The sequence below is a fragment of the Stegostoma tigrinum genome, chromosome 13 (genome assembly GCF_030684315.1).
Source record: "Stegostoma tigrinum isolate sSteTig4 chromosome 13, sSteTig4.hap1, whole genome shotgun sequence".
In the NCBI taxonomy this organism is placed as follows: domain Eukaryota; kingdom Metazoa; phylum Chordata; class Chondrichthyes; order Orectolobiformes; family Stegostomatidae; genus Stegostoma; species Stegostoma tigrinum.
Genome location: NC_081366.1, coordinates 51,516,641 through 51,760,433, shown reverse-complemented (window position 1 = coordinate 51,760,433; position 243,793 = coordinate 51,516,641). Strand labels below are relative to the sequence as shown.

The window sequence follows — 243,793 nt, the reverse complement described above, 5'->3', positions numbered from 1 at the left end:
CATGCCACACACAAACCACACGCTGTGTAAAAAATTTGCCCCTCATGCCCCTTTGTTAAATCTCTCTCCTAAACATGCTTCCTTCTCTTGAAATACCCCACCCTAGGGAAAAATATTACCATTAATCCTACCTATACCCCTCATAATTTTATAAATATCTATAAGTTCACCTCTCAACTTCCTACGCTCCGGTGAAAAAAGTCCTCTCTTTACAACTCAAACTTTCCATATCTGGCAACATCCTGGTAAATGTCTTCTAAACCCACTCCAGCTTAATAATATGTTCCTATAATTTGTCAACCTGAACTGGACACAGTACGTTAGAAGAGGCCTCACAAATGTTTTGTACATGACTTCCTGACTCCTTTCCTCAAAGGACTGAGCTATGAACGCAAGCGTGCTAAATGCCTTTTTAACCACCCTGTCTACTTGTGATGCAAACTTGAAAGAATTTTGTATCTGAATCCCTAGCTCTCTCTGTTCTACATTATCGAAGGCTCTACCATTGACTATATAAGTCCTGCTCCTGTTTGCTATACCAAAATGCAATACCACACATTTATCCAGATTGGACTCCATCTGCCATTTTTCAGCTCATTGACCCATTTGATCAAGATCCTTTTGTAATCTAAGAAAACCTTTTTTACAGTTTATTATGTCACCAATTTTGGTGTTGTCCGCAAATTTATTAATTTTGCCCTTTATGTTCTTATCCAAATAGTTCTTACATTTTTATGTGAGTACAACTTCTTTCTCTAACTTTATGGCTCTTATTTCTCTATTAGACACATATTACAAAACATATTTGTCACCATTGAACATGAATATCTATTATACATCATGCTTTGTATAATATGAGTAATATTTTCCTTATTAGAATAATTGCACTGCTGAGCAGATTCACCTTAACATATTTCTGGAATTAACACTGGGAAACCTTCATACAATAAGGCAAATGACAATTAATTGTGAAGTAAGCAGTCACCTTTATTTTAGCCTCATTAATTTTGTTTGATGTGTTTTGAAATTGTGAACTTGACTTGAAATTTACTTTGTTATATCTGTCTTTTTTTAAAGAATTTGATTCACTGTAGTCGGGAGGTGAAGAAAAAAGAAGTATTATTCAGAATCTTTCTGAAAACATTTGTGAGATTTTTACTGCACTTGAATAACAAATTGTGCAGGAGGATTCCACCAAGTGGTTGAAAAGATAAAAGGAATACGAGAGCTACTGTAAAAGGTAATCCCCAACATGTTGCAATAGGCTCTCAACACAGACATCTTTTCATGGCACATTCTGTGTGAACATAAACATAGTCATTATGCTGGTACAGTTATATTTGGGATTACAGAAAGATTCAAATGGATAGATGCAGTGCAAAAACAACTGAATTGGCATCAAGTCAATACTTCATATACATTTCAACACTACCTGTGCCACCAACGTGCCTCAGGCCAAGCAGCATTAAAAGGGCAGGAAAGTTTGACGTTTCGCGTCGGGACCATTCTTCTGGCCTGCTAAGTTCATCCAGCTTCACACCGTGTTATGTCAGATTCTCCAGCATCGGCAGTTCCTACTATCTCTGTAACAAGTTTTTTTTAACTTCTCTTACAACATGTTATTGTTCTCCCAGGTTCTGTAGCTGGGGTGGACAAAGCCCTGCTCACCAGTGAAGCGCATTGGCCCTGCAGATCCGGTCAGGCAACCAGCCAGGAGTGTTTGTGTCTGGTTGGCCTAAACATGCTGAAGGTCTTTATAGTGGCAAGTGGACTCTCGTTGTCTCTACAAGGGTTGAAGGTGGACGGGCAGAGCAGAGGTGGAGTGCCCAGATACCTTAGTAGTAACCTGAGAGGAGGCTTCTTGGGTCTGTGCGCAGTTCATCCTCCTCCAGCTGGGTGCTTCCTAGCACCACCTTGCTTCCTTGTGAGGAAAGGGCATGTGGAGTGTGTGCCATGTTCCCTGACCTGTTGCTATCATGACTTTAGTCCTGAGGATCAATAGCTAGGGCAATGCTGTACAGGTGGGTGTGCCTCTACAACAGACACTCAGGGTGCTGGACTCGCTCTCCATGGCGGCTGCCAATCTGTCCATGGACGCAGTCAGACAATTGCACTCCTGCAGCCTTTGGGTAATGAGGGCCATTATGTGCTACAGAGCTAGTTGCCAGCAACTTCTGCTCCTTTCTGTACATGTGGATGAAGTCCTGAATTGCAAACACCTTTGGGTTCTCTCCTGCCAAGGTCTGAGTCAGTGCCTGGTCTCTGGTAGTTATCGGAGTGAAATCTGCAGCTTTTCTTCCCTGGCCAGCTGTTTCAGTGAAGTGCTCACCATCAGGTACTCCCATGCTAATATTCCCACCAAGGTGCAAGTATCTGAAAAAAGACTCTGGCTTTCATTTTCGGGTCAGTGCTGGGAAATCATTCACGAGATAAGCTGTATTAGGTTCTGAAACTGCAAGAAAAAGACAGTAAAGTTATGGCCAGTGGTTAGAAGTGACGTGCAATATGTGATGAAATTGTGTGCTTTTATGTATACTTTTAATATTGTTTACTGCAAGTTTGGCCTTTTGGAATTCTAACATTTGAGTCTGGCTGTCTGTTTGGAGTTAACAATTTGCTTTTAAAACTATGAATAGTTTGCTTTTGCCTAACAAGAATTTACCTGTCTCAGGTGTAAAATTAACATCTAATCCAGAACCACTGCCATTTGTAGAAAGGAGTTTCTAACATCTATCACCTTTTATGTGTAGAAGTGCTTCCTAATATCAAGTGTGGCTATGTTCACTAGTTCTAGAATCTCCAACCAGTAGAAATAGTTTATATACCCAGTCTTGTCCTGTTGATATCTTGAAGACTTCATTCAGCTCACCTTTAACCTTTTAAAGTCTTGAGAAAACAGGTCTAAATTGTGTAATACTTATAAGTTAACCCCTGAAGTCCAGATATCATTCTTGTAAGCCTATGTTATACTCCTCCAAATCCAATAATATCCTTCCCAAGGTGTGGTGCCCGGATCTGCTCACAGTGCTTCAGTAGGGTTTTGTATAGCTGCAGCATAATTTCTGCATCCTGAAACCCCATTCCTCTAGATATAAAGTCCAACATTCCGTTTGCTTTCTTGATTATTTTCTGCACCTATTTATGACATTTTAAACAACCAAACACCTGAAGCCCCAAATCTCTTTAGACGTCCACTGTATTTAACTTCATCTAGAACATGCCCTGATCAATCCTTTTTCAATTCAAAATGGATAATCTCATACATGCCTCCATCTGCTACAATTTTGCCCATTCACCTATTCACATCCTCTGTCAATATTCCTTTCAAAATGTTATGCTATGATCTACACTATCTACAATGCTACACAACTTTGAATCATCAGAACACTTAGATGTATGACTTTCTATGCCATTATCCAAAATGTTAATAAATCATGAGAATATATGAAGCTTTAACACTGATCCTCATAGGTCATCACTGCTCACATTCTGCCAATTTGAGTATCTACCCATAGCCCTACTTTCCATTGCCTGCTACTCAACCAGTTTCCTAGTTATGTTATTAATGCTCCCTCAGTTCTGTGGGCTTCTACATTTAAAAGTCTCTTGTGTGGCACTTAATCAAATGTCTTCTGGAAGTCTACATTAACAGAATTCTTCAACATTCCCCTGTCCACTACCTTACTCACCTCTTCAAAAAATTCAAAGGGGTTTAGCAGCCATGATCTGCCTGTCATGTATCCATGCCAGCTCTCGCTTGATTAACTGAAAATCTTCAAGGGGTTCCGTTATCCCATCCTTGAATATAGCGTCCAATCACTTCCCCACCATGAATGTTATGCTAGCTGGTCTGTAACTCATTGGTTTTCCTGTTTTGATCTGTTTAAAAAGCAGAGTGACATGCAATTTTCCAATCCAGGGACAAATTCTGTACCTAGGGAACACTGAAAGATACAGTAAGAGCGTCTACAAAGTGCTCCCCTGATTGTTTTAAAACTCTGAATGGAAACTGCTAAGTCCTGAAGAGGAAGTTACCAAGGGCTCTTAGGGAACTATCCAGAGGTTTTTGGGAAATCTTCCCAGACTCTGGCTTTCATTTTAGGGTCAGTGCTGGGAAATCATTCACGAGATAAGCTGTATTAGGTTCTGAAATGCTGGTAAGCCTTTTGGTGCATAAACACTTGCTGAAAGACATAGGAACAAAAAGTAGGCCATTCAGCCCATCCAGTATGTTTGGCCATTCAGTGAGGTCATGGCTAATCTGATAATCCTCAATTCCACTTTCCTGCCTTTTCCCCATAACTCTTAATTCCTTTACTAATTAAAAATCTGTCTATCTCAGAATTGAAGATTCTTAGTAACCTAGCCCTTTGCAGTAAAGAATTCCACAGGTTCACTTCTCTCTGAGGAACGAAACACTTGCTCAACTTGTCTTCAATGTGTGACGCCTTATTCTGAAATTGTGACATTTGCTCCGAGACTATCCCACAAGGCGAAACAGCCCCCCCTCATCTAGCCTGACAAGTCCCCTAAGAACCCTGTATTTTTCAATAAAATTGCTTCTGATTCTTCTAAATTCCATTTAATACAGGCCCAGCTAGTCAACCTCTCCTCATAAAACAGTCCATCCATACCCAGTACTAACCTAGCGAACCTTCTCTAGAATGTCTCTAATGCCAGTATATCTTTCCAAAACTGTTCATTGTATTTCAGCTTTGGTCTGACATATGTCTTGGATAATTTTAACAAAACCTCCCAATTTTACAGGGGATATACAGATATATTTGCAAAACAGCTTGCCCAATAAAATTATCTTGGAATAAGAAATTATTGTTAATCCCAGACCAGAGTTTTGGGATGCAATTGATGGAAAATAAGTGAAGGTTTTGAAGATTTTTTAAAAAAAAACCAAAGCTGTGCCAGTGATACAATAGCCCCGGAAAAAAGCTAAGTCAGGACTAAAATAATAATAAAGATGTATCTACTGTTCCATGTAGTTCAACATGAGTTGAATTTTACTTAAATAAATTTCTCCCTCTTTCCCTTAGGAATGAGATGGTCAGGGTCTAGAGGCTCAGCACTAGATTGTGTTATTATTGCAACAATGTTCGCTAACTGTATCACAGTGTACTGACTGATACAACATGGTTGTTTCTGTTCCATATGTAAGAATGCCTAGAGCGTGCAAAAAAAACTTTGAATCTGTATTTTAAGTGAATGGATTTTTTTTTCTTTGTATATCTTAATTACTGATATTAATGAATATTTTAATTGTTTAAAAACAGAGACTGCAAAATTGTGTGCTTATATTTAGTGAAAGATCACTTTGGTAGCAAAACTAAAATTGATCATGATCTATTTAATGTCAACAGCAAAGAGCCAGAGGGCTAGAATCTACCTCAGAAATATGATGGGCTGCAGATGATTTGAATGATCTGAGATGTAAGCAAATCCACATTTAGTCTTTAAGTGTTATGAACATCAGGTTAATGTGCCAGAAATCATGGCCATTATTCCCTGATCATCACAAAAGTGAAAGCTTTGAAAAGAAACATGCAAAATTCCCAAAATACACGATTTTCAAACCCAGTGTCAGAGAAAGTATGAACCAGATTTCTGTACTGAACAACAGAACATTATTTATTAGAGGTAATTAGGTTCTGGCTTTGACTAAACAACCAAGTTAAGTAAAATCTACAAATTAAAACTCTACATTTCATATAAACTCTCCCTACACACACACACACACACACACACACACACAGACAAACATAATTTGGGGAAAAACACATCGGAGGATGGTAAAACTTTGTAAACCGTTCCATAGCCTATGTTTGCAGAATCTTTTGGGTGGCTTTTGCTGAACTGAAGGTTTCTCCTTGGCCATCCTTTTTCTAAATGCTTCTACTGGTTTGCAATAGGCACAGGGTTTAAAGTTTTGAAGAAAATTTGTGGCTCAAGTTGTAGACATGTTCACCGAGCTGGTGGATTTGGCTGGAAACGTTTTGTCTTCCTACTGGGTAACATCGTCAATGTGCCTCTGGTGAAGCTTTGGTATTCTGTCCCACTTGTTATTTATATGCCTCGGTTTGCTGGGGTCGTTGGCATCACTTCTGGTTCTGTTTCTCAGTGGTTTGTACATAGGGTCTAATTCAATGTGTTTGTTGATGGAGATAATGGGAACTGCAGATGCTGGAGAATTCCAAGATAATAAAATGTGAGGCTGGATGAACACAGCAGGCCAAGCAGCATCTCAGGAGCACAAAAGCTGACGTTTCAGGCCTAGACCCTTCATCAGAGAGGGGGATGGGGAGAGGGAACTGGAATAAATAGGGAGAGAGGGGGAGGCGGACCGAAGATGGAGAGTAAAAAAGATAGGTGGAGAGAGTATAGGTGGGGAGGTAGGGAGCGGATAGGTCAGTCCAGGGAAGACGGACAGGTCAAGGAGGTGGGATGAGGTTAGTAGGTAGATGGGGGTGCGGCTTGGGGTGGGAGGAAGGGATGGGTGAGAGGAAGAACCGGTTAGGGAGGCAGAGACAGGTTGGACTGGTTTTGGGATGCAGTGGGTGGAGGGGAAGAGCTGGGCTGGTTGTGTGGTGCAGTGGGGGGAGGGGACGAACTGGGCTGGTTTAGGGATGCAGTATGGGAAGGGGAGATTTTGAAACTGGTGAAGTCCACATTGATACCATTAGGCTGCAGGGTTCCCAGGCGGAATATGAGTTGCTGTTCCTGCTCACAGGAAGAAGAGGGCAAGATGATGATATCATTTGATGCAACAGCACTATTTACATCCATAAACATCGACCTAGCCAAACAAACTATTGCTACACTACTAGATGAATCAAGTATGCAGGCACCCCAGTGCACCATCATTATCAATAAGGACACCATCATAAAGCTACTAGATCTGTGCCTCACACCACTTCACCTTCAATGGCAGCTTATACAAACAAAGCAATGGAACACCAATGGGATCCCCAAAATCAGGACTGATTGCAGAAGTAGTAACACAAAGGTTAGAACGGACAGCAGTCCCCACTATACAACTGAAACTTTGGGATCGATATGTAGATGACACCCTCATGACTATTAAAAGCACAGAACTAGAAGAAACCCACCAACACGTAAACAACATCCTCACCGGGATAAGATTCATGAATGAAGAGAACAACCACCGACTACACTTCCTGGACACAATAGTAAAACACAAAAACAATGGGGAACTCCAGATGAGCGTATATGGAAAGACCACACATACAGACCATACACTCAATTACCCTACCTGTATACGTGACAACCACCCCAACACCCACAACTGGAGCTGCATCAGGACACTATTTAAATGAGCCACAACACATTGTAGCAACCCGGAACTAAGTAAAGCAGAAGAGTAGCACATATATGGAGTCTTCAAAAGGAATGGACACCCAAAAACCATAATCCGCTGTCACCTCCGAGACAGACCACAACGGGAAGACACAACACGACCAGACTCACTAATCACCCTACTGAACATCAGGGATGTATCAGAGATGAGCACAAGATTACTCAGGCCTCTTGCTATCAGAATAGCCATGAGCCAACAAGCTCTCTATGACAGCTACTGACAAATGTTAAGGATCCTCCAACCAAAGACAGGAAAACCAGTGTAATATACAAAATACCATGCGAGGACTATGAGAAACACTACACAGGCCAGATCGGAGGAAAACTGACAATATGGATACATGAACACCAACTTGCCACCAAAAGGCACAACTAATTCTCACTTGTCTCACTACACATGGACCACGAGGGACATGAATTCAACTGGGACAACACATCCATAATAGCACTAACCGAACAGAGACATGCCAGGGAATTCCAACCAGAACTCCATCAACAAACACATTGAATTAGACCCTGTGTACCAACCACGGAAAAACAGAACCTGAAGTGATGCCAACCACCCCAGCAAATGAGGCATATAAATAATAACCGGGACAAAGCATTGATCCTTCACCGAAGGTACACTGATGATGTGACCTAGCAGGCTGATGAAACCTTTGCAACAAAACCCATTAGCTCGGCGAACAGGTCTGCAATCTCAAGCATAGGATTGCTGCTTCGCAGTTTCAAAAGGCAAACAAAAATCGACATGGCAAGCTGAATATGTAAAATAGAGCAGAACCAGTGACTCCCTCTCGCAGATGTTTATTCATTCCAAACTTTCAGAATGATTTGACATCACTTATACAGTCATGGAGCCATACAGCATGGAAATAGAACTTTTGGTTCAACTTGCCTGTGCCGACCAGTTATCTCAATCTGCCTGAACCTCACTGCCCCAACATTTGAACCCTATCCCTCTAAATCCTTCCTACTCATAGACCCATCCAGATGCCTTTTAAATGTTTTAATTATACCCACTTCCATCACTTCCTCTGGTTCTTCGTTCCACACACACACTACCCTTTGCATGAAAAAGTTACCCCTCAGGATCTTTTTAAATCTTTCCCCTCTCACCTTAACCCTATCATCTCTAGTTTTGGACTCCCCTATCCTTGGAAAAGGACCTTGGCTATTCACCCTAATCATGCCCCTGTTAATCTTATCCTCATCCTCAACACTCCAGCATAAAAAGCACCAGCCTCTCCCTTTAACTCAAAACCTTCAGTCCTGGCAATATTCTTGTAAATGTTTTCTGCACCCGCTCAAATTTAACATTATCACTGCTACCAAATAATAAAAGTTACCCAACCTGAAAGTCCAGATTAAAAATGTTATCAGGAGTTGTTTGGAGTTTGCTTTAACTATATTAAAAAATTGATAGCTCAGACAAATATGAATATATATTGATTTGTAATATTACTAGAATTCAGTACTAATCATGGCATTACTATGAAAAAGTCCAAATAGCAGATTTTGTGTAAAGTTTCAAGCAGAATAAACTGTTTTGAATATGTTTTATTTAATAGTGGAATATTTGGGAATAGGCATGTAGTTAAACAATGTAGAACAGTGAGAGCAGACAGCATTTTACAATCATTCTGTGCAGGCATTTAATTTTTAAAACAAGTAGCCCCACCAACCACTAGTTTATGTGATGAAATGTAGTGTAAAGACGTATTAGTTATTTAGTCTCTTGATGAGGTTTACTGCTGCAAATTATTGGGAGACAACTGTTATTTTTAACATTGGTTTGTTCTAGTAATTGACAAAAGAGTTCAAATTTTGCACTGCTTGTTAAAATCTGCTATCTGTGCCCTAACCTGCATTGAAGCCTTTTCACCCAATATCCTTGGTTCACTGACCTATTTTGACTTTCTGTTAAAAAAAAGTGTAATGTTTTAAAATTATAATCCTTGTTTTTAATTCCCTCTATTGTCTCAGCTTGTCACAATCTTTATAAACAAGCAGAACACACTGACTAGCTGCGTTCATTTAATCCTGGCATCCTGAGTCTCTTTAATTTTTAAACGATCCATCCTTCACAACAACATAGGACGTGAATACATCCATTTCAAGATATGCATTTTCTCACATTCCCATCTGACCAGACATCATTGACATTCACTTAAGCTTATGCAACATCATATTTCTCACTTATTGTTAACTTCAAAATATGCTTTCCAGCTCCCAATCAGCACATGTAACATTCTTATTCACAAATCTGCTCTTCCTCTCTTGGCAGGGTAAGAGCAGAAAGCAAGGAGATAGGGAACTTCAAATATGTCTCTGAAGAAGGATGTAACTCCAAGTCTCTGATGGAAGGTCATTGGAACCTAAAATTAGACAGCAAATGCTGCCAGAGCTGCTGAGTTTTGCCAGCAGTTTCTAGTATTCCGTGCCTAACATTGCAGAGGAAATTAGACCATAAATCATCGGTTAATCACCAGCTTCTCAACAGAATCTCAATATCTCAGGAGGATTCAAAAATTGTGGATCATACCTCCACATCCCTCAGTGGCTTTCTTTAACTGCTTGGAGTGCATGCCAATGCAGCCTGTCACATTTGTCTTTATCACACTTGATATACATTCTGTACCATGTACAAATTGATTCTTCTTTGGCCAATTTCCAAAGGGATGAATGAATAATGAACTCTACCCAAAACTCATTATCTCCACAAATCATATACGTTTTATCAGAATCTAACCCATTCCATGCCCTCAAATAAGGCACATGACCAATTATAGCAAGTCCTGCAAACATTGTGAGCTGCTGTGATATTTCTCTCTGAAACCTACAAAATTTTGGTCCAGCTTACAACATAGCACTCGAGTTTACCTGTTCCATAGGTGACTCAGCCATGGAATGGCTCTGAGAATTTGATTATTTTCGCATCACCCAAGCTTGGGCAAAGATCCTGGGATCAGAACTGGGAAACTGTAAGTAGAGATGAAGCTAATAATTTGGTAATAGTGGGAATTTGGTGGAGGGGGTGGAATCTTGTTTGCATAATCAAATCAGTAGAAGGAATGAAGCCACAGAACTTAAGATCATTAAATATTTTTAAATAGATTTTTGATTGACAAGGGAGTCAGACTACAGATAGATATGAAAGTGGAACTGAGTCCAAGATCTGATCAGGCAGGATCTTATTAATTGGTGGAACAAACTCGAGAGAGGGTGCTGGCATATTTCTGCTTCTAATTCTGATGTTATTCTATAAGCATGTAGACCATGTATCTTGCAATCTAATAATTAGGTTCAGTATTTCAGTGGTCCTTTTTAAGCTTGAGTAACTAATTTGTTACGCACAAAAACAGAAATTGTGGTGAAACTCAGCAGGTCTGGCAACATCAGTGGAGAGAAGGCAGATTTAATTTTTCAGATCCAGCAAGCCTTCTTCAATCTGATGGTAACAGACACCAATTCTCTTGACACAATAACACAAGTTGCTGGAAGAGCTCAGCAGGTCTGGCAACATCTGTGAAAAAAGAAGTCAGGGTTAATGTTTTGGGTCTGGCGACCCTTCCTCAGAGGTCAGCTGAAGCAGAACAATAGCTATCATCATGACTGTGTTCTTGAGGCTTATTATGTTATCTCTGGTAACTTGAACGATGAGACTAAGAAGAGGTACCTGAAAATTTATTGGTGCAGCAACTTAACACAATACAACTCTATTACAAATAGTGGTACTGTGAGCTCAAACTTGTTGACTAACTTATAGCTATTCAAGATAGGACTGATATCATTATGCAAGGATATCACCCAGCATAATGTTATACAGAAGTCATCACGTGTCTCTTAAAAGTATACGCTCGCCTGACTGTAGATTTATGCAATATTACAACATCACCTCTATTCCTTCTAAGAATGGATTTCTCCCATGGGAACATGTACAATGAAAATGATAAAAAAAACAGAATTACTAACAAAATAGACTTACACATTGAAATAACATTTTCCGGATATATAACAAGAGTAGATCTATTTCCTGAATAGCTTTCAGGATATAACTGCAAAACTTCAATTGTGCAGTGTCTGCTCCGTTGATTGTTTACATCTTTTTATCTGGGCTTAACTTAAGACTTTCAGTATCTTAATTATCAGATTTGGTTTTCTGTGGAGTATCATATACTAATTAAATTTATCTTCAGTTCCATCTTAAAACACATTTGCTCATAGTAATGTTGTACAATTTGATTTGGGCACATTGCCTAAGTATTATTCCATGACTCCAAACAATCAACAAACAACAGGTGCATGTAAATAGAATAGAGAAATAACTATGGGTGACTTGAATCTTGTTGATAGGATGAATCAAATTGGAAAGGGCAAAAATGACAATGAATTCATAGAGTGTATAGGGGATGGTTTCTAGAGCAATATGTGATTGAGCCAACCAGGTAGGAGGCTATCTTGGATCTGATAATGTGGACATAGATTGACTTCTCTGGCACACAGTCCTCCACGCACTTTCTAATGAAATCCATGACCGTGGTGGCATACTCATAAAGGTAGTCTGCTGTCTCCTTGAATCTGGTCCAATCCATCCATTCCCATAAAAGGCCTTCCACTGCCTCAGACCAGCACTGTACTACTTTCCGTGAAGGATCCTCCTGGTTCAACTACTGCTTGCAAGGTGGGAGGAGGAACACAGCATTGTGATCTGATTTTACAAAGTGCAGGCAGGGTATGGATTAGTAGGTGTCTTTGATGATCGTGAAGCAGTGGTCAAGGATGCTTGGTCCTCTGGTGGGGCAGGAGACGTGTTGGTGTTATTTTGGTAGCACCATCTTGAAATTGGCCTGATTGAAGTCTCCAGCCACAGGGAAGTTCATCTCAAGAACATTTGTAACAGTGTAAATTTCATCCAGAGCATTCTTCACTGCTGCCTCGGGTGGCGCGCGATTTTCAATTTGCGGTTGAGACTTCCTTCAAAAGTTCTGATAAATTAGATACAACTTCCTCTTAATTATGCCAAGCCAACCCTGCTTGGTTAAATTATGATTTTCCAAATGTTCTGCTATTAATTCCTTAATAACTGATTCCAGTACTTTTCCAACATCTTAGGCTAAGTGGCCCCTTTTAGAAAATCACAACTAATGCATCCACTATCTCTGCAGCAAGATTTTTTAGGATCCCAGGATGCAAACCATCAGGGCCATGTCACTTATAGTTATAGAATAGAATCCGCACAGTGTGGAAACAGGCCTTTCTGCTGAACAAGTCCACACCGACCCTTGGAGCATCCCACTCAGATCGATCCTCCTACAACCAACCTACGCTATACATCCCCAAACACTACAGGAAATTTAGTGTGGCCAATCCACCTAGCCAGCACATCTTTGAACAGTGGGAGGAATGTGCAAACTCCACACAGTTGCCCCAGGGTGGAATCAAACCTGGGTCCCTGGCGCTATGAGGCAGCTGTACTAACCACTGAGCCACTGTGTCATAAGAACTTGTGAAGTTGTTCATGTTTGGATGGGAGAACAAAAGAACTGAATGTTATTTAAATGGAGAGAGACTGCAAAACGCTGAAACACAAAGCAACTTGGGGGTACTTGTGCACAAAGCAGAGAAAACTAGCACAAAGATGGAGCAGGTAATTAGGAAGGCGAATGGAATGTTGCCCTTATTTCAAGGGATTGAAGTATAAGAGTAGGAAATTATTACTGCAACTGTGCAAGGTACTGGTGAGACCACATCTAGAGTACTATGAGCAGTTTTGATCCCCTTATGGAAAGATATCCTTTCGTTCGAGGTAGTTCAGAGAAGGTTCATTAGGATGATCCCTTATATGGAGGGATTGTCTTATGAACAAAAGCTAAACAGGTTGGGACTCAATTCAAAGATAATGGGAACTGCAGATGCTGGAGAATCCAAGATAATAAAGTGTGAAGCTGGATGAACACAGCAGGACAAGCAGCATCTCAGGAGCACAAAAGCTTGCTGAGATGCTGCTGGGCCTGCTGTGTTCATCCAGCTTCACACTTTATTATCTGGGACTCAATTCAATACAGTTTAGAAGAATGAGAGGTGATCTCATTGAAACATATGGGATTCTTAAGGGCTTAATGGGATCGTGCTGAAAGAATATTTCTCCACATGGAAGAGTCTATGACCAGAGTGCATAATCTCAGAATGATGGACTAACTTGAGGAGAAATTTCTTCTCTGAGGGTTGTGAGTCTTTGGAACTCCTTGCCACAAGGAGCTGTAGGGGCAAAGCCATTGTGTATATTTAAGGCTGAGATGGAAAGATACTTGATCAAAAAGGGATTCAAGGATTATGGGGAAAATGCCAGAAAATGAATTTGATGAATGTTGGAGTAGCCATAATCCTATTGAATGGCAGAACAGGCTTGAGGGGCCAAATGGCCTACTCTTGCTCCAATTTCTTATGATCTTATTACGGTCTTAAGGTTAAATGTTGGTGTTACTGCCATGTAGACTTATTTTGACCTGGGTGAAACCAATGTGACTTACTGCACGCTTTTCAATCATGTTCCAGTACCAGTCTCTTTCCTATTTACAACAAGGAATTTTGGGCATCCAGTTGGGTAGGAAGTATATGAGTTGAAATTGCAGCACAGACTTGCTTTCTAAACATATGAGTTTTGCAGGTGAATGTAGGTCTTGAGGTGTCACTCCAAGTTTAACATAGCAATCCTGAAGTCTTGTCATGTTGCCTTACACTTTGTGATCATTGTTTTAACTGTGATAAGGTATGCTCTGCTGAACTATTAGATTGTGGATATTTCACAGAAGATGTGATACACTGGACTCCCCATTTCCTGCACCTTTCTCAAATTTTACACTTAATGTTGATCTCATTTTCTGTGCATCTTCTCTGTAGCTGTACATATGATCTGCCTCTACTGCACATGAAACAAAACTTTTCACTGTACCTAGATACATGTGACAACAATAAATCTAATCAAATCATTACTTGGATTATTGCCTGACACAAGCTGTTGCAGGCCATCTAGCATACTGAAGATCTCAACTAATGTTTAACGGATTGTGGTGTTGGTACTGTGATATCCTTTATTTATCTGATGTAAAACAAATAGTGATCAGTGTTCAATATGTAGTTTGACCATGGATTTTAAATAGATCTGTAGAAGTCTCAAACCATGGTTCAGAGGGAATGAGATGTGGCATAAATGGTTCTGCCAGGATTGATTAAAATTGAAATGCCTCACACAATCATATCAATTGCCATTGCTGACTTGGAAGCAGACTGAATATCAAGCCCTGCTACTCCTGGAGTCATAACAAAAGTTACCAGTTGAATTTCACTTTGCATGTCATCTGGTCTCGACCTGAGTACAAATAGCCTCCCCACTGCTGGAACAAAGTAGCAGTGTAAACATGACATCGTGAGTTTTAATAAGTTGCTTTTCAAATGTGCAAGCAAATCGTTTCACATATTTGTTTTCAATACACTTTTTCCAATATGAGTCCATAGTCACAAATGCAGAAAAATTTAAAAGATCTTTATACAATTTATCTCTGTCTTTGTTGATCCCAGCGCTATAGACAGGTTTTCATGCCAGGCTTGTGCTTCTTTCTGTACTCATGTGCCTGATGTGGAGATAGTTCAAAATGTTTTAATGTAAATTTGGGAGACAAACGCATGCTTACCTTGGAAGATAGCATTTCTCAATAGGCTCAACTCACATTTATATGACCAAAAGGCATACTCATGTTCTGGAACCTACCTAATATGTTTAGGTCACCCGCTAATGATAACATTTTAGTTCTTGGACCTGGTTGTCCCCAGCTATAGCATGTTGAATTTGTTCTGCTTGGCTATGATCAATGTGCATTAGTTGAATTATTTTGTCTGAAATCCTTGGTGTCACAGCAGACATTATGATATCTCATGGATCAAGATATCATCAGTGCCAGTGCAACTCAGCTCCTGACCTCTTTACAGCCTTGGTCCAAGCTTGGAAAAAAAAACAACTGGAGTCCCAGGAAAACAAGAGTCAGTGGGAATTAATGGGAAAACTTTTCACTGGTTGGAATCATATCTAGCAAAAATGAAACTGTCTATGGTTGACTTTCACCAATTATCTCAGCTCCAGAACATTACTGCAGCTATTTCTCAGTGTCATGTCTTAGGCTAAAGCATCTTCAGCTGTTTCAACAATAACATTCCTGCCATCATAAGGGCAGCAGTGAGGATGGTTCCTGATGATTGCACAATATCGGCATTATTTCAGATCTTCATGGTGTGTCTACATGCAGGATAACATCTAGACTTGCTCTGATAACTGATAAGCAACATTTGTGCCATAATAGAGATAATGGGAACTGCAGATGCTGGAGAATCCAAGATAACGAAGTGTGAAGCTGGATGAACACAGCAGACCAAGCAGCATCTCAGGAACACAAAAGCTGACGTTTTGGGCCTAGACTCTTCATCGGGTCTAGGCCCGAAACGTCAGCTTTTGTGCTCCTGAGATGCTGCTTGGCCTGCTGTGTTCATCCAGCTTCACATTTTGTTGTCTTATGCCATAATAGTGCCAGGTAATGGCTATTTCCAACAAGAGATAATTTAACTATTGCCCCTTCACATTCAACTGCATTGCCATTACAGTACTACCACTCTCACTTACAAACATCTCGGGATTTACTATTGACCAGAAACTAAATTGGACCTGATAACCAGGCAACAACAGCAACTCAGATGTTAGGGATTCTCCAGACAGTGACTCACCTTTCAACACACTGCGTTACTTACCAGGGCTTCTTGCCGTTTTGTTCACGTTGGCACTATGCCCACATTGCATTTCATGCCTTCTAATTTGGTACTTTAAATGGTAGAATACGGCACCTGACTGCTATGAAATGGTGGAGTGACTTTATCTTCCTTTGACAGCTCTGCACTACAAAGGAATTATCAGAATGGAAGTACAATCTGCATTTTTGCATTTCAGAAATGCAGAATTCCCTCTTTTTGTACAAAAAAAAAGGTGACATGAGATTGCCACTCCTCAGAAAATCTGGCCCATTCTGTTAACTGTAGTGTAATGAACACTGAGACTGGTGTATACTGGGAACAATTGTCTGAAGACTTGTTTCTGGACCTACGAAATACACGACAAAGCTAGCACATCGCTGTAATGTGCACGCACGCTGGCTGACTAACACACTTTGCTGTTGGATTACAAAGTACAGAAGTAAGTATTCAAGATGGTGCTGATACAAGAATGTCACTTGGCATGATGTAACAGTGACACAATCACCTAATTCTGTTAAAGAAACCTACTTGCCTGATCTAACATAACCCACCTCTCCTGTTTTACCCTATTATGCTATGCCTTTATTACTGAAGTGCCCCTCGTTGTGATGATACTCACTTCCCTGGACACTTCATTTGTCTCTAAATTCCTTATGGATTATTTCATTCAGATGAGAAGCAAAAGGCTTTGGAAAAGCATTGCTAACCCCGAACAGCCAGTGCTCAGTGACTTCCTTATGTACTGTATTATTCTACAGTTCTGTGTGTCTGGTCTTATCTAACATCTCGGTTTTGAGAGAATGCGATAAAACTTCAGGGCGAACCGAAATTCCGGGAGCAGAGGGGAGGCCGACCAGTTTTCTGGGCGGAGACACATACCTGACTGATCCCAGAAGAACGAGGAAACTCGAATGCATTGTACTTACACGGTCACTTACAGACAAAATTCCGTCAATATTCTAAGGTTGCACAACTGAATCACGCGGCGGTGGGCGTAAATGGGGAGCAAATTTTAAAATATTTCAACAAGAGTTCATTTACAGTTGTTTCTATGCACCAACGATGCTGATTGCCAAAGTCTGCACAGTTCTAACCCTCCCTTCATGTGGGGCAACTGCATGAAGAGCTTTTCACTGTGTCCCGAAGGTGAGAGAAGGACATCCGGCCAGAGAATGAGAGCTGAGACATATTCTCTCTGATTTTGCGTGCCAGTGGGGAGGATCAAGTGTCTTTGCGTCATTTTATTTTAAATTATGAAATCTGGTAAAACAAAAAAAAGGTGTAAATACGTGCATTTGGTTTCCGGTTTGTGTGAAGCTTTTTGAAGTGTCCTTTCCCATCTAGAAGCGTTGTCGTTCCGGGCAGAGGAGATTCAGTGGCAACTCTGCGGTTTATTAAATCTACAGCTGATAAACAGGAAGTTGTTTCGGTCAGAGAACGAAAGGATTATTCATTTACCTGTCACCTGGAACATCACCAGTACAAGTTCTTCACCTTGAAACGATTTAAATCAGTGTGACTCGCGTTGCCTTTGAAAAAGCCCAACGAGCGCCTGAGAGTTCATTGCTCAGTACCTCCCACATACCTTTCTGTGACAGCCTAGAAATGCACCATTGTCGCAGTTTTCACAACGATCCGATTGAAGTCATTTGACAATTAACCTCATTCACGGAGGCTGAGACGTAAAGAGAAACACAAATTATAAATCGTTCAACAGGCTTCTCTTTGGACCAGCTGAACTAGCTTCACTGAAGATGAGGCGGAACTTGAAAGTCAAGGTCAGTACTGATTTATTAAGAAAATAATAACTTGCTCAAAATTTATACTTTTAACGAAAAAATGTGTTGTTTAAGTGTACACTTTTGATCATTTTTATCTTTGGCATTTCCCTATCCCTCTAATGGCTCCTAATGTGATCACTTCTCGTATGCGTTAGACACTGTTTACGCATAAAACTTTCAAGAGAAACATTGTCGTTGTCCAGCCTGATCCTGCTTCACCAAGCTGAAGATCCAGCCAGCACTGATTTGTAATTTGCTATCTCCAGTCTACTCCACATCATTAGTAATTAAGGCAAATTAATGAAAATAAGCATTTTTAACTCAGATTTTATTTTGCATTTCTTTTCTCTAAGTATCTCTCTGATATCATTGTTTCGTGATTTTGTAAGGTTACGGGGAAATTGTAGAGTTGGATGGGGGACAAATGATCTCTTTCTGTGCTGTGAGTTGTTAAGATGATAAATGTTTGGCGAGAAGCTGTTAAGTTCACTTGTTCTGTTTAAATGTTGGCTTTGCTCAAGATAGCATCCTTGATTCTGAGTCTGAAAGTCCTGGGCTCAATTCCCAGGCTGGAACTTTGTACAGAGATAATGGAAACTGCAGATGCTGGAGAATTCCAAGATAATAAAATGTGAGGCTGGATGAACACAGCAGGCCAAGTAGCATCTCAGGAGCACAAAAGCTGACGTTTCGGGCCTAGACCCTTCATCAGAGAGGGGGATGGGGAGAGGGAACTGGAATAAATAGGGAGAGAGGGGGAGGCGGACCGAAGATGGAGAGTAAAGAAGATAGGTGGAGAGAATGTAGGTGGGGAAGTAGGGAGGGGATAGGTCAGTCCAGGGAAGACGGACAGGTCAAGGAGGTGGGATGAGGTTAGTGGGTAGCTGGGGGTGCGGCTTTGGGTGGGAGGAAGGGATGGGTGAGAGGAAGAACCGGTTAGGGAGGCGGAGACAGGTTGGACTGGTTTTGGGATGCAGTGGGTGGGGGGGAAGAGCTGGGCTGGTTGTGTGGTGCAGTGGGGAGAGGAGACGAACTGGGCTGGTTTAGGGATGCAGTGGGGGAAGGGGAGATTTTGAAACTGGTGAAGTCCACATTGATACCATATGGCTGCAGGGTTCCCAGGCGGAATATGAGTTGCTGTTCCTGCAACCTTCGGGTGGCATCATTGTGGCAGTGCAGGAGGCCCATGATGGACATGCCATCTAGAGAATGGGAGGGGGAGTGGAAATGGTTTGCGACTGGGAGGTGCAGTTGTTTGTTGCGAACTGAGCGGAGGTGTTCTGCAAAGCGGTCCCCAAGCCTCCGCTTGGTTTCCCCAATGTAGAGGAAGCCGCACTGAGTGCAGTGGATGCAGTATACCACATTGGCAGATGTGCAGGTGAACCTCTGCTTAATGTGGAATGTCATCTTGGGGCCTGGGATGGGGGTGAGGGAGGAGGTGTGGGGACAAGTGTAGCATTTCCTGCGGTTGCAGGGGAAGGTGCCGGGTGTGGTGCGGTTGGAGGGCAGTGTGGAGCGAACAAGGGAGTCATGGAGAGAGTGATCTCTCCGGAAAGCAGAAAAGGATGGGGATGGAAAAATGTCTTGGGTGGTGGGGTCGGATTGTAAATGGCGGAAGTGTCGGAGGATAATGCGTTGTATCCGGAGGTTGGTAGGGTGGTGTGTGAGAACGAGGGGGATCCTCTTGGGGCGGTTGTGGCGGGGGCGGGGTGTGAGGGATGTGTTGCGGGAAATACGGGAGACGCGGTCAAGGGTGTTCTCGATCACTGTGGGGGGAAAGTTGCGGTCCTTAAAGAACTTGGACATCTGGGATGTGCGGGAGTGGAATGTCTTATCGTGGGAGCAGATGCGGCGGAGGCGGAGGAATTGGGAATAGGGAATGGAATTTTTGCAGGAGGGTGGGTGGGAGGAGGTGTATTCTAGGTAGCTGTGGGAGTCGGTGGGCTTGAAATGGACATCAGTTACAAGCTGGTTGCCTGAGATGGAGACTGAGGCCCCAAGATGACATTCCACATTAAGCAGAGGTTCACCTGCACATCTGCCAATGTGGTATACTGCATCCACTGTACCCAGTGCGGCTTCCTCTACATGGGGGAAACCAAGCGGAGGCTTGGGGACCGCTTTGCAGAACACCTCCGCTCAGTTCGCACCAAACAACTGCACCTCCCAGTCGCAAACCATTTCCACTGCCCCTCCCATTCTCTAGATGACATGTCCATCATGGGCCTCCCGCACTGCCACAATGATGCCACCCGAAGGTTGCAGGAACAGCAACTCATATTCCGCCTGGGAACCCTGCAGCCATATGGTATCAATGTGGACTTCACCAGTTTCAAAATCTCCCCTTCCCCCACTGCATCCCTAAACCAGCCCAGTTCGTCCCCTCTCCCCACTGCGCCACACAACCAGCCCAGCTCTTCCCCCCCACCCACTGCATCCCAAAACCAGTCCAACCTGTCTCTGCCTCCCTAACCGGTTCTTCCTCTCACCCATCCCTTCCTCCCACCCCAAGCCGCACCCCCAGCTACCCACTAACCTCATCCCACCTCCTTGACCTGTCCGTCTTCCCTGGACTGACCTATCCCCTCCCTACCTCCCCACCTACACTCTCCACCTATCTTCATTTCTCTCCATCTTCGGTCCGCCTCCCCCTCTCTCCGTATTTATTCCAGTTCCCCCTCCCCATCCCCCTCTCTGATGAAGGGTCTAGGCCCGAAACGTCAGCTTTTGTGCTCCTGAGATGCTGCTTGGCCTGCTGTGTTCATCCAGCCTCACATTTTATTATCTTGGAACTTGTACAGATTGGCTAGGCTGACATTACCAATTTATTACTGAGAGAAGTGTTTGGAGGTATTGCTAAAATGTGAATTTGTGATGCATTGAGAGAGTGGAATGATTTCAGTGAACTATTTATGTTGTATATGATAATGGTTCTGAAACAGTTAATGTTTGTGGGCTGCACTCATTCTACTGATATCACATGCAATTTTCTGGGTGGAAACAAGAAGTTTTATTCTAGTTGCAGAGGGAACAGACATAACTGTATCAGATCCCTAAGGTCATAGTAGTTATGCCAAATTTAGTTATATTTATTATCAATACATACCATGCAAGAAACTTTGTTATCTAAGAACAGTGCCTCTTCTGTAGGTCCTTAACTGTGGTGTACCCTGTGGTGGGTAATGAGAAGTGAAATGCCTATTTGGAGAACTGGTGTAGAATAGTGGGTCAAATACATCAGTACAATTTTGTGACTCTCTTCTAGATATTGAGTTACTGCCTTTTGCAACAAATAACACTTTGTTTGGGTGGCAGAATTCATGTAGTTCCATGCGGGAATGTGTTGATTTAGGGGGTGGAAAACATAGTGGGAAGATAGATTGTAGACCAAACAGGGGGTGTCTTTGATTAATAATAAATGTCTTCACCACCCTACCCCTTCCCTGCCCCACCTCCAACCATAAACACCTATCCCACTTCCCCTGTGTTTTGATTTTTAGACTTCAGTTCGAAGTGTTGAGGAAAGGCTGACTTTCTGGATGGAGAACTACAGACATTCTGTGCTGAAGGAGATTGTGACAAAATCTTTGTAGCCATCACTGTAATGTTGCTGACCAAAAGCAACTTATAGTCCCAAAAGCTCTTCAAAGTCATGGCATTTAACATAAGTCAATAAATTTGTCAGTAAAAAAATAGCATAGAAGGAGCTGTCATGCAAAATGAGTCTTCATCTGAGCAAAAGATTTCTGTCCTTTTTTCCGCTTTCTCCTATGATAGACTTGGAAGTGAAAAGAATCTATATTGGCGTGCATGGAATTTTTACTTGTGCTTTTTTTTTGGGAGGTACCTTTCTGGTAGTGATGGGAAAGGAGCAAAAATAGCATCTTGAACAAAAACGCCATGTTAGTCTTGTTCCATCTGCGACTGTTATTTGCTGATATATAATCACCAGCTATGTGCAAAGGGTGGAAAGGAATTTTTTACCCATTTTGAATAAACATATGAACATAGGTTCCTTGTAGGTACTCCAGTGTTTCTCTGCCAACATACACCAAGAAGAATTTGAGGAAAAATAAACCCAAGTTTGCTCATGGCTTCATTTAACTAACAGTTGTTTTTTTTTGGAAGAATGCTAAATCTTAAATAAGTTGTAAAAAAAAGCTCATACTTTGCAGCAAGGTAGAATTGCAGAGGTTTTCTCATGATGTTCCATCAGCGACCTATTTTAATGCATAAAGAAGCTGTCCCCAAATATACCTTCAGGGAAATATTCAAGAGAGTTGAGCTTTCGACTAAGAATAAGAATCTGGGTTTGCGTAGAAATTAGATATAACAAAGTGTGGAGCTGGAAGAACTTAACAGGCCAACCAGCATCAGAGGAACAGGAAAGCTTATGTTTTGGGTCAGGACCCTTCTTCAGAAGATTTCAGAAGTGTCCTGACTGGAAATGTCAACTTTCCTGTTCCTCTGATGCTGCCTGGCCTGCTGTGTTCGTCCACCTCTGCACTTGGTTATCTCTTTTCCCAGCATCTGCAGTTCTTGCTATCTCTTGAGTAGAAATTATTCCAGTTTCTTCTCTGTTTTCTGTTTCCACGCCCTTTTAATAACGATTTAGAAGGTGGGACACTGGTTTGATTTCTTCATAATTACTATTGCAGCAGCTCTGTGGTAGGGTGCCTAGTAATACTGTTGCAGTGTAGCAGGTCCATTTATTTATTTCTTACCTCCTTCAAGACAGAGATTATGGAATCTGGCTAATTAAACTTTCAAACATGGACCCAAGGCTTTCAAACTGGGCTTTGAGGATTTTTAACCATTTGAATTCCAGAACCGAGGCACTACAATATATTATCTAAGTCATGCAACCATATATTAAATAATTTACTAATTAGTCATTTTTCTTGCAGGTATACATTCCACACTGCAGTGCTGCAAGTTAAAGGATAAGAACAATTTAGGCTCAAAGACTGAAGAAGGAAACATTCGAACATACCGGATGAATGATAAAAGAAGACTTCAAGAACAATGTGACAGGTTAATTAATGAAAATATTGGAGAATAAGACAGTTGCCTCTCTATCTTTTAACTATATCAGAAATTCATGACCTAAAGACACAAGTTAGACTCCACTAAGTTTGGCTTAATGAGGAGGTGACTTGTAAATCAAATTCTCACAGGCATTTATGCAAACAGCCACTTATGTCCTATCAAGGGAGCAAGCATCATCAATATCAGTATGTTTTCTAATGTTAATGGCTAATTATAAATACCACTAATGCAGAAAATAAAAAGCCAACAATCTCATGGGCCCAATACTGTTTGTATTGCAAATAAAAAACAACGTAAGACAGATGTTGTGGAATCAGCTAAAGAGGAAAGCAGAACAAAGGGCCAGAACAATAGCTTGGAACTGTTACCAGGAACTGCGACATACACAGATCTGCTCAGTGGCAGGGTGCTGAACTGTAACATGCACCTAAACAGTACTAATTCACAGGAGACGGTTGAGTGCGAAACTGACATAAAGCACATTGATGGGATTGAGGAATGTTATGCGAGTACAGCCACTGCAGTAGCTCCAGGTAATGTAACTAAACTAAATTTTGCAAAATCCTATAAACTAACCGGTGGCAGCTTTCTCTTTCATAAGATAATGAATTGCTCATGCTGGCCAACTCTGTGTTTTCCACAAGGGGCTCAAAACCCTCACTTTGGTATGGTGGTCTTTGCTACATTTGCTGCAGAGGAAGACAATGGACAGTGGACATAATTCGCTGGCCTCTGCTTTCTGTCTCTCTCTTGACCAGCTGACCTTTGAGTTCTGCTCACCTTTTGTGTTCAGTCACATACAAAGTAATAAGGGAGAAATAATTATGTTGCTTTGAAAGGAAATGCTAAGTTGAAAATAGAAAAATGTATTCTCATTATGTAAAAGAACCTCAATTTTTGAATTCGGAGTGGTAGCACCAGTGTGATGACGTGCTTTAGCTTCAGAAAGTATGTAACGTGGATAAACATTATACGTAGACTTGAGCACTGAACATAAACCAACTATAAAATTCTTAGCGATAATGGGAACTGCAGATGCTGGAGAATCCAAGATAATAAAGTGTGAAGCTGGATGAACACAGCAGGCCAAGCAGCATCCCAGGAGCACAAAAGCTGACATTTCGGGCCTAAACCGTTCATCAGAGAGGGGTGAGGGTTCTGGAATAAATAGGGAGAGAGGGGGAGGCAGACCGAAGATGGAGAGAAAAGAAGATAGGTGGAGAGGAGAGTATAGGTGGGGAGGTAGGGAGGGGATAGGTCAGTCCAGGGAAGATGGACAGGTCAAGGAGGTGGAATGAGGTTAGTAGGTAGGAGATGGAGGTGCAGCTTGGGGTGGGAGGAAGGGATGGGCGAGAGGAAGAACAGGTTAGGGAGGCAGAGAGAGGCTGGGCTGGTTTTGGGATGCAGTGGGGGGAGGGGAAGAGCTGGGCTGGTTTTGGGATGCAGTGGGGGGAGGGGAAGAGCTGGGCTGTTGTGTGGTGCAGTGGGGGAGGGGATGAACTGGGCTCGTTTTGGGATGCAGTGGGGGAAGGGGAGATTTTGAAGCTGGTGAAGTCCACATTGATACCATTGGGCTGCAGGGTTCCCAAGCGGAATATGAGTTGCTGTTCCTGCAACCTTCGGGTGGCATCATTGTGGCACTGCAGGAGGCCCATGATGGACATGCCATCTAAAGAATGGGAGGGGGAGTTGAAATGGTTCGCGACTGGGAGGTGCAGTTGTTTATTGCGAACCGAGCGGAGGTGTTCTGCAAAGCAGTCCCCAAGCCTCCGCTTGGTTTCCCCAATGTAGAGGAAGCCACACCAGGTACAATGGATACAGTATACCACATTGGCAGATGTGCAGGTAAACCTCTGCTTAATATGGAAAGTAATCTTGGGGCCTGGGATAGGGGTGAGGGAGGAGGTGTGGGGGCAAGTGTAACATTTCCTGCGGTTGCAGGGGAAGGTGCCAGGTGTGGTGGGGTTGGAGGGCAGTGTGGAGCGAACAAGGAAGTCACGGAGAGAGTGGTCTCTCCAGAAAGCAGAAAAGGATGGGGATGGAAAAATGTCTTGGATGGTGGGGTCGGATTGTAGATGGCGGAAGTGTCGGAGGATGATGTGTTGTATCCGGAGGTTGGTGGGGTGGTGTGTGAGAACGAGGGGGATCCTCTTTGGGTAGTTGTGGCGGGGGCGGGGTGTGAGGGATGTGTTGCGGGAAATGCAGGAGACGGGGTCAAGGGCATTCTCGACCACTGTGGGGGGAAAGTTGCGGTCCTTGAAGAATTTGGACATCTGGGATGTGCGGGAGTGGAATGCCTCATCCTGGGAGCAGATGCGGCGGAGGCGGAAGAATTGGGAATAGGGGATGGAATTTTTACAGGAGGGTGGTTGGGAGGAAGTGTATTCTAGGTAGCTGTGGGAGTTAGTGGGCTTGAAATGGACATCAGTTACAAGCTGGTTGTCTGAGATGGAGACTGAGAGGTCCAGGAAGGAGAGGGATGTGTTGGAGATGGCCCAGGTGAACTTGACGTTGGGGTGGAAGGTGTTGGTGAAGTGGATGAACTGTTGGAGCTCCTCTGGGGAGCAAGAGGCGGTGCCGATACAGTCATCAATGTAACGGAGGATGTGTTGGGGTTTGGGGCCTGTGTAGGTGCGGAAGAGGGACTGTTCCACGTAACCTACAAAGAGGCAGGCATAGCTGGGGCCCATGTGGGTGCCCATGGCCACCCCCTTTGTCTGTAGGAAGTGGGAGGAATCGAAAGATAAGTTGTTGAGGGTGAGGACGAGTTCGGCTAGGTGGATGAGGGTGTCGGTGGAGCGGGACTGGTTGGGCCTGCGGGACAGGAAGAAGCGGAGGGCTTTGAGGCCATCTGTATGAGGAATACAGGTGTATAGGGACTGGATGTCCGTGGTGAAAATGATGTGTTGGGGGCCAGGGAATTGGAAGTTCTGGAGGAGGTGGAGGGCGTGGGTGGTGTCACGGACGTAGTTAGGGAGTTCCTGGACCAAAGGGGAGAGCCCGCAGTCAGATGTGGCCCAGTGGTAGTAGGGTGCACTGACCTCTACTTCGCCGAGGCCAAACGCCAACTCTCCGACACCTCCACCTACCGCCCCCTTGATCATGACCCCACCCCCGAGCACCAAACCATCATCTCCAACACCATTCATGACCTCATCACCTCAAGGGACCTCCCACCCACAGCCTCCAACCTCATTTTTCCCCAACCCCGCACGGCCTGTTTCTAGCTCCTTCCCAAAATCCATAAACCTGCCTGCCCTGGTCGACCCATTGTCTCAGCCTGTTCCTGCCCCACTGAACTCATCTCCACCTATCTGGACTCCATTTTCTCCCCTTTTGTCCACGAACTCCCTCCCGACATCCGTGACACCACCCACGCCCTCCACCTCCTCCAGAACTTCCAATTCCCTGGCCCCCAACACCTCATTTTCACCATGGACGTCCAGTCCCTATACTCCTGTATTCTGCATGCAGATAGCCTCAAAGCCCTCCGCTTTTTCCTGTCCCGCAGACCCGACCAGTCCCCCTCCACCGACACCCTCATCCGCCTAGCCGAACTCGTCCTCACCCTCAACAACTTCTCTTTCGATTCCTCCCACTTCCTACAGACAAAGGGGGTGGCCATGGGCACCCGCATGGGGCCCCAGCTATGCCTGCCTCTTTGTAGGTTACGTGGAACAGTCCCTCTTCCGCACCTACACAGGCCCCAAACCCCAACACATCCTCCGTTACATTGATGACTGTATCGGCACCGCCTCTTGCTCCCCAGAGGAGCTCCAACAGTTCATCCACTTCACCAACACCTTCCACCCCAACGTCAAGTTCACCTGGGCCATCTCCAACACATCCCTCTCCTTCCTGGACCTCTCAGTCTCCATCTCAGACAACCAGCTTGTAGCTAATGTCCATTTCATGCCCACCGACTCCCACAGCTACCTAGAATACACCTCCTCCCAACCACCCTCCTGTAAAAATTCCATCCCCTATTCCCAATTCTTCCGCCTCCGCCGCATCTGCTCCCAGGATGAGGCATTCCACTCCCGCACATCCCAGATGTCCAAATTCTTCAAGGACCGCAACTTTCCCCCCACAGTGGTCGAGAATGCCCTTGACCGCGTCTCCTGCATTTCCCGCAACACATCCCTCACACCCCGCCCCCGCCACAACCACCCAAAGAGGATCCCCCTCGTTCTCAAACACCACCCCACTAAACACCGGATACAACGCATCATCCTCCGACACTTCCACCATCTGCAATCCGACCTCACCACCCAAGACATTTTTCCATCCCCATCCTTGTCTACTTTCCGGAGAGACCACTCTCTCCGTGACTCCGTTGTTCGCTACACACTGCCCTCCAACCCCACCACACCTGGCACCTTACCCTGCAACCGCAGGAAGTGCTACACTTGCCCCCACACCTCCTCCCTCACCCCTATCCCAGGCCCCAAGATTACTTTCCATATTAAGCAGAGGTTCACCTGCACATCTGCCAATGTGGTACACTGTATCCATTGTACCTGGTGTGGCTTCCTCTACATTGGGGAAACCAAGCGGAGGCTTGGGGACCGCTTTGCAGAACACCTCCGCTCGGTTTGCAATAAACAACTGCACCTCCCAGTCGCGAACCATTTCAACTCCCCCTCCCATTCTTTAGATGACATGTCCATCATGGGCCTCCTGCAGTGCCACAATGATGCCACCCGAAGGTTGCAGGAGCAGCATCTCATATTCCGCTTGGGAACCCTGCAGCCCAATGGTATCAATGTGGACTTCACTAGCTTCAAAATCTCCCCTTCCCCCACTGCATCCCAAAACCAGCCCAGTTCATCCCCTCCCCCCACTGCATCACACAACAGCCAAGCTCTTCCCCTCACCCCACTGCATCCCAAAACCAGTCCAGCCTGTCTCTGCCTCCCTAACCTGTTCTTCCTCTCACCCATCTCTTCCTCCCACCCCAAGCCGTACCTCCATCTCCTACCTACTAACCTCATTCCACGTCCTTGACCTGTCCGTCTTCCCTGGACTGACCTGTCCCCTCCCTACCTCCCCACCTATACTCTCCTCTCCACCTATCTTCTTTTCTCTCCATCTTCGGTCCGCCTCCCCCTCTCTCCCTATTTATTCCAGAACCCTCACCCCATCCCCCTCTCTGATGAACGGTTTAGGCCCGAAACGTCAGCTTTTGTGCTCCTGAGATGCTGCTTGGCCTGCTGTGTTCATCCAGCTTCACACTTTGTTATCTTGTAAAATTCTTAGGTATGATTTTGGATCCCATGTAAGTGACGCAAATTGATTGGTTATTTGCTTCTGACTTCATACTTAATAAACTTGCAGTATTATGTGCTTATGAATAGTTGCAATTTCTTTCCAATATTTTCTCATAGAGATATACAATAAGTAACCAAATCTCAGATCTTATTTTGAAAAATAAATGCCTTTCTTTTTCATGTACAGTGTTGAGTATGAAAGTAAATCAACTGAAATTTAGAAATGAACTTCTGCTGTGTCAAACAAAACAGTTAATTTGTTTAAATATTCTCTACTCAAAATAACAACGATATTCTGAAGTAGTAGTTTTACCTTTGTCTATAAATAAAGTTCATAATATGGAAAAGTAATGCTGTCAATTTATTGGGGAGATTCACTCAGAGAATAAAACCAGAGATTATTGATGAAATTGTGATCAAAATTGACAAGAGTTAATCTTTCTCATAATTGGCAACCCTATGTTTGATTGTGCTATTCATTTGAAAATAAAATTAGGAATAAGATATTCTCCAATGCCCAATTGTTTTCAACGTTAATTTTCAATTTCATTTAAACTATTTACATTCATAATTCGAGATAAGCAATGGTTCACCATCAGTTCTCTGAATGTGTTTTGTTTCAATTTGTTGACTTCAACTGTCTTCTTGTGAACTAATCTTGGTGATTCGAAGATGGACAATTGACAATAGGTGCAGGAGTAGGCCATTCGGCCCTTCAAGCCAGCATCATCATTCATTATGATCATGGCTGATCATCCACAGTCAGTATCCTGATCCTGCCTTGTCCTCATAACCCTTGATTCCACTATCTTTAACAGCTCTATCCATCTCTTTCTTGAAAGTACCCAGAGAGTTGGCCTCCACTGCCTTCTGGGGCAGAGCATTCCATATATCCACCACTCTCTGGGTGAAGACGCTTTTCCTCAACTCTGTTCTAAATGGCCTACCTCTTATTTTTAAACTGTGTCCTCTGGTTCTGGACTCACCCATCAGCGGAAACATGCTTCCTGCCTCCAGAGTGTCCAATCCCTTAATCATCTTATACGTCACAATCAGATCCCTCTCATCCTTCTAAACTCAAGTGTATACAAGCCCAAGCTCCCATCTTTCAACATATGATAGTCCTGCCATTCTGGGAATTGACCTCATGAACCTACGCTGCACGCCCTCAAGAGCAAGAATGTCTTTCCTCAAATTTGGAGACGAAAACTAGACACAATATTCCAGGTGCAGTCTCACCAGGGCCCTGTACAGCTGCAGAAGGACCTCTTTGCTCCTATACTCAATTCCTCTTGTTATGAAGGCCAGCATGTCATTAGCTTTCTTCACTGCCTGCTGTACCTGCATGCTTGCTTTCATTGACTGATGTACAAGAATACCTAGATCTCGTTGCACTTCCCCTTTACCTAACTTGACTCCATTGAGATAGTAATCTGCTTTCCTGTTCTTGCCACCAAAGTGGATAACCACACATTTATCCACATTAAACTGCATCTGCCATGCATCCGTCCACTCACCTAGCCCTTCCAAGTCACCCTGTATTCTAATAACATCCTCCTCACATTTCACACTGCCATCCAGCTTTGTGTCATCAGCAAATTTGCTAATATTACTTTTAATGCCTTTGTCTATATCATTAATATATATTGTAAACAGCTGCGGTCCCAGCACCAAACCTTGTGGTACCCCACTGGTCACCGCCTGCCATTCCGAAAGGGACCCGTTTATCACTACCCTTTTGCTTCCTGCCAGCCAGCCAATTTTCAATCCAAGTCAGTATTTTGCCCTCAATACCATGTGCCCTAATTTTGTTCATCAATCTCCCATGCGGGACTTTATCAAAGGCTTTCTGAAAGTACAGGTACACTACGTCCATTGGTTCTCCCTTGTCCATCTTCATAGATACAGCCTCAAAAAATTCCAGAAGATTAGTCAAGCACAATTTCCCCTTCGTAAATTCATGCTGACTCTGACCTATCCTGTTACTGCTATCCAAATGAGTCGTAATTTCATCTTTTATAGTTGACTCCAGCATCTTTCCCACCACTGATGTCAGGCTAACCGGCCTGTACTTTCCTGTTTTCTTTCTCCCTCCTTTCTTGAAAAGTGGGACAACATTAGCCACCCTCCAATCCGCAGGAACTGATCCTGAATCTATAGAACATTTGAAAATGATTACCAATGCGTCCACAATTTCTAGAGCCACCTCCTTAAGTACTCTGGGATGCAGACCATCAGGTCCCGGGGACTTATCAGCCTTCAGACCTAACAATCTATCCAACACCATTTCCTGCCTAATATAAATACCCTTCAGTTCGTCCACTACCCGAGGTCCTTCAGGCACTGTTGCATCTGGGAGATTGCTTGTGTCTTCCCTGGTGAAGACAGATCCAAAGTACCTATTCAACTCTTCTGCCATTTCCTTGTTCCCCATAATAAATTCACCCATTTCTGACTTCAAGGGCCCAATTTTAGTCGTAACCATATTTTTTCTTTTCACATACCTAAAAAAGCTTTTACTATTCTCCTTTATATTTTTGGCCAGTTTTCCTTCATACCTAATTTTTTTCTCTGTGCATTGCCTTTTTAGTTATCCGCTGTTGCTCTTTTAAAGCTTCTGAGTCCTCCGGCTTCCCACTCATCCTTGCTATGTTATACTTCTCTTTTATTTTTATACAGTCCTTAACTTCCCTCATCAGCCACGGCCGTCCTGCCTCCCCTTAGGATCTTTCTTCCTCTTTGGAATGAACTGATCCTGCACCTTCTGCATTACATCCAGAAATACCTGCCATTGCTGTTCCACTGCCATCCCTGATAGGGTATTGTACCATTGAACTTTGGCCAGCTCCTCCCTCATAGCTCCATAGTTCCCTTTGTTCAACTGCAATATTGACACTTCTGATTCTCCCTTCTCCCTCTCAAACTGCAGATAACAAATTATCATATTATGGTCACTACCTCCTAATGGCTCCTTTACTTTGAGGTCCCTGATCAAACCCAGTTCGTTGCACAACACCAGATCCAGAATTGCCTCCTCCCTGGTAGGGTCCAGTACAAGCTGTTCTAAGAATCCATCTCAGAGGCACTCCACAAACTCCCTTTCTTGGGGTCCAGTGCCATCCTGATTCTCCCAGTCTACCCGAATGTTGAAATCTCCCATAACAACTGTAGTAATACCTTTGCGACAGGCCAATTTCAACTCTTGATTCAACTTGCACCCTACATCCTGACTACTGCTTGGGGGCCTGTAGATAACTCCCCATTAGGGTCTTCCTACCCTTAGAATTTCTCAGCTAGAATAGGAAGTAACAAAGTTTGTGTTTAATTATTTATAAGTAAAGGTAGAGAAAATTTTTCTTAAATCAAAAACTACCTGTTATCGCGTCTGCTATCCCTTTGCCTGCTTCAACTGACTGTTAGTGTTGATGCTGTTTCTAAACTGGCAAGACATTCAAATCAAGGCTGGTGCAAATAATGCCTAATAGTGTGGAGCAAATTACTGCAGATGTTGGAATTTTTACTGAGAGCAAAAATTTTGGAGATCACAATGGGTCAGGCAGCATCTGTGGAGAGAAAGCAAGCTAACGTTTCAGGTCTAGATGGCTGTTCCTAATGACTCATCGCATTATTTTTGTTTTCACCATAACAGGGAGGCTTGTTAACACTGGATTGTACAGGATTCTCTTATTATTGAGAAAATGCTGTGAGTAGCCAGGAGAAAAAATAGTCTATAATGTTTGCCTGGAGATGGCTGTATTTGGTGCCCCTTGTTCTTTATTGGCATTTTTTGACATGGAAATCGCTGGATGCCAGCATCTATTACCTATCCCTAGTTGCCTTGAGAAGGTAGCAGTGACCTGCCTGCTTGAACCACTGCAGTCCACATGCTATAGGTTGACCTACAATGCCTTTCGGGAGGGAATTCCAGGATTTTGACCCCATGACATTGAAGGAATGGTGATATATTTCCAAGTCAGGATAGTATGTGACTTGGAGGGGAACTTACAACCGGTAGTGTTTCCAGGTATCTGCTCTGCTTGTACTTCGAGATTGAAGTGGTCATGTGTTTGGAAGGTGTGTCTCAAGATCTTTGGTGAATCTCTTGTGCATACTATAGATAGCACATACTGCTGCTACAAGGTGCCTGTGGTGGAAGGAAAGGATGTATCCCACCTCGACCCATCCCCCAAAAACCACCTAATCTACACAGCCCTGAACACTATGGGCAATTTAGCATGGCCAATCTACCTAGCCTGCACATCTTTGGACTGTGGGAGGAAAACGGAGCACCCAGAAGAAACCCACGCAGAAACAGGGAGAATGTGAAAGTTCCACACAGACAGTTGCCTAAGAGTGGAATTGAACCCAGGTCCCTGGCGCTGAGAGGCTGAGGCACCGTGCCGTCCCCATGACAAGACTACAGAGTTTAGATTTGTTCATTGGTTTGGGATTGATTAGCTATGTCTATCTTTTGCTGCTTCTGTTGTTTGGCATGCAAGCATTCCTTTTTTTTGTAGCTTCACCAGATTGACCCCTCATTTTTAGGTGTGCCTGGTGCTATGCCTGGCATGCCGTTTTGTTCTCTCCATTGAACCAGAAAGCCCGTTGAAAGCCCTGGATTGATGGCAATGGTTGAGTAGGGGATATGCCGAGCCATGAGGTTGCACTTTTATTGGAGTACAATTTTGCTGCTGTTGATGCCCCACAGCACCTCATGGATGCCCAATCTTGATTTGCTGGATCTGTTCAAAGTCTGTCTCATTTTAAAATGGTGACAGTGCCACACGGTGCTTCGGAGGGTATTCTCAGCATGAAAGTGGGACTTTGTTTCCACAAAGATTGTGAGGTGATCACTCTTACCTATACTGTTGTTGATAGATACATCTGCAGTTGGCACATTGGTAAGAATGAGGTCAAGTGTAATTTTCCCTCTTATTGATTCCCACATCACCTCCTTCAGACTGAGTCTACCACCTGCATCCTTTTGCACGCGACCAGCTCGGTCCGTAATGCTGTTGCTGAGCCATTCTTGGTGGTGGGCATTGAAATTCCCCCATCCAGAGCACATTTTCTATCCTTGCCACCTTCAGTGCTTCATCCAAGTATTGTTCATCATGGAGAACAACCAACTCATTAGCCAAGGGAGGATGGTACATCGCAATCAGCAGGAGGTTTCCTTACCCATGTTTAATCTGAAGCCAAGAGACTTCATGGGATTTGGAGTCAATGCTGAGGACTCCTAGGGCAACTGTCTCCCAAATGTATGTGACTGTGCTACCCCTCTGCTGGGTCTCTCCTACTGGTGGGACAGGACATATCCAAAGATAGTTGAGACAAATCACTCTAGTTTCAAGTCAGACAGAAATTTATTGTCACATCCCTTTTAAATAGCCTTTTTGTCATTGAAGCACTTCCCAAAATCAATATTGCAATGGCGGTACTGAGTACAATAATACATATGCTGATGGCATCTGTCTATTACATGTTGTCAAGATTGCATCGCTGCCCTCTTAATGAGTGATGGTTGTGTCTGTGATATTGTCTGCAAGGTAAGATTCTGTTTAATATGGTTATGTTATCTTGTTGCTCAACTAGTTTGTGAGACAGCTCTCCCAATTTTGGTTCAAGCCCCCAAAAGAAAGTAAGGAGGACTTTGCAGGGTTGACAGGGCTGATTTTGCCATTGTCTTTTCTGGTGCTTAGGTTAACGCCAAGTGGTCTGTCCAGTTTCATCCCTTTGTTAAAGACTTTGTAGTAATTGATGCAATGAATGGATTAATAGGCCATTTCAAAGGGCAGTTGAGAGTCAATCACATTGCTGTGGATCGGGAGTTGTATGTAGGTTAGACCAGGTGAGGTTGACAGATTTCCTTCTCTGATTTCCTTTCCCTTTCCTATTTAATTCAAATTCCACCATCTGCTGTCATGAGAATTGAACCTGGATTCCCAGAATATTAGCTGATTTTCTAGTTTAATAATGTAGCAATAATATCATTAAGCCATCTGATCTTCTCCCTAAGTTTTAAAGAGCAAGTTTCCACATTGGTAATGAGCAGTGATTGCCTTCTTTCCATGTATTTGCATCTCATTAATAGCCTCTTTTCAATGCAGCTTCCAATTCTCCTCACCATGGAAGTTAGAAGTCTTACCTGGTGCCTAATTACCTAATTCTGTCTTCATCACAACATCCCCATATGCTCTGTTGACACCGTTCTCTTCCACCCTCACTCATACATCTCTTCAAGACTCTTCAAGACTTCATTTTGGAGCTCAGGAACACCTATGACTAGAATGCTTCTGCCAGGTCACTTTGCATGCAGGGGTAAGTAAACTAATTTTTAGCCATGTACAATGCAACTTACAGCTTTTGGCTTCACTTTCTGGCATTCACTCAAGTTGTGTTTGCTTGGAGGCTGCCAACCTCTATGAGTTGCATTGGTTTTTTTGGCATAGAGGGGGAGGCAGGCAACTTTACATGGTTCAGAGTACAAAACATCCAAGGAAACCAAGAAATGTCGCTCAACAGTACAGTGTCACACCTACAGCAAGTGCTAGCAGCTTATGCTTCAACCATATGGCCATGTCTGTAAGTTAAAGAAGACTAGTATTTAATTGGGTCAAGGGGGAGAATTGTCACTTGTGGGGCTTGGCCACAGGTTGTCAGGCTCTTGATCCTACTAGAGACTCTGAGAAACCTTTGCAGTCCAAGGAATGGACTACAATTAATCCTGCTGCTCAAGTGCCATTATTCAATCGATGACAGGTAGGTCAGACAGGCTGTGGGACCGTCAGCCTGGAGCTGGTCAATTTTTCTACATTGAAACAGGGTGTTGGGGCAATGTAAAAAAGAAGTTAATAGTAGAATTGTTATAGAGTCATACAGTTATACTGCATGGAAACAGACCCTTCAGTCCAACTCATCCATGTCATCCTAAACTTAGGGGGATTGTGTCCCATTTGCCAGCATTTGGCCCATGTTTGTCTAAACCCTTCTTATTCATGAGTCCATCCAGATGCCTTTTAAATATTGTAATTATACCTGCCCCCACCACTTCTGCTGGCAGCTTGTTCCATACATGCCTCAGCCTCTGCATGAAAAAGTTGCCCCTTAGGTTCCTTCTAAATCTTACCCCTCTTACTTTACACCAATGTCCTCTCATTTTAGACTCCCCTACTCTGGGGAAAAGGATCTTAGCTCTTCGCCCCATCAATACCCTCTGTGATTTCATAAACTTCTACAAAGTAATCCCCCAGCCTCTGATGCTCCAGGAGAAAAATGTTATTGGTGATGCCCAAGCAGGGGATGTAGTGACGTGCTGCCAGTGCAGAGGCAGGAATTGTAAATGGTTTGGTAGTCTGAGGTGAGTGAGTGGTGTTGCATGGACATGATGCATACAGTAGTGAGTGGTGCGCTGTCAGTGTGATGGAGCAGTTAGAAAGATGATGGTGGCATTTACCTTTGCGGAGTACAGAAGCTCATTGACTGACTTCTTTTTTACTGCACTGCTATGCTTTTCTTTTAATCTGAGACACATCACTGACTATCTCTATTTCAATATTGCTGGATCCAGAGGTGTCTTTGACTTTGCTGATCGGCAGGGTACAGTACTGCCCACTTCTCCATCACCCACGCACTAGCACTTCCAGTACTTGTTGGCAAAGTGAGAACAAATTTGCTTTTCTCAACTATTTCCTTGAAGATGTTGGTGCAGGACAACAGTGTGAAGGGAATTTCCTGAATGTGCATCACCTGGAGCGCTAAGGAGCTAGTGTATAAATATGGGGCCAGCAACCAAGGTACTGCAAAGTCCCAGTAGTGATGACTTGCTCTTGCCTTCTTGTACTGGGGAATGAGCCTGGTCAGGTAATCGAAATTTCAGTAGGGGAGCATTTTGGGAATGATCATAGAATCCCTATAGTGAGGAAGCAGACCATTAAACCCATCGAGTCCACACTGCCCTCTGAAGAGCATCCTACCCAGATCCACCCCCCTACCATATTCCTGTGACCCTGCATTTCCAATGGTTAATCCACCTAGTCTGTACATCCCTGGATACTACAGACAATTTAGCATGGCCAGTCCCTCTAACCTGCACGTCCTTGGACTGTGGGAGGAAACCTGAGCACCTGGAGGAAACCCATCAGACACAGGGAGCGTGTGCAAACTCCACACAGACTGTGACCCAAGGGTGGAATCGAGCCCAGGTCTCTGGCACTGTGAGGCAGCAGTGAGCCATTGTGCCACCCTAGTGTTCATAATTCTGTAAGTTTTTAAGACAGTTATGAACAAAGATAAGACTGGTCCTCGGGTGAAAGTGCTAAACTGTGGGAAAGCTAATTATGATAATATTAGCAAGAACTGTAGAAATTAGATTGGGAGTGACTGTTTCAGGTAAATCCACATCTGACACTTGGGAATCTTTTAAAAGCCAGTTGATAGGGTTCAGGACCGATGAGTTGCTACGAGAATGAATGATATGGATGGCAAGATTCTGGAACCCTGGATGAAAAGAGATATTGAAAGTTTTTAGTCAAAAAGGAAAAGGAAGCATATGTCAGATTCAAGAAATTGAAATCAAACAAGGCTGGCGAGGAATATAAATGAAGCAGGAGAGAACTTAAACAAGGAATTAAGAGGGCTGAAAGGAAGCATGAAAAGTTCTTGACTACTGGGCTTAAGGAGAATCCCAAAGTATTTTATATGCATATTAGGAGTAAGAGGGTAGCTAGGAAAAGAATAGGCCCATTCAAGGACATAGGAGGAAATTTATGCACAGAGCCAGAGAAAATGGATGAGGTCCTTAATCAGTACTTCACACTGGTATTCTGTAAGAATAGATGATGGTAATGTTAAGTAGGGGTATGTAGATATTCTAGGGAGTGTCGATATTAAGAAGGAGGAGATGTTGAGTGTCTTGAAAATCATTTCGGTAAGTAAGTCCCTAGGGCCTGATAGGAACTATCCCAGGATACTGAGTGAGGCAAGGAAGGAGATTTCTGGGGACTTGACAGAGATCTTTGTAACCTCTTGAGCCACAGAGAAGGTCTCAGAGACTGCAGAACAGCCAATATTATTCTTTTGTTTATGAAAGGCAATGTTGATAATGAGGAAATTATGAGTGGCGAGCCTTACCTCTGGTAGGGAAATAGTTGGAGAAGATTCTTAGGGACAGGATTTACTAACATTTGGAAAAGAATGAATTTTTTAGGGATGACTTTGCGCAAAGGAGTCTTGTCTCACAAGTTTGATTGAATTTTTTTGAAGAAGTATCAAAGATGATTGATGGTAGGGCAGTGGCTGTAATCTACATGGACTTTCCTCAAGCTTTAACATGATACTTGATGGTAGGCTGATCTGGAAGATTAAGTCAGATTGGATCCATGGTGAATTGGTAAGTTGGATCCAAAATTGGCTGGTCATAAGGAAGCAGAGCAGATGTAGGGCGATGTTTTTCTGACTGGATTCTGTGATCAGTGGTATTCTGCAAGGATCAAGGGGGACTCTATTATGAGGAGTCATGAGTTCAAAGTGAGAGGAGGAAAGTTTAGGGGAGATATGCGTGGAAAGTTCTTTACGCAGAGGGTGGTGGGCACCTGGAATGCGTTGCCAGCAGAGGTGGTAGACGCAGACACGTTAGCATCTTTTAAGATATATTTGGACAGGTACATGGATGGGCAGGGAGCAAACACACACAGACCGTTAGAAAATAGATGACAGGTTAGACAGAGGATCTTGATCAGCGCAGGCTTGGAGGGCCGAAGGGCCTGTTCCTGTGCTGTAATTTTCTTTGTTCTTTGTTCTTTGGTCAGTGCTGGAACCTCAGTTTGTAATATATTAAAAACAATTTGGATGAAAATGTAGGTGTTTTGATCGGTAAGTTTGGAGAGGCCATGAAGTTTGGTAGGGTTGGTATCAAAGGATACAGCCGGATATAGATCAGCTGGAAAGTTTTTGGAGAAATGGCAGATGGGATTTAATCTGGATATATGCGAGGTGATGCATTTTGGGAGGTCAAATGCAAGGGGAAAATATACAGTAAACAGCAGAATACTTAGGAGTGCTGATATACAATGGGATCTTGGGGTGCAAGTGCATACAACCCTGAAAGTGGCAATACAAATGGATAACATGTTAAAGAAGGCTTACAACACGCTTGCCTTCATTGGTCGGGCCATTGAGTATGAAGTTGGCAAGTCATGTTGCAGCTGTATAAGACTTTAGTTAGGTCATATTTGGGGTAGTGTTGTACAGTTCTGGTTGCCACACAATAGGAAGGATGTGGAGTTTTTTGGAGAGGCTGCAAAAGAGAATATTCCCTGGATTGGAGTATATTTGCTTTCAGAAGAAGTTGGAACAACTTGTACTGTTTTTGCTAGAGCATTGGAGGCTGAAAGGTGCAATCAGAAAAGTATGAGAGGTGTGGATAGAGTGAATAGGCAAAGTCTTTTTATCCAAGAAGGAAATGCCAAATACTAAGGGGCAAAAGTTTAAGATGACAGGACAGGGGTGGGGGGGGGGGGGGGCAGGCAATGTTTAAAGAAGATGTGTAAGTCAAGTTTTTTTACAGAGGGTAGTTAGTATCTCAAATGCGCTGGCAGGGGAGGTGGTAGAATCAGATATGATAGCAGCTTTTAGGAAGCATTTAGACATACATAGGGACGGGCAGGTAATAGAAGGATATGGGCCATTTACAGGCCAATGGGGTTCATTTAGATTGGCATTATGGTCAACACTGACATGACAGGCTGAAGGACCTACTCTCTTGTCCTGTCCTGCTCAATGTCTATGTTCCTGCCGTGCAATTGCAGAAGATATGCACCATAGAGACCAGTTCCATAATTATTGAGATTAAGACCAGAAGATAGCAAGAGAAAAGTTTGCCATGGGTTGTAGTGGGTCAGACATCATGAATCTCACATGAGAAAAGTTGAAAAATATAGTCTGATGTACTATAGTACTTTCTGAAACACTGGAATGGCTAAATGATATTAATGGACAATTTTGAAGGACTTTTAAGGGCACAAAAATATTGAGAAAGGAAAATGGGATACTCCGCTTTAAGTTTGAGGACTAGAATGCAGGAGGGTAGAAGTTAGGCTACAGAAATACATAGCCTTGCTTACTAATCTCAGAGCAAGTACAATTTATATTTATCAGAATGTTTCTTAGTTCAATCCTTGTAAACCAGAGGAGGCCGTACGCAAGGTAGGATTCTGTACATGCCAATATACTTTGTTAAGAAAATTCTTGATCAAAAAATTTTCAAGTCATTATGGGGGAATGATATATGGAGAGAATAGCCATTTCAATTCCCAGAGAATCTACTCTTAGCGGGCAGGATAATATAAATACTAGAACTTGGCCTTTTGGAAGTGAAGTCAGGAAGCATCTCTGATGCAAAGGGGTGTAAAATATTAGTACTCTTCCACAAATGACAGATTTAAAATTAACAAGCATCAACTATCAGAAAAGTGATCATTGGTAATCCAGGTTGTGAGCATAGGTGAGTATGTTGATTCAGCCGTGAGCTCTTTGAATGGTGGACAGAGCCTTGGTTTAAATGGATTCTCCTGCTTCTTTGTTCCCACGCTCCTTCATAGGGGTTTGTTCGAACTATTTTCTTCTAAATTAACTGTATATCTTGGGTGAGCTTCTGATCCCCAGCCTCCACCTCTCTTACGCCCATGTGGTCAACTCAAGTCTTTTCTGAAGTGCTGGAGTAAGCTGTGATTGTATTGTCTAAAGCTACATAAATTTGTGACTTCTCTCCCACTGTGGCTGTCATGCACCTCTGTTACACTGAGTCTACCTTGTGTCCAATGAGGAATTAAAACGGAAAATTGGCTCATTAATTACCTTCACATTCCATATTTCCTGTTCTGATGTTCATTGCTGAACCAAAGATATAATTTATCCATATTACAGCTTATTAGTTAGCTATCCCTTATTTGTTCCATGTCACGTTGAATGACATCTCTCAGTACTGATTATTACATCCAGAAGGCTAGTATTGTTCTTAAATTTCCTTGTGAAGGAAGTAACCTGCTCCACATTGTTTAAATAGTTCATAATCTCCTGGGGTCTCAGAACAAGAATAACTGTTTCTGAGATGAAATACTTTGTTTATTGTTAGTTTATGCTTTCTCATGATAAATTAACTTCCAATCCAAATATGTTCTTAATTTTGTGAGCTTTATTATCCTTTAACAACTTGTTATATAGAGCTTGTTGAGTGCCATCCAGCAGTCACTATTTCCTAATTCAGCTTCCTCTTCAACAATTATTCCTGATTTGCATAATCATTGTAAAAGCAACTGATATTTCAACTATGGAAGAAATGCACCTATTGACATCCATATCAAAAAAATTCACGAGTAATGGCTCACTATTTCAGATAATCATTTGCGGTTCACTGAAAAACGGACTTCAACATCAATTATTGGTAATTTTTTGCCATGGATTTATGCCACTTAAAAATTGAGTTGATCGCTTAAAGCACTTTATTTAGGGCTATACTAGGCATGAGACTGATGTAAAGTAAACATTTTGGTTTGCAAGCTGAATTTATACAACTCCCCATCCAAGATTTTGAGTCCATTAAATTGAATCGATCTAGGATCACCAGTTGTCAGTGCATGATGTTTGAAAAAAAAATGAAACATCAGTGTCACTGGCAATACCAATCCCTAAGTGTTCTTGAGAAGTTCGTGGTGAACCATCTTCTTGAATACAATTAAATGGCTTGATAGGCCTTTCAGAGGGTCTTAAGGATTAATCAGTTTGCTGTGGACCAGGTGTTGCTTATAAGTGAGACATTACAGGACACTCTACTTCTGTTATATTCTTTATTACGTTTACATGCCCCTTGAAACCCAACTTTTGGTCAATTTTCTTAATATCTCCTGGTTCAGTGTCAATTTTGTTGGATGATATAGCCGTATACTGCCTTAGGACACTTTATTACTTTACAGGGATTTTATAAAAAGATTGTTATTATTGGTAGCAAAGCACTTTGAGATATTCTACTGGCATGAAAGATGTTACGTTAAGCCAATTAAAAACCAAAAGAACTGTGAATGCTGTAAATCAGGGGCAAAAATAAAGTAAAAATAAAGTTGCTGGAAAAACTCAGCAGGTCTGGCAGTATCTATGAAGGAGAAAACAGAGTTAACTTTTCGGATCTGGTGACCCTTCCACAGAATTGATGGTGGCTGGGACAGTGATAGTTTATATGCAAAAAATTGAGAGGTGGGTGGGGTAGGGAGTAAACGATAGGATAGAGCCCAAACAGAGAGAAAGACAGCTGGACAGACAAAGGAGTTGCTAACAATCAGGCTGGGAGGGTGTGTAGTTGTTAATGGGGACTATTAGTGACTAACAACAGGGGGTGTGAAGTGGCAGGCTATGTGGTAACAAGGCCTGGCGTATGGGGTAGGGGGCTGGGACACGGGAGAATTTAAGCCCTAAAATTATTGAATTCAATCGTGAGCCCAGAGGGCTGCAGGATCCCCAAATGGAAAATGAGATGTTGTTCCTCCAGCTTCGTTGGGCTTCGCTGGAACACTGTAACGAGTCAGAGACAGAGATGTTGGCCAGGTAGCAGGGTGGTGCTTTGAAGTGGCAGGCAACAGGTAGTTCAGGGTCTTTTTTGTGAGCAGAATGTAGATGTTCTGCAAAGCGGTCACCAAGCCTATGCTTCGTTTCCCCAGTGTAGAGGAGACCACAGTGTCAGCAGCGAATGCAGTAGACTAGATTCTGGGGAGTGCACGTGAACTGTTGCTTCACCCAGAAGATATGTTTGGACCCTTGGATTCTGGGGAGGAAGGAAGTAAATGCGCAGGTGTTGCTCCTTCGTCGGTTACAGGGGAAGGTGCTGTAGGTCTGTGGGGAGGTGTTGGGGGTGAAGGAAGTATGGACCAAGCTGTCCCGGAGGGAATGGTCCCTGTGGAAGGCAGACAAGGGAGGGGAGGGGAATATGTGTCTGGTTGTGGCATCCTGCTGGAAATGGCATCTGATGAGCTTCTGGATGTGGATGCTGGTGGGATGGTAGGTGAGAATAAGAGGAAGTCATGAGATGAGGCTGGGAGTGGGAGATTTTGAAGTGAGTAAAATCCACATTGAGACCATTGGGTTGTAGGCTCCCAAGGTGGAATATGAGGTGCTGCTCCTCCAGTTTCCGGGTGGCATCATTGTGACACTGGACAAGACCCAGGATGGACATGTCATCCAGGGAGTGGGAGAGGGAGTTGAAATTGTTCGCGACTGGAAGGTGTTGTCATTTGTCATGAACAGAGAGTAGGTGCTGTACAAGCTGTCTCCGAGCTCTCACTTGGTCTCCCTAATGTAGAGGAAGCCACATCAGGAGCAACAGATGCATTAGACCATATTGGCAGATGTGTAGGTGAACATTTGTCTGATGTGGAAAGTTTGTTTAGACCATTGGTTGAAGGTGAGTGGGATGATGTAGGGGCAGGTGTAGCACTTCCTGTGGTTGCAGTGAATGGTGTTGGGGTGATGGGGCTAGTGGGGAGTGTGGAGTGGATGAGGGAGTCACAAAGAGAGCGGTCCCTACAGAAGGCAGATAGGGTGGGGAGGGAAATACATCCTTGGTTGTGGGGTCAGATTGCAGGTGGCAGAAATGGTGGAGAATGATATATTGAATCTGAAGGTTAGTGGGGTGATATGTGAGGACAAGGGGGATCCTGTCTTTGTTTTTGTTGCGGGGAGGGAATGTGAGGTCAGAGGTGCAAGAAACACAAGAGATGTGGCCGAGAGCATTTTCGACCACTGAAGGGGGGATATTGCAGTCCTTGAAATAATAGGGTGTCACTGATGTTCGGGAGTGAAACACCTTGGGAGCAGATGCGGTGGAGGCAGAGGAATTGGCACCAGGGGATTGCATTCTTGCAGCAAGATGGGTGAGCGGAGATGTAGTCTAGGTAGCTGTGGGAGTCAGTGGGGTTGAAATAGACATCAGTTTCAAGGCGCCATCAGAGATGAAGACAGAGAGGTTCAGTAAAGAGTGAGAGGTATCAGAGATGGTCCAGGTGAACTTGAGGTTGGGGTGAAAGGTGTTAGTAAAGTGGATGAAATGTTTGAGCTCCTGTGGGAGCACAAGACGGCGCCGATACAGTCATCAATGTAACGGAGGTAGAGGTGGGGGGAAGGGCCAATGTAGCTGTGGAAGAGGGACTGTTCCATGTATCCCACAAAGAGGCAGGCATAGCTTGTGCCCATATGGGTACCCATGGCCAACCCCTTAGTCTGTAGGAAGTGGGAGGAGTTGAAGGACAAGTTGTTAAGGATAAGGACGAGTTCAGTTAAGCGGACAAGGGTGTTGTTGGAGGGGTTCTAGTCAGGCCTGCGGGAGAGAAAGAAGTGGAAGGATTTTGGACCATCTGCATGGGGAATACAAGTGTACATGGATTGGATGTCCATGAAGATGAGGCGTTGGGGGCCAGGGAATTGAAAGTCTTGGAGGACATGGCGGGTGTATGTGGTGTCCTGGATATAGGTGGGGAGTTCCTGTACCAATGGGAGAGAAAATAGAGTTGAGGTAAGCGGAGATAAGCTCAGTGGGGCGAAAGCAGGCAGATACAATAGGTTGGCCGGGGAAATCAGGTTTGTGGATTTTATGAAGGAGATCGAAATGGGTGGCATGGTATTGGGAAATGAGGTTAGAGGCTGTGGCTGGGAGACTACCGGAGGTGATGAGGTTATGGATGGTCTTGGAGATTATGTTTTTCTGGTCAGGGGTGGGGTCACGATTGTGGGAGCAGTAGGAGGATGTGTCAGAGAGCTGGCGCTTGGCCTCAGTGATGTAATGGTCAGTGTGCCTTACCACAAGTGCGCCTCCCTTTTTTTTGGGTTCGATAGTGAGGTTAGTGTTCCGTATTCACAACACTGTACAATTAAACTCTTCGAAGACCTCAATATTGATTCCAAAGATTGCTAATCAGACTTTTGAATAACTAATCTCAGACTCTGTGAATAATCAAGTCTGAATACCAGTTTGCAGTTTAAACAAAAGACTTAGCACTTTAGTAGAACAAGATTAAACAGCAAAGTAATCTAATTGATGTCTGTCTTTAAACCCAATAACCTTTTGTTTTCAAGATAACAAAGTGTGAAGCTGGATGAACACAGCAGGCCAAGCAGCATCTCAGGAGCACAAAAGCTGACGTTTTGGACCTCGACCCTTCATCAGAGATGGAGGGACTAGGCCCAAAATGTCAGCTTTTGTGCTCCCGAGATGCTGCTTGGCCTGCTGTGTTCATCCAGCTTCACATTTTGCTGTCTTGGATTCTCCAGCATCTACAGTTCCCATTATCTCTGAATCTTTTGTTTTCAGTCCCATTCGCACAAGCAGTTCAGGGATAAATAAAAGGAAGTAACAAAACTGGCCAAACAACTTAAATGGTTTTCATGATGTGTCATTCCACAGGTATAGATTATAGTTCCTTTGTTGATTTTCTGAAGATTTTCAGCGCAGCCTGGGGACATCAGTAATATTTATGAGATAGCAGGAGCTGCAGATTCTGGAGAATCTGAGGTAACAAGGTGTAGAGCTGGATGAACACAGCAGGCCAAGTAGCATTATAGGAGCAGGAGAGCTGACATTTTCAGCCTAGATAAAGAAGAGTCTAGGCCTGAAACATCAACTCTCCTGCTCCTATGATGCTGCTTCGCCTGCTGTGTTCATCCAGCTCTACGCCTGTTACACCAGTAATATTTATGACTTAGTTTCTATTCTCTGAATTTCCAATAGTTGAAAACTGGAGATTAAGGAGAAAGGTTTATGGCCTTTATGCTGTTAAAACAGCCAAACTCCTCCCAGAAATGGAGTCCAAAACCCAATTCAAAACTCTGATCTCTCTCTGACAGACTGACTATCTGCCTAGGAGTTCCCAGCTACCATTCAATATCTGTCGTCTGCTCGAACATAAAGTGTGTCCTAGACTTGCTGGAACTGATTCTCGATCACCGACCTTATTAATGGCCAATATCTGCTGTACGTTTAAACATAATCATCTCCTCAATGTCAAACCGTCTGTGGAACCTTTTGACCAAGAACTGACCTGCAGTTCGCTTCCTAGCCTGGCATCACAAAGAAACAACAGCTTTTTTGTTCTTTTATTAAAATCCAAGCTGTTGCCTACAGTCCGTAGGCTATTCCCAGTTCACACTTCTCAGTCTACATCCAAACCAAAATTGATAGTAGAATAAAATCAAAATAATGCAAGCTCTGCGGGTTTTAAGAAGCGATATGTATTGGAAGAGAGTAGATTTGTGCAGATTTGTAGGACGAAGAAGACAATCATCGCTGTCAATTAGGTATGCAAAAGATAACAATTATACTGCGTGACTAGTTTGAGTATGAAATATGCACTTCAGCTGGAAAGACCTGAATCATGCTCTAGGGTATGATTTGCACTCTACTTATCAGTGAAAAGCCCTGGTTTAGTCATATGGATTGATTCCTATTTCTCAGCAGTCATTCTTTAAAGTTTGAAAAGTGGACAATGATGTCCTTATGCTTAACCTTGTTTAAAATGAATATGGGATAGGCATAAAGGAACATTAACTTCACAAGCAACAAAGGGAACAGGTGAAAACTGGTCAAAATAAAATAGCTAAAAGTGGAGACTAAGGAAATGGAACATGAATCCAGCTTTAAAATGATAAGCTTGACCATGAAAGAATGCAACACAGTAACAGTCATTCATTTGGTGGATGAAAAAGAGAAGCAGTGACAACATTCATCTCAATGACTGGACAATTTGTACCAAATATAGTCCAGGTATATAAAGTTTAATAAACCAAATCCATCCATTAGCCTAATCTTATGCCAGAAGTTAATAATTGTAATAACACAGAATTTTTTAACATTTATATACACATTTGAATTGTTCATAAATCAGGGACTGTGAAATCCTGGCGGAGATCCTTATGTCATTACTCATTCTTCCATATAGTGCTTGAATTCTTTGCAGGTATGTGTTATTATGAAAGATATTATCATTAACTATTATAATTCCACATTTGCAACTTACAGAAATACATTTATCAATGTGTAATGTGTCTAGCTGAACAGTTAAAGGTTTGGTTCAGGAAATGCGTGACCTGTATTTGGGATCAGAGATAATGGAAACTGAAGATGCTGGAGAATCCGGGATAACAAAGTATGGAGCTAGATGAACACAGCAGGCCAAGCGGCATCTTAGGAGCACAAAAGCTGACGTTTCGGGCCTAGACCCTTCATCAGAAAAGGGGGATGGGGAGAGGATTCTGAAATAAATAAGGAGAGTGGGGAGGCGGACCGAAGATGGATAGAGTAGAAGATAGGTTGACCTGCAGTTGGAGGAGAAAAGTGATGAATCTGTTTTTGATTAGTAATAGTCCTTGAAGCAATTGAACTTTTTTAAATGTATGAATTCTCCATTGAACAATAAAAAGGACCAAAGGGTAAAATTTGACTTTTTAAAGACATTTACTGCAACAAACAAGCTTAAATCAGCAAAAATTAAACATCAATAAGCAGGCAACTGATATGTCAAGCTGAAGAAGAGCTAGTTTCACTTTAGCTAATTGATGCAGCTGTATTTTGCCTTTTAAAACTGCTTAACTTAATGCTATGCTTCTGGCACTTAGCTTGAATGGAACAGTCCCAAAGTTGTTTCCAGCTCACCAGTAGAGGGTCAACCCTTTCTTTTATGCCTGTTTGAAATTTTCGAAGTCCTTTGGTAATTATTCAACTCTGCCAAGGCTTTCCCACATATGATTATCACTGGAAAACACATTGAGAAATTCCCCTCTCCTTCAAATTACAATAGTCACGATTCTGGGAAGGATGTGCAGGTGAAGTGTTGCTTCACCTGGAAGGTATGTTTGGCTCCTTGAATGGTGGGGAGGGAGGAGGTAAATGGGAAGGTGTTATACCTTCAGCGGTTGCAGGGGAAGGTGCTGAGGGGCTTTTGTGGGGGTGGGGTGTGGGGTGTAGGGAGTGAGGGAAGAGTGGACCAGGGTGTCCCGGAGGGAATGGCCCCTGTAGAAGGCAGACAAGGGATGGGATGGGAACAGACATATTGTCCACCTTACACAGGGATCATTCCCTCTGGGACACCTGGTCCACTCTTACTTCACCCCCAACACTCCCACACAGTCCTATGGCACCTTCCCTTGCAATCACCAAAGGTGCAACACCTGCCCATTTACCTCCTCCCTCCCCACTATCCAAGGGTCCAAACATACCTTCCAGGTGAAGCAACACTTTACCTGCACATCCCAGATTCTAGAGAACTGCATTCTCTGCTCACAATGTGGTCTCCTCTACATTGGGAAACAAAGCAGAATGTCTATGTTCTGCTCTCAAAAAATACCATGAGCTACCTGTTGCCTGCCACTTCAATGCACCACCTTGCTCCCTGGCCAACATCTCTGTCTCAGGCTTGCTGCATTGTTCCAGCGAAGCTCAATGCAAGCTGGAAGAACAATATCTCATTTTCCTCCTGGGGGCCCTGCAGCCCTCCAGACTGAATATCGAGTTCAACAATTTTAGGATCTGAACTCTCCCATGCCCTAGCCCCCTACCCACACACCAGGCCTTATTATCACATAATAGAAACCAAAAGTACCGTGGAAGCTGTAAATCAGGAACAGAAACAAAGTTGCTGGAAAAGCTCAGCAGGTCTGGCAGCAACTATGAAGTTCTGAGGAAGGTTCACCAGACCCGAAATATTAACTCTGTTTTTTCCTTCACAGATGCTGCCCGACCTGCTGATCTTTTCCAGCAAATTTTGTTTTTGTTCTTGTTACCACATAGCCTGCCATTACAAACTACCTCTTGTCAGCCACCAACAGTCCCCATTTACATATATTAACTTCCTAGCCAGATCGTTATCAACTCTTTTGTTTATCCAACTGCTCTTCTTTTTCTTTGGGTTCTACCTTATCATTCACTCCCTACCTCAACTCCCTCCCTATTTTATGTATATTAATCAACATTTCCTCAGAACTGAAGTAGCTGGGAAAATGTCACTAGACCCGAAGCGCTAATTCCAATTTTCTTTTTCACAGAAGATGCCAGACCTGCTGAGGTTTTCCAGCGACTGTTGTTTTCTTTCCTGATTTACAGCTTCTGCAGTTTTTTTTGGTTTTTATTGTCCATTGTGCTAGCTGTGTGCACATCTGACCTTCCACAGAGCTATTAGCACTGGGTTTCATACTGACATCATGTTGCTGAGCAAACAGCGTGATTACTGTTCATTTCTTGCCACAATAGAACAAGTTTGGGGTAACAATGCATCCCTGTGCCCAACATGTATCTCCCCCACCGCCCTTCCCCTTTTACCTCAGTCCAGATTGTCCATTATAGTAATGGTTCCACATTGCATGCTGTCTGTGAAAGGTTATCCTGTGCACTTCCAATTAATTTTCTTTTCAATTGAGGGATGCAGAGGTTTACTTACTCTAGAAAGGAGTACAGTAGACTTTTCCCACAACACAAGGCCAGCCAAATCTGGCAACAACATGTGCAGAAGTGGAGATAACAAGGACCTGTGACATTCAGTATAGGAGTGGAACATTTTAAGCTTGGTTCTACCAGACTCAAAGCTATAGCCCTGTTATACATTTAAAAATCATACCTGCCTTCTCATTCTGTAGTGTTAAGCAGAACAGCTTTCCGAGGTTACACATATCACAAAAGGACTTGAGTGTTTTGGGCAGCCATTAACAAGAACCGAAGGCAGTGAGCATAGTGCTCCTAAAAGGTGAAAGGATATAATGTAAACTTTCACCTTGGCCTCTGAATGCACATCCGGTGAAAAGATGTTGAAATCAATATCATAAATTAAGTATATAAACAATTCATTTAAAATAGCCATTTCTGAAAACCTGAACAATGAGAAGTTACAAAGTGTTTAGAATCAGTTCACAGTCATTTATTTACTGGAACATTTTAGGTGTTTGTTAATTATTTCCAGCATTGCCAGTCTGATGGTAGTTATCTTTCATAATCTCTCCATTTAGTGCATTGGGTGTGATTTACTGCTATTATCAGCAGTAGTATATAATTTTACATTGTGACCTCATACCTCGAAGTTGCCACACCTACTTTAAGCCATTTAGTTCTGTTTTCCAAAAATCAAGTTCTCCAAAGATTTTTCCTTCAGGTGTGGAAGCAGGTAATGTGAAAAATAAACTTGGCAATTGACAACAAACTCTGCAAAACTTACAACTAGATGCTTTATTTTCATTTGGTGATGACAGTACGTTTTTGAGGAATCTTTTGATGTATCATCCCATCCATTGAATGCACTACCAAGAGTACAGTGACACTTTTTTTACACAAGTCAAATTCCACTCTGTGTTCAAACATTGCAGAAGAATACATAATTACAAAACCTCAGTTTCAAACTGTCACCTTTTATTCAAAACAAACTCAGTTCACTCAGTTTGACCTCTTAATTTCATAGAAGTTTCAATTAAAATATATATAAGATAATTAACATGATATTTGGTAATGCTGTAAGATAAAGGCAGTTACTGTGTAACCGTAATCTTCAATGTTGTAGAATAAGCTGATGCTTTATAGATTCTACTGACTACAAGTTGGCTTTAGCTCTAATTGCTCAGGAAGCAATGGTAAATTAACATTTCCTTGAAAGACCTCCTTGTAAAACAACAGAGTGGCATTCTTGGATAACAAAGTGTGGAGCTGGATGAACACAGCAAGCCAAGCAGCATCTTAGGGCATTCTGTGTTAGTCTCTGATAAGCTTGTGACACTTAGAGCAATTCCCAAGTGGCTATAGAATGTGAGTTTAAAAGACTAGAGAATGAGAATGACATGAAGGCATCGTGCAATGATTTAATGTTTGAGATCTCAATCCAGTCAAATGCTATCCTTTCATTAGTTATTGTTGTGAAGCTACCCTCATTTCTTAGGCTTGGTTTGTGTTTCTAGTCAGTTGTCTGATATTGTTCTTATAAATATTTTAACCTTGACCAGTTGAAGGTTTTATGTTAATAATTTTTGCATTATTGCAATAATTCTCATGATTTGGATCTTGTTTGGAGCTATATAATTTCGGATAGGCTCAGAGAGAACTGACCTCAAAATTCCAACCATGGCCAGCTCAGCCTTTCCATTAATAAACATTTGGCATTTTTTTTTCTTCATTGGAGACAGTGTAAAGCCAGCATTGTTTTCATTATGGTGACAAATTTCATTTTATATCATGCTTCTATGTATTAGAAAATAAATGAAAAGATTGAGAGTATTGTTTATGAAGGCACTTTTTTGTTGCTAATATAATGTGGTGCATTGGTAGTAATCTGCTAAGATATTTTTCTAAGAATGAGGGGAATCTCATAGAATTTTATAGGTTTGTAACAGAATTGGATAAGGTGGATGCAGGAAATCACATTTTGAATAATCAGTGAGTCCAGAATCAGGGGCCACAGCACAAAGATAAAGGCAAGCCTTTTAGGACAGAGATGAGGATGAATTTCTATCAGACAGTGGTGACCCTGTGGAATTCTTTGACACAGGAAACTGATAAAGTCAACACATTGAAAGTTTTCAAGAAAGATAAAGGTAAATTTCATAAGCTAATAGAATGAAAGGATACAGTGAGAAAGCAGGAGCAGGGTACTGAGTTGAATGATCAGCCATGATCATATTGAATGGTGGATCAAGCTCAAATGGCCAAATGGCCTGCTTGGGGCGGCACAGTGGCTCAGTGGTTAGTACTGCAGCCTCACAGCACCAGGGACCCGGGTTCAATTCCAGCCTCGGGCAACTGTCTGTGTGGAGTTTGCACATTCTCACCATGTCTGTGTGGGTTTCCTCTGCGCGCTCTGGTTTCCTCACACAGTCCAAAGAATTGCAGACTAGGTGGATTGGCTATGCTAAATTGCCCGTAGTGTTTAGGGGGATGGGTCTGGGTGGGATTCTTCATGGGGCAGTGTGGACTTGTTGGGTCAAGTGGCCTGTTTCCATGCTGTAGGGAATATAATCTAATCTTGTTCCTTTATTACATGTTTCTATGCAAACATTCTTTGATTCTGGAGATATCCTAGAGGATTGAAGAAACTACCATTGTACAAAAAGGGAGGGAGATAATAACAAGGGTGACTACAGGCCTCCATTACCTTTAGCACCTGACATTTGGAAAAATGTTTAAGTGTGTTATTAAAGATAAGAACCGAACATTTGGAAATGCATAATAAAATCAAGGAGTAAGTATAGCTCCCTTAAATGGAAGTCAAGCCTGACAAATCTATTAGAATTCTTTGAATAGGTAACATGCCGGTGAGAGAAAGAGGAACCAGTAAACATAATACATTTGAATTTCCAGAAGAATGTTTGATAAGGTGCTACATGTTGCACTATTAGTAAAGGCAAGAGCCCATGATATTGGGTGTAGTATATTAGCAGGAATAGAGGATTGACTATTAAAAGACAGAGAGCTGGGATAAAGGGGTATTTTCAGGATGTCATTCTGTCACTAGAGGACTACCACAGTGGCTAGTGCTAGAGCCACAACTACTTACAAAATATATTATTGTCTTGGATGACGAAATTGAATGTGCTATCACCAAGCTTGTAAAAAGACACAAAAACAGGTGGGAAGACAAGAGGTGAGGATGACACACCGAGTCTGCAGACTGATATGGAGAGGTTAAGTGAAAACTTGGCAGATGAAATATAATGTGGAGAAATGTAAAGTTATGCACTTTGCAGGATGAATAGAGGAGCTGAATATTATTTAGAATGGAGACAGACTGTACAAAGCTTAGAGAGATCCTGGGATACTCGTGCATGAATTCAAAAAGGCTAACATCCATGTTCAACAAGTAATAAGAAAGGCAATTAGACCGTTAACCTTATATCAAAGGGAGTGGAGATTAAAAAAAAAATCCTGCTAATATTATCTAAGGCACTAGATAGATCACACAGAGAACGTTGTGATCATGTCCCCTTTTCATCTAAGGAAACATATACCTTGGAATTGAGAGAATTATCAGTGGGTTGAAGATGGGTATGAGCGATTTTCTGGTAAGGAGACGTTGAACATATTGGGTCTGAAGTTTATCAGAATGAGGGACAACCTGACTGAAACAGACAAAGATCCTGAGGGGGTTAAACAGGATAGATGTGGAGAGGCTCCCCTTGTGGGAGTATAGAGGATCAGAAACCATATTTTTGAAGTATACGGTTATCCATTTAAGACAGAGATGAGAAAATATTTCTTCTTTCACTGGGGTAATAAATTGGTGGAATTCTTACCATAGAGGGTTTTAGAGGCTGTTACAGGTATGTTAGGAATACTTCAAGGGTGAAGTAGACAGATATTTAAGCAGTAAGGGAACCAAGGGTTACGGGGAAAAGGTCGGAAAGTGGAATTGAGAATTATAAAAGCAGCCATGATCTCATTGGGCTGACTTGTTTGTTAAAGTGGCTGTCTTCCGCTCCAGTGTATTATGGCCTTCAGGAAGAGTCATATTAGAGTCAAAACATTAATTTGGAGAGAGAAACAAAGGTGTTTCCAGCCCTGCTGCGTTTTTCTAGCACTTTGTTTTTATTTTTGATCTCCAGTACTTGCAGCACTTTGCATTTATTTAGAGCCACAATAAGTCAACTTGATGTGCAACTTGGCAGTACAACTTGCAGGTATTACTTCCCAGGCACCTTCTGTCCTTCTTCTTCCAAATGGTAATGGCCAAGTATTAGAAAGGGCTGTTGAAGGAAGTTTGCAGAGTTGTTGTCGTGCATTTTGTAGATGGTATTCACAGTAGCAATGCTGCACCAGCGATGGTGGGAGTGAGCATTTAAAGTGGTGGATGGGATGCAAATCAAATAGGCTGCTTATTCCTGGATTGTGTCGTGCTTTTGTTGAGTTTTGTTGGAGTCAGACTCATCCAAGTAAGTGGAGAACATTTCATTGCATTCCCTAACTTGTGTCTTGTCGGTGGTGGACAGGCTGTGAGGAATTGGGAGATGGGTGACTTGGCACAGAATTCCTAGTTTCTGGTTTTTATTGTAGACATAGATATTATCTGACTTATCCAGTTAAGTTTGCCATCATTAGTGACTCACAGCAAGTTCATAGTGAGAGATTTGAAGATGAGAGTGCTGTTGAATGTTAAGGGAAGATGGTTGATCCTGTCCTGCTAGAGTAGCATGTTGTTATGTATCTGTTTTCCACAGTGAATCCAGGAATTTGATTTTACAGTGCTCATTGTCTGCTGTCTGTCGGTCTGTGTGTGTGTGTGTCGCTCTCTGTCTCTCTCACTCTCTCACATACTCGCAGACACACACACAGGCAAGAGCTGTTAACTGTTGTTTTACCACAGGAGGCATGGCCATAGGTGGGATGACAGGCAGATGAGCATAGGTGAGTTAAGTGTTGCAGTCTGTATGTGGAAGAGGTCAGTTGCTGGGTAAAATGAAAAGCCACAAATTTGGAGCAGGCACCTCTGAAGGAGCCAGGAACCAACAAAGGAGCCAACCTTTCTTGACATCAACAATGGCAGCTAAACCTGCTGGACATGGGTTTTATCCTGCAATGGGTATACCACTGATGGTACTGGGGTCAGGCTGCTCACTGCCAACCCTTATCCCATCTGCTATAGAGTTTCAGCAATGTCAACAGGTGGGTTGCTGGTGGGAAGGTAACTGGCTAGATTTTATGTACCCCCCCCCCCCAACCACATTTTTGCCTTTTCAACCCAATTGGGGCGTGTAAACCCCAGCCCCAGGATTTGTCTACACACTGTGTAGGCATCTTTCCAGGCATTGAAAGATGTGGGCTTGGTGAGGAAGTTGAGAAACCTTGAGAGGCCCATTCAGAGCCTTGATATTGAGAGTAGCAGGTCCCATTTTCCAACAAAGTGATGGGTGGCAAGACATGTTTCTCACTATTGAGAGGCAAGAGGCTTATTTGCATTCATTAGCATAGAATTTCTACAGTGTGGAAGCAGGACTTTTGGCCAATCAAGTCCACATGTCTTGCCACCCATCACTTTGTTGGAAAATGGGACCTGCTACTCTCAATATCAAGGCTCTGAATGGGCCTCTCAAGGTTTCTCAACTTCCTCACCAAGCCCACATCTTTCAATGCCTGGAAAGATGCCTACACAGTGTGTAGACAAATCCTGGGGCTGGGGTTTACACTCCCCAATTGGGTTGAAAAGGCAAAAATGTGATGGGGGGGGCACTTAAAATCTAGCCAGTTATCTTCCCACCAGCAACCCACCTGTTGACATTGCTGAAACTCTATAGCAGATGGGATAAGGGTTGGCAGTGAGCAGCCTGACCCCAGTACCATCAGTGGTATACCTATTGCAGGATAAAACCCATGTCCAGCAGGTTTAGCCGCCGTTGTTGATGTCAAGAAAGATTGGCTCCTTTGTTGGTTCCTGGCTCCTTCAGAGGTGCCTGCTTCAAATTTGTGGCTTTTCATTTTACCCAGCAATTGACCTCTTCCACCTACAGACTGCAACACTTAACTCACCTATGCTCATCTGCCTGTCATCCCACCTATGGCCAAGCCTCCTGTGGTAAAACAACAGTTAACAGCTCTTGCCTGTGTGTGTGTCTGCATGTATGTGAGAGAGTGAGAGAGACAGAGAGCGACACACACACACAGACCGACAGACAGCAGACAATGAGCACTGTAAAATCAAATTCCTGGATTCACTGTGGAAAACAGATACATAACAACATGCTACTCTAGCAGGACATGATCAACCATCTTCCCTCAACTCTGCAAATAGCATCCCACCCAGACCCACACCCTATTCCTTAACCCTGCATTTCCCATGGCCAATACACCTAAACTGCACATCATTGTAATCTGGGACGAAATTGGATCACCCAGAGGAAAGCCACTCAGACACAATGAAAGTGTACAAACTCCATTCAGTCGACCGAGGGTGGAATTGAACTTGAGTCCATGGTGCTGTGAGGCAGCAGTGCGAACCAGCTGAGCCACTGAGCGTATATTAGCATTCCATTATTACCTAATTCCCAATATAAAGGTTAGAGTACTTTTACTTGGTGACTACAGCTTACTGCTTGCTGCTCCAGACCTCCATCCTGGCCACCAGTCACTAACATCTCAGGGTACTTACCACGCACCTCCGCCCGCACCCTCCACGCCCCCACCATTCACTGATCTTGGCATCAGGCATATACTACTCTCATTGAATTGTCAATGCAGACCTCCGGTCCACTTGTAAGATGGTTCAGCACATGCTATGCTTTGGAGTGCGGTTCTGTCATTTATTGGAATGCTACACCCAGGCCACATTTTGAGCAGGGACAGGCACTCTCTGGACTAGGCTAAATCTCAGGGATCCGTGCTTGCTGTCTTAACATTAAATGCTGTTGTGACTGCTTGAATGTTCGTGGCTTACTTGCATTGCCTTTTCATTTTTCTCCCTCAGCCAGAGCTAGCAGACTTAATATTTCTGTTTGTCTTGTCTTCAAGTGCAAGCACAAAGCCGGGTAGCTTGTCAACAGTCATCAGTCAAGGAGTGCATAAATTAAGCAGAGCATTGTGTTACACCAATCTCATACCTGCACCATGTGTTAGCAGTGTACACACACTGCATGTGCTTCAAGTAAATGGCCATGCCTCAAAGTATAAGGAGATTAGTGCTCAGTCAAGTTAAGGGAGACACCCTCCAGTCAGGGAATCCCAGCACAGTAAGTGAAAGGCAACCTACAATATCAGTTCAGGGATTTGGCCATGGTCAACTGTCTGCTTAGGTGGTCATGTTCAGGGCATCCATACCTCTTTCTTCAAGGATGTAGACCACGGTCAGTTCAATCAATCCAGAGAGTCGCAAGAAGTCAGTCTTTGATCTGCACAGAGAACATCCATGGATCTGAACAGTTATCAATCAAGGCTGACTGTCAATGTCTGTCAAGGGCCACACTCCGTCCTGAGGCTTTATCCAATAAAAGTCAAGGGTGGAGTTATCAAGGGCCTCTGCTGTAGGAGGAAGCTGGGGAGTTCACCTGTGGGGATTAGAAGTAGCAAGCTGAAACGCAGAAGGGTTAACAGGTATGAAGTGGGTAACTTAACATATAAGGTGACAGATGATAGATGATGGCAGGGAAAGTGGTAATGTAGGTTGTTTTGGGAGTAGGGGTGCTGTGTGGCATTGACAATCAGCAATACCTTGATTCAATGTTGGAGGAGTAGCAGTGCATCATTATATCTAGCATGCTTACTCAATATGCCAGTGACTAAGGAGATCAAGAGGGGAGATGAACAGTTAAATAGATGGGTTGGATGGGAATTTGGGCAAATTCAAACCCAATCAGTTTGATGGAGAGGGTTACCAAGAGGGAATATATACATTTGGGGGTTCACACGGGGTAAGATGTTGAGCCTGAGACTTACTGCATGAAGAGTGACTGCTGTTTCCTTTCATCATGATGCAATAACAAGTGTGCAATGGAGTTGAATATAGCTGCCACAACTACTGGAGAGGGTGGATAAATTTCATCCTGTGGGGAAGGGTGCTGCATTTTCAGTTGAGCAAAGGCAGTTCAAAGGGCAATAACATTACTCAGATGTCCATACAGTTCAGATAAAAGGCACACCCTGTGAGCAATACATGCTGAATGCAAGCCTTGAGCATTAGCCTACTGTGTGCAGTCAAGTCCTGCTCCCAAACACTTGTGATCACATTATGCAGCATCAGGAATTAATTTCTTTAATATTCAAGCAATGTGTTGTGGCATGGAAAGATTGACCCTTGTTGCTAAAGTAGCAAACACCTTCCAAATTTACATAACTTGCTCACGGTGCCGAAGCTGCTCATTTTACAATTTGGCCCATAGAAAATCATGTAGCATTGCAGATGGCTAGACTCTGTATCTTCAATCTTGTAGTTGCAGGTAGACAAACATTCATTTACAGCTGATGACGAAAAGTGCATATATATTAACAGAAGTGACAACATATTTACAATGAAGTGTGCCCTATGTTGTCTTAAAAGGTTTTCTTCCTTTCCATCTAAAGACATCTCAGTGCAGTCCCAGTGTCTGCAGCTTGGGTGAAGGAAATTTGTCCTACACTGAAACTCGTTGAGTTTGGAGATTTTGTTGGGTGACCCTGGAGCATTTGTGTCCAGAGGGCCCAGCCAACCTCTGCTCGAAATTTACACAACTGACAGTGCCAGGGAGGGTGGAGGTGGAAGTCCTGACCATATCTGGGGAGTCCTGAGACCATACTTCTTCAGTGACTCTATATGATTCCTCCTCCAGCTGGGTGCCTACTGACAATCTCATACCCCCTTGTGACGAAGGGGCATCTAGATTAAGGCCAGGGTTCCTTGTCTTTCTGAAAAAAAACAAATGCTGGAGAAACTCAGCAGGTCTGGCAGCATCTGTATGGAGAAAAACAGAGTTAACCTCTTGAATCCAGTGACCCTCTGTTCTGATGAATTCCTGGACTCAAGAGGTTATTTTTGTCTCCACAGATGATGCCAGACCTGCTGAGTTTCTCCAGCATTTGCTATTTCAGATTGCAACATCCTTGTTTTAGAGCCTTGTTTTTCTGTTGTGTTGCTGTTCATAGAATCCTACAGTGTAGAAGCAGGCCATTTGGCCGATCAATTCCACATTAACCTTCCAAAGAGCATCCCAGCCAGATCCACCCCTCTGCCCTGCCTCCGTAACCCTGCATTTCCCATGGCTAATCCACCTAACCTACACATCTCTGGACTATATGGGCAACTTCTCATGGCTAATCCACCCAAACTGCAAATCTTTGGATTGCACAAGAAAACAAGAGCTCCCAGAGGAAACCCATGCAGATATGGCAAAATTGTGCAGACTCCAAACAGGTAGTCACCCTGGAATTTAACTCAGGTCCCTGGTGCTGAGAAGCAGTACTGCTAACCACTGTGCTGCCATCCTGCCCTGCTGATACAGAGCCTACAATACTGGAGCACAGATCAGTTTGTTTATTCAGCAGGTGCAGATTCCTGTCTTGGCAGAATCCAGCCGGTCCATGGAAGCAGCTAGATGCTTGCATGCCTGAGGCAGCAGGATAGCAATGATATAGGTTGCAGGATGGCAGCGATGTGTCAGTTTACCTAGTGCCTCTGACAAACCTGCCAACTGCTCCTGTTTCTGCTTGTGCCTTTGTATGCAGCTGTTAATTGATGACATCGTGGGGTTCTCTCCTGCCTGCGGTTAAGTTGGTACCTCGTCTCCGGCCATGAGTGTCAGTGACCAGAAGTCATGCTTTCTCAGTCAGCTGAAGTGATGCGGCAGTAATGTAGTCACCAGTTTGTCTCCCAAGGTTCTAATCTAGCTAAAATACAGACCAAAGATTTGGGTTGGAGAGTATCTGAGTTAGTCGAGGCTGAAGGGGGTCTCTCTGAGACGTCTGTGGCTTCACCCTCAAGATGAAGGACAGAATATTTTGTGTAACTGTCCCTCTTGACCAGCAAACACTTATGAGGGCTGCACTCATTGCTGGAGGAGGCAAGAAAAAATGAATTGTGAAAAGGAGTAGAAGTTCAGGAATAGTAAGAACACACTCATGGGGCAGCAATGGAATAGTGGTAGAAATGGGAAAAGCTTCTTACTTGGTTGTTGGGATATGGATATTTTGAGGTCACCACATGGGCTGTGAGCTCCTCACTATTCATGTCAGGCAACCCACCAGCTATTTTCGCTCTTTTCACCCTATTGGGTGTTGATGTCTCCCTGAACGGGATGGTAGGAGGGAATGAGTGAAATCAATATGGCTGTCATGAGGGTAATGCTAGTGCAGGTGGGGGAAAAGTGATGAGGTACCCCAGATGAGAGAGTAGGAAGCGTAAAGTATCTATAGGATTAGTAAGGTGGGAGAGTTGGTATGTATGAGAGTGCATAAGGAATGAAGTAACATACAAGACTGAGAGCAATAGACCATGAGCCTTGGTAGCAGAGAGAAGATGGTGGCATTTACTCTCACATAGCAGGGAAGGTTATTTGCCTTTTTCCTGAATTGTTGGGCATTTCTCCAGATGACATTGCACTGAACCAGAGGCAACTTCGGACCAGGCTGGCAGGATGTGGTTTTGTGGTCTCCTCTGCTGGCCGTGTGGAAGAAGACAACTTTTCTTTGTACCAACACATGCACCAGAGCCTCGATGTTCCTGCGCACAAAACAGGAGACCAGTTTTCCCTTGTGTGATATGTTCTGGTAAATGACACAAACCATGCTGCACAGCCCCTGAACTGCTGCATACCTTTGTGATAAACATGGTATCAGCTCAAGAAATGCCAGGATATCCTGCAATACCGAGTACTTCCACTGACAGCGAGTGGCAGAAGACAATGAGTGGAACTCCATAATATGAATGTAATGAGGTGAGTTTGGGAGGATAGTATGAGAGACATGCTAGGCCTCATGGAGAGAAAGTTTCCATTAAACTCAGAAATTACACATAATTGATCTGTGGTAAAATTCAACCCATTTCATGGTGAACAAAGAGTACAGAATATGCTAGCAATGACATCTTGTAATGACACAAATTTTTAAACAATGGTCTGGTGTTGTGATCTCCATTGCCGGTCTTGCCCTGCCTCTGCACCACCCCATCCAAAAGGACCCCAGGACCCTGCCCAAAGATTAGGTTGCCTGTTTCCCTCTATTTGTCTTGAACAAATGTTAGGAACCATGCAGGGCAGTTCCAGGCTGAAAGTGTATGACTGGGTACACAATGGGTTCTATAGCTGGAATGGCCACAAAGGATAAAGGTAATCTCCTTGAAATACACTGGGTGGTGAAACGTTCTAGGAAAAGCGTGTGGTAAGGTAGGACTGGAATTGGACATGGGAGCTGCCACATGGCTTGGTAGGCCATTAATGCAGTGAGTTTGGTAAGATAAAGCAAGAAAACTGGTGAGGGCCTGTGGAGAGAAAACCCTCCAAAACACCTAACGTGTCTTGGACTTACCTACAAAAACTGAGGATTATAGTATTGCCCTGGATCTAATGTGACAGCTTGCGTTTGCAGTTTGTCAAACCATTTTTGTAACAGCCCTCCTAATAGCACATCCACTTAATTGCATGCTATGTCATTAGTCTTTACCATTTCTCGGTTTAAGTCCTGCCCTTGATGTTATTGCAGTCTTTACCTATACCACCTCAGTGACCTCAATTCAAGATATTGCACAGAACCAGAGGTGAAAATCCACATCCAGAGCACCGGCAGAGATGATTTACAGAGCAGATTATCTGCAGAAAAATTGAGACTTTGTCCAATCTTGCCTCACAGCAGAAGCCTTCTTTTTTTAAATTGTTGCAGTAGAAAATACTTAAAAAAGTAATGTTTGGGCTTGCAAATCGGAAATTATACTTTGAGTAATGGAAAGATGTCTGTGACTTTAGAACAAATCACAACGTGTCTATCGGCTAAGGATCAGTTTTGTCAAGTTTCTCGAAAGGTTTCAGACTGCACAGCAGAGCAAGATCTCTGTTGTATATTACCAAACTCAACTCATTTACTACCTACCCACCCTAAGGCATGTCTCCTCACCCAATTAACCCATATTATCCCAGAATAACATATCACTACCAGGAAATCCTAGAATTGATTGGCATCCCTGGCACTATCTTTAAAATGTTGTCCACCCAGATAAGCACGAGTAGTCCTGACCTAACCTTGGACTTGGCAGGGAAGTAGAAATTGGCGCTCCCCTTTGCGGCCTGGACCTGGAGGTCCTGCTGCTAGATGGGATGGTGTAGACGCTGAACATCATCTTTCCTCAGGACCGGCAGAAGAGATCATGAGAGCAGATTTCGTCAGCCCAATGCTAGGTTGCCTACTGAGTCAGTACAGTTTCAGCCTTGACCAGGAACAGTATTGTGGTAAGAAGACCAATTATTCTCTCCACTCTGCCAACACAAGTGTGACTATCTTCTTTCCAATACCTCATTTTATCTCTGCTCCTGTATCCACTTTCCGTAAAGGTTCAAGCTTGACCACTCGTTCAACATTACCTGCCTTCAACATTATGGCCTTCAACATTATCTGTCACTCACCCTCACCCACCCAAACCCCAGAAAGCATCAATCTTGCATGCACTGTGCACATGGACAATTCCTCACCTGCACCAACAGAAATAGTTATGCCATCTACTTTCATCTCCTGACATCTGTCATTCTAGAAGGAAAACAGCCCATAGCAAGACAGAAAGCATAAAGATAGGTGGTGGGCTACCCAATATTCGGCTCAGTATGCCTGACGAGGGTAGGATCCTGGCTGTGACCACCCCAATTGACTGACTGACTGTGTGCATGCCCCAAGACTAACATTGGAGGTTGTCCTTGGCTTACTTGCTAATGCCTTTCTCACCGGCCATTAGAATGCATGACTATAATATGGTTGATTCAACTTGAACAATCCTGTTATTACAGTTAGCTTCACTCAAATTGAGAATGCAATGTGCGTGTAATCACGGAAACACCCCTCAAATATGATTTATGCTCTATACTTCAGTGGAAGGCCATCTTTAGTCTCTGTTATGAATAGCTTATAATTCTGACATTTTATTTCATTACAGGGAAACTGTCACCTTTTGTATCACTTAGCTCTTCAGGTCACTGCTCCAAACTACAGAGGCTGTCTATTGAATCACATGAAGAATCTACACATGAAGATAAAATGGAAACAGGTAAAACCAGATACAAAAATATTTGCAAAAATTCTATTACATGATTGCTAGATGCATGTCTACCCTTCTAAATATGATATTAAATATATGAATTCATTTTAAGATATTGGTTACATTTGTAATCCATTCCATTTGGTGACCTAAGCTTGTCTATCCATCCTTGGAAATCCCTTTCATCTTCATTTTTATTTTTCACTGAGAAAGGTGAGTTTTTTTTGTCACAGTTAAGGCCAGCGCACCTGATGGAATGCCAATCGCTGGAAAAGAAGTCAATCTTGTTGTTTAAAATGGACCTGCCCTCATGATTGTGTTTACAGCATAGTGAAACTAAATACCAGATCGGATTGCACCATTTTAAAAATTTTGACCACTGATTACTTGCCTATTAAGTTCTAATTATTGCCGTTTCCGTTTATTAGCTGAGGTCTGTTGCAACTAAGCACAGGCATACCCCTTAGCAGCACTTTGCACCATAAAATTAGTGGAGAACTACAACCAGCAAGACTGAATCATGATGCCGGTAGCCAATGCAGGACTTTGGATTTCTATCAGCTGGGAGGCCTCTAAGCTTCTATCCCTTTCTAGTTATAATAAATGATAAAGTAATTCATTTTGATAAATTAATACTAAGTTCCATTTTAGATAAGTGGGAGCATCAGTCTGAATCAGAGTCATTGGGCCTCAACACAGGTTGTGGAGAACATTCTCTGGGATCACCTGTGGAACAAGAATTTCCTAAAGGTGAGATACTTGTATAACATAATTCTGTTTCCATGGACAATATCTCCAATATTATGGTAGAACTGCAACAGAAGGAAGTACAATACTGATGAAGTCAGTGTAAGATCATAATCTGAGTCAAAATGCTCACACAATATCCCCTTTGAAACACCTTTGCACAAAGTGGAAGTCATGTCGCAAGACCTAACAAAGGAGGTCTTCAGGCAATTATGGAAGTGATGGAGATCAGTATAATAACTAATTCCACATAATTACTCCTTAGAATGTTTAAGCTCAGAAAAACGTCCAAGCTGCACTCTCCATAGTTACGCCTGACACTGATTAAGCTTTCAGTCACTGGGAAGTCAGTTGCAGATGACTCTATAAGTTTCCACTTGTTGATTATAGTTCTCTTCCATGCTGATGCATGACTCCACAGATAGGAACAAAAAAGTGCCTTTTAAGGTCTTAAGCTGAATTCACTGTTTAGCTAACTTGTGCTGGCATGCTACCACCTTGATGTCGCTTTGTGTTTTTACCTAGCAAATACCTTTCAATCTTAGTAAAGAAAATTTCAACTGACTCAGCATCCACAGCCTTTTGTGTGAATGAATGTGATATTCCAACTCAATATTTAAATATATCTTAAACCCCAAATATGTCCACATAAATAGAATACTCAAAATATGGTAGCTATTTGGTTCAGAAAGCCAAGAATGCAATTCAGATATTGGAAATTTAAAGACCAAATCATAAATGAAGGACAAATGCACAACAAACCCAATTGTTGCCAATAAATATGGGCTATTTTGGTAGTTAATGATTAAGTTTACTCTTTTTCCCTCTTATAATACAATACGCTCTGCTTGAACTTCATGCAAGGGCATGTATGTTAAGCTTCGAAAGAATAGCTTCAGGGAAGTACTTAGCATGCAACATCAGTCATTGCTTAATGGGGGAGGGCATATTTTTTGTTACATACGTAACTGACACAGATAATTGGACAATTTAAATCCTGGCAAGCCTTACTTTGGCAACCTTCTTGATATGAATCTATTTTCCCACCTGCTCCAATTTTTAGCTGTTTTAGATGTGAGTTTATTCTGCCGAGCTGCTCTCTTTAGTTCTCCAAAAAGAGTGTGCAGTGAGACCCCCAAAATTCTCTTCCTTTACTTCGTAGTAGAAAAAAATTCTAAAACGCCTGAAAAATGAATGTCCTCTATATTGTTAGTGAGCCATCAGCAAAAGTTGGTACAGGAAAAAATGTCTTCATTTCTCTTCAAATGTCATGTTGTCTAACCAGCAGAAATGAATCATGAACAATGAAGTGCACTGTCACTGCCACCAGGATTAATCAGAATATTATGTAGTTCAAAATGAGAAAGAAATTACAGCAGCAGATTTTTTACTTATTATTTCATGGGATCTTGAGTATTTCTGGCAAGACCAACATTTGTCCCTAATACCCTTGGAAAAGTAATGGCAAGTCACCTCCTCGAGCAACTACAATCCAGTGAACATCAGCAATTTAAATGGTAAAATAAAAAAAAGTTGCATATATCTAAAATATTTAAGAGTTATACTTATTTTAAAATTGCTGTACTTCATCAGTATAATTTGAATAGTGCAGAATAGTGCTAAGGAAGTCATCCTATACTAAAATAATTTGTTTTTTATTTCAGACGTGACATTGTCATATTGTGTTATAAGACAAAAATCTGGAGTTTGCGATTCTGAGCTTCAGGAGAGCGCAAGAAGGAGACTATGCATTCTAGAGAGTGAAAACAAGGATATTGTAGCATTGTTTAATGTAAGCCAATTGCCCGTATTTGAATCTTGTTGATTTTGAATTTCTCCAACCAAATTTCTGCCTCACCCATAACATTAACAAAATGCATGGAGAGTCTTATCATGATTATAACCTTGCAGTAAAATCCATCCTCAATCTCTCTCCAAATTCAACATGATTAATCTCCTTCAAACCTTTTGTTTTGTTCAGCTGCTCTCTGGCCTGCTGTTGCTCTGACTATTCAATCATAACTGGAACATCTTCACCACTGGCTTATCTTGAATTTCCCTAGTATCCACTTTTGACTGTCTCCCATTCCTCACCAACGTAATACGACTGGAGAACTCAGCCACCAACATCAGGTCCCTTTCCAATATGTACTGATAACAACCAGCTCTACCCCTCTGCCACACTGATTGACCTCCCTGTTCTATCTGAGTTGCCGCGACTCAACCAACACTGGTATCCATGATCCTTCAGCAAAATAGTAGGAAGTCTGAAGTAAACAAATTTGACCCCTTTCCTGAATTCCACAGCATGGAACCAGCTCTATCTTCTTTCCAATTGCTATCTTAAGTGGACACATTTTGTTCAAAATCTCAGCATTCTGTGTGACCGTGTACTTATTGGGTGTCTCCACAATACTCTGTATTGTAAAGAGTACCTGCTTCCAGCTTTATAAAATCATGAACTTCTTCTCCAGCCTCAGCTTATTTGTGCAACCATGTCTTTAAAATCTCGAAGAGATTATTCTACAGTGCTTCCAGTTAGTTTCCATAACTTCACTGTGATAATATTACGCTCAAGGAAAACAACCCACCCTTACATTATTTCGTATTGATCCAGTTTGTCCATCACCTCTGGCCTTGTTTGCTTATATTGACTTTTGGTGCCTAATGTTTCAAACCTCGGATATTTGCATTACTACCTCCATTGCATTTTTAAAAATTCCCTCATTGGGACATCTGTCGTGGCTGGGCTAGCATTTATTGTCTGAAACTAATTGTCCTTGAGAAGATGGTGGCAAGTTGCCCTCTTGACCCACTGCAGTCAATGTGCTGTGAGTAGACCCACAATGCCGTTCGGGATGGAATTCCAGTATTTTGACCCAATAAGAGCGAAGAGACACTGCTATATTTCCAAGCGTGTTTGGAGGGAATCTTGCAGGCAGTGGTGTTCCCATGTATCTGCTCCTCTTATCCTTCTGGATGGAAGTAATCATGCTGTCTGAGAATTTTTGTGGTGCTTCCTGTGGATAGTACATACTGCTCATACTGAACATTGGTGGTGGAGGGATTGGATGCTTGTGGATGTGGTGTCAGTCAAGCAGGCTGCTTTGTCCTATACGGTGTCAAGCTTCTTGAGCGTTGATGCAGTTGTGCTTATCCAGGAAAGTGAGCAGTATTCCACCACACTTCTGACTTGTGGATGATGGACAGGTTTTGTGAAGTCAGGAGGTGAGTTACTTGCTGCAGTATTCCTAGCTTCTGACCTGCTGTTGTAGTCACTGTGTGTCCATTTGAGTTTCTGGTCAATAGTAACACCAGAATATTGATAGTGGAGAACTCAGTGATGGTAATGTCATTGAATGTCAAGGGGCTGTGTTTGGATGGTTTCTTATTGGAGATGGACACTACCTGGCATTTGAATGGTGGGAATGTTACTCGCCACTTGTCAGCCCAAGCCTGGATATTGTCTAGATCTTGTTGCATTTGAACATGGACTGCTCTGGTGTCTGAGGAGTTGCAAAATCTGTGGAATGTTTTGCAATCATTAGCCAACATTGCCACTACTGACCTAATGGTGGAGGGAAGGTCATTGAACATCTGAAGATGATTGGGGCTAGGACAGCACCGTGAGGAACTCCTGCAGAAATGGCCTGGAGCTGAGATGACTGACCTCCAACAGCCATCCTCCCATGTGCCAGTCATGACTCCAACCCACTGATTCTCATTGACTCCAGTTTTGCTAGGGATCCCTGATGCCAAACTAGTTGAATTTGGCCTTGGTGTCAAGGGTTCACTTCTGGGATTCAGCTCCTGTTTGAACAAAAGGTGTAATGAGGTCAGGATCTGAGTGACTCTGATGGAAACCAAACTGGGCATTGCTGAGAAGGTGCTACTTGATAGCACTGTTAAAGACACCTTCAATCTCCTTACTGATAATCAAGAGGAGAGTTTTGGGACAATAATCAGTCGGGTTGGATTTGTCCTGCCTTTTGTGCATGACATACCTGGGTGATTTTCCATATTATCAGATTGATGCCTGTGTATTAGAAGAGGTTGGCTAGGGAAGCAGCAAGTTCTAGAGTGCAAGTCTTCAGCGCGGTTGTCAGAATGTTGTCATTGGCTCATAGCCTTTACGGTAGGTAGTGTCACCAACTGTTTCTTGAAATCAAATGGAGTGAATTGGATTGGTGGGAGACTGGCATATGTAATGTTTTGGACCACTTGAGGAGCTGAGATGAATCATCCACTTGGCATTTATGGGTCAAGATTGCTGTGAATGCTTTGGCCTTCTATTTTTGCACTGATGTGTTGATCAATTCCACCACTGGGGCTGGGATAGTTGTGGACCCTCTTCCTTCAATGAGTTATTCAATTGTCCTTGTGCCTCCTTATCCCTATGATGTAATGTAAAACACCCAACATGTGAATTCTCCACTCATCTATCTGTGGTCTTTTAGGCATCCCTTCTTCCATTGTTCCCATCAAGGGCGAATGGGAAGCAGGGAGTACTGTGCATTCACAACCAGAGACCCACACATGGAGGTACTCAGAGGGTAAATACCCAGCTCTTCACTTCTTTACTAAGCCTTTCCCTAAAACCAAAATTTTGATTAAGCTTTTAGCCACTTCCCCTAATACCTCCTCAGCTTTATCATTTCATGTTGTTCTTATATCTATAAGGTGCTTTGGACATTGTTCAGCATTGCTATTTGTCAAATCATCAGCAGATACCACAACCCTTTAAAATAAATAAAACTCGTTTCTTGAGATAATTTCTTATGTTAGAATGTGTATTCATTGTAAGAAGTCGAGGGAGGGAATTCCAGAGCTTAGAACCTAGGCAACTATACAATGGCCGTGAGTGATGGAGCAAATAAAACTGAAATGCTTGAAATGCCAAAATTAGAGGAGCACAGAAAATATTGGGTGGTTGGGACTGGAGAGATAAGAGATGGTGAATAAAAGACCAGGAATGGATTTGAAAGAAAAAATGAGAACTTGAAAATTGAAGCACTAATTAATTAATTTGGGCCAAATGTGGTTCAGCAAGCTGGGCACATCTGTGAATTGGTCGTGTTGAAGACATGGATGGCAGTATTCAGATAGCATTAAGGGTAAAATCTGGTCTGAAAATTGTGATAGTCAATGGTCAAGAGGCAACAAATACATAGGTGAGAAGTTCAGCAGCAGATGAACTAAGACAGGATTGAGTCAATTATGTTATAATTGACTGGAAGGTGGAAATAGATGTCCTCAGTGAAAGTATAGACATAGAATTGGACAATTACTTCAAAGGGATTGTGACCACAGAAACCGGCTGTATTGATTTGAAAACCAAAAATAGTCATTCAATACTCCCTTTGAAAAATATTATCCCTCATACCATCTCATAAAACTTTCACTCAATTATAGGAAGTAAAAGACCCATTGAGGAAACCTTTAATCCTCTTCACATCTCTTAACCTTATTCAAACAAGTGTAGATATTGAGGTGAAAAAGACTTCTCTTCAAAGGAAAGTCAGTTGTTTAAAATATTTCAATCACACAAGGTAAATCATACAAATTCCTTTCGCACTGGAGAGTAAACTAACCACAACCACACTGAGTCTTAACCATTCTTGGAGGGGTCAACTGACAAACCAGATGCATGACAATGTGTTCAGCCTCTTGTTGGAATAGTTGATACAATACTGAGGGAGCTAGAGGGGCTGTGGAAGCAAGAAAGAGATGTTGGAGATATGAGACGCATGAGGCAATATGAGGGCATAGGAGTTATGGGGTAGTGGGCATAGTGGTGAGGGAGTGATGAGGGCTAGAGGTCCTAATAACTATGAATTGAAATGCGTTAGTGTGCCAGTAAATGGAGGCTGGTCTTCTAACCTGCTAGTTTTGCCATTCACCCAACTCCATTGTCGCTTGAAGACTGCTCCATGCCCTCCTCCCTACACAACAATGGAGTTGGTGGACTACACCAGGAAGGAATTTCCCTATTCTCACCTCTTCTTTTTTTCAGAAAAAAAACCCCTTTTCTATGGAATTACTGGCACTCCTGGGGGAGAAACAGAATTCCATAGCTTGCACTCACCAAATATCCTCCAATCACACCTAAATTTTTAAAATACCTTATTCTGCTGTTTGAATTTTTTCAGGAATTGTCAGCAAGACTATTATCCATTCTCGCAGAAAAGGATCGCTTTATTCTCACCTTTAAAACTGTGGAAGAAATATGGAAATTTACAACTTATCTTTCCCTAGGTATGGAGGTGAATTATATTAGATGTGTCATTTGACAGCTAACTTTTACAACAATCATTAATTTTTAGAATATCCATTAAATATTGACATACCATAAAGAGCAAATGTGAGTAAACTGGTGATGGAAGTAAAGCTCAAAAATGAAATATTTGCTTCCATTTCAGTAATAGTTCCTTGAGTTTTCTTTAATTTCAAGCATTTACTACTGTAACATCACATATATATCATTACATTGTCATTTTCTATAATTGTACCAGTAAAGTATAAAGAGGCTGGAAAGCTACTATGGAACAAAATAATAAACTTATATGAAGTTTTTTATGAAGCTTAATATGAAATTTTTGAAGTTTCAGCATACCTATAGTAATTTGTTAGTTTAATTTTCTTGCAACTCACTAATGGGTAGAACGGTGGCTCCGTAGTTAGCATTGTTTCCTCATAGCACCAAGGACCCAGGTTCAGTTCCAACCTTGGGTAACTGTCTGTGTGGAGGTTGCACGTTTTCCCTGTGCCTGTGTGGGCTTCCTCCAGGTGCTCCAGTTTCCTCTCACAGTTCAAAGATGTGCAAGGTAGGTGGATTAGCCATGTTAAATCGCCCATTGTGCCCAGGGATGTTTAGACAAGGTGGGTTAGACATGGGAAATTAGGGGAATGGGCCTGGGTGGAATGCTGTTTGGAGGGACACTGTGGACTTGTTGGGCCAAATGGCCTGTTTCCACACTGTAGGGATTCTATGATCACTTATCCTTATGGTAGTTGAAAGTCATGAAATTAACATCATTATCAGATTTGCTGTAACTTTTTGGTCTTATTGTAGTTGTCAGTGGCGATAGTGTGTTAGAATACTCAGGGAATATAAGTTACTGTGGCAACATATACTTTTACGAGTGTTTTGTACTCTGGAGTTTTGCATACTGAAAATAGGGGCTCCAAACTTCTTTTCATCTTATAGCTGATGAGGAGTTTCTCCTGCTCATACCATTTACCAAAGACCTATGTTGGAACAACTTGCAAACTGACAACATGTTTGCCCATGTTATGAATGCACTTTCCTTTGCTATCAAGTCCTGAGGTGGAACTCAGTGGTTCTCATTTGGATTGGAATCTGTGACAGCAAAAACATGAATCCAATTTCTCTGTAGAATATTGTACAATATCACCTCTCTCCCAATTATGTGAATTTATTTGGGAGATTTATTTTGCAGCTTGCTGTTAACAAGAATAAAAAAATTGATAATGTGGAATCAAACTACTCGACTCCAACTCCCAACTGTTTTATATAAAACAGCACATTATTTTCAGAATAGTATCGTTGCTTAGTGTTAATATTACAAATTGCACAGTGTTTTATGTAAGTCATCTTTACCTTTAGTTTTACGATAGCTGCAGCCCTCCATTCTGAAAACCTCTTCAGTGAATGGGTTTACTGGGGGGACGTGCATATCAGTTTAAGGGTTAGAAGGATGGACAGTCCTGTGTCTTTTAATTTGCCATATGTCTCTGGACAGTGAGGTAAACTTGGAAAATCACTATAGTGTTTTGGATTTTGCAGGGATGTATCAAGTATCTTGTTTGAAATTTACACCAAAATATGCATTATTCTTTGTTTACCCAACACCAGACTGGTGAAGCAAATTGTGAGTGCTGTCAAAGCACCACAGTCTTTCACCATCATTGTATCATTATTCATCCTGTTGGACCTTCAGTCAAGTAGTTAATTGACGATTAAAGGGAGGGCAAAAGAATATGTGAAGGCTGGGTGAAAAGTCTGTCTGCTGAAAGGTGAAAATCCTCAAATATTTATGTAACCATTGTTTTCCATTCTTTCAAATTCCTTCTCGTCAAATCCTGCCTGATCTACTGAACATTACCAGCTCCTTCCATACTAATTTCCAGCATTTCTCGTGAATGACAGTTTTAAGAACATAGAACATAGAACATTACAGCACAGTACAGGCCCTTCGGCCCTCGATGTTGTGCCGACCTGCCATACCGATCTGAAGCCCATCTAACCTACACTATTCCATGTATGTCCATATGCTTATCCAATGACGACTTAAATGTACCTAAAGTTGGTGAATCTACAACCATTGCAGGCAAAGCATTCCAGTCCCTTACTACACTCTGAGTAAAGAAACCACCTCTGACATCTGTCCTATATCTTTCACCCCTCAATTTAAAGCTATGCCCCCTTGTGCTCGCCGTCACCATCCCAGGAAAAAGGCTCTCCCTATCCACCCTATCTAACTCTCTGATTATTTTATATGTTTCAATTAAGTCACCTCTCAACCTTCTTCTCTCTAATGAAAACAGCCTCAAGTCTCTCAGCCTTTCCTGGTAAGACCTTCCCTCCACACCAGGCAACATTCTAGTAAATCTCCTCTGCACCCTTTCCAAAGCTTCCACATCCTTCGTAGAATGCGGTGACCAGAACTGTACGCAATACTCCTAGTGCGGCTGCACCAGAGTTTTGTACAGCTGCAGCATAACCTCTTGGTTCTGGAACTCGATCCCTCTATTAATAAAAGCTAAAACACTGTATGCCTTCTGAACAGCCCTGTCAACCTGGGTGGCCACTTTCAAAGATCTGTGTACATGGACACCGAGATCTCTCTGCTCATCTACACTACCAAGAATCTTACCATTAGCCCAGTACTTTGCCTTCCGGTTACTCCTACCAAAGTGCATCACCTCACACTTGTCTGCATTAAACTCCATTTGCCACCTCTCAGCCCAGCTCTGCAGCTTATCTCTGTCTCTCTGCAACCTACAGCATCCTTCGTCACTATCCACAACTCCACCGACCTTAGTGTCGCCTGCAAATTTACTAACCCATCATTCTACGCCCTCATCCTGGTCATTTATAAAAATGACAAACAGCAGTGGACCCAACACCGATCCTTGCGGTACACCACTAGTAACTGGTCTCCAGGATGAACATTTCCCATCAACTACGACCCTCTGTCTTCTTTCAGCAAGCCAATTTCCGATCCAAACTGCTATATCTCCCACAGTTCCATTCCTCCGCATTTTGTACAATAGCCTACTGTGGGGAACCTTATCGAACACCTTGCTGAAATCCATATACACCACATCAACTGGTTTACTCTCATCTACCTGTTTGGTCACTTTCTCAAATAATTCAATAAGGTTTGCGAGGCACGACCTTCCCTTCACCAAACCGTTCTGACTACCCTAATCAATTTATTCTTTTCTAGATGATTATAAATCCTATCCCTTTTAACCTTTTCCAACACTTTACCAACAACTGAGGTAAGGCTCACTGGTCTATAATTCCCAGGGTTGTCTCTACTCCACTTCTTGAACAGGGGAACCACATTTGCTATCCTCAAGTCGTCTGGCACTATTCCTGTAGACAATGACGAGTTAAAGATCAAAGCCAAAGGCTCGGCAATCTCCTCCCTGGCTTCCCAGAGGATCCTAGGATAAATCCCATCCGGCCTAGGGGACTTATCTATCTTCACCCTCTGTAGGATTTCTAATACCTCTTCCTTGTGAACCTCAATCCCACTTAGTCTAGTAGCCTGTATCTCAGTATTCTCCTCGACAACATTGTTGTTTTCTAGAGTGAATACTGTTGAAAAATATTCATTTAGTGCTTCCCCTATCTCCTCTGACTCCAACAGCCTTCAACTCCGAAGATTTCAGTAGCTGGGAAAATTAGAACTTTTTTCTTTATTTGGACATAAAAGCCAGGAAGGTGATGTCATTATTTGCCAGCTGAAGAATGTTTCTGGCTTGCAGAATTTCAATTCATCCTCCTACAATAATCCTGCTGTTTGAGCGGGGAGAAGCTGACAGAACTGTCCATTCAGTAGACCAGGCATCATCTGTTGAGAAAACAAGCTAGTTAAAACCATTTTGACAGGGACTGTGCCCGAAATATAAATAGTCTGGGGAAGTTTCCAGATCCACTTTTGAGTTTGCAGGAAATCAGTTGATTTAATCAGAGGAGTATGCAAATACTGCTACAATTATTCTGTTATATATTTGCTATTTTCCATTTCCTCATTTTGTCTCAAGTTACTTGCTTGGTTGTTTTCTTGTATCTGTTTCTCTTACTTCTGTGCTCCCTATTGTCAGTTTTATTTCATTTCTTCTCTCCTTTTTTGTTTTCTTTTGATTTTTCTATTATTTGCTGACACACTCTCAGACGCAGTTAATTATTGGATGATTTGTATCACAAACACATGTGGATCCTTACATTTCAGGTAACACCCAGTAAACTTTGTTTATAATGCTGATACAGACAGGCCTGAAGATTCTGGTGCTATTCCAGTACTGTCTCTGCTCATTTGACCCTCATTGATTATTGGGCTGCAGACCAGTTTGTTTCAGAGTCATACATGTGTGGCAGATTTACCTGTCCACTTTTCTGGATATGGTGGTATATTCAGGTTGCAACTTATTGGTGTTTATATTACAGCTGAGTCTAAATATGTGGTTCTTTATCGCAGATGGGAAACAAAACTTTTATTGTGTCTAGTTCTTTATCTCAAGGATGTCTAATGTTTTGCAAATGTAAATGTACCAACCAGTGAACGCCTGTACTTTAATACTGCAATTCGTTATCAATTTTGCAGCAAATGTGAATACAGTTGCACAGAAATAAAGCAGGGAGGTGGAAAAAAACAGTCAGTGACTTCTGTCAGAAAATGTATTCATGTAGACAGACATTGTGGACTGGCTTGTACATAACTGTAATTTGCTACAAGCAGAAGAGATTTCTATGATATACAATTTAAGATCACAGAGGAAACATTCCCATTGGTACCAATTAATAGACAGTGTTTAGCTGTGCCTCAGGATAAACTAGTGCCCTCACAAGAAGGAGGAACATAACTAGCTGACTACTCACATTTTGCTTGTGTAGTATACTGTCATTTTTTTTCACAGAATCAAAGCCCAAAGATGTGCAGGTTAGGTGGATTGGCCATCTTAAATTGCCCATAGCTTCCAGGGATGTGTAGACGAGGCGGATTAGCCATGGGAAGTGCAGGGTTACAAGGATAGGGTCGGGAATGGGTTGCTGTTTGGGGTTCAGTGTGAACCTGATGGGCTGGATGGCTTGTTTCCACTCTGGGGGGTTCTGTGATTCTATAAATTGCTGCAGGCACTGGAAATCTGCTGAAAGATCACTGACCTGAAACATAACTCTCATGACATATCTCTCTTTGCAGATGCTGCCACACTTGCTGAATATTTGTAGCATTTGTTTTGTTTCTATTACATTTGTTATAACAAGAGTAGGGACAACGAGTGACAAGAACCCGAGCTTTTGATCCTATTGTTAATATTTTCATTCACATAGGATTTGTTGGACGATGTTTGGAGAATTTGTTGTTCGATCAACATTTCTGGTTGAATGTTTCTGTTGTGGAAGATGTAAAGATTCAAGTTGAAGTGAATGAAGCTGATTTATCAATGATGTATTTGGATCTTCTATTACAGGAAGGTAAGATAATGAAAGGTGGCAGTATCGGCCCAGGAATGCAGACTGATTCATAAAATTAGATATGCACATGTGTGGTAAATTCGATTTCAGAGCCATTGTCTGAACATTTCTGGATGTCTTTCTGTATTCTATCATTTGGGGTTTTCAGGTGAATTGTATGTTTACAATGCAGACATGCATTTGCAAGCCATTTCCAAGAGCATGAAGGCACAGAATTAACTGGTCCACTGCCTGCCAGGTTGTCCCAAGATTGAAGTAAGCCTTTCTGAAAAGGCATTCTCCACAATTGTAGAGTCGTTTTGGCAACAATTTTGTTTTCAATTATAATTTTGTACGAGGAAACATTGCTTCTAAAAGTAATAAGACCAATGTTTATTCCATTGGGCAAGCCGGATATTGAATAAGTTTATCAGAGGGAATAAAAGATAACAGTTTTTTTTGCAGCTTAAATAGGGGGATATTCAGTAAAATGACACTCCCAGAGTCAACAAAGCTCATGACAATTTAACTATAAAAATTGTCATTATATCGTGATATCACACGCTGAAATAAATTTGATTTATTACTTCTTACAGTGCTTTACTGTGGTGAATAGAAAATGTCACCTGTTCAGTTTGTTTATCACAAAGCAAATATATTAAATACAATTCACTTAGAGTACAAAAGCAAAGAGAAATGTCCGACTTTACCTACTTGAAAGGTTCCAGCTACCAACCTATTGTGTGGAATTAATTGGCCTGTGTTCAGTACCCCTGCCTGATGTAAAAACAGTGGCAACTATCTGCGTATGGCATTGTATTGTTTGTCACTCCATTTGGTGCTGTGACTGTTGAATAGGGTCCTGAGGTAAGTAGTCAGATTACCCACCTGTTTCACGTTGAAATGACTCAATACTGTACAGCTAAGATGTCTGTAGGTCCCCAACTGCACTTTTCAGGTATAAATGGGTAATCTGCACATCCCTTTCCTATTTTGCATTGGCAATGAGCAACTTAAATAAGGCTTTCAGCCTACTTCAGTAGAAGAGCTCCTAGGCTCCGTCCTGCTGCATAGTTATGTGAAGCTCTCTGTGATCGTATTCCATTCAGCTGGATGAGCAAATTAATTCCAGAGATCAAAATGGATGGCCTCAGGCTTTGAATTGAATAATGGGGTGATGGAAGATTTGCTGTACATGTTGATCACCTGTGGGGCTGAAATCACATCCACTCAGCATATTCTGTCATCTATTTACCATCTCCCTGACCAACCCAGGCAGACAGGCAAGATACACACGCATGTGCACACACATGCATGTGCCTTGTTTTCTGTCAGAAAGGGACATGAAGCATGTCAGATAGCTGGCCGACTTCCTGCCTACCTACTCTAACCGGTTTCGTGTTTTGCAGCGTGGGGTGAATAAGTGAAATTTAAGGTCCTCATTGAGGTCACCCATTGTTTTGAACAAAGAGGTGGCCAGTGACAAGACTGCCAACAGAGTGCAAAGGCCAGGATTAAGACTGCTTTTGTGAAGAGGTTGGAGAGAAATGGGGCACATCAATCACGGTGTCTGTGTTGGGTTCATCATATGCAACATGCCACTTCTCCCATTTTATTGTTCCCCATCCAGCTTTCAAAGGAGATCCCTCCCACATTCCCTGCTTTTCGTCCTTCCTTTAAGCTGTCCATTTGCATTCCATCTGAAGAGCCGAGGACTTTTCCAACCAAAGTACTTCTTTATCGAGTTGCTTGCATTCCATGCAGCATCCAGTGCTAGATTATTAGTGGTGTTTGAACTGCTACTCCTTTGGTTAATCAGATTAGCTGGCAGCCTTGATGGTGGAACTTCCAGGCCCTTGAAGGATTGAAGTTCAACCCTTAACTTGTTTTCACTTCCTCCACCAACCCGAACCCCCCCCGAACCCCAATCCCCCATCACCACCCCAACTGGCCTCACTAAGCATATTATTGCTAAGGGTGCAAGCAGAGCTCACATGCTCATCATCTTCTGCTACCCCTAAATTCCAGAGCCAAGTCCAAGTATGAAAAGCAGAAATGTTTAGAGAGAAAAATTAAGAATTTACGCTAAATTACAAAGTCACATTTATGTGAATTTGTGAGGAATTTCTTTTTTTCCATTTGATCAGACCAATTTATGAATTATTTTAGTGGACTAGTTTAATTATGAAAACTGGGCAGCATGGACAGGTTGGGCTGAGGAGCTTGTTTCCATGCTGTAGACCTCTATGGCTCTAATTGTAGTTCAGGAAAACACGTTTACCAATCATCGATAGGCAGTCATAATCGAGCCCGCCTAGCGACAAGGCTGGGCTTGATGTCTCTTTACTGGAACAGTTACTGTGACACTGAAGAGTAGTTCAAAAGTGACAGACAGCTGAGAATAGGCTAGAAAACTCTGTGTGTGTGTGTGTGTGTGTGTGTGAGAGAGAGAGAGATAGAAGGAAAGAAGCAAGCTCTATGGTAGCCAGTGCTTCTGATTTTGCTGGACTGCTGAGTAGGCAACTCAACTCACTAGTTCTATGTCAAGTCTCACGAAAAAGTCCAAGAGTAGTTGGTAATTTCAGTGCCATTATGATTCTGGAGAGAGCTCAAGGAGCCATTTAATGCAGCTGGCAAGATTAGAGCTCAGGAAGTGCTATCTTGGTGAAAAACTGGAATTATGCCTGTCAGTGCTGAGGTGCAGTTTCCAGAATCCAGGGAAGTGTAATCCCAGGAAAGGAATGTGATGAATGGAACGTGAATGCTTATTGAGTTAGCTAGATCACCAAAATGTAGAACTGTAATCTTTTTTTCCTATTCATTCATGGGATGAGGGTGTGGATGGTATTTAGTGCCCATCCTTAATTGCCCAGAAGGCAGCTAAGAGTCAACCACATTGCTTGTGTGTCTGGAGTCACAGGTAGGCCAGAGCAGGTAAGGATGGCAGTTTCATTCCTTAAAGGACATGGTGAACCAGATGGGTTATGTGAAGTGTTCATGAGATTTGATGACCAACCAATTCACTACACTAGGGGAGTATCTGAGAAATCTATTGTTTCTGATTAGATTTGCTGTTGGGTGTGCTCTGTGAAGTTGTTCAATCACAGTTTATTACCCATACTTGCTTCATGTTAATTATGGATGCTAGAATCCAAGTAGTGTGCACAAACATTGTCGATTGTACTGCTGTTGTAACTTTATATAGTAATGTTTATTATTTTTGTTCAAAACTGGAATCTCACAGCTTTATTCTCAGAGCAGGTACTGGGATCTCAATTCTTGTCTACTTCAAAATCAAAAAGGGTTACCATTCCTAGAAAGGTTGTATATAAATTGGGCAGGCTGGTCCAAGAGCATAAGCCATCCCTTTACTTTAATGGTCCTAATTTGTTTCCAGTCCGGTCCTGAAGAATGAAGTGTATATTGTGCTAATTAATGTGACAGGTGCCTTTGGGTAAGTCTATTTTGAGTAGCAGTATCCTGCCCTGGAAGGATTGAATACTCTCAAATTAGTGCTCAATGCTCACTCTGCACTGGGATACATTTCCAGTGCTTGAGTTCTGGTTTTCCTGGAGTGATAGCCAGAGTACTTGTGGCCATGGGTTTGGACAGTTAGGATGCAAAGTGGTGATCTGGTCTTGTCCACATTCCCTCCCAAGCAGGCATAGGTTCACTAAAGGACAACATGAGTCGGAAATGTTCAGAACACACTCAAGGGGTCTAAAACATGTGGCTGGGAAAACTCAAGAACTGGGTGGGAGGGGCACCAATTGGAGAAAAGACACACCTACTTCCTCCCATTCCCTCATTATTGGAATCAGCAAGGACCAGCTCTTCCAATCACAGGCTGTTTTTCTCCCAGGCTTGCTGCTGATAGGCTCACTATTAGATCTATTAAAGAAACAACACTATTGGAGAAACAAGTTGCTCTGCATGATGTGCTGGCAGAGAGGGAATTGCCTTCTGCTAGGGACCTGAATCTTGAACTGGGAAACCTTTGTATGGACCTTGAAGGGGACATAAAAGCCTTGTAAGAGGCATGTAGAATCATGAAAAGGTTACAAGAAGGTATGGAGTGAACACAGGGAATGTGAACAGTCACATAGGATCTGGTTTATGACTCTGGGAAGCATATGAATAATATTGTGAGTTGAGCTGCCAACTGTCAGAAGGGAGGTGGACTTTCTAACTAGCCCGCCTCCGCATCCACAATCCTTATGCATTACATTGCAGCTCACGAAAACTGATCTGTCCTCACTGACATCTCTTGGACAGGAAAAGCGTGGTGGAAATGGGGTACTTAGGTGAAATGAGCAGCGTCTTTTAGCTGCTTGCAAAATGTGAGATCACCTAAGAACCCCTAAGAAGCAACAAAAAGGTGTTACCTAGGTTTTTCTATCCTTAATTGGCTCTGTGGTTAGTACTGCTGCCTCACAGCATCCGGGACCTGGGTTTGATTCCACCCTTGGGCAACTGTCTATGTGGAGTTTGCATGTGTCTGTGAGGGTTTCTTCCGGGTGCTCCGATTTCCCCCAACAGTCCAAAGATGTGCAGATCAGGTGGATTGGCTTGCTGAATTACCCATAGTGTTCAGGGATATGCAGGCTAGGTACATTAGCAATGGGAAATACATGGTTATAGAGTTGGGGTGGTTCTGGGTGGGATGCTCTTTGGAGAGTCAGTGTGGACTCGACGGGCTGAATGGCCTGCTTTCACACTGTGGGGATTCTATGATTCTGTGTTCTTTTTCATGACTTCGTACCATTTTACAACCAACATACAGAAAGGTGTGACATTTCTATGGATGTTTCACTGACAGACAATTCTCTCCCTTCACAAATATTACTACCTCAAAATTACCAGAGTCCCTTTCTGACTTGAAGCCTTGTTTGAAAAGAATGCATATCAGTGAAGCAGATATGGAGTTCAATGTGCTTGATTCCCAGTATTGGCTCCTGTTGAGTGAATTGCAGGTGCTGGGAGCTAGGGTTGAGAACTTGGAATTTAGGGGATCCAGTTGGAGCGTGTTCAAACTACAGCAAATTGTGCCTTTTAGGATCTTAATGAAAAATATTTACTTTTAACAACAAAGTTGCTGGAAAAGCTCAGTGGGTCTGGCAGCATCTGTGAAGGAAAAAGTAGAGTTACTGTTTTGGGTCTGAGGGTGACCAGTTCTGAGGGAGGGTCACCGGATCCGAAACATTACCTATGTTTTTTTTCCCTCACAGATGCTGCCAGACCTGCTGAGCTTTTCCAGCAACTTTGTTTTTGTTCCTAATTTACAGCATCTGCAGTTCTTTTGTGTTTTTATTCTTGTGATCGCTTTTAATCGTGGAAGAGTCTAAAATGCCACTGGACTCGAAACATTATCTCTGCATTCTACCCACAGATGCAGTCAGACCCATTGAGTTTCTCCAACAATTGCTGTTTTTGTTTCATCTTATTCTTGAACCGTCTGTAGGATTTGATGTGCCACTTTAAATTATTTCAGATTCAGCATAATGGAATGGCCCAACTTCAGTTTTTAACAGGACTTTTAATTTAGGGGAGCATTTCCTCTTTTTTGCAGTTGGCACTACTGTTGATTTAAAACTTAATCAAAATCACAGCAAATTGACAATCTGCCAGGACCTAAAAAAAGTAAAATTGTAATAGAGCTTGCATTTTATAATTTCCAGAGCTTTCACCAGTCGCTGAGTTGTGTGATGTTATTCATTCTGTGATGTTATTTTTGGGCTAACTCTAAATGATAACAAGGACAGACTAAGGCAGGGATTGATTTAACAATCGAATTGACTGTGGATGGGAACCAAATTAAAATACTTTGGACAAACATGTCTCTTTCTTAAGAGTTGATTGATTGCTAAAGGCAATGTTTTTCACACACTGTCGGGAAGCATGATGTACCAAACCTAGCAATGGATTGACAATGCAGGTTTCAGAGGGTCATCCGCTATTTCACTTTGTGCTGAAAGCTTTTATTATCGTTTTGACTTCAAGCATGATGTAAATTGCTGACATTCATTTTTCTGGTGAAAGGACCTAAATGATCATATGATGCCTTTACTAATCCACATTCAGAGATTGCTGCGCCTCTGGATCAGCGTAGACTTGAAGGGCCAAAGGACCTGTTCCTGTGCTGTAATTTTCTTTGTTCTTTGTTTGTTCTTTTTCTCACTCTGGGATGCTGTTGAAGAGTAACTTGCTTACTCCACTTCAGTCAGCATGAGAAGACTGTCATGTTTTCCCTTTTGCTTGTATTGTTTCTTATAGATTGACATAGTTCAGGTTCCAAGAAATATGTGCCTTAGGATCACATGACCAAAGCTAGTACAGCTAAGGTAAATTTGTGAATGGGTGAAGATCTTCAACATATGTAATTGACCTCCTCCGTTGTTGCGAATCAATTTTATTTTTCAAATTTGAAATGAAATTTTATTGTGAAAAGTAATTGTAAATACTACTTTGCTTTATTACTTTTATGTAAAGTTGTCATAGCCCAGAGGACCATAAGGCTGCTGTCTCATTGGAGAGAGCTAATGGGTGGTGACTTTAACTTGAGGGTCCATACATTTCGGGTGAAGAATGAGGATGAGAAGGCAGGATTGTCACGGGAAATTCAAAGTTACCCTTTATTGTTTTGAAAATTAGACACTTACCTCAATGGTTGATATTAATTGAGTTGTTTGGAAGAGACTTTTTTTCTTCCACTGACTGTCTTCATGGGCCTGATTACAGACAAGGGGATGAGGCAATGTGCAAACGTGCAAAGAAACTTTAGAAAGCCTGGTTTCGTGGAGACCTTTTTAACAGCAGGACCACCCTATACTTGTCATTTATTCTTGTTTTGCTTTCCGGTCATTTCCAGGGTGCAATGTGGGAGTGATTAGATAGGTTTAATAAGGTGAACTTGAGATACTACCCAAAATTTAAGGAATGGTGTGCATTTGCTCGGTAACATGCTCCACAATTTTTAATATTTAGCCCGTTAACTGGATTCTCTCCTATTTATCATGAGGGCTTAATATTGAAGCTCATATTTCAATTGTGCCAATTAACAATCCTTTTAATGCTCTTTGAATACTTCTTTTGATAATATTTTGACAGCTTAATAGTATGTGAAAGCATTTTGGGTTTGCACTGTAGGAATAATTCCCCAGTGGGGTACATACTGGTGAGGCATGATGGAAAATCACAAGCTTCCGGCCTGACTTGCACTCCTTGTGAATGATGTTATTTGCCAGGATGCATGACCGTGAAATCTGACCTCACTTTACTCAATTATGCTTTTCCTTCTTTTACCTTGTACTGAAACACTTAGCTTCACTTTTCACTTTCTGTTTAGCAAAGATAAGATTACAAATTTATTGTGTCTAAAACCCAAAGGCAATTTTCATCCATCTCATTTACACTATACTACTTGTGAACACGTAACTGTACTCTCTTCCCCAGTTTATTCCTGCAAAAGAATATGTATTGTGTTCGTGTTATGAGTTCAAAGAGCAGTCAAAAACTCATCCTCGATACTGGAAGTTTAAAGTCCTTTTCAACTTAGCCAGAGCTCACAGGACAACCTGATGTATTTAAAATGGTTTTGATAGATTCCTTCTGTGCTTTGCCAGTAAGTATGCATGATTTACACTGGGAGTCATGTTCAAAAATGGCATGAAGTATGTTCAGGAGCTGTGGTTTAAAAATTACAAATGTGACCCCAAGCAGAGTAACGTGTGCACTTGCATGTGTATAGTGCAACGTTACCTTGCCAATTCAGCTGAGACTTTTCCCAGTGTAGGAGACAAGATGTCCTCTAGCTAGTCAATGATGATGCATTTGTTATCCTTTTTTTTAGTTGCATGAGCATACCAACTCACTATATCGTGGCATCTGCTGAAGATTAAGGTCTCTGCCATCATGCTTGTCGTGATTCAACTTAGTTAAGCATCGGGAGACTCTGTTATCAATCGTGATCATTTATTCATACATGTATAAGCAGAGTTGGCCATAAATCTGTTCTCAATACTGGAAATTTAAAATCATTTGCAGCTTAGCCAGAGCTCACGTGGCAACCTCATGTATTTAAAATGGTTTTGATAGATTCCTTTGTGCTTTGCTGATCAGTATGCATGATTTATACTGGGAGTCATGTTCACCAATGATATGAAGTAAATGCAGGAGCTGTGGTTTAAAAGTTACACAGGTTTAAGGCCAACTCTGCTTGTACATGTATGAATAAATGATCATGATCCATAACAGAGTCTCCTGATGGTTAGTTTAGTTGAATCACAACAAGCAAATAAACATTCTAACACTGAACTCTGGCAAAAACCAACAAGGTCTTACCTCTTACATTGTTTAAATAACATACTGAATTTCTAATCCAATCAGTTAGCAGCTGTAAATTAGCCAGATGTCACTTATTTCCCCCATTATATATATCAGGCATTATTCATGCCCACACAAGGCCTCCCCTCATTGTGTTGATTGTGTGGGCTCAGTTGCTTCCTTCTTTCTATCACCCATTCAGCCGTGGCTTAGCTCTTGTCTCATTACAGCATCTGGAGGTGAGGAGCAGTCAACATTCCAAGCATAACCCTTCTTCAGACTGGCTCTTCCAGATGTTGCCTGGCTTGCTGTCTTCTTCTAGCCTCCTGTTTTTCTGCTTTGGATTCCAGCATCTGCATTTTTTTTTGTCTGCCCTAAAGTATACCAGCTAATCTTCAGATATAACAAGGTGTAGAGCTGGATGAACACAGCAGGCCAAGCAGCAGCAGAGGACCAGGAAGACTGACATTTCGGGCCTAGAGCCCTTTTTCCGAAGAAGGGTCTAGGCCCGAAATGTCAGCCTTCCTGCTCCTCTGATGGTGCTTGGACTGCTGTGTTCATCCAGCTCTACACCTTGTTCTCTCAGATTCTCCAGCATCTGCAGTTTCTACCATCTCCAGCTAATCTTCTGTTTACATTTATTTGACCAAAAACACTTCTGACTGAAACAGTGAAACTAGCTTCCACCCAACCTCCATCCCCACTTATTTTGCCCCTTGACTTAGACAAAGATAGCTAACCTAGTGGTATTGTCCTTTGTCCTTGTGCTCTGTTGTCCAGAGTTACTGGTCAGGTTATGCACATAAGAATAACTTGCTTATACCCTCTTTATAAGTTGACCCAGCAATATGGGCACATGTCTCACGTATTTTAGCCTTGCATTACCTGAAATGCAAACTCATTATCATCTTTTGTGTGTAGTTAAGAGCCAGTACCAACTTGGAGATAATTGAGCTTTGGTGATGATCCAAATCCATCAGCATCCCTTCACATTAAATCCCCAATTCCTAACGGCCTCCGAACAAGTGTTGGTAGCTATTTCTTTGACATGGTCAACCAATGCCTAAGCATGTTTCTGCAGTGTGTAATACTGTTGCCCCTCATTAAGGTAGGACCTTCATTTCTGAGGAAGATCATACCAGCTTGAAACATTAACTCTGTTTCTCTCTCCACAGCTGCTGTGGAGATAACAATGATAATAATTGGGGACAGTTTAATTTTAATCTGACCAAATATCTCTGCAAATTGTGCATGCATGGAGCCCGGGCCAACTCCTTAGCCACTTTCACAGAAGTTGGAAATGATGCATTTGGAAAGGTCTGGTTCTTCAGAGATGTTTGACGTTACAGAGAATTGTCTCTGGGCCAATGTTTTTCTTGCCATGTCCACCACAGCTATGTTGCTTAATTAATGTCCTAAAATTCATTTCTACCACCAGATAAGTGATTTGCCTTTCAACAATAGGCATACTGTCAACAATGGAATAATGCTGATAATTATTTTGTGTTGGCAGGAGGCCCAGTCCATCTGTTAATTGCAAAACTGGCCTTTTGTTGACTGATAGGCATATCCTTCTGGTTCCACAAAAGAGACTTAGTTCCACCTAGAGCTCAGTCCCTCATGAAAGTAGTGAGTCATGCAGAAAACGTGAACAAATCACAAGCAACCCTTGGAATACTTCATCTAATAACTGAGACAGGGAGACAGGCAGGTGCCAATGAGTTCATAGCAACCTACCAAAACACAGTCTTACTTTTCAGCAATGTGCAGGAGCGTGAACCCTGGCTGAATTTATTCCTCTCCCTCACCTAGTGACATTGAGAACGGTTGAACGCAGACTTTGTTTAGGAGCTAAGATCCATGAAATTAATCTCCAGAAAATGCGTTAAAAGGAAAACAATATATAACGTAAGATAAGTTGCAGTTTGTAGATACCAAGTTTAAATTTAAATTTTTAGATTACTGTGCTAGGGTTATAGAATCAAAGAAGTGATGTGGTGCAGGAGAAGGCCATTAAGCCCATCATGCCTGCTCTGGCTCATTAAATGTGAATTATTGCCTTCGGCTAATCTGCTTTATCCCCATCATTTGGCACGTTATTTTTATCCAAATAAGCATCTAATACCAACTTGAATATCTCAATTGATCCTGCCTCCACCAAACTTCCCGGCCTTAAATGAAAGGTAAAGTCACCATCACCCTACTGTGTCATGGACTGCCTTCCAGCGAGAGAGAGAACTGGTGTTGGTTTAACCTGAGAGTCACCAGGCCTCGGGCAAGAGGCAAGGTTGAGGAAGTAGGTCTTTTGTGCAAACTTCAGCCAGCGTGCGATTTGAACCGATGCTGTTACATCACCTTGCATCTCAAACCAGCTAACTGACCTCCATAACTACTGACTGAATGAAAAAGTATTTCTTCACTTCACCCTTGCTTCTTTAGCAGATCACTTTGAATCTATGCACTCTTGTTCTTGTTCATTTTATGAACGGGTATGGTTTCTGTCTATCTGCTCTATCAAACTTGCTCATGCAAATCTCCATCAGATCTCCTCTGAGGACTGTTAGCCTTGGAGAAAAGAAGGCTAACTTCTTCAGTCCATTGTCATACTTCCATGCTTGTACGTTGTTTCTGCACTCTCTCCAGTGCACTCACATCTTTCATAAATTCCATCTGAATGATGTAGGGACCAAAGCCCTGGTGAATCACATGGCTAGGGCTTTAAACAAAATAGTAAGTGGGCGGGTTCAGTCGCATGGAAAATTATGAAAAATGTTAAAGTGGGGGAGGGGTCAGCAGAGGTTATTAAAGTTTTCAGAACAAGTAATAGGACAGTGTATGGAAAAGGCAACTTCAGGCATGGCAGGTTAGGGGACAGCTGTAAGAAGAGGGTCAGTCAATGCTTCAGAACTTGTCACACCCCTAGCCAAGCTCTTCTGGAACATTTACAACACTGGCATCTAGCGACAATGTAGAAAAGTGCCCAAGTGTATCCTGCACACAAAAAGCTGGACAAATCCAGCCAATTACCACCCCTTCAGTCTACTCTTGATCATCAATAAAGTGATGGAAGCTGTCACCAATAATGCTATCAAGCAGTGCCTGCTCAGTGATCAGAGATAATGGGAACTGTAGATGCTGGAGAACCCAAGATAACAAAGTGTGAAGCTGGATGAACACAGCAGGCCCGAAACGTCAGCTTTTGTGCTCCTGAGATGCTGCTTGACCTGCTGTGTTTATCCAGCTTCACACTTTGTTATCCTGCTCAGTGATGTTCAGGTTGTGTTCCTCCAGGGTCACTCAGGTCCTGACTTCAATACAGCCTTGGTTCAAACATGGACAAAAGAGCTGAATTCCAGAGAGTAGGTGAGAGTGATAACCTTGACATCAAGGCCAGATTCAACAAAATGCAGCATCAAGGAGCCCGAACAAAAGTGGAATCAATGGGAGGCAAACTCTCTACTTGTTGGCGTCAAACCTGGCACAGAGGATGATGGTTATGGTTGTTAGAGGTCAGTCATCTCAGCTCCAGGACATCTCTGCAGGTGATGACTTTCCCTCCGTCATAAAGTCAGAAATGATCACTGATGTTTGATTACGGTTCAGCACCATTTGCAATTCTTCAGATACTGAAGCAGCTCATATCCAAATGCAGCAAGATCAGGACAATATCTAGCCTTGAGCTAGATGGAGAGTAAATAATATTTGTACCACACAAATGCCAGACAATGTCTATCTCCAATAAGAGGCAATCTAACCACAACCCTTGACGTTCAATGATTTTACCTTCACTGAATCCCTCACTGTCAACATCCTTTGGGTTACCATTGATCAGAAACTTAGCTAGATTTGTCACATAAAAACAGTGGCTGCAAGAGGTCAGAGGCTGGGAATACCACAATGAGTAACTAACCATCTGACTGCCCAAAGCCTGTCCATCACCTACAAGGCGCAGGTCAGGAGCGTGATGGAATATTCCCCAATTGTTGGGTGAGTGCAGCCCCAAAAACACTCAAGAAACTTGACACCATCCAGGACAAAGCAGCCCGCTTGTTTGGCACCGCATCCACAAACATTCATTCCCTCCACCACTGACACTCCATAGCAACACTTTGTGTGATCTACAAAATACACTGCAGAAATTTGCGAATGTCCTCAGACAGCACGTTCCAAATCTATGACCACTTCCACCCAGAAGGCCAAGGAGAGCAGATACATGGGAACAACACCACCTTCAGGTTCCCCTCCAAGCCACTCACCATTCTGACTTGCAAATATATTGCCTTTCTTTCACTGCAGCTGTGTCAAAATCCTGGATGCCCTCCTTAAGGACATTGTGTGTCAACCTATAGCACATGGACTGCAGTGGTTCAAGAAAGAAGCTAATTACTACCTTCTTGATTATGAGTGGGGTGGGCAAGAGGTGCTGGCCTGCCAGCGATGCCCACATCCCACAAATGAATAAACCAAAAGGACTGAGGATGTTGTACTCAAACACACACAGTATATGAAACAACGTGCTAGCGAGTTTTGAGAAGATTTGTAGCTCAGGTTGAAGTTCTGGATGTGAGTTTGCTCGCTGAGCTGGAAGGTTCGTTTTCAGATGTTTCGTCACTTTTTTTTATTTGAAAAAATATACTTTATTCATAGAATGTACAAAAAATAAAACATTTATACACCTACCCAGTCATGCAAGCCACTCCAGGTTACCCGGGGGTACGTACACCAACTAAAGGGAAAAAAAAACAAAACAGAGAAAAAAAAAACAAAGCAAAGAAACCGCCCCGGCAGTCGTCACCCCGCACAGTCCCAGTTGGCCCCCTGACCAGTTGGGGAAGGCGCCAGCTGGGCCCAGTTACCAGATAGGATTCTTTTCCCTTTTCTGGACGAGGGGGCTCATACGGTGGTCTTTCCCCACCGCGCCTTGGCGGCGGCTGCCCCAAGCTTTAGCGCGTCCCTCAGCACGTAGCCCTGGACCTTGGAGTGCGCCAGTCTGCAACACTCGGTCGGGGTCAGTTCTTTCAGCTGGCAGACCAGCAAGTTGCGGGCAGACCAAAGAGCGTCTTTCACCGCATTGATGGTCCTCCAGGCGCAGTTGATGTTGGTCTCGGTGTGCATCCCCGAAAACAGCCCGTAGAGCACGGAGTCCCGCGTCACGGAGCTGCTCGGGACGAACCTCGACAAATACCACTGCATCCCCCTCCAGACCTCCTGCGCATAGGCACACTCCAGAAGGAGGTGATCGACAGTTTCGTCCCCCCCGCAGCCACCTCGAGGGCAGCGTGCGGTGGTGCAGAGATTCCGGGCATGCATAAAGGATCTCACTGGCAGAGCCCCTCTCACCGCCAGCCAAGCAATGTCCTTGTGCTTGTTTGAAAGTTCTGGCGATGAGGCATTCTGCCAAACGACTTTGGCAGTCTGCGTGGGGAACCACACGACGGGATCCACCCTCTCCTTTTCCCGAAGGGTCCTGAGGATACTACGTGCTGACCACTGCCTGACGGCCTTGTGGTCAAAGGTGTTTCCTTTCAAAAATTTCTCCACGAAGGAGAGGTGGTACGGAACGGTCCAACTACTTGGAGCGTTCCGCGGCAACGAGGCCAGGCCCATCCTTCGCAACACCGGGGACAGGTAGAACCTCAGTAAGTAGTGACACTTGGTGTTTGCATACTGAGGATCTACGCACAGCTTGATGCAGCCGCACACAAAGGTAGCCGTCAGGGCGAGGGTGGCGTTCGGTCCGCCCTTTCCCCCATTTCCCAGGTCTTTGTACATGGTATCTCTGCGGACCCGGTCCATCCTCGACCCCCAAATGAAGTGGAAGATGGCCCGGGTGACCGCAGCGGCGCAGGTCCAGGTAATAGGCCAGGCCTGCGCCACATACAACAGTACCGAAAGCCCCTCGCACCTGACAACCAGGTTCTTACCCGCGATGGAGAGGGACCGGAGCGTCCACCTGCCCAGCTTCTGCTTAAATTTGGAGATACGCTCCTCCCAAGTCTTAGTGCATGCCCCAGCTCCACCAAACCAAACACCCAGCACCTTCAGGTAGTCTGTCCTGACGGTGAAGGGGATGAAGGAGCGGTCGTCCCAGTTCCCGAAGAACATGACCTCGCTCTTACCCCTATTGACTTTGGCACCCGAGGCCAGTTCAAACTGGCCGCAGATGTCCAACAGCCTACTCACCGACCGACGATCGGTGCAGAAGACGGCGACATCATCCATGTACAGGGAGGTCTTGACCTGAAGGCCTCCGCTGCCTGGGATAGTCACGCCCTTCAGGCTCACGTCCTTCCTGATGGAGGCGGCGAAGGGCTCCACACAGCACACGAACAAGGCAGGAGAGAGTGGGCAGCCCTGCCTGACTCCAGATCTAACAGGAAAACTGTCTGATTCCCACCCATTGATCGAGACTGCGCTAACGATGTTGGCGTAGAGCAGCCGGATCCAATTGCGGATGCCCTCCCCGAACCCCAATTTGGAGAGGACGTCCCTCATGTAAGCATGAGAGACCCTGTCGAAGGCCTTCTCCTGGTCCAGGCTGACGAGGCAGGTGTCCACCCGCCTGTCCTGTACGTAGGCGATCGTATCCCTGATGAGCGCGAGGCTCTCAGCGATCTTCCTGCCCGGCACAGCACAGGTTTGGTCAGGGTGAATCACCGACTCCAGGACAGACCTGACCCGGTTGGCAATGACCTTGGCCAGGATTTTGTAGTCCACATTCAAAAGTGAAATGGGACGCCAATTCTTAATTTCTTCCCTCTCCCCCTTCCTCTTGTAAATGAGGGTGATGATGCCCTTCCTCATGGACTTGCACATTTCCCCTGCCCGAAGCGCACTATCGTACACCTCCAGCAGGTCCTGGCCGACCAGGCCCCACAGAGCAGAATACAGCTCGACCGGTAAGCCATCACTTCCGGGAGTCCTATTCCTCTGCAAGGACTTGAGGGCTCTGGCCAGCTCGTCCAGGGATATCGGCCGGTCCAGCCACTCCCTCGTGCCGTCATCTAAGACCTCCGTGACAGACGACAGGAACGACTCGGAGGCCGTGCTGTCCGTGGGCTTCGTGTCGTACAGTCCGGCATAGAAGGATCTGCTGATCCTTAAAACGTCGGGCCGAGACGACGTCACCGAGCCGTCGTCCTCCTTCAGCCGGCTAAGCACAGAGCTCTCTTTGTGCACCTTCTGAAAGAAGAAACGCGAGCACGTCTCGTCCTGCTCCACAGAGCGGACCCTGGACCGGAAGATTATCCTGGAGGCCTCCACGGTGAAGAGCGAGGCTTGCTGGCCCCTCACCTCGCGGAGGTCCTCTGTGACATCGACCCCCATCAACTGCAGAAGGAGCAGGTTCTGCACCCTTTTCTGGAGTCGCGACAGCTTTCCCCGCCTCTCTCTTGCCTTCTGAACACCCTTGAGGACAAAGAACCTCTTGATGTTCTCCTTCACCGCCTCCCACCAGTCGCCTGGAGACTCAAAGAGGGGTTTCACGGTCCTCCAACAGGTGTACTCCCTCTTAAGCTCCTCGACGTTCTCTGGGGTCAACAGAGTCGTGTTGAGCTTCCACGTCCCCTTGCCGGCCGGCTGATCGTCCTGTAAGTGACAGTCGGCCAACAGGAGGCAGTGGTCAGAGAAGAACACCGGCTCGACACCAGTGGATCTGACCGAGAACGTCCGTGACACAAACAGGAAGTCTATCCTTGAGCGGATAGACCCGTCTGGCCGCGACCAGGTGTACCTCTGCTGCGCTCCGTCTGCAGGGGTGCTGAAGACGTCGAGCAGCTTGGCGTCCTTCACCGTGCCCATCAGGAATCTGGACGTGACGTCCAGTTGAATCCCCGCACCCGCTGTCCCCACGCCGGATCTTCCATCTGCATCGATGATGCAGTTGAAGTCTCCGCCTAGGATGACCGGCCTGGACGTAGCCAGCAGGGGTGGAAGCCGCTGCAGGACGGCCAACCGCTCACTCCGTACGGCTGGGGCGTACACGTTGATCAGCCTCAGGGGTGCATTCCTGTAGGTGATGTCAGCCACTAGGAGGCGCCCCCCCACCACCTCCTGAACTTGAGAGATGGTGAAGTTGTGCCCCCGCAGCAGAATAGCCAGGCCCGAGGAGCGACAGTCGTTACCCCCCGACCAGATCGAAGGCCCACAGGTCCAGGCGCCGGACCATTTCCCGTACCTGCCGAGGTGCGGTATCCCGCACTCCTGCAGAAACAGGAGGTCCGCCTTGATGGTGGTCAGGTAGGCCAATGTGGACACACATCTCGCGGTTGACTTGACGCTGCGCACATTAATGCTCGCAATTCGTACCCCCATTGTGGGCAGTGACCGCAGTACCCTCCCCAAGTCCAAGGTCCAGCCCCTCCATCTGTCCCTTCATGCCCATTGCCCGGGCTAACTGCTGGACGCTCTCTGGGCTCAGGAAACCGTCTGTGCTGCCTTCCGGGTGGCATCCCCCCGTCAGGGGTGCGGAGGCAGGAGGGTCCGGCTCCGGATCAGGCTGGGGACGTGCTGTTTCCTCCTTCCCGCCTGGAAGTTCCGGGGGGCCCTCCAGTGCTCCAGCGGCACTTGACTGGGTGTCGGAGTGAGCCTCAGGACGCCTCCCGTCACCTGGAAGCGGGGTGCTGCTTTCCTTCCCCCTCGAGACCTTTAACTTCTGCTTCGGGTGGGCCCTCTCCGAATCCTCCTCGTCAGAGGAGCTCTTATCGCCCCCCTGTAGCTGTCTCTTCCCTCCTGATTGTTGCGGTTCCTGGGCCCGTCGACGCACCTTCCTCCTCGCTTTCCGGACTGTAGTCCACTCCCCTGGGTCGGCTGTCGCCGCCTCCATTGGCTCCGGGTTGTCGGGGGGGATTGGAGCCTGCAGGGGTGCTTTGCTGGCCTCGGGCCCATCCTGCAGTGCTGGGCCCTCCTGCACGGCCTGGCCCTCCTGCACATTAGTGGGGTCCTTGCTGGGCCCTGGTGCCTTCCTCTCCTCCGGGGGGGCTGGCCCCGCATTTCCCCTGCCGGCGACCTGGGCGTAGGTGGTACCCCGCCGCGGGCATGCCCTATAGAAGTGGCCCGCTTCCCCGCAAAGGTTGCAGCTTCTCTCTCGTGGGCAATCCTTTGCAAGGTGTCCCTCCTCCCTGCAGTTCCTGCAGATGGTGACTTTGCAGTCGGCCGCCATGTGACCTGACCTACCACAGGCATGGCAGACTTTAGGTTGCCCTGCATAGGTCAGGTAGCCCCTGCTCCCGCCGATCACGAAGCTGGACGGTGGGTGTGCGACATTCCCGTCTGCGCCCATCCTCAGCGTCACCTTGACCTGCCTCTTACTCGTCCAGATGCCAAAGGGGTCCACCATGTCAGTTAGGTCCCCCTCCACCTTCACATACCTTCCGAGGAAGGTCAGGACATCAACTGCTGGCACATGCGGGTTGTACATGTGTACAGTCACCATACGGCTCCTCTGTGCTGGCATCACAAACAGTGGGACAGCGGTCAATACAGAGAGGGGGCCCTCACCTCCTTTCTCCTTGAAAACCTCCAGGAAGCGCTCGCAAAGCTTGGCACTCCGGAAGGTCACATCGTAAAAACCCCCTCCGGGGAAATCCTGCAGGCAGTAAATGTCCGCAGCAGCGAACCCACAACAGTCCAACAGGACCCTCTTCACGAAGAAGGTGCGGTCCACAGGTGCACCTTCATCCACCTTCTTTACGGAAACACGGATGGTGTTCCGGACCCCCTGACCTGGGGCACGAGCACTTGCCGCAGCCATCATTGCAGGTTGGCTGCTCCCCTGAACCAGCGTTAGGCCGAAGCCAGCATTAAGATCCACTGGTTGCAAGGGTGCACAGCCAACCCGACGTCCTCCTTTCACCTCCAAGACAGCACTCTCGTCCTCTCAGTCCACAAGAGAGTGGGTCTTTATTGTGTTCGAGATGTGAGCTGGTTCACTGAGCTGTAAGGTTTGTCCCCAGACGTTTCGTCACCATTCTAGGTAACATCATCGGTGAGCCTCCGACGAAACGCTGGTGTTATGTCCCGCTTTCTATTTATCTGGTTAGGTTTCCTTGGGTTGGTGATGTCATTTCCTGCATTGGTGATGTCATATCCTGTTCTTTTTCTCAGGGGATGGTAGATTGGCTCCAAATCAATGTGTTTGTTGATGGTGTTCCGGTTGGAATGCCATGCTTCTGGGAATTCTCGTGCGTGTCTCTGTTTGGCTTCTCCTAGGATGGATGTGTTGTCCCAATCAAAGTGGTGTCCTTCCACATCTGTATGTAAGGATATGAGTGACATGACCCACTATCACTCGTATCCTTACATACAGATAAGGAAGGACACCACTTTGATTGGGACAACACATCCATCCTAGGAGAAGCCAAACAGAGACACGCACGAGAATTCCTAGAAGCATGGCATTCCAACCGGAACTCCATCAACAAACACATTGATTTGGAGCCAATCTACCATCCCCTGGGAAAAAGAAAAGGAAATGACATCACCAACGCAGGAAATGACATCACCAACCCAAGGAAACCTAACCAGATAAATAGAAAGCGGGACATAACACCAGCGCTTCGTCGGAGGCTCACTGATGATGTTACCTAGAATGGTGACGAAACGTCTGAAAACTAACCTTACAGCTCAGCGAGCAAACTCACATCCATGAAACAAGGTCAATGAACTTGTCACACAGATTGAAATTGGCAGATACGATGTAGGTATCATAGAGACTTGACCACAATAGTCAGATGTGCAAAGCGGGTGGGATTTCCTCATTAGTTATAAAAGAATACTGTATATCAATAGCAAGAAGTGATATAGCGTCGGAAGGTGTAGAATCTGTATAGGTAGAGTTGAAGAATCACAAAGGAGAAAAGACCCTGACAGCAGTTATGTACAGGCCTCTGAATAGTTGTCAGAATGTGGGGGATAAAATAAATCAAGAGATGGAAATCAATTTGGCAGTTAATCCCAAGTGAAGGAATTGGTGACATGGTTTTATTATAGAATAGAATTCCTACAGAATTCCTAAATTTCCCTGTGGAAACTGGCCCTTCGGCCCCACAAGTCCATACCAACTCTCAGTGCACCCCACCCAGACCCATTGCCCTTTCCCTGTAACCGATCTACACATCCATGAACACTATGGGCAATTTAGCATAGCCACTCCACCTAGCCTGCGCACCTTTGGACTGTGGGAGGAAACCCACACAGATACGGGAAGAATGTGCAAACCCTTGCCCATTCTCTATGCATGTCTTCATTCTATTCCCTACCCTCAGCAACTTCTGTCACCACCCAAGCAACCAACCAGCCTCAGGAATAAAGCAATATGAGTCAATAGCCCCAAATCTTGCTGCCATAGCCATTGCTGAGGTGACAACTGTCCTGGCTGCAGTGGAGGTGGGCACCCCTCAGGTAAGGAAGACGAGGCAGAGGGGAGGAGGGGAAGGTGGAGGCATGGTGCAGCGGGGGTCCCAGGCAGAGGGGGCAGAGGTGGAGACAGGCGTGGTGGGGGTCCAAGACGTAGGGCGGCTGTGGAGCAGGAGGGGGGATGGGGGGCAAAGGAGGGAGAAGAGGGGGGCAAGAGGTGGCAGCCGTAAAGGTTGTAACGGTAGAAGCCGGGGTTGGCGGGGCGTGCAAGAGGATGGCGAGGGGGTAGCAGAGGGAGGTAAGGGAGGCGGAGGGTCAGGCAATTTGTAGGTGGGTTCGGAGGTAAGTGGAAAGGCGACCTGGCCTCTGTGGGGGGCAGGCCCCCGCACTGGGTTGGATTTGGAGAGCTGCACATAGATGCCCTGGCCGGCCAGCTCAGTGTTGCTGAGAGCGAGGATGGCATCCAGCGCCTGCTGCTCCTCGTCCATGTGCACGAAGGCATAGCTCTTTATGATGTCACACTCGGCTGCTCAGCTGTGGCGCTCGAACAGCCCCTGCAGCTCCCGGGTGGTGGCTGCCTCTGCCATGTTGCCCACGTACAGCTTGGTGGAATTCTGCAGCCGGTCTGCACCGTCAGTGGGGTGCCACAGTGCCACTCGGCCTCCAGGTCCGAGATGGCCTGTTTGGCCTCCACCTCCTCCTCATGTGTACGAAGGCGTAGCTGCCCAGCATGTCGCATTTGTTGACCAGGCCTTAGGCCTTGAACAGGCCGCTCAGGTCAGCCACTGGGCATGAGCCCAGCAGGTTACCCACAAATGCACAATTACCCACTAATGGCTCACTGTCTTTTTAGTCTCTTGGTGGGTTTTGGAAGGAGAAGGGAAGACTCCAGGGCGATTCAGTTGGGCTCCGGGTTAGCCTTTATTGGCGGCCAGACATTACCCACTTTACCCCTCTCTCTGCCTGGCAACCCCCGCTGCCAGACTCAAATTCTCAGAGCAGTTTATGCAGAGCCCCCCACTGGGGAACAAGCAATTTTGGATACGGAGATGTATAATGAGGCAGACATGATTAGAGAGCTTAAGGTGAAGGAACCTGTAGGGAGCAGTGCCCATAAAATGTAGAATCCACACTGCAATTTGAGAGGTACAGCTTGAATCCAATGTAATAGTATTACAATTGAGTAAAGGTAACTGTAACAAAATGGGGAAGGAGCTGGCCAGGGTTGATTAGAAGGCGAGCCAAGCTGGGAGCAGCAATGTCAGGTGTTTCTGGGGGTAATTTGGGAGGCACAGCAGAAACTTATCTCAAGGAAGAGGAAACATAGTAAAGGTAGGATGAGGCAACCGTGGCTGATGACAGTGACAGCGTAAAAGCAAAAGAAAAAGCATACAATGTGGTGAAGATTACAGGGAAGCCAAAAGATCAGGAAGTCTTTAAAAACCAGTACACATCATCTAAAAAGGCAATAAGGTATAAGATGCGAGAAGGTAAAAGATGACAGGGAAGTAGGTAGTCATATAAAAGAATATTCTAAGAGTTTCTTTTAGATAGATGAAAGATAAGAGAGAAACAAGACTGGACATTGGACCACTGGAAAATGAGACTGCAGAAGTAGTAACAGGAAGCAAAGGAATGCCAGAGGAACTGAATAGGTACTTTGCTTTATGCTTCATGGTGAAAAACACAAGTAGAATACCAGAACTTCCAGATTCGGGGTAGAGATGAGTGTAGTGGCCATCATTAAGGAGAAAGTGCCTGCAGAAGTTGCATGGTCTGAAGACAGATAAATCACCCAGACCAGATGGACTCGACCCTAGAATTCTGAAGGAGATAGTTGAGATTGTAAAGGCATCAGTGCTGATCTTTCAGGAATCACTGGAGTCGGGGAGGGTCCCATAGGACAAGTAATTCGCTGATTATACACCCATATTTAAGAAGGGAGAGAGACAGATGACAAGAAATTATAGACTGGTTAGCCTGATCTCAGTCATTGCTAAGATTTTAAAGTCCATCATTAAGGATGAAATTATGGAGTACTTGGAAGTGCATGGTAAAATAGGGTTGAGTCAGCACAGCTTTGTCAAGTGGAGGCCTTGTCTGACAAATCTGTTAGAATTCTTTGAGCAGATAAAGAACAAGATACACTCAGGAAAGCCAGTGGATATGATCTATTCGGATTTCCTGAAGGCCTTTGACAGGGCGCCAGGGGGCTGCTAAATAAGATAAGAGCCCATTGGTGTATTAGGGAAAACTGCTAGAATATGTAGAGGATTAGTCGACTGGCACAAGGCAGAGAATAGAGATAAAGAGGTCTTTTTTTCAGCTGGTGACTAGTAAAGTTTTGCAGGGGTCGATGTTGGGGACCACAACCTTTCACATTATGCATTAATGATCTGAATAAGGAACTGAGGGCATTGTTGCTAAATTTGCAGATTATGCAAACATTGGTGGAGGGAGAGGTAGTGTTGAGAAGCAAGGAGGCTGCAGAAGGATTTGGACAGGCTAAGGGAATGGGCAAAAAAGTGGAAGATGGAATATGATGTGAGAAAGTGTGAAGTTACGCCCTTTGGTTGGAAGAATGGAGACATAGACTATTTTCTAAATGTGGAAAGGCTTAGGAAATCTAAACCACAAAGTGACTTATGAGTCCTAGTTCAGGATTCTCTTAGGTTTAACATGAAGGTTCACTTGGCAGTTAGGAAGGCAGATGCAACATCAGCATTCTTTTCAAGTGGGCTAGAATATAAGAGCAGAGATGTACTGCTGAGACTGCATTAGGCTCTGGTCAGACCCCATTTGGAATATTCTGACAGTTTTGAGCTCCATATCTCAGGAAAGATATAGGGGGTAGAGAGGACGTTTACAAGCATGATCCTGGAATGAAGGGCTTGTCACGGTTGAAGACTCTGGGTCTGAACTGAATGGAGTTTAGAAAGATGTGGGGCGATCTGACTGAAACTTAAACTGAGAGGCCTGAATAGGGTGGATGTGCAGAAAATATTTCCGCTATTAGGATGGACTAGGGCCTGAAGGCACAGCCCCCAAGTGAAGGGAAGTTCCTTTTGACCTGAGATGAGGAGGAATTTCTTCAGCCAGAGGCTTATCTGTGTGGAATTCAATGCCACATAAAACTGTGGAGGCCAAGTCATTGAAGATATTTCAATCAGAGCTAGGTTCTTGATTTGTAAGGGGTCTTAGTGTTGTAGGAGAAGGCAGAAGATTGGTATTGCGAAACATATCAGCCACAATCAAATAGTGGAGCAGATTCAATGGGCTGACTGGCATAATTCCGCCCTTTACCTTATCATCTAGTGATTTACCCTGGACTGTCCACTGTACTGTAGCTGACGTCTAACAAGTGCTTTTTACAAGTCCAACATCATCTCCCTGTGCTCGTATTCTGTTCCTATTCATAAAGAATCGTGTATGTTTTACTTCCTGCTCTCTCCATCTGTTCTGTCACTTTTAGTTCTCTGTACAGATAAACACCCAGATCCTCCTGCTCCTGTATCCCCTTAAGAACTGTATCCTATACTGTATGTTAATCTTCAGTGTTTTTCCTACCATTCAGATGTTTAATCGGTTTTGGGCTTATTCCATCTGAGGAAATGTTGAATTGTTTTGCTTTGTGATGAATTCAAGTGTTGTAATAACAAAGTAAATTGGTAAAACCGTGTTCATCATTACAATTAGATCTCTTTAAGAGCTGTTCATATGTCACTGTTATGCTGTTGATTTTATCTTTATTTTGTTAAAAGTAATCTAAGATTGTTGTATTTCTACATCAAGGGCCATTCTTCACCAGAATCCTATCAAACATTCTTAAGAATGAAGAGGAAGACGTGAGCATCTGCAAGGATGATCTCATCATGCTCAAAGATATTGGAAAGAACTTAAAATGGGAAGCAACGTCGCTTTCGACCAATGAAACAGGCCTTCTTCCAGTATCTGCACCACAGGCTCTTCTCTACCCTTTTTACCAGTAAGCAAAATATTCTCTCCCATTTGTATTTTTCTTGGTGGAAGATTATAGAACCTCAAACTCACTTTACTACATTTGATTCTTCTACCTGTTTCTACCATTTGGAGAAACTGCAAACTTGCTTTTCTGCCAGAATCTAATGATACAGAATTAGGATTCCTGCTTTTGGAAAACATGATGACAAAGTTCAATTGTGTTTCCACTTCTCCAGTTTAGTTTCAAGTTATGTCAGTGAAGTGAGAAGCCCGCAGGGAGAAACCCACTATATCACAAGCCACTTTTGTTTCACTGCCAAAATACAATTACAGTATTTAAATGAAACAGTATGTAATTTGTTGTTAGAGATAATGGGAACTGCAGATGCTGGAGAATCCAAGATAATAAAATGTGAGGCTGGATGAACACAGCAGGCTCTGATGAAGGGTCTAGGCCCGAAACGTAGGCTTTTGTGCTCCTGAGATGCTGCTTGGCCTGCTGTGTTCATCCAGCCTCACATTTTATTATCTTGTAATTTGTTGTTGCATCTTTTTTAATCTCAGAGGAATACGTAATCTCCTTAAAATCAGGATGCAATTTTGTTTCCAGCTGTTTGGTACAATTTGAAAATACAAATCTTAGTCAATGTTGTCAAATCAACCACTAGATTAAGGTTAATTGAAATAAAATTACAGCACTTGAAGGTGTATTGTGAGGAATCTGAAACATTTCAAAGACCAGTTTTGAATATCTTCCTCTTATTTTATGACTAATATTTTGTTACTGATTAATTACAATACAATGGCATTAATTCACAGATGGTTCTTAAAGGTCAGAGCAGGAAACTTTAATGGATGTAAGGAAACTAAACAGCAGCATTTTGCTCAATCAATTGGTAAGTAAATAATTTTGCATTTTTCATCCTATAGATTCTCAGTTTTTTTTTATTTAATCAATAAGTGAGAGATTCGGGTGAGTTTAAATTTTTTGCTCATCGAACTTAGGTACTTGGGAGTGAAACACTCTCTTTTACTGTTTTGTTACACTCTATCCTTGTTGTCTAAATATCGTGTACAGCCAGTTGGATAATTAACTCTCAACAATGTTCATTCATCCCAAATTATCCTCCTTTCCCATTGTTACGGTTCCACAGGTGATATCATTAATTCTGAACTAAATGTGATGAATGTGGAGGAGGTGATGAGGAATTTTATATGGGCGAGTAAACCCAATGAAAGCTTACCCTATGTATTTAGTTAAAAGGAAGTGGTGAACAAAAATGCTTTGTTTAAAGATAGTTGACTCTTTAAAGGATTAACTTCTTGAGGAAATTGTGCAAAACTTATTTATCTAAGAGAGGAAGTTGTACACTTGCATATGACACTGTCATACATATCAGCATTTGGTAAAAAAATTTTTGTTCATGAGATGTAGGCATTGAGGGTTAGGCAAGCATTAATTTTCCATCCCTAATTTCCCTGGAGAAGGTTGCAGTGAGATGTCTGGAACCATTCTAGTTCTTGAAGGGTAGGGATGTCTGGAGTACTGTTAGCAAGGGAGATCCAGGACTTTGCCTTAGCAACAGGTGAAGGAACCCAATGTGGTTCCAGATCACAATGACGTGTGGATTGAGGTTGTGGGGTGGGTGTTTTGGAGAAGACCAGGCGAGGAAGGTGTTCTCATGTATCTGCTGGTTTTTTGCTCCACCACTGTATGGGAAAAAAAGTTGAAGATGATAGAGGGGATGCCGTTCAAGTGGGGTGCATTGTCTTAGTCTTCTTGTGTCTGGCCGGAATAGCACACTTGCAGGCAAGTTGGTAGTTTAGCATCACACTTCTAAATTGTGCCTCGCAGTAGGGAAGCAACTACAGTATTAGCAAATACAGCAACTACTCACTACAGTATTCTAGGCCTCTGACCTGCTCTCACAGCCACACAATTTATGTCAGATCATTGAATGCCAAGGGGCAATGTTTAGACTATTTCCTGTCGGACATGGTCATTACCTGACATTTGCGTGGTGTAAAGTTACTTATCACTTATCAGCCCAAGATGTTGTCCAGGTCTTGCTGTATACGGGCAGAGATTGCTACAAGTACCTGAACATTCGAATGGTTTCCATTATGTATTTCACAATAGAGATAGAGCACGTTCAAGGAAATTGTATTTTTTTAAGCCAGATGTCATTTAAATTAAGATGAGCATATATTTCCTGCAACTTTTCACTTACAAGCAAACATTTGCCTTTAGGTACTGGTACTTGTATTGCAACTGTGGATTGCAAGGAGGGTGAGGCGGATGAACTGCATTTCGTTAAAGGAGAAAAAATTCAGATAATTGGCTTCCTTCTTTCTAACCTGCAGTGGGCTTTGGGAAAGTCTTTAAATTCTGGAGAAACTGGGTTTGTCCAAATAAGACACATGCAACCTGACCAATTCAAAACGCTGTGAGTAAACATCTTCTGATTAAAAGAGCATAAAAATGTTAGTTGTTCAACTAAGATTCGTAGCTTTGATACTGGAACAATGTTGATAGTGCTGATTCTGCACTTGACTGAAATTTCCCATTACACGATATTGAGCATTGGAATAAAATATTCACATATACATTAGATAACGAGGTGTCAAGCTGGATGAACCGAGCAGGCCAAGCATCTTCAGAGGAGCAGGAAGGCTGACGTTTCAATACTAGACCTTTCTTCAGAAATGGGGGAGGGGAAGGTGATTCTGAAATAAATAGGGAGAGAGGGGGAGGCGGATAGAAGATGGACAGAGGAGAAGATAGGTGGAGAGGAGACAGACAGGTCAAAGAGCTGGGGATGGAGCCAGTAGAGGTGAGTGTAGGTAGGGAGTTAGGGAGGAGATAGGTCAGTGCAGGGAGGACAGACAGGTCAAGGGGTTGGGATGATGTTGGTAGGTAGGGGATAGAGTTGGGGCTTGAGGTGGGAGGAGGGGATAGGTGGGAGGAAGGACAGGTTAGCGATGTGGAGACAAGCTGGGCCGGTTTTGGGTTGCGGTAGGGGGAGGGGAGATTTTGAAGCTTGTGATGTCCATATTGATACCATTGGGCTGCAGGGTTCCCAAGTGGAATATGAGGTGCTGTTCCTGCAACCTTCAAGTGGCATCGTTGTGGCAATGCAGGAGGCCCAGGATGGACATGTCATCTGAGGAATGGGAGGGGGAGTTGAAATGGTTCATAACTGGGAGGAGCAGTTTTTTCATGCAAACCAAGCGTAGGTGTTCTGCAAAGAGGTCTCCAAGCTCCGCTTCGTTTCCCTGATGTAGAGGATGCCACAACGGGAACAATGGGTACAGAATACCACATTAGCAGATGTGCAGGTGAACATCTGCTTGATGTGGAAAGCCTTCTTGCGGCCTGGGATGGGGGTGAGTGGGGAGTTGTAGGGGCAGATGTAGCACTTACTGCGGTTGCAGGGAAAAGTGCCGGGTGTGGTGGGGTTGGAGGGGAGAGTGAAGCAGACAAGGGAGTCATGGAGAGAGTTGCCCCTTCGGAAAGCAGACAAGGGTGGGGAGGGAAAAATATGTTTGGTGGTGTGGTTGGATTGTATTTGGTAGAAGTGTTGGAGGATGATGTGTTGGATCCGGAGGTAGGTGTGATAGTACATGAGGATGAGGGATATTCTATTTTGGCTGTTATTGTGAGGAAGGGGTGTGAGGGATGATTTGTGGGAAATTTAGGAGACATGGTCAGGATCATTCTCGACCACTGTGGAAGGGAAGTTGCGATCCTTGAAGAACGCAGACATCTGAGATATATGGGAGTGGAATACCTCATCCTGGGAGCAGATGTGGCAGAGGCAAATGAATTGGGAATAGGGGATGGAATTTTTGCAGGAAGGTGGGTGGGAGGAGATGTATCCTAGATAGCTGTGGGAGTCGGTGGGCTTGAAATAGATATTGGTTTGCAGGTGGTTGCCAGAGATGGAAGCAGAGAGGCCCAGGAAGGAGAGAGAGGTATCAGAGATGGTAGAGGTGAACTTGAGGTTGGGGTGGAAGGTGTTGGTGAAGTGGATGAACTGTTCGAGCTCCTCGTGGGAGCACAAAGTGGCGCCGATACAGTCATCAATGAAACGGAGGAAGAGGTGGCGTTTAGGGCCAGTGTAGATACAGAAGAGAGAGAGTTCCATGTAACCTAGAAAGAGGCAGGCATAGCTTGGGCCTATGCCGATACCCATGGTCACCTCCTATGTCTGTAGGAAGTGGGACATGCAGCCCTCTGCTCCCTCTGCTCCAATCCTAACCTCACTGTAAAACCTGCGGACATGGGAGGCACAGTTGTAGTATGGCGCACTGACCTCTACATTGCTGAGGCCAGACGCCAGCTCTCCGACACCTCCTCCTACCGCCCCCTTGATCATGACCTCACCCCTCACCCCTCACCACCAAACCATCATCTCCCAAACCATCCACAACCTCATCACCTCAGGTGACCTCCCACCCACAACTTCCAACTCCGCACCGCCCGCTTCTATCTCCTTCCCAAAACCCATAAACCTGACTGCCCGGGTCAACCCATTGTACCTGCCTGCTCCTGCTCGACCGAACTTATCTCCAACTATCTGGCCTCCATTTTCTCCCCCTTGGTCCAGGAACTCCTTACCTACGTCTGTGACACCACCCATGCCCTCCACCTCCTCCAAAACTTCCAATTGCCCCCTCTCCAACACCTCATCTTTACCATGGATGTCTGGTCCCCATACACCTGCATTCTCTATGCAGATGGCCTAAAGGCCCTCCGCTGCTTCCTGTCCTGCAGGCCCGAACAGTCCCCCTCCACTGGCACCCTCATCCACTTAGCTGAACTTGTCCTCACCCTCAACAACTTCTCTCTTGATTCCTCCCACTTCCTACAGACAAAGGGGGTTGCCATGGTTACCCGCATGGGCCCAAGCTATGCCTGCCTCTTTGTAGGTTCGTTTTTCAAGGAACACAACATCCCCCTCCTCAGTGGTCGACAACACCCTCGACCATGTCTCCCACATTTCCCGCAACTCATCCCTCACACCTCCACCCCGCAATAACAACCAAAACAGCATCCCCCTCATCCTCACGGAACCACCCACCAACCTCCGGATCCAACACATCATCCTCCGACACTTCCGCCATCTGCAATCTGAACCCACCACCAAAGACATTTTTCCCTCCCCACCCTTATCTTCTTTCCAAAGGGACCACTCTCTCTGTGACTCCCTTGTCCGCTCCACACTCCCCTCCAGCCCCATCACCCCGGCACTTTTCCCTGCAACTGCAGGAAGTGCTCCAGCTGCCCCTACACCCTCCCCCTCACCCCCAACCCAGGCCCCAAGAAGACTTTCCACATCAAGCAGATGTTCACCTGCACATGTGGTAATGTAGTATACAGTATCCGCTGTTCCTGTTGTAGTCTCCTGTACATTGGGGAAACCAAACAGAGGCTTGGGGGCCTGTTTGCAGAACACCTACACTCAGTTCACAGTAGACGACAGCACCTCCCATTTCAATTCCTCAGACGACATGTCCATCCTGGGTCTCCAGCAGTGCCACAACGATGCCACCCGAAGGTTGCAGGAACAGCACCTCATATTTCGCTTGGGAAACCTGCAGCCCAATGGCATCAATGTGGACTTCACAAGCTTCAAAATTTCCCCTCCCAACCGCATCCCAAAACCAGCCCAGCTCGTCCCCGCCTCCCTAACCTGTCCTTCCTCCCACCTATCCTCTCCTCCCACCCCAAGCCCCGCCCCCATCTCCTACCTATAATGTCATCCCACTCCCTTGACCTGTGTTTCCTCCCTGGACTGACCTATCGCCTCCATAACACCCCACCTACACTCACCTATACTGGCTCCATCCCTGCCTCTTTGTTCTGTTTGACTCCTCTCCACCTATCTTCTCCTCTATCCATCTTCTATCCACCTCCCCCTCTCTCCCTATTTATTTCAGAACCCCCTTCCTCACCCCCATTTCTGAAGAAGGGTCTAGTATCGAAACGTCAGCCTTCCTGCTCCTCTGATGCTGCTTGGCCTGCACTATTCATCCAGCTCTATACCTTTGTATATCAGATTCTCAAACATCTGCAATTCCTACTACTCCTTTTCATATATATTTCTCAGTTTTCAGTTTCATATTACCTTTTCTGTTTTGTGTTCAGTGTAATACAAATCCTTGTGCGAGACACCATATTTCCTGGACTCTGCATGTTCTCACTGAGTGATTTATTTATGGGCAGCTTCCTAATTTTGCATTCCTCATCTCTGTTTGGCTGCTCCCTCTGGTGGTACATGCATTAATCACTGATGCTTCTGCTGCCATCGCCATTCAGTGGCATGTCATACATCACTAGTTACTTTCACTGAACTCACCTACATCTATCTGCTGTCAGGCATCGTCAGTCAAAACAGAAGTGCCTTGTAAGGAAGAGATTTCCTTGAAGTAACTTCTCAACCTAGAGGCAAATATGTAAATTCTTAAAACAATGTCGATATTACTTATTCAGTCTAGAATCATTGAATCCCATTTGTGTGGAAGCAGACTGATCAGCCCATCAAGTCCACACTGACCTGAAGAGCATCCCACCCAAAACCACCCCCTACCTTATTCCTGTAGCCCTGAATTTCCCATGGCCAATCCAGCTAGCCTGCACATCTTTGGACTTTGGGAGGAAACCAGCACCCAGAGGAAACCCACAAAGACACTGGGGATGTGCAAATTCCACACAATCAATCACCCAATGCAGCAGTGCCACCTATTCTCCGTTTAAAATAGAACACGTTTTCCAAAATGTGGAGCAGATTCTAAACTAAAGAAATCAATGATATGTTTACTATCAAGTGAGTCAAAGAAGACTAGGTAAAGAAATGCAGATAAACCTAATGGCATTTTGTGGACGGGATTGATGGCCTTGCGCTGTTGGGTTCTGAGAACATTTTGAGAAATGCAACCAATAAAGGTGAAGCATCTAAGATACAATGTTCGATAATTGTGAGTTTTACTAGTTTTATAATTGGCAGAAGTTAATAGATTGTGGAACTTTACCGAGCTTTACTTTAGGCAATGAAATAGATTTTGGGGAATTCTCACTAGAGTAAATGAATCTAGACTGTGGATGGTTTAGGGGTTGTGGACAGAACAGCAAACATTTTGTTGAACAGATTTCCTCAGAAGAATATACAGAAAAAAGCCATACTTTGTGTCTGATAGCATCCTGTGTGTAATAACTCTCTATATATACCAACAGATAAGGGTAAGTCAGGTGCCTAAAAAGAGAGCAGGTTGTTTGCATGCTCCCTTTAATGTGGGTGCCCAACGCCATTTTCAGGTTTTAATCTTCATTAACTCCAAGTGGATGTCATGCTGTAGAGCATGTTTGCAGGTTATCGCAAACTACTAGCTAGCAGAGAGATAGAGAGGGAATGGTTATCATCAAAGAGGCGCAAATCACAGCAGCTAGCATTAATTTATGTGGACCCTGGAGAAACACTCATTTATGTGGTCTCACTGGAAGAGTATTAACAATTATCTTTTGAAGTATTTTTATTCTTCCTTATCAGGCTTTGCTGTCTATGGATCTTGTTTCTTCCAATAAGTTACAATCACACAGGTTAATGAACTGCCACCTGACATAGATGCTGTACCATTGAATGGAATGTATTACTCAAAATTGTAGTCACGAGGAATGAGGCTTTAGGTCCACCAAATTTTACTCCAATATCTGTTGCCTGGCAAGCACTTAAAACGTTTCTTTGTATTCTGAAAAAATGGCATATGTTGCACTTCAGAATAACATGATAAGGTGGAGTAAATTTTCATCTTGAACCCTTCTAATGCAAGGCTAAGAGCACGTATACTGTGAGTTGTTCTCATCACATTATATCTACGTGTTAAATTTCATCAAAGTACAAATGTCAGTTGTTTTTATTCTTGCTTTTGCTTGTTGGTTAATTTGATGTTTGTTACATTATTGAAATTGAAGCAATGCTGAATTGCTGTCAGATATCCAGTTCACATAAAATTTTAAGCTTTAATTTTGCAGGGATGCTCATCTCTTGTTCTTAAGTGATGAAGAAAAATCATCTCTGATTACCTTTAAAAAATCTGATGATCAACAGATGAATCTCCTGAAAACACTCTGCCAAAGCAACATCAATGCAGTTTATCGTTTAGGTATGTTTGTGGTGACATTAGTTTATGGTTAATTTTCCAGTTCTTCTCGCTTCAAACATACCTTCTGTGCTGAAACTGGTGATTTTCACTGGGATATGGCCCCATAGGTGCTGCCCTGTGATACTCTTTTGGCTATTGATCATATTTAAGTAGTGACCATGAATGTTTTAAACTACGTGGCTGGGAGAACATAATAACTAACCCAGTCTGATACTTTAGAGAGATAATTTCATATCGACAGCTAAAACATCTTGAATAAGCGCCTTCACCAGATGGTTTGAAACTTGTGTGGAGGACCGTTAAAAGAGACCTGCATTCTAAGGTACAACGTTGGACTAACTACATTTATGGGCTCACTCTTTAAAGCTGGTTCTCTAACAATACAATGTCAGGTCTTCCCTGCCAGCCAAGTATGCTGAATAATCATGGGTGTATGTTTATGCTTCACACTAAGCATAGCTGGTCCATAATACCTTGCTGAAGATTAGCCTCCTTGAATTGTAGCTCAAATGCTCACAGTTTTAGAGGAGAACCTACGTTCCTTTATAATTGTGTGATTTCCTGTTAAGAATGTGGTAATAAGCTAACTAACCATTTAAAAAAAGTCCCCTAGTGTATATATTTTGTCCCATCATTATGCTTTAGTGCATGATCTGTGTATTTTATCAATGGGCTTGGAACTTGTTACGTTATAAATCTGACATGCAGCCCATTTGGGGTTTGAGTTACATTGTGTTCTACAGTCTATTTAATTCTTTCAACACCATGCGACCCCTTAACCCTGGTTGGTGCCAGATATCCTGTTTTTGAAGTTTCTGGTAGCATCTTCAAACTCAGCTCGAGATCCCTGAACTTCACTCTGTATGTCTTAAAGCATTGCTCAGAACACAAAAGTGACTATAAGATTACCACAACAGAAACATGTTTCAATCATTTTAAAAAGTTTTAAAAAGCTAAATTTAATAATATTTAAATAATTAATTGTTATATATTATTGTGATGTCAGTTCTCATGTTGCCGCTTAGTTTTGAAAGTTACTAATTTTATGTCTAGAAATGAACGTGATTGGTGAATAAATGTGAAAGTAGTTAGCATGTTGTCACATGCTGCGACAAGCCCTAGTGTTTCAACATGATGGTTGCAAAGTGATGGCAAAACGATTGGCCCTATGCACAAAATAGCTTAGCATTTTGTTAATTATTGGTAAACTACAAAGAAGGATGATTGTCAATAATTTAAATATTTAAGAAGAACTGCAGGATTTTGCTAATGTTAATAAAAACTCTTGAGGTTTCTATAATGGCACCACCATTTTGTAGCTCACAGTTAAAATCTATTTTATATAATTACATTGCTGTTGATCCATTTCATGTTTGCTTGTCAATGTCTATAATTGCAAGGTATATTACAAGTTGTACAAATGGAAATGACTTGAATTCCTGCTCAGAATTTTGTACTATGCTGAATTAACAATAATATTACAGACATGTACGTCAGTTGAAGTCTTTCAGTCCAGGGAATTTAAAACAAAAATAGCAAATAATATATGAAGTATAAATTCAAAAAACGTTCACAGTTAATTATATCAATTTTTAATCCAAGCATGTCTAATTGCCAACTAAATAACTGTAGTCTGAGCAAATCAATTTATTGTATTTTGTTCTGGGGGTCTTTAATTTTGACTTTTGCTTTGTTTTGGGCTATGCTCTGAAATGGTCAGGACACTTCATTTACTTAGTTACTTAAATATACAAATGCAATGAAACTGCGGAATGGCTATAAAATTCAGCTAATGTTCTCTATTTCTAAGAATATATGTTTTCTCAAATGTAGATAATTGTAAATTGCAAGAGATAAAGTCAGACAGTGAACAGCGTGAGTAAAATTCTTTCAAAATAATAATTCTATTTTAGAAAAACTTGCACTGAAATATTCATGTCATAAGTTGTTGACTATATTGAAAACAACAAATGCTGGAGATCGCAGCAGGTCAGGCAGTGTTGGTGGAGGAAAAGCAAGCTCTAGAGCTTCAGCTTTGATGAGGAGTCATCTTGATTTGAGACTTTAGCTTGTTCTCTCTCTATGGATGCTGCCTGACCTGTTGTGATCTCTAGCATTTACTGTTTTCAGTGCAGATTCCATTATCTGCATTAATTTGCTTCTACCATGAAAATTTGTATTATTGGGTCAAAATTGCTAATCGATACATTTGTTTTCAAGAGTTAATACTATTTTCTAGAATTTGAGTGTTGTGGTGAAAGAATTGAAGTTTTTATCAGTTCACTCCAGAGTACCTGGTAAAACAAAATCTGATAATACTTCGATAATAAAATGTGAGGCTGGATGAACACAGCAGGCCAAGCAGCATCTCAGCATCCTAAGATGCTGCTTGGCCTGCTGTGTTCATCCAGCCTCACATTTTATTATCTTGGAATTCTCCAGCATCTGCAGTTCCCATTATGTCTGATAATACTTCCTTAGTTTATGCTATTTAGGTAACAAATCAGCACAAACTGATTGATGATAACTGAAATTTTATTGACTTAAGCTAAACATTCTAGCTTAAAAAATACTGTTATGGATACTATGAATATTTGTTGAACAGTATTTTGTTTGAAATTCCTCTGTTGAATATTCGAACACGTGAAATTATTTTTTTCATGATTAATGGATTCAGTACATGTTCAGTAATATTACTAGCAGTAATTTCTGGACTCAGATGTTTTGACTCATTTACAAATACTTCTGAGGCCTTTATATTTTGCTGTCCTGTATGTATCTCCACAGGAGATTGCCTTCATTTGACATCTGCAAACCATCTCCCTTCTGGACTAGCTGGACTTGTTTGTGGAAGGAACTTTCCTGAGATAAATTCTTCTAAATCTAAGGAATTTCAAGAATTTGTTCCAGAACCAGATCAACTTGATCAACCGAAGTTCTGGATAGATCTTAATCAAGGATGCCTCGATGATCCTGCAACATTTGACCCTTTAATACTATACCTAAACCAAGAAGAATATATCGTGCAATTCAAACAATTCTATGATTTGTCCTTTTCCTTTGTAGGGTCTACTTTATATGGGGTAACTGAAGAAAAAGAAATTTTACAGTATTTGGAAATGGCAAGAGAGATAGCCAAAAGATACAACAAACATTGGGCTTACTCCAGAATCTGTTTCCTTTTAGGAAGACTTTGCGCTAAAAGATTCAGGTTCTCCCAGGCCAGAGTTTACTTTGAAGAAGCAATGACTCTGGTGCACGGCACATTTTCTGACTTGTATCTATTGACTGCATTGTACGTCAATTTGGCTTCTGTGTACTTGAAGCTAAAAATGAAAGAGAAATCTCATAACCTTGCTGAAAAGTCTGCAACTCTTCTCTTGTGCATCCCATGCCATATGTTTAGCTCGGAGAATGAGTTAGAGGTACTTAACATTATACTTAAAAAAGCAATGATTGCTGATGATTATCTCCTGGAGGCACGTGTCTGTTTCCTGATTTCAAAACTTTTTTTGGAAATTGGAAAGTCTGAAGAAATGTTGCCATTTGCTGAACATTTGCAGTTTCTTTCAAATAATTTTGGTTCAAAAAGCAATATAGTCCCAGTAAATGTGTATTTAATTTTAAGCTCGATGTATAATAAAAAATGCTTACCAGAACTTGCGCTAGCAGCATTAAGACTTGCTCAAACCAGCTCCAACAACACCTTGTTTGGTTCTTTGCAGAAAGCTGATCTGGTCATGGAAATTGTCTCAAAATTAAACTATCCAGGATATTGTCATTGTGAAATACCAACTCAAGCTGCTTTTTACCTTCAAAAGGCTTCAAGTTTCTCAACTGGTGTGACCAATACAATTATTCAGAGAGACTTGTATTTTGCTTTGGCTAATTTACACCTGCAATACAAGTCATACGAAAAGGCAATTGATTTCATGACAAAATCTGCAGATGTAGCAAAATGCATTGGTGATGGGGGAGCTTTCAGAATCTCTCTTTTTCTTGCCTGGTTGTATCTTTTAAATAATCAGCCTGCTGTGGCATCAGAAATGTTGAATTCCCTTCTGGAATTTTCACTTCAGACACATGGTCCTATTGAGAGAGGAGTTGTTCATAACATGTTGGCCATATCTTTGAGAAAAAAAGGCATGCTGAAGGAAGCTTTGGAAAACTGCCTGTGTGCAATAATGGCTGCAGAAGAGACTGGTATAAAACATAACCAAGCTATCGCTCATGCTAACTTTGGATCTCTGACTCTGTGCTGTAAACATTTAACACTGCCAGAACGCTACCTCAGGAATTCTCTGAATATATATTTGGAAATGCAAGACTGCAGCTGGGAGTCGGATTGTGTGCAAGTCCTTCTTTGTTTAGGGCAATACTACGTGGACAGAGGCTTGAGGGAAGACGGGAGACTGAATTATGAACTAGCACTTCTCATTGCCATGAAAAGCAATAATATTTGTAGTAAGTACTGTGTCATACAGATGGAGCCAAATGTATTACTTATGAGAAAAATAGGTGTCCCAGAATCAGCAACGAGGCATGTAACTAGCTTCGATTGTATTAAATCAGCAGGAGGTTAAACAAACCTACAACATCATATTAGACTATGGCAGATGGTCAGAAGCTGAGGAGTAGGCTAGTTAATGTAAGCTAGATGGGAAATTGACACAAAGGACTGTAGTGTGACTTTGAGATACTTTTATTAAAATATTTTAAAAATCACAGGATGTGTAAAAGGAAGAGTTTACAGCTTTCAGTTTAATATGACCAAAAGCACTTTATGGCCAATTTCCTTTTGTCAAGTGTAGTCACTGTGGGTGTTAGATTTCATGGAATCCCTATGTTATGGAAACAGGCAATTCAGCCCATACTGATCCTCTGAAGAGCATCCCACCCAGACCTACCCTCAACATTTCCCACCCTAGATGTTGCAGGCAATTTAACATGGCCAACCCATTTAGCCTGAACATCTGTAGACCATGGGAGGAAACCAGAGCAAACACACGCAGGCACAGGGAGAACGTGCAAACTCCACACAAGCAGTCATCCAATGCTGGAATTGAACCCAGGTCTCCAGTGCTGTAGGGCAGCAGAGCTAACCACTGTGCCACCCTATCAGTTAGCCACCTTGCCATCCTTGTGACTGTTGTCTTATTGGAAGAACATTGATAAAGAAGAAAACAATAGAACTTTGAGCATACCAGGGCTAAACAGAGATTGTAAAATAATTATGACTAAAGCAGAAGGCAGATTAAGATAACTTTTTTTAAAAAAAGAGAATTTAAAAATGTAATAGCTGGATGAGAAATCCCAAGAGGAAGCACTGGAACAAGTGTATGCCAACAAAGGAATCAGCAAACTATTTCCTAGTAAAATCAATTTTTAAAAATTATTAAAAATGAGGTGAAACTCAAAGGAGAGAATTGTCAGTTTGGAGGTGATGGTCATAACGTGTTGAAACTGTATTAATCACTATACATTGAACTTTATTAAATCAAAGGACATTGGAGAGGAGATGAATCCTGAAGCTGTTAGAGAAAACGAGTGAGAGATAATTGCTATTATTGCAGTTCTGAGGAAGGGTAACTAGATCTGAAATGTTAACACTGAGTTCTTTTCACAGATGCTGTCAGACCTGCTGAGATTTTCCAGCAATTTCTGTTTTTGTTTCTGATTTACAGCAGCACAGTTCTTTCAGTTTTATTACAATTGCTATTATGTTACAATTAAGTTATTTGGGCTAAAATGAGACGAAACACTAGATGGCAACTAGATCTATGCAAAATTCTGAGCGAGATTATAGAAAGAAGTTAAAGTTCAGATTTTAGAGAACTATTAAGCTTTAAGTTGATTATTTTTTTAAAAAGTCCATATGAATGATCTGTTCAAGTTTTAAAGCAATGGTCTTCGAAGGTTGTAATGTGCTGTGGTCTGGCGATGTTGTTGATACAGTTAAGTAATGGAAGTCCATTACAACTATTTGACTGAACTCAAAGTCTCACTGATGGATTTGACTTTGTAAGCATTAGTGACATAGTTGTTCAAAGAATTGAGCTTTTTCTGATTGACGCTCTGTGAACACTAAATGGGATTGTGTTTTTGAAATGGTTTTTGAATAGTTGTTTATTTGACAATTTGTGCGTGCTGAGGAAGACTAATTTCTTATATGCAACTTGAATGACAACGGCTTTGACAGTTTTATGAGCTCTCAAGATGATTAATGCTTTTTTGAAGGGCTATTTGTTTATTTTAACAATTACATGAGCATCCCAAAGACCCCCCGCCCCAGTGTTATTACAGGACTCATGAGTTTTGAGCATAGTGGATACTGACTGACTAAGCATGACAAATATGGAGGACCTGTGGGGGATGGAAGGGACATAGGAATAGGATTTTGAGGAGCATCAACGGAAATAGAGAGAGGATATGGGAATATGAGGGGTATTATGGTGAGGTATGAAGATTTTGAGTGAGCATGAAGCATATGAAATAGACATGCGGATATGAGTGGACTGGGATGAGTAGTTGGTGAGTTAGAGTGCGATTATTAAGATGCCTAGCATTTACATACAGAAATGTACAGATCCTCATTGAACAACAGTGAGCCCTTAAACCTGATTGGCAAGGTGACTTCAACTCTCGACCATACCTGCCACCTCGTGGAGAACTTGGAGTAGGCAAAGCCCATTGGTCAGGAAATGGGATTACAATGTCGCAATTCACGCCTTGAGGATATAATTCACTGAATTGTTCCCTCAAAGTGAAAGCCTATAGGTACTTTAAGTGTTTTTTTTCCTCATCAGCTATATGCTTTTCTTTAGGCCAAGTTCAGGCCCTTGAACAACTCTGCAGTTTCTATGAGAACATTTTACATGACAAACAGCAATGTAGAATATATTATGAGCACTGGCTAATGCTTTCTCAAAAGTTAAAGGACAAGGAACAAGAGATGAAAATGTTGAACATCCTAAGCCACCTTCACCTGTCTTTTAACACACAGAGGTGAGTACAATTAAGTGGGGCTGACTATATCAACAAAAATATTAAAATAACTCAGTTAATAAGACCTTGATAATCCTTAGGCAATCGTATCATCACATTAATGCATATTTCTTCAAAACAATATTATCTGTCCATTCTGTTCATATTCAAATGTTCTGTTCATTTGCAATGAGGAATTCTTTACTGAATTTTAATAACATTAAGTATCATTTTACACAGTTTAGTTCATAAAACAAGTCTAGATCTAACTTGTGTTTTATAGATGCATCACACAAGAAGTGTTGAAGTGTTAAAAGTAAATGAAATTCCAATATTAGTTCCTACAGATTGTCATTAGACTATACCAAACAGAACCTGAGGAATTTTATTGACCTAGGAATGCATTTCAAGGCAGCAGAGGCATGGCTGTTGGCTGGAAAACTCTATTACCTGATGGAAAAATATGAACTTGTTGAGCTGTACTTTCAGGTATTAATTCTTTACTAATTTCAAAATGTTGCCAACCAACGATAATGGGATGTGTTCTGATTACTTGGTTGCTGAATACCTGAGTATGTCGATTAGCTCTACTCCTTAAGAGATGAGGTGCTAATATCATTTTCAAGCTGGTAGGCCACTACATATCCTGATTTTATCTTGCTAAAGGGTTGAAATCGATCCAGGCAACTACAGCAAGGCAAATCAGCCTGCAATGTCTGGGTTAGCTCTCTGCAAAATGAACTAGCCCCACTCTTCAATCCTTTCCTCTTGGCTCTGACTTTTCTTTTTGGATAGTGGGTATTGTAGAAATCCATTATTCAATCTGCCTCCACCAAGTTACCAGGCAGTGCATTCACGATCCTAACTGCACTAAATGCTACTTTTACTCTTGCTCTTAGGCCACCCATTTTATGTTGGTAGCATCTGATTATTGACTGTTTCATTCATGGGAACAGATTCACTCTATATCAATGCTGCCTGTACTCCTCATGATTATGAACATCTCAATCAAATATCATCGCAATTTCTCTAAAGAGAATAACTTCAGATTGTCCAGTCTATTTACATGTACAAACTAGAACACACAAGTAAGGAACAGAATTGGGTTATTCAGCCCCTTGAGCTTGCTCTGCCATTCAGTAAGATTGCCTATACTACTTGACTATACTATATTCTTCCTTATTCCAATGATCTTTCACACCCTCGCTTATCAACAATCTGTTTTTGCTCATTTAAAGACTTATTATTTAAAGAGATTGTCTTTTCTGCCTTCGGGAGAAGAGATTTCCAAACTTACTATTAACTCTCGCTGAGAAAAAAGTCTCTTCATTTCTATTTTAATGGGTGCCAGCTTATTATTCAACTGTTACACCTTGTACTAGATTTCTCCCAGGAGATTAAATATCCGTTCCACGTTCATCCTGTCACCCCCTCAGGATCATATATATGTCACAACTGAAGCCATTCCCTGAAGTTTTCTCATGAAACTTTTCTGTACCCTCTCTAATTCATAGTCATCTTGAAGGGCATTGCCCAAAATTGCACACAATACTCCAATTAGGACTAAACCAGTGTTTGATCGAGGCAAGTGGAAATGATTTCTGTCAAGGTGGCAGTATTGATTGAATCATCAAATAATGAGGTCATGGATAAGGCGAGGTCACCCTGTTGGGAGTTTTCTCTAGGCCTCTGAAAATCTTCCAAAAATATAGAGGAAAGGATTGCAAAGATGATTCTGGATAGGAGCAAAAGTAACAGGGTGGTTGTTATGGGGGACTTTAACTTTCCAAATATTGACTGGAATACAGGATAGTTTGAGTACTTTGGATGTGCCAGTTTTTGTTCAATGTGTGCAGGAGGGTTTCCTGACACAGTATGTAGATGGGCCAATAAGAGGTGAGGCCACAATGGATTTGGCACTAGGTAATGAACCAGGCCAAGTGTTAGATTTGAAGGTGGGTGAACACTTTGCTGATAGTGACCACAATTTGGTTACGTTTTCTTTAGCAATGGAAAGGGATAAGTATATACCGCAAGGCAAGAGTTACAGCTGGGGGAAAGGCAATTATGAGGTGATTAGGCAAGATTTAGAATGCATAGGATGGGGAAGGAAACTGCAGGGACTGGGCATAATTGAAATGTGGGCCTTGTTCAAGGAACAGGCACTGCGTGTCCTTGATAAGTATATACCTGTCAGGCAGGGAGGAAGTGGCCAAGCGAGGGAACCATGGTTTACAAAAGAAGTTGAATCTCTTGTCAAGAGGAAGAAGGAGGCTTTTGTAAAGATGAGGCGTGAAGGCTCAGTAAGGGCGCTTGAGAGTTACAAGTTAGCCAGGAAAGATCTAAAGAGAGAGCTAAGAAGAGCCAAGAGGAGACATGAGAAGTCTTTGGCAGGTATCATCAAGGAAAACCCTAAAGCTTTCTATAGGTATGTCAGGAATAAAAGAATGACTGGAGTAAGATTAGGGCCAGTCAAGGACAGTAGTGGGAAATTGTGCTTGGAGTCCGAAGAGATAGGAGAGGCGCTAAATGAATATTTTTCGTCAGTATTCACGTAGGAAAAAGACAATGTCGTCGAGGAGAATACTGAGAGACAAGCTATTAGACTAGATGGGATTGAGGTTCATAAAGACGAGGTGTTGGCAATTCTGGAAAGTGTGAAAATAAGTTCCCTGGGCCAGATGGGATTTATCCTAGGCTTCTCTGGGAAGCTAAGGAGGAGATTGCAGAGCCTTTGGCTTTGATCTTTATGTTGTTATTGTCTACAGGAATAGTTCCAGAAGACTGAAAGATAGCAAATGCTGCCCCCTTGTTCAAGAAGGGGAGTAGAGACAACCCTGGTAATTATAGACCCGTGAGCCTTACTTTGGTTGTGGGTAGAGTGTTGGTAAGGATTATAAGAGATAGGATTCATTATCATCTAGAAAGGAATAATTTGATTAGGGATAGTCAACATGGTTTTGTGAAGGGTAGGTCGTGCCTCACAAACCTTATTGAGTTCTTTGAGAAGGTGACCTAATAGGTGGATGAGGGTAAAGCGGTTGATATGGTGTATATGGATTTCAGTGAAGAGTTTGATAAGGTCCCCCATGGTGGGCTATTGCAGAAAATATGGATGCATGGGATTGAGGGTAATTTACTGTTTTGGATCAGAAATTGGCTAGCTGTAAGAAGACAGAGGGTGGTGTTTAATGGGAAATGTTCATCCTGGAGTTCAGTTACTAGTGATGTACTGCAAGGATCTGTTTTGGGGCCACTGCTGTTCATCATTTTGATTACCTGGATGAGGACGTGGAAGGATCGGGTTAGTAAATTTGCACTTGACACTAAAGTCGGTGGAGTTGTGAATAGTGCGGAACGATGTTGCAGGTTACAGAAGGACATAGAGAAGCTTGTACTGCGCTGTAATGTTCTTTGTTCTATGGATGGCAAGGGCCTTGCTTACAGGAGAACAGCTATCTAGGGGAGGAATGCAAAAAGGCGTGGAGAAAGCTGATCCACTCAGAGTGCATGGGAACAACCTTGAGAGGGTGATATGAGTCTAATGTGAAGGAGTTGGCAAAAAACCCCTCCAGTAGCTGTGCTGGGCAGGAAGGTTGAGAAGAAAATGGGATGGGCCATTTGGGTTGCAGCTTGTAAGGCAGCAGCTATCAAGCCCTTAATGATCACTTCAGGGAATACAAAAAGAAGCACAGGGAATTTGCAACCTCATCTAAGAGGGAGTCAAACAGGCGAGCAGGGAAATGAAGGAGCACTGTAGAGTTTAAGGAGGAATTTGGGAGGACTGTTTACCTGATAGGGGGTAAGTAAAATGAGCCAACACAAGAGAAAAATGTTTGTAGAGGATGAAGTTTAAAACAAAAGGGTTAGGAATAATGGTAGAAATACAGTTATGGATTCAAGTTTGGCCCAGGATCAAAATATGCGTATGGATGGACATAGAGAATTGACACAGTAGGATGGATTAAGTGGGAAGACGAAGATATCTTCAGTTTGTTTTTCTTTGAGAAGTAAGAACCAACCTGTCTTCCATCTGAAAAAAATGACAAGACAGTTGTGTGAGTGGTTTGAATTGTTCAACTAAAAGCCATTGAATAGAATGTCATAGATTTTTAAAACACAAGTTGTTCAGACCCTACTTTATTAATAATTTATATCTTTGATTCTTATGAATCACTCAGGCAGCTATACAAACAGCACAGCAAACGGAGAATTTGCACTTTATACTGAAAATCAATGAAGCAGCGGGGGATATGTTTTACAATGGGCCTAGGGAGCGAGAGAAAGCAACATCGTTTTATAGGGTAAGTGTCGGATATATTGTGGTGTTGGGTTATCATAATGACAAGTACTGAATATCTTTGAATAATGTCAGTATTGCACTAAAAATTGTCCTTTGATGTTGTGCCCCCAGTTGGAGATTTGAGATGGGGGCAGGGAGCGAAGTCAGTGGGAGGGCATCCCATAAATGTAGGACAGCCAGATGTAAGTATCACTTGAGTATCTGCCCCTTCTACGAGGAAGGCAGTGGAATCACTTTGTGGGTATTTCTTAAAGCTACCCCACTGGCTGAAATGGATATCTAGCCCAAAGCAGCCCAAACTGCAGAAAAAAGCATCTGCAGAAATGACAACTGTCTCTGACTGGCGCAGATGGAGGCCAGGTGTGAAGAGCAGCAGGATCATGTGAAAATCACTGCATTTTGCCCGCCTTCTTCAGCAAATACTGCATGCCTCACCTGTGACAGAGTTCACCGATTCAGTATTGGACTGGTTAGTCACCTCATGACCCAGAACATTAGAATGGGACAAAGTCATCTTGAACCCCAAGGAGCTGCCTGGGAAGAATAATGGATGATTGCCCTTAGTTCAGGGAACAATGGGTTCACTCACAAGAGGGAGAGGAGGTGTTGCCCAACCCTTACTCCCAGCTTTTGGCAATCATCCTGTCAGCCCCTCAGCAAGGGCAATAATGCAGAGCAATCATTTTCATAAAATGTGGGATTCTTCTGGAAAGTACTATTTTCTTCACTTGGATCCTATCAGTTTGATGCAAATGTGTTCTTTCATGTCTTGCATATTAAGAGCCTACATCCCTATTACTTGGATAAGAGTTCGCTTTAATTTTTAATCACCTCACCTTAGATGGGATGTCATAGATCTTCCTAACACAGGTAGAATTGATTCTGTTCTCTTCTCAATGCTGTTAATTGGAACAGACTAGATATGTGGCTATTTTTAGCAGTTAGTTAAAAGTCTGCTCTTACATGTGGGCTAGAGAATAATAGTGGCTGATTTTATAGAGCTGGATGTTGCTGACCCTGTGGAGGCCTCACAGGGGATAGGGGTTGGAAATGTGTGGGGAGAAGGGGTATTTAGCAAAAACGGGAAATCCTACATTTGAGAGGCTTTCTGGGGTAATTTGGGACCTGAATCGCTGCCTGCATTACTGAGTTGGGCAACCTATTTGCATAACTAAAGCTCCAGATAGGGATGGTTTTAAGGTTTTGTTCCAGTGGTGTGTTTCTCCCTCAGCCCCCCACACCTTTCATATGCAGAGGTTAACGGCTCAGCGGCCGTTCCCCTGAGGCAGACTCGGGGAACTTTAGTGCCAGATGCTTCATACTCCACTCTCTGCTCCTGTTGTCTAAACTGATGCTCGGAAGGATTTTCTCACTCACCCGGAGCATCCTCATTGTATGCAATCCTCCTCTTTTTTTCAAATTTCATAAACACTTCTTGAGGATGCCCCAGGCTGAAGATCCCTGATGGCCCCTGTCCTGCCTCAGTTATACCTGGCTCTGCTGGAAAGGTTGCCCAGGCCGCAGAGCTGCTGGTCTTCTGAGTTGACCTTGGAAGTTGACTCGCCTCTTCCATTTGGTCACTACAGAGTCAAGATCTAACTGAATGTGGATATGCTTGTGCAACATATGTTATCCATTATCACAGAAACACATTACACTTGCAGTGTGACAATGGTATTTAATTGGGCCTTTCACTTTCTAGATGTGAATATCTTTAATCTTTTATTCTCAGGAAGTAAGCATATAATCTTGGCTGAAATTTTATTTCAGTATAAAACAAGGGCTCTATTGTTCGCAAAGGCGTTCTTTAGATAAGTTTTGAAAACGTCTGTTCAGGGAGATGATAGTCCTTTGCCTGGAACAAAGTCTAGCCTGGGCCTTCTGTTGATGCAGTACAGAGGACACCAAGAAAAACACTTAACTCGCAATAGGATGTTTCAGTACATTTTGAGAGATTTTCTTATTATCAAGTCCTTGCTGGCAGATCCCAAAGGAAGAATGAACAAATATTATGTGTGGTTTGATCATTTATAATTTTTGCAAGCTATTTTAAATTTGATAAATAGTCATTCAAGTCAGTTGGATTGCTATTCACTTACAAAATTATATTCATTAAATCGATGGAACATACAAGCCTGAGCTGGTACCTGCCGGCTTCAGCTCACAACTTGCTCGTCTGGTTTCCAGCTTAACTAGCTGTTAGCGAGTTTTGAGAAGATTTGTAGCTCAGGTTGAGGTTCTGGATGTGAGTTTGCTCACTGAGCTGGAAGGTTAGTTTTCAGACGTTTCGTCACCATTCTAGGTAACATCATCAGTGAGCCTCCGACGAAGCGCTGGTGTTATGTCCCGCTTTCTATTTATCTGGTTAGGTTTCCTTGGGTTGGTGATGTCATATCCTGTTCTTTTTCTCAGGGGATGGTAGATTGGCTCCAAGTCAATGTGTTTGTTGATGGAATTCCGGTTGGAATGCCATGCTTCTAGAAATTCTCGTGCATGTCTCTGTTTGGCTTGTCCTAGGATGGATGTGTTGTCCCAATCAAAGTGGTGTCCTTCCTTATCTGTATGTAAGGATACGAGTGATAGTAGGTCATGTCTCTTTGTGGCTAGTTGATGTTCATGTATCCTGCTGGCTAGCTTCCTGCCAGTTTGTCCAATGTAGTGTTTGTCACAGTTCTTGCAAGGTATTTTGTAGATGACGTTCCTTTTATTTGTCGTCTGTATAGGGTCTTTTAAGTTCATTAGCACAGCGGAACATAACACCAGCGCTTTGTCGGAGGCTCACTGATGGTGTTACCTAGAATGGTGACGAAACGTCTGAAAACTAACCTTCCAGCTTAACTAGCTGTCTCAGCATCTCAGAGTACCTCCATTGCATAGCTACCATCTGAATCCCTTGTGCAAGGAGATTGATACCAGCCACACACCAGTCACACTCCATCAGTGTGATACTCACTTAGAATACAGTTCTATGCTTCAATACTTCACTTTGTAATGCTGCTCCTTGACTACTTGTTGTCAGGGACAGGCACCATCTCATGAATTGGAGCAGGGTGCATCTTAGGTCTATTTGCTTGCTCTCTTAGCACTTATTTGAGACCTGCTCTAATGCTCACAGCATCCATGTCTTGCCTTGCCTTTTTGCACATTGTTACCTCACTCAAAACTTACAGCCTCAAAATACTTCTGTCCGGCTTTGCCAATGAGTGCAGTTAGAACATTGCATAGTGTTAAACTTCACTGGCCTCCTTACCATCATTGTTATAGCTGCAGCTACAATGACAGTCACTCACGGAACATATATTTTAAAAATATGATGATGCATCTACAATCAAGTTTCATCTTTGCTATCTCTGTGCCTGCACAATGATTTCTTTTCCCTTTCCCTACCCTCTACATTGAGGTGTAGTCACAGTGTTTGCAGGTGGAGTGGAGCAAGCCAGCTCTATAATAAAGCTCATTGGCTTTGGAGGTTTGGGGAGTGACCCCAGAGCTTGTGGTTGGAAGGTCCATATATGCTGAGAGTGTCCCACCTAGATGCAGGCTCACCCTCCTTCGCTTGAAATTCCACATAGTTAGAGATTGCAGGAAGGATGGACGTGGAAGTCCCTGGCACCTTTGGAGTGTCCTGAGAAGAGGCCTGTATGTGGTTCCTCCTCTGTGTGGGAGCCTACTGGCACCACTCTGTCACCTTGTGATGAAGGGACACCTTGAGGGAGTTCCAGGTCCCTTGTCTCTGTTGCCTTGCCATTGTTGCTAAAGTGATGGAGTGCAAGTCTATCTTACCAACTTTAAGTACATTTAAGTCGTCATTGGACAAGCATATGGATGTACATGGAATAGTGTAGGTTAGATGGGCTTCAGATTGGTATGACAGGTCAGCACAACATTGAAGGCCGAAGGGCCTGTATTGTGCTGTTATGTTCTATGTGTATATCTCACTGACACTGAGTGTGCTAGACTGAGCTTTCCATAACAGTCTCTGATCTGTACAGCTACACTTGTGGACTAGATTGACCTTTAACAAGTTGTTTTGCTGCTCCTGTATCTGCATGTTCATTTGAATGAAGTTGTTATTGGTTAACACTACAGATTCTCTCCAGCCAGTGGCTGAGCAGATACCTGCTCCTCGGCTGTCCTATGAGTGTTTGTGATCTGGAGTGTTTCTTCGTGAGCAAGCTGTTCTCACCAGAATGTGCTTCCAACTTTAATCTAGCTAAAGTAGCTATTGAGGTGTCAGTATCTGAGCTGGTGGGAATTTCAGCTTTGCTGGTGTTGAATCCGAGGGGAGCGTGTCATCTTCCTCAAGGATTGGGGAAGAGAGTATATCCTGAAGACCTGCTGTCTTCAGCGCACAGACCACGTGAATAGCACTGGTGTCGGCAGGTGCCAAGAGAAGGAATGAGTTGCAAAATAAGATACGGGTTTAGACATGCTAAAAATATATTCACTGTGCTGGTAATGGGAGAGCAGAATAAGACTCGACAAGTAATCATTTCAGATTGCCAGATCATGGAAATCTCAGCATCAAGATATGAGCAATCACATTCCCTCTCCCTTCAGGCACAATTATTCCCAAGGTAGGGAGTGAGGAATGGATGTCAAACAATCCACCGCCTGCTATGGCTCTCTTTGCCCTATTGTGGGCCATTTTTGTTTTCTTAGAATGAGACTAAGGATGGGGTTGAGAGAAGTGGAAGTGATTGACACAGCTGTTAGATTAGATTAGATTAGAGTCCCTACAGTGTGGAAACAGGCCTTTGGCCCAACAAGTCCACACTGCCCCTTGGAGCATCCCACCCAGACCCATCCCCTTATAACCCACACACCCCTGAACACTATGGGCAATTCAGCATGGCCAATCCACCTAACCAGCACATCTTTGGACTGTGGGAGGAAACCGGAGCACCCGGAGGAAACCCACGCAGACACAGGGAGAATGTGCAAACTCCGCACAGACGGTCACCCGAGGCTGGAATCGAACCCAGGTCCCTGGCTCTGTGAGGCATCATGCCACCCTTAAGTGCTGGTTAGTGCTGGTGCAAGCGGGGAAAAGGTGGTAAATTATCCTGAATGAGTAAATAAGATGCTTGGTCAGGGCATGCAGGGTTGGTGCTGCCAGGAGGTGAGATTGAGGGAAGACCATGTGTCTAATGGTGAGAGTGGGTGGCCACCAGCCCTCGTGGGAAAATGTGTGCAGTAAGTGTGAAGTAACAAAGGAAAAGTGGTGGCAATTACCCTCGCGAAGCACTGAAGGTCATAGGTCATCTTCAGCATTAATGAGCATTCGCCCTAACCTGAGTGGCAACTTCATAATGGGGTGTTAGGGTTTGGTGCTTTGGCCCCCTCTGACTTTTCTGAGGAAAAAGGATGGGTCTCCTCAACCATCCCATCCACCAGGACCTTCAGGTCCATGTCCATGAAGCTGGGATCCAACTTCTGTTTCTCAGCCATGCCCTTTAAAATTGTTCAGCAACACACTGTGAAGGGCAGTTCCTGGCTTGCAGCAACTGACCTGATGCTTAGCTTGGTTTTAAATGTGGTATCGATGGCTAAATTCTAGAAAGTTACAGTACTTCCTCTGCAGCTGATTGTATGATAGTGTGAGTGTGGTGCCATAGAGTCATGGTGCATAACTAATGAAGAGAAAGACTGAGAATTTTTGAGAAATTGCCTTGGAGCTCACGGAGCAAAACCATTAACTAAATTCCACCAAATCTCCAGTGAGTCAAATTTTGGTAAATTTCGGCCTTATATATTTAACTTTATGCGACAACAACATTTTGCTTTTGTGTGTACTTAGCAGTCTGATCTGTCTGAGGTGAAACTTTATGAATTATTCTTCAGGCTGGGGCAGTACCTCTGGCTAGGATGACGGGAGATACTGATGCAGAGCTCAGACTTCTTAATAAATTAACTGAGCTTAATATTATGCTGAGCCATTTAGAACAAGCCCTAGAATATGCGATTGCAGCTGTAAGACTCAGCATAAATACTGGTGAGTAATTTTCCATTTATTCAACAAGTTTGTTAACTATGACTGGATGAATAGTATGTATTAAATTAGTCATTTAAATTTAGTAACATTTATTTACATGATTAAACATCGATAATTTAGTGTCAAAATTCATTTGGATTGTATCCCGGTCTAAAAGCTAAGGTGTGTGTCTGTCTGGAACATCTGCTTGAGTCATGCTTCAGATCAAGAAAATATTCCTAGCTTTCACAGTGTACAAAGAAGTCATGTTGGCTTCATACCATTGTTGCAGTGACTGGCAAACATCTTTTATAAGAGAGCTGGCTGCATTTGTTTATATCTTAAAATTTTTTTTTGGTATATGGGTCAACCACATTAATCCCAAATGAGCTTAAAATTTGACTTATTATTATGATCTTAATTGTTGTGCAACTTTCGACTAGAGACAAATGGAACTCCTAGCCTATTACTAAATTTGGAACAGATGGGGAAGCTGGACCTGAAATGTAATGCAACTAGTATTTAAGGTTAGAAGATAATGGGGTTTCTACAGAGAGCACAACATTAAATATATTTATTTACAACATGTGCAAAAGATCCCGAGTACTGTTAGCAAACAGTTAATCACAAATATGTAATAACGGGGGTAACTTTTTCATATTAGTTCTGAAGGGTGTTTCCTAGAACATTGACTTTGTGTGTTTGGTTGCAAACCGATAAACTATGAAACTTGCTAAAACTTTCAGGACATAATTGGGTAAATGATATGCAAACACCTTACTAAGCGATATGCAAGAGCTCAAGACTTGAAGCAAAATAATGTTAAAATATTGTCAGTAATTGTATTGCAATTGATGCTCCTATGGCAGAGGTAGCATTGTGTAGGAATGATAAGCGAAGTGGCTTCCTCTGAACTGAAGTATCTTTTGATAAATGAACAAAATTATTGATATGAACTGATGGTAACTTCTCTTCCATATTTGTGTCCCATTGTACCAGCTAATACTCTCAACGCATTTAATCTTTTGCTCTAAAAAAGTAGAATAAAAATAATTTCATGATGAAAACACTTTAAAGGTGCTTTTTCTCCTCTCAATAATTAGGGAGCCAACTGAAGGAACAAATTGCTTTTTATCGACTAGCTACAGTGTACTACTTATGCCAGCAATATGAGATGGCTGAGAACTATTACTTGAAGGCGTTATCACTCAGTCCCTGCTTATTGCAATCTCGTGAAGAAGCAACGTACTACATGAAGGTTTACTTGAGACTAGGTGACATTACACTCCACAAACTCAAGGTTGGGAAAGCTTCTCTAACTGGCTTTTCTGCAATCATTTTGTCAGCTGACCAACAATGAGGAATATGCATTAAAGTTGAATGAACATTCTTAAAATGGCCAAGGAGATAGCAAGAACTGCTGATGCTGCAGTCAGAGACAACACAGTATGAAGCTAGAGTAATGCAGCAGGCCAGGCAGCATCAGAGGAGAAGGAAAGTTGACTTTTCTGTTTGAGACTCTTCTTCAGAAATGGGGAGGGGGAAGGGAGCTCAGAAGTAAATAGAGAGAGAAGGGGTGGGGCTGGGCAAGGTAGGTGGGATGGTGATAGGTGAATGCGGGTAGGGGATGGTGGGGATTGGTCAGTGGGATGGATGGGGTGGATAGGTGGGGAGAAGATGGGCAGGTTGTGTCAGGCCAAGGAGGTGGGAGGGAGGATGGGCCCACGACCAAAGAGATATTTCCCACCCCGTCTGCCTTTCGTAGGGACTGTTCTCTCTGCGACTCCCTCGTCTGCTCTGCAATCCCCACAAACACCGCCACACCTGGCAGCTTTCCCTGCAACCGCAGGAAGTGCTACACCTGCCCCTATACCTCCCCCCTCCCCTCCATTCAAGGCATAAATCAAACTATCCACATGAGACAGGGGTTCACCTGCACATCCTCCAACTTGGTCTGCTTTTTCTGTTGCTCTCGATGTGAGATCAAGCGCAGACTGGGGTCCATTTCGTGAAGCATCTGCCCTCTGTATTTGACAAATGACAACACCTTCCAGCCGTGAACCATTTTAACTCCTCCTCCCACTCCCTGGAGCACTTGTCTATCCTGGGTCTCCACCAGTGCCACAATGACACCACCTGCAAACTGGGAGAGCAACACCTCACATTCCACCTCGGGAGCCTACAGCTCAATGGTTTAAACATAGAATTCACCAGCTTTAAAATCATCCCATCCCTGGCCTCATCCCATATCCAACCATCCCCCTCATCCCTGCCTCCTTGGTCTGACACAACCTGTCTATCTTCTCCCCCACCTACCTGCTCCTCCCATTCCACTGACCAATCCACATTACCCCCTATCCTCATTCGCCTAACACCATCCCACCTGCCTTCCACAGCACCAACCCTCCTCTCTCTATTTATATTTCTGAGCTCCCATTCCCCTCCCCATTTCTGAAGAAGGGTCACGACCTAAAACGTTCCTGCTCCGCTGATGCTGCCTAGCCTGCTGTGTTCCTCCAGCTCCATGCTGTGTTGTCTCTTAAATTGCCAAGCCTTGTTATTTTTCTCAATAAATATCCACAGTTTGGAAGAGTAATTTGGCATGATGCAATACCTAACAACAAATGTCATGGTTTTCTAAATCGATCATGGGTAACATGCACTGATGGTTCAGTACTACCATTTTGTGGTATTGCCCTAAGACAGTGAAAATGCTGTCTTTTAGTGTATGAACCCCCAATAAAAAGGGCTTGTCAAAAGATGGCATGCAGACATGAATTTACATCTGCCAAAATATTCTGTTGGCTCATTTAAGAACTATTAAATTTATAGTAGCAAAAACTTGACATTAGCAGCTAAGTATTAAATAAGCCTGAATAAAATCAAAATGTTGCAGATGCTGTTTGTCTGAAACAAACGGAGAATGTTGAAGAAACTCAGCAAGCCTGGCAGCATCTGTGGAGAAAAATAGAATTAACATTTCAAGCCTGATGTGACTGTTCAGAAATTTTTTTCGCCGACGCTGGCAAACGTGCTGAGGTTTCCAGCATTCTCTATGCTTGTATCAAATAAGCCTGCTGATGCTCTTGCTCTGAAAATTAGATGTTAAGTATGTAAAGGAAATGACGTATGGATTAGTTCTTTAGTCCATGTTTTACATTGTTACTGAAGTTACTTCATAATTTTACCGAGGGATTTTGTTTTCGTAATTACAACATAATAATCATAATAATGATGTTTCATAAGTCTGACTTCTCGATGAACAAGTTTCAGGAAAGTGAACCAGAAACCATCATTGTATTATTATTCTGCAACAACAAGTCTTCTAATGAATAAATTTAGTATTTATCACAATAGTCAGAAAGTATGCATATTATTACAATAAAAAGAGGGAGGATTCCCACCTGATTTTTCGAGTATGGTGAGATGAGAAATGATAAAATCAATTGAGGACACATGGATGAAAGGAAGAACTCCCTATTCAGGATTAGAAGGAAATTATATTACAGATTGTTAGACATGTGAAAGAAGAGTTGATGGATACTGATGCATTCATTAAAAGAAAAAGTTACATAAATAACTAGCTAAGAATTATAAATAAATAAATCACACTTCTGTAGTAATCAAGAGATTTATCAAATAATATTGTTGATGCTGCATAAATGGACTTTCAATATGTGTTTAATAAAATATCACACAATCGACAAATAAGCAAAATTGAAGCTTCTTAAAAGGGGAGATAACTCTATGCATACAGAATAAATAATTGAAAGCAAAGTGTGTGTTGAGTTGTTGTTTATCAGATTGATTGATGTGGACAGTAATGTCCCCGGGAATTTTTTCTCATTGATAAATATAATTGACCAAGAGTAGGGTATATAGATAATAATTTCAAACTTTGAAGTTGATAAGAAACTTGGAGGTCAAATGGATATGGAGACAACGCTTTATGCAGTGACATGCAAATTCATTTATTTGTGTTGAAAGACTGAATAGAGAAATTATGAACTGAACGTTTACATTTTAATGGGGTTCAAGGAACACAGAAACTTGCCTTTGATGTCTGCACAAGTTTAGAAGGTTTTTCTTTTAAAAAAAGGCATAAAGAATCCTTACTTTTATAAATAGAATTTTTAAGTACAAAGGAAAGAAAATTATACTAAAGTTTATAAAACCACTGGTTAGACATCAATTGAAGTATTGTGAACCATAAAGGAAAATCTTCAATCCTTAGGATGCAGATCAGATCTACTAGGATGGCGGAAGTGAACTCAAAGGTAATTTTTAAAAAAGGAATCAGATGACTTATTGAAAGATGCAAAAAATGCAAGGTCTGGAGAAGGGCTGGTTAGTGGAACTTTCAAAGATCAGGCATAGACAGAATAGTTTGCTATTATGCTGTTATTCTATAATTATATATAGAATCTAATAAAATATTTGTAGAAATTGAGAAAACAGAAGAAGCCAATTCAGCCCTTTGTGTACATGATGACTGATAAAGAGTCATTCGGCCTAATCCTCTTTTCCACTTCTTGTACAAAAATGTTGGTGGTTACTGCAGTTTAAATACACTGCAAACACCTTTTTAAAATGTAATGCTGTCTCATTAGAGAGAGAGATGAACCACATGAGGGCAAAGGGTGAGGTTGAGAATGGGGGGCCCTACATACGACCTCAGCCAGTATGGGAATACATTTGTCCTTCAGGTGTCATAGACATAAATGTAGAAAGTAAGTGGTCAGGGACAATAATATTGATTGATATGCTGAAATCTCCCTGGATTATTTATGTGAGGGAAAAACTGGAAATTATACCCATGGTTACTAAGGGGACCTAACCAGTTAGCAGGAGGATGTGGCGGAACTGATTGTGAATGGTTGGTGGAAAACACACACTTGATAGTGGATAGTTAAACTTATTCACAACAAGTTGTCTATCAAAGCTATTTTTAAAACTGTTTTGTTGCATGTTACAGTAATTATTCCTTTTAAATCATTAGCTAAAATTTAAAAGTTTGAACTTGTCTTTGAGTCGCGATGATATATTTTCATATTTGTTAAAATAGTTTGTCTATTCTCAATAAGAAAGTTCTCCTTATCCTTGATTTCAGGATGCACATGATGCCGCTGGCTACTTCCATTTGGCTTTTGCTGCAGCTACTGAAATAGGGAACAAGCAAGATTTGTTTAATATTTGCACCAGGCTTGCCAACATTTACAAGAACTACATTGTGAATGAAGATCTGTATTTGCAGTTTGTTCAGCAAGCAAAGGCTCTTAGCACTGATACAATGATGCAAACAGTGAAAAATGTAGAGTTTTATAATATTTGAAACATATGCTGAATCTATCATTACCTAACAGTAATGTGAACACAGTATTTTTATATTAAAAATTTTATCTAACGAAATAAAGTTTTGTTTATATTTTTATATCATAAGATAGGCAATTGTTGGAATACTACTTTTAATTGATAACATTATCATGCCAGAAGATTGTACTATTATTATAATGTCATTTTCATAATGCCAAATGCAGAATTGATGTACTTTACAATGATAACCAATAAATTTGAACAATATGCTAATTATTGTCTCTGAATTTCACAAAAGATTTGATTTCAGTTGCACAACAAATTGTATTTCAGGCCAGTAACTGTGCAGGTATTAACAAGGCAGCCTGTTGTATTGTTTCTCACAATTAGTATGTCATTACACCTTTAAGTGACATGCTGACATCATCATCGCTGTAACGTAGCACATGGCTTGAGTGTATAAAGATCTCAGACCCAATCTTAAATAGGGCCCACTTGATGAATGACATGCTGATGGAAGTACAGTGCTCTTTGTAGCTGAACAGCTGAATATTAGCCCAGCTATGGATATGTCTTTGAATATAACACTGTATACTTTAATGAACTGTAATAAATATCTGGCAGATCTTTCAATGCAACATTACTCGTGTCTTAGTTTTTTTTATGTTACAATAGAAAAAGTTAACATTGGTGCATCAGGAAAAGATAACCCTCCGAAAATTCATATTATACTTAGCAGCGGTAGCTATCATTAAAAAGGACAACTCAAAATCTCAGTGGTATATACTTAGATTTAAATTTATTTAGTATTGTCACCTGTACGTAGTTTCTGGCACCATTTTGGATTGCAGAATAAATTACTGAATAAATTGTACAAATGGTAAAATACTGAATCATTTATTATTACATTAATATTACTAAAACTGGAAACAGCTTCAAAAGTTCGTCTTTGCCTCTTCATAGATTTCACCCTCTCTGCTCCTTCAGTCACTGCCATCCAACATTGCCCCCCCAAGGGATCCTGGCAATGTGCTCCTTTCCTGTAACCACTGGTACCGTCACTTCCGCATCCACCACCTCCAAGACAGAGAAGGTCATGCTGCTGTGCAGATCCCACACTGGACAACAACTGTGGGCATCATGGCATTTGGATAATTAACAGTATCACTTTCTATCAGTACAAACCAATAGATAGGCATTGAACCGCAAGAAAAATGAAACACTTTCTTTCTGTTTTAAATATGAGTTCATTCATGTTATAAGAAAAATGGAAAAGTAAAATAGCCTACGTGCCTTCAGTATTTCAGGGCAGCACAGTAGCCCAGTGGTTAGCGGTGCTGCCTCACAGGCCAGGAGCCTGGGTTCGATTTCAGCCTCGGTCGACTGTTTTTGTGGAGTTTGCACATTTTCTCCAGGTGTAGTATGGCGCACTGAGTTCTACATCGCTGATGCCAGACGCCAACTCTTCGACACCTCCTCCTACTGCCCCCGGATCATGAGCCCAACCCCGAGCACCAAACTATCATCTCCCAAACCGTCCACAACCTCATCACCTTCGGTGACCTCCCACCCACAACCTCCAGCCTCATTGTTCCCCAAACCCGCACTGCCCGCTTCGATCTCCCTCCCAAAACCACAAACCTGACTGCCCAGATCGACCCTTTGTCTCTGCCTGCTCCTGTCCTACCGAACTCATCTCCATCTATCTGGGCTCCATTTTCTCCCCCTTGGTCCAGGAACTCCCTACCTACGTCCATGACACCACCCACGCCCGCCACCTCCTCCAGAACTTCCAATTCCCCGGTCCCCAACACCTCATTTTCACCATGGATGTCCAGCCCCTATACACCTGCATTCTTCCTGCGGATGGCCTAAAGGCCCTCCACTTCTTCCTGTCCCGCAGGCCTGGCCAGTCCCCCTCCACTGATGCCCTCATCTGCCCAGCCGAACTCATCCTCACCCTCAACAACTTCTCTTTTGATTCCTCCCACTTCCTACAGACAAAGGGGGTGGCCATGGGTACCCGCATGAGCCCAACCTATGCCTGTCTCTTTGTAGGTTACGTGGAACAACCCCTCTTCTGTACCTACGCTGGCCCTAAACCCCACCTCTTCCTCCGTTACATTGATGACTGTATGTTCGCCGCCTCATCCTCTCATGAGGAGCTCGAACAGTTCATCCACTTCACCAACACCTTCCACCCCCAACCTCACATTCATCTGGACCATCTCCAACACCTCCCTCACCTTACTGGACCTCTCTGTCTCCATCTCAGGCAACCACCTAGAAACTGATATCCATTTCAAGCCCACCGACTCCCAGAGCTACCTAGAATACACCTCCTCCCACCCACCTTCCAGCAAAAATGCCATCCCCTAATCCCAATTACTTCGCCTCCACTGCATCTGCTCTCAGGATGAGGCATTCCACACCTATGCATCATGATGTCCTCATTTTTCAAGGACCGCAACATTCCCCATGCAGTGGTCAAGAACGCCCTTGATGGTGTCTCCCGCATTTCCTGCAACTCATCCTTCACACCCTGTCCCTACAATAACCGTCAGAAGACAATCCCTCTTGTCCTCACCTACCACCCCCACCAACCTCTGGATCCAACACATCATCCTCCGAAGCTTCCACCATCCGCAATCCAACCGCACCACCAAAGATATTTTTCCCTCCCCACCCTTTTCTGCATTCCAGAGGGATCACTCTCTCCGTTACTCCCTTGTCTGCTCCACACTCCCCTCCAACCTCACCACATCCAGCACTTTCCCCTACAACCGCAGGAAGTGCTAAACCTGCCCCGCACCTCCTTCCTCACCCCCATCCCAGGCCCCAAAAAGACTTTCCACATCAAGCAGGTGTTCACCTGCACACCTGCCAATGTGGTATATTACATCCGCTGTACCATTGTGGCCTCCTCCTCATCAGGGAAACCAAGCGGAGGCTTGGCAACCTCTTTGCAGAACACCTACATTCGGTTCGCAACAAACAACTGCACCTTCCAGTCGTGAACCATTTCAACTTCCCCTTCCATTCCTCAGATGACATGCCCATCTTGGTCCTCCTGCAGTGCCACAACGATGCCAACGAAGGTTGCAGGAACAGCAACTCATATTCCGCTTGGGGGTCCTGCAGCCCAATGGTATCAATGTGGATTTCAAAAGCTTCAAAATCTCCCCTCCCCCTACCACATCCCAAAACCAGCTCAGCTCTTCCCTGCCTCCCTAACCTGTTCTTCCTCTCAACTATGCCCTCCTCCCACCTCAAGCCACACCCCCAATCCCTACTGACTAACCTCATCCCACCCCCTTGACCTGTCCGTCCTCCCCGAACTGACCTATCCTCTCTATACCTCCCAACCTACACTCACCTTTACTGGCTCCATCCCTGCCTCTTTGACCTGTCTGTCTGCTCCCCAGCTATCTTCTCCTCTATCCATCTTCTATCTGCCTCCCCCCCCTCCCTATTTATTTCAGCACCCTCTCCCACGCCCCCTCTTCTGATTAAGGGTCTTGGCCCAAAACGTCAGCTTTTCTGCTCCTAAGATGCTGCTTGGCCTCCTATGTTCATCCAGCTCTACACTTTGTTATCTCTTTTTCTCTGGGTGCTCCAGTTTCCTCCCACAGTCCAAAAATGTGCAGGCTAGGTGGATTGGCCATGCTAACTTGCCCATTTTGTTCAGTGATGTGTAGATGAGATGGGTTGTAAGGGAATGGGTCTGCAGGGGAATGCTCTCAGGGTTGGTGTGTACTTGTTGAGCCAAAGGGCCTGTTTACACATTGTAGGGACTCTATGATTCTACTGATTTTTTTTTTGGAAAGAAAGCAGTTGAATCACCCTCACGCCATAGCTACAATGGTCTTCTGAAAGAAAACACAGCTAACAAAAACACTTCAGAATAGTTAGAAGACTTATCTATGTCCATGGGTCTTTTCACTTCATAATTTTGTGACTTCAAATTGTGCCAAAGTGAAGGGATGTCTCTGTGACATGATGTGTCCTTACTTGGGGTGAAATCCATCTAAAGAACATAGAACATAGAACATTACAGCGAAGAACAGGCCCGTCGGCCCTCGATGTTGCGCCGACCTGTGAACTAATCTAAGCCCCTCCCCCTACACTATCCCATCATTATCCATATGCTTATCCAAGGACTGTTTAAATGCACCTAATGTGGCTGAGTTAACTACATTGGCAGGCAGGGCATTCCACACCCTTACCACTCTCTGAGTAAAGAACCTGCCTCTGACATCTGTCTTAAATCTATCACCCCTCAATTTGTAGTCATGCCCCTTTGTACAAGCTGAAGTCATCATCCTTGGAAAAAGACTCTCACTGTCCACCCTAACTAATCCTCTGATCATCTTGTATGTCTCTATTCAATCCCCTCTTAGCCTCCTTCTCTCAAATGAGAACAGACTCAAGTACCTCAGCCTTTTTTCATAGGGCCTGCACTCCAGACCAGGCAACATCCTGGTAAATCTCCTCTGCACGTTTTCCAATGCTTCCACATCCTTCCTGTAATGGGGCGACCAGAACTACATGCAATATTCCAAATGAGGCTGCACTAGCGTTTTGTACAGTTGCAGCATGACATCACGGCTCCGGAACTCAATCCCTCTACCAATAAAACCTAAAACACCGTAAGCCTTCTTAACAGTACTATCAACCTGGGTGGCAACTTTCAGGGATCCATGTACACAGACACCAAGATCCCTCTGCACGTCTACACTACCAAGAATCTTTCCATTGACCCGGTATTCTGCCTTCCTATTATTCCTCCCAAAGTGAATCACCTCACATTTATCCATATTAAACTCCATTTGCCACCTTACGGCCCAATTCTGCAGTTTATCCAAGTCGAAGGCTGATAATTACAATGACAAATTTGCAAATTTTGTACTAGAGGCTATAGTCATAGAATAATAGAGTAATAGAAGCATACAGCATGGAAACAGGCCCTTCAGTCCAATTAGTCCATGATATCCATGTTCCCAACCAAACTAGTCTCACTTGCCTGTGTTTAGCCCATATCCCTCCAAACCTCTCCTGTTCATGTACCTATCCAAATATCTTTTAAATGTTGTTACTGTACCTGCATCCACAACTTCTTCTGGCAGATCATTCCATACACGAACCACTGTGTAACAAAAGTTGTCGACATGTTCTTTTTAAACCTTTCTCCTCACCTGAAAGCATGCCCATTAGTTCCCCCACTCAAGGGAAAAGACCCTTGTTACTCACTTTCTTGATACCCCTCATGATTTTATAAACGTCAATAAAGTCATACCTCAACCTCCTCTGCTCAAGTAGAAGAAGTCCCAACCTACCCTGCCTACTTTTATAGTTCTAACCCGCCATTCCCAGCAACATGTTGGTAAATCTTTTATGAAACCTCTCCAATTTAATCATATCTATCCTATATATCTTTCCCAAAGCAGTGGCATTCCATTATCCTTCTGGATTATGAGTTGTACCTGCATATTAACTTTTTGAGATTCATGCACTGGAACACTTAAATCCTCTCCACCTCATACTTCTGTAATTGTTCACCTTCAAACTGGATGTAAAATTCAACCATATTGTGATTGCCGCTACTTGTTGTGTCTTTTACTCTAAGGGCTTGAATTAATTCCATCTCATGACACAATATTAAGTCTAATAAAAACTGCAACAAAAACAGAAATTGCTCAAAAATCTCAGCAGGTCTGGCAGCATCTGTGAAGGAGAAAACAGAGTTAACGTTTCGGGTCCGGTGGTAGTGGCTGAGAAAACATCAGTTTATATGGAGAAAATAGGGAGATGGGTGGGGTAGGGAGTAAACGATAGGATAGAGCCCAAAGAGAGAGAAAGACAGTTGGACAGACAAAGGAATTGCTAACGATCAGGCTGGGAGGGTATGTAGTTGTTAATGGGGACTGTTAGTGACTAACAATGGGGGATGTGTAGTGACAGGCTATGTGGTAACAAGGCCTGGTGTGTAGGGTGGGGGGTTGGGATATGGAAGAGTTTAGGCCCTAAAATTATTGAACTCAATATTGAGTCTGGAGGGCTGTAGGGTCCCCAAACAGAAAATGAGGTGTTGTTCCTCCAGCTTGCGCTGGCCTTCACTGGAACACTGTAGCAAGCTGGACACTGAGATGTGGCCAGGGAGCAAGGTGGTGCATTGAGTGGCAGGCAACAGGTAGTTCAGGGTCTTTTTTGTTAGCAGAACATAGACGTTCTGCGAAGTGGTCGCCAAGTCTATGCTTCGTTTCCCCAATGTAGAGGAGACTACATTGTGAGCAGCAAATGCAGTAGACTAGATTCTTAGAAGTGTTGCTTCACCTGGAAGGTATGTTTGGGCCCTTGGATATTGGGGAGGGAAGAAGTAAATGTGCAGGCATTGCACCGGTTCCAGGCGAAGGTGCCGTTGGGCTGTGGGGAGGTGTTGGGAGTGAAGGAAGTGTGGACCAAGATTTACAGCATCTGCAGTTCTTTTGGTTTTTATAAGATAGAGCATCCTGTAGAGATGAATATGAGGGATATGTCGCTCTACAGGGATGAATAAAGATTGGCTGTGGATGATGAAAGAGCAGGTGTTTGAGAAATTTTTAATTCTGACAATTAAACAAATTTTAGCTGCCTTCAAGAATTGTTACATCTACTCCATAAATTTGTCACTCCTATGTTGTGGTATTAGGGTCCTTGCAGGGAAAATAAGCGGCCTGTTGGAATAGCTGTGCTCAGTTCAGGCTTCACACCTGTGTGGCTCATGTCTTGCCTCCTTTCATTACTGACAAATATGAAATCTGTCAGAAACAGGGGTGTTACTTCTACTCTGTGACTCACCTGCCACTTTCATAAATCTCTGGACTCTCCTCACACTGCAAGTATTTAAAAAATCCTCTGCAATCTGATTCTTAATGAATGCCAACACTTTTTTTTCCATTATTTTTCTAGTTTTGCAATCAAAATTGCCTTGAACTATAAATGCAATTAGTATAGGCACAAAAGCAGTGGGGTCTAGAATGTTACAGACTGATAGTTTTCAAGAATGTTTTCATCAATTGATTGCATCATTAGAGCATTGAAGAAAGGCAGCCCCAGGGTATACTGCCAGCCTGCAAGACAAAAGCTAAGTAAGGAAAGAAGAGCTTTGTGCACCACTTTTTAGTGTGTGTGAAATTTGTAATGTGAGGAAAATTAATAGGAAAATCTCTTCTTTGCTAATATTAAAAACATCAAAATAGTTTGACAGCTGGCCTTGTGTAGCTATTAGTGGTTTTCCTTTCCACAGATTCTTGTTGATCTTATTTTGAGATAACATCAGAAATAATGTCTGGGGGGAATGAAGTGGGAAGCAGGTTCTTTTTACATATAAGCAGAGCTTTCTTTTCCTTCATGCACTTTTGTACAGTTTACCTTGTGTTTCAGTGAATGAGGTGTGGGACAGAGTTTTACAGTGCTAATATAGTCTGTAAAACTAATATTGAAAGAAAATTATATCTTAGTTAAGTTTTATTCACATAGAAAATTGGTAAGCTTTAGATCATCTACACTATCACTGACATTTTATTGATACTCAAGTCAATGAATGCTTCTAAACAAGTTAGCTTGTAGGGGTTTGACATTTATATTGAAATATTAAAAAGTTGATTCTTTTTCTTTGAACTATTGATTGATATTGATCACATTTAAGTAGGTTGTGAATATTTTTAAAAATGGTAATTGCCTAAGTAGTGGTATTAAAATTGGCATTAATTCCTTTAAGAGCTGCAAAAGACAATGTTATATGCTATATCATTTTGACTTACATCAAAGCAGAATAAATATATTTGAGACAAGTGTAAACCTTTTGCCCATTATTTTATAGACTGGTTCGCTGGTATTTCCTGCAGCTCAGAGTCAGAAGCTTGTGGGTTGAGTCTCACTCCAGGGTCTTGAATGAATAATCTTGGCAGCCAGCACAACATATACAAAAGAGAGGTGAGATGTTTTGTTCGGATACATCTTTTTCCTGCTTATCACATAGAACTGTCCTTAAGATTGCTTTTTTGTAAGTGAGAGAGGAATATTCCTGATTCATTCCATTCAACAAAAAAATTGATTTTAAAATAGAAAATATTGAAAGCATCCTGCAGTCAGTTAGTATTGATGGAGAAAATATTCTAGTTAATTTTTCAGAATTCTTGCTGTGTTTGCAAATGATGACAGGCGTTCCGAGTATTCCAGAGCTTTATTACAATTTGAAAATGTATTTCCTTAAATTCATATGTTCCAAATCTCCTGGAGAACATGCTGTATCCTGTTCCACTAAAGAGTGGCCATGTCATTATACCATCTATCAACTGTCATACAGAGCACAATACAACACTGAAAACTTACATGAGGACTGAACTTCAAAGCTTAACCTCCTGCAATTCCTTATCTCTTGGATTTAGACAGAATTTATTGTACCACAGAACTAAGCTGCATTTTGTGAAAAAAATTAAATCCTTCCTCTCAAAAGAAAATTTCAAAATAGCAGCTGAGAATTTGTAATGCATTAATGGTTTTGGTTAGTTGAAACTTTCTTTTGTAAATGCATGAGACACTTTTAACTTTAATGCAATATTTACTCCACAGCTTGGAAATCAGAACCATTTTTTGAAAATTACTGTGTAGATACAGTTACTCAACCACTAGAGGGTGATAGTATGACACTTTTGGCGTATTTTGCCCAATATATTCTTTTGCGTGTCTGAGATTCACTTATTATTACTTTGCACTTCTTGGTTTCGAGGAGACACTTTCAGTTTTCTTTCTGATTTTACATTAGCAAAGTAAGAAACCTATGGTCAAAAAATGCTGAAAACCAGGGAGAATGTGACACTCTGAGATAGTAGGAATTGCCGATGCTGGAGTCTGAGACAACAAGGTGTAGAACTGGAGGGACACAGCAGGCCAAGCAGCATCAGAGGAGCAGGAAAGCTGATGTTTCGGGTCAGAATCCTTCTTCACAAACTCTGTCTTTTCACTTAATAAATTATAGCATTGACAGGCCATTTATTTGCAGGACAATCTGAACCATTGTATATACAGAGATAATGGGAACTGCAGATGCTGGAGATTCCAAGATAATAAAATGTGAGGCTGGATGAACACAGCAGGCCAAGCAGCATCTCAGGAGCACAAAAGCTGACGTTTCGGGCCTAGACCCTTCATCAGAGAGGGGGATGGGGGGAGGGAACTGGAATAAATAGGGAGAGAGGGGGAGGCGGACCGAAGATGGAGAGTAAAGAAGATAGTAAAGAAGGTTGCAGGAACAGCAACTCATATTCCGCCTGGGAACCCTGCAGCCATATGGTATCAATGTGGACTTCACCAGTTTCAAAATCTCCCCTTCCCCCACTGCATCCCTAAACCAGCCCAGTTCATCCCCTCCCCCCACTGCACCACACAACCAGCCCAGCTCTTCCCCCCCACCCACTGCATCCCAAAACCAGTCCAACCTGTCTCTGCCTCCCTAACCGGTTCTTCCTCTCACCCATCCCTTCCTCCCACCCCAAGCCGCACCCCCAGCTACCTACTAACCTCATCCCACCTCCTTGACCTGTCCGTCTTCCCTGGACTGACCTATCCCCTCCCTACCTCCCCACCCACACCTTCTCCACCTATCTTCTTTACTCTCCATCTTCGGTCCGCCTCCCCCTCTCTCCCTATTTATTCCAGTTCCCTCCCCCCATCCCCCTCTCTGATGAAGGGTCTAGGCCCGAAACGTCAGCTTTTGTGCTCCTGAGATGCTGCTTGGCCTGCTGTGTTCATCCAGCCTCACATTTTATTACCATTGTATATACACATTTATTTTGTCTAATGTAATTTCAAAACTAGATAGCTGTTTTAATACACATTTCTATATTTTATAGAATGTGAGCACTGTTGATAAGAGCAGCTTTTATTGTGCTTTCCCAGTTGCTCTTGAGCTGACTGGCTACTAGGTCAGTTTAGAGACCAGAGCGCAGATTGACCAGGATGTTGCCTGAAATGGAACAGTTTAACCAAGAAGAGAGGCTGGATAAGCCCTGGTTGTTTTCTTTCCAGCGAAGATGACTGGGAGGGAACCTGATCGATGTGGGTAGGTTAAGATAATGGGGGATATGGACAGGGTGGATAGAAAGCAACTGTCCTGCTTTATTGAAGGGTCAATAACAAAGGGGCATCATTTTAAAGTGAAAAACAGGAGATTCAGATGGCGTGTGAGGGAAATGTTTTTCACCCTGAAGATGGTATGAATCTCGGATTCATTGCAAGGAGTAGGAAACCTCATAACCTTTAAAAAATACTGGATGAGCACTTGAAATATCATAATATTTGAGACTATGGGCCAAGTGCTCAAAAGTGGGCCTAATATAAATTTATAATGGTTATGTTATGGGTGCAAATTCAGTGGGCTGAAGGGCCTATTTTGTACTTTACGACTCTGTCATTCCTATGTAGTTGTGTATCCTTTATCACTAATTACTGAATAGGCCATAGATAAAATGAATCTAAGATGGGCTATTGGCAGCAAACTACCTCAAAGAACTGTACCCTATACCACATATTAGATAGAGCTGGCAAATACCACAATGTGCTAGCAGCCATTATTGAGGAAAACATCATAGATTTGACTGCGTTTTGCCATTTCTGTCATCTACACGATACAAAAGACTTGTTTTCCTAGCCTGAGATGTTTCCAAGGACAAAAGCATTTAAAGTAAGGTTACTCTTTAAGTATTTGAATTGAGCTGTTTAGACATGATGTGTGACTTTTGCAGTGTGGGTGAAACTTGTATCCAGACCTTCTTGCCTAAGCACTGACTTAAGCTTTCTCTTGTGCAATTAGACAATTTATATGTGGCCCAAGTTAGGGCACTTTCAATGCATTATTTGACATTCTGGGAGCTTGGTTTTCAAAGGTAAAATCTTTTGATAGGGAATGAATGTGCCTTGACAGAATCAGAATTAGGATAGAATTCTAAGAAATGAAATACCAGAGTTGGCATTACAGCATTGCCATTTCTCCAGTATTGTCTAAACATTTGTAGTACATTAAGTCCCCATGATACTCTCCAAAAATGACAAAAATTCTATGTCAATATGAAAATTAACCAAATATCATTTTATATTAAGTGGCTTATGCTTGGGTAGTGTACTGCCAGCAATCCTTCTTCCAATGCTACTCTAAGGGGCTATTGAATCCTCTGTGGTGGAAGATGGACTGTGAATAAGCCTCAGCAGAAGAGGCTGTTATCTTAGATAACAATGTGCACTTTATTACATATAATTACAACAACTATATACAGGCACCATTAACTGTTAAACATATTAAATATTATTAGAAAAAGGTAAAGAAGACACATGTATCTCCAATATGAGACCATGCGCAAAGTCCACCTAATTTCTTCTGCATTCAGGCTTTGGATATAATCAGACTAATAGAGTCAGTATAAATCAAACATTAACTTTCTCAGAATTATTAGCTTATATGAAAATAACACTTGAAATATATACAATTAATATTTGATCATGCACTCTACTTCTTTCTCTCTTTGCTCCCATTTAATTTCTTGAAAGGGATCAGCTTATTGTCAGTGGTGCCTGGGTCTGTTTTATAGATGACGCTAAGGAATGCCAGATTTATTTTGATAAGTCTAAACCAAAGTAACTCAAACAGTATTTTGTTATTTTTAGCATATTTTCAATTGCATCATTGTTTGTCATTTGGCCTATGAGAAAAACATAATAACAGTTAAGAATCTTGCGGAGCACATTCTGTTAAAAATCTCCAGACGTGATTTTCTAAATAAGGATAGCACAATCCTAAGATCACCACTCATCCTCTTTGTTGAACAAAACTTCATGAAACCCAACTGTGCTAAAAGTCATGAAAACTGTTGACTTCCAGAGATCTGTGACCATTTATGTACTAAAAGTAAAACTAATCTAACACCAAAACAGTTCACACATCTGGTTCCACATTTTAAAGCATTGCTTCTGAACAAATTAACTAAACTTGGTTCATAAAGCTCATCAACTAGGTTTAAATTTAAGCATAAAAATAGAATTTCAAAATGTACATCAACTTTGTGTAAATCACTACTAAAGACTATAAGAAAATGAGTTCATCGCCAATTCACATCATTTCAGATAATATTTGTATCAGTAATCTATTTTTAAAAATTCCTTCTCCTCTGCCCAGGAAATGGGCATTTATAAGCTGAATATATCCTATATTGGTGAATGAATATTAGACATCATTGCACATGCTTTTAGCCTGTTGATTTTCTGTGGTATATGGAAATTAGGAAGCCCACATCAGCGCATTACCTTTTACATGTGATCTGGCAACTTAAGCAGGACAAATAATGGAGTGGAAATAGAAGTGGATGGAAAAGCTCAGCAGGTCTGGTAGCATCTGTGAAGAAAAATCAGAGTTAACATTTCAGGTCCGGTGACCCTTCCTTGAAACATTGGTATGATGTTCAGCCATTGGAAAATAACTTACTGACTTATACATGTGGGCAATCATTGGAAATTGCTGTTTGATTTGGAACATCTAATAACAGTAAGAATATTAGTCTCATTATTATTTCCACAGCAAAATCTGACCTAATATAAGTGAGTAGTGCAACACACAAGAATTACTGACCAGATAAAAATAGAAACTATTTTTGTTTTGTTTGCTATATAAGCTTCTCAAAGACTTCCCTATGTTAAGAAGGGTTTTGTGAGTTTTGTTTTTAGTGGATATTGGTGAGGGATAAAGAGGCCAGGATGATGCGTTCAGAGTAAGAATATAGGGAGTGGATATTGGAAGTGTTTTAGAGGGGAATGGGCCTGCACTCACATCCAGAATTAGACTCATGTCTCAGCAAATGGAGGTAGATCTTCAACATGACCATCTTGGAATTGTGTGCTGCTGAAGGTGGTAGAACTAATTCCAGCCTGTTGCAGACTTCTCACCACAATAACAGTGCTCTTGATCTGATCTTAATATGGGAAATGTCCAGAGTTACTAGATTCCTGCCTTTAAAATGAAAATTTGGCAAAGTTCCAGGTGGTGCATGTTATTATTCTTGGTGTCCACCATCATGATCCTTGAGTACGACATGGCCCATCGGGAACAGGAGGACAGTCATGTTCATTAAACCTCCATACCAAATCCTTAAAGTATGAACATATTAAGTCATAAAAGCTTTAGGAAAGCTCCTTCTAATTATTACCTTGCATTCCCCCTCAGCTAATGAATCGTTATTTCACCATATTGCCAACACTGTGGAAGAAGCACTGAGGATTGTGTGTTTGCACTTTAAGAACTTTGCGTTGCTTTAAGAGTTTGATTTGCCAATGAGCCAAGGGCCAAGATAAAAAAAAATTGACAATCTGCAATGTGCAGTCCAGCAAGAAGCATATTAGCAGGGGGCTACGTATATACTTACCTGCAACTGTGATGTATAGTCTAAGCTGTTAACGAACCTGTTTGAGGTTCTCAAGTAAGTTGAATCTATGTGTCTCATTTTGCATGTCACCAATAACACAAAAATATGACATGGTTAGCAGTGCTGAGGATTTTATTTAAAAACAAAGCATTGTGATACAAGGTTGAAAAACAGAGGAAAAGACTTTAGACAAGAGTTAAAGCAGCGTAGAAGTCACACCTACACTGGGAACCCAGGAAAAATAATGCGACAAAAAAGTGAGTGAGTTTCAAGAAAAACAACAAGCTGGAGCTGCAACCGAAAAACAGTCACACCAAGTATATAAAAAGCAAGCCCTTGACGTTGATATCATTTTGAAAAGGCATTATTCATAAGAAAGACTACTGTATTAGCTAGTATGATTTGGAAGGCCACAGAACAAAGGATGGAGCCTTACATTTTAGATTTGGCTGTTGCAGAATCGGAAAATGTATCAGTGAAAATTAAGATAGACATTGAAAATGAGGGGGCTTCACAGACTGAACAGCTTAGACACGTCTAAAGAGCACGAGAAGGATCTTACTAAGCTCTGGCAAAAGCTGAAAATAAGCTTTGTGCTAAAGTAAACTTTAGAATGCACCGTGTAAAGCTAATGTTTTACAGCCTACCGCTATAAGAATCAATGGAACTGTTTGTCAGTAGATGTTGTGCTGAGGACAAGGTCTGTGACTTTTCAATTATTCCCATATCACACATATGAAACCACGATGTGGAAGTGCCAGTGTTGGACTGGGGTAGACAAAGTCAAGTCCAACAGGTTCATTTGAGAATACAAGCTTTTGGAATCTTATTCCTTCTTCAGGTGCTAGTGGGAGAGCTCGTATCAGGCACAGAATTTACAAGGCCTCATACCTAACATGCGTTGCCTGACTTAAAATGTCACCTTTTCTTTACACTGATAAAGCCTTTAGTTCTCTGAGGGCAGTGACTTCAAAGGAATTCTGGGAGTTACATATACATATTCATCAATTAAAACCTACTAATGGAATACAGATTTAACAGCATCTTGGGTATGTTTAGTACATCCTCATCAGTGGTGTGACCCTTTGATCTTTTCCTTATAAATTCTGTGTCTGATATTACCCCCCTCACTAACAGCTGAAGGAATAAGACTCACAAAGCTTGTGTTTTCAAATAAACCTGTTGGACCTGGTGTCATGTAATTTTTGACACATGTGAAAAACTGCTCTAGTATTTAACATCACAAGGTTCTATACATTTCTGTCCAGTAAACAGTTCTGAAATGCTTTTGGACATACAGAGATAAACTTGACATTGCATAAGGTGGACTTTTTTTTCGATGAAGGGTCTAGGCCCGAAACGTCAGCTCTAGTGCTCCTAGGACGCTGCTTGGCCAGCCGTGTTCATCCAGCTCCACACTTCATTATATTGCATTAGGTGGACTTTTTTTTTGAAGGGAAAATGTATTTATACCCAAAGTCATTCACCAGAAAAAATTCCGCAGTTAGAACAAGGACATTGGTCATAATAATGACACCTGGCAGTGGGTTACTGTGTATTGGCCAGGGATAAACAGTGACATAAAGGAGACCAAAATGGGTCAGTTAGCTCAGTTGGCTGGATGGCTGGTTTGTGATGTAGTGTGTTGCCAATAGCATCAGTTCAATTCCTACACTGGCTGAAGTTACCATGAGGACCCCATCTTCACAACCTTGCTCCTCACCTGCGGTGTGATGGCCCTGAGGTTAAACCACTGCAAATTGTCTTTCTCTAACGAGAGAATTCTTACGGTCCTCTGGGACTGTGGTGACTTTACTTACTACTGAAGAAAGTGAGGATTTGCAGAGCACCATCAGAGTCAGCAACTGTAGCAACTTGGGGCGGTACGGTGGCTCGGTTGTTAGCACTGCAGCCTCACAGCACCAGGGACCCGGATTCGATTCCAGCCTCAGATAAGAGTTTGCACATTCTCCTCGTGTCTGTGTGGGTTTCCTCCGGGTGCTCCGGTTTCCTCCCACAGTCCAAAGATGTGCAGGCTAGGTGGATCGGCCATGCTAAATTGCCCATAGTGTTCAAGGGTGTGTGGGTCATAGGGGGTGGGATGCTTTAAGGGGCGGTGTGGACTTGTTGGGCCAAAGGGCCTGTTTCCACACTATAGGGAATCTAATCAACACAAAGTACATCTACACTCTTCTGAAATCCCATTAGTCTTTTGGTCCAAAATTACAACAGATTTATCCACCAATCATAGTGACAATCTTCTCCTAGCCACTGTCTACTTTTCCAAATTGTTAGAATCATAGAATCCCTGCAGTGTAGAAGCAGGCCATTTGGCCCAGCGAGTCCACACTGACTCTCCGAAGGGCATCCCACCCAGACTAAACACCCTACCTTATCACTGTAACCTGCATTCCCCATGGCTAATCCACCTAACATGCACATCTTTGGACTGTGGGACGACTCTAGAGCACCTGGAGGAAACCCATACAAACTGGGGAAAATGTGGAACTTCCACAAGGACAATTGCCCAAGGCTGGAATTGATTGTGCTGTGATGCAGCCGTGCTAACCACTGTTAGAATCTTAAAGGCACACTTCAGGCACATCCATGATAAACACAATGACAGCAATTCTCAATCTGTGTATTACTTCCAAAGAGACTGTATCTGACCATGGGCCAGAGTATGCACAAAGATCTTTCAGGGACATGTAAGCCAAATGGGCTAAAAACCTTGTGACAAATTACAATTAAACAGCTAAAATATCTCTCATGGTCTTTTGTGATTTTTAGCATTAATGAAGTATGGCACTTGCAATCTGTAGGGGCAATGATCGTTCTTTGATTCAGTGGTTGATTAGTCTTACCTGTTTTGAAATTATTTCTTTTAATGTTTCTTGTTTTTTATGTATTTCTCCGTGGTTGCGGGGGGGGTGGGGAGGGAAAGAGAGAGCGAGAGACAAAGTGTTGGATGCTTTGTTTGCAGATTCTAATTGTCTTCTTCAATCGGTTGCCCCTTGCACCGACAGCTTTTAATACTCTGCAGCTTAACTATTCAGAGGCATAATTTCCTAAATTCAAAAGACTCTCATTGCCATTCAGTCTTGAAATCAACTGTTCACTGCTTCAAAAACATTGCTCTGCACAACCCAAAAAACTCTTGATTTCTAAGTTGCAAAACTGTTCTGGTTTCCAGTTAAAGCAGTCAAACTTTCATTTCTGTTTATAGTACCAAAAAGAACAATATGTGGTCTCTTACAAGTGTCTCCACCTTTAAAGAAAATGAAATATCATTTATAAATGTGTTTCATCACCCCGTAAACATAATTGATGTTAAAGTCAAACTCAAATTTGCCTGGTTGATGTGCTATGGTGCGGAGCAGAACTGTGTTTGTGACTATATATGTACAAAGATATTTTTTATGAATAAAGTATACTTTTGAAATAAAAGAAAGGTAAAATAAGGGAGAATGAAAATGGTGCATGACTAACATGCAGGTGCAAACTACCTAACCTGTGCAAAAGGACATTATGCCAGAGTCATACAACCTACACAGGGAACATTGTTATTCACATAGGTATCCTATGGAGTCATAACACATAATAGAACTATATTAATAAGAAAAAAAAGCCAACATGGGCAAATGTATGATATCCCAACTATGCACAAAACACATACAGGAATAAACTTGGACAATCAAAGTGTGGAAGCCTAACAGGACATCAACCAACATGCTAATAACATGCAAGGCACTCCAACACTCTTCCAAGCACAGAACATCTAAGCATAAAGTCTAAGTCTCTGTAAGTTCACATCATCACAAGATCTAGAAGTGTTATCAAGCCACTTACACATTATATAGATGGAGATAGTGGGAACTGCAGATGCTGGAGAATCCAAGATAATAAAATGTGAGGCTGGATGAACACAGCAGGCCAAGCAGCATCTCAGGAGCACAAAAGCTGATGTTTCGGGCCTAGACCCTTCATCAGAGAGGGGGATGGGGTGAGGGTTCTGGAATAAATAGGGAGAGAGGGGGAGGCGGACCGAAGATGGAGAGAAAAGAAGATAGGTGGAGAGAGTATAGGTGGGGAGGTAGGGAGGGGATAGGTCAGTCCAGAGAAGATGGACAGGTCAAGGAAGTGGGATGAGGTTAGTAGGTAGATGGAGGTGCGGCTTGGGGTGGGAGGAAGGGATGGGTGAGAGGAAGAACAGGTTGGGGAGGCAGAGACAGTTTGGACTGGTTTTGGGATGCAGTGGGTGGAGGGGAAGAGCTGGGCTGGTTGTGTGGTGCAGTGGGGGGAGGGGACGAACTGGGCTGGTTTAGGGATGCAGTTGGGGAAGGGGAGATTTTGAAACTGGTGAAGTCCACATTGATACCATTAGGCGGCAGGGTTCCCAGGCGGAATATGAGTTGCTGTTCCTGCAACCTTTGGGTGGCATCATTATGGCACTATAGAGGCCCATGATGGACATGTCATCTCAAGAATGGGAGGGGGAGTGGAAATGGTTTGCGACTGGGAGGTGCAGTTGTTTGTTGCGAACTGAGCGGAGGTGTTCTGCAAAGCGGCCCCCAAGCCTCCGCTTGGTTTCCCCAATGTAGAGAAAGCCACACCGGGTACAGTGGATGCAGTCGCAAACCATTTCCACTCCCCCTCCTATCCCAGTAAATTCCTGTCCAACCTCATCCCAATTCCCCCTAGACATTTTCTTCCTCTAAATAAATAACAAGGCAATCACAACTAAGATGTTTATTGTTTTGTTCAATGTTTCAAACAAACATATAATGAATACCATTCTGTTTACTGTTGATTTTTGGGAAATGCTTTGCAATAGACAGTTAGTTTTGATGTGTTGACTTAAAAGAATAATTCAAAAAGGGCTTTAAACTAAAGTATAACATATTTTGTGAAGGCAGGCTGGAGAATGAATAACACCAGAAAAATAAACTGAATAATGCTGTGCCCTTCACCTCCATGTGACATGTCAGACATTGGGTTAATGATTCTGGCTTTGTGTCTGCATGATCATCAATGAACCATGAAGCTGCACTGCCTTCACCGTTGGCACAGTCACCTTCAAGCTGAATGACATACTGTACAATAGCATCATATTCACTGACAATACATATAAGCTGAAACAAAGCATAAGTCAATTGAGATTGTACCTTGCCTTTGACATGTTTACAAAACAGACAAATATTCATGCAGCCATCAGGACTTAAAAATGTTACTTGCCCATATACAACTTTACCATTAGAATTCTTATCCCCTCATGACTTGCTTTCCATTTTTTTCTAAAATAGACTTTATTTACCCACAGGCAAAAAAGTCATTGGTTGTCCTTCACAGTCAGGCAGAATAAGTTCATAATGAAACTGTCTAAAAGATGCATTCCTGGGGAAATCATATCATTGTGTTGGCCAGTAATTTCAAATGGCTTTGACGGAATTCTGAATATTATCTAATTTACTTTTAAATGCTGCTAAACTCTTTCTTACATTAATTTTAAATTTGCTCAACTGTTTAAGCCATTGGAAAATGAATTCTTTAACTGAGAGAGAAAAGTAACAATAACCCCCTTGCCTGGAGCAAATGAACTTGTTTCAAAAAAAAGCCTATGCTTTTATTTGACGACCCCCATTGCAAATTAAATATTTAGGAGATGTCAACTATCCAATTAAGAATGTTTAAAAGATAGAATGTGAAAAATTACTATCTGAGCACACTGAGTTTTTTGAGGGTTTGCATACATCATTTCCAGTGAGGGAACGTGACCTGTTGAACATATATTGGAATACCCTTGAAGGCCTGTTAGGCCATTTTTAAAACTACAAGTGTCAGACAGAGATGGAAGGGTAAAACTAACCTTGGCATTTGTGGACTATTTGGGTGGATATTGCTGCTTTGGGGTCTGCAGATTAGCAATTAAGGGAAGAACCTCCCTAAGGAGCCTGCTTGGAGGCTGCCATACAGTGGTGTGCTCTCTCTGTAAGACAAGCCCGGTTACGGCACACAATGAGTCTCTAAGTTTTGTCTGTAACTGGCTGCCCATTCCAGTTGGCAGGCAGACAGCTGTGCCATGTGCATTCTGTAGGAATATTCTGTGTCAGTGGGATGATATCGACCATTCCTTCAGATGATCCCTGCCTCATTTTGCAAAGTCTTCTACTTCCTAATCTGTCTCAAGAGGGATGATAAAATTCAGTCCAATCCTTCAATGTATAACATCAAGAGGCAAATGAACACAAACCAGCTGAAAACACAGCTGTTTCAACACAACTAGTGACCCACTTTTATCACCAATCTAATCACTCAAATTTTTGTTTTTATAATGACTCCTTTCATTTACACCATAAGTAAAGATCCCTCTTATCATACTTATTATCTCCTTATCTTCATCTCTCTCTATTTTTGTTTAATAACAGTGATTATCATTTCTCCTTTCCTTCTCTGGTTATAAAGGCAGCTGTGCCTTTATCAAACAAGTTGCTAGTTGCTATTTCCACTGAATTCAATTACAAGAACACCACATGTAACGTAAGACCAAATTTCAAGGTTGTAATGATAGCCAGTGTTTGCCATCATCACCCTGTGAAAATCACAGCAATTTCTGGAGTCTGCACATGGACAGTTAAACACAAAATTTGCTGTCAGTAATGGTCTATTCCACCTTAATTTTTTTTAGATTCCCTACAGTGTGGAAACAGGACCTTTGGCCCAACTAGTCCACACTGCCCCTTCGACCATCCCACCCAGATCCATCGCCCTACAACCCACACACCCCTCAACACTACAGGCAATTTAGCATGGCCAATCCATCTAGCCTGTGCATCTTTGGACTGTGAAAGGAAACTGGAGCACCCAGAGGAAACCCACGCAGACATGGGGAGAATGTGCAAACTCTGCACAGACAGTTGCCTGAGGATGGAATCGAACCTGGGTCCTCTGGTGCTGTGAAGCTGCAGTGTTAACCACTGAGCCACCGTGCTGCCCCAATTTGTACTAAGTCATAGGCTGAGATTTGCCATTTTGCAACCTAAGTGTGAGGGCAGGAAAATTCAGTAGCAACTGACTCACTGCCCCCATCAATGAGAAAATTTACTGATTGAGCTCCAATTATCTTGGCTACAGCTAACTAGCTCCCTCCAGTGATAGCATAGACTTTGACATTGAGGGCTGGGCTTGAAAGCTGCTGTTGGCCAATCAAAGCCTGGAAGGTTCTGGGTCCTATAGTTTATTGGTGGAGGCTTGCCTTCAGAGGATTCAATGTCAAGAAGGAAAATCTTTTAGTTTTTTGGGTCTCAGTGGTAGGATCCTGGGGAATGAGGGTTGGGGAGGGGCACAGGCAAGGGCAATGACTTTCGTTTGCACCCCGCCCCCCACATTCCCTATCACTGCCACCGATTCAAAGCAAAATGGGGCAAGAGTAGGATGTCCCACCAAATTGTAAGGGAGATTGGCCAATTTCTCCAGTCAGGAAAAATCAATCTCTTTTGTCTCTGACTGGAAAGGTATATAATTTGTTTAGTCCTTAAGTTGATTGATCTCTTAAAGGGTCTTAGTTGCTGGCAAGTTGTGCCCACCCATCAGCCTTCTGAGCCTACTGTTAATTGCTGAGGTATTGAGAAAGAGATAAATAATGTTCTGGGGCCGATTCACCCTTTTTTTTGCTGCTCTCCCAAGCTTCTTTTTGACCATCAGGGAGGAGCGAATTGCCACCATAATGTCTGCTGAGCAACGCCTGAAGGCACTGGAAAATTAAGTTTATAATTGTGTATTATCAATTTGTTCCATTAAGCCAATCAAGCTTTCATTTTGTTTTAAGTGTTTACAATATTTCAGCCGCTAATGTTTACATCCTCATCTTTTGTTCTGCTGAGTGTAAAATTAGACAAAGTGAAAAATAATTTTACTTTCTGATTTGTAGTCTGCCTGAGTTCTTTAATGTGTTTGTTTGCTTACCCTGCTCCCAATTTTACTGGGTAAAAACTCGTTTTATTAAGTCAAAGTGTGGAGTTGGTCCTAAAAATGGGAAGCATTTCCAATCTGGGGCTGGTAGTGTTTTCTCATGCACAATATCAGCATATAGAGGTAAAATGCCAAATGTCATGGGCAAGTGGTCAGAAATTTCTGTCCCCCATCAAACCTCTGGGCTTTAATATCTCGGTGTCCCATTTAAAAGACCCCTGGACAGCACTTCACTCTCTTCAATTCAGAACCATCTCTCAAATGTCTGCAGATCACACCCAAGATGGCAGAGGCTGGACACAAAGCACAGCATACATTAGAGATGCCTCTTCAGAGATTCCATTTATATTCCCTTCCCTGGTAATGGAAAAGAAAAATGTCATCCTGATTGAGGATGGCAGTCTGTAAAGTGGTGCTACAAATGTAAGTGCCCATGGTTGGCTGACTAGAACCTCACTCTACTGTTACACAAGTACATAAGAACATAGGAATAGAAGTGGACCATTCAGCCCCTTGAGTTTGTACTGCCGTTCAATGAGATCATTCTGATCTGTGGCCCAATTCCATATAGCTGCCTTTGACTGTATCCTTAATACTTTTGCTAAATAAAAATATCAGGTTTAAAATTAAAAACTGACTTAGCATCCTCTGCCATTTGTAGAAGAAAGTTACAAACGGCTTCAACACTTTGTGCATTGAAGTGCTTTGTAACGGTCGAGCTGTATTTCTCAAACTATGTCACGACTTTAGAATCTCCAGTCAGTGGAAATAGTTTATTTTTAGCTACCCTGACTATTCCTGTTACTATGTTGAAGACCTCAATCAAATCACTTCTAAACATTCTAAATGCTAGAGAAAACAGGTCTAATTTGCATAACCTTTCATCATTACTTAACCCCTGAAGTTCAGGTATCATTCGTGTAAATCTACATTGTACTCCCACCAAGCCAATATATCCTTCTTAAAGTGTGGTGCCCCGATCTGCTCACAGTACTCAAAGTGGGGTCTAACCAGAGTTTTAGATAGCTGCAGAATAACTTCCACATAAACTGCTACACACTGCCAGTACCACTGTCCACACTGTTTCATGCTCCAATGAGGTTAGTTGCCAAGCATCTCCATCAGATGCTATATGTGCAATCTCTGTCTGTCACTTCATTGCAACTACAGATATTGCACTATTTGTGTGACAGTGCTACTGCCACTCACATATCTGCCACGGTTCACACTCAAAAATTTAAAAGGAGCTGCAGAATTCAACAGCTCACTGACCTTGAATCAAATCTAGGAAAGTGTATACATGTGATAGCTTCTCACCTCAGGCTTGTAAGGGACAAGAAAATAATCACAGACGGTTACGGTATAACATGGTTTTGGGATGATTATCTCATAGTATCCCTCGTGCATTCATTATATAATGCTTTAATGGTTTTTGTCAACAGTAGATCTTTAGCAATATTGAAATACCTTCCATTTGGAACTCTGTAACACCTAACTTCCTACTGACAGCTAAAATAAAGACAAAGAATTCTGAATTTTGGAAATCTGAAACCGTAAAAAAAGTGCTGGAGAAACATTACAGGTTGGGCGTCTCTTGAGAGATGCTGCCAGACCTGCTGTGTTTCTCCAGCACTTCTTGTTTTTGTTCCTCATTCTTTCATTAGTAATGCACTCAGAGAATCACAGCTTTGGGGATTGACATGTCTTTCTTTACCTATTAATATTGGGATGACACTCATGTAGCCATGCTAACCTCTCTTGATGTCCATTTCCTTCTGCACTTTGAACGTTCACAAGAAGCATATACAGGCCCACATTTTTGGTGGGATAGGTAGGGAATGCCTGACATAAGGCTCCTTGAACTCTTCGAGGAGCAGGTCACAGAAATGACAGGGGAACAAGGTGAACATTCCTGTGCTGAAGGAGAGATTGGGTACACACAGGGTAGACATACAGTGAGAAAATCCCCCATGTCTACTTCCAGCTGTATATCACGTACCAACATCTCAATAAAATCCTTGGGTAAGACTGGTGCCTAAAAATTCTCTGTGTTTTTCTGGATCCCACGACGAACCAGAGCAAACTGAAGAGCTACAGCCCTCCAGCACTGATATCTACCGGCCCCTGGAACTACACATCTGAGGAGGACCAGTCAGCATCCTCAAAGGACACAGCATCAGGTCTTCCTCCTGACTTTCTGCCAGTACAGAAACATTCACTTTGATGGGTAATATATCTAGAATAGGCTCAGGGTCACAGAATGGTGAGTATTGAGATGGGCTCACATCTTGGTGGAAGAAAATTAGCCAAGATCTTGGCAATATCAAGAACGCCAGGAGAACAGGTTCATTTCTGAACCAAATGCAGATGATGAGTCCCAGGACTCGGCTATTAATAAGCTGCCAGAGACACAGTAGCAAACAGGGGAACGTCTGGCAGAGGTGACTGAGATCACACACAGACTGGAGTAATGGAAAGAGGGGTCTGATATCAGTGCTCCAGCATTATAAGTGCATGGCTGCCTCCATTTCAGATACATGGACCTGTGAGTGGCTGCATGTGGAATAATCCCTTCCTCTTCCACCACCATCAGTGTTGGTGAGCCTTGGGGGGCCTTCTTCCTGGGGTTAAATGAATAGATAGGACATCGGTTTTAGGAGATAACGGGACTTATTAAACTTAAATCTGCAATCTTAATTGAGTACTCACATAGTAATACTTTTCTGTTTCCGTTTTAATCCCATCACTTTGGTAAACATGTGCAAACAGATCTGGGTCTGCTCACACTTGTACTGTGCATGCTTTGCAAGGCCTTTTTTTGCAAAATGATTTAGGAGAAAGATGGTGTTCGTAAATTTTTCATTATAATTCATTCTCCCTCAACATTCCTCTCATTGCTGGAGATAGCTTTCACTTTTCTTTCTGTCCTCAGTCCTTCTCCAATCTGCCTGGTTAATGATCTGCCTTTTTTCAATCTTCCTTGATATTCCTTGTATTCCTTATGATCCCTCTCCCATCCAGATCCTAATGCCTGACCTCGACCTTACAACACAAATTATTCAATTCAGCTGCTCTTTCTCCTTCCCCAATCTACCTGATTACCCTTTGTGCCCCCACTCTAAATATGCAACCCAACACACCAGGTACATCCAAACCTTTTCTCCCCATTCTTCAGGATTCTTTCAATTCTTCCTATGACCATTCCCTTTAAGTTCCATGATCTACAGTCCCTTTCTACTTAAGTCACCATTGAATAAATCTTTTCTTTTCAGCCCTGTGTACTTGCACCAATCAGTTGTTCTGGCACCAAACACTGTGGCTGCTTCACTTGGGCAGGGGGCATTGACCCAGTCAGGCTTCCCCTGGCATACTCTCACCACTTATGCATAGAAACAGCTTGGTCATGAAGTAGCCAAATTACTCGATAAGTTTGTATGAACCAGAGACTGGAGGTAGAAGTTTACCCCTCAAGGTACACAAATCATTATGTAGAGCTGTAAACATACTTCCCAACATTGCCAAAGAAGAATGCACATGTGAAGTTAATACTAGTGGGCTGGGGAGTTAATGAACATGATAATGAATTAAATATAAGCCAACCTGTTTGCAAGGTTCTGAGAACTTAATTGGTAAACTTTAAACAATTGGGAAACTGGATTTTAGCCTCCTGCTCAATTAAGTATCTTTTCCTCCTGTTCTACAAGCTCCGGGCAAGTGCGCAATATTCGACCCACTGGCGCTGGACTCCTTAAAATTCTCCAGGCTTGGAACCATGTTCCAATTAATATGAGGAAAGATGAAAGCCACCCTACGGAGACAGGTTGATACTTCTGGACAACATTCTTCAAAATTACTGATCAGATAACTTCATCGCTGATTGCAAAATCTGGGCCATTATGTGTGCTTGTACTTTTAAGTGTATTTAATTGCGTATTCCTTTCTTTCTTTGTCATTTTGGCCCATTCTCATTTGTTTGATGAATAGATTGATTCTTGTCCTGAAATAGTTCCATTAAGTAGAATTTAATGGTACTTGTGATTGCATAGTTATAGAATTGGAGTGAAAAGCAGGCAAATTGCATCTTTTAGCTTAGTGACTAGCCCCAGAACAAGTGATTTCCTAAAACTGTGCCACTTCTGTAGGTAAAAGGAAGAACATGAATTGCCCATCTAGACTGGTATCACAATTTTCCCAGCTACAACCATAAGGAAAATATTTATGGTTACTCTATGACTTCCTTTTGCCACCCCCAATGACAGGAAGTCATCACTTTAAGTTCCAGTTACATTCTCAAAATCTAATGTAAGTCTAGCAGTTCATTTTCCATCTTTATTAACTGGTGCATTCTCCATGGTAATGTCTCTACCAATAACAGTACATTTTCTGACCAATCAGCATTTTCCTTTGATATAGTATAAATGCTGGTTTTTAGCTTAAATTGGCATTCTTGCAAACTGTTCTGATTATTACAAGGCAAAAAGCACTGACAAAATGTGTCTTTTTTTCAGTAATACTGAAGTTCTGCACCTACCTAACAACCATTTTGAAATCTTGTTCAGAGGTAAGTTCCTCGCAGAATATTGATCTCAGAAGTTGTTTTGTGTCTTACCCACCAAGTTAATATTCCTAATTAAAGTTGCACTCTCCTCTCCCCCACTCACTCTCATCTAATATTCCTCCCACTCGCTGTCCCACACTCCTCATACCCCCATCACATCCTTGAGGAGGCAACATTATTGCAGGCTCACTGCTACTTGGTTTCCTTGTGGGTAAAGTACTACTGTCATTATTGCAAATCTGTAAATTCCAGTTAAACACATTATCTGAACAACAGTGGACGACTAAACCGTCAATTATAGCACTTACTGCATGATGGGTCTCATCAGACTACCACTTTGGTGTTTTGTTCTAATTAAACCATATTACAAATAAAATATATCCTTACAGAATTTTTCAAATAGTTGCATATTTTATCCTTTCCATAAATAATGGATTTCAGTTGCTTACTTTCAGCAGAAGCAGGAATATATTCATCAGGTGTATTGCATAATAATTAGTTTTGCAGTTAGGTAATTAGACTTTTTCAAAATTCTAATACTGAATGGAATAACCCTTGTGAAAATGTTTATGCCAAATTTACATTCTGCTACTGGTATTCTACTCCTGTGTAACATTTTCCCTGTGTAGAATTGCTTTCACCCTGATTTTTAAATAAATATTACAAATGCATGAAGAATGTTATTTTAGTATTGTAGGTTTTGCAAATTATGTGAGTAAGAAATGCGAACGCTCTGACTCATTTAATACATTTCCTGAGGTAGAGTTTAAATGTTCTCTAGATACAATGTTCTTGCCTGCAGAAAATACAGGTTAATTAACAAACCTCTGGTTGACTAGGCAATTAATCCTTGCAAAACAATAAACTGCATGAAGATCGGAAGGAAGTAAATGAAACAAATTACAGTGTAATTTGTAATCTAATGAATATAATTTGAATATCTGAAAACAAACTAATAGATGTGTTAAGAATTTTATCATGTTATTAGGAGAATAAGATATTCTACACTTGGGTCTCCTCCAGGTTGTTAATGCAGAAGCAGCGCTTCCTCAGCACAAGTAAGTCAATGAGTCAGGTGGCCAGGCAAGCAGTTTTGTGAAACATGATGTGCAAAATTTTGACTCTGCTGGATAGATGTGTCGATGTTTGAATTTACTTCTCTATTTTAAGACCTTGAAGTTATGCAAATCGAGATCAATCAGAACTTAATTGCTGTTGTTGAATTAGGTTTGCAGATTTGAAGATATTCATCGGGTTTTGCCTCCTAGTGAGGAAAACAAACTTACTTTGGAGGTAGAGTTTTCACTGTGGATACAATTGAAGATTTGCAGACTGGATGGAGGCGTCTGCTGGAGCTGCAGAAAATATGTTGCCAACACTAGGTTGTTTAACTTGTCAATTTTGGACATGAATGAGCAATCTTATTGTTTCATTTGATGAAAGGGGAAGAAAATGATAGGTGCACTGTTTTATTGCATACTGTATTACAAGGCATTGAGGATAGCTATCAGCTACATATCACTACGTAGTAGTATCATAATGTCATTGGACTTGTAATCCAGAATCCTAGGCTACAATGTTAAGGGTATGTGGATTTGAATCTTCACCTGGTCTGACCAGTATGCGATTTCAGAACCACAGTAGGTAGTTGACTCTTAACTACCTTTTTGGAATGGCCAGCAAGCCATTCATTTTCAGGACAATTAGCAGTGGGCAATAAATATTGTCCTAGTTAATGGCATCTAAATCCTGTAAACAATGAAAATGAATACATCCTGATTCATTAAACTGCTTCAAACACAATATGTAGTTTATCTTCTGAAACAACAAAAACTCAGAATTTTAAACCATTCCTATTTTGTTTCAATGTTATCGCCTGCTTTCTAGATTGTGTTTTTAGTGATGGGTAGGGAGCAGAGGAGGAGGGGAAAGGTGAATATGTGTCTGGTTGACTCACTCTCAGTGTTCATACACACTCATCCTTTCCCTTTCGTTCCCACCCAACCCCTATGCCACATATAAAAAAAATTCTCTGATCCATATCCTCTCTCCCTATTCCCTCAGTGTGTATTTCCCACACTCTCTCTCTATTCCCCAAACTCTCACCATACTTCACCCCTCACTATACCTTTGTCCCTCATTATAATTTTGCATCTTACTATACCACCATCTAACTATATCATCTCCTCACTTTATGTCCCCTGAATCGATCACCCCCCATCATTAACTCACTACATCCCTGCTTCTCGTTATGCATCACCCCTCAATATTTCTCTCCCTTTCACTCATTTGCTTCCAGTTAACCAGTAAATCTGACTCCCAGTTAACCACCACAAACATAAGGTTTTCAAAGCCCTCCCAGCTGAGGTATCGATGGGTGAGCAAGATCCCACCTGCCAAATAGAAATCTAGCCAGAGTTTCAGGTTGATGACCATTCCTCAGAACCCACTTCCACGCTCCTCAGCTTTTCCCATTTTAGTAAATAGAAGAAGAAAGAAACAGCATGTGCCTTTCAAATCCCAAATTGTATTATCTTCGTTGAAATATAATTGGTGAAGTCACTAACGTTTTCTTTGTAGAAAAGTATAACAGTCAATTGTCACAGAGCAATGTCCAACAAACTGAGGTAGAATAGTGACCAGAAATCCCATTTTAATAATGTTATAAATGCAGAGTTCAGTCTACTTCAAATAATGCCCTGGTCTCCATTTCATCCATCTGACAGGGTTAATGTTTTAATGAAATGTTGGCATTTCTGACAGGGAAACACTTCTCCAGTACTGTGCTGGTGTATCAGCCTGAATTTTCTGCCCCGTCTCTCATAGTGAAACCTGAACACATGACTCTCTGAGTCAGGTAGTGAATTGCTATTATACCATAGGAAGAAATATCATAGCTGTTGATTGCAGAAGAAATAAACTTCTGCCTTCAAGCCCTGTTTTATTCAATGTTGATGCTCTATCAATATTTAAGTGAGCACACTCAACAACTTTGGTGCAAAGTAGTTTTGCACTGCTTTATAATAACAATGAAGCAACAGTGCAGGTCATTCAGATTTCAGTTTACTCTGACACCGGAACACAGTGGAACAAGACCATTTGCAGGAGAAAATCTCATTCCATTTAACTTCAGAGTCAATTTGAGGTTTTGCATCTGACATGCACTAAGCATGTTCTTTGATCTATTAAATCCTTTCAAATCCTGTGGTATGCTCATATGGTGTGAGAAAAGGAAATTCAATATCATTGGATTTTAGATTAGTCTTTGTGCTGCTGTGTTAAAACTTCTAGCTTCTATTCACAAACTATCAGTTTATTAATTTAACATATCTTCTGCCTTCATCACAGGCATTTTGTTGCATTAATAAAGATAGCAATAATAATGAGAATAAGCCCCAGGTTAAATACCTCCGTTATTGACGTATTACCGCAATGAGTTTAATTACTTTATGGCATTATGTGTCTCCAGTATTGGTAAAGATGATCAAGCTAAAATTACTATAAATGGATAACATTTTATGTTCAATACTTCTTTCCAAAAATATGTATCACTTTATGCAAATGTTAAAATTAATGATAAAACCCTGTGTAGAAATCAACTGTGGGTGCCTGTGTTGATTGAGGTTTTAATTTTGTAGTGTCACTTCACTACTTTTTTTATCCTGTTGTGTTATAAAATCTAACAGCAAATTTTAGCATTTGTTGATGGAGTGAAACTAATTGGTGTGCTTTTGAAACACAGTAAATTTCAGATAACGAGTAAATATCTGTACCTTTCAAACCATTTTCCTGTTAATTTATTGTGATGTCATAATGCTGCAAAGAGCCATACAGCCCATCACGCTTATTATGTATAGGCTGGTGAGTCTTAGATCAGTAGTTGAGAAAGCATTGGAGAAGATTCTTAAGGACAGGATTTACTCACATTTGGAGAAGAATGGAGTTACTAGGATAGTCAGCGTGGTTTTATGTAGGGTATATTTTGCTTCACAAACTTGATTGAGCTTTTTGACGAAGAGATAAAGATGGTTGAGGTTAGTGCAGTGGATGTTGTCTGCATGGATTTTTCTAAAGCATTTGACAAGGCTCCCCCCGCACGCTCCCCCCAAACTTGGTTGTTTGGTCCAGAAGATTACGTTTCCTGGAAGCCATGGAGAGGTGGCAAGTTAGATACAAAATTGGCTTGGTCATAGAAGACAGAGGATAGTTGTGGAGTGGTGTTTTTCTAAACTGGAGGCCTTTGACCAGCTGTGCTCAGCAAGGATCATTATAGGTACCTTTGTTGTTTGTGATATTTATAAATGATTTGAATGAAAATGTAGATGATCTGATTCGTAAATTTATAGACAATATGTAAGTTCTTGGAATTGTTAGTGAGAAATGTTATTAAAGGATACAGCAGGTTATAGGTCTGTAGGAAAGTTGGGAGGAGAAATGGCAGTTGGAGTTTAATCTGGTCAAATGTGAGGTGATGCATTTTGGGAAGCCAAATGCAAGGAGCAAGTATACAGTAAATGCAAGACTCTTATGAGCATTGTTATACAGAGGCATCTTAGGCTGCAAATCCATACTCCCTGAAAGTGGCAAAGGAGCAGGTGGTAAAGAAAGCATCTGCCATGCTTGCCTTACTCAGTTGGGATATTGAGTATAAAAGTTGGCAAGGCATGTTGGAAGACTTCAGTTAGGTCATATTTAGAGTATTGTCTGCAACTCTGGTCATTGCATTATAGCAAGATGCAGAGTCTTTGGCAAAAGAGGATGTTGCAACAACAAGTAGAGGTTGGACTAATTTGGATCGTTTTGCTAGGGCATTAGAGGTTGAGGGGTGACCTGTTGCAAGTATATAACATTATAAGAGATTTGGATAGGATAAATAGTTCTAGTCTTTTTCCCAGGGTGGAAATGTCAAATATATTTGACATTGATTTAAAGTAAGAGGGGAAGTTTAAATGAGATGTTGCGGCAAGCATTTTACACAGAGGGTGCAAGGTGTCTCGAACTTCTGGACGATGTGGTAAAAGCAGATACATTGGCAAACTTTAAAAGGTATTTAGGCAGATGTATGGACAAACAGGGAATGATGGGAAACTGACCATGAGAAGGCAGATGGGATTAGTTTAAAATGGCATCATGGTCAGCACAGATGTGGTGGAATGAAGGGCCAATTCTTGTGCTGTACTGAACTAACTTCTATTCTACGGAGAATTTTAAATAAATACTGATTATTCAAATGGATTATAAAATGTTTTATTGCAATTCCAGAGAGTGAAGTCTGAGTTTTCTGTTCCTTACCATTTGATGTGCATCTGTGATGAACACAAAGATGCATAAATGGGTCTTTTCTGATTGGAAGGATGCAATATGTGGAATCCCACTGGGATCTGTGCTGTGGCTTCAACGTCTCAGCAAATTTACATCAATAACTTAGATGAGGGGGCGATGGCATGATAGCTAAATTTGCAGAAGATAGTAGATAAGACATTAAGGTAGGAAGGCATGTGGTGAAGAAAATATAAAGAAGTTACAGAACAATATGAATAGATTAATTGAGTGTGCAAAAAGCTGGGAGATGGAGTAAAATGTGGGAAGATGTGAAGTTGTTCACTTTTTCAGAAATAATGAAAAAGCAGAGGATGACTTTAATGGAGAGTGACTACAGAATTACGCTATGCAGTTCTGGGCCCTGAGACATAAGGAGTTGTCATGCAGGTACAGTTCATAATGAAGTCCGATTTTGGAATATATATACTTATAATATACATACATGTAAGGATGGTATGCATTATATTCTGAGACCAGTGTATAGTACAGTGTACAGTATATTCTTCTTATTTAAAGGAGGGGTTAATTGCACTGGGTGTAGATAGATTGTTGTAAGACTTGGGAATCAAAGATTGTCTGGAGAAAATTGGAAATGTGAAATTTGAAATACAAACAGATCAGCCATGTTCTTATTGAAAGAGCCAAATAATCTACAATTGCTCCCATTTTAATAAGGCATTTGACAAAGTTCCACATGGTAGGCTCATTCAGAAAGCAAGGAGGCATGGAATTCAGGGAAATTTGGCAGTTTGGATACAAAACTGGCTGTCCAATAGAAGACAGAGGGTAGATGGAAAGTAGTAGATGGAAAATATTCAGCCTGGAGCTTGGTGACCAGTGGTGTTCTGCAGGGATCTGTTCTGGGACCTCTGCTTATTGTGATCTTTATCAATGACTTGGATGAGGAAATGGAAGGGTGAGTTTGTAAGTTTGCTGATGACACAAAGGTTAGTGGAGTTGTAGAGAGCCTGGAGGGCTGTTATAGGTTGCAATGGAAAATTGACAGGATGCAGAGCTGGGCAAAGAAGTGGCAGATGGAATTCAACCCAGAAAAGTGTGAAGTGATTCATTTTGGAAGATCGAATTTGAATGCAGAATACAGGGTTAATGGCAGGATCTCAGCAACGTGGAGGAACAGAGGGATCTTGGTGTCCACGTCCATAGATCCCTCAAAGTTGCTACCCAAGTTGATAGGATTGTAAAGAAGGCATGTGGTGTGTTGGCTTTCATTGGCAGGGGAATTGAGTTGAAGAGCCGTGAGGTTATGCTGCAGCCCTGTAAAACCCTGGTTAGACCACACTTGGAATGTTGTGCTCAGTTCAGGTGACCTCATTATAGGAAAGATGTGGAAGCTTTAGTGAGGGTACAGTGGAAATTTATCAGGATGCTGCCTGGACTGGAGGGCAGGTCTTATGAGGAAATTTAAGGGAACTAGGGTTTTTCTCATTGGAGCGGAGAAGGACGAGAAGCGACTCGATAGAGGCGTACAAGATGATGAGAGGCAGAGATAGATTGGATAGGCAGAGACTTTTTCCCAGGGTGGAATTGACTATTATGAGGGGGCATAATTTTAAAGTGATTAGTGAAAGGCATAGGGTAGATGTCAGAGGTAGGCTCTTTACACAGGGAGTGGTGGGTGTGTGGAATGCCCTGCTCACAGTGGTAGTGGAGTCAGATACTTTAGAGACTTTTAAGCGGCTCTTGGATAGGCAAATGGAGGGTAGCAAAATGTTAGGTATGCAGGGTAAATTGATCTTAGTAGGACAGTAGGCCAGCACAACATCGTGGGCTGAAGGGTCTGTACTGTACAGTACTGTTCTATACTCAATGTTCTATTTTGTATGTTTGTTAGTTCACACTGGAAAAAAGAGACTTTTGATAGGTTATAGGATAAAGGCAAGAGATGAAGGTAGCTAGATGGAAAGGGTTTACAATAACAATCATTCAAAACAAGATGCTGATACATTTCCTCCAACTACTTTCAGACGCCTCTGTGTTAATAATCAAAGTTCTACCGTCTGTCTATTTTCTAAATTCAGTGAAAACAAAGATTTTCAGGAAAAAGACACTGATATAAACATGCAGGTGCATCAGGCGGTGAAGAAGGAAAATAGTATGCTGGTCTTCATAGCAAGAAAATTTGAGTAGCAGGGATATCTTGCTGAAATTATATAGGGCCATTGTGAGATCACAGTATGCAATTTTGGTTTCTTCACCTGAGGATGGATGTTCCAGCTATGGAGGGAGTGTAATGAGAATCTACCAGACCTATTCCTGGGAAGACAGGATTGACATACATAGAGAGACTGGATCGGTTAGGAAAATATTCACTGGAGATTTGAAGAATGAGGGTGATCTTCTAGAGATGTATCAAATTCATGCAGGACTAAACAGCATAAATACAGGAAGGAAGTTTCAAGTGATTGGGACTCCAGAACAAGGAACTGCTATCTAAGGAAATGGAGTCAGTCATTTAGGTCTGGGATGCGAACAAATTTCCTTACTTGGAGAATGGTGAATCTCTGGATTTATCTGCCACAGAAAGCAGATGAAGCCAGAACATTTAATGTTTTCAAGAAGGAGTTAGATATCATTTCTAAGGCTAAAGGGATAAAAGGGTATGGGTGAAAGCATGTGGAGGGTACTGAGGTCGATGATAAGCATGACCATATTGAATGGTGGTGCAGGCTTGAAGGGCTGGATGGCCTACTCTTTTTCCTACTTTCTGCGTTCTTTTGCTTCTATTTCCATAGAGTCATACAGCACAGAAGGAGATACAACCAGGCCATGCTGAACATAATCCCAAACAAACTAGTCCCACCTACCTGCACCTAGCCCATATCCCTCCAAATTTTTCCTATTCTTGGATCCATTCAAATGTCTTTTAAACATTGTAATTGTACTCGCATCCTCCACTTGTTCACAAATTTAATTTCACATGTGAGCCATCCTCTGTGTAAAGAAAAATGCTTCTTATGTCTTTTTAAAATCTCTCTCCTCTCAGTTTCAAAGTTTGCCCCCTAGTCTTGACATTCCCCATCTTAGGGAAATGACAACTAGCATCAAGTCTATCTATAACCTCTTATTATTTTATCAACTTCTATCAGATCACTTCACAACCTCCTACACTCCACTGAAAGAAGTCCCAGCCTATCCAGCCCTTCTTTATAACTCAATCCTTCCAATGCTAGCAACAATTTGGTAAATCTTTTCTGAACCCTCTCCAGGTTGATATTATCCTTCCTACAACTGAGCAACCAGATCAGGACACAATGTTCTGGAAGAGCTTCAACATAATGTCCCAACTCCTATACTCAAAGAACTGAGCAATGCAGGCATGTGTGCCAGAGTTTGTAGGGATTACTGATGCTGGAGTCCGAGATAACAAGGTGTAGTTCTGGAGGAACACAGCAGGCCAGGCAACGCCAGAGGAGCAGGAAAGCTGATGTTTCAGGTCGGGACTCTTCTTCAGAAATGGAGGAGGAGAAGGGCGCTCTGAAATAAATATCTGAAGGGAGGAGGATAACCCCTGCAAGGTAGGCATCCTTAGAAGAGACTCCACAGTGCGGTTATAACTCACACAGAGATAGTAGGAACTGCCGATTCTGGAGTCTGAGATAACAGGTAAATGTGCCAAACACCTTTTTAATAACCCTATCTATATGTGATGCAAACTCTAAAGAATTATGCACCTGCACCCATAGGTCCCTCTATCCTACACCAGTAGCCAAGGCCCTACCATTAATTGTATAATTGACACCTTTGTTTATTGTACCAAAATGCAATACCTCGCATTTATCGAGATTGAACATCATTCTGCTACTTTTCAGCCCATTGACTGAGTTGATCGAGCTCCCTCTATAATCTTAGAAAACATTTTCACTGTTTACTATGCTCCCAATTTTGGTGTCATCCCAAAACTTACTAACATGCCTTCCATATTCTCACCAAAATCATTTATATAAATGTGAAACAAAAAATGACACGGAACAGATCCCTGTGGAACACCATTGGTTACAGGACTCCAGAACAAAAACCTACCCTCCACCATTACTTTCTGCCTCATGCCATTAAGCTAATTATAAATCTAATTATCAAGATCACCCTGAATTCCATGTGATCTAATTTTATTAATTAATCTACCATGCAGAACCTTGTTAAAGGCTTTACTAAATTCAATTAAATAATGTTCACTGCATAACCATCATCAATCATTTTGGTAACTTCCTCAAAAAACTTATTCAAGTTTGTGAGACATGATTTTCCTCACACAAAACTATGCCGGCTATCCCTATCAATTTTTGCCTCTAAATGCCCATAAATCCTATCTTTTATAATCACTTCTAACAATCTACCTCCAAGCAATGTCAGATTCACAGGCCAATAGTTCCCCAGTTTCTCTTTACTACCTTTCTTAAACAGAGGTGCAACATTAGCCAACCTCTTGTCTTCAGGCACCTCACCTGTAGACAAAGATGATACATATATTTCTGCATTGGGTCTCGTAATTTCCTCCCTTACGTCCCACAACATTCTGGGATACATTAAATCAAGTTCCTTTATATTCTCCAACACCTCTTTATCGTTCTCTTCTGTAATATGAACTATTTTTTAAAAACAACAAAGTTTATTTCTCTGCATTCTCTAGACTCCAATCCTTTCTTCACAGTAAAAGCTGACACAAAATATTCATTTACTATCTCTCTCATCTCCCAGGGTTCAACACAAAAATGACCTCCTAGATCTTTAAGTTATCCCAGCATCTCTCTATTTACCGTCTTGCTCTTAATATTTTTTAGAATCTGTTTGGATTATCCTTAACCTGATTTGCCAATGCTATCTCCTATCCCCTCATTGCCTTCCTGATTTCTCTTATGAGAAAGCCCCTACACTTATATTGATTGAGACATTCAATTGAACCAAGTTGTCTTTATCTAAAAAGCGATTTTTTTTTTTATTCTTGACTGTAACCACAATATCTTTATTCATCCTTTGTTCCTTAATCTTACCAACCTTACCCTTTATTCTAACAGGAACAAAATGCCTCTGAACTCTGGTCATCACACTTTTGAATATCTCCCACTTGACAGATATCCTTTAACCAGTAAACAGTCTACTTCAATCAACTTTTGAAAGTTCTCGTCTCATACCATTAAAATTTGCCTTACTCCAATTAAAACCTTTAACTTTTATAGAAGGCTTATCGTTTTCCATAGCCATTTTGAAAACAATAGAATTATGGTCACTAGACCATAAAAAGTGTTCCCCTACTTTTACTTCAGTCACCCAAAACAAGCTGTAGTTTTTCTCCTTTTCTAGTAGAAGCATCCACATGTTGATAAAGAAAAAATTTTGTGAGCATATTTGACAAATTCTTCACCATCCAAACTTTTAACACTATTGTAACCCCAGGCAATGGGATCCCCATTATTACAACACTGCAATGCTTACATATATCTGAGATCTCTCTACATATTTGTTTCTCAATTTCTCTCTTACTGTTGGGGGACCTATAGCACCATCCCTTCATAGTGATCTTTCCTTTCCTATTTGTAATTTCTACCCATATATTTTCACTGGATGATTTTTCAGAAATATCTTTTCTAGTTACAGCAACAATGCATTTCTTAATCAAAAACACCAGTACCCATGCTTTCTTGCCTCCTTATCTATCCTTCCTATAGCAACTAAAACCTGCAACGTTGAGCTGCCAGTCTTGTCCATCTCTCAGCCAAGTTTCTATAATAGTTATGATGTTCCAACCCCATGTTCTTAAACATGCCCTGAGCTCAAGATCCCTGGCAATAAAATAAATGCAATATGCTTCCTCGGAGTTACTCCATCCTCTGACTCTCGTCCTTCTTTTCTAATTAACATGCTGTCCTCGCATTCAGAACCTACCCCATTCTTTTTGAACAGGTCTTTTCTGTCCCAAAAGACATTCCAATGGTCAAAAAGCCTGAATCCCTGAACAATACACCAGCTCTTCAGCCATTGATTTGTTTCCTTTAACCTTTTGTTCCTTCCCTCATTTGAGTTTAGCATTGGGAGTAAACCAGAAATTACCACTTTTAAGATTTTATTTTTTGACCTTTTAGCTGACCTCTTAAATTCACTCTGTACTGCTTTAATCTTTTCCCTAAAAATGTCATCCCTACCAATGTGTGCAATAGTTTCTAGCTTCTCAATCTCATCTTTTACAATATGCTTGACGTGTTTAGAAATGATCTTAATCCTAGAACCAGGAAATAAATAAGCCATCCTAAATTTATACTTACTGCCACAGAATAGCCTGTCTATGCCCCTGACAGGAGAGACCCCTATAACAATAAGTCTATTAAATCTTGTTGAATGCTGCCTAACATTAGGATTGTTTCAAATGTCCAATAACTGATTGGCCCTTCCAATTTCCTCTGAGAGACTATCCCTTTCAACTGTTCCAAAAACTGAATATCTATTTGATAGAGGAAGAGCCACTACCTTCTTACCTTTCCCGACAGTCACCCAAACATCTGACTGATCCTGATGAGTAATTTGAAATTCCCTTGTACCTTTCGGTTTTTGGAACAGGTGTAAGGGAAACAAAGGCATGATTAAGCTGATTATCCACTAGGTGTTTATCATTTATATAATTAATTTGAATGAGAATATAGAAGGCATGATTAGTAAGCTTGCAGTTTACATCACCATTGGAATTATACTGGACAGTGAAGAAGGCTACGTCAGAGTACACCGGGATCTTGATCAGCTGGGGCAATAGGGAAGGAGTGGCAGATAGAGTTTAAATCAGATAAATGCAAGGTGTTGCATTTTATTTAGAAAAAACTGGGGCAGGATTTACACAGTTAATGAGAGGACATTGTAGAGTGTTGTTGAACAGAAAGATCCAAAGGATCAGGTACGTAGTTCCTTGAAAATGGTGTCACAAGTAGACAGGGAAGTGAAGGCAGCGTTTGGCACTCCTGCCTTCATTGGTCAGAGTATTGAGTATGGGAGTTGAAATGCCATGTTACAGCTATACCGGTGAGGCCACTTTTGGACGTACTATGTACAGCTCTGGTCTCCATTGTATAGGGTGGATGTTATTAAATTGGAAAAGGTGCAGAAATTATTTATGAGGATGTTACTGAGACTGGAAGGTTTGAATTATAAGGAGAGGCTGGATAGGCTGGGACATTTTTCCTTGGAGTGTAGGAGACTGAGGGGTGACCTTAAAGAATTCTAAAAAAATCATAAGAAATATAGATAAGGTGAATGACAAAGGTATTTTCCTTAGGGTAAGGATGTTCACAACTAGAGAGCACTGGTTTAAGGCAAGACAGGAAAGATTTAAAAGGAACCTGAGGACAATATTTTCACACAGAAGGTGGTGCACATTTGGACTGCCAGAGGAAGTGGCATAGGCAGGCATAGTTGCAACATTTAAAAGAAATTTGGACAGGCACATGAATTGGAAAAGCTTAGAAGGATACAGAGCAAACATCAGCAACCAGGACAAATTTAACTTGGGATGGTTGTAGCCTGGTTGGAATGGATGAATTGGACCGAAGGGTCTGTTTCCATACTGTCTGACTCTTTGAGTGCATGACATGAATCTACTGGCACCTTAACCGGAATATAGAGGATGCATCCTGGTTCATTCTAATGAGAGTCTGGCAGAAGCAGACAAGTTAGTTAGGATTCTGTTCCACACTCTCACAGGAGCACAAAGGGCATCTCTGTGTCCATCTTTGTACCTATTTACTATATAATGATGTCCACATCTAGTGTACTATGTCAGCAAATCATTTAACGTTCTGTAGACAATCAATATGGATTAAGTTTTGGAATTCAGTTGGCACACAAAGGGGAAAACACGAACATACCATATTGATTCAGTGAATAAGTATTAGTCCATTTATTGTAACAGCAAAAATGCCTGGAAGTTTCTATCATGAAGTTTCATGAGCTGAAGCTTGAGATTTTTGTGCAGGCGAGTACAGAGTTGTACGAAATATTTTGAAGGAAGCTGGTGGGAAATCATATTGACAACACTATTTGCTAGATGTAGAAGTCAATATAGAGGCTGTTGTCCAAATTTATCTCTTATAGTGAACAGAGCTTCATCTTCATGTCTTCAGAGTGTTCCTGCTCTTCACGGACATGTCCTCATCTGAGATCTCAATTGTAAAGTTGCAAGGTTTGGATATTATTACTTTTTGGAGGAGTAGAATGTTTCGGAGGTACTGTCAAAATAAACATGGTGATGTGCTGTGATGCATCCAGTAGATATTACATGCTATTTTCATAGTGCACTCAAGGTAGTGTATTGAAGGTCCATTAAAGGTACATCAAACAAGCAAAATATGGACTTCACCAGCTTCAAAATCTCAATGTGGACTTCACCAGCTTCAAAATCTCCCCTTCCCCCACCGCATCCCAAAACCAGCCCAGTTCGTCCCCTCCACCCACTGCATCCAAAAACCAGTCCAACCAGTCTCTGCCTCCCTAACCTGTTCTTCCTCTCACCCATCCCTTCCTCCCACCCCAAGCCGCACCTTCATCTCCTACCTACTAACCTCATCCACCTCCTTGACCTGTCCATCTTCCCTGGACTGACCTATCCCCTCCCTACCTCCCCACCTATACTCTCCTCCCCATCTATCTTCTTTTCTCTCCATCTTCGGTCCGCCTCCCCCTCTCTCCCTATTTATTCCAGAACCCTCACCCCATCCCCCTCTCTGATGAAGGGTCTAGGCCCGAAACGTCAGCTTTTGTGCTCCTGAGATGCTGCTGGACCTGCTGTGTTCATCCAGCCTCACATTTTATTATCTTGGATTCTCCAGCATCTGCAGTTCCCATTATCACTGAAGCAAAATACTTTATCTGGGTGGAATTAAGTTTCATGAGCAGTGTCATGACTGGATCCAAAGAGCCATTACTATTCTATCTTATTTACACCTAAACCTTGTAGCCATCTACAAATGTATGTCACATCAACCAGATACATTGCTTTTCCTTCATAACCTCAGATCCAACATCTTTCGTTTTCCTAATGGTTTGTCTCAATAACATTTTTTTATTAAATATGGATTGCGTATGAACTGTAAAGGGAATGACTCCAAATAAATGATCAGAGCGTAGGCCCTCCTTCTCCCCTCATGCCAGCAACACCTATCATTAACACCAGAGGCCCATTAAGAAGGAAGTCTATGATTACTACATGTCCAGTCAGTTTCCAGAAAGGAAAAGCCAGATTTTGGGACACCATTGGAAATGGTGAACTTGTCCTCTGCATTTTGATGGTATGTCATCATCAACAAGAGGCTTGTGAACCTTGCAGAAATAGCATACAATCAAATAAAAAGTTTAGTGTCCTCTACATTCTGGAACTTTCTAACTTTAACCTTAATTTGGAAGAATTATTGACTATGCAACTAAATTGTATAAATGACATTTGTGCTGTTTTAGGAATAGAAAAGGGGGTTAAGGAAACTCACTTGATCTTTAACCATTAAACCTTCTATCGATGGTAACTTAAACAAAGCTGTTGATAACTGAAGAACCGAAAATTTTGGCCATTCAACTTAATCACAAGTGATTGAGTCCAAATAAAGTATGTGGGTTTGAATGAGGCCTGGAATAGTTGCTCCCTATACTCTTTGTGTTGGCTAGCCATATAAAGAAGCAGATAGATGGAGAGGAGACGGACAGGTCAAGGAGGCAGGGATGGAGCCAGTAAAGGTGACTGTAGGTGAGGAGGTAGAATGGGGGTTGGTCAGTCAAGGGAAGACAGACAGGTCTGGTAGGTAGGAGGTGGGAGTGGGGGTTGGTGACTGAGGTGAGAGGAGCGGATAGGTGGTAACCACCACTCCCACCTCCTACCTACCAGACCTGTCTGTCTTCCCTTGACTGACCAACCCCCATTCTACCTCCTCACCTACACTCACCTTTACTGGCTCCATCCCCGCCTTCTTGACCTGTCTGCCTCCTCTCCATCTATCTGCTTCTTTTTCCACCTTCCACCTGCCTCCCCCTCTCTCTCTGTTTATTTCAGAATCCCTTTCCCCTCCCCTATTTCTGAAGAAGGGCCCAGACCCGAAACATCAACTTTCCTGCTCCTCTGATGCTGCTTGATCTGCTGTGTTCATCCAGCTGTATACCTTGTTATCTCAGATTGTCTAGCATCGGCAGTTCCTACTGTCTCTGAAAATGATTTCATCTTCTATCTGTTTTAAATAGATAACACCTTAATTTTTAAGCAGTGACCCTTTAGTTTCTCTCATAAGGCTGAAGAATCATCTCAACACCTAGTCTGTTAAGAGATAGTAGGAGACACCTTCCACCCCAATCTTAACTTCACCTGGACCAGCTCTGATACCTCTCTCTCCTTCCTGAACTTCTCAGTTTCCATCTCGGGCAGCCACCTAGAAACTGATACCCATTTCAAGCCCACTGACTCCCTCAGCTACCTAGAATACACCTCCTCCCTTCCACCTTCCTGCAAAAATGCCATCCTCTATTCCCAATTCCTTCGCCTCTGCCACAACCTGCTTCCAGGATGAGGCATTCCACTCCCGTACATCTCAGATGTCCTCGTTTATCAAGGACTGCAACTTCCCCCCTCAGTGGTCAAGAATGCCCTCGACCATATATCCTGCATTTCCTGCAACTCATCCCTCACACCCCCTCCTTACAATAACAACCAAAACAGAACCCCTCTCATCCTCACATACCACCCCACCAACCTCCGGATCCAACGCATCATCCTCTGACACTTCAGCCATCTGCAATCCGACCCCACCACCAAAGACATATTTTCCCTCCCCACCCTTATCTGTTTTCCAGAGAGACCACTCTCTTTGTGACTCCCTTGTCAGCTCCACACTCCCCCCCACCAGCCCCACCACCCCTGGCACTTTCCCCTGCAACCGCAGGAAGTGCTACACCTGCCCTTACAGCTCCCCCCTCACCCCCATCCCAGGCCCCAAGAAGACTTTCCACATCGAGCATATGTTCACCTGCATATCTGCTAATGTGATATACAGCATCTGCTGTTCCCATTGTGGCTTCCTCTACATCGCGGAAACCAAGCGGAGGCTTGGGGTCTGCTTTGCAGAACACCTACACTCGTTTTGCACTAAACAACTGCAACTCCCAGTCACGAACCATTTCAACTCCCCCTCCCATTCCACAGATGACATGCCCATCCTGGGCCTCCTGCAGTAGCACAACGATGCCAACCGAAGGTTGCAGGAACAGCACCTCATATTCCGCTTGGAAACCCTGCAGCCCAATGGTATCAATGAGGATTTCACAAGCTTCAAAATCTCCCCTTCCCCTACCTTACCCCAAAACCAGCCCGGCTCATCCCCACTCCCCTAACCTGTCCTTCCTCCCACTATTCCCTCCTCCCACCTGAAGCTTCACCCCTAGTTCCTACCAACAAATCTCATCCTGTGCCCTTGATCCATCCGTCCTCCCTGGACTGACCTATCTCCTCCCTACCTCCCCAACTACACTCACTTTCCTGGCTCCATCCCTGCCTTGTTTACCTGTCTGTCTTCTCTCCACCGATCTTCTCCTCTATGCATCTTCTATCTGCCTCCCACTTTCTCCCTATTCATTTCAGAACCCCTTTCTCCTCCCCCATTTCTGAAGAAGGGTCTAGGGCTGAAACGTCAGCCTTCCTGCTCCTCCGATGCTGCTTGGCCTACTGGGTTCATCCGGCTCTACACCTTGTTACCTCGTCTGTTAAGGCTCCTTAACATCTTGCATATTTCAATCATTACCTGAAATAATTCACATATCAACAGACATATCATATAATCAAGGTAAGCATTTTTGTATTTTACTGAAAGGTGTAAGTTTTTAGAAACTAGAAGATGTCAAGTACTAAGTCACAAAGCAATATTGTCTCTCAACCTAGAAAGGAATCTTCCAAGTTCTTTACCGGCAGCAACATTTCAATTTGCTAAAGGATCACAGAAGTAACACATTTAAACAAAAAGCAGTCATTGACCTGAAATAGAACTTTAACACAGTGTACTTATTATTTTGTTCACATTTTGTTGCTTGTTTTACTTCCTATTTAAATAGTTATTTCAGTTGGATGAAGGAACTACTGACTAATTTCAGTACAAGAATCTGAAGAGACATTTAGGAAGTGAAATAGTGGCAACAAAACAGATTGACTTTATTTACAACTGTGCCTGAAATAAGTCCTCATTATATTTTTACATTTACCACAAAAAAGTGCTTTCTTTCCCACTGGAACACCGAATGCTAGAGCAATGTCTAATTTCCCCTTTATTGCACGCATAACTCACATGGTCCTGCAATAAATACCAGCTCCAGAAGGGGTAGTGGTTTGAGCGGTTAGTTCAGTTGGCTAAATGGCTGGTTTGCAATGTAAAAGGGTAAGAATTGTATAGGTTCAATTACCATACTGGCTGAAGTTACCATGAAGAAATCTCTTTGTCAACTTCATCCCTTGACAGAAATGTGGTGACTCTCAGATTATGCCACCACCAGTAATGGCCTGGTAAAACGAAAGTGATTTTTATCTTTATCTTTTACATAAAGATTATAAAAAGACTTGGATTAACTGAACATATTTCTTGACGTCTGGGTGTTCCAAAGTGCTTTCCATGCAATGAAGTAATCTTTCAAGTTTATTCATTATCATATAGTGAAGATGGTGTCCCTTCACTGGGAATTGTAAATGCTAGCAATAAGTTTCTATTTACAGTTCTAGAGACTGTTGGTACAATTAATCTACAAGACTTTTAAAGAAACGTCATTACAAGTAAATGTCCAAAAGTTTCTTACGATCTACATTGCAATTTCCAAATAAAACATTAATCTAATTTGCAATAGTCGATGTGTTAATCTGCAGGGGAGAGGCAATGGCATCATGGTATTATCACTAGATTTTTAATCCAGAATCCCAGGTAATGTTCTGTGAGCCTCGATGAAAATCCTGCCAATGGAGATGGTGGAATTTTAATTTAAATTAAAAAAGTCTGGAATTATCTCATTGTTCCAGGCCTTCTACATTGTTCCAGTGAAGACCAATACCACAATAGCTTCACAGCCACAATCACCAAGTGTTGCTATCAATTCCTGATTCGTTATTTGAAATTAAATTTCACCAACGTTCATGGTGGAATTTGAATTCACATCCCAATAACGTAATCTGAGTCTCGGGATTCAGTACAAACGCAAACATCCATTTCCTTGAATGACAATCATCACACATCCTAGGCCTCAGTGCATGCATTTGTTGGGTCAGAAAATCTAAAAAAAATTAACTTGGTCAAACTGAATTTAGCCTAATTTCATTTGTAGTTTATAGTTGGCATTAACCTGAAATCTACAGTTTAAATTCTGTTGCTGCTAGCTTCAAGCATGTTTTTTTCAAGGTTCACAGTGAAAAAGCACCTTACTTAAGAATTAGTTGAAGTTTGATCCTCATTAAATGATCAGATGGAACTTATATGGTGCGAGCAGGAATCTTGTGGCAAAGCCATTACGTCCTATCATTTGGCCAGAAGGCCCAAGGTAGATTGACCTTGCTAAATTGCCATGTTGTCCCGGGATTTGTAGACTAGGTGGATTAGTCATGGGAAATACAGGGTTACAGGAATAGGGCAGCAGAGTGAGTCTGGGTGGGATATTCTTTGGATGGCTGATGTGAACTCAATGGGCCAAATGCAATGCTTCCCCACACCTATGATTCCATATCCTACCTACCTAAGAGATGTGTCATTATATGTCCAGCCAAGTTGATTAAAATAACTATAAGTAGCCATTGGATTTAAAATGGAATACTGAAGTCAGGTATCTTAAAGAGTTAAGCAGAAGAAGGAAATATCTTTTGGCATAACACATTTTGGAGCTGGAGGAGCACAGCAGGCCAGGCAGCATCGGGGAGCAGGAAAGTTGACATTTCAGGTCAGGATCCTTCTTTGGAAATGGGGTTTTTAATGTCAGGCAGGGAGGAGTAAAATTGTTGGTTGAGGTTGTGGATCCTGCAAAAAATGTAGATCTGGGAGAGGGAGTCTCTGAGCTGGTGTAAGGTTGATTGTAGTGCCAGGAGATGCTGGCACCTTGCTGAAAGCATGTGCTTGAAGAGCAGCAAAGAAAACTATTTTTGAAGGCTCTGGATGTTGTGTAGAAGTTGTCATGGTCAGGGCCAAATTGGGATGCCCTGAATGGAGATTGGAGTCCATTTGTGATGATCTGGTTCTGTAGGCAAGTACTGAAAAAGACGATATGACTACAGTACCAGGTTTGCTTCGGTATATGATTGAGCAGTTTCAGGGCAGAATAGATTACCACAGGGTTGCAGTGGGAGAGAGATCCACTGAGGTCTTTCTGGAAGGAGGAGGATAACTTATTCAAGTTGGGCATCCTGAGGAGAGGCTTCACAGTGGGGTTATAAATCATTCAGAGAGAGTAAGAACTGCCATTGTTGGAGTCAGAGAATACACAGTGTGGTGCTGGAGGAGCACAGCAGGCCAGGCAGCATCCATTTCTGAAGAAAGGCCCTGATCCAAAACGTCAACTTTCCTGTTCCTCTGATGCTGCCTGGTCTGCTTTGCTCCTCCAGCTCTACATTGTGTTATCTCTGACTCCAGCATTAACACTTCTTGCATCCAAAATCTGTTTGGCAACATTTTTCTAAACCAGACAGCTGATTGGTGAGTATTTCTAGCCTTTAAGGCTGAAGTGAGATATTTAGTTTGCAGTCTTTATTTCTCTCTTATTTTAAAAAAAAGCCTCTTCAGTATAATTCCAATAAAACGTAAACAGCATGGATACTGGAGAGATTAATCTGAGAAATAGATTATAAAATATGATGGAGGTTTCAGGTCAGGTGCTGTATTGCTGCTGCAATATGTGGAAGCTGCTGGGCACTGAGATGTTCCAGAATGAATGCAACTGTAGCAAATGTTTGCCCCTCATGCTACTTGAGATTTGGTTTGAACACTTAGACTATGAGTAGTAGACTTTGCACCTCATCAGGGATGGGAAAGTTGCTTAGACATTTTATTCCAAGAGCTTGTCAGCTACCTCAGACTTTGTCATTTAAATTTGCTCTGTGATCAGAGACAAGAGTGTATGACTGCAGGTGAGGCAGGTATAAGGACCTAAAGGGACACTTTAAAGGAACTTCAGCCTGGTCAATTGTTCAACTATTTATGAGGTTTTAGCAGACTGTGTAAACAAGAACAGGGACTGCAGGGAGGAAGAGCTAAATGACCACACCATTGTGGGACAGGAAAACCATTCAAGTAAGGTGAGGAATGAAGAACATGGTAATGGTAGGAGACAGTATAATTAGCAGAATAGATAGTGTTCTGTGCAGCTGCGATCATGAGCCCTGAAGACTGTATTGTCTACTTGGTGCTTGGGTTAAGGGCATCACCTCAAGGTTAGGAGAATTTGAGCAATTAGAAGCTGAATTTAAAAAAAGGCACCTCCAGGTAATAATTTCAGTACTACCACAAGAGTGTCTTTAAAATATGAAAAGCAAGGTAAAGGCCAAAGTAAACATATGCCACTTAGAGAATGAGGCTGAGGAAATAATGGAGAACCAGGAAATGGCAAGAGTTGAATAAATACTTTGCATTAGTCTTTATTATAGAGGACTCAAATAGCATTCTAAAATAAAATAAAGGGTCAAAAGGTGAGGAGGAAACAGACACAATACTATCATGAGAGAAAAAGTACTCGGGAAACTAACAGGCCCAACAGGGCTAAAGGCTGCTATGTTCCCTGGACCTGATGGGCTGCATCTGAGGTTATTGAAGAAAGTAGCTGCAGAGGTAGTAGATACACTGATAGTAACATTCCCAGAATTCTTAGTTTCTGGAACAGTCCCAAAGAATTGTAATACTGCCAATGTAACAGCTTTATTTAAAAAAAACTACAGACCAGTTAAGTTAGCAGCTGTCATTGAGAAAATGACTATAAAAAAGGATATAAAAATAGACTTTTAGAAATGCATTATATAATCAAGCAGAATCAGCATGATTTCATGAAAGGAAAATCACACCTGACAACTTTTTTCGAATTTTTTAAGGAGGCATTAGGCAGGGGAGCTGGTAGTTGTCATATATTTGGATTTCCAAAAGGCATTCAATAAGGTGCCACATATAATGACTAATTAATCAAATAAGAATGCGTGTGGTTAAGTGTAGTATATTAGAATGAATAGAGGATTAGATAACGAATTTAAAAAAATGAGCTGAGGTAAGAGTCACATTTTCAGGATGGTAAGCTGTAATGAGTGGGTATCACTGGGATCAGTGTTGGGGTCATAATTGCTTACAATATATTATGAATAACTTAGAAGAGGGAAGTGAATATACTGTTGTCAAGTTTGCAGTGACACAGAAACATAGAGGAATACAGACAGGTTAGGTGAGTGGACAAAAGCTTGGCATGTAATGGTGGAATGTAATGTGGGAAAATGGGGGCTTATGCAAATTGCGGGGGGGGGGGAATAAAGTGGCTGAGTATTCTTTGAATTGAGAAAGACTGCAGAAAGCTGCAGCACAGAGAGATATAAAGGTACTTGTACATGAATCACAAAAGCTAGCATTCAGCTTTAGCAGATAATGGAGAATGCAAATGGAATATAATGTGGAAAGATCTGGGAAGTTTATGCAGTTTGGACGGGAGATGTATGGAGGAGCTGAATGTTATTCAAATTGTGAACAATTGCAGAAAGTTGCAGGACAGAGTGCTTTGAGGGTTCTTATACATGAATCACAAGTTTAGCACAGAATAGGGAGGCAAATGGTATGTTGGCTTTAGTTTCAAAGGAAATGCAATATCAAAAATGGATGTCTTGCTAAAAAGTATACAAGGCACGACCTGGACCATACCTATAATACTGTGCACCGTATGTGACCCTTGGCTAAGGAAAGCTACACTGCCATTGGAGGCAGTCCAGAAACTACGTTAGTCATGGGTATAGAGGGGTTTTCTAATGAGAAGTATTTGAATAGGTTGGGCCTGTAACATTAGAGTTTAGAAGATTGAGAGGCAACATTCAGGATTCTTAGGATACCTAACAGGAGATTGTTTCCTCGTTTGGGAGAGCCTTAGACCAGAGAGCATAATCTCAGAGTAAGGAGTTGTCAATTCAGTCAGAGATGAGGAGGAATTTATTTTTTCGGTGGATAGTGAACATATGGAATTCTTTATCCCAAAGAGTGTCAAGGCTTTGATATTAAGAATATTCAAACCTCGGATAAAAAGATTTTTAATGAGGTCATTAAGGATTATGGGGTAAAGGCAGGGAAATGGAGATGAAGATTATTAAATCAATCATGATCTCATTGAATGGTTGAACAGACTTGAAGGGCAGAATGCCCTACTTTTATCCCTATGTCCTATGTTCTGAAGCAAACTCAAGGAACAGTGTCTTTTTTTTTTTGCTTACGCACTTTATAGCCTTTTGGACTTTTAACTGATTAATCCTAAAATAAACTTGGAAACTGAAGTAAAGACACTTTAAATGCGGTAGAGTCTTATGGGGTCATAGAACAGCGTCATTGGCTGTAGCAGCGATATAAGATGAAACCAAAACAGGAAAGGTATCTGGCTGGAACAGGGAAGGGCATCCTTTTTACAAAGTGAGAGCAGGGTCATTGGAAGTGCAGAGTGATAAAACTTATGAAATAAGCACAGGGTGTAATGAGGTATGCAGAATATGCAACATGGAAAAGAGAGACGGTGAGAGATACAGTGAACCATCTGGTAAATGTAGGTACACAAGTCATGTCTTGTAAATGTTATGCATGTGACCAAGTTCTAAAAACTCACAATGAGGTATGGGTTTAATAGGGTTACTGTGGCAACAAAAAAATACTTGACATAATTAAGAAAATTTAAGTTCCTCACACAGTATTTCTGGGCCACATCTGTTACAATCCAGTGAATTTTAGAGTGTACATATTCCCTTAGGATAACAAACAATGGCTAAAATCAAGTTTCCCTGAAATTAATCTGCAATTAGCCGTCATCATCCCATTTGGTTGGTGCCATTGTCAAGGTACTTTTCATGATTAGTCATTTGAGAAGTAACATTGGAACAACAATGTGCCCTTTTTTAAATAAATAATAGAGGGTGCTGGAAATACTCAGCAGGTCTGACAGAATCTGTGGAGAGAAAAACAATTTGCACTTTCATCTTCAGAATTGAAAGGAAGTGAAAATGTCAGACGGTTTATACTGTTGAAAAAGAGGGAGAAGCAAGTGAAACTATGATAGGGAATGTTAGGGAAATTTTAGTGTATGAGGAGAATTAGTATTCAAAGATATCATAGAACAGAAAGCAAAGGTAGTGGCACAGGCTGTGGAGAAGCGACAAATCCCAGATCTAGACTTGGTATAACTGACAGAATAAAGATCAGTTCTAACCAAAAGCAAAACTATGTAAACAAGACTCTATTGAAAGATGGATCAAAATGGAGGACAGGGTTCATAGTCTGAGGTTGTTGAGAGATTGAAGAAAATGATATTAATTTGTGAATTAAAGTAACAGTGGGATTAATGTTACTCAGTTTGGCTAAATGTGAATTGCGTTGATGTTTGGGAGGGGTTCACACTGAGGCCCAACCCAATTTCTCACTATATTGTGTCGTATCTGTTAAGACATGGTCAATAAAAAATCAATGCAATTCATATTTAGCTTCATTAGTTACCCATCCCACCCCATGGCATCCCTGATATCCACTCCTAGCTCTAACCTACTACTTGCATCTTGACAATCACTCACTATCTGCTGAAACACTGGCAGCTCTTGCATCTATGTCATCCTTAAAAGCCCATTTCATACTTGAACAAGTACTGTCAATCCAGAGTTGCCCTGCAGGAATCCTGACATCTGTCCTGGGCATGGCAGATAATGAAAGACTGTGAGAGATAATGGGAACTGCAGATGCTGGAGAATCCAAGACAACAAAATGTGAGGCTGGATGAACACAGCAGGCCAAGCAGCATCTCAGGAGCACAAAAGCTGACGTTTCGGGCCTAGACCCTTCATCAGAGAGGGGGATGGGGTGAGGGTTCTGGAATAAATAGGGAGAGAGGGGGAGGCAGACCGAAGATGGAGAGTAAAGAAGATAGGTGGAGAGAGTATAGGTGGGGAGGTAGGGAGGGGATAGGTCAGTCCAGGGAAGACGGACAGGTCAAGGAGGTGGGATGAGGTTAGTAGGTAGATGGGGGTGCGGCTTGGGGTGGGAGGAAGGGATGGGTGAGAGGAAGAACAGGTTAGGGAGGCGGAGACAGGTTGGACTGGTTTTGGGATGCAGTGGGTGGAGTGGAGGAGCTGGGCTGGTTGTGTGGTGCAGTGGGGGGAGGGGACGAACTGGGCTGGTTTAGGGATGCAGTTGGGTAAGGGGAGATTTTGAAACTGGTGAAGTCCACATTGATACCATTAGGCAGCAGGGTTCCCAAGCGGAATATGAGTTGCTGTTCCTGCAACCTTCGGGTGGCATCATTGTGGCACTGCAGGAGGCCCATGATGGACATGTCATCTGAAGAATGGGAGGGGGTGTGGAAATGGTTTGCGACTGGGAGGTGCAGTAGTTTGTTGCGAACTGAGCGGAGGTGTTCTGTAAAGCGGTCTCCAAGCCTCCGCTTGGTTTCCCCAATGTAGAGGAAGCCACACCGGGTACAGTGGATGCAGTATACCACATTGGCAGATGTGCAGGTGAACCTCTGCTTAATGTGGAATGTCATCTTGGGGCCTGGGACAGGGGTGAGGGGGGAGGTGTGGGGGCAAGTGTAGCATTTCCTGCAGTTGCAGGGGAAGGTGCCGGGTGTGGTGAGGTTGGAGGGCAGTGTGGAGCAAACAAGGGAGTCAGGGAGAGAGTGGTCTCTCCGGAAAGCAGACAGGGGTGGTGATGGAAAAATGTCTTGGGTGGTGGGGTCGGATTGTAAATGGCGGAAGTGTCGGAGGATGATGCGTTGTATCCGGATGTTGGTGGGGTGGTGTGTGAGAACGAGGGGGATCCTCTTTGGGCGGCTGTGGCGGGGGCGGGGTGTGAGAGACGTGTTGCGGGAAATACGGGAGATGCGGTCGAGGGCATTCTCGATCACTGTGGGGTGTAAGTAGCGGTCCTTGAAGAATTTGGACATCTGGGATGTGCGGGAGTGGAATGTCTTGTCGTGGGAGCAGATGCGGCGGAGGCGGAGGAATTGGGAATAGGGGATGGAATTTTTGCAGGAGGGTGGGTGGGAGGAGGTATATTCTAGGTAGCTGTGGAAGTCGGTGGGCTTGAAATGGACATCAGTTACAAGCTGGTTGCCTGAGATGGAGACTGAGAGGTCCAGGAAGGTGCGGGATGTGCTGGAGATGGCCCAGGTGAACTGAAGGTTGGGGTGGAAGGTGTTGGTGAAGTGGATGAACTGTTCAAGCTCCTCTGGGGAGCAAGAAGCGGCGCCGATACAGTCATCAATGTACCGGAGGAAGAGGTGGGGTTTGGGGCCTGTGTAGGTGCGGACAAACTGTTACCTTGTTTTGTGGGCAGGGGCTTAAATGACCTCCTTTGCAGGGTGATGCAAAAACAGGGCTTCCTCTCCCCTGAGACCACCAGTAAAGGCCATGAGACCAGATCACGACAGCCTGGACTGAGGCTGTCTGGAGGACCACTGCGTAGTGTAGGAGGAAGATCAATACACTCCTACATTTTGCTGGTCTAAATACCACCATCTTCTGTCTGATACTTTATGTTCTTTCTATTTCTGCTACTATGACGTGGCTCATACTGTGCCATTCTCACTATAGCCTTCAACATCTTTTGTCATTCTCTGTCACTCACCCCAATGACTAGCACCACTAATCCTTGAATGATCCCTGAACTGCCTACATCAGCTCCTCCCCCTTATGAGCACAGAGTCTGGACTCTGTCCACCCTGAAAGGCTGACTGATCATGTCCAACTCCCTGTGCTAGGAACCCCTGAGTGAAGGCTATTGGCCTTGACATGCTGACCACCATGACAAGCTCTCATGTCTCCACTAAATGGCAAGGCAAGACCAAGGTAATAATTAGCCTAGTAATTCTGGCTGAAGGGGCAGAGCACAAAGCAAGGCATGGCAGTGAAGCTGTGAGCATCCAAATGGCTTAGAGTGTGTGAGCACCATGAAAGCGAGCAAGGAGTCTGGAAATGGAGTCAGTTTCTATCCATGAGCCATGTGTGTTCCCCTGAGCATACTGTCCATGCCGCAGCACTATAGTGATAGTGCCGCAGCAGCCTGAGGTGCCATATTGAAGTGCAGTAGATTAGATTAGATTACCCACGGTGTGGAAACAGGCCCTTTGGCGCAACAAGTCCACCGCTTGAAGCATCCCACCCATCCCCCTATAACCCACACACCCCTGAACACTGTGGGCAATTTAGCATGGCCAATCCACCTAGCCTGCACATCTTTGGACTGTGGGAGGAAACTGGAGCACCTGGAGGAAACCCACGTAGACACAGGGAGAATGTGCAAACTCCACACAGACAGTCACCCGAGGCTGGAATCAACCCCGGGTCCCTGGAGCTGTGAGGCTGCAGTGCTAACCACTGAGCCACCGTGCCACCCATAAACGTAATGTAACAGTAATGTCCTTTAAGTCAATTGCAGACGTGCTTCCAGGCTTCTTGCAGCGAAGCAGATGTCAGAAGCCAATGTCATTAAAGATGGGGTGCATATGGCTGTTGCCCACAGAGGATGCTTGAGATGTCAATGCCAGATGTCCAACATGGAGGTCTTTTAGGGCAAGTAAAAAGCCAAACACATGCTTTGACTTCCATGTTGAGATTTTTCTCAACATTTAACTTGTTGGCAAGTTTGATAAGATGGAAAGCTGAATATTAATGAGGCTCATTATGACATTAATAAGGCATTTAGTAAGTTATAATCCCCCATAATTTGCAGATCACTTACTTGTGGGAAACACGCCACAGTACTCAGCAAAAACATTAAAAATGCAGTGAGATATTCTCAATGATGAGATGGACCTCAATGGACTTCCCAACTGATTGTGTCACAAACTTCACCATAACCCATAGCTCAAACTCCAATAAGACTTAGGCCAATATATTTCACTGATGTGATCATATTTATATTTTATTCACATGCCTCATTATGCCAGGGACCCAGTTTAAATTCCAGCCTTAGGCAACAGTCTCTGCAGAGTTTACACATTTTCCCTGTGTCTGGGTGAGTTTCCTCTGGGTGCTCTGGCTTCATTCCACAATCCAAAGATGTGCAGCGTAGGTGGATTGGCCAGGCTAAACTGCTCATTGTGTCCAGGAATATTTAGGTTAGGTGGATTAGCTGTGGAAAATTCAGGGTTCAGGATAGAGTTGGTCTCTGTCGGATGGTCTTTGGACAGTTGGTGTGGACACCATGGGCCAAATGGCCTGCTTTGGGATTCTATGAGTCCAAAAAAATGCCATAATTCTTTCAGTACTTCTTTCAGGGAAGACATCCAGAAGACTCATGTCCCTCTGAGAGAAAAACAATATTCTTATCTCCTTAAATGGGTGACTTATTTTCTCTTCAAAGAATGTGGGGCATCACTGGCAAGACCTAACTGCCCTTGATTTGAATAGCTTGCTGAAGTCATTTCAGAGGATGGTAAAGAGTCAATCACACAGGGGGATGCAATAGCCTACTGGTATTATCACTGGCCTGTTAATCCAGAGACCCAGATAATGTTCTGGGGATCTTGCTTCAAATCCCAGCACAGCAGTTGGTGGAATTTGAGTTCAATAAATATCTGCAATTAATGATGACCATGAATACAGTGCCAATTATTGGGGAAAGACCCAACTGATTCACTAATGCCCTTTTGGGGAAGCCTACATGTGACTTCAGACCCCAGAGCAATGTGGTTGCCTCCTACCAGTTAAGGATGGGCAATAAATGCTGCCTAGCCAGTGCCACCCTCATCCTGTGAATGAATAAAGAAAAATAAACAATACTATGCGTCTGGAATCCTGTGTAGGCCAGACCTGGGAAGGACAGCTGATTGCATTCCCGAAAAAAGACTAGTGAACCACATGGATTTGTAACAATGGGCGGCACGGTGGCTCAGTGGCATGGGCGGCACGGTGGCTCAGTGGTTAGCACTGCAGCCTCACAGCACCAGGGACCCGGGTTCGATTCCAGCCTTGGGCGACTGTCTGTGTGGAGTTTGCACGTTCTCCCTGTGTCTGCGTCGGTTTCCTCCAGGTGCTCAGGTTTCCTCCCACAGTCCAAAGATGTGCAGGTTAGGTGGATTGGCCATGCTAAATTGCCCATGGTGTTCAGGGGGTGTGTCTAGGGGAATGGGTCTGGGTGGGATGCTACAAGGGGCGGTGTGGACTTGTTGGGCCGAAGGCCTGTTTCCACACTGTAGATAATCTAAAAAAAAATTGATGATTGTTTCACAGTTACCATTACTGAGAGAAGCTTTATAATTCCAAACCTAGATATGAGGCGGTTGACTCGCTCACCGAGTTGGCTTGTTTTTAGACGATCAACAATAGACAATAGGTGCCTGAGTAGGCCGTTCGGCCCTTCGAGCCAGCACCACCGTTTATTATGATCGTGGCTGATCATCCACAATCAGTATCCTGTTCCTGCCTTATCCCCATAACCCTTGATTCCACTATCTTTAAGAGCTCTATCCATCTCTTTTTCTTGGAAGTATCCAGAGACTTGGCCTCCACTGCCTTCTGGGGCAGAGCATTCCATATTTCTACCACTCTCTGGATGAAGAAGTTTTTCCTCAACTCTGTTCTAAATGGCCTACCTCTTATTTTTAAACTGTGTCCTCTGGTTCTGGACTCACCCATCAGCCGAAACATGTTTCCTGCCTCCAGAGTATACAATCCCTTAATAATCTTATACGTCTCAATCAGGTCTCCTCTCATCCTTCTAAACTCAAGTGTATACAAGCCCATTTGGTCCAATCTTTCAACGTATGATCGTCCCGCCATTCCGGGAATTGACCTTGTAAACTTATGCTGCACTCCCTCAATAGCAAGAATGTCCTTCCTCAAATTTGGAGACCAAAGCTGCACACAATACTCCAGCTGTGGTCTCACCAGGGCCCTGTACAGCTGCAGTAGGACCTCTTTGCTAGTATACTCAATTCCTCTTGTTACGGAGGCCAGCATGCCATTAGCTTTCTTCACTGCCTGCTGTACCTGCATGCTAGCTTTCATTGACTGATGTACAAGAACACCTAGATCTCGGTGTACTTCCCCTTTACCTAACTTGACTCCATTTAGATAGTGATCTGCCTTCCTGTTCCTGCCACCAAAGTGGATAACCACACATTTATCCACATTAAACTGCATCTGCCATGCATCCGTCCACTCACCTAGCCTGTCCAAGTCACGCTGTATTCTCATAATATCCTCCTCACATTTCACACTGCCACCCAGCTTTGTGTCACCAGCAAATTTGCTAATATTACTTTTAATGCCTTCGTCTATACTATGAATGTATATCGTAAACAGCTGCGGTCCCAGCACCAAACCTTGTGGTACCCCACTGGTCACTGCCTGCCATTCCGAAAGGGACCCGTTGATCATTACTCTTTGCTTCCTGTCAGCCAGCCAATTTTCAGTCCAAGTCAGTATTTTGTCCCCAATACCATGTGCCTTTTGTTCAGACATTTTGTCACCATGCTCGGTGAAATCATCAGTGGAGCCTCCAATGAAGCGATATTGTTCTCCTCCACTTGGAATTTGTACTGTCTGGTCCGTTATGGTGAGTATTGTCATTTCTGGTTTTGATCTGTATGGGTTTATATATGGGATACAGTTCTATATGTTTGTTGATTGAAGTATGAGTGGAGAACAATGCCTCTAGGAATTCCCCTGCGTGTCGATTATTGGCTTGGGCAGCTATGGTTACTTTGTCCCAGTTAAACTGATGGCTTTGGTTGTCTGAATGTATTGATATTAAGGAGAGTTCATTGTGACGTTTTGCTGTTAGCTGATGTTTGTGTATTCTGATGGCTAGTTTCCTTCCTGTCTGTCTGATATAATGTTTCTGGCATTCGTTGCATGGTATTTTGCAAACCACACTGGTTCTGCATGTTGTGGGAATGAGGTCTTTAGTCCTTGTCCGTGTTTGCTATTGAGTGGCTGTGGATTTGTGGGCTAACCTTCCCAGGTTAGTTTGTTCTGAAAGATTCTACCTCTTGTGTTGAAAGCCTTGCCTCTTTCGAGTTGGCTTTCAGTGTCCACACCCTTTGCCATTTGGAAAGAGACATCCAATGACAAGGCTAGTGGTGCTGATGGTGTTGCTGCTACTAGTGGTGATGGTGATCATGGCAGTGATTGCCTCTCATCTATCTCTCATCAAGGTGCAAGGTGGTGTAGCAGAAACTCTTCTCATGATGTGATGAAGACTGGCAGCAAGGAAGTCAAACCAAAGTAAATGAAGTGCTGAGCTGTCGAAGTGACTTCCAAGAAGTTGGAATTGCTTGCCAAACAATCCAAGCAATTTCTGAGAAGGAGCATTATGAGCACCCAGCCTCTAACTTGCTCATGGCTGCAACTCTTCAAATCCTTCAAAGTTCAAAGTCTTCCTTGCCTGTTAGTTGCTTTGAAGAAGCTCTCCCTGATAAGTATTTGCTTTCATAGCCCTGCCAATTTGTTGCCAGGTTGGGAACAGGTACCTAGTTCATAAAGGCAGAATGTGGCGTTAAAAAGATGCTTAAAATTGAATATTTTACTTACAGGTTCTTTTGCTCTCATTAAGTCCCTCGTCAGTGAAATGTCAAAGATGGTGGGCTGATATTTGCGTCCCAAAGCCTTACTGCTTTTACATGATGTCAGTCTCACATTCACAGATACACATCTCCCTTGCGATGGAAAATTCCATCCTCACAATTTCCAAGGTGATTAGCGAAAGAACCAGAAATGATTTGGAAAAAGAACTCTTTTAAGCAATGTATTGGAGTTCATTACCTGCTAGACTGAGAGGAAATGTTCAAAACTAGCTTAGAAAAGGGAATTGGAACATAGTTAAGATGAAGCATTGCAGAGATACGCAGAAAGAGGAGAGCAAGGAGCAAACTAAATCTCATTCTGCAAATCCTATCACAAACTCAACGGACTAAATTACCTCATTCAGAGATGCACTAGTTTATGGTTCTATACATTATCTGAACAGAATTGGAACTTCTTCCCTTCTGTTTCCTGCAGGTCCAACATTCAAGGGAATGCAAAGTTGTGTATAGCACACCATTCTCATGACTATCTTGCATTCTCTGTCTGCACTGAAGAGCCTCTCAGGATCTGTCTGGGCACAAAAAGCATATCTTCAACTTAATGATGGCTATTCAATCATACATGTGCTTGTAACCTCAGGCAAATTTGCTGACCCGACAAGCAATACATCAGTTACTTCTGTTTATGTATTTGTGGACCACTAATTGTGAATATACCCCTAAGTGACAGAAGGTCAGAACTGACAGTAGTTTTACGAGTTCTTGGTGTAGTATGCCCAGTAGCTCCAGGAGGGATTAAGTCATTCTTTAGGAAGCTGCATTTGGCTGCCATCACCTGAAATGACAACTTATGCCCCGTGAAACTCTACTGTTCATTCATGCCAGGGAATCTTGGTCCTTGCCTTGCTTCATGGGTAATATCTGTAAGCTGCACTGTTGTCCTTACTGTCCTTTCTGTTGTGCATTTACAGGTTTATAAATCAGGCTGCTGCTCATACAAGCCATCTTAGTGGCTGATCCAGGCTAAGGCTGCCATTGTATTAGAGATAATGGGAACTGCAGATGCTGGAGAATCCAAGATAATAAAGTGTGAAGCTGGATGAACACAGCAGGCCAAGCAGCATCTCAGGAGCACAAAAGCTGACGTTTCGGGCCTAGACCCTTCATCAGAGAGGAAGGGTCTAGGCCCGAAACGTCAGCTTTTGTGCTCCTGAGATGCTGCTTGGCCTGCTGTGTTCATCCAGCTTCACACTTTATTATCTAAGGCTGCCTTTGTGTTGCCTATCTCAATGAGATTGACTAAACCTCCAAATTATAGAAAGTAACCTCCCAGCCAAAACATTGTGAACAATATCTTTCACACTATCAGGTGAAAAGGTAAATGTAATTTAATTAAATATGCTAATTATTGAAGTATTTGAGTTTCATTCAATTGTTGCTGCATTTTGCCTTTTACCATTGGCAAATTGGACAAAGCCCAGAAAACTAGCAGATGCATTGTTAAATTTGAAAGTGAGGTGAAATAATACAAATTCAATGGTTAATTTCTGTTAATGGGCCAACTGTTTCTACTCAGAAGATTATCCAGAAGCAGGTTAAAGTTTTCTGGTTCAGCCTGGAAGCTGGTGAGTTGGAGCCAACCTCCTGATGCATTGACATTTTGCAAATGAACCATTACAGTATCTCATTCTCATCGCTGACTACAAGTAGTGTTTCATGCTTCCTGCCAGTACAAACCAAACAGGGATGTCAGTCTTAGTTTAAAACAACAATGTTCTATTTTTAAAAGTAATCCTTCATTTTCCTACAAACTATTTAGAGGAAAATGAAAGTGTTACAAACAAATGCATTACTAGTTTGCATATTAGTTCTGTTTTTAATGTGAATCCTTCCGTGCCTTGTACCATGATAGGGACAGATTTTTGAAATCTGATTCCAAAAATGCATCAGTTGTTCATATTCATCAAAAGTAAGGATGTGACAGAAACCTGTGCCATCCTCTAGGGCAAGTTTCATGGTGGATGGGGCATTTAATCACAGAGGATGGCGATGTTTGGGGCCCGTGCCTGATTCCCAGCTCCACCCTGACTGAGTCCATGCTTTTGTATTTTGATACTAATTCAAGGTCTCATTTGGGCAATTAACGCTCATTTGAGGGCCACATACCATCACCACTCATATTGCGCCAGTAATGGCTCTTATGGTGCAGTGATAGTGTCCCTACTTCTAAGCCAGGAGGCCTGTGTTCAGGTTCCACCTACTCAAAAGAAATGTGTCAAAACATGCCTGAACACATTGATTATAAGTATCAATATTCTGGTAATGGCTTGGACTTATCATGCATGAACATGACAGGCAAATTTAAATATGTTTGCTTCAAGTTTCAGAGGTAACAGGGATGAATGCTCCTCGTTCAAAAGCACTCAGTGCCTGATTGAGGGACCCACCATTGAAAAGGCGAATGGCAGTGAAATTATGCCTCTGTTGTTGATGTTAATAACATTCCCAGCAACTGCCTCAACCTGAGACTATTCCTTTCCAACCATCATTGACCTGTGTCTGAATCCCTCCTTGATCTGAGATCTCAGTGGATTCAGTACTGGAGCCAACCACTGCACGTCTGATAAAAATGCTGAATACAGAATATTTGCCAACTTCAGATTGACTGGAAATTCTTGGGAGTGAAGGGGAGTGAACCTCTAACCTCAGGGTCTTCATCCCTTGAGGAATGCCTGCCACTGGTCTGTTAGGTGCCTCAGTGAGATTAGATGTTGTGAGTCGTCTTGAAAAGATGCAACATGGGGGTTTCAACAGTTCTCAGCTGTTGACCTGAATCTTCATCCCCTCCAAAAAATACTAGGCAGGAGAGTTAGATTTATCATTCTTTGTGATTCCTCCTGCAATCTCTGCAATTATCACTAGTCATGTAGCAACATTTCAGTCACAAGGAGATTTAACATAAGAACTAGGAGCAGGATTGACAGCTCAGCCCCTCGAGCTTGCTCTGCCTTTCAATACAATCATAGTTGATTTCATTTCAACCTCAACTGAGCTTCCCTGCCTACTCTCTGTAATTTTTTTACCTGTTATTAGTTAAAAACCCCTCATTATTTTATAAGCTTCTATAAGGTCACCTCTCAACCTCTTATATTCCAGAGAAAAAATTCCCAGCCTATCCAGCCTTTTTTGATAACTGAAACCTTCCATAACTGACAACATCTTTGTAAATCTCTTCTGAACCATCTCAAGCTTAATAGTGTCATTCCTATAACTAGGGGGCCAGAACTGGACATAGAATTCCAGAAGAGGCCTTACCAATGTCCTGTACAATGTCAATTTGACTTCCTAACTCTTTTACTCAAAGGACTGAGCAATGAAGGCAAGGTTCAAACCAAATGTGATGCACACTTTAAAGAATTACATACTTGCACCCCTGGGTTCTTTGGCAATAGAGTTGCTTTCTCATTACCTGTTATACCTGCGTACGCGCTTTCTGCAATTTTTGCATGAGTGAAGCCAGTACTGTTTGCACTGAAGCACCCAGAAGTTTCTCTATACTTAGATAATAAGTTGCCTCTCTATTCTTCTGTCAGAAATGGATACAAATTCCTGACAAATTTTGGCCCATTCATCTAACCTATCCATATCCATTCTTATTTCTTTGTTGTAACTTACTTCCCCACCCATTTCAATGTCATCTGCAAATTTGTACTTACTGTCCCTGATATTAAGTCATTAAAATAGATTGTTGAAAAATGGTATGAGCCAAAACTTGCACTTCACAAATCTATAAAACTTTTTAAATGTGAAATTAGCTGCCGGAGGAAGTGGTAGATGGAGACACAGTTGCAACATTTAAAAGACATTTGGATAGGTTCATGAACAGGAAAGGTTTAGTGGGATATGGGCCAAACACAGGCATGTGAATCTAGTCTGGTTTGGGAAACTTAATTGTCATGGGCGAGTTGCATCGAGGAGTCAGCTTCCATGATGTATGACTCTAGGAAAAAAACAAAGAACTGCAAATGCTGGAAATCTGAAACAGAAATGGATGGACGAAGTCATCAGGTCTGTCAACATCTGTGGAGAGAAAATAGCATTGATGTTTCAACTTCAGTGACACCTTTCAAAACTGGCTGTAGTAGGGAAAAACATGGTGTGTGTATACGTTGAAGATAGGGAATGGTGTGGGGTGGTGGGGTGGGGAGAGAGTGAGGGCATTAAAATGAGCAGCTAGGTGGAGATGGAGCCCAGGGAAAGAGAGAATGACAAGCAGACAAAAGGATTGGATATGCCAGCGAGAAAGAAAACAAAAGCTAGTATAGTGACTATAAGTAGGTATAAATGCATTGGCAATGCTGACAACAGCCTATGTCATGACAGTGTCTGGGGTGTGCGTGTGGGTAAAGGACATGGAAGAAGGTGTTCAGGTTTTAAATTATAGAGCTCAATATTCAGTGCAGTCCATGCTCTCAGATCTAAGACTGACTTTGTGATCAATCCTGCAGCTGGCTCTCAGAAACCTCCTCCTATTTCCCCCTGGACAAAGACTCCACCATTGATTATCAGGCTCTTGTGTCCATGATGGTCAGTAATCTCATCTTATCTGGGAATCACACCAACAGATCTTCCAAACTCACAGTCCCCCAACCCCACATAGTCTACTTCTGCCTTCTTTCCAAAATTCACAGTCAAGAATGCCCAGGCAGACCTGTTGCTTCCGGCTGTTCTTACTCCACGGAATTTAATCCTTCCTATCGAGAATCAAATTTTCCTCCCGTGTCCAGTCCCTCCCCAGTTATATCCATCATTCTTGTGTCACTTTACAACAGTTTCAGAATTTCCAGTTTGTGTGCTCCAGCTGCTTCCTCTTCACCAGGAACAAGCAATCCTTTTACACGGTCAACACCCATCAGGATGGTCTTAGGACACTCCGCTTCTTCGTCGATAGTAGGCCTGGATCATCCACATACATCATCACCGTCATAAATTTTATCAATTTTGTTTCTAATTTCCACCCCTCTCTCACCTTCACCTGGGCTATCTCGGACTCCTCCCCTCCCTTCCCTTCTTCAGCATCTGATTCAGTTCTAGAGATTGTCTGCACATGTATAATTACTACTAACCTGACTCCCACAGTTACCTGGACTATACACCCTCACACCCTGCTTCCCGAAAGGACTCCATTCCTTTCTCCCAGTTTCTTCACCTCCATCGCATCTGGTCTGGTGATGCCACCTATTGCAGGGTACCTTAGAAATGTCCATCATTTTCCTCAACTGAGGATTCCTCGCCACTGTGGCTGCCTGGGCCCTGAGCTATGCCTGGTCCAGTTCCTGCACTTCAGCCCTTACCCCTTCCCTTTTCTCCCATACCTATGGTAGGGCCTCCCTGGTTCTCAGTTTCCACCCTACCAACCTCTGCATCCGAATGATAATGAACCATTATTTCCTCCACTTCCAGCAGGATGCCACCAGCAGACACATATTTCCCTCCCTTCCCTTGTCAGTATTTTGCAGGTTCTGTTCCCTCCGAGACTCTCTGGTCCATGCCTTCACTTCTGACATGTCCCCACAGCCCCCGTTACCTCCCTGCATGATTGCGGAAGGTGTTACAGCAGCCCTTTTACTTCTTCCCTCCTCACCATCAAAGGCTCCAAACACACATTCCAGGTGAAGCAGAAATTTACCATTACTTCACTCAATCTAGTCTACTGCATTTGCTTCTTACATTGTGGTCGCCTCTACATTGGAAAATGAAATGCAGACTAGGTGACCACTTTGCAGAACAACTGCATTCTCTCCGCAAAAATGACCCTGACTTCTGTCACTTCAACACACCGCTGTGTCTCCTGGCCAATATTTCTGTCTTGGGCCTGCTAAAGAGATCTAGTCAGGGTCTGCATAAGTTGGAAGGGCAGCATCACATTTTCCATTTGTGGACCCTGTAGCCTTCAGGACTTAGTATCGAATTCATAATTTTTGAATTTGAACACTTTCTTTTTTGTCCTTTAGCCACCTTCACATCCTAGGGTGTGGGCTGCTTTCAGTATAGCCAAACCATTTTCACCTAATAACGGTTCCCATTATCAGCTTTTCTTTCTCCAAGTTTATCATTATCAACCTGTTTGACTGCCAAATTGGCAACAAAATGTGAGGCTAGATGAACACAGCAGGCCAAGCAGCATCCCAGGAGCACTTTTGTGCTCCTGGGATGCTGCTTGGCCTGCTGTGTTCATCCAGCCTCACATTTTGTTGTCTTGGAGTCTCCAGCATCTGCAGTTCCCATTATCTCTGACTGCCAAATTGGTATCTCTTTGGACCCCACCCTGGGCTATTTTTCACTTCTCCCCACCTCCTCCATCCATTCCCATCCACCACCCATTCTTATACCCCTGTCTTCAACATATATACCAACATTTCCTATCTACTATCAGTTCTGAGGAAGGGTCACTAGGCAAAAATGTTAAATCTGGTTTTCTACACAAATGCTGTTGATTTTTTCCAGAAATTTCAGCTTGTGTCAGATCATATTTTCTCTTTGACAGGATTCATAACTGAAACATTGCATTTTTGTTTGTGTTTGTTCCATATGCTCATTTTGTAGACTCGGAAATTTAAAGCAGAACACAACACTTTATTAATTTATTCTGCCTGAACAAATTTGCTCAATTGAATCATAATGCTGAAACCAATAAAGCCTCCATGGAGGCTCATCATTTAGTTTGCTAATTGGTCCCAACATTTTCCCAACCACTGGTATAATTGTAGAAAGGGCATGTGGAGAGACAGTTGGCACAGTACCCATAATATTGTGGGCACCTCCGTTCAATTTCTCCCAGGATACTGTAAAATCGAGCCTGAGGTGTCTTCATTAAGTTGTTTGAAAAATATACTAAATTATTTTTCTCTCACTGTAGGATATAGAATGAAAACATTCATCCTACTCATTTATTATTCAACAGGTCTAATATCAATCAATGAGTCATCACATACACATCAAAATTCATACATAGAATGAAATCAGAGCAGTGTGACAGCATTGAAAAATGTTGCTGCGAAAAATAATGAACACAAAGTTATATATAAATATGTCGAGAGGTGAACAGAACACCATGAAAAAACTGACAACACAGTAAATGTGTGGAAGTAAATGCCCTGTTAAATAGACAGTGCTGACTACTCTGCTACCTGTAGCAGTTTCACCTGGACAGTTTGCTTGCTATTTTCAGGCACCATTGCATTTCTTCTGAAGTAATGTATTTCCAGTTCTACTTCAACAAGTAACTTGTTAATTAAACTGATGATGAGAAAGTACAAAATGCAGTCTTCAAGCTTGTTGTTGCAACACTTGAAATGACACCCAGCATAGTTGTTTTGATTGCTGTGCAAACTGTGTTGCGGAAAGGTAGAGATAATTATTTTCAGGTTTTAAAATAATCTGACCTAAGCTTTGCTTTCCTAATGCCTATTTCTCATTATACCATTTTTATTGCTAATGTTAATTTTGAAATTCCACTGTAGTTTTCAATGCATGGTGATGATTTTTGACATGGATAAGTTAAATTGGAAGTTTATGTCTTCATTCAAATTTCACCCAAACATAATTCATTTTCTTATTATTGTGGGCTATACCTGGGTTGAAGCACTAACAATTGTTTTACCTTGGCTCACCATTGTTATCTAAGTTTATATATAGTGATTTTAAACCTGTTGGGTAGATTTTAAGCAGTGTAAACGAGCAGGAAGTGTGGAAGACAGAATAACTCAATTGAGTAGGAACTGAAATTTTGACTTGTTGACAGTGGGTAAGGATGAAGATTGTGGTGGGTCATGTCACGTTGTGTCCTGCACGAGATTGCCATTTGTACTGTATTTACATATATGATTACTCATTAGTGTGCAATGTTTTAAACTATGTTGTATACCCAAAATATAGTCAGTAGCATAGGAGAAGCACCCAGTTCACTTTTGTTTCAAGGTTACATGCAGCAATCAGCTTTGTGCACTTGTTTCTGCAGACACCTGTTTTCTCTGCTTCTGCACAAGAGAGAGGAGCAGAAGAATAGTAGTTTGAATGGGGGCCGGCGTGGTTGAGTCAATGTTGTGGGGAAAGAGGATGTTGACAGTAGAGTCAGAGGTCTGGAGAAGTGGAAGAGGAAATGGCCTATGTCTTGGAGGTGTCAAAATAAGAAAATCAAGAGCTTAAAGTGTGGTGTCAGTGCTTTCTACACATGGGCCCATCTCAGCGAGATGGCTATCAACGTCCTTACAGGGCTTTGAATTCACCCGCAACATTTCAACAATGCCCATTGACAGTGATCTTGGTTGATGACCTTTACAATGCAAAGGAAGTTCAGAAGAGTCTACAAGTTCAGCCAATTCCCCTGAATGGTCAGGACAACACAAATGAGGGAAATGCCCCTAATCTCCGTTAACCATCAATGTGTGCTAACCATAAGATATGCCAGTACAGTTAGCTCTTTGACAAAGCTAGCCTCAACAAACAACCAGGATGCATGTGTAAACAAAGTTAAACCACATTTTGTGAAATATTTGCAAATGAAATTTAAATTTGCAAACACCGCTGCCACTAAGGTTTTCTCATAAGCCTTAAGTTAATATAAACAGAGAGTTGGGTAGAAACATTGTGGCTTTCATGATGTGCCTTCTTGTTGATAAGGAAGCTTTTTATAGCTTTTCCATAACTGTTGCATTGTCAACTGGTGGCAGGTTTTAACAAAAAACTTCACTGACCGCATTTTTGCGTGGGTTTCTGGTGCACACTTGCAGCATTTAATATTTAACTGTAATCACGTGAGTAAGTATATATTGTGGAAGGAAATGCAGAAAGAATCAGTAACTGTTGATCCACAAGCAGATCCCAAAGAGCTGAGGAGGTCATGGTGGCTCAGTGGTTGGCACTGCTGCCTCACAGTGCCAGGGACCTGGGTTTGATCCTACCCTCAGTCTGTGTGGAGTTTGTACATTCTTCTCGTGTCTGTGTGGGTTTCCTCTAGGTGCTCTGGTTTCCTCCCATAGTCCAAAGATGTGCAGGCTAGGTGGATTGGCCATGCTAAATTACCTGTAGTACACTACCTTACCTTGCAATTGCTGAATTTGTAACACCTGCCCATTTACCTCCTTCCTCTTCAGTATCCAAGGGCCCAAACATACCTTCCATGTGAAGCAGCATTTTACCTGCACTTCCCACAATCTAATCAATCGCATTCACTGCTCACAGTGTAGACTCCTCGACACTGTGGAAATGAAGCATAGACGAGGTGACCACTTTGCGGAACACTTACATTCTGCCAGCAAAATTGACCCCGAGCTTCCAGATGCCTGCCACTTTAACATACCACCTTGTACCCTGACCAACATCCCTGTCTCAGGCTTGCTGCAGTGCTCCTGTGAAGCTCAGCGTAAGCTGAAAGAACAACACCTCATTTTCCACTTGGGGACCCTGCAGCCTTCAGGTCTCAATATTGAGTTCATTAACTTTATGTCTTGAGCTCTATGCTATCATAGACCCCACTCCTTCGCACCTGGCCTTGTTATCACATGGTCTGCTATTGCACACAACCCATTGTTAGCCGCTAACAGCCTCCAACAGCTATTCACCCTCCTAGCCAGGATTGCTATCCACTCCTTTGTCTGTCCAACTGTTCTTCTCTCTCTTTGGGCTCTATTTCCAATTACATATCATTTACTCCTTATTCCCTCTCCCCAACCCTGTCTTCTGCATAAAAAAAAATGACATTTTACTAGCTAGCATCAGTACCGAGGAAGGGTTGCAGAACCCAAAATGTTAGCTCTGATTTCTCTTCACAGATGCTGCCAGACCTGCTGAGATTTTCCAGTGATTTCTATGTTTACTTGTGCAGAAATTGTTCAACTCAGTCTGGGTGGTGGGTATTCTCACGAGGTTCTCAGGAACTTAGAAACAAATATAGACAGCTGGAATTCAATGACTAAAAAAAATGATTACTTTATTAAACAACTATGTCATAACGTCTGCTATTTCTTCTTATAACTTCCTCTACTGATGTTATCTGTATGGCAAGTGAACACTGTACACATTGTTATTTCAAAATAGTACACCACTACAGATAGGGTAGACCCACTCAAATGGTTCTTAGCTGTTGGATTTTGATTCTTGCTTTTACAGTTTTGTCTGTACTGTATCACAAGGGTCATCGACTGCTATTGATGAGCTTGGGCAGATCTACATATTTCTTAACAAAGATCAAGTTACTCAGAAATTCCATCGAACAAACTTAAGGATTATATTTTGTTTCATCAGACACTGGAGGTAGCCAATTTCTTTTCTATTATTATATCTTCTGTTTCCCTTTCTATTTCTCTTTTCAGTTTAATTTTCTGGTTTAGTTAGGATTGCCTAAAAAGAACTAAATTTGCGGTATTTATTTCTTCACGATAGTTTTTTGAACCTCTCTTATAAAAAAACATGGTTCCATACTTAGCAGCACCTTGATGGCTATATCCTGCATGGCACTAATGTAATTTATAAAACTTCATGCACGAACTGGGGGTTCTGTGAGCTCTCAACTACTGAGGTAGCTGTAGGTTTAATTGCTGGCCCTGTCAGTTCAGTGGATTTGTCCGTAGATCAGATGTCAAGCAATTAGTTTTCTTTGTATCAATAGCAAAGCAAAATGAAGACCATGAGCTGGAATCTTCCCAGCCACTGAATGATGTTGCCAATGGCAAGTCAGTTGGGAAAATAGGGAGAGATCAACAGGAAAGAGATTCTAGACGCGGAGAGGAAGAAGCCCGGTTTAGCAACCAAGGTTTGAACAGCAGGATGAGATTCTTGCTAATGAGCAGCAAGAATCCTATTTGCGTCCACTTGCATGTATTACCATGTCATTACTACCTTATTTTGCATCATTAGTATGCTGTTTGTCATTCTTCTCCTCAGCAGACTGAAGCTAGATAGCCACAATGCTACAAGAGAATCAAAGTGAGTGGCAGACAAGATAACAAAGTGTGGAGCTGGATGAACACAGCAGGCCGAGCGGCATCTCAGGAACACAAAAGCTGATGTTTCGGGCCTGGACCCTGTACTCAGCCTCCCTCCACAGACATTGGCATCAGACATGTACCAAACTCACTTCACCTTATAATACATCTCTGAACTATTTACAATTCGAAAATGAACTCTGGAATGCAGAGATAATGGGAACTGCAGATGCTGGAGAATCCAAGATAATAAAATGTGAGGCTGGATGAATACAGCAGGCCAAGCAGCATCTCAGGAGCACAAAAGCTGACGTTTCGGGCCTAGAGCCTGTACCTTTCATTGTATTATTGATGCCAGAGCACTTCGGACTCAGGGACAGGCATCCAATTCATGATTGGATTAGAGTGCATCTCAGAGTTCCTTGTTTCCCCTCTTAGCCAGATTCACAACTTGAATATTCCAGCAGCAAATGTGGCCAACTCACTGTATGTGTACCAACTGTACCTCAAAATCCAAGGGGAGCAGTCCTCAGCCAGGCCAAAGGAGAAAACATTTAATTAGGGAATACTAGCATAGTAGTTGAGGGCATTTTTTAAAAAAATCAGTCCAGGGACTTGGCACAGTCATCTAGTTGGTTGAGGCAGTCAGGGCCAGGAGATCCTTACCTCTGCTGTCCATAATCAATCTTGCAGGTCCAATGCAACCAATCCTAACCTGCATAAAGATCAGTCAGGGGTGTAGGCCATAATCAATCCTGTGGGTCAGCTCATTGAAAGCCAATGGGGGTTTTCAGGGGTAACTGTTGTGGCAGTAAAGTTGTGGAAGTCAGTTGTGGAATTTGGAGACAACATACTGTGGTGCTGCAGAAGGGATAGCAATTATGAAGAGGATTGGCAACTGAACATATAAGTGTTAGATAGTAGTACTTTGGAGGACAGAGTATTATCAACATCACAACCGTTGGCTTTGATGGTGGAAGTACTTGGCATGATTAAGCTGCACACTTTACTGGGCACTGAGGGTAGAACACCCTCAGACAGAGCTCTAAGATGGAATGAGCCTAAAGATGATAACCTGTATAGCCAGTTTTTAAATAGCAATACATTTATGAATGTGCCATTGTACATGGAATTTAGCTATTGCACATATGTGCCCTGAGCAATATTTCTTTTTGGTTCTCCTCCAACTAGGAGAATGGTGAAAGGCAGCTCTTGGTTGGTAGTGCTTGACATGGTGCATAGGTGTGCTTTAAAAATGGTGCCAGCAATGGGAATCTCAGGAGGCCCTGACATTGTGTGTACTTCCAGCTGTGATGAGAGGGAAGATGCAATGAGAATCATGGAGGTATGGTGCATACTTAATAAGGTGAGTTCAGGTGAATAGCATAAGAAGTCTTCCAATGGCTCACAGATAAAATGTGGCACAATTTATACTTAGGCTGAATTTTATCAGAAATTGGCTATGTAATTTAGGAGCAATCTGCATTAATTGACAAGGAAGCTTAACTCTGAGTGTTCTGTTAGTGATTGAATCACTTTTGTACTTAAAAAAAAGCCATTAAAAGAATAAATGCTAGGACTTATTTTGAAAGAGAATTGAAGGTCTGAGATGTATATCAGCTTTGTCTGGAAAGTTATTTAGACTGGACATGAAGGAACTGGTACAGCTCTGACTGGTCTGTTATAAAAAGGATGTAAATACATTCAAGAGTGTATATAAAGATTTACTGATATCAGAAGGGCAAGTTTATCATTATCAGGATAGGATGAACAGGCTGGACATGTTTTCTCTTGAAATGAAACCTGAAGTCTGAGACTTAATATCAAACCAGAGTTCAATACAGTGGCCACAAAGAGAACAGTTCCAATTGCTGGCAGCAATACTACAGGCCACTAATAGTCATCAAGAAATGAAACAAGGGATTCAGAATGAAACTGTCTTTGCTCAGAGTGTTGTGAATATAAAACTTTCTGCCACTGGAAGTTGTTAGTGTGAACAGTATAGATGATAGATAAACATATGAGGAAGAGCAGTTATGGTCTCCAAATTTGAGGAAGGACATTCTTGCTATTGAGGGAGTGCAGCGTAGTTCACGAGGTCAATTCCCAGAATGGCAGGACTATCATATGTTGAAAGATTGGAGCTTGGGCTTGTATACACTTGAGTTTAGAAGGATGAGAGGGGATCTGATTGAGACGTATAAGATTAAGAGATTGGACACTCTGGAGGCAGGAAGCATGTTTCCGCTGGTGAGTGAGTCCAAAACCAGAGGACACAGTTTAAAAATAAGGGGTAAGCCATTTAGAACAGAGCTGAGGAAAAACTTCTTCACCCAGAGAGTGATAGATATATGGAATGCTCTGCCCCAGAAGGCAGTGGAGGCCAACTCTCTGGATACTTTCAAGAAAGAGATAGATAGAGCTCTTAAAGATAGTGGAATCAAGGGTTATGAGGATAAGGCAGGAACAGGATACTGATTGTGGATGATCAGCCATGATCATAATGAATGGTGGTGCTGGCTCAAATGACCGAATGGCCTACTCCAGCACCTATTGTCTATTGTCTATTGAAGGGAAATGATAGGAAGATAAAGAAAATTAAGGAGATTGCAGTGGAGCATAAATGCCAGCCTGGTCTCATTCAATTGAATGACCTATTTTGGCACTGTATATTCTATGTGCTAGTCATAACTTTTTTGAATAGCTCAACAGGAGCAGTATTATACATTTTGTCATTTTCCATGTTTCAAGACAAGTAAGTAATTTAACTCAATGTGCAATATAAATGTGACTAATCTTTTATTGAGAAGCTGTGTTCTTTGGCCTAATGTACTTACACAGATGGAGTTGCTAAATTATTTCTGTTGATAGATAAATAAGAAGCCATAAATGCAGAAAGTATTCAGGTGGTAATTTCTTAATCAATACAAATTGGAAACTTAGACCATGTTAAAGTTAATGTGAAATTATTTTTCAGGAACTCTTCTTTATATTCTCAGAAAATTTCTAAGCAGTATGCAGCAATGAATATTGTTCTTTAACTAGAACAGGCACTTGTTATATGCTGATATCTTCAATTTAAGCACAGCTAAACTTTCAGCTTTTTGAAATCAAATAGATAATAAATGAGATTTCATCACCTCTTGACCGCTGGATCCAATCCAACAGTAAAGTTCAACCTGCCTTCCTTCACAGGTCTCAGTGAAATCTGATTCTTGCAAATCTTCCAAATTATATATTTTACAGGTATATAGTCATTTACACAAGCTACATGTTTTCTTGAAAGGTGTATATGGAAAGGTATATAAGTACGAGGTTATGAATTTTGGCAGGAAGAATAGAGAAGCTGAGTACTATTATGGGAAAAAAAATGCTAAAGGTGGTCAGTGACATTGGAAGGCCTGTATGGATAAAATCTGCATTCATCAACAGGGGCAACAGATGCAGGCCCCCTTGGAATTCAGCACAGTAGGCATATGGAGTACAGACAGCAAAGATATTAAGCCACATGAAAAATGAGGAGGAATGAGGTTCTGGATAGAAGGTTGCACTCACCCAAGGATCCTCCCCCATATCTTTATAACTACCTGATCCATGATGGGAATTTTGAATGTTTAATATTTATTATGAGTTTTGATTTCAGCTTTGAAGGTAGTATCTTTAAAGAAATAAAGTTTAATTTGGAAAAGTGACCAAAGTACATAATTTCCAAGAAAGTGATCACTTGGTGTATGCCTACCCAGATGCTTCCGTGTTAATTGATGAAGTGTTTACAATGCTAAGTTCATGATATACAGAAAACAAATAATCTGAGGCCATAGGGACTTTATTTTAAGATCGGTTCAGAAAAATCAGGTTTCAGTTTCATTCTTGTAGAAGAATAGGGAATTCAATTATTTTGAGGAGCAGGCCTGTTAGATTTGTAGAATCTCCAGGTTTTGAGAGCTTTTAGAAGACTTTTGGTGGTCCAAACTGACCAGCAACAAGAAATTTTAAAACTGTTTCAGCTGTTCACAAAAAAAATGTCAATTGTGATTTAAGTAAGAAAGAAGCAAAATTGGTTAAGATGGGTTAAAAGTGTGAAGTGATTCATTTTGGAAAGATGAATTTGAATGTAGAATACAAGGTTAATAGCAGGATTCTCGGCAGTATGAATGAACGGAGGGATCTTGGTATCCACATTCATAGATCCCTCAAAGTTGCTACTCAAGTTGATAGGGTTGTAAAGAAGGCATATGGTGTGTTGGCTTTCATTGGCAGGGGGATTGAGATTAAGAGCCAGGCGGTAATGCTACAGCTGTATAAAACCCTGGTTATACCACACTTGGAATATTGTGTTCTGTTCTGGTGACCTCATTATAGGAAAGATGTGGAAGCTTTAGAGAGGATGCAGAGGAGATTTTCCAGGATGCTGCTTTGACTGGAGAGCAGGTCTTACGAGGAAAGGTTGAGGGAGCGAGGAATTTCCTCATTGGAGCAAAGAAGGATAAGGGGTGAGTTGACAGAGGTTTGCAAGATGATGAGAGCATTGATAGAGTGGATAGTCAGAGACTTTTTCCCAGGGTGGAAATGACTATTACAAGGGGCATAATTTTAAGGTGATTGGAGAAAGGCATAGGGAAGATGTCAGAGGTAGGTTCTTCACACAGAGAGTGGTGGGCGTGTGGAATGCTCAGCTGGCAGTGGTCATGGAGTCAAATACTTTAGAGACTTTTATGTGACTCTTGGTTAGGCAAATGGAGGGTAATAAAATGTAGAATATGCAGGGTAGATTGATCTTAGTAGGATCGTAGGTCAGCACAACATCGTGGACCGAAGGGCCTGTACTCTGTTGTACTGTTCTATGTTCAATTTCTATGTTCAATGTTCTATGGGTGTAATGTTTCAATGTGATTGACTGTCTACAAAGAATGTTGCTGGCAAAAATAAATGTTGAATTTATAACAGTATTTGTAATTTGTATAGCATACTTCTGTTGTTGTGTGAAAAGAAACTAGGTGAACTTCCAATTGGGACTGTTCCTACAGATTCGTGCTTCCTTGAGAATCCACATCTGCAAGATGATTAACATCAAACTCACATTCATTTCTCTGCTTCATACTGGATTTGAAGTAAAAGGTGTTTACCAGTAATCGCATAACCCATTATGTTGATCTATTAAAGGTTGCAACACTGGGGGCTGTGTCACTCTTTAATTACTTCACAGTTCAGATGCTCCATTTTTCAAGTGCTTCACTGTTTGGCTGCCACAGCTAGCTACAGGCTGTACAAACAGTTCTTAAACCTGTAAAGCTTTTAAAATATAAAAGGATTTTTTTTTCTGAATATGTTAGGATCCAATTCATTCCATGCGATTAAACCGAGTTACAGTCCTCACTGCTGTTCAGCATGCCATACTTTAGTTTCATGATACCAATGATTGAGAGCTTGGGGCTAGGGTAGCTTCCTGCCACTGACTGAGCCTTAACAAATCTCGGTCTTGTCTGAAGCAAGAGTATTTTATTGAATGATAGCAACCAAACATAGGTTACATTGTTAAGATAAACATTGTTACTACGATTATGAGGAGACTTGTGCATGTTGGTCTGGACTCCATAAGACCCTAATATGTTTCACCTTAACCTCACCCAAGCTGGTATCACATTATCAGATTAGGCATAGCTTAATGTAGTTCCCAATATTCCTCTTCAGAACCAGTAACCTATGGAACACAAATCACAGTATGTCTGCTTTATTATAACTTCTTAAACACCGATGTAATAATCTTGATATCACGGATGTGATGGTTAACCAAAGGAAACTGGTAGTATTTCTGCAGGAAGTACACTGGAGCATGAACGAGATTATAGTAATTCCACATGTACAAAAAGTAAGACCCAGGTTTTTGTAACAATGAGGAAATGCCAGTATCATAAACCATTATTTAACCAATCTACGTGTGTGATGGTGCATAACTTACATAGAGATCATTACACCATAAATATAACTTACTTATACTTTTTTCTATTTTATACATTATTGCTCCATAACTAGACTCTACAGAATAATTCAGCACAAATATCTGGCATTTCTTGCTTGTAAAAGTAATAAAGGTCTACACCTCAGTATTTATGAGATATGGATATTTCCTGAACACACATTCACTGACAGTTTCCCTTTAGTTTTCATATTGGCTCTTAAATGACGCTGGTATGTGGGGTGAACAATATCTAGCACAACTTGTCTTTCTTCTGTACAACATGACATGCATTTCCATGTGATGAATCTATAATTCAAATATCAAAAAGTAATAATAATTCAGCATTCAAGAGGCAAACCAATGTTCAACTGGTTCATCAGGGAGTAAAGACATATAGGTTTGTTACAAAAGCAGGAAAGCAGGAACTTCGAAATGCACGACAGGGAACCTAAAGAAAATGAATGGCTTTCCAATGTCCCCAACTTAATTCTTTCAGGTTTTGTTTTTAAATGAAAAAATGTTTTATTTGAAATTTAAAATAATCTTTCTTTTGAAGAAATTGCTTTATGGAAATGCAATTGACAGTTTATAACAATAACCCAAGACACCAAAGCAAACTACGCATTATGCTGACCTCCTATATGTTTCCTTCTCCTTCCTTCACTCTATCACAGACCTTAAGTCATTTGAAATCCAATGCCTGGAATGCCATTTGCAAGCCTTCTCCATCACCTTTAAGATTCAAATAGAAATCAATATCTTTGACCAAGTTTGTAGACAAATCTTTCCAATACATGTTTTAATCAGAATTTAATTAGATGAAGCAGCTTCATCCACATTAAAGATAATAAATTCATCTAAGTTGAAAATTGTCCGGTCCAGTGTGAATATTCAAACTAAAAGACTTTCATGCATTGTCAGTTAAATACCCAAGAATTGATTTCCAGCAATTTGCCTCGATAGATATTTATATGATATATTTATTTTAAAATGATGTAAGCATGTTTCGTTTAATGTATTTCCTATTTCTGCTGTTTTCAATAAAAAATATATATGCGTACTGTGGATTTTAGCATCACTAGCTTGGTCAGCATTTATTGACAATCTCTAATTGATCTTGAAAATATGGTAATGTACATCCTTTTTCAGCCACTGCAGACATTTTGGTGCAGGTGCCCTCACAATGCTGTTAGCGAAGAATTTCCAGGACTTTGACCCAGTGGCAGTGAAGAAAGGCAATGTATTTTGAACGAATATAGTTCAAATACATTGGAAAAAATATACGCTCCTTCCGTGGTTCAGAAATTCTAGTGGTATGCAGCCAATGTAAGCAAATTGCTTTTTCCTGTAGCAGTTTCTTCTACACAGTGATCTATCCTTTTACAGAATTGCTGTGAGTTTGTTCTGATAAAAATTCTCTTCCTCTGTGATACATTCAGAAATGTAACAGTGTTAGAGTCCAAACTTGAGAACTGCAGAGTAAGAAAGAAAGGATTCTCTATTCTACGAGGAATTCTTTTTCAGATTTTAAACTTCCTTCATGGGATGTGGCGTCCCTGGCTGGACCAGCATTTGTTGCCCATCCCTCGAACCTCTTGAGAACCTGGTGGTGAGCTGCCTTTCTGAACCACAGCAGTCCATTTGAGGTAGGTCCATCTATTATGCCTGTAGGAAAAGAGTTGTAGAATTTAGATGAAAGTTGGATTCTCTCTTCTTGATGATGGTCATTGCTTGGCACTTGTATAGTACAAAGTTTACCTACCACTTGTCAACCCAAAGCTGGCTATTTTTCGGTTCTTGCTGCATTTGGAAATAGACTGTTTCAGCATCTGGGGATGTGGAAATGGTGCTGAATATTGTGCAATCATGAGCAATCATTCCTACTTCTAATCTTTGGGAAGTGATTGATGTAGTAACTGAAGATGTTTGGGCCTTAGACTCTACACTGTGGAACTTATTCAGAGATACCTTGGGGTTGAGCTGACTGAACTCCACCAACCTCAACACTTTCCTTTTGTGCCAAACAGTGGAGAATTTTCCCTGATTCCCATTGACTCTAATTTTGTTCGGCTCCTTGGTGACATTCTTAGCTGAAAGTGGTCTTAATGTCAAGGGTATTAATCTTATATGTAAAATCTATATCTTTTTAGTTTTCTATATATTTGATTGTGGAGTGGAATGGCAGAAGGGCTGTTTTAAAAACAAAAGATTATGAAAGGACTACTGCACTTTTAAAAAAGCAATTTATCCATAATTAAAGTGCTTCTTGCTGATGCTTGCATTGCTAACTTGTTCAACAAGTGGGAAAGTTACTGTGATTCCATAGAATCCCTACAGTGTGGAAACTGGCCATTCTGCCCAACAAGTCCACTGGAAATCTGTGGGCAAATATGCATGGCCAATCCACCTAACCTGCACATTTTGGGACTGTGGAAGGAAGCTCATGCAGGCGCAAGGAGAATGTGCAAACTCCGCATAGATTGTCACCTAAGGCTGGGATTGAATCCAGGTCCCTGGCAGTGTGAGGCAGCAGTGCTGACCACTGAGACACCATGCAGCCCGAAGTTAGTTTTATACTGACCGGTTCCATGGAATATGTTCAGTGTGAGGTTTGCCTGGCAGCAAGTGGCTGATTGGTCTGTGGAATGGTGTCTGTTGATGACAAGGGCCTTCTGCATTTCAACAACTAGGTGATTGACTCTTGGTAGCTGAAAAGCTTGAGTGTGTACGGTATAGCCAGAAGCCTTTGAATTCTTGGATGGGATTTGCTGTCTTTCTTTCTGCAACAAAACCTAAAGCCTAATGAAAGCCAGTTTGTTTTCCATCATCAGTTGCAGTAAACATGACTTTTAATCAATAAGTCAGAGACTTCTTAATCTATAAATCAGTTCCTCTGTGCTTCCTCCAAGGAAGTGAAACTACCTAGAGAGTGCCTGAAGATCAGCAAGCCCAGAAAAGTGAAAAAGATCATCTCAGTGAACTATATAGACAGGAATCATTGAAATGCCTTCCCAGTGTTTTCCTCCAGCCATAACACCAATGGTTTCTTCAACTGTCCAAATATGTGTTTAGGTGATGCTTTGTAAGGTGATTAGAGTTTTGCCCAGGAGAGTTAAATGTTGACCGTTCATAGCCATTTACCTGTAGCTAGAATCTATTCACTTGAAATAAATAACAATTATAAAGTACAGAAACCACATCCATATTTTCTGATTAAATATTCTTGAACTGCCAGCATTGGTTCTGCTGTAACCATGTTCATTTTCTGGTTTTGCTTCTCTACCTGTCTCATTGTTATTCTTTTCCCTCATGTAATTTCTCCTGCCCTTTATCCCAGCTCATGACTTCCTATTGCGCTCTCAGTCCCACTTGCTTTTTCCTAATGCGGGACTTATTTATAAAGTAATGAATCTCTACCATTTCCAGTTCTCATGAAAGATTATTGATCTCAATTGTTGGGAAAATCTTCTGACCTTAATCTCCACTGGAATGGCAGTGCCATTTTGTGGATTGGAACAATTTGTTAGAGCTAGTGTCAGGAAAATTCTGTGTACCAGAGCAAACTGATTTCTATCCCAGCTCCCCTGACCAAAATGAGTGGGCAGGAGAGCTGATATGGAAATCTTTCCTTAGAGAAAATGGATAATTAATGGGGTCATAGCTTAGGTCAGATAAATTCACCTAACACGAGTGAATTTTAGAGGTTACGGTTTTCACATGTGTGAGGCTATCTTTGAGCAACTGTGTCCAACCTGCCTGACCTATGGAACAATATGTGCCCAAGGAGAAGAAAACTGGTATTGCTCCTTTAGCTGCTGGAGTGGTTTTGATGATGGAATGAATTTTGTTTTTACTCCTCTAAAAGGTGAATGCTGGAGCTGCGTAAGCCTCTGCCATGTTATAATGAAGGCTAGATAACAAAGTGTGGAGCTGGATGAACACAGCAGGCCAAGCAGCAACTCAGGAGCACAAAAGCTGACGTTTTGGGCCTAGACCCTTCATCAGAGAGGGGGATGGGGAGAGGGAACTGGAATAAATAGGGAGAGAGGGGGAGGCGGACCGAAGTTGGAGAGAAAACAAGATAGGTAGAGAGGACAGTATAGGTGAGGAGGTAGGGAGGGGATAGGTCAGTCCAGGGAAGATGGACAGGTCAAGGAAGTGGGATGAGGTGGTAGGTAGGAATTGGAGGTGCGGCTTGAGGTGGGAGGAAGGGATGGGTGAGAGGAAGAACATGTTAGGGAAGCAGAGACAGGCTGGGCTGGTTTTGGGATGCAGTGGGGGAAGGGAAGATTTAGAAGCTTGTGAAGTCCACATTGATACAATTGGGCTGCAGGGTTCCCAAGTGGAATATGAGTTGCTGTTCCTGCAACCTTCGGGTGGCATCATTGTGGCACTGCAGGCGGCCCATGATGGAAATGTCATCTGAGGAATGGGAGGGGGAGTTGAAATGGTTCGCGACTGGGAGGTGCAGTTGTTTGTTGCGAACCGAGCGGAGGTGTTCTGCAAAGCGGTCCCCAAGAGACCTATCCCCTCCCTACCTCCTCACCTATACTCTCCTCTCTACCTATCTTGTTTTCTCTCCATCTTCGCTCTGCCTCCCGCTCCCTATTTATTCCAGTTCCCTCTCTGATGAAGGGTCTAGGCCCAAAACATCAGCTTTTGTGCTCCTGAGATGCTGCTTGGCCTGTTGTGTTCATCCAGCTCCACACTTTGTTATCTTGGATTCTCCAGCATCTGCAGTTCCCATTATCACTTATAATGAAGGCTGACAGCAGGGAAGTGCAACTTAAAGTGAATGAAGTTCTAGATTGTGTGAAGTAACCTTCAAGAAATTGACAATCAGAGAAGTACTTTGACCAGCATACAGTCACCTGGTCATGGCTTGATGTCTTCAGAGTGATAGGTCAAAGCTTCCCAGATTGTCAGTTTCATTGAAGAAATTCAACACTCACTTTTGATATTTCTTGCAAGCTGTCGATAGTTTGCCAAATAGCTCCCATCATGCGAAATCTGGGAGCAGAATAAAAACCGATCCTAATTGCCTTCCTAACTATTGCAACCACGTCATAATTATATACCTGGCAGATCCCACTGGCCTTCAATTCCAACCTGCACATTGTTGAAAGAGGATTGTAAAATGCTGGGATCCCAAGCAGATGTACATTTCTGGGACTTTCCCAACTGATTTGTACCAGAACCCATTTCTAACAGATTGGCAAATGTTGCCTTTAATCTGCTTATATCACCACAGTTTGCTGCCTGACATGTTGAATATTTCTGGCATATTCCTGTGAAAACATGCTCTGTCAGGACCAAGGTTCAATCAGGCATAGAAGGAATACTAGTACAATCCAGCAGCTGAAGAAGATGTGTTTAGGATAAGGCACACAGGGCATCTAGAAAGCTGAATTGTATCTATTAGAATTCAAGGAGCTTGATGGGAAGGGTGGATGAAATTAGAGCATTGATCAGCACTTGGGAATATACTTTTGTTGCAACCACTGGGACATGGTTGAAGGAAGAATAGGACTGGCAATTCAATATTCCAGGGCCTCGATGTTTTAAACAGGATGGGGAGTAAGAGAGGTGGGGCATGGCATTATTACTAAAGGAAATGATCACTATAGTAATGAGGGAGGATATCATAGAAGGGTCTTTAAATGACACCATCTGGATAGTCCTTAGAAATAAAAAGGGATGATGACTTTGCTAGGATTACACTACAGGCCTCCCAGTAGTCATATGGAGATAAGGGAGTAGATATATCGGCAAATCACAGAGTGGTGTGAGGGAAAGAGATAAGGATAGTGCAGAAATTAAGCGTCTAAACTGTGGGTAGGTCAATTTCAATATTATTAGACAGGATCTGATAACCATAGACTGGGAGCAGATACTTACAATTAAGTCTATATTTAGTGCCTAGGGATCTTTTAAAAATAGTGATAATTCAGGGATAGTGTGTTCCTTTGAGAGCGAACGGCAAGGTCAGTAAGACCAGGGATCTCACTGGATATTGAGAGTTTCTTAAAGAAAAAAGAAGGAAGCATACATAAGATATGATACATTAAAAACAGGGGAGTCATTCAAAAGTACAAAAATTGTAGGAGATTAGACTGTAGACTTGCTCGTCAAGCCAGTGTGTTTGCAGTCATTTCATCACCCTGGTAGGTAATATTGTCAGTGCACATCTGGTGAAGTGTTGGCGTTCTGTCCTGCATGTTATTTACATGCCTTGGTTTGTCGGGGTGGTTGGCATCGCTTCCGGTTCTGTTTTTCAGTTGTTTTGTTTACTGGGTCCAGTTCAGTGTGTTAGCTTTTGGAGTTCCAGTTGGAATGCTAGGCCCCCAGGAGTTCTCTAGCATGTTTTTGTTTGGCTCGTGCTATTATGGATGAGTTGTCCCAGTCGAACACTTATCTTTCTTTGTCCATGTATATTGAGACCAGTGAGAATTGGTCATGTTTCTTGGTGGCTAGTTGGTGTTCATGTATCCTTGTTGTCAGTTTTCTTCCAGTTTGGCCTGTGCAATGTTTCTCATAGTCCTTGAATGGTATTTTGTATATTACATTAGTTTTATTGGTTGTGGGTATGGGATCCTTTACGTTCATCAGTAGCTGTCGCAGGGTGGTTGTTGGTTTGTGGGCCACCCTAGTACCTAAGGATCTGAGTAGTCTCATGGTCATCTCTGATACATTGCTGATGTACGGTAGGGTGACTAGTATGTCTAGCCATGTTATGTCTTGTTGTGGTCTGTCATTGAGGTAACAGCAGGTTGTGCTTTTGGATATCCATTTCTTTTAAAACCTCCATATAAGTGCTCCTTGTTCCACTTTGTGTAATTTCAGGTTACTGCAGTGAGTTGTGGCTCATTTAAATAATGTCCTGATGCAGCTCTGTTTATGGGTTTTGGGGCGATTGCTGGTGTAATTACGTATCTGGCCTGTATGGGTATTCTTTGGGTCTATGCTAGTCTGGAGTTCCCCATTGTTCTTACAGAAAGGTAAGTTGAGCTGAGCAATGGAGCATGGAATTTAATCTTATAAGTGTGAAGTGGTGCATTTTAGGAGATCTAATAAGGGAAGAATATAACAATTAATTGTAGGTCTCTAGGGAATATTAAAGAACAGAGATAGTTTGGTGTACAAGTCCAGAGATCCTTGTGCCAGCACAGAGAGACAGAGTGGTGAAGACATTTGGGATGTTTGCATTCATTAGCTGGAATATAGAACATAGGAGAAAGGAAGTCTCGTTACAAATTCATAAAGCTTTGGTTAGGCCATAGAAGGAATACAGTGTGCAGTACTGATTGATACATTATTCGAAGCATATGATTGCATTGGAAAGAGTGCAGAGGAGATTTACCAGGATATTACCTGTGTTGAAAGGTCTCAATTATGAGGAAAGACTGAATAGATTGGGTTTCTTTTCCTTGAGCAGAGGAAACTAGGGGCTTTCTGACTGAGGTATGTAAAATTGTGAGATGGCAGCCATGCCTAAGACCAGGAGACATCACTTAAGATGAGGAACAAATGGTTTCAAGGATATTTGAGAGAAAAAACACTATACGGAGGGTGATAGATGTGGAACATGCTGTCTGACAGGGTGGTGAAGTTAGATACTCGCAACATTTCAGAAAAATCTGGATGAGTACTGAAAATGCAGGGGCATAGTAGGGCATGGACAAAGAGCAGATAAATAGAATTCATGTTGTTTGGTGTTTGTTGGTCAGCATAGACATGGAGACTGAAAGGTCTGTTTCTATGTTGTATAACTATGGGTCTATGAAAATATAGTTGACATAAGGACACTTCAGTACTTTCCCTTGCTAGCTTATTCTCAATGCAATGCATTTATTTTTTACAGAAACGTATATTTGGATATAAGGATAACCCAGTTTTTCTCATTTTAAATGTACATTTAAAATAATTATGCCATTATTTTCAAAATATCTCACTCCTTCACAGCCTCTGGTAGTGAAGATATATTCTGTGAAAAGGTTTGCAGTTTCTTTGTTTAAATGTCAGTCCTATGTTCTGTAATTAATACTGACATTGGCTGGCAAGCAGTCCACTGTGATAAACAAAGCCCCAGCTGAGAGATTAAATGAAGCGTGTCACATGGGGTTTTGAACGTGATCTATACTATTTGTGCTATTATATGCCACAGGAGTAGCTGAGCAACAAACAATTGATGAGATAAACCTGACACATGACATACGACTAGAAACAGAAAATAGAACTTTAACTGAAATGAGAAATTTGCGTCATCACAGTAGTAAAAGACAGTTGCTGTTGCCAGCATGACAAACAGCTTTAGACAAACAAATGTAACTCAGAGAAGGTGCAGCAAACATAGCCTCAGAACAGAGGCACAAAGTATTTATATGGAATGATGCTGATAAGCTGATGATATCTGAGCAACATATCCTCATCTAAATATCTTCAGTAATATAAGCACAAATAGTAGTGTAGTAAACAAGGTAGTAAGCACACCAAAGCAATATTTTCTAACACTGTGCAATCTAATATTCAGACTTACTTTTGCACAAATATCAACAAAATTTAACAGTTACATCAGTGGAATCTTCTATTTTGGAGCTAAAGCCCAGAGGTGAACTTGGATGTGGTTTATTTTCTGCCGTTTTAACTATTCAACCATCATTTCTGCCATTGGGAAGGGAGGTTTTTCTCACACAGTCATGCAGTTCTCAGTTCACTTTGTATGCAATCATGTTTCGTAAGTACATCGGTGAATCTTGTGAACCAGCGACAGACAAGAGTTTCTTATTCTTGCTGAGGTATGATGATCCAGATGCCATATTTAAAGGGCACCCACACAGGCATTCACTCATTCCAAGCCAGTAGGATTACTCCATTCCTACAGAGTAGGAACCCATCCGTGGTAGTTCAACAAAGCAGGTCACCACCACCATCTCAACTAGGGATAGGCATATAGGCTGGTTGGCAAAAAGCAACTACATCTCTTGGTTGAACAAAAACAACTATTTTTAAGCTCTTGTTTTCACATTGTGTAAGAAAGATTTATCTCCAGTGGATCATAGTATGCAAAGCAAAATGACAGGAATGCCATAATTTAAGTAAATTTACTTTAATTATCCATTTAATCATGCATAGTGTTTAAGCTACACATTGCAAATAAGTGCATCATTTTTATGTGATTGTTTTCTCTTTCTTATTTACCTTGGCTTTCAGGAATGAAGAATGTAGTCCAGTGACTACATTCTCCCACCAACTGATTGTAGCCCAGGGACCAGGCTCCTCTGCCCTGGCAGCTGTGTGTACATGAAACCCAGTATTGGGGTGGACTCGCTGGATCATGCATAAAATAATGCTTTCAGGAAATTTCCCATACCCTTGCATTTCAGTGAAATTTGACAGATGAGATTACAATATCAACTATCAGAGTATCTGAGTAGATTCAATTCTGTGCTGCTGTGTATCATTTATTGGTATTGGAAATGTTATAGGAAATTGATTTGTTTGTAATTTTATTAAATGTTTTGCATTGCAAAGTTTAAAAGTAAAAGTTAGTCTTTGTGTGGCTGAATTTGTGAAAGTTTATGTTGATTCAATTTATTGGTTGATGAATTTCTGTGGTTGCTACAGCTGGTATCCCTGATTTGAAGCTGCCACAGGCAACAGGAGTTCCTGCTCATGCCTACTGTTAGACCTGTAAGAATGCTAGAGAATTGTCCAATCATTCTCGAAACTTAACCCTGACCTTCTTATGACATTTAGTGTATAACCTTGTGGACAAAAATGGCTACTTTTTGATGAGTCTGGTATGATATACTAACTTCAAAAGAGAAAAGGTATGGGAATATAGTAGAGGAAAAAACATAGTTTTATTGTAAAATCTAAAATCATGATATTTCTGTGGTTTACAATTGAAATACTTCAAATCATTTGATTTTATTTCATCGGGAAATTTAGTGCAAAAAAGGTATTGAGATTGTCCCCCTTGCATAGTTGTGGAATAGATTGTCTACCATGTCACATGCACAGTATCTTTTTCAAAAAGAACAGAATAAAATCCACATCCCTAAAAACTAAATGATTATTTTTGTATTAAATTCATTCCATAATAATAAAATGCAATGTAAAATGTAAAATAACAGTCTGAGAAACAAAGAAAATATTGTGCTAAGGAAGTTGATTGCTTGAGGATGAATATTGTAGTATACAAGAATAGATTGAAAATTTATAATTATCATCATTTGATTTATGTTGGTGAATGGGAGAAGCCTGACAGAATCTTTCCTCAGGAAATAGAATGAGTGATATGGAATCCAATGTATTGCAAATGTGTGAAAGGTATGAATTTCATGCACCAGTCTTCTCATTCTTTCTTAAGACCTTACTTGTCAATTTCAGTTAGGCTTGAACTCCTGCTAATTCCGCAGGATGAGGAAGAGGGCATCATTTATGCAACAAAGAGTTTTAAAAAAATATATATTTCACAAACATTTTATGAACTGAATGAAGTAATGGATGTTAATTGTCAACTTGCACTTGAACTGAAATGATACCATTTGGAAAATTGTCAGTGGCCCATTTTACTCAACTTCCAACAAACTGATAAAGCAAAGTTGGAATCTGTGAAACAGGATCAATCTTATATTTCTAGATATGAACAATTTAATGCATTTTATAGATCAATTGAGGTTATTGTCTCCAATCAAAGGTTTAATTTTCCGAACAAAAATATATAACTAAAACTTACGGTACCACATGCCCTTACCCCGTACCACATCCAACCTGTGAAACCTGGCAGTCTGAAGCTCACACTTTCTGTGCAATCAGTTTCATGTCAGCATCACAACCAAAAAAAAGCATTGAATGAAGTAAATGCAAGTTCAATCATAGTTCATATAACGGTCACAGGATCACAAGCTCCTTGTGAAATGTTTTCATTCCCAGTATTCTGTCAGTTCAACTCTGGAATTGTGCTTCCTCCACTTTATCAAGCTATCACTAATGTTCAATCAGCCGGGTAATGGCATTTTATCCTGGCAAGCAAGATTCAATATTATACAGGCATTGCCAGCAGTTCCATTGTGCTGTTCTGATTTTCCAGACAGTATGTGGGTGCTTAAAAATTCTGAAGAAGGGTCACTGGACTGGACCATAAATTCAGCATGCTCTCCACAGATGCTGTCAGACCTGCTGAATTTTTCCCTGCAATTTATGTTGCTATCACTTAAAAGTTGGGCAGTTCCATAGTTCCGCAGAGTGCGAATGAGAATGCCTCACAAAGATCATCATACAGTTTAAGAATAAGATCGATTGTAGGCTCCTTTTGTGAAATTGTTGTTCCCTAACATTTGACAGTAAGTGCCATACGATCATCTTAATTTGCAATATCTTGCATAAGCACTTATTGAAGACTCATTCTGCAAACAGTTTAAGTATTGATTTATCCTCATTGGCTGTTAATGGACATTTTAAGATTGTTTCTGCATTTCATCCATGAATTCTCACTTGGTGGCACAAGTGCTTTTGTCTGCTTTCGGATCAGTTTCTCGCAGTCCTAACAAAGACACTTGTTACAAGCCCAAAGCAAATATATGTTATACTGTGTCTCGTGACCCAAAGTTTGTTTGAATTGTGAAAGTGCGAGTTGCAAGCAAATTATTAAGAGAAAAAAGCTTTTGATTCATGCTTTTGAACAAAGAAATCATTGAATCTTCTCAAAACTCGCTAGAAATCATTTGAGTTGATCGAATTGAATTAAATTGGTTTAACTTTCACATGTGCACAAATGAGTACAGTGAAAAGTTTGCTATACAAAGTTATAACAGTAATATTATGTATTGTACATATTGTGACACCCAGAAACAATATGTGGTGAATATAAATGGTAGACTGTGACCAAACTTTCTCAATGGTAAGTGTGGCCAAGGCAGATCCCACAGAATTCTCAGCACTTTTTCTGAGATTTTAATGCCACAGTGGGTTATTGCAATTCTAAACTTTTGCTGACCTGGATTTTTCAAGAGTTGCTTCATCATAGGCAGCCTCAAAAGCAACATAGTGGCTCAGTAGTTCAGACTGCTGCCTCACACTGCCAGGGGTCTGGGTTTGATACCACTCTTGGGTGACTGTCTGTTTGGAGTTTGCCCATTGTTAACATGGGTTTCCTCAGGGTGCTCCAGTTTACCCCCACAGTCCAAAGATGTGCAGGCTAGGTGGATTAGCCACGGGAATTCCAATGTTAGAAGGGCACAGAGTGGGTCGGGGTGGGATGTTCTTCAGAGGGTCAGTGTAGACTCAATGGCCAGGATGGCCGGCTTCCACACTGTGAATCTATGAATTGCTCCCAATCCACTCAATCCTTCTCTTTTGCTGGGTCGGTGATCTGCTGGAGTTTAAAACGGGGCTCCATTACTTACCCACATGCAGGATCTCAATGTCTGAATGGATGCAGTGGTTCACAGGGGGTCATCCTCTTCCTCCAGGATCACCAGAAATAGATACTAAATGACACATGACTCTGTCAGACTGGTCCGAGATCTCTAGATATATCAATGTGGTCTCAAATATCCAGAAGAGCTCCAGTAGTAAGGAAGAAGATCGACGACTATCTCCACTATGCTGGGCTAAGTGCTACCATCTTCCCTTTGCTATAGCACAAGGTTGCCGATGCTGCATACTAGCAGCTTCACACTTTCAACTTCTTTCCTCACTCACTCTCAGAAACCTCATTCACCCACCCTGTTAACGCCGTATGCCGTCCGCGCTGCCTACTCACTCACTCAAGTTAGCTCATCAGCTTTCCCCACCTATACCAAAACAAAAAGTAAATCAGACACCTACATCTCAGTACATCCTTTCCTTACTCTCAATTTAGGAGAAAAAAGCCCCTAATAGAACCAACTGGCCAGTTGGTGAGGTGTCGTGAAGGAGATGATCATGGCACTGGCTGGAGAGTGCACACCTCAGGGATGCCAAAAGATGCATGTCCTGCCAATGAGTCATTGTCCTTCCAACTTAGTAAGAAGTCACATTTCTTGCAGTGCAATTCTCATATTAACCTATCTGTCATCTGCTCCTACTTATTATCCTTGGCCATGACACCACCTCTCTTTAATGTAGCAGTCTCACACGTCCTCCAGGTGGCTGCCCTCTGGTAATACACTGTCAAGGCTGCGTCCTGCACCACCCATCACTACTAACACCTTGGGGTTTTTTCCAGCTAAACAGTTTTCAATACGGAAACTAGATCCAGTAGTCTTAGAGGTATAAAAACTGCAGATGCTGGAATCAGAGATCGCACAGTGCAGAGCTGGAGGCACACAGCAGGCCAGGCAGCATTGGAGGAGCAGGAAAGTTGACGTTTTGTGTCAGGACCCTTCTTCGGAAAGGGTCTTCTGAAGAAGGGTCCGGATCCAAAACGTCAACTTTCCAGCTCCTCTGATGTTGCCTGGCCTGCTGTGCTGTTGCCGCTCCACATTGTGTTATCCCAATAGTCTTCGAGTTTGCTGCATACACAAACACAGTTGCACTCCATCACTCTAGCCATTTGTTACCAGCACCAATGGCAAGGCAATAAGAGGACTGGAGAACTTAGTCTAACTCTTAGGTGCCCATTTCTTGCAAGGAGGCAAGACAGTGCTATTAGACATCAAACAAGCAGACGAACCACATACAGGCACTCCCAGGAGTATCTGCTGAAGACATTCCAGAGATACCTGGGCTTTCTACCTCTACACTGCCTTAGCCCTGCAGGGGACCAAAATGAAGAGGGTGCACATGTCTGTGCCAAAAGATATACTCAGCATCTCCGCAGTCTCTAGACACAAATCATGTCAGCCAACCAAATCTCCACGGCCCAAGTGAATGGCAAACTTCTTCCACTCCAGCTGTAGACATAGAATTGCACTGAGAAGTAATGGAGGGAAAGAAAGTTAAAAAAAGTCTTTCTCAGGTATATGGAAGGCTCAGGTCACAGTTGATTGGAAGGAAGTTCTCAAATTTGTAAATATGTCTGTTCAGTTCTGATTATCGTCTGTGTGTGTCAGTGGAGCTGAATATGCAACCTTGAAGTTATTGAAGCCACAAATCCTTACTTGTAGATAAATGTTGCATTGACCAAGATGTGAAGGGAGTAGCTGCTGCTTATGCATTGGCAATAGATGTCTTGCAGGTAGCTAGAACCTCAGCAACTGAGCTTCATCTCTCCAGGTACATAGACATTACTGTTGCAACACAGGGTTTACCAGGACTCAGTCATTAGTCTAGATGTCTGTTAGTGACCCAACCAGAGACCCGATCAGACCCAAACCCCTGGAATGCTGTCAGAGGCTGCCCCTGATATACAGTGCCAGAGCCCACTTATTCTTGCCTGCCTCCCTGAATATCAGTGAAGGCTAATTCCCTAAGATTGAGACATGGCCGTTATCTTGCAGCACAGGAGTCAGTTTACTGTGTAAGCATCCGGGGCACAAGGGTCAGATTGATATAGTGATGCTCATGACAGCAATCTATCCACTCCTTGACTGTTGACTGCAAACAACCATGACAAGCTGCTTGAACTGCTGTCAGTGCTAAGCCGCAGGGCAATACAGGAGTACTATGAACCTTTTAATTGCTAGTTGAAGAGGCAAAATGCAAAAAGCTATGGCATAACCAGGCAGGGATGCTGTGAACTTCTAGGTTTTAATTGACCAAGAGTCAAGACAGCAAGTGACTGGCACTGAGAAGCCACTACCTGCAAGTTCCCCTCCGTGTCACTCACCACCCTGATTTGGAAATACATCATTGTTCCTTTACCGTTATTGGGTCAAGTCCTCAAATTCCTTCCCTAAGACACTGTGGGTCAACATCCAGAACGTGACTGCAGCATTTCAAGGAAGCCACTCACCATCACCTTCACCTTCTCAAAGGCATCTAGGAACAGACAATAAATTCTGACCAGCCAGCAATGCTCAGGTTTCATGAATTAATTATAACAAGAAAACAGCCTGGTCAAATCAAAGAGCTGTGTGCCTGCCTGTCCAACTGGATGGATGTTGCACATTTCAATGATGGTTGCTGGCACACTCTAACGTGCAGAATTGAAGTGTAGCACAATTGAGTATGTCCAAGGAGATGTGCACAAGGAGAATAAAGGCCCTATCTACTCAATTTCCACTTATAATGAAATCCCTACATACCCAAAGTCAACCTAGCGAACCTTCTATAGACTCCCTCAAATGTCACATATTTTCCCTTAGGTAAGGGGCCTAGTGTTGTTCACAGTGTTCCAGCTGTGGTATAACAAATTCTTTGGACAGTTTTACACAGACTTCAATATTTTAGATTTTATTCCGTTTGAAAGAAAGGCCAACATTCCAGTTGTCTTCTCTGGCATCAGCTGATGTTTTTGTCATAAAGAGACCATAAGACAGGAGGAGCGAAATTAGACCATTCAGCCAATCATATCTGTTCCTCCATTTCATCATGGCCAATCAGTTTGTCAATCCCATTCTCCTGCCTTCTCCTCATTACCCTTGATACCCTTACCATCAAGACCTTGCCTATCTCTGTCTTAAATGCACTCAGTGACTTGGCCCCCATAGCCCTCTGCAGCAAATAGTTCCACAGAGCTACCACCCTCTGGCTAAATTAAAATACCTCTCATCAGTTCTAATAGGTTGTCCCTTCACTTTGAGGCTATGCCGTCAGGTCCTAGTCACTCCTACTAGTAGAAACGTCTTTTCTATGTCCAATCTATCCAGGCTTCTCGGTATTCTGCAAACTTCTTCTATCCTTCTAAACTCCGAGTACAGACCTAGTCTCCTCGACCAATTCTAATGTGATGAGCCTGTCATTCCCAGATCATTCTGGGAAATCTCCTCTCGACCCCTTCCAACACCAACACATCCTTCTTTAAGCATAGGGCCCTAAACTGCTTGCAACATTCCAAAAGGAGTCTGACCAGAACTTTATACGGCCTCAGCATTACATCTCTGCTCTTGTATTCTAGCCTTCTTAAAATGAATGCTAATATTGCATTTGACTTCCTAACTGCCAACCAAACCTGCAAGTTAACCTTAAGAGAACCCTGAACTCAGATTCCCAAATACCTTTGTTTCAGATTTCTGAAGCTTTTCCCCATTTATAAAATAGACCATGCTTCTATTCTTCCTAGCAAAGTGCATAACCTCAAACTTTTTTCAAATTGTATTCTATTTGCCACTTCTTTGCCCAGTCTCCTCACTTGTCCAAGTTCCACTGCAGCCTTCCTGCTTCCTCAACATGACATGTCAATCCCTGCATCCGTATGTCATCAGCAAACTTAACAACATTTTGCTCAGTTCGTTCGTTCATATCGTTAATGTATAACATTAATAGTTGTGATCCGAACACTGACCCCTGCTGAACTTCACCAGTAACTGGCTGCCAATTCTGAAAAAGACCCCAATCCTCTACCCATGCAAGTACCTTGCCCCTATCACAATGGGTTCTTACCTTATTTAGCAACCTCTTGTGTGGCACCTTGACAAAGGCCTTCTGGAAATCCAAACAGATCACGTTCACTGGCTCTGTTTTCTAATTTGCTTATTACCTCCTCAAAGACTTCTGTCAGATTTGATCTCCCCTTGGCGAAACCAAGCTTACTCAACCCTATTTTATGATGCTCTTCTAAGTACAGGAATCTCATCCTCAATAATGGACTCTGAAATTTTACCAATGATTGAGGTCAGGCTACTGACTTATGATTTCCTGTCTTCTGCCTTCCTCACTTCTGAAACAGGGGTGTTACTTAAGTCATTTATCAGTCCTTTGGGACCCTCTCTGACTCTATTGATTCCTGAAAGATCACCAACAATGTCCTCACTATCCCCTCAGCTTTCCCCTTCAGAACTCTGGGGATAGTCCATCTGGTCTGGACGATTAACGTACCTTCAGAGTTTTCAGCATTCCCAGCACCTTCTCCTTAGTGATTGCCACCACACTCACTTCTGACCCCTGACTCTTTTGAAGTTCTGGTGTGCCTCTGGTGTCTTCTACGGTGATAACTGATGAAAAGTACCTATTCAGTTCCTCCACCATTTCTTTGTTCCTTATTATTATTTATCCAGCCTGTTTTCAAGCAATTCAATGTATTCTCTTGCTTCTCTCTTAACTTTTTATACCTCAAAAAAGCTATTGCGATCTTCTTTCATATGATTAGCTACCTAATTCTCAAATTTCGTCTTCTCACTTAATTAGTTATGCTGTGCTGTTTAAGAGCTCCCCAATAATCTTTACTGCATTGTATGCTTTTCTTTTGCTTTTGTGCTGCCCCTGACTTCCCTTGTCAGCCACGGTTGCCCCCCCTACCCTTGGTATGGTTCTTCTTTCTTGGGACGAATTATCCGAATTACCCCCAGAAACACAATCATCTTCACAGCTAGACATTCCTTCTAATCAATTCTGGCTAGTTCTTCCCTCATGCCTTTGCAGCTACCTTTTACTCAATTGTAATACTGCTACACCTGATGCAAACTTCTCCCTCTCAAACTGCAGGGTGAGTTCTATTGTATTGTGTTCACTGCCCCCTCGGGTCTCTTTCAGCTAAACTCTCTGGTCAAATCTGCCTCACAACACATCACAAAATCCAAAATTGCCTGTTCCCTATTTGGCTCTATCACAAGCTGTTCCAAAAATCCATCTCATAGATATTCCACAAATTCCTTTTCTTGAGATCTCCTACCAGCCTGATTTTCCCAGTCCATCTGCATTGTAAAGTCCCCATGATTATTATTGTAGTCCCTTTCTTACATGATTTATCTATCTCCAGATTTATTTTCTTCCCCACATCCTGACTACTGCTAGAAGGCCCTTCTGCCCTTGTAGTTCCTCAACTCTACCCACACAGATTCTACACATTCTGACTGCATACCACTTCTTGTTATTGATTTAATTTCATTTCTTATGAATAGGGCAACCCCATCCCCTCTGCCCATCTGCCTGTTCTTTTGATAGGACACATATCCTTCGATATTAAGTTCACAGCCCTGTTCCCCTTGAGGCCACATCTCTGTGATATCCACAACATTGAAATTGGCAGCTACATTCTGTGAAGTAAGCCCATTTACCTTGTTTCGTATACCATGTACATTTAAACATAACAGCCTCAGTGCTACGTTGGCTACCTCCCACTTCTCATGCGTACCTGCTATGCCTGAAATTAGATCCCAGAACCTTTACAAGCTCTCAGACCTATTACTTGCTCTGGAAACTTTAACCTCTGCTGACCCCTCGTCACCTTTAAATTTTTCCATAATTTTCAATGCAGCTGAATGCCCAGCTGCCCATATTGAGTTTAAAGCCCTATCCACTGCCCCACTTATGCAATTTGTGCACAAAAACCACCAAATCACTTTTCTGAAACTTTTTTTTCTATTTAAATAATACTCAGCTTTTTATTCTTTAGCCAACGTGCATAACCACACATTTTCCTACTTGATATTCCATCTGCTAAGATTTTGCAGATACAGAAGATTTATGTGTCTCCTTCCTGGAATTACAAAACAATTTTAAATTGAAGAAGTTTGGAATGACTGAGCAACTCATTTGTGTTTTGTAAGATCTCACAACGAGTGAGGGAAATAAATGAGATTTATGGTGACTGAGAAAAAGATGTCATCTAGGATAGCAAGAGATCACACCGCTTTTCCTAAATACTGCCATGAGGATTTTACTATCTCCCTAAACAGGGGTACATTCCACTAAGAAGGAAACCTGGAAGTGAGGCAATCCATCTCAACGGGCACTAGAGTTTAAAAGCTAGACAGGAAAACACACTGACGCTTCATCGAGACTGCACTGAGGATGTTACCAAGCATGGTAACGAAATGTCTGCAAAACAAAAAACCAACTCGGCGAGCCAACCATTCAACAACCTCAACTCCCACAACCCGAGCTACAGATCACTCCAAAACCTTAGAAACAGGGGAACAGTACTGAAATGTAACATTTTACTGAAAGATGGCACGTTCAACAATGTGGCACCATCAATTTACTGCACAAAGACATTAGCCTAAGTTATGTGCTCATTTTTTGGAAAGATTATTGAACTTTTTTTTACTCCAAGGTAAACGCATAGCTAACTGAGCCAAACTGACATGATAAAGCAAATTTTGTGGATGATTCTATGTGAGATGAAAATAATGTCCAGCTGTGCCACTACGCTTCCTCGTCAGGCTATAATGACTGTATATCTTTATAGAGCTCTACTGCACAAGTAAATAACAACAATCCTTTAAAGCATTTACTTTAAAGTCTATAATACAGATTAATTTCAAGTTCGGGGAGACTGGTGGAATATTTCACTCTCCAAATCTGGATTCAAATGTCGTCTAACTCTAGTGCAAATGAAACAATATTTTAAATGGAATATTAATTAAATTAACAACTTCAGTTAGGATTATTTTCCTGGTAATGCACAGAAGGAAAATTATGTTCCCTTCACTTGTGCTAAATACACATACTGAATCCTTGCCTTCAAAAAAGCCAATGATAAAGAGATTTTGGTTAATCTCATTTATAAAGATATTTGTTTAATCTCTGATGTCATTCTGATAAGAATAGGTGGCTCCCCTGCAATTTTTAGAAAATTAATCTATTGTCGAAATTACATTATATTTCTACACAAAACAGACTATTCAGCCAAACAGGTCTTTGTCAATATTTAGGATCCACACAAGCCTTCTCCTTCCATCTTTGTTTCCCTCAAATATTAATCATGATTTCTGTAACATGCTAATTATCTCAACTAACTCCAAACAGCATGTTTCATGTTCTAACGACTCCGTGAGTAAAGTGTTTTGCCCTGAATTCCAAATCAGCTTTATTAGTGACTTTTTAAAAATGATTTATAATTCTGCTTTTCTGAAGGTTCATGCAGGAAGTAAGGTCTAGCAGGGAATAATAGTTATACAAATTGAAGTCACTTTATTTGAATTCATGTAGCACTTGCTAAAATAAACAGCATAAAGAGAGATAAATGGTTTGGATCTAGTCACCAATACAGAGAGATAATTACAATTTGACCAAGGTTGAGAAAAAAATATTCCAAGTAACATGACATTTTGAAATGACAGAAATAATGGAAGAGGAGAAGATGTAGTCCTGATAACAAAGGATGACATCAGGGCACAGGTGAGAAAAGATCTTGGCTCAGAAAATCAGGGAGTGGAATTAGTATGAGTGGAAATTAGAAATAGCAAGGGCCACCAACTGCTGGTGAGAATAGCATACAGGCTCAATGACAGCTGTTATATCATTGACAGAACATTAAATGGAAAGAAAAACTACTCTTGCAAACAAAGGCAATGTAATAGTTACAGAAGTTTTTAACTTTCATATATATTGAAGCAAACAATTGGCAATGGTAGCCTCGAAAATAATTTTTGTAGAAGATTTTTTGAGAATTTCTTGGAGCAGTGTGAGTCAAAACCATCTAAAAAATAAACTTATTTTAGCTTACATATTGTGTATTGAAACATGATTAAGTATTAATGTAGGAAACCACTAAGAAATAATGGCCATAATACAAGTGCATTCCACTTTAAGTTTGGAAATTATACACTCTAATCACCAGCCACGAATTTTAAGCTTAAATAAGCTTAAAGAAGAGGGATGGCCAATGTTGATTGAATTGGTAAACTAATGGTGGTAAATAAATGGCAGGAAACTTTAAGGAAACACTTCGACATGTTCGACAAAAATGCATACGTTTAAAAATAAAAATGAAGCGAGAAAAATCAACCCATAGTTTATGCAAGAAGTTAAGGATGGTATTAAATTAAGAGTCTCACAATGTTTCAAAGAATGGTAATAAGTCTGAGGATGGAAAGTTATTTAGAAACCAGCAAAGTGCCACAAATAATTCATAAAAAGGGAAATAATACAATATTACAGTAAGCCATGAGTAACACTAAATCAGATTTAAAAACTTTTACAAGTATATAAAATGAAGAGAGGAGCTAAAGTAAATACTAGTTGCATATAAACAAAGAGATGAAGAAATACCATGTGATATGAGGAAATGAGAGAGATATTAAACATGCATTTGTAATTATATTCGAAGTAGAAGATACAAGTTAAAAAATTTGAGATAGACGGGAACTGCTCAAATGCAGACTGCAAGGGCTTTCCAACATTTGGTATGTTCAGAGGCAGGATGCCGAAACTGCCAATCTTCTGATTGAGGAGTAATTAGATGATTCCCTATGCTTACTCACCTACCCTTCCCTTCATCACAACAGGGTTAATTTGAAACGGATCCACTCCTTGTGGATCCTAGGCCCAAATGAATTTCTGTTTTGAATTAACAAAAGTAATGAGTTTATTAATTACTAAACATGGGAAGAATTTGTTACATATCACACATGCACACAGGGTAGAATTAAAAGGTGAATCCAAAAGGAAAAATAAATCCTTTTGTAGACAAGATAAGGTCAATCTCTGAATTATTCATGAAGAACAAATAAGATGATATTGAAACTCTTATTGGATGGCACTGGTAAAGTTAACATTAGCAGTAGACCAGTCGGTTTCAAGATAATAGGTTTTGCAATTTGACTTAATTCTATTGTTCTGATTCCTTCTGTCATTGTGTGAAATCTTGCATTCAGAGTATGAAAGATTTTGTTTCTTTGTTTCACCTGTAGTGCAGGGATGTTAAAAAGGGCTTCTCAAAGCTATGGCCCTCGCAGCACTCCAGATTTCACAATAAGACAACAAAACAATAGCGTATGCCCACTAAAGTAGTTGTCAGTTTTTTAAAAAACTTTTTTCTGCATATTCCTGGAGAGCAAACAAGATAATCCTTCAAGAGGAGGCTTTGTGGTGTGAAGAGGATAGCCAGTCTCTTTATTCACAGAAACACAGGAGTCTTCCAGCCCATCATGCCTGCATTGGCTTTTCAATTGAACATTATTATTTAGAACCAATTTCCTAATTTTTCCCCATATCATGTATGCTATTTTAACCCAAATAATCATCCAATGCTGTCCTGAATGTTTCATTTGAATCTGCCTCCATCACACTTCCAGGCAGTTCACTCCATCCTCTCACTGAGTGAAGAAGATTTTTTTTGTCTCATATCATCTTTGTTTCTTTTGCAAATCACTTTGTTCAATCACTAGTTCCTTTTACAAATGGGAACAGTTTCTCCCAATCTTCTCTATACAACCCACAAATTATTTTTAAAACTTCGATCAAATCTTGTCTTAATCTTCTGCTCTCTAAGGAGAACTGTCTCAATTTTGACAATAGATCCTCATAATTGAAGTTCCTCATGCCTGGCACTAGCCTTGTAAATTGTGTCTGCAATCTCAAATGCATTAATATCCTTCCAATAACATGGATCCCAGAACTGTACACAACTCTTCAGCTGAAGTCTATCAGTTGTTTTATACCAGTTCAACATCACTTCCTTGCTCTTGTATTCCATACCCATAATAACAAAACTGAGGAAACTGTATGCTTTACTTACTGCTCTTTCCTGCTATCCTGTCACCATCAAGGATCTTTGCACCTATACACCCAACTCTCTCTGTTCCTTCAGAATTTTACCCGTGATTTTAGATTGTCTTTTAATGTTCTTTCTTTCAAAATACCAAAAGAACCTCACACCTCTCTGCATTGAAACTCAATTAACATCTGCTTGTACAATCCACTATTTGCCTGTATCTTTTTGGAGTGCTACATCATCTTCCCAACAGTTTACAATGATTCCAAGTTTTGTATCATCTGCAAGCTTTGAAATTTCCCCTGGCCCACCAAGATCTCGGACATTAGTATATATCAGGAAAACATCTCCCATTTTCAGTCTCCAACTTGCCAGTCTTTTGGCTCCTTCCCTAAGAATAGGGAAGGCTGAAGGATTGTGACCAATGTGTCCACAGTTTCCACTCTCAATTTCTTCAAAGTCCTGGGATACATCTACCTAGTCCTAATGCCTTGGCAACTTTAAGTTAAAATATCACTTCTTGTTAAGCCTGCCTCTTTTCATATTTCCCTGACACTTTACAGGTGCAACCTTCTATAGTCTTCATAGAATACATTGACAACCTAGAAGAAAAAAAACTATGAATGACATATACTTGGCTGATGCATTTTGTTAATTAAGAACAGCGCTCCATTTCAATCAATATGTTCCTTCCCAAGTGTTATTGTTGTATTTTTAACAGTTTCTTCCCCTCTGCGAAAGAGTCACTGCATTTACACCCATAGTTTTTTTTTAAAGTTTGGAGTATTTTGCTTTATAACTATAAATATGTATAAATATTCAGAGTTCTGATTGAAGAAAAGTGAAGAAATTAAGGTGATGCATATCAGCAGAGAAGAAATACAAGGGGACTCAAGGGAATTAAATTTGATAAATTGGCAGGGCCAAATTGTTTAATTCTAAAATATATAGTTGTTAAATTACTGGAAGTTTTGGCAATGATTTTCCAAACTTCCCAGAAATGGAAATTGTCCCTACAGATTAGAAGTTAAATGTAACAACGGAGTCAAGAAAAGGGGGAGAAAAAGTAAATATATAAAAGTAAATAGGGAACTCTTCAGCAATTATCCTGATTATAAGCTGTTTGAAAAGTGTTGGCATTCATTATTAAGAAAGTGTTAATAGCGCCTTTAAAATCCATACCATGATCAGAACAGTAAATATGATTTTTACAAACAAAAATTGCTTATTGAATATATTAAGAATTTATTGTGAATGTAACTAGAAAGGTACGGGGAAACCTTGGTGATGTTGCATACTTGAATTTCCAAAATGAATTTCATAATGCGTCACAAACATTATTATGATGCACAGAAAAGCCTCATTGACCTTTTAGTGGTATTTTGGCATGGATAAAGGATTGATTAATAACCAGGAAGCATGGAGCAAGGGCCAAATGAAACATTTTCAAGTTGACAGGTTGTGACTGCTGGAGTGCCTTAAGAATCTGTGCTGGTGCCTCAGCTATTTACAATCTACAATAAGAACTTAGACAAAGTAACATGTAGTAATGCCCATAAGTTTGTTGACAAGACAAATCTAGTTGGCATGTAAACTGTGAAGAGCGCAGAAAGAGACTGTAAAGATGTATTTGCAAGTTAGGTGAGTGGCATTCAAGGTGGAAGATGGAGTATTGTTATGGACTAAATCCCCTGTAACTATATCAATGAGATAGCCTAGGCCCTGACTTTTATTTAAAGGCAAGTGTAAGGTGTTATATTCCAGATATAACATGATTAGTCACACTACTTGTCTTTAAGCCAAACATACTTTATTCTTTGTTGTAGTTACAATACAAACAAAAAAAGAAGAATTGGTGTAGCTTTAAATTCATTGGAAAACCAATCAGTATAATAGATTATTTAATTACAAAACAGCAACAGTTCCAATATAGCAACATCCCATAAACACAACGTTGAAAAGTCAAAGTAAAAAAAAACAGGTTATCAAACATGTGACCCTGGCTGTGAGATAATCGCAGCCAACTTCAAACCCTAACAACTATTAAAAGCTGAACTGAAGCCCTGGTCCTGTGGGAGCCTGGCTCCACTTATTCATGTTGCTTCTTAGGTTCCACCTTTTCAAAAAAAATCCAAGGCCTCACAAACAGATTACTTTATTGCTTTCAAATAGACAGCTCAACTCCTTTGCCTGAAAACCACTCTTCAAAAAAAAAGTACAAAATAAACCTCTTAAAGCCATAGGATCATCACAAGATAATATGTGGAAATGTGAGTTTATTCACCTTGATCATAATAGAAAAGCAGAATATCTTTTAAAGTCATAAAACATGTAAAATGTCAACATTGGATCTATGCGTACATGATACAGAAAATATTAGAATGTAGTCACACCTTGAAAAACAAGCAACATGTTGAAAATTATTGCAAGAGGGTTGGAGTACAAAATTAAAGAAGTTTTCTTACATCAACATAATGGCTGCCTGGAGGGAGACTGCCACTTAATGTCACACCTATGGAAGCTAAGGAAACTTAATAACAGTCCTTCAAAGGGATGAAGCAGTAAATTAAAACAGGCTGCACTGCAATCATGAGGGGCCTGCAAAGGACAGACATGTTTTGTTCTTCCCTTTCAAGAATACACAAGAGCCAGGAATTAAAATGTTAGTTTTAACCTTATTGGAGTGTGCCAGTGGGATTAAATACTCTTGTCTGCCCCAGCCTGGTTTCAAAAGTCAGCATGTCGTGAAATATACAGTTTTAAAACTATCCCCTCATCATCCCAGTGACCTAGGTAAAGACCTAGCATTTCTCTGACTGCTAGAAAACAACTAACTACCAGTCAATCAAGGGGACACAGGACGACAAGACGACTATCTCTTATTTTGAATGCTGGGTTTTAATTATAGTCAAAACCAATGAGAACTACAAAATCTCAACCAAATTGCAAAACAAATGATTATGAAATTGACTGTTTAACTACAAACATCAATGCCACCAGTAACTTCCAGACTACTGGTCACAAAGTGCAACTATTCATTCTTTGCAAATAAGTTAGAGAGCGATCCATATATGTTTCTTAAACTTTTATCTTTTTAGAATTATCTAATGTGTATATACGCATTGTGTTAGTAATTATTCCTTCATTTAGTAATTTAAAGTCTTTTTGTTAATTCAAGATAACCTAACTAAATTGGTTCTTCTTAAAATATAAGTTCATTTGGATCCAGGAAAAAAGCATACTCAAGGGAAGGGATGCTTTTGGAATTCATCTTATTGTGACCAAACTATGGAGTTGGTCATCCTCATCTGCAACCTTAACAGTTTGGGGTATCCCTTAATAAACTGGAGGACATCAACCAGGATCCGGTCATAGCAATATTTAAGAAATGATATACATATATTTGAAGCAGTACAACAAAATTTCACCAGATCAGTCCCTTAGAAGAGAAGATAAAAGGGTTGTTTATAATGAAAGGCTGCTTAAATTGAATCTATTTTCTTGGTGTTTGAAACAAGTGAGAGGTGCCTTATTGAAATATTCACATGAAGGCATTTGACAGGGCCAGATGTTAATCTCTGATCTGGGGAGTCTGGAACAAGGGATACAGTTTTTGAATAATGGGCTGATAATTTAGAATTGCTCTCAGGAAAGCTTTCTTCACCATTGTGAATATTTGGAATACATTGTCATAAAAAGGTCATGGATGGTCAATCATTGAATATATTTAATGTTGAAGTTGGCTCACTTTTGGTCTCTCAGGGCATTGACAGATGTGAGGAATCAGCCGGAAAGTGAAGTTTAAGCCAAAGATCAGCAATGATAATGTTGAATTAAACAGCAAGCTTATTGGACCCTTTGTTGTCTCCTTCTCTTGTTTCTTCTGTTCTTGTGTTCTCCATATATACCTTGCCACAGTTTAATCTTTGCTGGAGAAAAATACTTCAAACTTCCATATTTTTTATTTGTATAACCCCTCATTTTTTGGATAATAAATCCATTTATGCATCTAATTCAGTTTCTGTTTGTCCATTTTTATGTGCTGTTTCGAGGACTACGCATAGCAACAGGAGTTGCTGGGAGTGTGGCAGTTTCCAGGGAAGCATGTTGCAATGAAACTTTAACTCTGCCTCTCTGGGGCCAGTCAACCATGTCCTGTAGAGACTTAATGGGTGTGTGAGATTACAGGGCAGGAGCAAGGGAAAATTCAGGGTTGTGTGAATATCTGGGGAGGGGGCCTCTGATTGAACTTTTGTCTCAAAAAGAAGCCCATTCCAGTCAGCAGCCCACCATAGACCCTGGGCCACTGGACTCAAAATATTAACCATGTTTTGTCCTCACAGATGTTGCCAAACCTGTTAAGTTTCTCCAGGAATTTCTGTTTTTCTTTCCCTCAAATCTCCAGCATCTGCAGTTCTTTAGTTTATTTAAGCCATGGTTGATTGCCATAAAATCCCATCTGGTTCACTAATGCCCTTTAGGAAAGAAAACTTGCCTTTACCCAAGCTGGCCTACATGTAACTTAAAACCACAGCAATGAAATTGATTCTCAGCTTCTCTCTGGGAATACCTAGCATGCCAGTTCTATTGACAATGACAAAGTCTAAAGAAAAAATTGAAACCGTATGGGCTATCTGATATCAATTAAAGCAGCAAAATGACAATGGTAAATACAGCCCTGTTGGTCCTGCACAGTCCTTCTTACTGACATCTGGGAGGGTGGGCTAGTGTTAAAATTGGGTGGGCTGCCTGACAGATTAGTCAAGCAGCAGTCTGACTTAGCCATACTTATGAACTCATATCTTATGAATCATATCCCAGATAATATCATCAACGTCCCTAGGTGTGTCCTGACTCACCAACAAGATTGACCCGGAAGAGGCCATACAGTGGTATATAGTAGGATGTTGCCCTAAGAATTCTCAATATTAACTCCAAACACCATGAAATCTGATGGCATAATGTCAAACATCAGCAAGGAAGCTTCTTGCTGATCAGTATACACCACACCATTCCCCCCTGGCTGATGAATCTTTACACCCCATGTTGAATACTACTTGTAAGGATGCAGATTATACTCTGGATGGAGAATGTTAATGTCCACCATCAACAGTGGGTCACCGCTACTGATCAAGCTGGTTGAGTCCTAAAGGATCTTGCTGCTAGACTCGGTCTGCAACAGATGGCAGAGGTACTATCATAGAGTCATGGAGACCAATAACACGGGAAAAATCCCTTCAGCCCACTGAGCCAATGTTGGTCAAAAACAACCACCAAACTATTCTAATCTCAATTTTTTTCACACTTGGCCTATAGACCTGTAAGCCTTGGCATCATAGTGTTTAGCTCAATGCTTTTTAAATGTTATGAGAGCTTCTGTTTCTACCATTCTTACTGGCAATGAGTTCCAAATCCCATCACCCTTTGAATGAAAAATATTCCCCCTCATCCTCGTTAAATCTCCTGCTCCTCACCTTAAGTTTATCCCCAGTCATTGATTCCCCCACAAAGGGGAAAATATCCGTCCTGTCTAACCTATGAATGTCTGTCATAACTTTATACATCACAATCATGCCCCCTCCCACCTCAGTCTCCTATGCTCCAGAAAAACAACACCACTCTATTCAACCTTTCTTCACAACTGAACTTCTCTAAACAGGTAAAATCCTGGTAAACAGTTACCAGTCTTCAGCCAATTCAATTCACTCCATGTCGTTACATCAAGAAACTGTTGGAGGCACTGAATATTGCAAAGGCAAGGCCCTGACTGCATTCTGGTAATAGTTCTAAAGACTTGTGCTGCAGGAATTGCCACTCCCTTAGCCTAGCTATTCAGTTACAACACTGGCATCCACCCGACAATGTGGAAAATTGCCAATGTGTACAGAGAATGCTGGACTAATTCAAACTACCAATTACCAATTCATCAGTTTAGGCTTGATCATCAGTAACGTGATAGAAAGTACCATCAACAGTGCTATGAAACAGGAGCTGTTTAATTTGGGATCCACCAGGGCCACTCAGCTCCTAACTTCATTAGTGGTTTAGTTCAAACAGTGGACAAAAGAACTGAATTCCAAAAGTAAGATGAGAGTGACAGCCCTTGACATCAAGACCATACACAACCACGTGCAGCATCAGGGATTCTAGCAAAATTGGAGTCAATGGGATTCATGGGAGAAACTCTCTGCTGGTCAGAGCCATACCCAGCACATAGGAAAATGGCTGTGGTGTTTGGAGGTCAGTCATCTCAACTCCAGGACATTGCTTAGCAACTTCCTCATTGTAGAGTCCTAGGCCCAATCATTTCAGCTGCTTCATCAATGACCTTCCCCCCATCATAATGTCAGAAGTGGGGATATTTGATGATGGTTGTACAATGTTCAGCACCATCTGCAACTCCTCAGATACTGAAGCACTCTATACCCAATTGCAGCAAGCCCTGGAGAATACCCAACTCTTCACAGACAAAGGGCAAGTAACATTGCCTCGCAAACACCAGGCAATCACCATCTCCAAAAAGAGAACACCTAATCATACATTCAATGATTTTACCATGACTGAACTTGCAATGTCACTATTTTTGAGATTATTATTGACAAAAACTGAACTAGACTAGCCACGTAAATACACTGGCTAGAAGGACAGGTCAAAGTGTCAGAACACTGCAGCAAGTAACTTATCTCCCGACTCCCCAAAGACTGTGCACTGTGGAAATTGTGCAAGAGAAGAGTATGGAGGAATACTCCTTACTTTCCTGGATGGGTGCAGCTCCATCTTCACTTAAGAAGCTTGATATCAACGAAGACAAAGCAGCCGGTTTGATTGATACCAAATCCAGAAACATACAGTACCTGTGCCTCTGACTCTCAGTAGCAGCAATGTGTAGTATCAATGTTATGCCCTGCAACAATTGATCAAGACTACTTCGCACTCAAACCTTCTACAATCACAAACAAGGATACCATATACAGGAGAACACTGCTGCAAATTCCCATCCAAGTTAGTCACCATCCTGATTTGAAAAAAATATGACGGTTCCTTTAGTGTCATTAGGTCAAAATCCTTGAACTACCTCCCAAAAAGGCATTATAGGTGTTGCTACAACACATGGATTCTTCTCATCCTGCTCCAACTTTGTTGTTATACTGCCCCTTCTGGGCACTGCCTGCAAATTTCATAATTCAACACACAGACACCAGACTGTTAAACAGGTACGTGATAGGAACATATTACTTTCATGGCATTCAGCATTACAACCCTGACATGCCAATTTGTACCTTGGGGATAGATGTAGTATAAAATTCAGCCCCATTTTCTGGTCAGCATAGTAGGCTTCACTGGTAAGATCTTCTGGCCAAAATCACACATCAATAGCATATTCATAGAGTTGTTGAAATGTGAGGCTGGATGAACACAGCAGGCCCAGCAGCATCTCAGGAGCACAAAAGTTGATGTTTTAGGCCTAGACCCTTCATCAGAGAGGGAGATGGTGTGAGGGTTCTGGAATAAATAGGGAGAGGCGGACTGAAGATGGAGAGAAAAGAAGATAGGTGGAGAGGAGAGTATAGGTGGGGAGGTAGGGAGGGGATAGGTCAGTCCAGGGAAGACGGACAGGTCAAGGAGGTGGGATGAGGTTAGTAGGTAGGAGATGGAGGTGCGGCTTGGGGTGGGAGGAAGGGATGGGTGAGAGGAAGAACAGGTCAGGGAGGCAGAGACAGGTTGGACTGGTTATGGGATGCAGTGGGTGGAGGGGATGAGCTGGGCTGGTTGTGTGGTGCAGTGGGGGGAGGGGACAAACTGGGCTGGTTTTGGGATGCGGTGGGGGAAGGGGAGATTTTGAAGCTGGTGAAGTCCACATTGATACCATTGGGCTGCAGGGTTCCCAAGTGGAATATGAGTTGCTGTTCCTGCAACCTTTGGGTGGCATCATTGTGGCACTGCAGGAGGCCCATGATGGACATGTCATCTAAAGAAGGGGAGGGGGAGTGGAAATGATGTGCGACTGGGAGGTGCAGTTGTTTATTGTGAACTGAGTGGAGGTGTTCTGCAAAGCGGTCCCCAAGCCTCCACTTGGTTTCCCCAATGTAGAGGAAGCCACACCGGTTACAGTGGATGCAGTATACCACATTGGCAGATGTGCAGGTGAACCTCTGCTTAATGTGGAATGTCATCTTGGGGCCTGGGATAGGGGTGAGGGAGGAGGTGTGGGGGCAAGTGTAGCACTTCCTGCGGTTGCAGGGGAAGGTGCTGGGTGTGGTGGGGTTGGAGGGCAGTGTGGAGCAAACAATGGAGTCACGGAGAGAGTGGTCTCTCCGGAAAGCAGACAGAGGTGGGAATGGAAAAATGTCTTGGGTGGTGGGGTCAGATTGTAGATGGCGGAAGTGTCAGAGGATGATGTGTTGTATCCGGAGCTTGGTGGGGTGGTGTGTGAGAACGAAGGGGATCCTCTTTGGGCGGTTGTCGCGGGGGCGGGGTATGAGGGATGTGTTGCAGGAAATGCGGGAGTCGCGGTCAAGGGAGTTCTCCACCACTGTGGGGGGAAAGTTGCAGTCCTTGAAGAACTTGGACATCTGGGATGTGCGGGAGTGAAATGCCTCATCGTGGGAGCAGATGCGGTGGAGGCGGAGGAATTGGGAATAGGGGATGGAATTTTTGCAGGAGGGTGGGTGGGAGGAGGTATATTCTAGGTAGCTGTGGAAGTCGGTGGGCTTGAAATGGACATCAGTTACAAGTTGGTTGCCTGAGATGGAGACTGAGAGGTCCAGGAAGGTGAGGGATTTGCTGGAGATGGCCCAGGTGAACTGAAGGTTGGGGTGGAAGGTGTTGGTGAAGTGGATGAACTGTTCGAGCTCCTCTGGGGAGCAAGAGGCGGTGCCGATACAGTCATCAATGTAACGGAGGAAGAGGTGGGGTTTGGGGCCTGTGCAGGTGTGGAAGAGGGACTGTTCCACGTAACCTACAAAGAGACAGGCATAGCTGGGGCCCATGCGGGTGCCCATGGCCCCCCACCGCACCACACAACCAGCCCAGCTCTTCCCCTCCCCCTACTGCATCCCATAACCAGTCTAACCTGTCTCTGCCTCCCTAACCTGTTCTTCCTCTCACCCATCCCTTCCTCCCACACCAAGCCGCACTTCCATCTCCTACCTACCAACCTCATCCCACCTCCTTGACCTGTCCGTCTTCCCTGGTCTGATCTATCCCCTCCCTACCTCCCCACCTATACTCTCCTCTCCACCTATCTTCTTTTCTCTCCATCTTTGTTCCGCCTCCCCCTCTCTCCCTCTTTATTCCAGAACCCTCACCCCATCCCCCTCTCTGATGAAGGGTCTTGGCCTGAAACGTCAGCTTTTTTGCTCCTGAGATGCTGCTGGGCCTGCTGTGTTCATCCAGCCTCACATTTCATTATCTTGGATTCTCCAGCATCTGCAGTTCCCACTATCACTCATTCATAGAGTTGTTGCTGTTTCGGATGTGATACATTGTCACGTTGAGATGTACCTGGCAAAACCATGTGCTCCTTCCTCTTTCTTTCTTGCAAGAAAGTTGATGATGAACTTTCCTTTCCTTCCTTACAGGAGTATGATGCAGTGACAGCAGCTGATTATGAAACATAGATAATTTAGACTGCTCTAGCTTTGAAGCATCCTGGAGCAGAGGAAATGAGAGTCACAGTTATCTTCATAGTCACTGATAGCGTCGACCTTGTTCTGCTGTGAAAATGTAAGCATGGTTGCAGGAACTGACACAGTGCTTAAACTGCTTCGTGAAAGGTAAAAGGTGAAACCTCAGGCATTGCTCATCATTGAGGAACAGATAGGGGAAGAGACATTGAAGAACTTTGTGGGTGGAATCATTTATTGAGTATTCTACAGCAAAACCTTTATAGTTTCAATTCAGGCATATCCCATTCTGATTCTTTGTTTTGTGTTCTTTGTTGTACATTGGAGTCTTTAATTTTAATGGGATATCATCTATTATTTTAGATAGATGAGCTGCTGAAACTTCTGCATAGTGTGTATGATTTTGAAATAAAAAGAATAATCTAAGAATCACTGGGAAAAATGGGGTAAAATATTTTTTATTTAGCAGCATATTTCAACACAGTTAAAATAAGGGGCATACTCACTTTCTCAAGTTCATTGTAAGAGAAATCTAAATTCAAATGGGCCCTGAATAAATTAATTCATTTTCGTAATTTCTTTTGTCATTCAGTGTTAAAATTGACAAGTTCAAAGTCTATTGGAATGTAAGCAATTGTTTATCCAGATACTTCACGTTTAGATACATGCATCATAGTAGGAAGAGGGGCTAAATACCTGGGAACTGCAAAACCACAAGTAACATCATTTATTTTCTTGTAGAAGTTGACCATAATTTAAACAACTTCCCTGTTTTCAATTCTATTTTTCTACGGATAAGCCCCATATTTAGTTTGTCTTTTTTGTGTTTCCTTAACCTGTGTCACCATTTGTACCGATTTGTGAATCTGTACCTCCAGATCTTTCAGTTTCTCCATCCCATTTAGAAATGGAAGGCAGAATATTTCCGGTGCCGACACCATGAGAAGGGAAGTGAGTGGAGAAGGAAATAATTGTGGCACATTGGGAACGCTCACCAATGTATTCCTGTAGACAAGGCAGTTTCCTGAGGGTGTGTTGGCATGAAGATTAACTGTCCAGTCAACATTTACATTTAAGGCATCAGTTTGAGACATTTTGAGTGTCTGGTGGCGACTTGCTGGTGGAGTAGTGTCTCCCTGCTGAGTGCAACTTAAGGAAGCAGCTTCCCTCCTGCACTTCTGAGAGAGACCTTGGAGCCAGGGAACCCATATGTCAAAGAGGAGACTGTCAGCAGCCAATGTCATACCAACAACTCACATACTGCTATTGGAGAGCTCCCCTGTATTGAAATTAGCCTGATTGCTAGGTGGCCTTCCAAGACTCGAGAGCTTCTGGAACTCTGAGTCGTCTGCTAAATTTTGGACCCTATCTTTCAGCCTCTACAACACAGCAAGCTTGGAGAATTCCTGTTAGGAGATTGTCTTTGGGGAAATAGCTCCTTATAATTGAACATTTGATTCCTCTATTTTGTCCTGATGTCAGAGTCACAAAATCTGCAGGGAAATTCTACCCTTACATTTTAAAAAAATACGTGACATCCTTTACTTAACAAAATGTATTGCTGTCTGTGTAAAATCAATATTGCAGAAAATTTTTACTGGTAGCAAATATTTTAAGATGCCATATTTGCAGAATAATAATGTGGTGTTATGCAATTCCTGTGGGCTCTGTCATTATGGTAAACAGAGGTCGTTCTGCATCTATCAGACATTGCAGGTCACGTATGGGAACACGTAATGCATTCAAATTATGCTCAAAAATATGGGACCTTCTTATGAAATGATTAACCTACTAGAGAATCAACAATGACATCTTGTTTTCCATATCTTCATTAATGCAGTAAAATGTCATGCATTAAAAAAGCCCTTTGACCCCACAAGTCTACACTGACCCTCAAAGCATTCCACCTAGATCCATTCCCCCTAATCTACACATCCCCGAACACTATGGGCAATTTAGAACAGCCAATCCACGTAGCCTGCACATCTTTGGACTGTGGGAGGAAACCCATGCAGACACGGGGAGAATGTGAAAACCCCACACTGACAGTCATCCAAGGGTGGAATCAAACCCTGGTCCCTGGCGCTGTGAGGCAGCACTGCTGACCACTGAGTCACCATGTTGCCCTACTTCATACAGCAACAGGCAAAATTTGACCCAGGGCCATGTCTGGGGATATTGCAGAAGAACAACCATATGCTTAGCCAAAGAGGTAATTTATAAGTAGCTCCTTGAGGGTGGAGAAATGGAAAAAAAGTAGTCAGACAAGGAGTTCAGGAAGGGAATTTCTGAGTTTAGGGCCTGAGCAGCTGAAACCACAGTTACCAATATTAGAAAAATTAAGTTCAGATTCTAAATTGGAGGAGTGTGGATATCTTGAAGGGTTCTGGAGCTGCAGAAGATAACAACAAGGAAGGGTAAAGTTATGGAGTGATTCCAAAAATAAGGATAAACTGATTAACTGCTCTTCAAAGTAGGATGGTGATGGATTACAGGAATTAGTTTGAGTCAGGCTCCTGGCAGCTGAGTTTTGGGTAACCTCGGTTTTACACAGGTAGCAAAAGTGAAGTTGGCCAGGAGTCCAATGGAATGTTCAATCTTCAAGACAAGAAAGGCAGGGATGACAAATTTAGCAGGTAACCAAATGAGGCAGGGCCAAAATCAGGGGATATTATTGAACTGGAAGTACATGGTCATTGTGATAGCTTGGATGTTTGGAAGCACATCTTGGAATCAAATGTGACAGAAGCTCAAACACTTTCTGGTTCAGCATTAGACAGTTGCCAGGGAAAGGGTCAGAGTCACTAGCTGGAGAAGATAGTTCAAAGTGGGAACTGAAGATAATAGCTACAGTTTTCCATTAGTTGATTCAGGGAAGTTTTTGCTCATCCAGTGCTTTTAGCTGAATATTCAGAATTGCAGCTGGGAAAATTGATGAGCTGTCAGCATTATACTAGCTTAAAAGATTGCCTGTCTGCTTCTATCTTGGTTTCACGGACAGTAGAGGAGGCATGGGGTGAGCTACCAGCTTGTTGCGCTGTTGATGTTATGGTGGCTCAGTGGATAACACTGCTGCCTCACAGCATCAGGGACCCAGGCTCAATTTCACCTCCAGGTGACTGTCTGTGTGGAGTTTGTACATTCTCCCTGTGTCTGCATGGGTTTCCTGTGAATGCTTCAGTTTCCTCCCAAGTCCAAAAATGTGCAGGTTAGGTGGGCTAGCCATAGGAATTGCATGTTTACAAGGATAAGGTAGGGTTGGGTCTGGATGGAATGCTCTTTAGAGGGTTGCTGTGGAGCTGATGGGCTGAATGGCCTGCTTCCACATTTTAGGGAATGTATAATTCTGTGAACTGAGACACTTAATGCCCAGTTAAAAGCTTTAGCTTGTTGCTACTCCAATATTACAGCCAGCAGGAGAGACCATTACTGATTTGATCACATGGTCTGCTGCACAGTGAAAGGGGCATCTTTCTTGAACATCTGTTTCCAGTCAAAGAACCCTCTCTCACAGACCCCCTCCCAAATTGGCTTCTTACATATGGCCTCTACACTGCCCTCTCATAGATTCCCCTCTTCCCCCAGATCCTCATGGCCCGGCAAAGATCCCAGATTTACCTTGTGCTGAGCTTCTTCTCTTTTACCTCGTGCAACACCAGCAGTGGCAACCAATCCTTCTGCAGTATAGAGCTGTTGATCTGATTGGTCGTCAGCTCTATGAGCTGGGACTTCCTCCATCTGCCTCATGTAAATTAGAGGGCTATCACCCAAAAGTATGAAGTGAGGTGGTGAACTGACCAAAGTTAAGCAGGAATTCCAGCATTTATGCAGGACATCCTCAGTGTATAGTCTTGACCTGAGGGCTCTTGTTGTGCAATGGTAATATCCTCCTTCTTGTTCAGAATGTTGGATTTGAAATCCAATGGTTGAAGGTGTGTTACAACATGTCTGAAAAGGTTGTTTAAAAGTAATTATAATTTTGCCCTGTACTTTAAATAGGTGTAGAAAGCAGTGGTGGTGAGGTAAAGGCAGCTATTTTCATCCTACATGCAGAAACTGATGCTTTACTTTCAAATGTAATGGAGAATTAGTATGTGGATGAGAATGACACATGGGTACAACAGAAGCAATGATGTTGGAGCTGGAAAAGAAGCCACAATGTCAAATGACTGCAAAATGCTATCTACTGATATTAATATGAAAAGATTTTAGCCTAAGTAATGTAAAGATACATGGAATCTTTCTCTTGGCATAAAATTAGATCAATAAAATATTAACTTAGTTCATTAACCATATCAGTGATAGTAGGAACTGCTGATGCTGGAGTCTGACATAACAAGGTGTACAGCTGGATGAATACAGCAGGTCAAGCAACACCAGAGGAGCAGGAAAACTGACATTTTGAGTCTGGACCCTTCTTCAGAAATAGGGGAGGGGAAAGGGGCTCTGAAATAAACAGAGAGGGGGGAGGCGATGATGGATGGTAGATAGAGGAGCAGATAGATGAAGAGAAGACAGGCAGGTCAAGGAGGCATGGATGAGGCTAGTAGACAGGAAGTAGGGATGGGGGTTGGTCAGTGAGGTAGGAGGAGCAGATAGGTGGGAGAAAAGACAGACAGGTCAAGGAGGTGGTGACGAGACAGACCGGTCTTGGGATGAGCCCCGGTTGGGGAGATTTTGAAGCTTGTGAATCTCACATTGAGACCATTGGGTTCCCAAGTGGGATATGAGGTTCTATTCTTTCAGCCTTTGGGTGACATCGTTATGGCACTAGAGGAGGCCCACGATGGACATGTCGTCCAAGGAATGGAAGGGGGAGTTGAAGTGGTTCACAACTGGGAGTTGTTGTCATCTGTCATGAACTGAGTGTAGGTGTTCCACAAAGCAGTCTCCAAGCCTCCACTTTGCTTCCATGATGTAGATCAGGAACAGCGGATACAATACACCACATTAGCAGATGTGCAGATAAATATCTGTTTAATGTGGGAAGCTTTCTTGTGCCCTCAGACAGGGCTGAGGGGGGAGGTGTAAGGGCAGGTGTAGCACTTCCTGTGGTTGCAGGGAAAAGTGCCAGGGGAGGTGGGGCGAGTGGGGATTGTGTGGCGGATGAGGGAGTCAAGGAGAAAGCAATCCCTCCAGAAGCAGATAAGGATGGGGGGGCAGGAACTATGTCTGACTTACAGAGGGACCGCTTTTCTCTGATTCCGTGACTCAGGGAAACCAAACAGAGGCTTGGAGACCACTTTATGGAACACCTACTCTTGGTTCTTGACAGACAATAACACCTCCCAGTCATGAACCACTTGAACTCCCCGTCCCACTCCCACTCCTTGGACAACATGTCCATCCTGGGCCTCCTGTAGTGCCACAACGATGCCACCTAAAGGCTGGAGGAATAGCACTTCATATTCCACTTGGGAACCCTGCAGCCCAATGGTCTCAATGTGGACTTCACAAGCTTCAAAATCTCTCTACATACAACCTCATCTCAAGACCAGACTGTCGCGTCCCTGTGCCCTCGATGTGTCAGGTCTTCCCTCCCACTGACCTGCCCCTCCCTCCTCACTGACCAACCCCCATTACAACTCCCTACCTACACTTACCTTTACTGGCATCATCTCTGCCTCCTTGACCTGTCTGCCTTCTCTCCACCAATCTGCTCCTATATCCACCTTCTATCATCATCCCCCCGACTCTTTCTATTTATTTCAGAGTCCTCTTCCCCTCCCCCATTTCTGAAGTAGGGTCTAGACCCGAAACGGCATCTTTCTTGCTGCTGCCTGGAATGCTCTGTTCATCCAGTTCTACACCTTGTTATCATTTACCATATCAGTTTTCAAAAAGAACCAAAAGTTTCCTGCTCATATGAATGACAGTATTGATTCCACAGAACTGATTTGATCAACAACATAAAAAGCTTACATCTAATTTAAGTGATAAGTTATAAAATTACTATTTGTCAGTTTCTTTGGTTCCAACACATAGAAACAAAATAAGATATTTTCAGATATGCTGAACAAAAGTTCATATGAGGTTAACTTTGCAATATTAGTTTCAAAGAGTTGGACATTTTAATGAGTTATTGATATTCAGAGGAATAAATACAGTAATAAATGCAGTAATACTTGGAAATGAATGTCCTGGAGTGTTGTCTGAGATATACAAAACAATTTGGACCAGTATGTGTCATTTGTAAGTTAAATAACTCCACAGAAGCCAGTATCCTATCACCAAGTCACCCTTTATTTACACATGGAAAGTGCTTGACACTGATCCAGTTTCCTCTGACCCAGCTCTCAAAGTAAATAGAACCCCTGACACTCCTGTGGGCTCCCTGATCAGACCAGATTAACATCTCCATCTGGGAACTCATATTCTATGAAGTCCACCTGGCTGACCTCATTACAGTCACTACAGCAAGCTTCACTGGTTTCCCTTGCACTGGTTTGCATAACCATTTTTATTAAAAATGACAAAGGTACGTCAAATCAAAATGCTAAAAATCCAACAGTCTCAATATATTGGTCATATCTTTTATCACCATGTCCATTCCTAGTTTCTTGAACTAATGTCAAAATCTTCATAACAACAAAAACCATTCCAAGTTGAGCTCAGAAGACCATTCCTTCTATTCAGGCTGTCACAAATGAAGTCTAAGATGGCCCTTAGCTGCCCTAAATACTTTGGTCCTCTTCACTCTTAAGTCGACTGCAATGGTTCAAGCAGGTAGCTCTATTTGTACATTCTCAGTAGGGAAAGGCAATAAATGATGGCTCAGCCAGTGAGTCCTTCATCCTATGAATGAATATTGTGCAGCCTGGAATTTATCAGGAATTATCAGCTCCACATTGCTCTAGAATGGCTCATTAAAATTGGTAATTTTAACTACCCGTTGCCCTCCTGTTTACTGGATGGGTGAGCTAAACTTACCTTCTTGTTTCTCCAGTATTTCATAGAACATAGAATAGTCGAGCACAGTACAGACTCCTTAGCCCATGATGTTGTGCTAACCTATTATCCTACTCTAAGATCAAACCTGCAAACCCTTCATTTCACTATCCTCCACGTACCGATCCAAGAGTAGCTTAAATATCCCAAATGTATCTGAGTCCACTACCACTGCCGGCATATTCCATGCGCCCACCACTCTCTGTGTAAAGAACATACTTCTGACATTCCCCTATACTTCCCTCCAATCACCATAAAATTATGCCCCCTCATGATAGCTATTTCCACCCTGGGAAGAAGTCTCTAGCTATCTACTCTATCTATGTCTCTCATGACCTCAAACACCTGTCTCATATCACTTCTCATCCTTCTTCACTCCAGTGAGAAAAGCCCTAGTTCCCTCAACCTTGCCTCATAAAACCTGCCCTCAAGTCCAGGCAGCAACCTGATAAATCTCCTCTGCACCTTTTCTAAACCTTCCACACTCTTCCTATAATGAGGCAACCAGAACTGAACACAATATTCCAAGTGCCTAGCCAGGGTTTAACACAGCTGCAGCGTAACTTTGCAGCTCTTAAACTCAATCCCCCTGCCAACGACAGCCAATACACTATATGCTTTCTTAACAACCCTATCAACTTGGGTGGCAACTTTGAGGGATCTATAGACATGGACCTCAAGATCCCTCTGTTCCACTATACTGCCAAGAATCCTGCCGTTAACCCTGTATTCTGCATTCAAATTCAATCTTCCAACTTGAATCACTTCGCACTTTTCCAGGTTGAATTCCATCTGCCACTTCTTTGCCCAGTTCTGCATCCTGTCAATTTCCTGTTGCAACCTACAACAGCCCTCTACACTATCCACAACGCCACCAACCTTCATGTCATCGGCAAAATTACTAGCCCACTCTTCTTCTTCTTCCAAGTCATTGATAAAGATCACAAAGAGCAGACGTACCAGAACAGATCCCTGCAGAACATCGCTGGTCACTGAGCTCCAAGCTGAATATTTGCCATCTGTCTTCAATTGGACAACCAAGGCTGTATCCAGACAGCCAAACCTCCCTGAATCTCATGTTACTTTCTGAATAAGATTACCATGGGGAGTCTTATCAAATGTTTTACTAAAATCCAAATACACCACATCACTGTTCTATCTTCAGCAATGTATTTTGTCACATCCTCAAAGAATTTAATAAGGCTTATGAGGCATGACCTGCCCCTCTGAAAGCCATTAGGACTATCTCTAAGCAAACAATGTTTTTCTAAATCATCATATATACTGTCTCAGAATCCTTTCCAATAATTCGCCCAGCACAGAAGTAAGGCTGACTAGTTTATAATTCCCAGGGTTATCCCTATTCCCTTTCTTGAACAAGGGAATAACGTTTGCCACCATCCAATCATCTGGTACTACTCCAATGGACAGTGAAGATGCAAAGATCATTGCCAAAGGGGCAGCAACTCTTCCTTTGCTTCCCCTATAAACCTTGGGTATATCCTGTCTGGCCCAGGGGATTTATCTATTCTCATGTTTTTCCAACTTTCTAGCAGATCCTCCTTCTTAACATCAACCTGTTCGAAAATATTAGCTTGTTTCATGCTGTCCTCACAAACAAAGTCCCTTTTACTAATGAATATTGAAGCAAAGTGTTCATTAAGGACATCCCTTACCTCTTCCAGCTTCAGGCACAAGTTCCCTCCATTATCCCTGATCGGCCTACCCTCACTCTGGCCATCTTTTTGCTCCTCACATAAGTATAGAATACCTTGGGGCTTTCCTTAATCCTACCCAACAAGGTTTTTTCATTGATAATGGGAACTGCAGACGCTGGAGAATCCAAGATAATAAAATGTGAGGCTGGATGAACACAGCAGGCCCAGCAGCATCTCAGGAGCACAAAAACTGACGTTTAGGGCCTAGACCCTTCAGAGAGTTTTTTCATACTCCCTTCTAGTTCTCCCAAGTCCATTCTTCAGTT

At 42.2% G+C, this 243,793-nt stretch overlaps 1 protein-coding gene across 2 annotated transcripts; it reads left to right on the top strand.

Annotated features, from left to right (window-relative positions):
• The first annotated feature begins 17,027 nt into the window (after window positions 1-17,027).
• On the top strand, window positions 17,028-129,419 carry sh3tc2 (SH3 domain and tetratricopeptide repeats 2). 2 transcript variants are annotated; one of them, XM_059650741.1, is made up of 19 exons: window positions 17,028-17,963; window positions 22,874-23,548; window positions 61,873-61,983; window positions 62,626-62,724; window positions 64,386-64,513; window positions 68,871-68,976; window positions 74,309-74,452; window positions 97,901-98,093; window positions 98,888-98,964; window positions 100,320-100,515; window positions 106,101-106,231; window positions 108,065-108,106; window positions 109,019-110,695; window positions 113,056-113,236; window positions 113,554-113,704; window positions 117,397-117,519; window positions 123,363-123,513; window positions 124,596-124,792; window positions 128,603-129,419. In XM_059650741.1, the coding sequence occupies exons 2-19, from the start codon at window positions 23,242-23,244 to the stop codon at window positions 128,822-128,824; spliced, it is 4,236 nt and encodes a 1,411-aa protein (XP_059506724.1). In that variant the 5' UTR covers window positions 17,028-17,963; window positions 22,874-23,241; the 3' UTR covers window positions 128,825-129,419. The 2 variants fall into 2 exon arrangements, with proteins under 2 accessions (XP_059506724.1, XP_059506725.1); XM_059650742.1 differs by lacking the exons at window positions 108,065-108,106; window positions 109,019-110,695 and having other exon boundaries at window positions 17,068-17,963.
• The last annotated feature ends 114,374 nt before the right edge of the window (window positions 129,420-243,793 follow it).

Coding starts and splice junctions, on each gene's coding strand:
- sh3tc2 (XM_059650741.1), top strand. CDS start 23,242: ATGCAGAAAATAAAAAGCCAACAATCTCATGGGCCCAATACTGTTTGT. Junction 74,453..97,900: donor GGATCTTCTATTACAGGAAG/GTAAGATAATGA, acceptor TTCTACATCAAG/GGCCATTCTTCACCAGAATC. Junction 98,965..100,319: donor GCATTTTGCTCAATCAATTG/GTAAGTAAATAA, acceptor ATTTGCCTTTAG/GTACTGGTACTTGTATTGCA.